This window comes from Tamandua tetradactyla, chromosome 6, assembly GCF_023851605.1.
Source record: "Tamandua tetradactyla isolate mTamTet1 chromosome 6, mTamTet1.pri, whole genome shotgun sequence".
Taxonomy (NCBI): domain Eukaryota; kingdom Metazoa; phylum Chordata; class Mammalia; order Pilosa; family Myrmecophagidae; genus Tamandua; species Tamandua tetradactyla.
In genome coordinates, this window is record NC_135332.1 from 25,203,592 (window position 1) to 25,484,577 (window position 280,986).

Consider the following 280,986-nt stretch of genomic DNA (forward strand, 5'->3'; position numbering starts at 1 on the left):
ACAGATCTGGAACTTAGAAGAGAGATCTAGATTGGAGATAAATATCTAGGAGTTATCAACAGATGGAAGTTAAAACTGTGACAGTAGATGAGTTGACTTAGGTATCGAGGACACAAAGCAGGAAAATGGTCAAAGACACGTCTGCCTCCTGCATTAGACTGTTGAGCCATTAGCAGGCAGGTAAGTTGCTCTCCCAGCCCAGCCCAGAGCAGGCACTTCCAAGAGGGCCAGTGAATGACTGCTTGGATAAATGACCTGACCTATGTGATTTTAGCTCCTTCAGCACTTGGGAGGCAGGGACCATGCAATCGGGGTATGGACACCGGCACATACTGTTTTACTGGAGGAAGGGAAGATCCTTTTCAAGTTCCCTTGCCTACTTCTTTAGTTCCCCTTAGTTTTAACTTTTGACCTCAGAAACTACCCCTCCCCCCACCCATTTAATTCAAAGCCCACGAATTTTATTGGTTTGGGTGAGGGAAGTACTACAAAGATGATTAAGCTGTCTCTTTGTCCTCTGAGTTCCCAAGCTAGACTGCATTCAGACAGCGTACTGAGCGGGAGTTTATGTGAAGGGCGGGAGTACTGGGGGACCCTGTGGAGCAGGGACCTGCCTTATAAACTCCAGGGCACGGACGGGGCGCCGTGTTATCCTCCCTAGGCGTAATGCTGAGGTGGCACTCCCAGGAGGCCGACATAAAAGTAGGCTCATAAAAGGGTCAGCGTCATTAGGGTGATGAACCAGTTGGTGCTTGGAGATCTGGGGGGATGAAAGGCGCGGAATGAAGACGCCCTGCGTTCCCCTGGCTTGGTTGGGCAGGGTTTCCAAGTGCCGACGAAAGCGGAGGAACTGGGCTCGTAGTGTGTCTTCTTGCCTTTCTCGGGAGGAAGCCTTGGCTACTCTCCAAGGTCAGGAAGGTAGTACTGGGAACTCTTTCCCTCCAGATTCCTGGGTTACTGGGTCCTTACGCAAACCCAGACTCCCCTAGGCTTTACAGGAGACTCTCTAGGGCTGAGTTGCTATGGCAACGAGGCCCTCCGACTCCTAAGGAAAGCCAAGGTTTAGAAAGGCGACACCTTCCAGCATCTCCTTCCAACCCAGGGGCAAAGTGGCGCCCCCTACGCACAGGAACCGTTCCTGGGCTCCCGCCCCTGCACGGAGACCATCATGGACCGCCGGAGGAGGGAGGCCGCTCTGGCCTCACGTGGAGCCTCTCGCTGGTAGAAGGGCCCGAGGGAGCCCCTCTGGGCGCGCCGCGGCTGAGCTCCTCGATGCTCCTGCCGGAAGTGCTCTTCACCGCCCGCCTCCCACCCGGCTCTCTGGTCTCGGCGGTAAGATGGCGGCTACCGCGGAGTGCGATGTGGTAATGGCGGCGACCGAGTCAGAGCTGCTCAATGACGAAGAGGCGAAGAGGTAACCGGGTGGAAGGGTAGCGGAGGGAGCGAGCTTCAGTTTGGGGTAACCGGCTCCTGCCATGATGCAGCCCCAGCGGTTGGGACCATGCCCCGCCCTCCGCGAATCCCTCCCCCCCCCATCTGAGATCAGGTCCGGATGGACCCCCTGAAGGAGCGCTCTTGGGGGTCGGTCTTTTCCTGCAGCTTCCGCCTGGCAGCTGAGGCACGTCCTGTTCTCCAGCTGGAGAAAGGTCGTTCTTATTGTAGAAGCTGAGTCTCTGAAGGGGGGGATGGATCTCAGAAGTCTGTTGCGGGTGGGGAGCGGCGCGGCAACAATGACGACTTCCTTACATTGCCCCGGACTCCCGCCTTCTCCTGCTAACTTCTGTGCGTTGTTTTCTGTCAGCATTTTGCATCTCCGAAGCCCCTGCTCTTCTCAGCTCACTCTCCAGTAATTACACCCCAGCGACCTGTAGTCTGGGTCCGAGGTGATTGAATGTCTCCATTGTTAACCCGGTCAGCTCTGCCACTCCCTGGTTACCCCAGAAGTTGAAGATGATAGAGAAAGGAGGAAGGTTAGGGACTTGCTTGTCTTTCCCAAGCAGGATCCTCATTTCTCCCAGCTCTTTTCTCATAAGTGAAGCAACTGCTTGGGTGACGCTGGCAGTGCTGGGCAACTGCAGTGACTCGAGATTACCAGGTCCGACTAGTTGAGGGAGCAGCTGCTGAGTGAGTGATTTTCGCGAACACTCTGGATTCTGGGTAAAGCTAAGGCAGGTTATGGAAGTGTGAGGTACACAGTTGTGGGTGTCATACTTCGTCTAATCCAAAAGCAGAGTGGACAGAAAGGTTCTGGGAGTTTGAAGCCCTTTCCTTATCAACTGCAGGTTATTTTCATCCTTTTGTTTAGGGTTGTCTACAATACTCAGAGTTTCTCTCCCGCATATTTCAGTCTGAGTGATTTGAGGTGATGATGTAGAATTCATTTATGAAGTCTGAAATCAGGGTTCTGAGATTTCCACTATCTAAACATAAGAGGTACTCAGTAAGGTGAATAGTTTTTGAGCTTAAGGGAACTTACCACAGCCATTGCCTCAAGTTCCTTATCTGTTGGGAGCCTAAGGGTTTTGGTGGAGTGTGGTAGGTCCCTGGGATATCAGAGAAGGCAGGATACCAGAGTCCAGTCTCTCTCTGTTCCTTGTTTTGAGCTTTCACATTTTTCCTAGTTCTTTCCAATATATGAGCAGAATTAAGCATCATCTGGTCATATACTTTATTAAGGAATTGCAAAATGGGAAATAAGAACACCTCCCAATTTAGACCTTAAATTGAATGGTAAGGATTTCCTTTACGTGTGTTTTTGGAAGAGTTCTGTGGTTTTTTTGTGCTATAACTAGAGAATTGGACTATGTGTAATTTTAAAAACATCCTTCCCAGTGTAAATTTCTGTTGTAGGGGCGGTCCTTATTTTAAGCCTCATTTCAAAGTCTTCTATTAAACTTTTTTTTTTTTTAAAGGAAAATCCTTTTCCTTAAAAAAAAGTCACAGGTTGATTTTTTGCCATATAAGACACCTTTAGGAGGGTAAATAGGATCTGTTAGACTGGAAAAAAACTTATCTTATTTTTGTGGGTTTTTTTGTGGGGGGGTTCGTGTTTTTTTAATTTTTTATTGACAAATCTTCACAAACATACAGTCCGTACATGGTATACAATCAGTGGCTCACAATATCATGACATAGTTGTGTATTCTTTGCCGTAATCATTTAAAACATTTTTTTATTAATTAAAAAAAAAATTATAACAAACAACATTCTTAACATATGATCATTCCTTTCTACACATACAAGCAGTAATTTACAAGATCATCATCATCATGATCATTTCATCATCATGATCATTTCTTAGAACATTTGCATCAGTTCAGAAAAAGAAATAAAAAGACAATAGAAAAAAATTCAAACATACTTACCTCTTACCCCTCCCTTTCATTGATCACTAGCATTTCAATCTACTAAATTTAGAAAAAAACTTATTTATGTATGATTTTCCAATGCTGAAAATGGAGTACAGATTTAGAAACTTTGGAGGGAGATTGTTTTACATTTTGTATATGTCCTGGAATCCTGTGTAGCCCTAATAGAGGTAGGGACAGGGCATACAAGGGCATACAACTGCCCCTGTATAGTCTGGCTTGTTCAGAGACATTTGACCAAGTTCCTGTTTCTCTTGTTAACAGTCCTACTACCAGTTCATTTGGGCACATGGGAGTTAGTGGGTCTCTTGGGTTGTTTATTGGAGGTCTAGCACATGAGCTTTTGCTGGAGTCCTGCAAGAAGTCTTTCCTTCCTTGCATCTTTGCTCAAGGGTATCTTGCTGCTACTGCTAAGTTTTGAGAGTCCTACCAGAGAGGAAATGAAAGGAACTTTTAAGACATAGGACCTCATCATTGTAGCATTTTAAATGGCTACATACTTTATTTTTTTAGCTTTTCATATCTCTAGAGAGAAAAAAAAGATGGACTTCAATTTTTTAGCTTGCCATTCTGACAGTTCTTTTCCCACATAGCAGCTGAGAGGCTAAAATAAAAATGTATTATTTGGTATTCCAAAGTAGATCAGGTTCTCTGTATGAAGATTATTTGTTTCTCTTTGCCCATCAGAACAGATAAAGCTACTTAGGAGCCAGAGGATGAAATTTCAGAAGTTTTAAATTTCAACTAATTTAAGATACTAGCTTCACATTTTCCTGAGACGTTGTGAGTGCTTTACCTTATTGGCTAAGGTGACTAGCAGGGCCCGTGCCATTTTTTCTCAAATTAAGGTTCTTTGGTCATAGCTCCTGGGCTGGGAAGCAGCTTGCTCTCGCTAGGTAATCTTTTATTCTAAAATTCAGAGATTTCAAGTTGTTCATTAGTAGAGAAACACTTGTGCCTTTGCATATAGCTAACAGTGACTGGACCATCAAGCCTAATAGAAAAGAATCAAGGAGAACCATTGATTTAGGACCCAGGACATGTTTACTTGGTTCCTTGAAGTGATAATCTTAATTTCTCTTTATCTGTTTTCCTAAAATAGTAGTTATTATTGGGTCCTTTCTTAGTAGAGCCTAGATATTACAAATCTATTGTGGGTTAGGATTTTTTCTTTCTCTGTCTACTTTGTTAGTGGGAAGAATAAATCCTGAATTCTTAAAGTTCTGTGATGGGCATTTAAACGTTTCAGTACACCTGCAAGCCAAATAGGAATTTATCCATGACCTTGAGTCCAAATCAGTGAGAAACACTGCTCAGCATTTTCATTTTGGTCTGTTTGAAGCATGGGGTCAGAGGTGAAGAAATGGGACATGGGACAAATGAATCATGATTAAGGAAGGGATAAACCTAGGAATGCAAAATCCTGAATACCAGCAAATTAATTGAACCCTAATGTTAAATGGTGTCCGGCGCCGTCTCGCTCAGCTTCTGGTCCCCGGCCGGCGAAGGGGACAGAGGAGAGAGAGACAGACGCAGACAAACCGACTTGAATGGCAGACACGAATCCGTAACACGCGGCGGTTGTGAGCACAGACTTTTACTGGAGCTAAGCTTGCATTCTTTGTAACAGGTTCCGCGCGGGCTAAAATACCCCACGGGGGAGCAACCTCTATGCGGCCGTCAGGTACGGCTCCCTGCGGGTCGTCTCCCCCCGCTCCTTCCGGGTAACATCTTATATACATGATTCAAGCCCAATAGGCTATCGCCACGTCTACAAGGGTGATTGGAGGATTGGGTTGGCGGGTGTATGTGTCATAAGCGGAAGCAGGATGTGGGCGCCATCCTGGCTCACTCGATGGGCGGGGGGAACTCTAGAGCAGGCTGCAGCGCGTCCACTAGGCCTGACCCGGGAGGCGGCTCTCCACAAAATGGCAAAACTATTAAATAATCAATTTAACTGGAGTATGATAACTGAGAAGGAAAGGGCTCTCTCTTCCCACTGCTTTCGTTCAGAGTAGTGAACCAGAGCTGGGTAAACTTCCGTAATTTTGATAAAATTTGGAGTCGAATGGCAGTTGCTCTAGTGTCTAGACTATTCCCAACGACCAGAAATCTGATTGGCTCAAAGCCCAGGTCTGTTGTACATTCCAGCCAATCAGAGATTAGCTTAGTCACTGAAGGTAGTATTTTAAAAGTTTTTAAAAGCTGAGTACTGGGCATTTGCCTTTGCTCTCTTTCTACAAGACTTTAGAAGATTGGAGAACAATGGTCAGCAGCTGCCTAGGTGTCTTGTGGGCCGCTACACAGTCCCTCTGAAAGCCCATTTCTCCCTTATTCAACTAATGTTTGGTCCCCTTTCTCCAGTACTGAGTGATGTGGAAGTTACTTAGAGGTCGTTCCAGGTATTCTTTTAAACTGTCTGAATTTCAGTAGTAAGAGCAGGATTCACAGTGCAGTTATTCCAGTTGTCTCTTCATTTTATTTGATTGACAGTTTTTTCTTCCCAACTCGGATCAAAGAAGTAGTTCCCATGGTTTACCCCACCAGTGGCAGTATGAGTGGTTAAAGCTTTTGAGAATGCTCATTTGAAGAGGAGTATTTGATATTCAGGGTTTGATTTTTATTTTCTTTTACCATGTCACTTGCAGTTTGTGTGGAAAGGTTAGATGGACAGATGAGTACAGTGTAGAAGGGCAAAATATTAGACTTGGGGAGGGTTTGAGAGCAAGCAGGACGCTCTTTTGTTCTTGGAGTTTCTGTCCTGTGTGTTCTTCCTTGAGACATTGTTCTGAGATAACAACCACTGATTGAACTAGGAACCAAGAGAACTTTGGAAGCAAAATGCCAGTTAACAGTCCAGACTCCCCACTCTGGCCCTCATTCCCCTTCATGCCCCTAAAGGAAACCTCAGAAATCAGCCTTTTTCTTAGTTATAGTTTCTTGGTTCTAAATTTTTGATGGACACTGGAGCCATAGGGTAATGGGAGATGTCACAGAATGAGTAATTGAAGGATGGAGGGTGGTGAGTTGAGGATGTTTTAGGAAAACAAATTCCTCGTTGCTGCTGAAAAGCCAGGGGCTTGCATCCTCAGAATATCTTCACGAAGTTTGTTTCACAGAGGTAGATTATGGTTGGGTGTAAATGAATGTTTGGTAGATGCCACAGATTGGGACACCTCCCATTTAAGGATATAGCATAAATTTAAAACTCAAGGTTGAGGCAGCTGTTTCTGTGGGGACATCCTTCCGCCTGCATTGATAGGATTTCTGTCAGGAAGGAAACACTGGCTAGTTAGTTGTCCATTTTTTCTCCCATTGAATAAGACATAGTCAGCTCCAGCATGCTGCCTGGTATTCTTCCTCTATTCAAACAGTAGAGAGTGCTACTACACTATGTAGACCCTATCTGTGTTTTCACTTGGTTCCTCTTGGGTCCCTTCTGGCTCTGCCCCAGGTGAGGCTTCCTCCTGAATGTCCAAACAGAAAAATTTGAACTGGGTGTTAATAAGTTTTCTTCATCAGTTTTGTATCCCACCTTACCTCATTTGGGATAGAGAGTGGAGGCAGAGCAGAGGGGGTTGTTTAAATTACGCTATTGTGCTTTAAAATAAAAGCAAAAGTGGTTCATAAGAAATTAGGAAAGAAAGCTGGGTAACCTATCTGCCAACGGGTAGCAGTGGGATAGAGCCTACCCTCTATTTTCTCTGGACCATTTTGAAGCCTTTATTTCCATGCAGTGTTTAGCAGCCACTCACTATTTGTGGAATTGTTCGGAAATGGCTTTCACTATCTATGTGAAACTTAAACTAATTGACATTTCACTCCTAAATTAGTAGGAGATTAAAAAAAGAAAGAAACAGAATGACTAGCTTTATGTAAGATGGAATAGAAGTCAGGCTCCTAGGTCCCTTTTCCTTTATTCTCTCATGAAGGTCAGAGAGAGTACCACATGAAACAGGCCCTGTGACATACCATTAGGGACAAGAGTCTTGGACTGTGGGAAGAAGGAAGGAATTTCTACTCTGAGTTTGGCTAAGATCCAGAAAATTCTGAAGGGTGGAGGAATTTTTTAGATCAACAGGCAACTGGTAAATTTGTCTGAATAAATAAATGAGCACAACAATTACAGAGGAAGAATGACTTTCTGGAAGTAGTATTTATATAATAGGAATGCATAAAAGATATTTGACATTTTGGCAATATAAATTTCTATTATTGTTAACAGCCTGAATCCTTGAGGGTAAAAAAAGGAAAGGTATCCTTTCTAAGGGTCTTCCTGCCAATAGAATGTTTTCCAAAATCAAACGCCACTAAATACTCCTGTACTCTGACCAAAAAAAAAAAAAAAAAAATCATTTTGTCTTGAGTTGTAATTTTAGCAAAGCTGGATTCTTCCACTTCAGGAGTAATGGCATTAAGAAAATGCAGAAAAAGAAAGACCTTGCTCAAGCTGCTGTGTATGTTTAAATTTAAATTATTATTAATGCTATTGGAAAAGCTAAACTTTATTAAAAATATATTATCCTTGAAAAGTAGTTGAAATAAAAGTAGCATGCATGGTATGTTTTTTGACACTTGAAAATCTAGTTAGCATTTCTTAGGTTGCAAATGTAAATCCTGAAACAGTACTGTATAGATATGAAGCTATGAAGACTCTGATCGCTGTTTTAATAATCTACAAAAACATGATCTGTGAAGGAATTCCAGAAAGAACCCCCAACTGTGGTAAGGACATTTTGAAAAGAATCTCCTAGTGAATCTACATTAATAGAGACTAAGATAGCTGAATACTTCTTTAATTGCTAAAAGGTAGACTGATTGGCCTGTGGCAACGTTTTGCTTAAGTGTTCAATTTGGAAGTATTTAGAGGGAAAATAGAAACTTTTATAGGGCATCTAATTTGGGGCACATTGTAATGTCAACTAGGGTGTTTTCATGTGTTTTTAATTTAGCTGAGCTGTAAATGTGCAAAGTTGGCTGGCAATTATAAGCCCATTTTGTTTGATTTGATCACATGATGCTGAGCTCTGCTAAGACCTGTATGATACTAAATGATTCTCTTGGCAGTGTTTGTTGGAGGCATCAGTAATGAATGATGGTAAATTGGGAAAGAGAATGTAACTGTGTGATTAGAGGGCATATGGATTTTAACACGTGTATTGTGTGGAGGAGCATGTTTTTGTTTTTTCAGAGCTCCAGTTTTCTGATTGGTTAAGTTGTTTCTGAGAAATAAATGCATTTTAAAATAGCAAAGCAGAGCAAAACCAATAAGCAAATTTATCTGGAAGGGCAGGGTGCCCCATATTGCTAAAAGTATCTTTAGGAAAAAAAACGAAGCTGGAGGTCTCATGCTGCCTGACTTTAAGGCATATTATGAAGCCACAGTGGTCAAAACAGCATGGTACTGGCGTAAAGATAGATATATTGACCAATGGAATCGAATAGAGTCCTCAGATATAGACCCTCTCATCTATGGACATTTGATCTTTGATAAGGCAGTCAAGGCAACTCATTTGGGACAGAACAGTCTCTTCAATAAATGGTGCCTAGAGAACTGGATATCTATATGCAAAAGAATGAAAGAGGAACCGTATCTCACACCCTATACAAAAGTTAACTCAAAATGGATCAAAGATCTAAGCATTAGGTCTAAGACCATAAAACAGAGGAAAATGTAGGGAGATATCTTATGAATCTTATAATTAGAGGTGGTTTTATGGACCTTACACCTAAAGCAAGAGCACTGAAGAAAGAAATAAATAAAGGGGAGTTCCTCAAAATTAAACACTTTTGTGCATCAAAGAACTTCATTAAGAAAGTAAAAAGACAGCCTACACAATGGGAGACAATATTTGGAAACAACATATCAGATAAAGGTCTAGTACCCAGAATTTATAAAGAGATTGTTCAACTCAACAACAAAAAGACAGCCAATCCAATTACAAAATGGGAAAAAGACTTGAACAGACATTTCTCAGAAGAGGAAATACAAATGGCCAAAAGGCACATGAAGAGATGCTCAATGTCCCTGGCCATTAGAGAAATGCAAATCAAAACCACAATGAGATATCATCTCACACCCACCAGAATGGCCATTATCAACAAAACAGAAAATGACAAGTGCTGGAGAGGATGTAGAGAAAGAGGCACACTTATCCACTGTTGGTGGGAATGTCAAATGCAACCACTGTGGAAGGCAGTTTGGCGGTTCCTCAAAAAGCTGAATATAGAATTGCCATATGACCCAGCAATACCATTGCTGGGTATCTACTCAGAGGACTTAAGGGCAAAGACACAAACGGACATTTGCACACCAATGTTTATAGCAGCATTATTTACAATTGCAAGGAGATGGAAACAGCCAAAATGTCCATCAACAAATGAGTGGCTAAACAAACTGTGGTATATACATACGATGGAATATTATGCAGCTCTAAGACAGAATAAATTTATGAAGTATTTAACAACATGGATGGACCTAGAGAACATTATGCTGAGTGAGACTAGCCAAAAACTAAAGGACAAATACTGTATGGTCTCATTGATATGAACTGACATTAGTGAATAAACTTGAAATATTTTGTTCGTAACAGAGACCATCAGGAGATAGAAATAGGGTAAGATAGTGGGTAATTGGAGCTGAAGGGATACAGACTGTGCAACAGGACTGGATACAAAAACTCAGAAATGGACAGCACAGTACTACCTAACTGAAATGTAATTATGTTAAAACACTGAATGAAGCTGCATGTGAGAATGATAGAGGGAGGAGGGCTGGGGACATAAATGAAATTAGAAAGATAAATGGTAAAGATTGAGATGGTATAATCTAGGAATGCCTATAGTGTGTAATAATAGTGAAATGTACAATGTACAAATTTTAAAAATGTTTTGGCATGAGGAAGAACAAAGGAATGCCATTATTGCAGGGTGCTGAAAATAGACAATAATTAATACTTTAAAATGTCACCTTATGTGTGAGACTAAAGCAAAAAATGTTTATTTGTTACAAAGTTTAGATTTTGACTAGAGCATTTCCTAATATAACTCATGTAGATAGTTTGATTGAATGTCATAAGTACTTGGAATCTCAGGTAGGACATGAGATTTTGTTGGTTTGTCCAGAGTGATGCCCCTATGAATCCCAGAGTGATTTGATCAATGACCGGAAAAGTATTTGCAAGCCCCCTTCAGGGAATGATGAGAGCCGGGAAAAATTCAACTTCCCCAAGTTGAATTCTTGATATTCTCACAAGCAGTGTGGACAACCAAAGCTATAGGCTGAGCCCCCAGTATTGGGGTTTGTTCACATGAAACTTAACCCCACAAAAGATAGGTCAAGTCTACTTAAAATTTAGGCCTAAGAGTCACCCCCAAGAGAGCCTCTTTTGTTGCTCAGATGTGGCCTCTCTCTCCAGCCAACATGACGAGCAGTCTCACCACCCTCCCCCTCTCTGCGTGGGACATAACTCCCAGGGGTGTGGACCTTCCTGGCAACGTGGGACAAAGATCCTGGAATGAGCTGAGACTCAGCACCAAAGGACTGAGAAAAACCCTAGAATGAGCTGAGAATTAACATCAAGAGACTGAGAGAACCTTCTCGACCAAAAGGGGGAAGAGTAAAAGGCAAAGTGTCAATGGCTGAGAGATTCCAAACAGAGTCGAGAGGTTATCCTGGAGGTTATTCTTATGCATTAAGTAGATATCACCTTGTTGTTAAAGAGGTAGTGGAGAGGCTGGAGGGAATTGCCTGAAAATGTAGTGCTGTGTTCCAGTAGCCATGTTTCTTGATGATGATTGAACAGTGATACAGCTTTCACAATGAGACTCTGTGAATGTGAAAACCTTATGTCTGATGCTCCTTTTAGCTACTATATCAACAGAAGAGTAGAACATATGAAATAAAAATAAATAATAGGGGGAACAAATGTTAAATTCAGTCTGAAATAGTGGTAAATGAAAGCAAGGGGTAAGGGGTATGGTACGTATAATTTTTTTTCTCTATTATCATTTTATTTCTTTTTCTAAATCGATGCAAATGTACTAAGAAATGATGAATATGCAACTATGTGATGATATTAAGAATTACTGATTGTATATGTAGAATGGAATGATATCTAAATGTTTTTTTGTTCATTTTTTTATTAATAATAAAAAGTTAAAAAAATAAAATAAAAAAAAAGAAAAACCAGATTTGGTTGGTTTGAGATGCAATCTATGCCTTGACTATAGACATTAATATTAAAAAGATAAACAAACCCGCCCCCCCAAAAAAAAATAGCAAAGCAGCCCAGGAGTGGAATATATTCTCTTTACTTATATCTGTCAGAGAAAAGGCCAGACCCTCCAGTGCTGACCTTGTGGGGGACTCTTCCATGATAAATCCAAAGAGAGAAAATTTTTTGAAAACCTTTTATTATTAGCTGTTTTCACAAGGATTTTTTGCTGGGTATTAAAGTAAAAAGCCTAGCTTGGTAGAGGCAGAGTCATTCCTAGCATCTCTAGGTAAATCAGCGCTGAGAAGCTTATTCAAATTAGAGTTGACCCAAGGGTTGGGTGGTAAACTAGATAAATTAGTTTCAACCTAAGAAGCTTGACGCTAACAGGATCTAGTGGGGAAACATAGGATTAGGAGTTAGGAAACCTGTACAGCCACTGTGTGCCTCACTAATTTTTCTCTTGCTGAGGATAGGTGATACTTTCCCTATAACCGCTTTAGAGGGCCATGGTTAGGATCTTCATTGGAAGTACTTTGAAAATCTGAAAAAGTGCTAGAGATGTAATGTAGCTGTTTATAGCACCAACAGGTCAGTTGAGGCCAAGTTTGTCTTTTGCTATAGTATTATATTTCAAGGTCAGTCTCAATTTTATTTCCTGCCCATAGGAAATAATCTATGATTAATATTAAACTCCTTTTTGGAATCCTTTCTGTTTTTTCAGTTGGTCCAGGTGAATCCAGCTAATACTAATGTTTCCTTTCTCCATACTGATATGTTTTCAGTAGGTACATGTGACCTTGGTTATCAAATGGACTATATAATACTAGCTGAATTGACCCTGGTAGATGAGTGGAGTGACAGATGCCACCAGCAGATTGCCTTCAATTCCGGTTTTAACCACCTCTTCTCTTCCAGTCCCAGGCCTTTGACATCCTTCCGTTCTTTTGCTGTAAGGGCAGCTTGAACAAGCTGCAGCCCTTTCTCAGACTCTCAGGGAAAGATTTGAATGGATTTGACCCTGTAATTGTTCCTGATGCAGCCTTGTTCAGTTCTTTCTGCTGCCATGCTAGATTTCAGAGATCTACTCTTTCCTCAGCTGGTCTTGCTGTGTCAGGCCCATTACTTAAAGCTAATCCTGTATTTGGTGGGGAGGTTCAGAATGAAGGTGGGACTCCACTTTGGACATTGGACCTGGGGGCAAAAAATAAGCATTTAGTCTAAAAACACTAAGTGTCCATTGTTTAGACAGCTGTTAATCAACCCACTTTCTATGAAAATAAGTCCTTTTCATGAGGCAGTTGTGTGGGAATAACTAATTCTGGCCTGATGTTGTGCAGTGTGAGGTTAAAAACATGGTAACTTGTCACAACACAATTCTTCTTGTTCTTTCTTCTGTGGGCTGATTCCACATTACTTGCTTTGTTTGCTCTAAAATGGAATCTACTCACCATTTACTAAAATGAAATGCATTTCTTGGGGGAGGCAAAGTGCAGTTCACTAGGTCTTGTATCTTAAAGAGACAGGAGCTTAGAACATAGAAGAGCCCTGCGCCCTCTGTGACTAATTGTTAAAATGTCATTTAGCTTGTTTAAATCCAGCATTTGATTCTGGGGTTGGATTTTGTATGCTGGGACTGTTTTTGTCTTAGTTTTAAATAAATTTATATTTATTGCTCATGTCTTATTCCCAGCAATATAGATTAATTTTTAAAAGTATTTAGCAATAGGCAGAGGTGGGCATTAGAGAGAAGCCTAGCATGGTAGAAAGTGCACAAGCTTTGGAATCTGACAGGTGTGGGTCCACATCCTGATCTTGGGCAAGTTATTTAACCTCCAAGCCTTAATTTCCTTCTTTGAAAATTGGGGGTAATGAAACTCACCTGACTATCTCGAGCCACTATTATATGTGAAAAATACCTGGCCTCAGTAATTATGAATAATCTTTCACAGTAATTCTTTGCATTTTTATTAGAAGTCAATGCTGAGCTCAGTTACCTCCAAGGATGTAGTGTTTCAAAAAAGAAGGGGCGCTTTTCAATAGCTGTACAAATTATTTCACTTTTGACTAAAAGACTCCATACTATTGACACATTATCCGTCCAAATACCTGGATGCTTTTGGTTTTCCCTTAAGATTTGTTTATTAGCTCAGTTGGCTAGGTCCTCTGTGGTGTAGCTCGGACCTCCTGTCTATTTTACAGCAATTTGGCTTGGCTTCTGAAATCAGTGCTGGGGAAACCCTTTAAATTTCTTGACATGTCTGTTCTTAAAGAATAGGTCCTCACAGTATTTAACAGTACTTTATTTAATTTTGAGTTAAGGATAGTGTACATGATGTAGAAAGACCACTATTGGTCCTATAATATAACTCTGCTGTTGGGAGATCTTTCTTGAGGACTTTTCATTGCAGATTACCTCTTTTCAGAATTGTGATAGTTGGTGTAATAAACTTATTCAAGCAGATTTGTATCTATCACAGTTCATATCTGTCAGCATTTATGGGTCTTTCCCATCTTCCTTCTTCTTTCTTCTAGCAGGCTTTTCTTATTAGTAGGGCTTACCAGAACAGTGATGGAGAAGAATGGAAAGGGAGGATCACCTCAATAAAAGGAGGGCAGCTTTGCCAGTTTGTAGTTTAAAATACATAAGTAAATAAATCACAATTCTCCCCAATACCGATACTAATTGAATCAAGCCATAAACTCCCAAACCATTATCAAGGTTAATAACTATGACTTTTGTTACCACTTCAGGCAACTCTTGAGCTGTGGTATGTAAATGTGTGTGTGCGTGTGTGTGCGTGTAGAGTAGGAAGAGAAACAGATTCTTCCTTATAACAAAAATACTCAAATATCAGTTATGTTGCAGCAATCATTTTGGTAAAAAAATGAGTGTTCAAATTGGTCAATGCGTATATCTTTGATAGAGATTATTAACTTGTTCTTTTAAACATTGTTGGTCATGTTTGATATGATTCTAGTTCCTTGATCAGGAATATAATGCCCAATTATATAACATTGTTCCTTTGGGAAAGTACAATTTGTTTAATGGCACAACTTCAAGTAATGGATCTTGGAGAAGGGGAAGGATTCTGATAATTATTCACCTACTTAAAGGTACTGGAGGAATGGAAAAGGGCCAGTAAAGTACCTACAGAGAAATCATGGGCAAAAGGAACACTAATAAATGGTTCTCCTTTTTTTTTTTTAATTGAAAAAAATTTTTGGAAGTAACATACAAACACAAACATTCTCACCATATGACCATTCCATTCTTTGTAGTATAATCAATAACTCACAATATCACATAGTTGTATATTCATCACCACTATCACCTCTCAGAACATTTGCATCAATCCAGAAAAAGAAATAAAAAGAAAAAAATTTGTACATACCATATCTCCTCCCCCTCCCCCTCACCAATCACCAGCATTTCAAGCTACTAAATTTATTTTAACTTTTGTTCCTATTGTTTATTTATTTTTAATCCATATGTTTTACTCCTCTGTTGATAAGGTAGATAAAAGGAGCATCAGCCACAAGGTTTTCACAATCACACAGTCATATTGTGAAAACTATATCATTATACTATCGATTTCAAGAAACATGGCTACTGGGACACAGCTCTACATTTTCAGGCAGTTCCCTCCAGCTTCTCCATTGCACCTTAACTAAACAGGTGATATCTATTTAATGCGTAAGAATAACCTCCAGGATAACCTCTTTACTCTATTTGGAACCTCTCAGCCATTGACACTTTATTTTGTTTCATTTTGCTCTTCCCGCTTTTGGTCGAGAAGGTTTTCTGAGTCCCTTGATGCTGAGTCCCAGCTCATTCTAGGATTTCTGACCCACGTTGCCAGGAAGGTCCACAGCCCTGGGAGTCATGTCACACGTAGAGAGGGGTAGGACAGTGAGTTTGCTTGTCATGTTGGCTGGAGAGAGAGGCCACATCTGAGCAGCAAAAGAGGTTCTCTTGGGAGTGACTCTTAGGCCTAATTTTAAGTAGGCTTAGCCTGTCCTTTGCGGGGTTAAGTTTCATATGAACAAAGCCCAAGATTGAGGGGCTCAGCCTACTGCTTTGGTTGTCCCTAGATAGTTCTTCTTATAGCATGGTGCTGGCAGCCTATACTTTGTATGCCCTCTGTCATCTAAGTTCTTGGTGTCTGCTGTCATTCAACTCTTTCCTCTATCTTAAACGCAGATAGGCTAAGCTTTTAACACCTTCACCATCTGCTTTTGCTGCCCTTGTCCTTCCAGGGACAAATGCATGATCCACTTTTCGAGAGAATAAATCATTGAAACTCTAAGGATGTGACAAGAATGTGACCCATCTCACAGCAAGAAATTAGTTGCTCCCCAATGGATTTAACCTGTGACTGATCTTAAGTTTGCTAAAGAGACAACATTGTGATATAGTGGAAAGGAAATATATATATATATGCTTTAATTCACATGCTTTGAGAGAGTCTCTAAATTTTCCTGTCCTAAGGGAGGATGACTACAGGCAGGAATAGCAAACAAGGCAAGACAGTCAACATGGCTGGTGGCTTTTTTTTGTTTTGTTTTGTTTTAGAGTTTTGTTAATTTAGTTTGAATATATATAGGTGACAAAAATAGCCTCTGAAGGACTTTGTTTCTCTTTCATTAGCAACTCCTTTTGGTCCATCAACATATTGAACAAGTGTAAGTTCCTTTAGATATCATGCTACTTTCAGCTCCCTATGCATGGGGGCTCTAGGTCAGATTAGTCCCATGAGATTATAGAGGTTATTACTAGATATAATGACATGATTTTCTTTCCCCTTTTCAGGGAAGCAGAGTCTTTCAAGGAACAAGGAAATGCATACTATGCCAAGAAAGATTACAATGAAGCTTATAACTATTATACAAAAGCCATAGGTGAGAAGGATCTGGTGCTCATGCTAAAAAATACTTACTTGCCAATACTAAATAGTTCCTTTCTAAGAAGGAACTTTGCCTAATGAGTTGACAGCTGTTACTATGTGAACTCTGGGCTGAATGACTTCATAAGAGTTTAAAAGGGATAACTTTGTCTGGCTCAGTGGGTAGTTCTTTGATAATTGATCAAGTTATAGACAGTTCCAGAAATTCTGGGTATATGGCAAAAAGACACTCAACTGAAGGCATCTCAACTATTTGTCAATTCATTCGCTGTCTTAGAAAATGGCCTTTGTCAATATAGTCATTTCAGTTTCATCCCCATGCTCAATTTGACAGCATATTTTTATTTCTCACCTAACATGCTTACAGCTTGTCTTCCCACCCCCGATTCAATGAATGCCATTTTATTTTTTTATTACATGAAACCCTATTCATTAAGAAGGTAAATATGTAAACTCTTCCCTCCCAAAAAAAGATCTTCCTTAAAAGTTATTATACTTCAAAGCTAAGTATAAATGATTTTTTAATTGTTTTCAAATTGGTTGTACTGTCACTGCTGTCCATTTGCACAAATAGTGAAAAATTATAGCTTTTTTTTTTTCCACAATCACAGTCTCATTGCAAAAGCTATGTCATTATATAATCATCTTCAAGAAACATGGCTACTGGAACATAGCTCTACATTTTCAGGCAGTTCCCTCCAGCCTCTTCATTACCCCTTAACTAAAAAGGTGATATCTATATAATGCGTAAGAATAACCTCTAGGATAACCTCTCGACTCTGGAGTCTCTCAGCCATTGACACTTTATTTTGTCTCATTTTGCTCTTCCCCCTTTGGGTCAAGAAGATTATGTCCATCCCTTGGTGCTGAGTCCCAGCTCATTCTAGGATTCCTGTCCCACGTTGCCAGGAAGGTCCACACCCCTGGGTGACTGTAACATTTTAAGGGGAGTGTGTCAGGATTCCTAGTATGGTTTAATTGCACTAGCATAGTTCTGAGGGAAATGGCCCTGAGCTTTTGAAGCAGTGACCCATGCTAAACTTTGTTTTATTTTCTTCTGCCTTTCCTATAGATATGTGTCCTAAAAATGCTAGCTATTACGGTAATCGTGCAGCCACCTTGATGATGCTCGGAAGGTTCCGGGAAGCTCTTGGAGATGCACAACAGTCAGTGAGGTTGGATGACAGTTTTGTCCGGGTATGTAATGGGGCTGTTTGAGGAAGACTGAGTTGCTGCAATTGAATTTCTCTAGCCCGGGATTTCTCAGCCTTGGCATTATTGAATTAGTAGGCTCATAATGCTCTGCATTGTAGGATGTTCAGTAGCATCCCTGGTCTCTTACCACTAGATATCAGTAGTGCTCTCTTCCCCCCGTATGGCGATTAGTAATGTCTCCCAACATTGCAAATGTCCCTATGGGGGCAAAATCGCTCTTGGTTGAGAACCACTGATCTAGCCATTTTTATCCCATGTTGGTTTTGTGTGTGTGTGTGTGTGTGTGTGCGTGTGCGTGTGTGTGTGTTTGTTGTCTATTTCCCTCTGACCAGTCATGTTGCTTTTCTTCCCTTTTTTTGTTTCATCTTCTAGGGACATCTGCGAGAGGGCAAGTGCCACCTTTCTTTAGGGAATGCCATGGCAGCATGTCGCAGTTTTCAGAGAGCCCTAGAACTGGATCACAAAAACGCTCAGGCACAACAGGAGGTATGATCCGATCCTGTCTGTATCACAAGAACAGTGTGGTATATTTGGGAGGAATAGTGACTTGAGAGTCAAAACTGAAATCTAGTCCCACATCTGCCGTGAACCACCTGGGTGACTACAGTGGATCTCATTGGTTCTCTGAGCCTCACTTTCCTTATCTGTCACTTGAACTTTGAATATGATTTCTACATTCATTCACCTTTTAAAATTTGTGAAAATTGAAGGGTTTTCTGAAATGACTCTAAGGATAGGCCGATGCTTTAAGGAACTGATTTGAATGAAGTAAAAAGTTGGAGTAAATTCAAATCCATATTAAATTGGTAGCCAGTAAAACTTATCTTACTTTGACTTTCCATCTCCAAGTACAATAAATTGTAGATGTGTTTTAATGAGACAGAAACTCAGAATTTCTGCTTAGTCCTTGATGATGCCTTGCCTTTATTTTATGGAAATCAAAGCTTATTTCCGACTTTTAAGTTCAAACTGAAAATGAGGATTGAGCCATAGCCTTTCTGTTAAAGAGCCTTGGCTACATCATCTTCACTTGATTTGTGAAAAGTCTGTGTTACTCATGTCCTTGAAAGTAAAAACCCTTCCAGGACTTCTTGATTTTTGTAGTTGTTGAATCTACAACTTCATTAACATTTTTCTATGTCTGATTTTCTGGTATAGTTCAAGAATGCTAATGCAGTCATAGAATATGAGAAAATAGCAGAAACAGATTTTGAGAAGCGGGATTTTCGGAAGGTAAAGTACACCTACCTTTTCTCACAAAGTTTCTGTTTTATGTGTGCATGATAAATTAAGAGGAGTGATATGGTATGAAAGATCTAGAATAGTAAATTATCACTTTAATTTGTTCATTTTTTTATTACTTTGATTTTTAAAAATTTATTTATTAATTAAAATTTAACAAAATGTGGGCGGGCCGCGGTGGCTCAGCGGGCAAAGTGCTTGCCTGCTATGCCGGAGGACCTCGGTTCGATTCCCGGCCCCAGCCCATGTAACAAAAACGGAGAAACAAAATACAATAAAACAAGAAAATGTTTAAAAGATGTTTCCCTTTCTTCCTCCCTTCCTTCCTTCTATCCTTCCTTCCTTCTCTCTGTCTTTCCTTTAAAAAAAAAAAAAAAAAAAAATTTAACAAAATGTAATAAAACATTAACATAGATAATCAGTAATTCACAATATCATCACTTAGTTGCATATTCATCATTTCTTAGAACATGTGCATCCACTCAGAAAAAGAAATAAAAAGACAATGGAAAAAGAAATAAAACAAAAACAGAAAAAAAATATGAAAGATTATACCTACCATACCCCTTACCCCTTGCTTTCACTGATCACTAGCATTTCAAACTAAGTTTAACGTTTGTTCCCCCTATTATTTATGTTTATTCCATACATTCTACTCGTTTGTTGACAAGGTAGATAAAAGGAGCATCAGACACAGGGTTTTCACAATCACACAGTCACACTGTGAAAGCTGTATCATTATTCAATCATCCTCAAGAAACATGGCTACTGGAATACAGCTCTACATTTTCAGGCAGTTCCCTCCAGCCTCTCCATTACACCTTGAATAACAAGGTGATATCTACTCAATGTGTAAGAATAACCTCCAGGATAACCTCTTGACTCTGTTTGGAATCTCTCAGCCATTGACACTTTTTTTTTAATTCTTTTTTTTTATTATTAATTAAAAAAAATTAACAACAAACAAAACAATAAGATATCATTCCAGTCTACATATATAATCAGTAATTCTTAATATCATCACATAGTTGCATATTCATCATTTCTTAGTACATTTGCATCGATTTAGAAAAAGAAATAAAACGATAATAGAGAAAAAAAGTTATACATACCATACCCCTTACCCCTCGCTTTCATTTACTACTAGCATTTCAAACTAAATTTATTTTAACATTTGTTCCCCCTATTATTTATTTTTATTCCATATGTTCTGCTCTTTTGTTGATATGGTAGATAAAAGGAGCATCAGACACAAGGTTTTCACATTCACAGAGTAAACATTGTGAAAGCTATATCATTGTTCAATCATCATCAAGAAACATGGCTGCTGGAACACAGCTCTACGTTTTCAGGCAGTTCCCTCCAGCCTCTCCACTACGTCTTGAACAACAAGGTGATATCTGCTTAATGCGTAAGAATAATTCCAGGATAACCTCTTGACTCTGTTTGGAATCTCTCAGCCATTGACACTTAGTCTCATTTCACTCTTCCCCCTTTTGGTCGAGAAGGTTTTCTCAATTCCTTGATGCTGAGTCTCAGCTCATTCTAGGGTTTTTCTCAATCCCTTGATGCTGAGTCTCAACTCATTCCAGGATTTCTGTCCCACGTTGCCAGGAAGGTCCACACCCATGGGAGTCATGTCCCACGTAGACAGGGGGAGGGTGGTGAGATTGCTTGTTGTGTTGGCTGGAGAGAGAAGCCACATCTGAGCAACAAAAGAGGCTCTCTTGGGGGTGACTCTTAGGCCTAAATTTTAAGTAGACTTGACCTATCCTTTGTGGGGTTAAGTTTCATATGAACAAACCCCAAGACTGGGGGCCCAGCCTATAGCTTTGGTTGTCCACACTGCTTGTGAGAATATCAAGAATTCAACTTGGGGAAGTTGAATTACTCCCCATTCTCACCATTCCCTGAAGGGGGCTTTGCAAGTACTTTTCCACTCACTGATAGAATCACTCTGGGATTCATCGGGGCAGCACTCTGGACAAACCAACAAAATCTCATGTCCTACCTGAGATTCCAAGTACTTATGGTGTTCAATCAAACTATCTACATAAGGTATATTAGGAAATGCACTAGTCAAAATATAAATTTTGTACCAACTAAAAATTTTTGCTTTAGTCTCACACATAAGGTGACATTTTAAAATATTAATTACCATCTATTTTCAGCACCCTGCAGTAATGACATTCCTTTGTTCTTCCTCATGCAAAAACTTTTTTAAAATTTATACATTTAGTCACTATTATTATACACTCTAGGCATTCCTAGATTATACCATCTCAATCTTTAACATCTATCTTTCTTTCTGATTTCATTTATGCCCCCAGCCCTCCTCCCTCTATCATTCTCACATGCAGCTTCATTCAGTGTTTAAACATAATTGTGTTAGTTAGGTAGTATTGTGCTGTCCATTTCTGAGTTTTTGTATTCAGTCCTGTTGCACAGTCTGTATCCCTTCAGTTCCAATTACCCAATATCTTATCCTATTTCTATCTCTTGATGGTCTCTGTTACCAACGAAATATTCCAAGTTTATTCACTAATGTTAGTTCATATCAGTGAGACCATACAGTATTTGTCCTTTTGTTTTTGGCTAGTCTCACTCAGCATAATGTTCTCAAGGTCCATCCATGTTGTCACATACTTCATAACTTTATTCTGTCTTAAAGCTGCATAATATTCCATCGTATGTATGTCTGTTGATGGACATTTTGGCTGTTTCCATCTCTTTGCAATAGTAAATAATGCTGCTATAAACATTGGTGTGCAAATGTCTGTTTCTGTCTTTGCCCTTATGTCCTTTGAGTAGATACCTAGCAATGGTATTGCCGGGTCATGTGGCAATTCTATATTCAGCTTTTTAAGGAACCGCCAAACTGCCTTCCACAGTGGTTGCACCATTTGACATTCCCACCAACAGTGAATAAGTGTGCCTCTTTCTCCGCATCCTCTCCAGCACTTGTCATTTTCTGTTTTGTTTTTAATGGCCATTCTGGTGGGATCACTTTAATTTGGCTTTGACTTTCTTTTGTCTTACCCCCCCCCATTTTTTTTTCTTTGCTAATATACTTACTTTATTAATTATATTTGGCTTTATGATAAAAAGCAAAACAAGTTACTTGATTATGTTCTGTTGTTAAGATAGTGGTCTATTTTAGTAGATTGAAATGCATGCGATCGGTGAAGGAAAGGGGTAAGGGATATGGTATGTATGAATTTTTTTCTGTTTTCTTTTTGCTTTTTCTGAATTGATGCAGATGTTCTAAGAAATGATCATGATGATGAATATACAACTGTGTGATGATTGTGTGAGTTATTGATTATATAACAAGAACGGAATGATCATATGAGAAGAATGTTTGTGTTTGTATGTGGTTATGTATCAATGAAAAATAAAGATAGTGGTCTAAAATTTTGCTGGCTAATAATAGAGGAGAAGCCAGTTGGAATAAAATATTGTATTGGAATAATCCATTTCTGTGTGAATAATGAGAACTGGTTTTAATTCCTGTTTTATGTGAACTAGGATGGAGCTATAAATTAATCCTTTGTACAGAAACATGCTCTTGTCTTTTTTGGAGCTATTTTATAGTTCTTGCAAATTTATGTGCCAAATGAATTAATATAATGAAACGTGAAAAGTATAAAAGTTCTAGATGACTCTGTATATGTTGTAGTGGTTATACCTGATCTGTGTAATTCCTAACTCCCTTCCTTAGATGGGTACTTGGAAATAGCTTTCACTAGAGTTTGAAAAATACAGGTAAGTGATCCAAAAAATTTGTAAAACCACTGATCAGGAGAGATTTTTAGAATCACTTTGAAGAAGTTCGTGAATTCCTGCTGAGAAACAAGTTGTCGCTTCATATGTAATAATTGCTCTGTACTTTCTATAGCAGGTGCTTAATAAATGTTTAATAATAGAGTACAGTAAGAATCATTCTTAAGTCACACATTGCTAAAGTCTTTTATTTGGTAATAAATATATCTGATTAGCTTATGCAGAGACCCAGCAATAACTTTTGTCCATTGGTTTTAATAAACACAGTGTCTTTGTGGTATGGTTCATAAGTTTTGTTTTGTTTTGTGTGTTTGGAAAGAGATTCTCCCTCTTGTCACGTTTTCTGAGGTTTACATAGGCAAAAGCTTTGTCTTGAAAAGCGGTCTTTTGGATTTCTTTTTTCTCTTGCCCACTCTGGAACCAGAATCCCCAGTTTGTGACAGAATACTCTGTTTGTGACATCCCAGACCCACCCCCCTCTCCACTGTAGCTCATGGTGATGTCACAAATGAAGAATTATGATCCTGGCAGAGGAAACAGATGAACTTGGAAGAAACAAAGATCTTCTTTGCCTGCAGCTGTCCCTAGTCATAGGGAGGTGGGGGTGGGAAGTGAAGCACCCAAGCTTTTTTTCCCCCATGATGAGCAGAATCATCTCTCTACAGAATGTTGTAAAGGCAACTGGATGTAGCTGGTTAAATTTTGAGTAATCTCCTTTTTCTCCCCTCATTCTTTTCCCATTTGAAGGAACAAATGAGCGCCACTTTGTAATACCTGAATTTTGATATCATCCTTAGAACTTCCAGGACAATCACTGTGCCATTGAAAGAGGCATCCCCATCACTGCTCTGTTGATACTGCAGAAAGTCTTATCAGCACAACAGCTCATGGTGTTTACCTGCTTCCCCATTTTTTTGAAAAGAATTTGAACAGGTGATACTCATGGTAGATATTCAAGCTAGAAAGTATCCTAGGTATACACCCAAATGAATTGAAAACAGATATTTGAACAGTTACTTAGACACTGATATGCATAGGAACACTGTTCACAATAAAGAAAAAGTGGAAACATCCCAAATATCCATCAACAGATGAATGAGTAAACAGATTGTATATACATGCAAGGGATTATGAGTCAACCATAAAAAGGAGTGAAGTACCGAGATGTGCTACAGCGTGAATGAACCTTGAAAATTATGCTGAGTGAAAAAACTGGACACAGGATACATATTGTATAATTTCATTTATATGAAATATCCAGAAAAGGTAAATCCATAGAAACAGAAAGCAGATTGGTGATTGCCAGGAGTAGGGGTGGGGGTAGGGAGGGGAATGAATGGGTATTGACTGCTTAATGGGGACAGGGTTTTCTTTTGGGCTAATGAAAATGTTTTGGAACTCGATAGACGAATGGTTATACAACATTATGAATGTACTAAGTGCTACTGAATTGTACACTTTAAAATGGTTAATTTTATATTATGTGAATTTCACTTCAATTAAAAAAACAAGGTTAGAAAGCATAAAAGATAATCAGTAATGAGTGTCCCCAACCTTGTCCTCCGTCTGCCCAGTTCCTTTACCCCTAAGGTAATCATGGTTTTTGTTTCCTCTGTTTTCTTCCAGTTTTATTCTACATATGTGAACAAATACAAATATAGATTCTTATTTTCCTTCCTATTTTGTATAAAAGGTAATATGCTGCACATATTATTCTGCCGTAGCTTTTGTTTCCTTTAATAGACTTTAAAAGTCTTTCCATATTGGTACATGGAGAGCACCTTCCTTCTATTTTAGAGCCGCATAGTATTCCATTATATGAATGTATACACTATTTCTTTATGGAATTTGAGTTACTTCTGCTTCTAAGTTTTCAGACTTCATCTCTTCCTGATCCCCATGGTCAGATTCTTAGGCCATGAGAATGAGGCCCTCATGAGGGAATGGGTGTCCCTTAACTCCATATTTCTCCTTTGGGGCATTGGTTCACAGGGAAGAATATGAGCCTCAAAAATAGCAACTAAATAAAAAATGAAAGCTTAGAGAACAAACGTCTATGGAGAGAAAATGGAAATATGTGGAGAACCGTTATGATGCTGAAAGATTAATCCCAAGCCTTATTTGTTTGTTTTTGATACTTGGCTTTTGGTTTGTATAGCGACATGTTGGGAATGGTACTGTAACATAGCCTATTCAAAACCATTTAAAATGAACTCTTTTGTTGGTTTATTTCTGAACTAAAACATCGATGGAATGGTAGCCACCAAAGGTTTTTGGAAAGATGTTGATGCTTGTGGCATAGGAAAGGAGTCAATTTCAATAACATACGGAACAGTGAATCTGTACCAGGTTATTTTTGCTATTCCTTGTCTTGCTATGGAATGAGGCGCTAAGTATGGGGAGGTATGCAAAGTAGCAAATAACAACATTTTTCCCCTAGAAGAATATGAGCTTTGATCACAGTCACTATAGAAATGATTCATTGTGGAGGAAGCTTAGTGTGTTAATTATATTTATGTGCTCTGGAGTCTTAATATTTAAGTTCCAATCTTATTTTTATCACTTACTGGCTTTGCTGACCTTGAGCAAGTTACTTAATCTCTTTGCCTTGGTTTTCTCAACAATAAGATAAAGGAATAATATTACTTCTCAAAGTTGTGTGGATAAATAGGCTAATATATAAAGTACTCAGTTAATGTCATTGTTATCTGGATAAACTACTTTCCTCATTTCAGTGATTAAATCAAATGAATTAGATATGGCTGAAACTCTAATCTTACTCTCCTGCTCAAAAGTGAACCCAGCGGGCGGGCCACGGTGGCTCAGCAGGCAAGAATGCTTGCCTGACATGCCCGAGGACCCGGGTTCGATTTCTGGTGCCTGCCCATGTAAAAAAAAAAAGTGAACCCAGCCAAAAAAAAAAAAAAAAGATAATAAAAAAAAAGTGAGCCCAGGCAACTCCTTTTAGCTTTGAGCCAGTCTCTCATCTGAAATTGAAGTGAGAATGTTTCTGGAGTCCAGGATGAAGAGCCTTTTTTGCTTTCTTATTCTCTGCAGGTTGTTTTCTGCATGGATCGTGCCCTAGAATTTGCTCCTGCCTGCCATCGCTTCAAAATCCTCAAAGCAGAATGTTTAGCTATGCTGGGTCGTTATCCAGAAGCACAGTCTGTGGCCAGGTATGAAATCAGGTCAAAATGATAATGAAATGCCAGTTACTGCTGGTTTACCAAAGTGTGGATGCCGTCTGGCAGCTCTTTAGAATGGGAGCTACTGAATGACCTGTGAGTAGGCCAGCCAGCTCAAACTGGACCTTCTTGGGGCTTAAAACCAAAGCTTAGACCAGAGTTCAAAACCCACAGCTAACATGATACTCAGATCAGGAACAAGACAAGAATGCCCACTTTTAGCACTGCTATTCAACATTCTACTGGAGTATATAGGTACTTGAGCTATAAATGGAAGAACACATGTATGTGTGCTGTGTGAGTTTTTTTGTTGTTTTCTTTTTTTTTATTATACTCCTTTTCTTTAGAGGTACTTCTGCTCCATGGGTTAGCAGACTTTTTTTGTGAAAAGCCAGATGGTATCTGGAGCAGCTACTCAGCTCTGCCATTATAATACAGATAGCCATAGATGATAGATAAATGAATGGGTCTGTCTGTTTTCCAATAAAACTTTATTTACAAAAACTGGTCGCAGGCAGGTTTTAGCCCATAGGCTGTAGTTTGCTGACCTCTGTTATAATCTAATAAGGTTTGTGAGACAAAAGAAGTATGTTAAAGATAAAATACATGTGGCTTATTCTGGGGGGAGGTTTGGGGAGACTCCTGGAATGCTATCTACCTTTGAATACTTTCATTTATTAGTATTAGAGACATGAACAATGAAAAAATTGGCCTAAATAGTAGCAATACTGGGGATGTACCAAACATCAGCTGAATGTGTTCCTTTCTGGCTATTGCAGTGACATTTTACGAATGGATTCTACCAATGCAGATGCTCTGTATGTACGAGGTCTTTGCCTTTATTATGAAGATTGTATTGAGAAGGCAGTTCAGTTTTTTGTACAGGCTCTCAGAATGGCTCCTGACCATGAGAAGGCTTGTATTGCTTGCAGAGTAAGTTCTAGGTACCAGATTTGGGTGGGAAGGGAGGCTCCTCCATTGGGGCTTTAAGATGGGTAGAATGGAAAGTTTTAGAATCACAAGGAATGTGATGTCTCTTTTCTTCCTGCTTTGAAAGATCCTTGGTCTTTTCATTAGAAATTATTTCAGGTCTACTTTTATTTACCTAAAGGTAAGATCATGTGATCATTATAGGGTCAGGTCCTTTTAATATCTAAGTGTACTTTTTTTTTCCTTTTTCTTTTTTTTTCCCTCAGCTGAAGAAATGACAGGAATGCTTGCCCTGGGGAGAGGAGGCAAGCCCTGGGTAACATAGATCTCATTGATATATATTTTTAAATCTTGCTTTTTCTGTCTACTCTGTAGGAAGCACCAGTGAGCAACAAAGTAGTCCAGATGGTGGTGGTCGCGATGGTGGTGGTAGTGGTGGGGGACTGACCTGTGATGTTGAGCTACTGGGATCCAAGAAATTGAAAGTAGACACTGGCCTCTCTGTGCCATGGTCTAAGCCTTTCTGGATATGTAACTGACCTCCCCTTCCTTTTCTCCATAGAATGCCAAAGCACTTAAAGCAAAGAAAGAAGATGGGAATAAAGCTTTTAAAGAAGGAAATTACAAACTAGCATATAAACTGTACACAGAAGCCCTGGGGATAGACCCCAACAATATAAAAACAAATGCTAAACTCTACTGTAATCGGGGTACGGTTAATTCCAAGGTAAGCACTTGGTCTGAGTCTTGGGGCCTATGTAGATATTGTTAAGGGACATCAAAAGGTCTTGGGAAATCTACCCAATGAGGGTAAGCCAGATGACAGGAGAAAAATTGTTTCAGTTACTATTTCACCTTGTTAAGAACTACCTTCTAAGAGGAAAGCTTTAATTTCTCTTTTCTGAGGGCACTTAAAAGGGCGGTACAATGGTGGCTCAGTGGCAGAAGTTTTTGAGGGCAGGTAAACGACAATTTGGAAGAATATTCTTATGTCTTCCTCCTTAAGGCTCCTTTTCCCCAGTAAGATAATGGCTAGGGGCTTGGGGATGAATTTAAGCAAGGATTATTGCTTCTTCTTTCCTAAACAAGTGATCCTTTCTTTGTAGGAGTGATTTAGGAGAAACTAGAGTGTGGGGTGGACCTTAGGGTTTTTCTTCGGCATGACTGAATATTACCATGCTCAGTTGAACATGGCCCTAGTACCCTTATGGCCCAAAACTCATCAAAGCCAGACTCTCTGCTCTTGTAGAATTCTTGTAGTTGAAAATAATCATAATTCTCATCCCTCTAGTTGTTCTCTGAAAAAATTAGGGCAGGGACTACCCTTCTTATTTCTGTGTCATGGGTAGACACTTAACATGAAATGATAGAGGTAGCAAATCCCTGCAGACAGGTGTGCCTGTCTTTCATCATAGAAAAGAAACCAATTCTAAATTCAGGAATGCTGCCCAATGCATAGGTGTCCTTAGCACTGTGAGACAGTGGTTTTCCCAGTGACTGAGAACATGTGACAATTAGGGGGCCAACATGACTGATGCTCTTAGAATTCTGAAGCCATGCTCACAGCTTTGGGGCTCCCTCAATCACCAAAGATGGGAAGTATGACTGCTCTCTCTCTCCTGAAGCTTAGGAAACTAGATGATGCAATAGAAGACTGCACAAATGCAGTGAAGCTCGATGACACTTATATAAAAGCCTACTTGAGAAGAGCTCAGTGGTAAGTGCCTCTGGTAGGTGGGGGGAAGAGGGAGTGGCAGATGGCCTACCAGGGGAATTGCATTATGGAAGACGGAAGCAGACCCAGGGATATTGTGAGGTCATTTGGTCCTTCCCCCTGCCTCTAGGTGGGATTGTTCCAGCCCTAGACTCTCTTTATAGACCTCCAGCGGAGGAGATTGCACAAGCTCCCTCAGTCTCCCATGCCTGTGTCTAACGCCCCTCACGGTCAGTAAGTTTCCTCTGATACCTGACCCAAACTCCTTTTGTTAAAGATTAAGTCTTTTTCCTTTGGAGATTTTACTTTGTGTTGTACACTTTTGCTCTAACTTGGCACAGTGCTTGGCACATAGTAGGTGCTCACTCAATCAATGTTTTGTTGAATGAATGCAAGGTGCTTGGAAGCAGAAGAAATAAACTGTCTCTTGGAGACAGTTGAGAGTTGTGCTTATCTTCTTTGTTCTGGGCAGGGGTTATGCTTGGAAGGATTTAATTTATCTGGCTCAGCCTCCCAGCAGTACAAGGAACCCTTTTTGCAACATCCTAGATGTGCTCATGTGTTTTGAGCAAAGGCAGTTTATGAGCCAGCATATGCCTACCTTCTAGAGCCTATGTTTGCCTTCAGAGTCAGAGTGCTTGTTCATTTTACTCTTGGACCCACCAGACAGGAGTATTAACAGTGGCTAGGAAAGACCACTCTCAGATACCTATCTCTTTTCATTTCAGACAAAGAAGAACCTCCTGTCTTTAAAGTTCCTTAAGGAAGATATATATCTATGCCAATTCCCCAATGCTTGTTCCTTTCCAAGATGGAATGTTATATCCAGAGAATAGGTGCTGTTAATGATTCCTAGACCCATAAGCCAGTTCTTTAAGCTCCCCAATCTCATCAGTGATGCAGGATGTTCATGGACTACCTCTCATTTAAGTGAATTTTTAAGTCGATCACTAAGTCTGGCAGAAACAAGCACACACAGAGTTATAGATAGATTCTGTGAAACCATCTTTGAAAACCACTGGCAGACAAAAGTAGAAGCTTTGGAAGACAAAAGGATGGTCTTTGATCGAGCTAAAGACTTCTTTCAACAGATGCTATATGTTTGAAGATGTTTACTGTACTTTTATCTATAATAACCCAAAGCAGAATCACCTAAATGTCTGGGGTGGAGGTGGCTGTATATATGATCTAATCAATGAACAATCTGCAGTCTTCAAACAGAATGGGAAGAAAACAGATAATTTGCTAGGAATATAATGGGAGGGAGGATTATTTTCTTCTTTATGTTTGTGCAATAAAGAAAAATCAAGAATTTCTTAATCTTTGTGGTAGAAACAGAACTGTCCTTCTCTGAACGGTTCTGCCTTTGAGATCCCACCACAGAGGGAGAGCAAGCACTGTTTGGCACTGTTGAATGAGTGTTTGGAACCATGGCCTTAGCAGCTGGTATTGACAAGAAATATTGGAGAATAGTTCAGGCTGAAGCCTTACCAGAGGCCTGCCCATTGTCTGAGTCTACTTCACCATACCCCTAAAATTGGAGAGACGTCACATCTTGGCTACATTTCCCATTGTAGGCTAGAAGTTTCCCTTTTTCCCTAAAACTCTGCTTACTTTCCTACTTTAATTTTTCTCAACTTTTTAATTTAAAGTAGAAGTATATCCTTGAATTAAAAAAAACAAAAAACTAAGTTGTGATGTAAGTGATGTAAAGGTGCAAATCATTCTAGTATAAGCCTGATTAATATGTCATATATGGACTTGAAAAGTTTATCAGGGTTACTCAGTTAGATTATTCTATGTCCAGTGCTCTCAGTTACCAGTTTTCTTCCTCATAAGCAGCTATATCATATATAAAATATGATTTTATTTCAAATCATGTTACACTTTAGTCTTTGAATGATTCTCTGAACCCCTAGTAGCATTTGTGCCCTGTTTCACCAAGTCCTAAATCGAGATGTTGCCAGAAAATCAGAAAAGCCTAAGATGCTGGGCTTATCTTTTGCCAGCCTTATGAGTTGCACTCATCCCTGCCTCAGCCCACAAGCCTGGTGGGACTTCATGATGTTTGCAAAGATAGACTTATGTTGCAGCAGTAGAATATGTTGGATCTCTTGGGCAGTTGCCAGCTGAATTACATGGTCACATCCCATTCACCAGCTGATGGTGTTTGCTTCTGGAGCTCTACCATTCTTATAGTTTCTAGGCTGTTCTCTGTGCCAGTGATCTTAACAAGGCACAGAAAATGCCACTTCTTTCTGTGGGAAAAAGTTAAAAAGTCTGGCCATCAGCCTGTCAAGCTAGATTCCTTTCATCTAGAGCCAGAGACCTCTCCCTCCTTTTTTCTGAGTTACCAAAATAGAAGCAAACATGTTTCACATCTTCTTTTCTATCTCATTTACCTACAGTTCATATTGACTGGTTTTAATGAAAGCATTTGCTGGCAGTTACCACCTTAGCCTGTTGAGCTGACTCATTGGCTCACTAACCCCATTGTGACTCTAGATTGGAGCTAGCCCTGCATGTTTATGGCATGATTTCAAAGGTTTCAGAGCTCTTTCATAACTATATCTCCCTTTATATTTTCTCGTTTTGATCCCAGGTAATCACCTAGGTGCCTTTACATTGCCTTTCCTTAGGCAGTCCAGATCTTTGTTTTTGGTGGCTGTATGTCATATCCAAAGGAACTTTCCCCCTTCTTGCTGTCTGCTCAGAGCAAAGCATCATTTCACTGATTGGGTGCCGGTACCAAAAGGCCTCTTTCCTTGAGAAACTGGTAGCTAATTCTTGGAGTGCTAAATTAGAGGCTCCTATTTCATGAAGTATTGTACCAAAAGTGTGTGTCTCTTGCTTGAGCCATGCCTCTTACTCCTAGAATGATACTGAAGATCATTGTTTTATGTTTGAGCATAGTACTGACCTATATTTCCTTCTCAGTTATATGGATACAGAACAGTATGAAGAAGCCTTGCGGGACTACGAAAAAGTGTATCAGACAGAGAAAACAAAAGGTAAAGGAGTTTGAAATCATTAGTTTCTCAGGGAACTGAATGGTTACATAAAGACCCTAAAACTGGACGTAGAGGTAGTTTGGTTTAGGAATGTACTTGGAGCTTATTTGGTCACCAGCTAGGAAGAAGTGAACAGAGAACCTGGCTGGATGGCGAGGCACCTATTTTCTGGTCCCAAATCCACCCTGTCACTTTCACTTCCTTATCTATGATGCAGCCGATGTGGGGAACCTAAGTTTTGAGTAGAAATTTTTAAATTACCAGAGGAAAGCACCATAAAAGCTCCTAGTATGGTTAATAAGGCTTGTAACTCCAGGTTGGCTAGGCTGGGACTCAGCAAAGGGAGCCAGAATCTTATTTACCAGTTCACACCAGATGTCTTCCTGTAGAACACAAACAACTCCTAAAAAATGCACAGCTGGAGCTGAAGAAGAGTAAGAGAAAAGATTACTACAAGATTCTGGGAGTGGACAAGAATGCCTCTGAGGACGAGATCAAGAAAGCTTATCGGAAACGGGCTTTGATGCACCATCCAGGTAAAGCCAGTGCCAAGGAAGAGACGCAGTGGGAAGAGCAAGCAGGGCAGGCTCACTGCCAAACTCAGTCTAGATGAAAGCCTCAGAGGCGCTGCAGCTGAGATAAGCTGAGGCTGTGTGTTAAGTTCCATATCCTCCAAATTTTGGAAGTACCTTCTAAAATTAGGCATGAAGTGGTCTTTCTTTTAAACTTTGAGACTGATTTCATATGAATTCTTCCCGTACTCCTCCTCCCTTTAGATCGGCATAGTGGAGCCAGTGCTGAAGTTCAGAAGGAGGAGGAGAAAAAGTTCAAGGAAGTTGGAGAAGCCTTCACCATCCTCTCTGATCCCAAGAAAAAGACTCGCTATGACAGTGGACAAGACCTAGATGAGGAGGGCATGAATGTGGGTGGTGAGTTGGTTGGGGCAACCTGGGATGAATCTGATGGCTGTAGAATGTTAAAATTTTCCAAAGATCCTCCAGAGGGAAAATCTGTACATAATCAGCTAGTAACACTCTGGTTTATAAAATGTACTCTTGATGAGGTTTGTAAAACACACCGTCTGAGGCACTGTCTTAGGTGCTGGAGTTAAAAAGATGAATCAAACAGATTCCTTAACCTCAAGGAAGCTCACAGACTAGGGACTGGCAAACTCCAACCCACAAGCCAAATCCACCCCTGGTCGAGACAGAATGATAGACATGGAATCAAACAAATGCAATAAGAATGGCAAGTGCCCAGGCTGCAGAGTGGGCATCAAGGTGGTTTTGTAGTAAGCACTAGCAAGAAAAAGCTTCGAAGTATAGTAAAGCCTGGCACCTTTGGAGAGTTGCTGGTGGCTTAGTATAGGAACATAGTAGGGTAGGTGGTGAGAGGTGAGGCAGGAAGGAACTGGATCAGGCCTTAAAAACGGGATTGAGAAATAGGGACTTAATCCTATTGGCTGGAAGTTTTTTTCCCACTGCATAGTATATACTGACTGATGTGTATGTGTTTGGCATCCTGTACACCTTCACAGATTTTAATTTACCCAAAAGACTTAGAATGACATAGAGCTGTAATTGGTAGTGGTATCCACTGTGGATTCAAAGAGATAAGATGCCCTGGGATATGCATAGTTCTTACACACAGTTCTCTAATGCCAACCCTTTCTCTTCCACTAAGAAAATGTATTGGAACTTAAAATAAGATTGCTCTTATTTAAAATAAGATTGATGACATTCTGTAGATAATTCTGAATCCTCCACAGCATGTGTGTTTAATAAACATAGGTTTATTAATAGTAACCATGTTGCACTGTCCAGCAGTTGAGAACAACTAGTATATGCCATTAAAAGTTACTTAATTTGGGCTGGCCATGGTGGCTCAGCAGGCAGAGTTCTCACCTGCCGTGTTGGAGACCCGGGTTCAATTCCCAGTGCCTGCCCATGCAAAAAAAAAAAAAATATTGAATTCGATTCCTGGAGCCTGCTTATTTCAAAAAAGAAAAAAAAAAGTTATTGAAGGGTTTGAAGTAGGGGCATTATGGACCAGATTTAAGCTCTAGAAATGTATCTGTGATGGTACAAAAGAGGTGGTTTGGAAGGGGTGATAGAGAACAGAGATGGGAGGAGACACATAAGGAAAAAAGGATTGTAGGGCACAGTTAGGAGCTATTAAGGTGGTAGACTTGGCAGGACTTAGTTGTTGACGAAATGTGTTGAGAGGGAAAGAACTAAGTTCAGAGTGACTTTGGCTTAACTGACATGGTGGGGCCATTCACTGAGCTGAGTGACCCAGAAAGTTGAAGATAAGCAGGCAGAGAGGAATCCACTTTTGGACACAGGTGCCTGTGGGATTAGCTGGTGGAGATAGCCTGGTAAAAAGAGCATAGTACTGGCTGGAGTGAGACAAGCATCTTGGTTCTGATGCTTTTACTGGCCATGTGATCTTAGGCAAGTTACTTGAGCACCATACATTAGGTTTTGTTGAGTGTAAACTGGGAATAATACTTTTCTTGACAAACTGTTTAAGTTATTAAGTGACAGAAGGTAAATAAAGCAACCAGCACCTAGCAGGTGCTTACCAGAGCTTTTTTTTCTGGTGTATAGTTTTGATAAGGTAATAAATAGGGAATCAAACAAAAGCAGTAAATCATAGGTCTTGTTTTTATATTTATTCTTGGTAGCAAACAGGTGATAAATTTTAGGTAGTGGCCCCAGAGTATGGGGGCAAAAAAAAAAAGACATGAACGCTTACAAAGTTTTGTGTCATTCAAGTACAGGTGGCGTTTCCAGTTGTTAAGAAGGCACAGTGAAGCAGGTTCAAGTAGAGAATGCTTTCCTTTGGGGCCACACTTTGAAGGAGAAGGGAATATAATTTAGTAGTGGACCAAGTGGGGACAGATTTGCTCACCTCTAGTCTGAACTGTTGGGAAAGGAGGGAAGTGATATTATCTGGGAAAGGTTTGGAGACCCATTCTCAGTGTCATGATAAGTTCTTCTTTGGACAGTTTTAATTTTTTCATCTTTTTATTCCTTCTTTGTTAATTGCCGTGCCTCACAGATTTTGATGCAAACAATATATTCAAGGCATTCTTCGGTGGTCCAGGGGGCTTCAGCTTTGAAGGTGAGTATGTCTGCTCTTCCTGGGAGTTCCTGGGTCACAAGCTGACACAGCGACTCCCTGGTTAGGCGGTGGTTCTTGGGGAATCAGAGGGTCCACTCAGTGTTGACTTAGCTGAGCTTAGAGGAAGGTGGTTCCCAGGACACTTTGCCTAGGGATCATTAACACCACACCTCTTCTGGGTTGGGGAGGCATTTCAGAGTTGTGTAGTACTTGGACCTCTCTGTGAGAGTGAAGGTGTTTAGAAGTTGCACACATATATATATGCTCTTACGTGGTCTCTCTCACCCTTCAGGGTCCAGGCTCTTTGATCCCTGTGTTGTTTAAGCAACCCTTGAAGACTTTCTCATTATCAAATGGTTAAAAAGTGATCTTCCTTAGAAAATTCACAGAACCAACTAATAAGCCCTTCTTTTCTCTTTCAGCATCTGGTCCAGGGAATTTCTTTTTTCAGTTTGGCTAATGAAAAGAAAACCAACCACCCACAACCCAGAAAATGCAGACTCACTCAATTTAACCTTGAATATGGACACAATTCAACTCCTCCCTTCATCATGTCTCCCTGTACTTAGAGCAGTTTTGTTTTCTCAGTTGGATACCTCTGTGTCTGTGTGAGTGGGGTGAAGAAAAGGGAGCCAGTGCCGAAGACTGTGGGTTGGGGAGGGAGGTGGGGGTGGATAGGGAGGCAGCCTGTGAATTTTTGTTTTACGGTTTAACTTTATTAAAAAAGAAAAAAAATGAAGAGAATAAAATGTTTTGACCCTTTCTGGCCCTTTGCTCTGGCAGCTGTTTTGTGCTACTCCAGAGTTCACAGGCCAGAGCTGAGCACCCAAGATGGAATTTTTGATCCTGGCATGACTTAAAGTTCCGCCAGCCTCTTGCAAACCTGTTTCACCTGTGAGTGCTTAGCATGGGTGTTCTGTTGGGCCCAGCCTGATGCAAGCCATGGGAAGTGAGTTGAGAAAACATGCTGGTTTCCTGGTAGGGGCCACCAGAAAGGGCTAGAAGCCATGTGTGCCCAAACCTCAGTTAGGAGCCGGGGGGGCGCAGGTGCGAAGCATCAGGCTGGGCTAACCTCGACAGGGGTAGTTTGTGTAGATTCTCACGGTTCCTGCTGTTAGTGATGGGCTTCATGGAGATGACAAGGAAGATAAAATCTTGCCTCCCTAACCTCCATATACTTTGAAAGTAGGAAGGCAGCTTCTGAGCCTAGGGGTCTGCCTGCCACTGTCAGGCTCACATTTGGACCAGATAGTTACGTATGATTTCTTTTTCTTCTGAACCCTTCCCCCCATTTTACTCCCAATTTCCCCATCTGGTACCAAGGTCATGGTGCAATGACTATGAGTTAGGCCTTGGAAATTTCCCATATGTCCAGCCAAGCCCCTTCTAGCCAGAAAAGGACTCTTGAAACTTAGGTCACCCTTGGGTTTGAAGTAGCACTGGTCTGAGAGTGAGCAGAGTAGCCTCTCCAAGAGAAGTGGAAAAATGGGAAATTTGGGTCTTGCTGAGAAATCTTTGATTTGACTGGTGATACCTGTAAGCTATTGCAGCAGTTAATGAGGAATGTGAGGCTCTCCGCTTGCTGCACAGTCCTCACATCCAGCCAACTCCCGCCTTCTAGGGAGTCTAAGACCAGCCTCTCTCCTTTCTGCCTCCTTATGAAAGCCAGCACTGTTCAGTGGCCCAGGCTCACCACCACAGCTGTGCTCAGCCAGCAGAGGGGAGACAGGACCGATGGCCCCAAGCAGTGGGACAAAGCCAGTCCTTAAACATGCAGCCCTAGCCCCGGGAAAGATTCTTCCGGACACAGAAGGGTGAGAGAGACTGCACGCAGATAGGATTAACATGATTTATTTCATCTATCAGTCTTACAAGTTGGTGAAGCTGGGCAAAACCAGGACTGTAACTTAAATCCCAAGCATTTTTGTTGCATAACAAGCTAGTATTAGTGAGGCCCTGTTACTGAGCAGGGGGCAGTGGAGGGCACCCCAAGAACCACAGCACATGTAGGACTGCTAAAAACCCCTTGCCAGAGGCAACACATGGGACCTGGCCCTCAACAGCCAGAAGTCCATCCACTGGCTCTTGGGGCCCACTGACCCACCTTTAGAAGAGGCCTCTGGATGCACCATGGAGGCAAGATGGTCTGGACAGATGACAAAATGGGAGCTTCCCTCTATGTACTGTCTCTCTGGCCTTGATATCCCCATCCACGTAATAGAGCCTATACCCTTGGAAAGGTGGCTACCCCATCCCCTTTCAGGGCTGAGATCAGTAGCCAGCCTGAGGTGTGGCTGCTGCCTATTGTTCTGTTTCTTAGTTATCCAACTGTTACCTAGTTAAGGAATAAAGAAGGGGAGGGCATGGGGACGTAGGACCAAAGGTGACAGATAAACCCCTTTTTCTACTCTGGTAAAGATCCCCAGCCTGCCTAGAGCTAATGATTAAGAAATGTATTAAAAGCCCAATGATCCTACCCACCAAATCCAACCCTGATTTTCCATAGCAGTGGCTGCCACTCTAAATCCACTGCCTTTTGCCACCAGTCAGCAGGGTACCTGCGGCTCTAAGGTCTCTCCCCACTAGCCCAGCTCTAGGCAGAACAGTGAATCTGGGGGTGCAGGCTGGGCTAACCAGTAACTGAAGGCAAGTTCAGGCTATGGCACCAGGCCCAGCTCAGCCCAGTCCTGTCAGTTTTGGTCCAAGTTTCTGGATGGTACCTTATCCATCTCCCCAATGTTGAGAACTTGAGTGTTAGAGGGAAAGGGGGTGGGCAGGAAGAAATGGACAGTTATTTTACAAGTTTTTAAAAAGTTACAGGTATGTTAACTTTGAGTAAAAAAACAAACAAACTTAAAAACAAAGATGTTGCAGAGGGCATGTCTCCCTCAGCCTCCCCCCCCTCCCCCCACATTCCCCCTTCTAAAGAGCAAGGGGCAGTACTGGTGGTAAGAACATTCAAATGATGGTGCAGGACTGAAAAGCACCCCCCTTCCGGCTGCTATGTATGGGGACAGGTTTGCCCTTCCCGTAGTACCCTGTGAAGATGGCCCTGACCTCCATCTTTTTGGCCAGCCTCAGCATCCAGCGCCCACTGCCCAAGGAATAGAGCTTTCCCCGGTTTAGCTCACCCACCTCCTCACCTGGGTTGCCCCCCCTCTCCTGTCGCACAATATCTAGGAGGTCAATGCCTGTCTGCACAGCATCCACGTCACTCGCACAGCCTAGGGTGATATGAGCACGGCTTCCCAGGGGCAGGCTATCAGAGGATGACAGCTTGTCCACATCATTTGGCCATAATGGCAGCTCCTGATCGCTCAATACCACCTGGGCTCCAGTCGTCTTGGGTGTCACAAAGAGGGCAGAGATGGTCAGTGTGAAGGCCTTGGAGTAAGATTTCTTCACCACCTGGGGAGAGTGAGAAAGGGGATGGAGCTAGAGGTGTTGGCTTCCAGAAAGGGACAGCTGAATGGGGGCGTGGGTCACTCCCAGAGGAGAGAAGGCTGAGTTTCAACAGAAGGGAGCACAAGTGAGCTAAGGTCTTCTTTAGAGGCACATCATCCCCAAATATCTAAAATGCACAGGTGTGTTGTTGGAGGATGTCTACCCACTGACACTGCAGGCTGACATGAAAAGGAAGCTGTCCAGACAGGGAGGATAGAGCAGGGTTAAAAGCCAGACTGCTCAAGTTCAGAACCAAGCCCCACCACTCACTAGGTAGGGGCTTTGAGCAAGCACTGTGCCTAGGCTTGTTCACTAGTACAGGGATACCACCTATCAGAGTTAATATCAGGGTTGAAGGAGTCACCAGGTAGAACAGTGTCAGGAGCCTAACACTGCTACCTGTTCACACTGGAGGACAGGTGAGATCCGAATGAAATGCTCTTGATCACTCTCTGCTTTGTACACTTCGGTTTACATCTGATTTTTAATCTGAATTTTTTAGAAAGTCTTGTCATCTGACCATAATGGCATCTCTTATTTTTGCTCAAAATCCCCAATCCCAAGTGTCTGCGGTATAACAGGTGCTTAATAAATACTGCTAAATAAATAAAAGGTTAGAGATGTATTAGAAAGTGCTATATATAATCACTCAACAGTGCTAGGTGAGGGGAATACAGTGGTGAATAAAACTATAAAAAAATCACTGCCCTTGGGGAGCTTTCACTCAAGTGGAAGGAGATCAGTAAACAATTAAGTGAAATGGTTGTTTTAGGCCAGGCAGAGATGGGGGTGGGTAGTCAGGGAAAGCCTCGCTGAGAAGGTGACACAGGGAAGTTGATGACACTGAAGGAGCCATTTCTATCTGGGGAATACCTCTGGCACAAGTGTAGGGTACCAGGTGCAGGCTGTGTGGTAAGGAAGAGTCTACCTCTAAGCCAGTAAGTTTTACTATCCCACAGCACTCCCTAACCCTGGGGCAAGGCCAAGCCTCAGACTTGGGGACAGGAAACCTCAGCCTGAGATACAAGGGACTTCTAGGCTTTGGAATTTAACACAGGGTCAGAGAGGCCACAGCAGAAGCCCACTACAAACCAGCATTCTCCCTGAACCAGCAAAAGGAAAGGAAAGACACCTGTGGGCTGGCCTTGAGAATGAGTGTTCTGGTAGGCAGTATTATATGGACTGGCTCCTCAGAAAAGGAACCAGATTTACACAACTCAGCCAGAGAAGGGGAGAGCTGGAGGGAGGAGATGCCATTTTTCTTAAGCTGCTGTCTGGTTTCTGGTAGGTCCCTGCCTTGTACCCGTACCCATCTCCTGAGGCCCCTCTATCCCTGGCCCTTCCCACTCCAGCCATGCTTTCCCTGGGGAGAACTCACATCCTGCTGGGCATACTCATCTGCCCCGGTGGCCTTCCCGTAGTCACAGAACTTGGTTGTACAGTGTAGGACGCCCGGGGGTTTCTTCCCAAAGTAGGTGACCAGTTCAATCTTCTCCCTGGGCTCATCCCCAGAGACAACTGCAAGGAGAGAGACAGCACTGAGGGCAGGGAGCAGAAGCTGTGAAGCCAGTTTCTCACTGAGGCACCATGATCACAGAAGCCCGGAGGGAAAAATGACATTAAGAATAAATTCTTGAGTCACCCGCTATAATTCATTCATAAGTTATATGGTCAAACCAATAGAAACTTCAGAGCTATAAAAAGTATTTAAATTCCCTGCCTTTATATCACTTGAAAACGTTCAGGCACTTGTAACCCAGAGATAGACAGTACAAACCCAGGGAATCAGATTTACCAGCATTACATCTAAAACAGGAAAATAATTCATAAAACGCAGGATAGGGGGAAAAAAAGTTAGGAACAAGGTGGTACAGAAGGAGCTCAAGCTTCAGATCCACAAAGACTTGTACTTGACATCCCAGCCCTGCCACTTAGTAGCTGCCAGAACTGGAACAAGTGACTGATCCTTGTCTATTGATCTAGTATAATAATTAGAGTGACCCTATGCCCAGTTTGCCCAGGGCATTCAGGGAGTGCCGCTTTTCACTCAGAGCCCATTTGAGTGAGATGGCGTATGGTCACAAAGAAATAATACATTCCCTTGCAGGGTTGTTTGGTGGCTCAGAGCCTTACAAAGGACCTGACACAGAAGGGCCCTTGGATATCACTAGATTTTTCCTCCTTATTCCCTGAGCTGAATCTCTGTGAGGATGCCCCCCATCCTCTGCAGGGAAGGAAGACATCTCTCTACTTGGCACAGTCGTGGTTCTTGGTCCATTACATGTCTCCTTGCCATATTCTGGGCAGGAAAGGATTCCATTACTTAATGGTAAAAACAGCTTCAAGGGACGATCACTCCCCAGGGTAGAGGCACCAGCTCTGACCAGGAGCCCTCCCTCTACAATACTTTGCTCTTGAGCTCCTCACACATAACAGGGCTCACTTCTGGCCAGTTATCACTGCAGACACCAAAGTGCCCTGGTCTCCCAGAGGGTTCAAGCTTTAAAAGCTGAGAAGAGTTATCTGAGAACTTACACAGGCACAAGTTGCCTGTTTCTGAGTGATACAAGCTAATATAAAGAAACATGGGTGAGGACATTTCAAATATAAAGATAATTAAAGATTCGGGGAACTAGAAATGAATTAAAGAAATACAGATGGATTAGCGGGGGCCAGATCCCCAAACAGGCACTGTAGGAGAATGCAGGTCACCAAAGACTTTAACTCAAAACTACCCTAGCATTGGATCATAGAGTTCTTGCCAGGAGAGAACCCTGGTCTAGTCCACTGTGGGGTGGGGAAGTGGGGAGAAGCAGCCCTGCTAGCATCAACAGTCCAGGGCCCCAGGTCCAAAGGCCTGGCTGGTCTACTGCACTCACTCTGGCTTTGGACAAATTCCATATCCTTTCTGGGCCCCTCTTCCTGTCTGTAAAACCAAGGGGGTTTGGACTAAATTTGAGATTCCTATTCTCCAGAGCTGTGGGATGCCACTAAGGTGCACTGAGGGCCAAGGAGAAGAGTGGGTAGCCCAAGGTCTAAGAACTATTCCCCAGTAAAGACAAAAGAGCCTTAGTTTTAATGTTGTTTTTTGTTTGTTTTTTGTTTTACGGCTTAGGAGTCCACGTTATATTTTGTTTTGAAAAATGTTTCTGCTGCTAAAATATGAGTTTGAAAACACTGGACCAGATTCTCTCTCTAGGGCTATATAATATGCTGGCATATTTCCTGTTCCCATAGAAATTTGCATTTCCCACCTCTGAGGCAGGACAGTGGTCTAGATCCAGGCTGGGAAAGGAGAGCTGGGGAGAAGAGGGCAAGAAAGAAAGGTGCATCGGGAAGGAAGGTGCTCAGGCAGCAGCCCATGCCATGACTCCCCCAAAGTCACTTCTCTTTCATACCAACTTGCCTCTGCCTCCTATCAGGTGAGCTTCCATCTGCCTTCCACACTTAGCTCCCAATACTCTGACGACAATGATAGAGTCCTACACACACAGTACCTTGTGCCCTGTGTTGACTGGGCTAAAGAATGAGGCCAACAGTGCAGGGACTTAGCTTCCCTGTCCCCCATCCCTCCTACTCCACCACCTACAGTGTCGAAGCTCCTTCTTGAAGGCCTTGTGGTTCCCCAGCTCATCCAGGAAGGCCTGGCCAGCTTTGCGGAGATTCTCAGAACTCTTCTTGGTCAGGAACCAGCCGAAGTACAGTGGCAGGAAGTCCTTCTCCAGCCCAGGCTTCAGCTTCTTCAACTCATCAGCTGATAGCTTCCACTGGTTCTTCTCCTTGAGCTGGGCACAGTCCAGCCGCCATGCTGTCTTGGGCTCCACCAGCACCACCTGGTATTGGTACTGGTCGGCCATTTCAAAGAGCTGCTCCAGCCGCTCCCGTTCATGGTTGGTGTCATCTAGCACAAGAACTCTGACACCCCGGTGGCAGCAGGCAGCCAGGTCCGCATCCAGCTGCTTGTACTCCTCAGAAAAGGCTCCACGAGTGCCAGGGGTAATCTTGTAAGTATCAGCAGACACCATCTTGGTGCCATCCCGGTACCTGTCCACGATGACCTGTGCCAGTGTGGACTTGCCGCTTCCTGGCAGGCCACGCAGAATGAAGAGTGTCTTGCACTCTTGCAGTGTGGCTACTGTCTCCTCATCCTGCAGGAAGGGAAACTGCATTTCAGGCTTATCCTTGGCTCCTGAGGATGACATTTTGCGGATGAAGATCTTGGGCAGGAATGTGTGGCTCTTGCGGGAAAAGCCTCTATTCTGTGTGAGGAGGGAAGAAGAGATGTCAGCCCGGGTCCCTCTCAGCCCTCCTACCAGCCTTGCCTCTTCATCTCTGCCCTACTTCTAACCTGGAACCGCTGCTCCTGACTCCCCAGCCCTCATTTATAAGTATCCCTGATGGTATGGGTATCATTCCAAGCAGTGGAAGTATGAACATTTTTAGGATCTACTATGTCCCTCATTTTTGGTCTCTTTGAGTAACTTTCTGCTGCAGGAGTGGAGACTGGAGGGAACCTTGTCCCCAGCTTTCCTAAATTCTCACTTTCCTCTAGTTAGAGCTGCAGCCTCAAAAAATCACTCATCCTGCTGCCACCTCTAAAAGGAAAATGTGTTGGAAGTGAATGCAGGGGATGGACTGAAGCCTATGGTCTTAGGACCTGGCCCTAATTCACCTATTAAGGATGTCCTCTGTGGCTGCCCTGGCTCAGGGCATATATTGGGGGTAGGGAGGTGTTACCCAAAGGCTGCCTCCCTTCCTCCAACAAAGGCAGCAACAGATAATACTCTCTTGTCTGGGATGGGGGGACAATGGTCTCACAGAAGGGCTGAGGTGGGGGGAGAGGGCAGGAGCCCGTTGGACAAAGGCCCTCATTCACCACGCCTGCCACCTCCTCCTCTGCCCTCTCTCTGTCCGCCCCCGCAAACTTGTGGTCTTTGTGACCGCCCTAGGACTGGGCTGCACAGGGCACCTGCTTTCAGGGTCTAGCTCTGCCGGCCACTTCCCTGTGTTTCACCAGACAGCTGCCTGCACTGCCCCGGGCCACTTGTTCTCCTGTCTGTCAAAAGCCACAAATAGCTATAAATCGTCTTCTAAACTGGCCCCACCTCCCATCAGCACCTTGGGAGACCCTAAATTGGCATATCACCTTATTAGACAAGGTCTTGGGGCTGGGGAAGGCCAGGAATGGCCGCTCAAGCGCAGGTGTGCGCGGGGTTGGAACCAGCTCAAGGCCCTCGCGTTGTGACACCCGTAGTCCAGCTCCACGCCCCCTTCCCATACAAGTAGCAGTTTCTGTAGATCCTGAGTCCCTTCCTCACAAACGTCATTGTTTTCGGCCTCCAGTGGCCGTCCCCACTGCCCCCAAATGTCCCGCTTCTCCCATACCTGAGACAGCACTGGAGTACCAAGAAAGCTTCAACTCAAATCCGGAACCTCGGGTCCTCATTTGCATACCACTTCCTCCCGAGAATCCCAAAATACTTTTGTTTTCCGTTATGGAGCTATCTCTCGGGCCCACCCAGTCCTCTCCCTCCCCCCTTGGCCTTCACCCGCCTTCTCACCATGATGAAGAAGGGGCGCCGCTGTCGCCGCCTCGCGCTCCGGGACCGCCCGCCTGCGCGGAGGGACACGGGAGTCTACGAGCGCGTGGGCCCTACCCCGGACGCCTTACATAGCCTGGGGGCGGAGCCCCGCGCCTCCCCGCGCAAGCGCCGGGGAATCGAAACTCGGAAGCTGGTTCAGTGCCAGCAGGGAGCCTCTGTGGGGCCCCGCCGGGAGTAGGAGCTGCACGTCTGCGTGGCACACCTGTCGTGCCCTCGAAGAGCCAGCGGCGGCTGGGAGCGCTTGTTCGACCTCTTTTTTCCTGTACACGTGGATGATTAACTCTTTAAATGGGAAAGCAATTACACACTCACATACACACACCCACACACACACACACCTCCCCACACCATGGCAGGGTCGGGTTTAGAGTGAGACAGGATCGTCCGAGTACAGGGTCAGAGCTTGTCTTTACAATTTTAATATTTTATCCATCATGAATTTTTGCATTAATTCTTTTTTTACAACATGCATTAAAGTATGTGTCTTGATTACTGTGTTTTGGGGCTCCCCATTTTTGTGTCTGAGGCTGTATCTCACTTACCTGGCCCTGGACCCTGCCCTGCCCCGAAGTCAGCCTGAGCCCCAGCACTTCCATCTGGGGACTATGGAAATGAACCGGGATGGCAGTGGGCAAAGGAACAGATGAACTGTGTAGTGAGATCCTAACACTTCCTCTAAGGCTAGCTGCTCAGCTGCCACCTCCTCCGTGAAGTCACTCAATCCTCGGTTCAGTTTTCCAGAGCCTTCTGAGTACCAATTGTGCTAAGCATTCAATCTTCACACCACCCCCTGAAGCTGGTATCCCATTTTACAGAGGAGGAAACAAGCTCCGAGAGCTTGATCTACTTGGTCTGACCACCAGGGTGGCAGAGGTAGAGTCTAACTGCTGCCCCTACTACCAGGCTAAGCTCCCTATCTTTTTTTTTTTTTAATCTAGTATCTGTCAGTCCCAGCATCCATTTCATTCTGTTTTCCAGGTTTAGGAGTTTACAAGTCAGCCTCCCTCACTGTGTGATAGCTGAGACTGTCCCATCATGGTTTCTTCTAGACAGCACCCCCCCCCCCCCCCAGTGACCTACACTCAGCAAAACAAACCAATAGCCAGTGGCCAGACAAACAAACCTCTATTCCCAGGCTCTTGTCTTTCCTCCTGTCATTAAACTTCCCAGGTTCCTTGAAACTCACCTGTTTTTTATCCCTCCAGAACCCCATTCTTGTTACCACCTTTCTTATTTCTTCCATGAGGTCCTAGGACAGGGTCTAGGGGAGAGGGCCATGTTACTACGCCACCTTGGTCACACTCAATCAGGTCTTATTTGGGGGTCTCTACCTTTCTTGCTTCGTTAGGGGAAGGGCAGAGTTCTGCCTGGAAAGTGGTACCCCATGCCAGCATTACTGAATCCTTTTCAGATGCTCTTCTCAGATAGTGTGGGGGCGAGGAGGCAAAATGATAAACTCAAGGTTTGTAAGAATGAAAATGATATATTTAAAGGGAAAATAGAAAAAGAGATGATCAGTGGGGTCCAGTCCTCCAGTTTTTCCTATTCAAGATAAATCTCAATTTGAATATCCAATTTAATAAGATCCCCATGATCCCTGGGAACTCCAGCTTCCTGGTCCCCATGCCGCTTAACGATGGCTTTATTCATCTGCCTTTTTATCTTTTTCCATTTCTTCAGCACTTTCTGTTTTTATCATTTCTATTTCTCCAAATTCTGTTTCTCCCAGTTCTTTCGACTTTCTTCTGCCCACTTCTGGAATTTTCTTCTCTAGTCCTCCCGAATCTCTTCGGCTTAATTCTTCTGAGGGTGTCTCGCCTAGTTCCCCTGAAGGCCTCCTGTAAATTTCTCTGGATTTTCTTCTGCCCACTTCTAGTAGTTTCCTGCCTGTTTCTCCTGACTCTCTTGTGCTTGATTTTCCCGACAGTCTTCTGTTGGCTTCTAAATCTCTTCTTCCTCTCATTCCCAGTTCTCCAAATTCTTTTTTTCTCCAGGAGCCAGCTTCCGTTCTCTGCCTGCTTTTGTCCTTTCCAACCACAGTGCTCTTTGAATCTTCCCAAAAGGATTCTTCTGTGTCTCTCTTGGTCTCACTCTGCTCTCTTTCCCACTGCTTCATCACCTTCTCAGTTTCATCTCTGTCTCTCCCTTTTCTCGTTTCCCTCTCCTCAACTTTCCTTGAGTTCAGTGACGTTTCATCATTCGATTCCATGGTCTCTTCTGGAAAACAAGAAGGAGGGAACAAAGATAAACATTTGTCCATCTTTGCGTCTATGTGAACCTCAACCCATGGAGGCCTTTGCTTAAGAGACAAGCCCTGAGAAAGGCTATTTTCACAGGCCCTTGAAATGGTGGTTGACAGCACACCTTCCAAAAAGGAGAGAAAGGGAACCATCATCTGCCGAGTGTCAACCCTGTTCCAGGCATCATGTGAGGTGCAGTGTATACTTCCAAATGACATGGCCATGCATGGTGTCACTGATTCCATTTTGCACTCAAGGTAGCTGAGGCTGATAGAATTACACTCCAAGTAAATGCCATTGCAGAGTCAGAATTTGAACCCAGTTCAGTTCAACCCCCCAAAACACACTCTCTTCTCCCACAAGAAATAACATTAGTACAGCCATACCCCTGAGATATTGTGGGCTCGGTTCCAGTGCACTATAATAAAGCAAAGCACAACAAAACGAGATATGCCTGTACTGGGAAATGATAGGAGGGTTCTTTTCTTCAGCATCCTCACTCTGCCATTTCTCTTTGTCCCAGGAAGCACATTCATTAGTTGTTGAGAGGTTTACTGTGGAAATATGAGCAAATTCCTAGTAGGGAGTTCAGATGGAGAGTAACTTTACAACCCAAGGGATCCCTGCTCCTTGCTTTTAGGAGTTACTGAGAAAAGCTACCAATCTGCCCCTGAGGCTCCCCCACATTCTCTTCCTGGAAGCCCCTGGTCTCTAAGTCAGCCTACAGTAGCTCTCGGGGCTCACAGCAGGAAAAAAAGGCAGCCATTCCGAGGTAAAAACATGTAATGCTGCCGCCTGCTGCTCTCAGAGGGAAGTGCCCAGCAGCTGGCAGCACTTGGCCTGCAGAGGGAAGGGAGCACGTAGCCTGCAGAGGAAAGGGAGGCTGCTTGGCACATCTACCGAGTTCCTGCTGTCTTTCTTCACTTCAGTTGCTCCTGTGGCTTCTTAGGGCAGCTCCAAGGGCCTGGGGCATGGCGGGGGGGGGGGGGGGGGGGGGCAGAGGCCCCCGTAGGGGATGCAGCCCGTCCACAGTGTTACAGAAACGGCTGTCATCTGGGCTGACAGATGTCCAGAACCCCACCCCAGACCCCTGCCACTGTGCCTGAACCAAAGAGCACTCCAGCCTTGGAGCCTGGGGGTGGGCTGCCGCCGAGCATTGCACTAAATGAGGGCCAGGTGCCCCCGCTGGGCTGTCCTTCCAGGGTCAGGAAGGCCCCACTCCCACTGCCCTGGCTCCCCTTCACTGCCATAAGTGAGGGCACCGTGGGGCGGGCAGGCAGGAGGCTGTGACCTCCCTGAAACAGTATGGCGCTGAGGGAAAAGACAGGTCCTGGAGTAAGTCGGCCCGAGACCGGAACCCACTGCGGAGCTTTCAATTTCTCTCTGCTTCCGTGTCCTCATCTGTAAATCAAACTATTAATAATTGCTTATTTCATAGTGTTTCTGGGAAGACCAGATGAGGCGATCCACAAGAAGCCCTTAGAAGAGAGCCTGGTGCCCAGGAAGCACCGCATGAGGAGCAGCGGCCGTTCTCGTGGCCCCGTGCTCCTCTAGGGCTCTTCCCTGCCGGCCGGGGGGCGCCCTGAGGGCCAAACTGACAAGGAACTGCCCTGGGCACGGTGGGCCCAGAGAGAGCCTGGAGGCAGGGGGTCAAGGGTCTCTACTCCCTGGAGGCCCTGTGAGATAGAAGGTGACTCGTCGGATCAAGCAGAGGTGCCACTGCTGTCTGGAGACGGGCGCCACCTAGCGACGCAGAGCGCGGGCTCCAGGTGGGACAGCTGCACCCAGCCCAGCTCCACCCCTTCCTGGGTGTGTGAACCACCACCACCACCATCCCCCCGCAGGTTACGACCTCGCTCAGCCTCCATTTCCCCCCAGGTCAGAACCCACCTCCTAGGGTGGTGAGGACTGGGTGAAGATCATTCCCATCTGGTGCTTAACCCAGCACCCGGCAGAGATGAGGCCCCTAAGGTTGAAGTCTGGAAACTCCTGGCCCGAGTCAAAAGGTTCTTCCTCTCTGAAGCCTTCCCTGTCGCGCCTCCTCGTCTGTGCTCTCCCTGTGAGGCACTGCCACCTGCACAGCCGCTCTGAAGAGTGCGGGTTCATGGGAGCCACAATTCTCGCTGTCTGCCTTTCCGATGGCCTCTGTCTCCTTCCTGGCACATGCCAAGTGCTCAACAAATATTTGATGAATTAAGAGAAGCAATAAACACGTGGCCTCTCTAGTCAGACAGCCTGGGTTCAAATTCCACTCCTGTCCTGCCCCAGGGAACAAGCAGAGCTGACCAGAAAGGTTGGGGCAGCTGGCAGCCCTGAGTTCTGGGAGCCCAGCGGGCAGAGCTGAGCTGAGGCGCCGCCACACACAGCTAGGAACGACAGAAGGGAAAGCAGGGGAAGTTGCCTTCTCCAGGGTTCCAAGAACTCACCTTTCTCTTGCTTATCTTTAAGATTCTCCCTGTAGTTTGTTTTCTTCAGTTCTTCAATGACACCTTTGTTGGCATCGTCCAAGGCCTGCAGAGGGCAGAGGGAGCTGCTGAACTCTCCTGACCCCACAGTGGCACTTGGGCCTTTTCCTTTCCCCACTCCACACTCCACTCACAGAAGGCTTAACCCGCCCACCCCCGGTTTCCTTTTGGCTCTTCTGAAGACTCCTGCCCCGAAGTTAATTTCTGTTTATCGGCTTGGAATTATCCACACTAACTGCAGTGATATATAACTGCAGGTAAGTCAAGATTCATCTCTCTTCAGCTTTGGCATGTGTCTGGGGCTTGTATCTGCCTGCTAATGTCTACCTTTTTCCCGAAAGCTGCATGTGTCTTGGTTCCTGCCAATGCAAGGCAATTCAAGCCCTTAACCACTGAGGAAGGCAGCAGAGGAGAGGATTCAGAAATACACAGAGGAGAAATATGTATGGAGCTGCCTTCAGGAGGGGCTTCCCAGGCGTTCTGGTTTGCTACCTGCCAGAATGCAACACACCAGAGACAGATTGGCTTTTTTTTTTTTTTTCACCTTTTAACTCACAGTTTATTAGGAAATATTTTATCCACATCATACCAACATTGATGATTTGTTTAATTAGGGAAGTTGTGGGTTTACAAAACATTCATGCATAAATTGAGGATTTCCATAGACCACCCTGTTATTAACACCCTATATCGGTGGAATACATTTGTCACAACTGATGAAAGGACATTTCTGCAATTGAACTTAACAATAGTCCCTGGTTCAATTTAGGGTTCACTGTTTGTGTTGCACAGTTTCATGGATTTCTGGTAGATTTTTAAATCAAAAAAGCATTTTTTTCTGAAATTAACTCAGTTAAGCAGAGGGAATCATTTGATCAAAATTATGAATATGACCGTCAAGAAATATTGTCACCAGGAATCATTTTTCCTGCATGCATTTTATAATGAAAGAATGACTTACTAGGTTTTTATTCATTGAAAATTTTACTGAAAACTAGGTTTCTCGGGTAGATTTATTTCCTGCTGAGGCGACAGATTGGCTTTTAATAAAAGGGGATTTATTTCATTACTTCTTCAGAGGAAAGGCAGCTAACTTTCAACTGAGGTTCTTTCTTATGTGGGAAGGCAACAGGGTGATCTCTGTTGGCCTTCTCTCCAGGCCTCTGGGTTCCAACAGCTTTCCCCGGGGTGATTCCTTTCTGCATCTCCCAAGGTCTGGGCTGAGCTGTGAGTGCTGAGATGAGGTATGCTGAGCTGCTTGGGGTGTGCTATGTTGAGTCTCTCAATTAAGCACCAGCCAATTAAATCAAACATCATTCATTACAGCAGGCACGCCTCCTAGCCAACTGCAGATGTAATCAACGACAGATGAGGTTCACATGCCATTGGCTCATGTCCACAGCAATCGATCTAGGCACCTTCATCTGGTCAAGTTGACAACTGACTCTAACTACTACACCAGGTGAGCATGGCAAGTGCAGGTGAGCCTTCTGCACAGCAGCCCCAGCAGACAGCCCAGGGTAGAGCGCCAGGAGGCGCCCCATGAATGTTTCCTGCATGACCACTGGGCCCAGGACACTTGTTCCCTGGGAGCCTTCCTGCATGCGAAGGGTCAGGGGACCAGGTCCCATGAAGTCACTGAGGGTCGGAGGGTGTTTTGGCATGATAGGTCCCTTCACTCTGCCTCTCAACCCTTCAAAACCCTGCCCAGCCTTCAAGGTGGATTCAAATCCATCTGAATGGGAAAGCCTCCAGCCCCACCTCCAGCCCTCTCACTCCGTCTTTGAACCCCCTTAGTTCCTTTTTCTCTCTGGTCATGAACAAGGGTTGTGCTTTTGTCCTAGCCTTCCTCCTGACACCAAGGTTCCCAAAGGACAGAGCCACAGTCGCATCACCTTTGGGCTGGACAGCACAGGGCGGATCTGTGCTCAGTAAATATTTACAGAGTTGAATTGTCCTGTTATCTCTCTCCAAATATTTGCAAGGCGATCACGTGGAAGAGGCTTAAATGGGAGAGGACACATATGTGGAACTCAGAGCAAGATGGCTAGAATTCAGTGAAGGTGAGCGCTGTTCCTGGGACCACGGGCCGGCTCCCCTCCACAGAGGAAAAGGATGCCAGGGGTTAGGCCTAAGCGCCTGCGGCACTTGGAAGCAGAGGACAGACTGCCACCTACTGGGGTCCCTTGGGAGCAATTAAGGGAAACCTAGAGGTTGAGTGGGAGTTAGTCCAATGAAGGAAGTGGGAGGGGAAGTTTCTAAGAACATTCCAGGCAGGGATAATAGCATATACTAAGGTCCAGAAGCCTAAGAAAGCCAGTTCCTCCGGGACGAAGAGAAACTTTGGCTGGAGCTGGAACGAGGTGGTGGGGGTTGGGACTGGCCATCTGGAAGGCTGGAGAGGTTCACAGGAGAGAGATTGCATACCAGTTTCCTTCCTGGCCTAGGCAGGAAAAAGTTGAGAAAGTTATCCTAGAGACACTGGGAGCCAAGCAAGAGAATGAGGAAATCAGACTATTTTTCTTGGTGGCCCCCGGTGGAGTATTTTTCAACTGCAATAAAATCAATTTAGAAGGCCCCAACCAGCATTAAAACCCACCATTCTAGGTGGGTCTTGTTTACTTTACTGGAATCCTATAAAAGAGGAAACATTTTGGAGAAAGCTTGAGATTCAGAGAGAGCAGAGAGGAATGACAGAGCCACAAGAAAGCCACAACAGAGAACGCTGCAGAGCCACGAAGCAACAGCCCACCAGCCGGTGACTTTTGGAGATGGAGAAGGAAAACGCCTCCTGTGGAGCTGGAGAGGAAGCTAGCAGGTGATGTCATGTTCTCCACATGCCCTTCCAGCCAAAAGAGAAGCCTGACTGTGTTTGCCATATGCCTTTCCACTTGAGAGAAACCCTGAACTTCATCAGCCTTCTTGAATCAAGGTATTTTTCCCTGGATGCCTTAGATTGGACATTTCAATAGACTTGCTTTAATTGGGACATTTCCAAGGCCTAAAAACTGTTAACTTGCAATTTATTAAATTCCCCTTTTTAAAAGTCAAAAAAAGAAAATGAAAAATACATTAGAACACAATAGAAAACATCAGTGTGCTTAGTACATAGTAAAAGTGTTGTTTTGTAAAACTTTTATTTGCATTACATTAAAATATGTGTGCCGGTCACTTTATAGAGTAGCAGTTATGGCTGATGGCAGAGGCAGACATTTGAAAGCCACTGTCCTACTAGAAGGGTGTCCTGCTATAGGTGACTGACAGAATGGCCAGACTGAGAAGGCTGGGGGTGCTCACAGCTGACTGCCCACCCCCCATGCCCCACTCCCGAGGCCCATTCGGGTGGAAAAGGGAAGAGACTCACGCTGATGATGGCCTGCTGTGCTTCACTGTTATGGACAAGCTTCGCTCTCTCCAGGGCCTTCTCAAAGTTGCTCACAGCGGACTCGAAGTCTCTCAGCTTCACTAGACAGCAAGGGGAGAAGGCACATGTGGACGGTGACACTGAGTGTGGCATGACACAGCTGCCCTGCGTGTGCCAGGGATACACACTTCAGAGGCCCGGTCTGTGCCCCACCCCCGGTCAGCCCCAAGCCTCATGCACCATTCCTGAGTTGCTCAGCCACTGCCCTTTCCATCTCACCACTGCGAATCTGAACCTGAGCCTTGGATTTCAATCTGTGAGGGAAGGGGTCTAGGTAGGGACCTGTGCTCAGCTGTGCCAGGCGGGTGGGGAGATAGCCCCATCTCCAGCAGCACTGTGCCACCTTCAGGTTGTTCAAGAGGAGCAAATCCCTATCTTTAAAACATTTGTTCAAAATTTTCAGAAGCACTATGCAGCCCACATCAGTGGGCTGGATGTGGCCCACGGGCCAGGGGCTGGAACATCAGCTGGAGTCGGGCTCCCTCACTGGTGCAGTCTGAACCCAAAGAGGAGGTCGCTCACCAGCTTGCCCAGCTAATTAGTGGTCGAGCTGGGACTGGAATGGTTGATTGATCAATTTTTGGCCTTCTAAAGGATTTAGTTTCAGGATATAAGGAGAAAAGTGCTCCCACATCCAGTTTCTTCACTCAGCACAGCTTTCTTTTTTAACAGTATGCTCCAAATCCACCCATTTCCCAAGAATGGCTTTGGGATCCATGGGGAATGGAGGGCCTCATGTTCATAAGTAAGACTTGAAAAGACTACTACATTTGAAAAGAGTTTGATTCAAATGTATATTTTGAAAATATGTGGAGTTATAATAAAGTTAAATATACATTTTTTTTTTGCAAATAGACATTTGAAAAGAAGGAGAATCACAGTATTTATTTAGACATAAAGGGGACTGACACTGATCATCTGTAAAGAAGCCATGACACTTATTCAAGGAAGTAAAACGTTATGGACTGTTTTTTTTAGTTTTTAATTGACTATGTGACCTGAGGTTACCTTGGTTCAGGAGGCTGCTCTTAGCTTCATTTCCCTACTCTGTGCATGCACAGATCCACACATGTATACCAGTATATTTTAGGGCCATATATATGCTTTTCCAAGGACCGCAATTGTTTCTCATTGCCGTTGGAGACATGTCCAGGAAGTTGATGTGGTGACAGGTGGAAAGATGTTAATTTTTAATGAGTGATCCTAGATCCCAGATTCTGTTCTAAGTGCTTAAGCACTTGAGTTCTAACTTTTTTCTCACAGCAACCCTGTTGTAGGCACAATGTTTATCTTGGTTTACAGATGACGAAACTGAGGCACAGAATAGCTACTTGCCTGAGGTCCCTGAGCCAGGTGCTCTGGCCCTAGGAGCCCAAGCTCTCCCCACTGATGCTACAGGCCTGTGGCTCCCTGGCTGCTGCATTTGAGTTAGTCAACCCCACAGTGTAGAATCCGGGGCCGACTGTGAATGACCTGGTTCTGCAGGGGCCTTTAGGACCTAATAAGTCCAAAACTGAACTCAGGTCTTCAACCCTGAGCAGTAAACATACTCTCCTGAACAGCACGAAAGAAGCCTGCCTAAGAACAGAAAAGAGTTGTAGGAAAAGCCATAGTGGTTATTTCTTCCACAATCTTCAACCTTTCGGTGTTCTCTCTATGTTTTTAGGAAAAAATCTACAATTTGTAACTTGGCCCACAAGGTCCCATGGATCTGGCCCCACCTCAACCCCCTCCTTCTACCCCATCCCTGGCTCTGAAGAGCTCCAGCTAACACAGGCCTCCTTCAGCTTCTGTAATAAGCCAGATTCCTACATTCCTAAATGCTGTTCCTTAGCCTGGAAAGCTCTGCCCTCAGCTCTTGGAACAGCTGGTAGGAAAATTTCTCCTTAAAAATTACTTCCTTAGTCCATCTCCATCAGCAAATGAAAGAATAAACAAAACGTGGAATTTACATATAATGGAATATTACTCAGTCTTAAAAAAGAACTATGTTCTGATACATGGTATTAGATGCATGAACCTTCAAGACATCATGTGGATCCTGAGAAAGAAAAATGAAGTTGCAGGCCTCACGCTACCTGCCTTTTAGTCATATTATGAAGCTACAGTGCTCAAAACAGCATGGTATTGGCTAGTACTGATATACTACAGATAGATATACTGACCAATGGAATCTAATAGAGTGTTCAGATATAAACCCTCTTATCTATGGACAATTGATTTTGATAAGGCAATTAAGCCAACTCACCTGGGACAGAACAGTCTCGTCAATAAATAGTACCTAGAGAACTGGATATCCACATGCAAAAGAATGAAAGAGGATCCATACCTCACACCCTATACAAAAATGAACTCAAAATGGATCAAAGACCTAAACAACAGAACTAAGACCATAAAACTATTAGAAGAAAATGTAGGGAAATATTTTATAAATCTTATAATAGGAGGCGGTTTCCTAGATCTTACACCCAAAACACAAGCATTGAAGAAGGAAAGAAATAAATGGGAACTCCTCAAAATTAAACACTTCTGTGCATCAAAGAATTTCGTCAAGAAAGTAAAAAGACAGCCTACACAATGGGAGATAATGTTTGGAAACGATATATTAGATAAAGGGTCTAGTATCCAGAATATATAAAGAGGTTGTTCAACTCAACAACAAAGAGACAGACAACCCAATTACAAAATGGGCAAAAGACTTGAACAGACACTTCTCAGAAGAGGAAATACAAATGGCCAAAAGGCACATGAAAAGATGCTCAACTTCCCTGGCTAGTAGGGAAATGCAAATCAAAACCACAAAGAGATATCATCTCACACCCACCAGAATGGCCATAATCAATAAAACAAAAAACAACAAGTGCTGGAGAGGATGTGGAGAAAGAGGCACACATCCACTGTTGGTGGGAATGTCAAATGGTACAACCGCTGTGGAAGGCAGTGTGGCAGTTCCTCAGGAAGCTAAGTATAGAATTGCCATATGACCCGGCAATACCATTGCTAGGTTTCTACTCAGAGGACATAAGGGCAAGAACACAAATGGACATTTGCACACCAATGTTTACAGCAGCTTTATTTACAATTGCAAAGAGATGGAAACAGCCAAAATATCCATCAACAGATGAGTGGCTAAGCAAGCTGTGGTATATACATACTATGAAATATTATGCAACTGTAAGACAGAATAAAGTTATGAAGTATGTAACAACATGGATGGACCTTAAGGACATTATGCTGAGTGAAATTAACTAGAAACAAAAGGACAGATACTATATGGTTTCACTGATATGATCTAACATTAATGAATGAACTTGGAGAATTTCAGTTAAGAACAGAGACAAACAGGAGACAGAAATAGGGTAGATATTGGGTAACTGGAACTGAAGGGATACAGATTGTGCAACAGGACTGATTACAAAAATTCAGAAATGGATAGCACAATACTACCTAACTGTAATACAATAATGTTAGAACACTGAATGAAGCTGAATGTGAGAATGACAGAGGGAGGAGGCCTGGGGGCACAAATGACATCAGAAGGAAAGATATATGATAAAGACTGAGATGATATAATCTAGGAATGCCTAGAGTGTATAATGATAGTGACTAAAGGTGCAAATTTAAAAATATATTTATTTTATTTATTTTTTTCCATTCTACATATGCAATCAGTAATTCTTAATATCATCACATAGATGTATGATCATCATTTCTTAGTACATTTGCATCGATTTAGAAAAAGAAATAGCAAGACAACAGAGAAAGAAATAAAATGATAATATAGAGAAAAAATAAAAATAAAAAATACAAAAAATATATAAAAAAACAAAAAAAACTATAGCTCAGATGCAGCTTCATTCAGTGTTTTAACATAATTACATTACAATTAGGTAGTATTATGCTGTCCATTTTTGAGATTTGTATCCAGTCCTGTTGCACAGTCTGTATCCCTTCAGCTCCGATTACCCATTATCTTACCCTATTTCTAACTCCTGATGGTCTCTGTTACCAATGACATATTCCAAGTTTATTCTCTAATGTCGGTTCACATCAGTGGGACCATACAGTATTTGTCCTTTAGTTTTTGGCTAGTCTCACTCAGTATAATGTTCTCTAGGTCCATCCATGTTATTACATGCTTAATAAGTTTATTCTGTCTTAAAGCTGCATAATATTCCATCGTATGTATATACCACAGTTTGTTTAGCCACTCGTCTGTTGATGGACATTTTGGCTGTTTCCATCTCTTTGCAATTGTAAATAATGCTGCTATAAACATTGGTGTGCAAATGTCCGCTTGTGTCTTTGCCCTTAAGTCCTTTGAGTAGATACCTAGCAATGGTATTGCTGGGTCGTATGGCAATTCTATATTCAGCTTTTTGAGGAACTGCCAAACTGCCTTCCACAGTGGTTGCACCATTTGACATTCCCACCAACAGTGGATAAGTGTGCCTCTTTCTCCACATCCTCTCCAGCACTTGTCATTTTCTGTTTTGTTGATAATGGCCATTCTGGTGTATGTGAGATGATATCTCATTGTGGTTTTGATTTGCATTTCTCTAATGGCCAGGGACATTGAGCATCTCTTCATGTGCCTTTTGGCCATTTGTAGTTCCTCTTCTGAGAGGTGTCTGTTCAAGTCTTTTTACCATTTTGTAATTGGGTTGGCTGTCTTTTTGTTGTTGAGTTGAACAATCTCTTTGTAAATTCTGGAAAAAATATTTTTGCATGAGGAAGAACAAAGGAATGTCAATACTGCAAGGTGTTGAAAATAGATGGTAACTAATATTTTCAAATTTTTACTTATGTGTGAGAATAAAGCAAAAAATGTTTATTTGGTACAAAATTTACATTTTGACTAGTGCATTTCCTAATATAACTTATGTGGACAGCTTAATTGAACACCATAAGTACATGGAACCTTGAGTAGGGCATGAGGTTTTGTGGGTTTGTCCAGAGTGATGCCCCGATAATCCCAGAGTGATTTGAACAATGAATAAAAAAGTATTTGCAAAGTCCCCTTGGGGGAATGGTGAGAAAGGGGGAAAATTCAACTTCCCCAAGTGGAAGATTCTTGATATTCTCACAAGCAGTGGGGACAACCAAAGCAATAGGCTGAGCCCGCAATCTTGGGGTTTGTTCATATGAAATTTAACCCTGCAAAGGACAGGCTGAGCCTACTTAAAATTAGGCCTAAGAGTCACCCCCAAGAGAACCTCTTTTGTTACTCTGATGTGGCCTCTCTGTCTCAGCCAACACGACAAGCAAACTCACCGCCCTCTCCCTCTCTATGTGGGACATGACTCCCAGGGGTGTGGACCTTCCTGGCAATGTGGGACAGAAATCCTAGAATGAGCTGGGACTCAGCATCAAGGGATTCAGAAAACCTTCTTGACCAAAAGGGGGAAGAGCAAAATGAGATAAAATAAAGTGTCAATGGCTGAGAGATTCCAAACAGAGTCAAGAGGTTATCCTGGAGGTTATTCTTACACATTAAATAGATATCACCTTTTTAGTTAAGGTGTAATGGAGAGGCTGGAGGGAAATGCCTGAAAATGTAGAGCTGTGTTCCAGTAGCCATGCTTCTTGAAGATGATTGTATAATGATATAGCTTTTGCAATGTGACTGTGTGATTGTGAAAACCTTGTGTCTGATGCTCCTTTTATCTACCTTTTCAACAGATGAGTAAAACATATGGATTAAAAATAAATAAATAATAGGGGGAACAAATGTTAAAATAAATTTAGTAGATTGCAATGCTAGTGACCAATGAAAGGGAGGGTTAAGGGGTATGGTATGTATGAATTTTTTTCTGTTTTCTTTTTATTTCTTTTTCTGAATTAATGCAAATGTTCTAAGAAATGATCATGATGATGAATATACAACTATGTTATGATATTGTGAATTACTGATTATATATGTAGAATGGAATGATCATATGGTAAGAATGTTATGTTTAAAAATAATTTAAAAATTAATTTAAAAAATTAAAATTAAAAGAAGAATATACTTTTCTGGGATCCATAAAGCTTCAAACTACCAAAATAAAAAGACATCATGTGGAATAAAGTAAGGCAGACACAAAGGGACTGGTACTGTATGATTTCACTTACATGAAATAGCTGCAAAACACAAAATTCATAGAGACAGAAAGTCTCTGATGTCCAGGCTCTGATGGACAGAGCAAAGGAGGTATGGTAAGTTAATGCATAATGGATATAGGGTTTCTGTTTGGGGTGATGGGGAAGTTCTAGAAATGGGTGGTGGAGAGGGCTGCACTACATGGTGAATGGGATTAATCCCACTGAACGTTGTGCTTGGGAGGGGTTGAGTTGGGAAAGTTTATTGTGTATATATGTTTCCACAATTATAAAAAAAAAAGAATGACTAAAGAGACAATGACATTTAAATATAATATCTGATCCTGTAACTGGATCTAATAATGGAGGAGAAAAGGCCTAAAAGAACATTATTGAAACATATGAAAAATTAGAACTTGGGCTGTGTGCTTTATATCAATGTTAAATTTCTTGAACTTGACAACTATACTTAAGGTGGTTACGTGAGTATCCTTATCTTAGGAAATGTATTAAGTGTTCAAGGAGCATGATGTATACAACCTATCCTCAAATATTTAGAAAATAGATAAACAGATGAATGGATGAATGGATGGATGGAATGATATGGCAAAAGTGGTAGAATGTTAAAAGTTGGTGGATCTGGGTATCTGGGTGGTCCCTGTATAAGTTTTGTGTTATTTTCGCAAACATCTTATAAATTTGAAAGTATTTCAAAATAAAAAGTTAAAGAAAGTTACTTCTTCAGATAGCAGTGAGGAAAGATTTATCATTTTTGCTCACTACTATATGCAAACCTAGGACCTAGAAAATACCGACTAAGTATCTGTGAAGTGAATAAATGGCCGAGTGAATGCTTCTACCCTGGATTCGACCCCTGTCACATCTCGCCCTCACCAGGGGTGAGCGGAGTATCTGGGGGAGGGGTAGGTGGGGCACAGTGATTATGAGGCTGTGCTCTGGCATCAAACAGAACCAGGTTCTAGTCCCGGCTCCATCTCTTACTAGCCATGTGACCTGAGGCAATTCCATTTTTCACTTGGTATTATGAGAAACTTCAAACACAAACAAAGCAGTAGAAATAGTATAATGAACCCCCATTAAACATCACAGCTTCAACAATTATCAATATATTATCAATCTTGTTTCATGTCTACCTCCCTACCCCCTAATGCTGGCTGGTTATTTTTTTGAATACCTTTATTGAGATATAATGTACATGTTATAAAATCCACCCTTTGTAAGGGTACAGTTCAATGATTTTTAGTAAATTTATATAGAGAGCTGTGCAATTTTCAATACAATTCATTTTTAGAACATTTCTGTCACTCCAACAATCCCCTAGGGCAATGGGCCGAATCGCTCAGTGCCTCGGTTTCCCCATCTATAAGAGGAGGATAATAAGACCGATGTCATTGACTTGCATAATGATCGAGTGCGAGAATGCTTGTATGGAAAGGATCAAGGGAAGAGGAAGCGGCTCACTATATAGGCCCTGCTATGACAAGGACGGCCAGACTGTTTGTCTATAGCTGAACTTTCAAGATGTCAAGGGCAGAACTTCTCTCAGAGTGCCTGAGGCCTAACCTGCTTTGCTGAAAGTAGGCACTTAATGTGTGCTCATCGAAATGGAGTGATTTATCCCCACTCTCTGAATGAGTCCTGATAGGAACACCCTGGGATGGTAACCTCAGCCCACAGGGGTCCCAGGCCTGGGGTGGCAGCTGGCAGGAAGCAAGGGATGAAGAGGCCGATGGTAAAGAGTTTAGCAGTCTGAGCCTGAGGGCTGGGGGAGATAGGGTGGTCTTCTCTGACCCATACCTTGTGCCTGTGCCACCAAGACACTGGCATTTAGCTGCCATTCGATGTCTCCCTCCTCTTCGGCACACTGCTGAGACTTCTCGCCGTAGGTCTGGGCCTGCCAGGCCTGGTCCAGCTCTAGGTAGCAGCGGCCAATCTCATGGAACAGCCAGGTCTTCTCCAGGGTGGTTTTTGCCAGCGGGATCTTTTCCTCCCACCTGGGGACATGAAGGACCAGGGTCAACTTCTTCCACTCAAACATTAGTTTGCCAACTACCAGCTATTTTAGATGCAAGGGAAGAATTCATAATCATTAAGATATGTTGAAGACTATCAAAGATTTTTAAAAATATTATTGTAGTAACACACATAACATAAAATTTGCCATTCATTCAGTGGCATTAACTACAGATACAATTGCTGTGCCACCATTACCCTCATCCATTACCAAAACTTTTCATCACTCAGAACAGAAAAACTGTACCCATTAAACAATAAATCTCTATTCCCCCTACCGTGCAGCCCCTGGTAGCCTCCAACTACTTTCTGTCTTTATAAATTTGCCTATTCTAGATATTTCATATAAGTGGAATCATACAATATTTGTCCTTTTTGAATCTTTTCAAGGTTCATCCATGTTGTAACATGTTGAAAAACTTCATTCCTTTTTATAGCTGAATAATACCCCATTACATGGATGCATACATTTTCTTTATCCTTTTATCTATCGATGGATACTTGATTTGTTTCCGCCTATCCAAAAATATTCTGGTGCATCTCTGGGATCAAATGTGATACAATAGTTGAAGATTTTATTTTTACAAAATAGCCTTCGAAATAACATGAAACAATGCTTAAGAATAAAGTTCAGTGAAAAAGCTTGAGTGCAAAACTGTATATATATAAGATACACACATACATATGAGAAAATCAACCCAGAGAAAACACTGGAATGAAGATAATGTCAATAAAAGTGAAATTAGGATTAGGATAAGTACTTGTCATTGGGTTGTAGGCCTATGAATAATCTTTTCTTCTACTTTTCTGCATTTTCCAAATTAATATTCTAACAATAAGCATATATTATAAAAGCATTCTATTATAAAAAGATGCTAAGATCTAGCTCATATGCCTCTGTCATTCAGCATACAGGCACCAGGGGCCATTCAGGAAATTACTTTAATCAAGTGACAGGGGCTGGGAGAACAACTTCTCTCTGCACTGAACATACAGAGCCAACGGAGTTGGCCAAGGAACTGGCTCTCCCAGAGCTGCCTGGGCTGCAGGTCAGGTCCCTCCCTGGGGCTGAGCCCAGGTCTGTCTCAGAGTTAACCGGCCCCAGGGCTGGACATCAAAGTCTAGCATCTGGGCAATTTGGAGAGCACAGACATTGTATGTCCGAGTGCCCCTGTGTGCCCACACAGAGTCATAGAATAGCCTCTGAAGTGGGCTCAGAGGTCGGGTGGCCTGCCAGTTCCTGAACCTGCCCAAAGGTAAGAATCTCCTGAAGTGCTTGTTAAAAAGATTTCTGAGCAGGTATGGACAGTTGAGTAAAAAAATTAATAAATAATGGGGGAGGTATAAAAATAAATCGGGTTGATTGCAATACTCGTGGTTAATAATAAGAGGAAGTAGTAAGGGGTATGGGATGCATGTTTTTTTCCTTTTTATTTCTTTTTCTGGAGTGATGGCAAATGTTCTAAAAATGATCATGGTGATGAATACACAACTGTGTGATGATAGCATGAGACACTGATTGTACACTTTGGACGGACTGTATGGTGTGTGAAGATATCTCAATAAAAATATTTTTTTAAAAAGAAAAAAAAACAACAATAACAAAAAACACTCCTGAGCTTCAATCTAGACCTGTTGAAACAAAATGTCTAGAGAGAGGCCCAGTAATTCATATATTTAACAAGTACTCCAGGGGAAAATGCTAATTCTATTCCAATAATTAATTTATTGGATTAAAAAGTGACTTGCCCATGGTTGCCTGGCAAAGCCAGGAGCCATTCCTAGATCTTCAGATGCCTCTTTGCCTGGCATTCCGGGCCTGGGCTGAGCCTAGCTTCAGGGAGGGGAATCCTTGCCCTGGGTGAGGAGGGAGACAGTCCTTGGTCACTCACGTGTCAATGGCTTGTTGGAATTTCCCAACTCTGGCAAAAACCCTGCCAATGTTGTCAAGGGCTCGAGATTTGGCATCAGGGAGGTCACTGTGGGGAAGAAGCAAACCAAATTATTCACTGGACACTGGCTTTCTAGGCACTGTGGAAATAGAAAGGAAGTAAAGACAGGAGCCCTGGTCTGCAGGGACTCAAGAACCAATTGACTGTGGTGGTTTGGAGCTGCATTTACCCCAGAAAAACATGTTTTTAAATCTACTCCTTTCCTGTGGGTGTGAACCCATTGTATGTAGGACCTTTTGATAAGGTACTTCAGTTAAGTTGTGGCCCACCTCAAATCAGGATGGGTCTTAATCCTATTACTGGAGTCCTTTAGAGTAGAATGAAATTCATACAGAGAGAAAAAAAGCCACAGAGGGAGCAGCCAGAAGCTGAACACAATGGAACCTGGAAGAGAAGGGAAAGACCAGGAGACACTGCCTGTGCCTTGTTATGTGACAAGCTAAGGACCAAAAATCGCCGACAGCCTCAGAATGCCATAGTCCTCAGGAAGAAAGGATTGCTTTGATGAGGCCCTTGATTTGGACTTTTTCCCAGCCTCAAACCATAAGCAAATAAATTCCCATTGTTTAACCTGCCCCATTTCATGGTATTTACTTAAGCAGCCAAAGAAAATAAACATGGAGGGAAGATGCTTAGGCTGGCAAGGCTGTGGGCACACAGATCCCTCTTGTACCCCAGGGCTGGGAATGGAAATTATTGGGAACTTTCTGGAGGGCAATCAGTCAACAACATACAAAAATGTCCCTTGGATGCAGAAATTCCCCTTATAGTAATTTACTCCAAGAAGACACTATGACAAGAACAGACATTAAAGCACTGTTTATAGTAATAAAAATTGGAAACAACCAAAATATCATCCATGCCCTCACAGCGATTTTTGCATATGAAAAAATGTCCACAATAAAGCAAGTTTAAAATTCAGATTATAGGACAATATATAATGGATGGTCCCGTTTGTGTTAAAAAATGTAATTTTAGAATATATATTTATTATTATATATATGAAATATATATATATATTTATTTAACATACCAACATACAAACACAAACATTCTTACCATATGATCATTCCATTCTACATATATAATCAGTAATTCACAATATCATCACATAGCTGTATATTCATCATCATGATCATTTCTTAGAACATTTGCATCAATTCAGAAAAAGAAAACAGGAAAAATTTCATACAAACTATACCCCTTACCCCTCCCTTTCACTGATCACTAGCATTTCAATCTAGTAAATTTATTTTAACATTTGTTCCCCTATTATTTGTTTATTTTTAATCCACATGTTTTACTCGTCTGTCGAAAAGGTAGATAAGTATCAGACACAAGGTTTTCACGATCCACAGTCACACTGCAAAAGCTATATTATTATACAATCATCTTCAAGAAGCATGGCTACTGGAACACAGCTCTACATTTTCAGGCATTTCCCTCCAGCCTCTCCATTACATCTTAACTAAAAAGGTGGTATCTAAAATGTGTAAGAATAACCTCCAGGATAACCTCTTGACTCTGTTTGGAATCTCTCAGCCATTGACACTTTATTTTATTTCATTTTGCTCTTCCCCCTTTTGGTTGAGAAGGCTTTCTCAATCCCTTGGTGCTGAGTCCCAGCTCATTCTAGGATTTCTGCCCCATGTTGCCAGGAAGTTCCACATCCCTGGGAGTCATGTCCCACGTAGAGAGGGGGAGGGCAGTGAGTTTGCATGTCCTGTTGGCTGAGAGGCCACATCAGAGTAACAAAAGAGGTTCTCTTGGGGGTGACTCTTAGACCTAATTTTAAGTAGGCTTAGCCTGTCCTTTGTGGGATTAAGTTTCATATGAACAAACCCCAAGATTGCGGGCTCAGCCTATTGCTTTGGTTGTCCCCACTGCTTGTGAGAATATCAAGAATCTTCCACTTGGGGAAGTTGAATTTTCCCCCTTTCTTACCATTCCCCCAAGGGGACTTTGCAAATACTTTTTTATTCACTGTTCAAATCACTCTGGAATTTATTGGGGCTCACTTTGGACAAACCCACAAAACCTCATGCCCTACTCAAGGTTCCATGTACTTATGGTGTTCAATTAAGTTGTCCACATAAGTTATATTAGGAAATGCACTAGTCAAAATATAAATTTTGTACCAAATAAACATTTTTTGCTTTAGTCTCACACATAAGTTAAAGTTTTGAAATATTAATTACCATCTATTTTCAACACCCTGCAGTACTGACATAGAATATATATTTATTATTGCTAGCTGCTGTTTTGCCTTTGAATGTTTCATTTTAATGACTGTTTCCTATGTTCATATTTTTTTCTTCTGTTCTAAGGATTCTATGTGCTCAAGGGAGGTTTAAAACTTGCTTCACCTGCATGTCCCACCTCCCTGTGGCAGCCTTGTTCTCCTCTGGAGTCATTGCTCCATCTTGAAATCCCCGTCATCAATGAACCTCTTTATGTCTGTGTTTCACTCTCTATTCCCTTCCCTCATGAATCCTGTCATTTACAGCCTGACAAACAGGGACATGAAGGTGGCCCTTGTCAAAATGTTTGGTGGAATAATTATATTAAAAAAAAAAGTGGTCATTTTAAAAAGAGGTAGCAAGACTGTAAGTTAAACTATTAACAATATTATCCAGGGGAAATGAGGTTATGAGGGAGACTTTCAATGTATCCGTTATTATTTAAACAGTTTTACAGTAGTACGTGTCATCTGGGGAAAAAAAGATGAAGATATTTCCTTAAAGAAAAAGACAATTGCTCCCTCTACATCAGATCTTTATTTTTATGAACTTGTTTAAGTCTCTCTGTTACAAAACAGCATTCCCCACACAAAAAATAAAACCTTCCACCAGCCCCAGATCCCCTCAGCCAGCCTCTTCTCTCCCTTCCCTGCTTCCCAGGCAAGCGTCTCCCCTTCATCCTCGCACCTCGAGTCCCTCCAGCCCAGCCGGTCCTGCTCCCACCACCCCCTCCGCTCTGGCAGCGGTGACCGCCCAATGTGGGGGTCCCACCCTTCGCCCTGAACAACCTCTCTTTAGCGTGTGTCTTCCACGGAACTCTCCTCCTTTGATTCATTCTCCCCACAGTTGCCAAACCTGCCTCTTTAAAATGCAAATCGGATCAAGCCTTTCCTCCCCCTAAGGCCCTCTGTCTTATCCCACAGGAAAACTCAGCTATCTGCTGAGTTCCACTGTAGCACTGCTTGCAAGGGCAAAATGGCAAGTGTCCATCCGCAGCATGTAGTTAAATGAATAACTGTGTGAGGCCAAGCCCCTTCCTACAGAGACATTCAACAGAGGCTCTATTCAAGACATACTCCTTTTAAAAACCCACAAAAACAAATGGCTTTTGTTAAAAGACCCTATGTATGTGTGTGTGTACACAAGTGTGTGGGGAAATACATGGGAAGGGGGCCAGTGTGGTCCCAGACAGGTGAGGGGAGTGGTGAGGGAGGGGGAGAGGGGTAGTGGTGGGGTGGGACCTTCAAGTTTTGCTCTAAACACCATTCATTCTTTGTTTTGTTCTGTTCCCTAACATTTATTATAAAAACTTTCAAATATATAAAAAAAGGTGAAAAAATTATACATTGAACATCCATCTACCACCACCCAGACAGCACTCAGGTCCGAATCAAGTACAACATTATAGTACTTGTGCAAAAACAAACTCCTTCATTAGCTCCAGGACCTTCAGGCTACATTCCATTCTCCTGAGCATGGCACCAGGGCCTCCTACTCCCCACTGGTCCTGGCCCCCAGCCCTGCCACATCCCTCTACCGAGGGTGGCCTTCTCTGTCCCCCTCGTCCACCCTGCTGACCCTCCTTATCTTCACGGAAGCCCCCGTGGCTCTCCAGCAGTGCTCCCTTGGCTTCTCTTCTGGGACCCTCAGCCATGCTGGCACCCATTGCTGTTACAGCACCTCTGATGTCGGTCTCCCCTTCTAGAGTGGGGACTGTTAGGTATGATAAATGAGTGGAGAAATTAACTTATTAGATGTTAATTTAGTTATAACATAATATGTAATAAGAAATAATAATAGTAATAAGAAAGCATGCAAGAAAATCATGTACAAAGTTGTCCAGAGAGGGCTAGGATCACTGAAGAAGATCACTTAGACAAGCTGGGGTCTGTGCTGCACCTCGAAAGAGGGTAGGCTTTGGGTGGGCAGAAAGGGGAGGCCAGGACTGTGAGGGACAGGTCAGACAAGGAGGGGCATGGCACGAGGAAGACGTGGGAGAGAGTGGGGTGCATGTGATGCTGGAACTAATAGGCCCTCACAAACACTGGTCCACCCATGTCACTATCTTATTTAATTGTCACAAGCCCTGTGAGTTGGTCTCTGTGCCTTCTTGGAGTGAAGAAGGTGAGCAACTCAATCCAGCCCACATGGCTTCTAAATGGCAGAGCCAGGAATCAAAGACACGCCTGTCTCTAAAGTCATTTTTTTTTTTTCCATAATTCTGGGATGGCAAATATGTGCTAACTCTAGTTCTGGGGGCTGGAGTTGGCTAAGAAATAAACTGAGCATGGGGATGTCTAGGGTTTGGATAAGTAGAGAAGAGAATATTCAGGAAATACAACTTGACCCGAATGGAGGATTCATATAGGACTAGACAGCATGGAAAAGTGGATTTAGAGGGAGCCTCGAATGCCAAAGCAAAGGAGTCTGGTTTTCATCCTGCAGGTCATGAGGGGCCAAACATCTGTCAGCAGAAGAAGGAGAAGTGACAGATGATGAGTAGTGTGTTTCTGGGGGTGATGCATGGGACTGAGGCTGGGAGATCAGCAGTGCTCACCCTAAGACTGTGGCAATGCAAGCAAAAATGGAATAATCAGACACAGGCCATCGAGTTAACTGTGGATGGGTAGACAGCCAACAGGAAGGAGTCAAGAACGACTCCAAGGGTTAGGACCAGGATGCCCAGAAAAGCGATGGTATCCCTTAGAGGAGCTGGTTTCTGAGAGAGGTGATATCATTATTATTTGCGTGGATACCAGGCAGGCTTCTAAGTTCTTTACATGTATTTTTGCATTTCATCCTCCCTTCCATCCTATCGTGATGCCTATTTTACAGATAGAAGACTGAGGCTACATGACTCACCTAACATCCTACAGCTGGAAGGGCAGGTGCCAAAACTGCTCCCTAGTTTGCAAGGCTCCATTTGATGCAGCCCCTACCCACTTCCTACAGCCTCCACACGGGCCACTCTTTCTGGTAGGACTCTATTCTCCAAGTTTTCTCCTACCTCAGGGCCTTCCCACTGACCCTGTGTGTTCCTTCTCATTGCACTGGATTCTGTACTTCTCCTTCATGTCAGTGATCACAATTGCAATTAATTAACCATGACACTTTTTGTTTGACATCAACAGGCCAATGACTCTTGTGTCTGTTCCCCTGGGCCAATGCCTGGTAGGTCTGGGGCTCCTGAATCCTTGTTTAGATGATATAAGAATGAAAATACCTCCAAGAGTCAGACCACTGGGAGCTTTTTAGGAGTCTCGGGCCACTTCTGTCCCCCTTTGTGGCAAAAAATCCAACAATCTCAGTTTTCCCCTTACTCTCAGCCCTGGGTGTGTGGCCTCTACCTCCAGGGGGGTCTACTCAGGGGTGCCAAGGGGAGCCAGAAGAGGTAGCTTAGTTGCCAGCATCCCTGGCAGGAGGCCAAGATGCTGTGCCCACCCCTACTCCCCAGAGGCCCATGGGGCTTGGCCTCCTGGCCCTCCCCGCACACTCACTATTCCCTGGCAATCTCCAGGTCCTTTCGGTGGCTCTGCAGGGCTGCTGCCATCTGCCCCAGCTCAATCTGGGCATTCCCTATGCAGCTGTATAAGTTGCCGAGCAATTCATCTTTGTTGGGCACCTCTTCTTTGTTCCATTCCAAAACCTTCTTCAGCACTTTCTCAGCTTTCTGAAGGCTCCCTTCAGCACTGCCACTGGTCAACACTGGGGAGGGACAGAGATGATGTGATGGTGGGGGCAGCCTCCTCAGGGCTGATGGGATAATCCCTCCCTCCACCAAGATGCCACCCACAGGTCAGAGAGGCAGGGGCTCAGGTGACTGCAGTGCTCCCCCACCCACCTGGCAAAGGCCCAGGGTACTCTCGGTTCTCTGGAGGCATCTGCCCCTCCACCCCCACCATGCTGAGAACAGCACCTACACATGTCAATGTCTTCAAGACTCTTAAGGATGTAACGAGCAGTCTGTGAGGGACGGCGCTTCCGGTCCCGCAGCCATTTCTCTTGCATTAGTTTCCGGTCCCGCTCTCTGGCATAGATTGGCTTCTGCTGCCTCCAGAAGTTACTGCGGGTGTCCAGGTAGTTAATGCCAGTCATGATGAGGTCCTCCACAGTCAGGCCATGCTTGATGGTGCCTTTGATTAGGTCTGTGGGGAAGGGGTATGAGGAGGAGCCAAGTGAGACAGGCTTCTAAGGAAGTCACCTCTTCTTGCCTTGGGGACCCTGATGCACAGTTTTCTGTGAGGAGCTCTGCCTGGGCTACAGAAAACAGTGAGGAAAGCAAGAGGCCCTGGGCAGTCCAGGGTGAGGCCAGAGCCCTCGGCCATGATACAGAGGCCACTCCCATGGTACAGAGCTTATGCATGGGGAGCCGTTTCTGCCAAGGCAGGAGGAGTTGGTGGAAGAGGCACCTGGTGGGCAGCATTCTGAGAAGCCTCCCAGCCTTCTGGGCAGTCCCGTTTCAAGTCGTGTCATCAGAGAAGATTGAGTCTAAATGCATGACCTGGCCCAGACTGCCAGTGTCAAGTGATCCCTCAGATGCCAAGAAGGCCAATGCATGCTGGGAAAGTCCTGCCCACCTGCCTGACCAGAGGCCACCTGGGGTCACATTCAGGCCACACTCTCCTTCACAGAGGCAAACCTCTACAGGAGAGAAAGCATTCAGGTCTATTATGGAGGAGGTGTGGTGAAGCTTCCCCTGAGACAGAGACCTGCAGGGAATCCTGCAGATGACTTAGGAAATGCATTCTGGAGTAAGGGTCTTTGATTCAAGGGCTCAGGGCATCTGACTCATGCTCAGGCTTATCAGCTAATGAAATATTCTTACCATCCTGGGTTTGGGTGAGACATTTATTTCAAGGTTCTGTCATCCTTCTGTCACTGACAGCACAGTGTGGTGGAAAGAGCAGTGGACTGGAGGTTAGAGGCCTCGGTTCTTGTGTCAACTCCACTTGTCACCTTGAACAAGTACTCCCCATTCTGGGTCTCTATTTCCTCATATGTAAAAGGAGGGATTGGACCAGATGATATTTCAGGACTAATGGTCTAGGGTGCCCCTTCTCTCCACTGAATCCCTTTGTCTATGGTACAGATTGAAGGCCCAGACACCCCTCAGGGACTGTGGTGGTAAAGGAGCCTGAATCGCTGCAGCAACCTCCCAGAACCCCAGAGTGCTTAAGAACACTGGCTCTGACAATGGTCTGCTAGGATTCAAATCTGAGCTGTGGCATTCCCTACTTATATATGTCCTCAGCTGACTGACAGTGTTTCTGAGCCTGTTTCTTCATCTGTAAAATAAGAATGCTAGGAAAACCTGTCCGTGGGTACATGTTGGCTAACATTACATGACAGCATCATGCACAAATATCCTCCCCAGATCTCCGTGGCCCAAGTCCCCCTTTATAAACAAAGTGTCTGAAACCTTCATCCAATAGGAGCTTCTCCAGATATTCCTTGTCCACGTAGAGCTCCCCCAGGAGCTGGCGGACCGTCTTCTCACTCTTGAGCGAGCCCTTCCGCTTGGATTCCCCCTTGGTGTCGTGCAAGAGGTGCCTCACAGGATGAGGCTTCTGCTGGGCTTTCTTATGCTGGGAAGATGGAGCAACATTCAAGAGAGCCTCAACAAGGAGCACAGCGTACCCAGCCATGGCCCCAGAGCCTGTGATCCCAGATTCCTTCTCTTTCACCTCCTCCAGGACCTCTCTGTGGGCTGAGAACCATGAGGTGTGTCAGACCCTGGCTGCCACCTGGTCTGGGACTCCCAAGACCCCTCCGGAGCTGGGACAGAACCCCACGCTGCCCATGATGGGCAGGAGCTAATGGCTCCCAGGCAAGAAGGCCACTGAGGCCTATGCTCCCCACCCACACATGGCCTCTTCCCTCAGACGGACAGGGCCACAAAACAAGTCCCCTTACCTCAGCTTGCTTGCTTAAAAAGGAGAGGTCTCCTTTGTTCTCCAGTTTAATGGATGAAGGACCTGCAAGGAAAGGGCTGGTGCTCAGGTTGGCTCTGGCCCCACGCATGACCTATCACCTATTTTTATGCAGAAACAGCTGACTTTGGCAGGCAAAATGGTAGAGGCAGTGGTAAAGCTAACCAAGCCAGCCTACCAGGCAAACGGTACAGGCTATTTGATATAACACTATTCTAGGAGCCAGACAGCCTCTGCTGGTCCAAGGTCATGGCAACCACATTTCCAAACTCAGGAGCAGCTCTACTAATCCTGTACCATTTCTACACTGCTGACTGCAGGTCTGAAACCCATGGCAAGCTCTCACTTTCCTCCCACCTCCCCCATCACTGAGCCGATGGTCAGCCCCTTGGGTGCATACAGTGAGAGAGGTAGCCAGACTCTAGGAAAGGCTGAGCGAAGGACTGGCCTGACCCCATCTATCCCATGACACCAGCCCAAAGAAAGGCCTGTTTTGAAACAGCCATTCTAATTTGACTTTGAGAAAAACAGATGCTGCAGTGCTCAGTACAGTGGATCAGGGGACTGGCCCTCCAAGTTGACAGTTTCTCATCCTCCGCAAAATCAGCAGCAGTCAAATCCAAACCTGGGATCACCTACTGTACCTAAGGCCTTCCTCCAAACCTAAAGATTCCAAGAGCCTTCCTGGATAAGGCCACAGACTCCATGATCACTTACTTCCCACCGAGTTGTTGATGGCTTCCTGGGCTTTCTGAATTCCAACTTTGAATTCCCGATCAGGCCGCAGCTTATAGCCTCGATGATAGAACACCAAGGCAAACTCAAAGTCTCCCATGGTGTACAGGGTCTCAGCTTTTTGTAAAATCCCCTGGAATGAGAGAAAATCAGACCAAGGTGGACAGACAAGGCCTTACTGGACTCAGGAGTGGTGGAACAGAAGGGTCCTAGGTTGAAGGTCAAGGTTGGATTACAGGGGTAGGAAACTGGGCAACTGACCCATGAAGAGAAAGTAGCATCAAAATGTAGACAGTCCGGCTGTTTCTCTAACTGCTTGTAACCAGAGGCTACTGCAGGCAATGGTAGCGATGAAAGCCAAACTGACTCCTTCCACCCATCTAGTCACCTTGCAGAAAGTCGGATCACCCTGGAGTGAAGCCTCTGCATCCTTCAGAGATTTCTCTAAGTCTCCCATCTTCAGGTAGCACTTGGAGCGGGCAACCAGGCAGTTCTTATCTCCATTCTGAAGATGAAGAGCCTGAGAAAGAAACCACTCAGGGTTGACAGGTGCCATGCAGGTCAAGGTAGAAGCTGACTGAAAAAGGCAGCCCCAGTTGTTCCTGCCAGAGGCTCGAGGGGACTCTTTAGGACAGTAGACAGGCCTCTGGATCTTACCAAACCGAAAGCAGCACAACACTGAACTGTGCTCAGTCAATATTATTATCTGCATGTGGCTCACTTGAACAAGGTTGAATCACGGGCTATTTGTGAAAGCCACTGGTGGAGATGTGCAAACATGCTACATGGGATCCCTTCAATCCACTCAGGCAAAAAAATAACAACTCAGGATCTGTTTGGCGCACATCAAATTTAACCACAAACCTGAAATGGCTACACAAGACTCTCAGAACAAATATCAGAAGCTAAGCATTTGAATGACAAATAAAACGGATTTTAGTACGATCTGTGACATGGGTTAATCATTCCATTAATGCTCTCTTTTTACGTAACTAATTGAGAACTAATCACTATCTCAGGGGATTATAATGAGAAAGCCAGGAAAAATAAAGCTATGGTTTTAACCTCAAAGTGAGGGTGGAAGGCTTCCCCCACTCCCAGTGTCCTCTTTTCTCCTGTTTGAGATCATTACCATATTTTGTGTTGTACCATCTTTTCAGAGGCAGCTGACTGTACCCACCCCTTTCTAAGACCTTTCTACTTTTCTAAGAAGCAGAAGTAGTTATTGTCTTTCGTGGAAACAGGCCACTTGTCACCCAATCGTACCTTCCCTCGGGGTGTACTTAACTGTCTGCCTGGGCTCCTGGAGGATGGGACATGGTCCAGCAATTTGAGAGAGGGACTGGTGGGGGCAGGGCTCCTGATCTCAACTGTTGGCCCAAAGGCTTTGTGTGTGGTTGTGGTTGGAAGGGACAAAAGACTCTTGGTAGCAGTTGAAATACTTGACTTTACGGGGAGTCTTGGGACTGGTTAGATGGCTATCCTACCACTTCATGTCGAATAAGAAAAGGGGCATTTGTATCAAAATAAATGGTCATAAGAATATTTTATAGCTTACTTGTGAGGGTGAGGGAGTATAGTATGCTGGTTAGCACTTCAGCACTGGAGTCTGAGTGCCTGGGTTTGAATCCTTCCTCTGCCACTTGCTAGTTCAGTGACCTTGGTCATGTTATTCAACCTCTGTATCAGTTTCTTCATCTGTAAAATGGGATAATAATAGGACCTCCAGCTTAGGCTTGTATTGCCCTTAGCATTGCCATGGCATGATACCTTAAAACAACACCCCGTCCCCCAGTGTGGGTGGGGCAATTTATATTAAGGTTACATATAAAACTGCTAGTTATTTACTGACCATCTTCTAGGAACTACTGTGTACCAGAGACTTTATCACTTCTACACGCAGCCTGCAATTCAGTCAGTCCCCAGCCAGTGGTGGGAAACTGAGGCTGCTCAGTGGAAGGAGGCCAGTTAATCACGAAACTTTTAAGTAAAAAAGTAGGGGAAGGCAGACCACGGTGGCTCAGCAGGCAGAGTTCTCGCCTGTCATGCCGGAGACCTGGGTTCGGTTCCAGGTGCCTGCCCACGCAAAAAAAAAAAAAAAAAAAAAAAAGAGAGAAGGGGTCAGTGTTATTGCAGAGGATGGTTATTAACAATCAGGATCAAGGTAAATGGAATTGGTAGGAAATGACCAACCATGAGGCTCATCTGTAACTTATGAAGATAATCAGTGGTGTGTCAACCAGGAACAGGAGAATAATAGAAACAATAATGGGTTCTTGGTAGTTAACTGAATGTGGGTCTTCCGGGCATTATCAGGACCTCAATGTTAAAGGTCATGTTACAGGTCAATGTTACAAGTCATGATGGTTGACAGGTTCAGGGCACGACTCACGTTGCTGAAGCTCTGGGCGGCTTTGGAGAATTCCCCGCACAGATAGAGCCGCTCGCCCTCCGCCATATAGGAAGGAAAGGTGCTTCGCAAGCCCTCAGTTTCCGGGTCCGACATGCTGGGAGGATTTGAAGGCACCAAAGCGGAGAAAGGGAGGAACAGAAGCCCTAGAACTTCTGTTTGGCTTGTGGAAGCCCCGTCTCTTAGCAACGGGAAGACGCGGAATTACTTCCGGTCATGCGTCTTACTCCGGCAGTGCCTTGAATCCCCGGACAACCGCCGCCAACGTGCGCATGCGCCCGTGCTGCGGCGCGCTGGACTGTGGAGTGTTGTGCGCGTGGCCGGCGGAGGCGGGGTGGCGGCGCCCTGCTGTCGCGCGCTTCACCTGTTCTCTCCGGACTTGCAACGTGTCCAGTTTATGGGGAGACGCCCGGATATAAGGTAGCCAAGAAAACAGGAAACGGTTTGGGGATAAAATTCCTCAAATAGCGATAGGGCATAGGTGGCAAGCAGATTTGCACCGTATGCCGCCATCCGAAGAAAAGAGCCCTGGGTTTGGAGTCAGAGTACTTGGCCGTCTTCGTTCCTGTTGCTTACTAACCACGTGACCCTGCACAAGCACAGGAGGGACCCGAGCCTTAAATTCGTCATCTGCTAGTGAGGATAATACAACCTTCATGGATGTGAGGATTTTAATGTGCGTACGTGGAAAATACATTGGGTTCGACACTCAATTTAACACGTTTATTCGCCACCTACTAGCGGCAGGCCTTTCCTGACAGACCTTGCCTTTTCCTTAACACCCGTCAACCAAATGAACAAATGCTTCTAGGTTCCCACAGCTCCCTGAGTAGCTCAGTTACGATCCTTTACCACGTTCCTTTCAAAATTTTTATTCCCCACGCTAAGACTGTAACCAATAATCAGGCAGGTACCTTCTCTGACCTTGTATTCCCGGAATTCAACAAGCTGTGTGGCACATAGTAGGAGATAAATAAATTTTTGTTAAAATTTAAATGTAAAACAGACACACACCAAGCATGTATAAAACGGGGGAAATCTGCATAAGATCAGCCGCTTGTAACAGTTTCAGTTCCCTGGTTTGTGTTATTGTATTAAAGCTTTTCAAGATGGTACCATGGGGGAAACTGGCTGAAGGGTCCATGGGTTCTCTCTGTATTATTTCCTACAACTGCATGTGAATCTACAAGTGTCTCAAAATAAAAAGTTAACTTTTTAAAAAGATGCCCTTAATACCAAGGTAAGTGATAACATGATCCCTTCCCTCGAAGAGCTCGGTTTGATGAGGGAAATGGGTACATAAACAAGCAATGGCTACCCAAGTAATATTAAGTCATTCACAGATTTGCGTGCCTATGAGAGAGGGGAGGACTGAGTGCTGTGAGACCCAGACGGGTGAATGATTCAGTCAGCACCTGGGATGGATTAGAGACAGTTTCACAGATGGGTTGGATGGGGACCTGGGGTCCAAGGCAGGATGAGGAGGAGTGTGAAGGCAGAAAGAGGTGTAGGGAGGCAGGGGGTGTGCATGTGTAAAAGATGTTTAAGGAGAACTGAATTAAAACCAATACTGTTTTAGTAATCCAGGTGGGCTTATAGGTGAGTTGAACACTACTCCTGAAGTGACTGGAAGTTAATTGGAAAAACCTTCCTCCGGCAAAGAGGAACTCTGCAGGTTTCATGCAATTCCAATCAAAATCCCAGCAGACATCTGTGTGGAAACTGACTACAATTTATACAGAAATGCAGAGGACCTAGAATAGCCAAAAGAATTTTGGAAAAGAAGAACAAAGTTAAAGAATTTACATTCTCTGATTTCAAGACATATTTTAAAGCTACAGTAATCACGATTGTGTGGTATTAGCATAAAGATAGATGTGCTGGTTTAAATCTGTGGTGTATCCCAGAAAAGCCATGTCCTTTAATCCTCATTCATTATTGCTGGGTGGGGGCTTCTTGATTATCCATGGATATGTTACCCACCCAATTGTGAGTGGTAACTTTTGATTAGATGATTTCCATGGAGATGTGTCTCCACCTATTCTAGATGGGGCTGCTTACTGGAACCCTTTAAGAGGGAACCATTTTGGAAAAAGTTTAAGAGCCACTAGAGCCCATGCAGCCAGAGGCCTTTGGAGATGATGAAGGAAAATGCCCCCGAGGGAGCTTCATGAAACAAGCCTGGAGAGAAAGCTAGCAGACGTCATGTTTGCCATGTGCCTTTCCAGTTGAGAGAGAAACCGTGATCAGCCTTCTTGATCCAAGGTATCTTTCCCTGGATGCCTTTGAACATATCTTTAGCCTTGCTTTAATCTGGACATTTTCACAACGTTAGGACTGTACACCTGCAACTTGCCATTCCATTTCTGGTATAGCACATTCCAGCAGCTTGCAAACTAGAACAATAGATTTGTAGATCAATGAACAGAATAGAGAGTCCAGAAGTAAATCCACATATATGTGACCAATAGATGTTCAACAAGTTGCCAAGACAATACAGTAGGGAAAATATAATATTTTCGACAAATGGTGCTGGAACAATTGGATAGCCATATGCCATAAAAGATGAACCTTAAATATTTAACGACTTCTCTTATCTGAAATAATTAAAACAAGCAAATTCACAGAGACAGAAAGCAGAACAATGATTACCAGGGGATGGCAGAAGGGGGAATGGAGTGTTATTGCTCATTGAATGTGAGTTTTGGTTTAGGATGATGGTCTCACAGATGAAACATGGAGGCTGAGAGAGGTGAAGGACTTGGTCGTAGGCCACGGAAACAGGATATAAGGGAACTGGGCTGGGACCCAGGATCTGGGTTTTGGAAATAGATAGCGGTGAAAGTTTCGAATATTGTCAATATCTTTATGTCAAAGAATTGTCCACTTATGTTTTAAATGATTTTTATGTTATGTATATTTTACCACAATAGGAAATAAATAAATTACTAAACAGGAAAAATATATATTTGACAAAGGATTTGCATTTACAGTACATAAAGAGCTCTTAGAACACTTACTCGCTTTAAAAAAATCCAATTAATAAATGGCCAAAAGATTTTAACAGTTGCTTCACCAAAGAAGATATACATATGGCCAGTCTGCACTTGAAAAGATGCTCAACATCATTAGACATTAGCAAAATAAAAATTAAAAGTCACACACACACGCAAAAAAAAAAACACATGGAAATATCACTATATACCCATTAGAATAGATAACATTCAAAAGACTCGTCTTACCAGGTATTGGGAAGAAAGTGAAGCAACTGGAACTCTCATACCCTGCTGGTAGGGATGTCAAATGGTATAGCCACTTTGGGAAACAGATTGGCAGCTTCTTAAAAAGTCATACGTATACCTGCCGTATGACCCAGTCATTCTACTCTTAGGAATTTACCAAAGAGAAATCAAAGCATATGTTCATAAAAAGACTTGTACATGCATATTCATAAAAACAATTTGTAATAGCCCCAAACTGGAAACATATCCATCAACATGTGAATGGTTAAAGAAATCATAGTATATCCATATAGCGAAATATTACTCAACAATAAAAAGGAATTAACTACAGATATGTGCAAAACATGTATAAATCTACAAATAATTATGCTGAGTGGAAGGAAGCAGACAAAAAAGTCCATGTATATAAAATTCTAGAAAATGTAAACTAAGCTATATTGGCAGAAAGCAAAACATCAGCTACCTGGGAACACAGCACCAACAGAGGAGGGAGGGAAAGATTACCAAGGGGCACAAGGCAATTTAGTGGGGGGAATGAAAGTTGTTCATGATCTTTATTGTGATGATGGTTACATGGGTGTATCCAGAGGCCAAAACTCATTAAAATAAAACTTTAAATATATACAGTTTAAAAATAAATAAATAAATGCAGTTTATTATATGACAATTATACCTTAATAAAGCTGTTTAAAAGAAAACAAAATAGCAATAACAATGTGTGTATAATTTTTTGGCAATTTGCAAACTCAGTGACAGAGGGAGCCAGGCAGCATTTTCCTGATTTCACAAATGAAGGCCGGAGGGTGAGGAGATAATTCACTTCAGCCTACAGAATCAGAATATAGGTGAGTTTTACTGGGACTCGGGCCCTGGGTTAGATTGGAAAGATAAGGTAAAGAAGCAAGAAATGGATTCCAACACATCTCAGCCATTAACTAACTGGGCTCCTCATGTTACCTTTTATTTCTTCTTTTATTGTGAAATAGAATGTAGATACAGAAACATACATAAAATATGTACAGTTTGAATTATAATTTTTCATGTAGTGAAAAGAGAAAATGTAGGTCATATTTACGGTTTTTAAAAACAAGCATAGGCCTGTACAACATAACAGGGAACCATAATGTAAACAGTGGACCATAGTTAACAGTACAATTATAATAATCTTGTTTTATTGATTGTTACAAAGTTGCTGCACTAATTCAATATGTTAATAATAGGGAAAACTATACTGTGTGTGTATGGGGGGGTATATATGGAAACTCTGTATTTTCTGCACGAATTTTCCAAAATCCTATGACTTCTCTAAAACAGCTAAGAATAAAATCAGTGCCCATTAAAAAATATATATGTACAGTTTAATAAATCATTATAAAATGAACACTCATGTAATCACCACACAGGTAAGTAAAAAAGCATGGTATTGCCAATATCCCCAAAGTTCCCCAAGAGTCCCCACCCTAATTACTGCTCCATCACTGCCCTGCCACGCCCTCCCCAGGTAAGCACCACCTTCACTGTTACTACCCTGGTGTGCTGGTTTGAAACTGTTGGGTACACCAGAAAAGCAATGTTCTTTAATCCAGCCTTGTGGGGGCAGACTTGTTTGTTGATTGGGATCTTTTAATTGGGTTGTTTCCATGGAGATGTGGCCCCGCCCATTCAAGGTGGGTTTTAATTCATTTACTGGAGTCCTTTAAGAGAGAGAAATTTTGGAGAAAAACACAGATGCTTGGGAGATGAAATCCAGAGTTTGCCCCGGAAAAGCTGAGAGAGGACCCACAGATGCTAAGAGTAAGAAAATGCCCTAGGAGGAACCAGAAGGACCCACAGGAGCTGAGAGAGCCATTTTGTACCAACCCAGGTGAGAAGGGTCAGCACACATCGCCACGTGCCTTCCTATGGAACAGAGAAACCCCGGACACAATTGGCCTTCTTGAGTGAAGGTTTCTCTTGTTGATGCCTTAATTTGGACATTTTCATGGCCTTAGGACTGTACATTTGTAACCTAATAAATCCCCTTTATAAAAGCCAATCCATTTCTGGTATATTGCAATTCCGGCAGCTTTAGCAAATCAAAAAACCTTGGCTGAGCCCCCATCAGCTCTTTACCTGGATTACTGCACTATCCTTCTAACTAGGTTTCCTTGCTCCCTCTCAACACAGCAATAAAAATACTCCTAAAATGCAAGTCAAAGCATGTCACTCCTCTATGCTTTCATTCAAAACTCCTCCCTGTTTCTCTCAGAATAAAAGCTGCTTTCCCCCTCATTCCTTATGCTCCAGTCACCTGGCCTCCTTACTGTTGGTTGAGTAGGAAAATGCCAAACATGTTCCTTCCTTGGGCCTTTGCTCCCTCTGCCTGGACACGACTTAACTGATTGTCTCCCCTCCTTTGAGTATATGCACAAATCTCACCTTGGCCACTCTGCCCACCCTGTTTCATACCACAACCCACTTGCCCTGCACCTTCTAACTGGGCACTCGATCCTATTACTCCAGTCGATGTTTTTCTTCTAACTTCTTTGTTTTATGGATGGTGTATTGTCTGCTTCCCATGACAGAAGGTGAGCTACCTGAGGCAAGGATGATCACTGTTGTTTCCCCAGTTCCCCCAGGTGGCGTGTGGCACCTGGTGAACACAATAAATAAGTACTGAATGAAAGAACCACTGGCTGCTGGTCTCTCGTGATAATCATTTCCTTACTTTTCTTTGTAGATTTCTCACCCGTGTATATCCATTCACAAATAACACCATCTTGTTTTGCTTATGTTTACTCTACAAACTGAATCATTCTTTATCTACTTTTTCTGTTTTGTTGCTGTTCAACATTACATGTGTATATCATTTTTGTATCATTCTTTCATAGTCTTTTTAAGTTTTTTTATTGTATAGTATAACATATATACAAAGGAAAGAAAGAAAAAAGCAATAGTTTTCAAAGCACTCTTCAACAAGTAGTTACTAGACAGATCGAGAGTTTGTCATGGGCTACTATATGATCCTCTCATATTTTTCCTTCTAGCTGCTCCAGAATATAGGCGGCTAGAGGGCTTAAATATTTTTTTGTCATCAAAATTGACTTTTTTTCCTTCTTTTTTTTTTGTGAAAAATAACATATATACAAAAAAGCTATAAATTTCAAAGCACAGCACCACACTTAGTTGTAGAACATATTTCAGACTTTGACATGGGTTACAATTGCACAATTTTAGATTTTTACTTCTAGCTGTTCTAAAATACTGGAGACTAAAAGAGATATCAATTTAATGATTCAGCATTCATATTCATTTGTTAAATCCTATCTTCTCTATACAACTCCATCATCACCTTTGATCTTTCCATCCCTCTCTTTAGGGTTGTTTGGGCTATGTCAATTCTAAATGCCTCATATTGAAAGGGTCTGTCACTAATATGGGGTAGGGAGATGGAACTAGCTGATGTTCTGGAGAGGCTGTGGCTTCTCGGTTTCAGGACTTACCTGGACCAGGGACCCATCTGGAGGTTGTAGGTTTCTGGAAAGTTACTCTAGTGCGTGGAACCCTTGTGGAATCATATATTGCCCTAGGTGTTCTTTAGGATTGGCTGGAATGGTTTTGGCTGGGGATTGGCAGGTTTTGACAGGTAGCAAGGTCTAACTGAATTTTGCGTAAGAGCAACGTCCAGAGTAGCCTCTCAGCTTTATTTGAACTCTCTCTGCCACTGATACTTTATTAATTACACTTCTTTCCCCCTTTTTGGTCAGGATGGAATTGTTGATCCCACTGTGCTAGGGCCAGATTCATTCCTGGGAGTCATCTCCCACCAGGGAGACTTTCACCCCTGGATGTTGTGTCCCACGTAGGAGGAGGGCAATGATTTCACTGCAGAGTTGGGTTTAGAGAGACTGAGGCCACATCTGAGCAACAAAAGAGGTCCTCAGAAGTAACTCTTAGCATGTCTATCAGTAGTCTAAGCGTCTCCGCTACCTACTTAAGCTTCACAAGAATAAGCCTCCTGATCAAGGGCATGGCCTATTGATTTGGGTGTCACTAAAGTTTGACACAGTATCAGGGGATTCCCTGATGGTAAGGTTTAATAGTTCCATATTTTTGCCCCATTCCTCAGGGGAGTTTGCCAATATTTTGATTATCTGCTTAATATACTCTAGGATGTATCCAGGCATTATAATAATCTATACATGATTAAAGGACCTCTTTCTTATTCTGTGCTCCCTGTGTTTCAATTGTTCAAATGAGCTATACAGATAGGTTGATTTAGATTATGCACTATAGGAAATTTCAGTTCCAGACCAAATAAATCTTTCTCCTGTTGGAAAGAGTATCTATGGTTCTAAAATATAGGCTCTGTCTTCCTTACCCCTATGTTCTGAATTACTTTAATCCCAACCTGTTCGGCTTCCTTTTTATCTCTAAATATCAAGTTATATACATAAAACAGCCTCTCAAAATCCAGAAATAATAATCACCACTCCAGACTTACTGTGTCTGCTCTAAAAGTTTACAATCTAGGCCGCTGTTTTCTTATATGCATTTTCTAAAGGTGACCATACCATTCTTGTTCTTTTGTTTCTGTCTTATTTTGTCTCATCAAATGCCCCACATATTCATTCACATCTATTCAACATTTGACAGACTGATTAGTATGTGCCTTGGGGAAAGCCTATTTGGATTTATTCTGTTTGGAATTTGTTGGGCTTCTTTGACTTGTATATTTATGTCCTTTATGAGGGTTGGGAAGTTTTCCCCCACTATATCCTTGACTACTCTTCCTAGCCCTTTACTTTTCTCTTCTCATTCTGGGACACCAATCAGTCTTATATTTGTTTGGTCTATCATTTCCCTGAATTTCCATTGAATTTTTTCCATCTTTTTTGCCATTTTCTGTTTTGAGTCTTCGAAGTCAATTATCCTGTTCTCTATATCACTTACTGTTTCTTCTGTCTCTTCAAATGTGGTGTTGTGTGCCCCTAGTATGTTTTTCATTTGGTCAACAGAGTCTTTAATCTCTATGTTATCTGCTATTTTTTATTATTCTTTCAGATTCCTCTTTATGCTCTTCTATTGTCTTCTTGATCTCCTTTATGTCATTTGCTATCCCATTTATTTTATTAAATAGAGTTGCATGAACATCTTTGATTAGTTGTTCCAATGTTTGTGTCTCTGGTGTTTTAATTTGATCATTAGGCAGGGTTGTAACTGTCTGCATTGTGATATGCTTAGTGATCTTCTGCTGTCTTCATGGCATGTAAATATCTTGATTGATTTACTTTGGGAGTTGATTTCTTTCAGTAGTTTCAGGCCTTGTGTTTGTGGGATGCTTGCACAGTGGGGAGCAGGGCATGGGGTGGAGCACTCAGTACATGATTTGCTTCAGCCTAGGCATGGGCGCAGGCTGGGGATGTTACGCTGGTGCTTGTGAACGTGGGTGCCAGTGGCCAAGGAGGATGCAGTGGTGTGGGTGCACTGTTCTGGGGGGCGTAGTGTGTGCTGGTGTAAGACATGGGGCCCTTTGTGTGCATGCGTACAGCTGTGGCAGCAGGTTGGCGTTACGCCTTCTTGGGTTGGGGGCAGATGTGACCCAGCTGCACAGGTTGGCACTTTCTCAGAGCTGGGAAGCGAGGCTGAGGGCTGTGTGCATGTGTTGTTCTAGGTCTGCTGTAGCATGCAGTTCCCAGAGCTGAATGACGTGATTGGGGGCTGGGAGTGCTGAGTTCAGGGAGGGGGGGGTGAAGCTGTGTGACACTATGGGCAGGGGGGCAGGGGTAGCCTAGGTATGGAGGTTAGTGGCCGTAAATTTTATGCACTGGCAACAGCCTGCAGGGAACAGGGAGGGGGAGGTAGTGCTCAGGAGGGGTGCAGGAGAGGTGGGCTGGGCTGCACTTGGGGCAGGGGTGTGGGGCAGGTACGTGCAGTGGGGGCTGGTGGTGTTGGGGCGCCTGGAGTGCGGGGAATGGGAGTGGGTGACAGGGTTCAGTTGTATGGGGTGTGGGGTGAGTCACCGTTCATGGGGCTGCGCAGGTGAGAGTAGTAGGCCCAGGGAACATGGTCTGGCTTACTTCCTAGTCCCATGTTCCCATTCGTGCACTCCCCCTGGCTCCAGGGCTCTGTGCCTCTGCGCCAGGCTCTAACGTTCTGCCTCTCAGTTCCTCGGCCTCTGCAACCAGGGTGGCCGCATGTGGTACAGAAGGCTCTCCCAGGTCAGCCGCACTCTTGAATCACTGCCTCAGTCGCCCTCCTGTCCCTTCCCTTCAACATTATATCTTTGAGATTCATCCATGTTGTTGTGTGTAGCCGCAGTTCATTCATTGTTTCCCTGCTGCCAAATCTTCCACTGTATGACCCTACCATAACCTATCCACCCTTTCTACTGTTGAAAGACTCTTGGGCTCCTTCCAGTTTGGGGGCCACATCACAGTGCTGTTAAGACAATCTTGCACTATCTCCTGGCACATGTGCATTTGAGATGCTCCTGAGTTTAAAACAAGAAGTGGAACTGCAGGCCCTTGGTATATGTGACTCTTCAACTTTGCTAGATAATGCCAAACTCTTTTCCAAAGTGCATCAATCTACTCCCATCTGCAGTAAGGTCACCTCTTTGGGCCTCAGTTTCCCTTACGTTTCCTTTGTAAAATAAAAGGGATGTACTTGGTGATTTCTGAGGTTTCATTTGGTTACATTTTATGTATTCATGACCAAGGAGCTGTGAATCACTTGGAACTTAGAGCACCTAAGTCATGAGGGAAAGGAGCGAATACAGCCGTGTTTGGTATGTGGCCTCCAAACCTCCTAGGGTGAGGCATAGTCCCAAACTCTAAGATTGTTGTCAGGGTAAGGACTTTGGCCCCCACAGAGTCTGACAATTCTCATTTATTCACTGCTACCTCTGCTGTTCCTTGCTATTGAGAGAATTTCCAAACACAAAATATGTCAAGGAGAGAAAAGAGGCAAAAATTGTAAACACATTCAGAGATAAGGTTAAACATGTCACATAAAAAGCCAAGGGTGGGGCGGGCCGCGGTGGCTCAGCGGGCAAGAGTGCTTGCCTGCCATGCCGGAGGACCCCGGTTCGATTCCCGGCCCCAGCCCATGTAAAAAACAAACAAACAAACAAAATATAATAAAACAAGAAAATGTTTAAAAGATGTTTCCCTTCCTTCCAGCCTTCCTTCCTTCTCTCTGTCTTTCCTTCCCTTCCTCCCTCTCTCTTTAAAAAAAAAAAAAAAAAAAAAAAAAAAAAAAAAGCCAAGGGTGAGGGTATGGGAGGAGCTATGCAGGGTCTGCCTTAGACAGGAAGTTGTAAGCTCCCTTCCTATGGGAAGGCTTCCGGAAAGAGAAGGGAATTTCACAGGAACCCCTCTGGTTGAAAGGAAACAGTGGAAGTTATGTTTCCTTTAATTTTTGGTTGGAAAGAATATGGTTTAATTAAAAGCAATGCTGATTTCAGCAGCTGCAGGCTCTGCCCAAAAAAACAAACAAAACACAAAAGAATATTTACTGAAACAAATTTATGATAATACCAGTTTCTGATAACGATTCTGCTCTCTCTTCTCATTACATCACAGTGAGGATAAGGCGAGGAGTCCCACCCCATGGGTTAGAAAACATTTCAGATACCAAATTCTTCTGCAGAAATGGGGCCAGAGAAGGGACACAGATGCTACTGGGAGTGAGCTGGTGAACCTGGTTAGCTTATTATGCTGCAAGAATCAGTGACATCAAACAATGGAAAGTTGCAGTTGCCAGAAGGCAGGGTTCAAACATACCAACTGCATAACAGTTTTATGGGAGGAATCTTTGAAGGGAGAGACTGGGAGAAAGGTGGGTACAGGAAGGGGCTGAAGAACCAAAAGGTTTCATGTTGTCATTCGGTGTGTAGGGGTGGGGTGAGCAGTAGCAGTTTTTAAGATAATAAGAGCAAAATTGGGGTGACTATGAGAAGGGGCCAGCTGAGAGCTGGTTGGTCTTGCTGGAGACTCCTTAGTCCCTGAGCGCCAAGGCTACCTCCTCAATGGGAGAGTTACCGCCCCCGAAGGAAGCAGGAGGGATGACCAGTTCAACAGACAGGAGGGGAACTCCTCTGTTCCCCTCCTGTCTGCACCTCTCTGGGGAGCTTCCACCAGACACATGGGCCCTTGGCTCCAACTGGAGGCTGGTCAGTGCTGGGCAAAAGTGAGAGGTACACACGTGTTCAGAAAATGGATTGATAGACAGATAGAAGATAGACTGATGGATGGATAGATAGATGGATAGAATGATATGGCACATGTGGCAAAATGTTAAAATTGATGGATCTGAGTATCTGGGACAATAAGGGTATGCTGGAGTTTTTAGTATGTATTTGGGGTTTGTGTTATTTTTGTACCTGTCCTGTAAGTTTGATAGTCTTTAAAACAACAACAAAAAAAGTAAGTGGTAGAGGAGTGGAACAGTCCTGGTTCTTCCTAGAGTGGACTCAGGATGGGCCTCTGCTGTAAGCCCCTGTCTCTGGCTATTTCGGAAGGGGGGAGAAGTGGATTTAGAACTGGACACCCAGGTAGACTGTCCTCCTGTCTGCATTTCCTCCCTTCTCCCCCTACAATTTCTTTTCTTCTTTCGTTATGCATTTATTCCAGTGTTCATTCAGCCATGCATACAATCTAGGCACTGCAATTGTCCAAATGAACAAAGCACACTCTGGACCTTGAGGTGCTCAGTCAAATGGGGAGACCCACCCCAGATGGTCTCCTTTCTCTCCTCCTCACTTGCAGAAGCTTGTAGTGGAAAGGGCAAGTGACCTGGAGTCAGAGGATCTTTACGTCAGTTGCTCATCCACAAAATGATGATAACATTTAACTCAAGTGGTTGTTGTGAGGATTTACATGCTAGCATCCCTGCCTTTCACACAGTAAGTGCTCAATAAACATTAGCTAAAATGGATCAAAATCTAGGAGGGAGTCATAGCCCAGTCTTAGGCTTCTGGAACTGAGGTCAAATGCCCAAGGCCTGGGCATAGAGATGGTAGCCACATCCCTCTGTGTCCAGTGACATGGACATGTCCACTAACCTCATCTGGAAGAGCTCCCCTGCTTAGAGATTTTACTTCACAGAACAGAAAGATGAAAACTAGGGGCAGAGAAACCTCAGTGTAGGCACGGCAGGACAGGGAAAGAGTCTTCCCTGGGAAAGCTGGAGGTGCAGGTAGGGACTGGAAAGGTATTATTTCCTTTTAAAATTAAAATTTTCATTGATAAAGTTTGCTATATTCTACTCTAAAGTTTGCTCTATTCCATTAGGGACTTACCTTTCTAGCTAGAGGGGTAACTGTTATGCAGGTCATAACAGTTCCTGACTACACTCTTCTCACTAGCCCATGAACCCCTGAGTTGCTGCCTCCACCCCAGCCCCCCGCCCCCACACACACCAAGGCCAGAAACTGTGTACCTTTATAGGAGATATTTTCTTTACCTAAAGAAAGGTTACCCTTGAGGAGATTCTTGACAGGGAGCCTCTTTGTGGAGGTTCTTGTCAGGGGTGGAGCCCCATTCATTTAAGGATGGGAGAAGTTCTGGGGCCTCTCCCTGGATTTTGAGACCAAGAAGAGAGGGTATGAGGAGCTGCTATTTTGAAAGGACGTTAGCGAGGAAAAGGTCCAGAAAATGACATCAACAGAAATGCTTGTTTCAGGCCTGAGCAACAAGTTTACCTCTGCCACTCCCAGCTGTAACTGGATGGATAGGCGAGGCAGCTTGGGGAAGTTTTTATTCACAAATGTCGCAACGCTGTTACACTGCAAGCAGGACCTAGGGGGCTGGGTGAAGGGCACAGAAATGTTGATTCTCTGCACACTGGGTTGGTCCATTCACCTGAGGTAGCCGAGGCTTCTGGACTCCTTCTTGGAACTAGATAGCTATTGAGACCCAGGGGGCAGCTCCCCCAGACCTAAGGACCTGGGGTAGAAGTGGGAAAACTCCAGAATGTCTGAGCAGCAACCACGTGTCCTGGATTCCCATGACTGTCTGATTTCAAATATCTTGTACCACAAATTCACTAGCATCCGTCGACTGGGTATCCTAGTTTTTGGTTTGGAAAACGTGGTCATCGCAGGTAGTGAAGAAAGGCGGCAGAAGCCAGTTCATTTTTTCCAATGTCTAAGCGTGGGGTTAGATGAAAGGCAGGCGACTGGCAGAAATGACCTCAGGAGGGCACCGGCCATGCGCTAGAATGCCTAGCTGGATTCTCAGTTCCACCCCGATCCACATAGAGGCGAGCAGCTAAGTGGGGCCAAAGGCAGTGCGACTGGCACCCTCCTAGCAGCACCTCCTCACCTTGTTCCCTGCTCCGTCCCACTTTGGATGATCTGACCTTAGTCCCGCTTGTGCCTCGCCGCAGCCGCTCAAGCGGGAGAAGCCGCGAGGCAAACAGGTGAGAGTTGGAAACGCTTCCGTCTGCCATCGCTACTTAGAACGCCGGACTAAACAACTGAGTGTTCTGTGGCCAATTTCAGGCAGCCTGGATGCGGACGTCAGTTTCTCCCATGGAGATGGAGGAAGGAAATTCAGGGTCCTAAGAGTTAGGCCAACAATCCCCACACCACCGCAAGTGAACACCGGTCGGCCCAACCCCTAAGCGATCAGGCCACCGCCCTGCGTCTCGAGCGTTCTCCTCCCAGCGCCGCCTGGCCCATCTCCCCACCTCAGGCCCCGCCCCCGGCCCGGCCTCGGCCCAGCCTGGTCGCTAGAGGCGGTGTCTGCCAATCATCTGGGGTGGGCGAATTTGCGGGACTACCAGTCCCAGCAGCCCTCGGGCCCGCCCCTGGGGCGGAACCAAGCAGGACAGCGAATTGGGAGGAGACCTGGTGCTCAGGCTAGGGAACACGTGTGACCAATCCGGGGGCTGTTCCCGCCGTGAGCCGATGGGGGAGCCCGCCTGGGCCGGAACAAAAGCCGGATCTCGGGCGCCTGCTGCAGACTGGAGCGCGCCGGATAGTACGGGGTGAGTTGGGCCTTCGGAGACAGCACCGCGCACGGACTTTGGTTGAGAGGTGAGTCGCGGACGGCTGTTTCCACAAGAGGGGCTTCCACTCGGCCCCAGAGCTTCTTGCCTTCCTGCCCTAACCCGGAACCGCCTCCTCGGGCGCCGCTTGGTGCTCACGAGCCCTCCCTGCATTTACTTGGAAGTTTCTGGGGTCTTTGCTTTGGGTTAACCTTCTCCCGGACTCCGGCCGATGGCCGCCAGTCGACCACTCCCCACTGCCCCACATTCCAGTTTCCGAGAGTTTGTACGGGGCTTGTCGCCGTCCGCTTCCCTCCTCCGCCAAATTAAATTTGCCCCATCCTGGCGCTCCTCACTCCCACCCGGGGGCAGTTATCGCGCCTCCTCGGGTTTTACGGGGTCGCCTTTCGCCCCCATCCGGGTCCCCCCACCGGATGCCGTGGACGGGAAGTAGAGGATGCAGTAGCGACTCGCCCCACTCCGACCCCTCACAAGCAGGACTCAGGCCCGCCCTTAGTTCTTCGAGAATCGATTGAACTCCACACCGAAGTGGAGGGAGCCAGCCGGGTGCGCCACGCGAGGCCGGACTGCCGCAGGGTGCCCGAGGCCTTGCCTCGCAGCGAGGAGTTGGCCGTAGGGAGGCAGCGCAGAAAACACCCTCCTCGTGCTGGACTTGCCATCGGGCTCAGTCCCTACGCGACAGATGGCCGGGGTGCCCATCTTCCTCCCCATTCTTGGCGCTGATGCCGAGTCTGGTCGAAGCAAGGTCCTCTAGGGGCCTGGAGGATGCTGCTGCCGCCCTCCTGTCGGGCCTGGCAAAGGGCCAGCCCCGGAGCCTGCTGCCCTCCCCAACCTTGGTAGATACCGTGCAGTTCCAAGGAGTCCCGAACTTATGTGGTCCCTGGGATCTGCCTTGAAGAGAAGGGTTTTGGAGAGAGTGGTGGGAAAGAACTACAAAGCACAGTTTGGTCTTGTCAGTCCACTGACAAGCCTCTTCCCCATCCTTTAACCTTGCTCTGTGTTTTTAGCCTGCTCAGCTTCTTAGATTTCTTAAATTTGGGTGGGAGACAGCTGGTAGATTCCAGCTACCCAGAGGGGTAGTTTTCACACACACACACACACACACACACACACACACACACACACACCCTTTTTTTTTTTTGAGAAGTTGTGGGTTTACAGAACAATCATGCACAAAATACAGGATTGCTGTATCCTGCCCTATTATTAACACCTTGGATTGGTATGGAGCTTTTGTTAAAATTGATGAAAGCACAGTTTTTAAATGTACTATTAGCTATAGTCCATGGTTTAACTTAGGATTCAGTGTGTTGTGCATCATCCCTTCTTAAACAGCTTGGGGGTGGTGATGGGAAGAGCTCTCCAGACACTGGGCAGCTGGCATCTCTACCTCCATTCTGGCACTATACTTGCTACATGCAGTAGGAGGGGTATTCACAGAATTCTGCCCTTTTCCTTTACCTCAGTGTTTGCCTGCCCTCTCAAAAAAGCCCAGTCCCACAGATACTAACCTTAAAATGAGTGGTTTTTGTTCCTCCCAGAGAGAGAGAGAGAGAGACCTTAAGTAACACCCACAGTAATTCCTCTCCACTAGTGTACTCAGGGTGCCTTCTTTGTCAGGTGGCTTCTTTCATTCATCCTTTCCTGAAAGCTCCTTCTGCTCTCGGTGGCAGCTGTGGTGAGCTCATTTCTGGATCACTTACTTGGTCTGCAGTAAAAACCGCATTCAACTCATAAGGTCCCACCCTTGAGTATGTGTATGTATGTGTGTTTTCTGTTTTTCTTGGCATGATTTCCCCCTAATGGTTTAATATTTACCTGTTACCAAGTAGCAATTCCTGGGCGTCTTAGTTAACTCTGCCCTGAAACTGTCTAATACCAGTCTGATAGCATTCAGCTATTCAGGGGACACAACCTAAGACATTTGGGCTCCCCAAACCTCGATTGGTGTACACTTTAACTTGGGTTTACCACTGTCGCTAGAGTAGGTGTCCTTGGGCTATCATATCATAAGTCACTAGTGAACACCTTGAAATTTTATGTATGATAGGGTGTGTGTTCATTTTTATGGGCCACAGTTTCCTTCAGATGCTCAAAAGAGTCTGAGACCTCAAATAAAGAGCCACTGCCCTAGAGAAATTTCAAGACTTCACTGAACAATTTATGTTATTAGTTATTTCCACTGGTCCACTCACTGGATTTGTGAGCCAGTTTCTTTCTACCCCTGAACTGGTGAGTATGTAGAGGCCAAACTCTTCTCCCTGCTTCTATTCTAGAACATAAATTCTTTGTCTCAACCTGGAAATGGTCTCCCCAATCTAAGCCAGAGGGCTCTGGCAACTCTTTTTTTCTGTCTTGTATCATCCCCTTGTTGTGTCTTCTTCATCCCACTTCTAGGATCCTACGGAAATGGGCACTTGTGTCTGATATTTGATCTGAGGCTCAAGAAAAAAAATTTTTTTCAGCTGCAGAAAGTCCCCCAGTTGTCCCCCTTGCCCTTTCCAAAGTTGGGTCTTGGACCTCTTTGGGGAGGTACCAGGTTCAGAGGACCGTTGTGTTGGGAATGTCAGACTTCTCTCTTCTGGAGAAGCTTAGCTTGACTGGCTTCCTTGTTCCTGGAGTTTGTAACCATATGTGCTGGATATATCTGAATTACTCAGGGTGGTCAGTGACTGGCTCCTCTTCCCCTCTGCTTGGTCTACCCTGGGCTGCACTCTGGGAGCGGGGTGGGGGTGAGGGGGTGAGGGGAGATGTGCCCAGGACCAGTTTTTCTGGTCTGAGTCAAGAAAGTTGGGAAATGGAGCTGGAGTGGGTGGGGGGTGGGGACTGTGGGGATGGTTGAAACGTCAAAGGGAACATGTCCTTTGGAAGCTCATTTTGAGAAAGCCAGAAATCATCCTAGGGAAAAGCCAGAAAAGGAAACCTCTCTTCTAAGCCCCTTCCCAACTACCCACTTTGGCTCAGACACCACGCTGAACATGCCCATTGTGCTGTGCTGGAGACAAGCCGGAAGGCTGAGGGAGCCAAGCCAGGATTAGAACTTGAAGCCCCTGCCTGGCCAGTTGGTATGGTGGGGAGGTACAAAGAGGCCCCTTGAATGTGGGCCTTTGAATGTGGCCTTTCTGGACTGGGGCTAAAGACCAACCTTACTGTATGTGCAACTCCACTCTCCTTTATTTCTACTTGACTTTTTTCTCCTCCAGGAGATTCAACAGCTTCAATCCTGGGCCTTAGTGGGAGAGGCAGGAATGACCTTTCCTGATTTGGCCAAGCTTTTGGTAGGAGTGATGTGACTTCCCTTCCCATTTCTCCTTCCTTTTCTTGCCTCAGCCTGCTCCTTGGGTTATCTAATGGGAGAATGGGTGTCAGTTTAAGGCAGTGAAGAGGGAAGATGAGGAAACTGTCATCACAGACCCTTCTCTGAGATGAGGCGGGAACATGGGCCTGGTGGCTCTTGGGAAATAGTCTTTTCTTTTAGGCTAAAATGTGGGTTGAAGTCTTGGGACACTGTTGGTTAATTGAGTTTCTTGGACGAGTTATCTTATCTTCTCGTTGAATTTATATTCCTCATCTGCAAAATGGGATTATGACTCTCCAGGTACCTCTTAGGGCTCTTTAGAGTTTTCTAATACATATGTCCAATGATGGTTTCTATCTCCTTTCCCGGTTCTGGCTCAGTTAGTAGTGACCAGTACATGATGGTCCCCAGAGAGTCTTCTTTTGCTTAGTGAGTTTTGCTCTAAATTGGCAACTAGATGACTCAGCAGGGCGTGTAGGATGTGCTGGAGGTCACAGTTTCCCTGCCCTCTGTCTCCTCTGTATTCAAGGGTGGGAGTCTGGTGTCCTGGAAGAAATGATCTTTGAGTTGACTCTTTCCCTTTCGTCCCCCCTACCAGGAGCCTTTTTTTGCCTGAGACTAAGTAAATTTGCTGGCTGGTCTGGGCCTGGTGGTATGTGTAAGTATGTCTGTATAGGTGAATCTGGGTGTGGGGGAGACAAAACCTGTAGGGGAAGTAAGGCCAGCATTATACAGTCCTGGCTGTGCTCCCCACAGATACGAGAACTGAAGTGTGTGTTTCAGTGTCTGTGCCACCTTATATTTGGGGTCACATCACTAGTATCCCTCGTCTCCTGGTTCAGCTGCCTTTTGCTCTAGTATGAATGTGGTTGTGGGTGGACATAGTTTGCCTAAAGGGAGTAGAGGCCATGTGAGGCCAATGAAAATGCTACCGTTCCCTCACCCATCATCTCTGGATTCCTCTTCCCTGCTGGCAAAAGTGCTACTTGAGATCTCCTTTCTGTCCCTCCTGCTGGAACAGCCCTTTTCCTCCCTGGGAGTGAGTCTTCTCTGTTGAGGGGAGTGGGTGCCTCCACTTTCCTACCCCTTTTGACCAGTTTTTGTCCCTCCGGCAGATAGAGCAGGTCCCTCTGCAGCCATGTCAGCCAAGGCAATTTCAGAGCAGACTGGCAAAGAACTGCTTTACAAGTACATCTGTACCACCTCGGCCATCCAGAACCGGTTCAAGTATGCCCGGGTTACCCCTGATACTGATTGGGCCCGTCTGCTACAGGACCATCCCTGGCTGCTCAGCCAGGTGAGTCCCACTCTGGAGAAGAGAAAGCAATGGGCTCATCGAGACAATCTGAAAAGGTCACATAATTGTGGATTTCTGCATTGCTGGGCTTCGTACAGCAGGCCAGCCAAGGTTTTATATTTGACTGTGGGCCCTGCAGATTAAACTACTCCGGCATTTGGTATATAGAGCTTGGGCTTGGCCCTGGACAAATGAGTTCAAGTCCCAGCTTGCTGTTTATTAACCATGTATCTTGGGGCAAGCCAGTTCACCCCTAAGTTTTGATATTCACCATCTGTCAGATGGGAATACACTCTGTGAGCTATAGAGATTAGCAGTAATGTCTGGAAAACATTTGGTATGCTGCCTAACACTTAGTAAATGCTGAGTAAAAAGGAGATAGGCATTCCTCCTTCCCCCAGTAGTGGAGCATATCAGGGATATGGCAGAGCAGTAAGGATGTGTGACAGTGATGTAAAAAAAAGTGGGCTTGGGGAATCTACTTGGAGTAGAGGCTTCTGTCTTCAGATCAGAATCATTTTGCCTTTGAAACACAGGCACAGGCCCACATTCTAAGATGTAGAAAAGGTTAGGAAATCACTTACTTATTTATCAGGTGTTAGTCATGCTGGTTTCCTTCCTGAGCACTCATGGCTCTAAATACCTAGGAGTCAAAAGAAAGATGGGGATGGGGTAGGTGAGAGACACTTTGGATGGTGGTTCTTGAAGGGTGATGGGATTGGTTTTGGGAGTGGAGTGAATTAGAAACCATCAGGCTGTCTGATACTTTGGGTCCTTAAACTCACTTCTTACTCTGCTCCATTCTAAATACATATCCGTCTCATTTTAGAGCTTGGTTGTCAAACCAGACCAGCTGATTAAACGGCGTGGAAAGCTGGGCCTAGTTGGGGTCAATCTCACTCTGGATGGGGTCAAGTGCTGGCTGAAGCCGCGGCTGGGACAGGAGGCCATGGTGAGTCTGGGAAGCCAGTGTATTCTTGTGGATCAGTCACCTCTATGAGTACATTTGTGGACCACCTCCAAAGACCAGTCAAATTGCAACCTGGTGAAGGTGGGAGCCCTGCAGAGCAGCCATGGTGGCTGTAGATAGCAGGGCCAGCCAGTCTTGGTGCTCAATCTCAGCTGCCTCTGTCGGAAAATCTGAGCTAGATTTGTTATTGGCCTGGGCAGGATATACTGCTAAAATGACCTAAGTGCAATTTGAAAGCCAGGTGGAAATGGTCTGCTTTTCTGACAATCATCATGGAAGGAAATGGGACTCCAGTCTCTTATTGTTCACTCCAGAAATTCCTATTTTCCAGAAACGGATTGTGGTTGCTTGTTATGATATGCATACATAAGAGAGTGGGTAAAAAGGATGAATAAAATAGGGGATATGCAGAGTCATTTAGGCAGAGACATTGGACTGAGAACCAAGAAACAGTTAATATTAAAGAGTAAGCTCAGTGCTTGGCTTCTCCCTGCTGTGTGATTAATTTCAACTGTGTAGATGACTAAAGTGAAATATGGTTTAGGAAGGCTGATAGATGCTCACGAATAAAACTGTTTATTTTCCTCCTCCACCAAAGATTGCTGGAGAACTGGGAATTAGAAATGGTGGTCTAGGCTTGGCCTAGCTGGGGTAAGATGTGCCACCCATACCTGGCATTGTGCACATGATCCTGGAGGGACTGGTGTCCAACTGGGGTGAAGATGGACCAGGGATGAGTTGTTCCTTGGCTGCCTTGGAAGTAGGAATATAGGTGGCAGTGGGGGTGTCTTTCTCCCTTATTTGGCTTCCCCAAAGCAGCCCCTAATGTTAACTTCCCAGTTTCTGCTCTCTTGGGCAAATAGAGATCCTTGAAATTGCATATGGACCTGAGAGCAGAGAGGGTGGGGAGGGATGGGCAGTTTGTGAGGCAGAATGACATCCCCAGGGAGATCATCATGCTCCCTTGTCCACGTTGGCTATTGGGGGGAGGATATAGGAATGTCTGAGTTGGTAGCCGTGTCTGGTCTGCAGGAGCATCTCATTACCTCTGAAGGATTGCTGTCTGCTCCCTGACTCAGCAGTGACGCATGGGCTGGGCGAGGGCTTCAGGACACATTGGGATGAGGGTTGTCTCATCTTGGCTGTTGGCTGCCACCAGGGACCCACTCAAACTGATTAGCTCTGCAAGCCTATTGTTCTCAGCCAGGAAAATCTGTAGAAAAGGTCCCCGTCAAGCTTTGCTGCTTTCTTCACCCTGCCCCACCATTTCCCACACCTGGGATCACATCTTCAGGTTGGGTTACTATTCCTACCTCAAAACAGACAAAGCAGAATGGCCACCCCTACCCAAGTTCTTAGTCCTCCATTATCCCTGCCTGCACTTTAGGGGGCTTTGGTCTGTCAGAGCTCTTTAATTTGCACGATAACAGGAAGGGAAATGACTCCTGATATCTGTACTTTTGGGGTGGGGGTATGCTGCAGCTCATAAATCACCCTTCAGAGGAGACAGAAAAAAGAGTGTGCAGGGTCAGTACATGAGAAAGTATGTGGCTGGCACATGGGCAAGGGGATGGAAGAGATACCCTGTGAGGCCTTCCTGAGTTTAGTGGTCTGTGACTCCATTGCCTGGGTTTGTGGAAATTTTTTTTTTCTAGATGTTATGGTAGTGCTTAGGCCCCATCTCTGATAACAGGGCAGGGGAAGGGAGCAGAAGGCAGTTCCTCCTTCTGCCCTGGGGAGTAAAATGCACTGTTTATCTGGGCCTCATCTCCCTTGATCTCTCCCGCAGGTCGGCAAGGCTAAAGGCTTCCTCAAGAACTTTCTGATTGAGCCCTTCGTCCCTCACAGTCAGGTATGTGTGAGGTGGCTCCAAGCTGGGTCTTCCCCCTCCTGGAGCTTTATGTTTGTTGACCCTAAAACAATGAAAAGAGAAATCAAGCTGAGGGAAAAAATATGAAAGGGACCAGAGTCCCCAGGGTGCTATTGGAGCAGGGAATCAGACAAAGAAAGGAACTTAGCTTGTAGCAGGGGAAAGTTAGGGCTAGTAACAGGGGCCTTCCCATTGCTGGGATGAGAAAGATGTGAAGGCAGCACCCCCTCCCCCAGATTAGGTCACCCTGGCTCTGTCTGGACCATCATCAGCCAGTGGCGTTGTGGCCACTTATCTTCCCAAGGGGAAGATTTGTTGAACTGTTTCTGCTGGGTGAATGTTTTCTACTAGATTTTGGAAATGAGACCACAGGGGTTGGGCTCCTCTCTGGGTGTGAGGTGGCTCCATCTTACCCAGTTTTCTGCCCCTCACCCACTTAATGCTCTCTCCACCCACAAGGCAGAGGAGTTCTATGTCTGCATCTATGCTACCCGAGATGGGGACTACATCCTATTCCACCATGAGGGCGGGATGGACGTGGGCGATGTGGACGCTAAAGCCCAGAAACTACTCGTTGGCGTGGATAAGAAGCTGAATCCTGAAGACATTAAGAAACATCTGTTGGTCCATGCCCCTGAAGATAAGAAAGAGTTGAGTGAGAGGGATGGCAGGGAGGTGTCAGTGCGACAGCTGGAAAGATGAACAGGCCCTTTGTACAAACCCAAGAAGGCAAAGTGGTCACCGTGTGTTGGGTATCCAACCTCCCCTAGCATCCTGGGGTGGGGGTGGGGGGGCAGAGAGCATACAGTAGGGACAGCCTCTTCTTTGCCCAAATGAGGAGAGCTGGGGGGAGAGGGGAGGCTGGCTCTGAATCAGCTGAAATATGCCATCAGCCTCCCTCACCTCCTTGCCCCTGTCTGTCTGGCACCTCCTTCAGCTCTGATCCTGACAGCTCCTTTCCGCCTCAGTGGGTGAAGAGTGATGTCCAGGGAGCAGGGTTTGCTGAGGAAAGGGAGGGGTCAGTGGGTCTGGTGTTGGGAAATGGAGCTGTCAGACAGTGAGAGATTGCTGCAGGGGAAGGGGGGTACTGGGCTGGTCCCTGATGGATTGACTGTTCCTCCCTCCCTCTCCCATCTAGAATTCTGGCCAGTTTTATCTCCGGCCTCTTCAATTTCTATGAAGACTTGTACTTCACCTACCTCGAGATCAACCCCCTTGGTAATTGGCTCTGCTGGGATGGAATGGAACAGGGGTCATTTATAACAGTCCTGGTAGCTATCACAGCCCTGGCCTTAGCCTTCAGAGAACTAGACCCCAGTGGACCTTGGCACTTCTCAGGGTCATGCAGATAAGTGTGCCTGTGTAGAGGGATTTCCAAGCTCATTTAGTGCAGGCTCCTGTTTCTGAGCTCTCGAAGACAATAATTATTCCTTTTTTTTTTTAATTAAACCAATTCTACCTTCTTATTTCGGTCTTGAATTGTTCTGTGATGGAGAAGTTCTGGTTTTGATCTATGTGCTCTGTTGCTGTCCCTGCCATTGGGTTAAGCTTCCCCTAGTTGGGTTCCAAGAATCCCAGATGCACACCTAGGGGCTCTCTTGATACAACATGTACCGTAAGTACTTTTTTAAATGGCAGAGTCATGGATGGGTGAATAGATAGATACTTAAAACAAGGAGTGTAGAGTTGTTTTTTTTTTTTTTTTTTTTTTTTAAAGAGGGAGGAAGGGAAGGAAAGACAGAGAAAGAAGGAAGGATGGAAGTGAGGAAGAAAGGGAAACATTTTTAAACATTTTCTTGTTTTATTATATTTTGTTTGTTTGTTTGTTTTTTACATGGGCTGGGGCCGGGAATCGAACCGGGGTCCTCCGGCACGGCAGGCAAGCACTCTTGCCCGCTGAGCCACCGCGGCCCGCCAGGAGTGTAGAGTTTTATAAAGATGTTAAATAATTGCCATGGCAACTAATGAAGATTTCCTGGTCATGTTACCTTTAGGTCAGGTAGCGAGGAACCAGTCTCATAGGATTGGTTTTCTCCTTTACTGGGGGGAGCTGTGTCTCCATAAGAGCCATTCTGCTTTCTTGTAGAGTTACCAGGCCAGGGAGTTGGGCTGCCTCTGCACTGCCCTGACCCTTCAGACCCTTCTTTCCTCTTGAGGCCCTCAGACCCACCCCACTACCCATCCCTCCTCTATCCCAGAACACTGTGCCTGCTGAAGGAGTTGGTCAGTCATTGACCCCTTATGTTGGGAAGAGCTTGGTCTGAGTCTGTCAGGCTGTAAAGGAGACAGGCCCTGGTGGAGCAAAGATGGTAGGGTTCAAGTGGTGCCGGCTGGTTCTGGCCAGGGCTTCTTGGGGCAAAGTCCAAGAAGCTGAGAAATCAAATCAGATTCCAGCTGAGGATGTTGCAGCCCTAATGGACCAGATGGTTCTGTGCTAACTTAATTAGCTAAATGGCCCTGAGGGGGGAAGAAAGATGGATGTCCAGTGAGGTGGCAGTAAATGAATCCTGCTGGCTGGGAGCCTAGCAAGCCCTGCAGCTCCCATTTCATCTGACACGGAAGCTTCCCCTAGCTGGGTCCCAAGAATCCCAGATGCACATCTAGGGGCTCTCCTGATACAACATATACCTTAAGTACTTTTTTTAAATGCCAGAGTCAATGGATGAGTGAATAGATAGATATTTAAAACAAGGAGTGTAGAGTTTTATAAAGATGTTAAATAATTGCCATGGCAGCTAATGGAGATTTCCTGGTCATGTTACCTTTAGGTCAGGTAGCGAGGAGCCAGTCTCATAGGATTTCTTTTCTCCCTTCCTGGGGGGAGCTGTGTCTCCATAAGAGCCATTCTGCTTTCTTGTAGAGCTGAGGGAGGCCCTGTGCGGGGCCCTACAGGAGTGGTGTTTGGAGGGAGTCTGATGGTGAGGGGCTTTGGGACTGATGATTGCCTCTGTCTGCAGCTGGTATCTTATTGCCTCTGCTTCACTTCCAGTTGTGACCAAAGATGGCGTCTACATCCTTGACTTGGCCGCCAAGGTGGATGCCACAGCCGACTACATCTGCAAAGTGAAGTGGGGCGATATAGAGTTCCCTCCTCCCTTTGGGCGGGAGGCTTATCCAGAGGTAGGGCTGGTTTGCTGGGGGTGGATATGGTCTGGGATGAGGGTGATTAATCTGAGAAGAGTATTTGGTCCCCCTTGTGGGCTGTATATTTGGCAGAAGGACAAGAATCATTTAATTTTTTTAAAACCCCCACGGAGTGGAGGTGGGAGTCAGCCAACCTCTGAATCCCAGCCAGAAATCCTTTTAGACTTCTCTCTCAATCAACCTCCCTGGGTTTTTAACTTGATTTGTTGCTTCGTGATAATTCTGAGTGTTTCTTCCTAATCCTGCCGGGAAGGTAGTTCTCACTGGCCACTCGCTGAGAATTTTAATTCCCATCCTATCCTCTGAGAAGTCCTCACAGCAGCATCAAGCCTTCTGTGAAGTAACCCAGGCCAAGTAAAGAGACTGAGCTGGGAGAAGGTAGAGACTGGGGAGGGGAGGAGGGGTTGAGATGAGCTAGACAGGCAGATACTGGGAATGGGGGTGAAGGGAGCAGAGTGGAAGCAGAGTGACATGGTAAGGCTCAGGACTTGTATAGAGGGCCATGGACTTGAGGTCAGAGAAAAGGAGTGGAACTTGAGGTTAGAGAAAAAGAGTTGGGAGATCTGCCCCCGGCAGTGGCTGTGGGTGATTGTGGTACTTGAAGACACCATCATGCTTTTCGCAGGTATATGGGGCCCTGCACAATCCCTTCACATTCCACAGTTGAGTGACTCATGTGCCTCCAGGGAGCGGGGAGGGACCCTGGGATCTGGAACCTTGTGAAGCAGGTGACCCAAGGGCCCACTTTTTGCTCTTTGATCCCTAGGAAGCCTACATTGCAGACCTGGATGCCAAAAGTGGGGCAAGCCTGAAGTTGACCTTGCTGAACCCCAGGGGGAGGATCTGGACCATGGTGGCTGGGGGTGGCGCCTCTGTTGTGTACAGGTGACTAAAGGGAGCTGCTGATGGGACATCGCCAGGCCCACGCAGCGGTGTGGGATCTGGCATGCGATGGGGTCCATCTGTCGTCTTTGTGACCTTGGTCATGCCTCTCCTCTAGGGGTCTCTGGTTTCCACCTAGGTGTGGAGCAAGAAGTTGTGAGGCCTGTGAATGCAGTGATATCCCAGAACGACTAGGGTGGCTCTGGTGAGGGCATACCCTGCACAGTCTCCTGCAGCCTTTGTTTGCTTCAAAAGGGAGTTCTTTTTGTTAGTTTTAAGTCTTAAGTAAAGATACAGTAAATACAGAAAATTAAGTTCCCTGGATATTTTCCCATGCCTGGTATCAACCAGTCCATTGCTATATGTTCTTCCAGGTGTTTTAATGCCTTTATGATTGTTTTCATATTTTTTTGCTTTATAGAAGTGATGGAATCATATTCTACACACCTTGAAATACTTAACTTTTTTCCCCCTTAAAGTACAGTAGGTGTTTGCTTGTTTTTAGACACATTCCCTTCAGTGGTTGGGTTTGTGCTTTCCTGGGACTTCTCTCTTGGGCAGCCTGTCAGGGACCCCTGGAGTGGGCAGTTTTTCTTGTCTCAGTATCAGGGAGTTGTCCTTATTCACTTCACCTACCACTGTCTAGACCAGAGCCCCGTGTAGGACAGGGTTGGCAGAGTACACCTTCCAGTGAATCTTACCTAGTACTGATCACCTTCAAGTGTGACTTTGTGCGGCGTTAATGTCAGAGTTCGAAGAGATAAGTCTTTCAGTTTGACTTCAATGTTTGGAGGGAATCTGCATGTCCTCCCAGGCAACAGGCTACCACCCTTTTCACTGAGACTGGAAGCCAACACTGATTTTGGTGTCTTTCTGACAGTGACACCATCTGCGATCTCGGGGGTGTTAACGAGCTGGCGAACTATGGGGAGTACTCAGGTGCCCCCAGCGAGCAGCAGACCTATGACTATGCCAAGACGATTCTGTCCCTCATGACACGCGAGAAGCACCCGGATGGTGAGAGACTCGCCTTCCCCCAGGACAGCCCAGCATGGTGCAGTGGTAACAGCTGTGTACTAGAAATCATGGAGGTTGTGGTCCTGGTCCTTTGCAACCTTGGGGTAGCCATTTAACTTCTGTACGCAGAATCTTTGATTGCCTAATGGGCAGTGACAGTGTCAGCAGTCGGGGGAGGCTCTGAAAGGACATATGTGTACATAAAGCCCTATAAGAAGGTGCAAGGGAGTAGGAGGTGGTGGCATATTACTCTGATTGTTATAGGTTAGTTCTTTTCTTTTCATGGGCAGACTCTGGGAATTGAACCCGGGTCTCTGTGCAGCAGGCGAAAACTCTGCCACTGAGCCACTGTGACCCACCCGATAAGTTAGTTCTACTGACCTACATATATGTTAGCTGGGCCACGTGTGTCCCAGCTTCTTTTTAGTACCTGACCAGGTGTTGGGTCAGGTATATATACTAATTCCCATTCCTTGAACTAGTTTGAGGTTACAGGCAGATGTAGCAGTTCTGTGGGTTTGCTTGAAGCACATGCTTGGTGGCATAGGTAATAGATAGCTCAGTGGCTAAGTCTGAACAGGCAGCAAGAGAGACCGTCCTTCTCATTCCCTGCCTCTATTGAAACCTCCTAAGAATTGGGGATCCCTTGCTCAGAAGAGAGAGAACTCCCTCAGTTGGGTTTCTGGTAAGAGGCTCAAGTCTACCTTTAACCATCTTTTGATATCTCTTTCTCCAAACCCAGGCAAGATCCTGATCATAGGAGGCAGCATTGCAAACTTCACCAACGTGGCTGCCACATTCAAGGTAACTGGCCACAATGGAATCGTGCAGTTTCTGGAGAGAGCAGGTTTGGGGTAGTGTGGAAGGGATCTGGTTGGCAAGGCTTGAGACAGAGGCAAGTCCCCATGATTTCCACAGTCCAGGGAAAGCTCTCAGGCCAGGGTCCCCTGTTAGGCATTCAGAAGACCCTGAAGTGAAAGATATGGATCTGAGGCTATGGGGGAAGGAGGGGCAGGTAGCTGTCACTTGCTGGACTGTAATTTTATAACCTGTAATGTGGGGAGAAGGTGAATGTCTGCTTTCCCCCCTTTCAAGAGCAGTATTTGGAGAACTGGCTCAGCCGATCCTCTTTTTCAAAGCTCTGGGTTCTTTGCAACTCCCAGTCTTTGTCATCTCTCATCCATCAGCCCCTTCTTCAGAAGGTTAGAATGAGCAAAGTGTTTGATCTGGGGTTCCTGCTCATCCAGTCAGGTCTGATCTCTGTGCATAGGTCATGGGCATAGGCATGTGGTTTAAAGGAAATGTGACTGCTAGTCGACAGGGATGACAGAGCTAATGTATCTGGAGAGTTGTCCCCATCTGGTGGCCACCTCAGGAGCCTGTTTGTTATTCTAGACTCTCAAGATGCTCAGTGGGGCTATTCAGAAAAATGTGCCAACATCTGGTAGTTTCATACACGTTTTGTGAATAATAGACTACGTGTCAACTTTGAACCTCTGAGCTCTCAGGAATTGGGGCCCAGTACTCATCAGTCTCCCTAAGGATCTGATTGAGCAGACAGATCTGAAACAGAGAAGCTTGATGGCATTGTTTAATTTCTGAGCAGTCCTACAGTAAAAGATAACACTGTTGATGGGGGGCTTAGGTCTGAAGCAGGAACCACATGGGGAACATCATGTGAAATGCTTTGGGGGAACACAGATGAGACTCCTGGCTCAGTAAAATAGCCCTCTGCCTGGGGAAACAAAGCTGGTGTACACCTGTCCATTCTCCCACTTTTCAAAGATGATATCCATTGCAAGGGCTGTTCTTCTAAATCAGTTGAAAAGTATTTTGTACACCCTTGACATTTAGGAAGATTGTGTCCCATTACCTCTGAGAACCCTTTCATAGGATCCCAACATAGATTTTTTTCCCCCCAAAATTGCAATAAGAGAATGACCACAGATTCTTGCAGCAGCAATATTCCAAGTGCTGTCATGTTCTAGGCTTTTGGGTTGTTTGTGTATGGTCCAGTCCACACGTGTAAAGTTCTTGATTGTCTGGACCTGCTATGCTCGATGAGAGGCATCGTTTTATATGAGACTGTATATCCTGACACATTTGTTTTTCCTGGCTGTAAGTCATTGCTTCATGGTTGCCTTGTTTTTGGTCACGTGTCTGTATTGGCCCTTTGTTCTTCTAGGGCATCGTGAGAGCAATTCGGGATTACCAGGGCCCCCTGAAGGAGCATGAGGTCACAATCTTTGTCCGAAGAGGTGGTCCCAACTATCAGGAGGGCTTACGGGTGATGGGTGAAGTAGGTAAGAGGGGACCTTTTCTCTCCCTCCCACCCTGAGTGTTGGGTGGTCCAGCTCTGATTTCTGAAAGAGCCAGTGCTGGGGCTCATGGTGCTTTCCCACTACCCTTTCTGACTATGCAGCTTTGAGCTAATGCCTTCAGGCTTTCTTCTGCTTTTGTGTTCTGTACCTCTTTTCATTCTCTGCCTTCTCATGACCTGGAGCCAGCCACCTGCCTGTCCTAACCATAAGAATGTGTAGCCCCTGTGACTGAGGGCAGTTAGGTGTGGAGCAGGGGTTCCTGTGATGTGCCAGAGTGGGACAGAAATATGATACTCTTGCTCAGTGAGCTGGCCTTCTAATGGGACAGACAAAGCCTTTCTTGTCCTCCCATTTTTCCAAATGTGGTATCCATGGCTAACAGTAACCCCCCTAAATCACTTGAAGTGGTACTGAGTGCTAGATTGCATTCATTCCTTTACAACTGAGTACCCACCTTGGGCTGGGCCCTGGGGACAGCACAACAGTTACCTGACCAAGATACTGTCAGATAGGGATGGTTTGAAGGCAGCAAGAGTAGGATGAAGGAGGGTGCCTGGTGAAAATCAGAGAAGGCCTCCTTTCTCAGGAGGTGGCACTTAAACTGAGGTGATAGATGAGGGATCCAGCTGGTAAAGATCTGGGGCAAGAGAGCTCCTGGCAGACAGAAGAACAGGGACAGAGCCCTGGGGAAAGTTGCTGGGAGTGTTCAGGAGCAGAGAGGCTGGGGAGGCTCAAGTGCAGGGAATACAGACACTGGGGCTGGGGGAGGACATGGGTGGAGAGGCAGGACCGGGCTGCAAACAGGACTAACAACGGTTTTAGTCACTTGGGGCTTGCCAGGAGAACTGTTTCTTGCTCTTATCAGCAGGTGGTCTTTATAATGATTTGTTCTATTGTGAAAATATGACAGCTAAATTGCCCTTGGTAATTGACTTTACACAGAAAGCACCAGACATTGAGCAAAGCTGTAAAAGGATCTTTGAAAGTCGTGTGGACCAGGCACTTATTTGAAGACTTGAATGATGGATTCTTTTCCATCTTTCCCAGGAAAGACCACTGGGATCCCCATCCACGTCTTTGGTACTGAGACACACATGACAGCCATCGTGGGCATGGCCCTGGGCCACCGACCCATCCCTAATCAGCCACCCACAGCAGCCCACACTGCAAACTTTCTCCTCAATGCCAGCGGGAGCACTTCGGTAGGTGCCTGCCTTCCTCCCGTCTTAAAGGGATCATCTAGTCTTTTCTGCCATCCCTCTACCCATCTAGAACACAGTGCTCCTCTACTGTCTCTGGCTATTGGGGATATACAGGGGAAGTTAGTACGTGATTGGTTTCTGCATCTCTTCGCCAATTTTTTTTTCTGCTCTGTCAAGGTAGTATATAATGGGAAGAGTGAGGGTTTAAAATCAGACCTGAGTTCAGTCCTGGCCTTATTGCTTCTTACCTGCTGAGAGCTTTCGTTTACTCATCAGTGGGGACAAAACTCCTTCCTATCTCAGAGGGTTTTTGTAAGTGTGGTTTTGGAAGCAACTTGTAAAGAAAGGCATTATACATAATTATTACTGCCTGATTTTTTAGGGGCCCTTAAGGACCAATGGCTTTTTACCCCAGCTGCGACCATTATCTCCAACTCTCTCCCTCCTTGTCCCATCCCAGACTCCAGCTCCTAGCAGGACGGCATCTTTTTCTGAGTCCAGGGCTGATGACATGGCACCTGCAAAGAAGGCCAAACCTGCCATGCCACAAGGTAACTCCTAGAGGTCTCAAACACATTGCAGGGCATAGCTCTCTGGTGCCCTCCCTGTCCAAGTCCTGTCTGGGTCAGCAGAGGCGGATGGAAAATGGTTTGAGCTTTGCTATGAGTGGGTTTGGGCATAAGATGGAAAGAATGTGTATGAGATAACATGAGCCTTCCCTGTGGGCTGTCCTTATGCTGAGGAGTCATGTCATCTCTGGGCTCACCTCATTCCCCCCTTCTTTGCCTCTACCCACTTTTCCCTGTGGGGGTGGATGAACTGGGCAGTGAGGCTGTGGAGGAGATGGGGCTATAGAAATACCAGAAAGTAGAAATGTCTCCCAGACTCTGCTCCTAAGGGAAGGGCAGGAGCCAGCTCAGGATGCTGTGTCCCCACCCTGAGCTCCATCATCTTGGGGCTCTTGCAAAATGTTCCCTCCCCCGTGAACCCACTGTAAGAAAGCATGTCATCTACCAGCCCATCTCTACTTTGCCTGATTGATTTCTCCGTCATCTGATTCATCAAAGATGCAATATCTGTCAGCCCTTATGATCAGCATCAGCTAACTTGTGTTAGTTACCGCGAGGCCAGTGCAGGAGCCTGTGCAACTTCTTCCTGCTATGCCCCGAGTTGGCTTGTGGCATTTTGTGAAATAGTGACATTAACTCCAAGGACTTGAGATCAGGACTTGAGATCAGAAGCCGCTGCCCTGAGTGTCCCAGATGAGCAGCTTTGTCCACAGCACAGAATGACAGTCCCAACCCCTGCTGTAGTTTAGTCATTTTATCGTACTTCATGGGGACAAAAAGTGATTGGCAGAAGGAGGGTGGGCAGGGCAGCCAGAGAACCCAGAAGAGAGTAGAGGTCACCTCACTGTCCCTCCAGAGTGTGCCCTGGTCTGGGGCAGCCAGGAGGCTCTGGTGTTCTGCACACCCTCCCTGGCCCCTCACTCTGCTGCCTGTGGTTCTTTGCCCTTCTTGCATCCACTCTTTTGATTGATGCTTTCACCTGTTCTGTTCGCATTGCTCCTCCTGTCTTTGAGGAACAGACAGAGATGGTGAGGGCGTCAGTCATAAGAGTTTTGTCTGTAAGACCCTTCCCTGCTCCCCCTTCCCTCCAGAGCCTTTGGCCATCAGCAGGTCACTCAGTTGCCTTGGTCATTTTCTTTGACAGATTCAGTCCCAAGTGCAAGATCCCTGCAAGGTAGGACACCCCACCCCCTCCCAGTTCCATGTGGGGCTTTGTCAGTGCCTTATAATTCTATTGGGTGCTTTGTTTCCCCCTCCCCTGGTGGGTGGCAGTGTTGTCTGGTATATTTTCTGTCCTTGCCTTGGTGTGGCCTGCCTCCAAGTCCTAGTCTTTGCTGTCCCACCCTCCCCACCCCCTGCTTAGTACATGCTGCCACTGCTGTCCTCACTGTGTAACCATCTCTGACTCTGAGCTTGGGAGGAGGGTGTAGACTATGGGAGGAGTGAGAGCCAGAACTTCCGCTCTAGAGAGTGGAGTGATGCATCAGGAATGAGGGCTGTCCTGGGAGCAAGGGAAACATCAAGACTGGAGAGGGCAATGGGTGTCTCCCTGCTGGTGTGGAGGAGGGGAGACATACATTACCCCCAGTTTTGTTTACTTCTGTCATGACACCATCATTTTTTTTTCCTGCCTTATCCTTAACCCTGCACTTCATCCCAGTACTCCTAACAATGGGGACATGTTTAGATTTCTCCAGGCTATTGATGAAAAGTAGGTGGGATAGAGAGGTAGACATCCAGAAGAGTGAGTAGTATAACCTTAGCCTGGGTGGTTAGAAGGCACTTGGGCTTCCTCTTGTACCTGGGATCATAGTTTACAATGTTCTTTTTCTGTGCACCCACACTCACCTATTAACCTAGGTAAATAGATTTATCTCTTTAAAGTACCAGGGCTTCCATATAACTTTTTTTTTTTTTTAGGAATAAATTTTTTATTTTTTATTAATTAAAAAAATTAACAACAAACAAAACATTAAGATATCATTCCGTTCTACAAATACAATCAGTAATTCTTAATATCATCACATAGTTGCATATTCATCATTTTTTAGAACATTTGCATCGATTTAGAAAAAGAAAGAAAAAGACAACAGAAAAAAATAAAACGATAACAGAAAAAAAAGATTATACATACCATACCCCTCACCCCTAGCTTTCATTTACCACTAGCATTTCAAACTAAATTTATTTTAACATTTGTTCCCCCATTATTTATTTTTATACCATATGTTCTACTCGTCTGTTGATATGGTAGATAAAAGGAGCATCAGACACAAGGTTTTCACAGTCACAGAGTCACATTGTGAAAGCTATATCATTGTTCAGTCATCATCAAGAAACATGACTACTGGAACACAGCTCTACATTTTCAGTCAGTTCCCTCCAGCCTCTCCATTAAATCCTGAACAACAAGGTGTTATCTACTTAATGGGTAAGAATAACCTCCAGGATAACCTCTCGACTCTGTTTGGAATTTCTCAGCCATTGACACTTAGTCTCATTTCACTCTTCCCCCTTTTGGTCGAGAAGATTCTCTCAATCCCTTGATGTTAATTCTCAGCTCATTCTAGGGTTTTTCTCAGTCGCTTGATGCTGAGTCTCAGCTCATTCCAGGATCTCTGTCCCAGGTTGCCAGGAAGGTCCACACCCCTGGGAGTCATGTTCCACGCAGAGAGGGGGAGGGTGGTGAGACTGCTCGTCGTGTTGGCTGGAGGGAGAGGCCACATCTGAGCAACAAAAGAGCCTCTCTTGGGGTGACTCTTAGGCCTAAATTTTAAGTAGACTTGACCTATCCTTTGTGGGGTTAAGTTTCATGTGAACAAACCCCAAGACTGGGGGCTCAGCCTATAGCTTTGGTTGTCCACACTGCTTGTGAGAATATCAAGAATTCAACTTAGGGAAGTTGAATTTCTCCCTGCTTTCACCATTCCCCGAAGGGGGCTTGCAAATACTTTTCCACTCACTGATCGAATCACTCTGGGATTCATTGGGTCATCACTCTGGACAAACCAACAAAATCTCATGTCTTACCTGAGATTCCAAGTACTCATGACGTTCAGTCAAACTATCTACATAAGTTATATTAGGAAATGCTCTAGTCAAAATACGAATTTTGTAACAAATAAACATTTTTTGCTTTAGTCTCACACATAAGGTGACATTTTAAAATATTAATTACCATCTATTTTCAGCACCCTGCAATAATGACATTCTTTTGTTCCTCCTCATGCAAAAACATTTTTTAAACTTGTACATTGTACATTTCATTATTATTATACTCTAGGCATTCCTAAATTATACCATCTCAATCTTTAGCATCTATCCTTCTTTCTGATTTCATTTATGTCCCCAGCCCTCCCCCCTCTATCATTCTCACATGCCATATAACTTTTTAACATTGACATTTGGTGGGGGAGCCTGGGGGAAGGGATAGCCTTCCAATGACCTCTGGCCCCGGTAAAGGGAGAGATAGGCGTGATTAGGCAAGGTGTCCAGAATCACTGGAGAAGCCCAGAATGTACCCTCTGACTGACCTGATATTAATCTCTACGTTTTCTGTCTCTGGCAAGATCCATTCTTATCTAAAAAGTGGACACACAGGGACAGAATCTAGTTTGCAGAACGTTCTTCCTAGGAGTTCTCTGAACTATGCTTAGAAGTAGGAGAGGAAAGAGGAGAGTGGGTTGGGGGTGCACAGATTGCATCAGAGTGAGCCTGCTGAGGGGGATCCTGGGGGTAAGGTGTCTCAGACTGCAGAGCAGAGGTTCTCTCTGGGGCCTCCCTGCTGCCCACAGAACATTGGATAGCCCCCTTCTGCTTTGGTTTTTCTGTGCTTGAGGAGTAGAACACTCTTTCTTCTGCCTTTGCTTAGCCTTTTTCATGTTGGCAGTGAGAGTGGGTTTGTAGAGAGCAGGTTTTAACTTCCTGCTTGCTGACGCTTCTGGGGATAGACTTGTGTATGTCTGTGTGCCTTGGGTATGGGCTCCCCTGAGAATGGGAGTGGCTCTTTCACACTGATTTATATTCTTTCTTCTCAGTTGCACAGTTGAGCTGCATCTTAAGTTTTGTAATCCTGACTTGATGCTAGATGATCTAGGATCTGTCATTTGGCATCTCTGGGCTTCACTTGCCTGGGATTGGAAAGTGAGGAAACTGGATTAGGTGGTTTCCCTTGTTCTGTGATCTGAATCCTTGGAACACAGATAGGTCCAAGTGACAGTAAATCCCAGGAGTTTACAAAATCAGGAGCTTTCTGTCATCAGAAGCTTATGGCTATGATGGAAAAGGCGGGCCTTTGCAGGGATCAGAATCCTACATTGCTCAGGAAAATAATCTCTTAAATATACTAATTTATATTTGTATATATTTATATAAATATATATACATATTTAATCAGACCTTGAATCGAGTCTGACTAGTCTGTGTCGGTATAGTGGGTTGGTTAATATCAGATGCAACTGAGCTAGATCCATTGGTCTCTCTAGGGTAGCTGAGAGCCTCCCCTGAGGGCTGCTCTACTCCTCTGGAGGGGGAGTCACCTGCCAGCAGGGTGACGAGGGGTCCTTTCACCACTTATGAATACACTTGTTCCAGATGTTTTTGTTCCCTTCCTTTGCCCCTCACTTCTTTCCCACCCACTGGGGTGCCTGCCCAAGAGCATTGTTAGGAGGAGGAGAGAGCCTCTTGGGATGGAGGATACGGAGAGAGAAGGACCGGAAGACTAGGAGAGAAGGTTGGAAAGCCCTGGACTCCTGCCTTGTTGCCAGAGCCTGGTCAGAAGCTCAATTAGAGATAAGGCTGTCCTGCCATCCTCAGCTCTAGCTGCAACAAATCTTCCTTGGACTTACACTGACTTAGAATTCAAGATAATTCAAACCCTGAGCATGACTGGTTCATGTCCAGATTTATAAGGAGATGTTTTGAAGTCCTGGAGGCTACCAAAATTAGGCAAGCTTACTTTTATTTTTTAAATGGCTTTAAAAATAATTTAGCTAGACTCCGTTAGCATATAAGCAAGGAGGCTGATTATACATCTTTCCTGTGTAATGACACATCTTTTCCTTAATTTCTTGTGAAATTAACCAGGTCCTGTGGGAATTCTCCTTGGTAGCTTGGCTGCAGGGCTATTCTCCATATACCTATACTTTCTCTATTTGTTGCTAGCCAGCCATGGGTCTCTTTGCTCTTTTTGCCCCCTCTGCCACCTCTTTCCAGAAGAAATTCTCCAAGTTCTCAAAATTCCATCCCCTTGACATTCCTTTGCAGTTTTGATGTGCCACCATACCTGGACTTGGTCTGGAGGGGTCTGAAAGGTAGCCCCTGTGGGTTTTCCCAGGATGTATATTCTGGGTGCACTTTCTGTGTCTTTGTCCACCAGGAAAGAGCGCCACCCTCTTCAGCTGCCACACCAAAGCCATTGTGTGGGGCATGCAGACCCGAGCCGTGCAGGGCATGCTGGATTTCGACTATGTCTGCTCCCGGGATGAGCCCTCGGTCGCTGCCATGGTCTACCCCTTCACGTGAGTCACACCACAGCAGGAAGACCAGAGGTAGTTGTTGAGCATGTTTCCTCTTGTAATCCCCTGCCTCTGCTGAGACAAAGATTAGGGAACCAGATGGTTTAACCTCTTTGCTGGGTGAGGGTCTTCCCCTCCCAGAGACTGGGGAATGTTCCTCTGGGATCTTTTTCCATCAGATGGAAATTCTTTGAGGACAGAGACCCTGCCTCTTTCACCTTCAGGTTGAAGTTCTGCAGGGAAGAGGGGAAACCTGGCTCTGACGCTCTGAGAGTTTCCTAACCCTTCTCCCTCCTTTCTCACAGTGGGGACCACAAACAGAAGTTTTACTGGGGTCACAAGGAGATTTTGATCCCTGTCTTCAAGAACATGGCTGATGCCATGAAGAAACACCCGGAAGTTGATGTCCTGATCAACTTTGCCTCTCTCCGTTCTGCTTATGACAGTACCGTTGAGACCATGAATTATGCTCAGGCAGGTTGCTGGGCCCTGGGAAGGGGAAGCTCCACAAACGGGGTCCATGGTCACCTGGGACAAATGCTTGGGATTTGGGGCTGGCCAGCTGTTTGGGTGAAAGTAGTTAGAGACACTGGCAGGGTCGTCACCATGGGCAGGACAGTCTGGGCTGCACCTGCTATGTGAACTGAATTTTAAATGGCCATTTCAGGGGGCATCTGCCCCTACGTTTCCTCTCTGTGCTTGCTTAAAAGCCCAAGATTGACTTTAAAAAGAGAATTAAATAAATTTTCTTCCTGCAGCAGCATCACATATTTATTACAGAAACATTTAAAAATACTGATGAATAGAAAGAAAGAAAAACCTCAAGTTCCGTATCTTAGCAGCATGACAGCCAATGTTTGAACATGTCCTTATCCATGTGTTCATCTGGATTCAAACAAATGGAATATATTGAATGTAATTGTTTTGTAACCCACTTTTCTCACTCTGTTAGTATTTACTCGCAGCCTCATTTCTGCCGTTTCAGGTATTGTGATGAACTTCCTTAGGTTGACACTTGCCTATAACCTTAGTGGTTTCCCTAGCATGTGTCTCTGGTAGTCACAGTGCTGCATCAGAGTGTGCACGTTTGAGAGCCTTTGATCCATCCTGACCAGCTGCCCTCCAAAAAGTTGTTTTGTTGTGAGTGCCCATTGGTGATTTGAGTGTCTGTATTCTAGTTTGCTAACTGCTGGAATACAGTATACCAGAAACAGAATGGCTTTTAAAAAGGGGAATTTAGTAAGTTGCCGGTTTATAGTTCTAAGGCTGAGGAAATATCCCAATTAAAACAAGTCTATAGACATGTCCAATCTAAGACATCCAGGGAAAGATACCTTAGTTCAAGAAGGCTGATGAAGTTCAGGGTTTCTCTCTCATCTGGAAAGGCACGTGGCGAACAGCGTCATCCACCAGCTTCTTCCCCTGGTTTCCTGTTTCATGAAGCTCCCCGGGAGGCGTTTTCCTTCTTCATCTCCAAAGGCCGCTGGCTTGTGGGCTCTCTGCTTCTCGTGGCTATGTCGTTCTGCTTTGCTCTCTCGGAATCTCTCATTCTCCAAAGTGTTTCCTCTTTTATAGGACTCCAGAAGCTTATCAAGACCCAAATGGGTAGAGACATGTTGTCATCTAATCCAGTTTAACTACCATTCTTGATTAAATCACATCTCCAGGGAGATGATCTGATTACAGTTTCAGACATATAGTATTGAATAGGGATTATTCTGACTTTATGAAATGGAATTTAGATTAAAACATGGCTTTTTCAGGGGACATACATCTTTTCAAACCAGCACAGTCTGCTTCCTTGTATCTTTGCCAACACGCACTGTTTGGATTTTTTTTTTTTTTTAATAATGGTTTTTTTTGTTTGTTTGTTTTTTTTAACATGGGCAGGCACTAGGAATCGAACCCGGGTCCTCTGGCATGGCAGGCAAGCACTCTGCCTGCTGAGCCACCGTGGCCCACTGTTTGGATTTTAAAAGCATAACATATCTGTCAAATTGATAGACTTCTATGACTAGAGAATAGAAACTTGTTTTGATATCTAGAAGAAATGAAAAAGAAAGTACACCTGCTAGAAACAAGCTACTTTTTCAGTCTAGAGTGAAGATTGGCAGACTACAATCGAAGGGCCAAATATAGCCTACTGCTGGTTTTTGTAAATAGCGTTTTATCAGAACACAGCCGCTCTCGTTCATGTACATATTGCCCATGATTGCTTTCATGCTCAACGGTAGGGTTGAATAGTTGCTGCAGAGACCATGTGACCCACAAAGCCTAAAATACTTACTCTTTGGCTCTTTAGAGAAAACATTTGCTGACTCCAGGTCTAGAGGGAAATACAGATGGTTTTTAGGTCTTTCCTGCCCACCTTCATCTCCTTCTGGCTTTCTCCTCTAGCCCACTCCCTGGTCTGAGTGTGGAAGCAGCTCATTTCTCTCATGTACTGGCCCTGCAGGAGATATAGAGTCAGAGATTTAGAGGGTAAAATGGAGAAAACCAAAGATAGCTGCTTTGGGAGCAGGCACAAAAACATGTAGGGAACAGGTCAGTCTAAGTGTTACAGGTTTTGGGGTGTGACAGAATATAACAACTTTGATTGTGGCAGATATTTGGGAACATTTGCTCCTGCTCAGTTCCTGAGTCACTCTGGTGTTAACCAGTGGAAATTAGTTTTTAAAAGAGGGCTGACATGACCAGGGTAGAAACAGGATATTCCTGTGGCAAGTAGGAGGCACAGACCCTTAATATACTTTGATCTAAGAGTTTGAAAGGGGGCATGGGGGGCCCTCATTTCTCCTTTTGAGATGAAAGGTTAATGGGAAGGAGCTGCTCTCATCCCCTAGATCCGGACCATCGCTATCATAGCGGAAGGCATCCCCGAGGCCCTCACGAGGAAGCTGATCAAGAAGGCGGACCAGAAGGGAGTGACCATCATTGGACCTGCTACCGTGAGCTCCCCCTCTGGAAAGCCTTTGTTTAAGTTGGAGGCTATTTTATGAAGTTCCAGACCCTTAGGAAGTTTGCTTAGTGACTCTTCAGTCTCACTCCTTGTCAGAAAGATTTAGGGAGTACTTGACAGAAGTCCATCCATTGGCTCTTTCCTCAGTCCATATCACCTTTATAGTTTCATGGGACGAGTGAAAAGATTTTTTTTTCTACCCTCCTACAGCCATAGCAGTCTTCTTTTTTAATGCCATTTTATTGAGATATATTTATGCATCAAACAATCCATCCATAGTATACAATCAGTGGCTCAAAGTATCATCATGTATTTGTGCATTCATCACCACAGTCAATTTTAGAATATTTTCATTACTCCAAGAAAAAAATAAAAATAAAGAACATGGTAATATCCCATACCACTTATCCCCCTCTACTATTTATTTATTTTTTCTTTATTTCATTATTCATCTGCCCATACACTGGATAAAGGGAGTGTTAGTCACAAGGTTTTCACAGTCACACAGTCACACGATAAAAGCGATATAGTTATACCATCATCATCCAGAATTCATTCTCCTGGAGTACAATTCAGCAGTTTCAGGAATTTCCTTCTAGCTTTTCTAATATACTAGAAATAAAAAAGTCATATCTATATAATGCATAATAACATCCAGAATGACCTCTCGATTCTATTTGAACTCTCTCAGTCACTAAAATTTTGTTTTGTTTCATTATTTTTCCCCTTTTAGTCAAGAAGTTATTCTCAATCGCACAATGCCAGGGCCAGGCTCATCCCTGGGAGTCATGTCATGTTGCCGGGGAGATATACATCCCTGAGAGTCATGTCCCACTTAGGGAGGAGGGTAGTGAATTTATTTGCAGAGTTGGCTGAGAGAGAGAGAGGCCATGTCTGAGCAACAAAAGAGGTTCTCTGGAGTGTCTCTTAGGTATAAGTAGCATAGCAGAATCTTTGATTTTTCTTTTAACTACAAATCAAAGAAAAAGCTATCTAGAACCCTTATTTTTTTTGTTCCTTGGTTTTACTTAGTTGTTGTATTAAAAACTTTGTCTTAAGCTAAGGTTTTTGAACTAAACAAGAGACCTTTCATTTCAGAGGGAGGGGGTGGTTTTTAAATGTGAGGTGCACCTGTATTTCTGGAGCAAGGGTGGTGACCCAACTCTGTGTTTACTCATCTGAATCTGTAGTAGAGAGCTGTGCTTTGCAAATAAGGCTCTCCTCTTTCCTGTAATGTTTTTTGAGGGACAGAAGAGATTTTTCTTAAGCAGGAAACTCAATGGGCAGGTTAGTTCTGCTGGCCATTTTCTTTCGAGCCTGGCTGGGTAGGTAACACTGGGGCTTTGTGATCCCCTGACCTCTGTGGTTGGTCAGGGATTTGCACCCCCTCCTTCCCTTCCTCCCTTCCTGACTGCTCTTTTGGCCCCTGCAGGTTGGGGGCATCAAGCCTGGGTGCTTTAAGATTGGGAATACAGGCGGAATGCTGGACAACATCCTAGCCTCCAAGCTGTACCGCCCTGGTAGCGTGGCTTACGTCTCGCGTTCTGGAGGCATGTCCAACGAGCTCAACAATATCATCTCCCGGACCACAGACGGTGTTTATGAGGGTGTGGCCATTGGCGGGGACAGGTGAGCAGTGAGCAGTCGGCTGCAAGGGTGGTTCCTGTACCGAGGGATGGAGACCTGACTGAGAGCAGCAGACCAGGAGACAGGATGCTGGCTTCTATGATCTCAGCTCACTGCCCCTGAGTTCTAGGCCCCAAGGCATCTCTGTCCTGTCACAGAATTTACATTAACATAAAATCAGAAAATGCGTGGAAGGTGTTGTTCAAAGGTGTTTGGGGTTTCAAGTTAATTCTCTCTGTCTTCTGAGGTGCGGTCATAGGGAGGTAGCAGAGTGCAGTGGGTAAGCAGGGCCTACTCTGAAATCTGACCAAGGTGTTCAAGTCCCAGTTTCTCTGTTTACCAGGTGGGGCATCCTAGGCAGGTTACTTACCTCCCTAGACCACCAGCATCCTTACATATCAAATGGAAAATATAGTAGCCCCCACTGCATGGGATTGTTAGAGGAGTGTCTTAGGGTAAATGCCCAGCACTCAGTAAGTTCATAGTAAATGTTAACCTTCCTGATTGTTTCTTACTACTGCTGCTTAGCTCAGAGGCCAAAAGCTGTGAAGAGACTGAGTCATTTTGTCAATCTCCCTAGCTTCACCAGATCATTTCAGGTGGCATATCTGGGTTGTCTGGGTGAGGAAGGACTCTGACGGAGGTTTCTGTCAGGTAACCTGGGAATCCTAGTCCACAGGTGCTCTCTGACAAAAGGTCCTGGTCAAATAAGTTTGGAAAATGCTTTGTTATACTGTCCCCTGGGGTTTATAATGTTCTTGAGTATACCAAAGACTCATGAAGATTTGCAGAGATGCCAGCTTGGCCTTAAGCAATCCTTTTACAAACTCGTGTGATAATAGAAACAAAAGACAAAACAAGACATAGATCTTGTAGTAACAACCTGCCATCTTTGGTGGTCCGTGGGATCTAGCTTGGCACATTGTATTAATTTTCTATTGCTTTATAAAAGGCTCAAGTGGGCAATCCTGGCTTTGAAGTCTGTTGTAAGGTTGCAGTTACAGGTTATCAGGGCTGCAGCCATCTGCAGGCATGACTGGAGCCAGGGGTGCCTCGTTTGCATGACTGGCAAGTTGGTTCTTCTTTTTTTTTTTTTTTTTTTTCTGGGTGGGATCATTTTATTATTTCCAAGGAGAAATGACCCACTCAATTGTGGGTGGTAACTTTAAAAAAAATTTTTTTATTAATTTAAAAAAAATTACAGGAAAGAAACACAAACATTCTTTTTTTTTTTTTTTCCAAACGTCTCTGTGTCAGCTCTGAAGTTTTTTCTGAAATGGTTCCTTCTTAAAGGCCTCCAGTAAGCCCCCCCACCTTAAGTGGGTAGAGACACACCCCCATGATAACCACCTAGCAAAAGGTCTCATCCTTAATTGGGTGGGTCACAACTCCATGGAAACAACCTTAATACAAAAAAATTCCTTTCAAACCAGCACATTTGGTGTGGCAAAACAAATACAAAAGCAACAACAACAAAAAAAACACCAGAAAAAAAAGCTCACTCAACAATATTGAATTAGGATTAAAGAATATAGCTTTTCCTTGGTAAATAACAGTTTCAAACCAGCACAGTATCCCACTTGATCATGGTGCATCATTTGTTAATATGCTGTTAGATGCTATTTTCTAGTATTTTGTTGAATTTCTTTGTATCTATATTCATAAGAGATATTGGTCTGTAGTTTTCTTTCCTTGTGGTATCTTTATCTGTCTTAGGTAGAAACACAAACATTCTTAATATATACTCGTTCTATTCTACATATATAATCAGTAATTCACAATATCATCACGTAGTTGCATATTCATCATCATGATCATTTCCTAGAACATTTGCATCAATTCAGAAAAAAAAATAAAAAGACAACAGGAAAATAAAACAAAATAGAAAAAAAAATTTTTTTGCATGCCATACCCCTAGTTGGTTCTTCTTAATGTGGGCTTCTGTAAGCTGCTTGAGTGTCCTTAGGACATGGCCCCAACGTGAGCACCTCAAGAGAGACAGTGCCAGGCAGAAGCTATTCTTTTTTATAACTTAGCCATGGAAGTCAATGTCTTAGAATAATTTCTGTCATGTTTTGTTCGTTAGGAGCAAATCACTAAATCTCGCCCATTTTTAGCCTCTACCTTTTTCAGAGAATTTTTGGATATATTTTAAAACCACTTGTACATGTGCTCTCCAGGGCATCTCTTACTGCCAAGTAGACCTCTCGGGGTCTTATTTATTTATTTATTTATTTACATGGGCAGGCACCAGGAATCGAACCCGGGTCCTCTGGCATGGCAGGCAAGTATTCTTGCCTGCTGAGCCACCGTGGCCTGCCCTCTGGGTCTTATTTTGTACCCAGTCTTCTCTCGTGCAAGTTAAAGAGCTCCTCTTCTATTATTTTCATTGAGCTCCATTTCCTACCCTCATTATTCCTAAGACATCTCTGGACCCTTACTGGGTATCCGTACCCATTGTGTTCCTAGCATGAGCATGCTTCTCACACCTGTACGCATACTCACCTAAGCTTCCTCCTGATCCAGTATGTGTCCCTTCTTTGGACAGGTACCCTGGCTCAACATTTATGGACCATGTCTTACGTTATCAAGACACTCCAGGAGTCAAAATGATTGTGGTTCTTGGAGAGGTGAGTTTTTTTTTTTCAAATGTACCTCAAAAAGAAAACTTTTTTTTTTCTAATTGTAAAAATAATGCATGACCTGAAATTTTTAAAGAAATTCAAGCATTTTCATTAGATGTAACTTAAAGTGGCAATTCCTGGTAACCCTGCCCCCTAGACCCTGAGACTTAGAGATTGTCACTATTTAACACTGTCGTATATGTACCTAAAAAAGGAGTTTTTATCTCCTGGTGTCATGAGGCATATCTCCAATACAGAAGCTTTGCACTGGCCTGCCATGGTCTCTTCCAGGTGGATAGCTAAAAAAGTACTTTTTTTTTTTTTAAGTTGTATAGCCCCATTTGCTCATTCCTCTGTGCAGATCTGTTCCTAAATATCTTATATCCCCAAATCAGGAAAGGAGTATCCCAGGTACTTCCCTGAGTAGACCTGCTGTCCCTTTAGAATTCCTCCTTGCCTATAATCTGAACCTTCCAGGATGAAACTAAACTCCTTTCTGTTATTTGGCCAAAGCTCCTGTACCCTTATTTTGTAGCCAGATTCTAACTCACAAGGACACTTGAGGACTTTAGACCCTGCCCAATTTGGGGCCATGTTTCCTGATCTCAGTAAATTTAGCTGGTAGAACTGCTCTTGGAACAGTTCAGGATGGGCTCAGCTAACTGTGGGCTTTGTCTTGTTCACTGCTCTTTGGCAGATAGGGGGCACCGAGGAATATAAGATCTGCCGGGGCATCAAGGAGGGCCGCATCACCAAGCCCGTGGTCTGCTGGTGCATTGGGACCTGCGCCACCATGTTCTCTTCCGAGGTATGGCCCACACTGCCTGCTTCTGGGCAGGGAGTCAGGAGACCAAGTGGAGGGAGTATTGGAGGTGAATTTGTTGTCATCTTACTAAGCAGCTTGTTCCTTTGGTAAACATTTATCATTTGCTTGGTTGTTTCAAAGTCCAGTCATGGCCCTATTCTCTAGGAGCTTATATCTGGTTGGAGGAGAAACTTATGAGCAGATTAAGGCCAGACCAAGTCTCCAGGTCCCTTTATAGGGTAGAAATAGTGCTGTGGGGGCCTGGAGTCAGGGAGCAACATATTGTCTGAGTATTTGAGAAGGTGATGTTCAAACTGTATCTTAAGGAATGAGGAGGAGTTTGTTGAGTGAAAGAAAAGTCAAGGTGGAAGGGGAGGCACCCTAGGCTCACCTGGGCAGGTGCATGATGAGGAGTTCATTGTGGAGAGAGGTTTTAGAAGGAAAGGAGACTTGTTCTTGGTATTAATTATTGTTAAAATGATGAAATGTATGTGAAAGTCTCGGCACTTTATATAAATATAAAATAAAGACATTGAGCCTGTTATTGGGTTTCTGTTGGGATATTACAAGCCAGACCTCTGCCCCTGTACTCCAGTTTAGAGAATCCTCTATCTTGAAGACGCTCATCCAGTTATAGATGAAGAAACCAAGGGAAACAGATACTTGTCACCCACATCAGTTCATCAGCAGCCACTGAGCAGCCTCTAAGTATGAGGCTTTGCCCTAAATGTTATGTTTATAAAAAGATAAAACTTGGCTTCCAAGGCTTCTTGAAATAATAATCCATTATACTAAAACCTTAAAATTTCCAACCAGTAAGGTTTTGTCACCCTTCAGGTTCCTTCCCACCTCAAGAGGGCAGTATTTGTCCGATTGTAAGATGCACATCCCCCTTTGTACCACCAATTCCATTTCTACGGATTTATCCTGTGAATATGCATGTGTTTCCAAGTATATGTACAAGGATATGCGTGGCACCATTGTAGTAGCAAAAACTGGAAACAACCTAAATGCCCAACAGTAGGGGACTGTGTAAACACGGACCATCCATCTAATGAAAAACTGTACAGACACACAGAGAATGAGGTAGAGCTTGATATATTCATCTAGAATGAGTTTAAGGTGTATTAAATGTAAGAAAGAATGAGCTGCAGTAAAAGCTCATGATACAGTCCATTTTGTATAAGTATAGATTATATGTGTGTGAGTGTGTGTGTGCGTGTTTTCCAAGTTAAGGAGAAGGGGAGGGTCAAGCTCATCACAGATGAGCTCTACTTGCACAGGCTTTGGAATCAGGTGTTGGAGGATCTGTACCTCAGTTTCCTGAGCTATAAAATGAGAATGATACAAGATTATTATGTGAATTAAATGAGAAAATAATTTAGAGGGTCTGGTACTTATAGTAGTAGTAACTATTTATTTCTATTCTTCAACCCACTTATTCCATGAAGCTGTCCCTGATTCTATTTCTTCTTCACTGCCCACCCTCTCACCCCCCAGCCCAAAATAATTCCTCCCTCCTCTTCCATTATGTATCCCTTAATCTTTGCATTATCAGCCCCGCTTTCTAAACGCCTTGCCAGAGACACTTCCAAGAGGGCAAACACCCTGCTCCTTCCGTGACCGGGCACACATCAACTCAGGGGTAAGGCAGGTCCTCAAGAGGTGGTTGGCTGATTGGTTTAAATTAATTTTTAAAACTTCTTAATAAAATTTCAAACATGAGGTAAAGTAGAATGGTACATAGTGGCTGCCAGTGAATAGATGTTTTTTAATTCTTCAACAGGCGCAGTCCTTGACCTTGCTGAACTTTCAGCTTACAGAGGAGATATGATAGAAATACAACAGAATCTGTGCTCACTGGCAAGCTAGGAAAACTGAATTAAGTACTGGGGAGTTGGGGTATGGACAAGTGGGTACTGTGAAGTTGGCCTTTTTCAGAAGTTTGGTCCACGAAACACTGGTCCTCTAGCATTGATCCTCAAAATGAAACATAAAACCAAACAGAAAACAAGCAGGCTCTGTAAGTTGGGAAAATGCTGTTTAATCCAGCTCCATCTTAAAAATTTTGGTTTTAGTCATGAGAACTTTCAGAGTTATACTTTAACTTCCTTGAACCAAGCATTTTATTTATTTTTTTTTAAATTTTTTTATTGTATAGTGTAACATATATACAAAGCAAAAAAATAAAAAAAGCAGTAGTTTTCAAAGCACTCTTCAAAAGGTAGTTACAGGATAGATTGCAGAGTTTGTTATGGGCTACCATATGATCCTCTCATATTTTTACTTCTAGCTACTCCAGAATATAGGAGGCTAGAAGGCTTAAATATTTTATCATCACAATCGACTTTTTTTTCCTTTTTTTTGCGAATAAAAACATATATACAAAAAAGCTATAAATTTCCAAGCATAGCACCACAATTAGTTGTAGAACATATTTCAGGCTTAGACATGGGTTACAATGTCACAATTTTAGGTTTTTAGTTCCAGCTGTTCTAAAAGAGGTAACAATGTAATGATTCAGCATTCCTGTTCATTTGTTAAGTCCTATCTTCTATGTATAATTCCACCATCACCGATGGTCTTTCCAAATCTCTCATTGTGGTTGTTTGGGCTATGGCAATTCTAAATTTTGGATATTGGAAGGGTCTGTCACTAATATGGGCTAGAGAGATGGAACTAGCTGATGTTCTGGAGAGGCTGGACCCTCTAGGTTTCAGGACTTATCTGGACCAGGGACCTGTCTGGAGGTTGTAGGTTCTGGCAAGTTACTCTAATGCTTGGAACCCTTGTGAAATCTTATAAATTGCCCTAGGTGTTCTTTAGGATTGACTAGAATGGTCCTGGTTGGGGGTTGCAGGTTATGATAGGTAGCAAGGTCTAACTGAAGCTTGCATAAGAGCAACCTCCCGAGTAGCCTCTCAACTCTATTTGAACTCTGTCTGCCACTGATACTTTATTAATTATACCTCTTTTCCCCCATTTGGTCAGGATGAATTGTTGATCCCACGGTGCCAGGTCTGGATTCATCCCTGGGAGTCCGCTCCCACATTACCAGAGAGACTTTCACCCCTGGATATCATGTCCCACGTAGGGGGTAGGGCAATGACTTCACTTGCAGAGTTGGGCTTAGAGAGACTGAGGCCACAACTGAGCAACAACAGAGGTCCTCCAGAAGTAACTCTTAGGCATGCCTATAGGTAGTCTAAGCTTCTCCGCTACCTACATATGCTTCACAAGAGTAAGCCTCATGATTGAGGACATGAACCTAGCGTTTTCTAAGTTTGAATACAGAATCTCTTTTCCTTCCCACCCTATCCACCCATGCGAATTTAGTTCTACAAAGAAGGCACATGTTCTCAAGTTTTTTAAGCAGAGCAGGGCTTCCTAACCTTTTTACCATTAAAGGCCCCTTTTATTTTATTTAATGATTAGGAGCACAGGCTCTGAGGCCAAATTTCCTGGGTTCAGATGCCACGTATTTGCTTTGTGAACTTGAGCAAATTACTTTACCCCTCTGTGCTTCCCTTTCCCTATTTATAGCAAAAAAATCATCATTATTGGAAAGATGAACTGAGGAAAGCTCTTAGAAAAGTGCCTGGACGTAGTATTATGAACAGGTTAGTTATGATTGTGATTCCCCATCCCACCCCGTTTCTGTATTTTTCAGCTTTGGTGCCTGATGCTATATTAGGCTAATTCATTTTTCCTGTTGCTTGATTGAAAAGAAAACACAGTTGTCACTTTGCTCTTCTGATTGTTTTTTTCTTTCCTCTTGCTCAGTCTCTACAGCCAGTCAAACCCCATATCCAATTGTCACATTTATATTTCATCTCAGTACATGCTGAGGTAGAAGAGGGTAATGGCTGTTTGGCTCTAGGGGATTGTAACCATAGGAATATGGGCTTGGTGATGCACAACCTTCTTTTGAAAGAAAGTGAGAATTTGTTTAAATGAAATCTTCTGGTGGTTTATTTGAAATATCGGTGCATAGTTTATAAAAGATGTGTGGGACAGTCACATCATGTTTGTGAGTTCAACTTAGCCTAAGGCTGCCAGTTTGCAACCTTGTTTCTCTCATGTCACTCAGAACCAAACCCTATTCCTCATCTCCCTCACCACTGCCCCGGGGAAGCTGAATGTGACTCAGTATTAAGAACTTGATTCTAGAGTTGGGCTGCCAGCTTTGTATCCTGACTCTAAGATGCACTAGTTGTATGACCTTAAGTAAGCTCCTGAACCTCTCTGTGCCTGGTTTCCTCATCTATAAAATGGGTATCATCTGTCATACCTATTTAGTAAGTTGGTTGAGGCTTGAAAGAAGTGCTTCATGTAACACATTTAGCACAGTGCTGACATTTCCCTGGCTCCTTTGTGTTCTCTCTTGGGATTAACAGACCCAGTAAAACTGTTCTCCTTTGCCTTCCAGGTACAGTTTGGCCATGCTGGAGCATGTGCTAACCAGGCTTCTGAAACTGCAGTAGCCAAGAACCAGGCTTTGAAGGAGGCAGGAGTGTTTGTGCCCCGGAGTTTCGATGAGCTTGGAGAAATCATCCAGTAAGTGGATCTTGGGGAAGATGCCAGTTTCCCTTCCCCTTTCGAAATCCCTCCTGAGGACAGCAGCCCCTCTATCCTAGGAGCATCTCTCTCATATTCCTGATCCTTCTTGGGTATCCAGTACAGCTATGTGGGTGGTCCAAAATCCTTTCTCTGTTTTTAACTTTTGTTTTGTTTTGTTCATAGAAGCAGCAACTTTCTCTTGCCCAGTTGTAGGCCATTCAGGCTGATATTGAGAATGTGTCCAGTTCCTTCATACTTGGCTGAGAGTTGGTGACCACAAATGAGAGATGGGCATAGAAACATTTAGAGGGTGTCACTTCTCTCAAGTGATGAATTGAATATCCAGTTGACCCTTCCTGCTTCTGCCACTTAAACCTGCCTGGGCTTCTCCTCTTTTGTCCTTCCTTGGACTCCAGTCTCTGCTTTTTATAAAGCCCTATTCAGAGATATGTGGGGAGGAAGCAAATTTGACTGTACTTGTTTTCATTTAGCCCTTGGGAATCCAGCTGGTAAGGATAAGCCGTTGACAGTAGAGGGTGCAGAGTTGAAGTGTTTGGGGACCAAGGGGTGTTCCTGATACCAATCAAAAGTGGTGGGTTCTCTGCTCAGTGCACTCAGATGACCAATTTCTGAGATACTGCAGTTTCAGAGAGAGAAAGAGGTTAGTGCTAAGCACAAAGCTGGAAATCAGATGGCCTGTTGGCCTAAAAATCTGTCTCCTCAAACTGCAGTAATTCTGATAATTTTATTGTATGAAAAGATGGACAGATTTTAGTATAATGAGTGAATGGCTTGAGATGAGGTTAGAGATGATATAATTATTGAGCATATGCAGATTGATTACATGCTTAGTCATAAAATGTAAGAAAATGATGGCCTTAATATGATGATGGGCATGATTTGTAGTATTGTAATGAGGTATAGGTCACTTAAAGATGAGAGTTTAAGTTACTCCACATGTCAGGAAGTCCAGTTTTGGTTAGATCCAGCTCCCCTATCAAGACAGTTTTGGCATTGGAGTGGGCTAGTTCTGGGCCGACACAAGGCTGTTCATTAATAAACACTAGGGATCAAGGAGGGCCAAGAAGGCAGCTTAGCAAAGTGTGGGATTTAGTTCGTCCTCCAGAGCAATTAATAAATAACCAGGAACAGTACAGAACAACTGCTGGGGCTATGTCAGTGACTGGAGACACAGCATTCACCAGTCTGGACCAGCAGGACTGGCTGCGAGCCCACCGAGAACTGTGAGTTGCGGCTGGTTCTCTTCCCCCACAGGCTGCTTCCCAGAAGGGAAAGGAAAGAGAGTTTACCAGCAGCACTGGCTGAGCACAACCAGACTCCAATTGTGGAATGAATTAACAAATTCTGACTACTAAAAATAGGCTCCCAGCTCAGCTGAACCTTGGGTAAAAGCAGAGGTCTCTGGGTTTTGCCCCGGCGCAGAGGGGCAAAAAAAAAAGAAAGGAAAAAAAAAAAAAACGTAGTGTTTTTGGGATTTGAAAAGGTCTGGGCCCTGAAGGAAAGGAGGGGGCACATAGGACCTGGAGATACACAGAGCAACGTACCAACTTAAGCTCTTGATTGGCAATCCTGAGGCACAGGGGTCCTTCTCTGAAAAGGATTTTTCTCTTTAGTTTTGGTGGAGATGTTTCTACAGCTTGACTGCTCTTTGGATACAGCTGCAAGGCTTCTCAGGCTCCACTGCTCCAGGCATAGGCAGAATTAAGCTTTTTTAAGTGTTTGGAGCCAGAACAACAACCAAGAGGTGGGGCCCAGCTCAGGTGGAATCCTTCCCTCAAGGAGTTCAGACCGTAGGCTCTGGAAAAGTGAAGCAATTAAAACCAGCCTACAACCTCTCCTCTGTCTCCACCATGCCTCCAGCAGGGAGAGTCTGTTGAAGTTAAAGGTACTGCATCACCTTATGCTGGTGGGACCTGCAGGCAGACAAGCGTCACATGCTACATAGGAAAATGTTTCAACCTGCTGGGTCTCACCCTCAGGGAAAACTGATGCAGGTGACTCTTTCCTCCTGATAGGAGGCCAGTTTGGTCTGGGAAAATCTGGCTGGGGTCTATGATAACTAAGTAGACCTACCTAAATGGGGGAAAAGGCACCATACAGGCAGGGCAAGAAACAAGAAAATAAGAACTGAAAATTGAGGTTCAGAATAAGCTGAACTGAATGTCAAAGAACAGATAGACAGCAAAGTCATCCAGCAAGAAAATCCTAGGTAAAAAAAAAAAAGTGAAAACAGTCTCCAGAATAAACTAATTAAGATAAATAAATAAATGCCTAGCCGCCAACAAAAAATAACGACTCATACTGGGAAAGTTGAAGATATGGCCCAGTCAAAGGAACAAACAAACAATTCAAATGAGATACAGGAGTTGAAACAGTTAATTAAGAATGTTCAAAGAGAGATGGAAAATCTCATCAAAAATCAAATCAGTGAATTGAGGGAGGTTATAAAGAAGGCAAGGAATGAACAAAAAGAAGAAATTGGAAGTCTGAAAAAACAAATCATGGAACTAATAGGAATGAAAGACACAGTGGAAGAGATGGAAAAAAAACAATGGAAACCTAACAGTGTCAGATTTCAAGAGGCAGAAGATAGGTTTAGTGAACTGGAGGATGGGATGTTTGAAATCTGATAAGCAAAAGAAAATATAGGGAAAAGAAGGGAAAAATATGACCAGGGACTCAGGTAATTGAATAACAACACACAGCACATGAATATACATATTGTGGATGTCCCAGAAGGAGAAGAGAAGGGAAATGGAGGAAAAAACTAATGGAGGAAATTATCACTGAAAATTTCCCAACTCTTAAGAAAGACTTAAAGTTACAAATCCAGAAGTACAGGTACCCCAAACAGAGCAGATCCAAATAGATGTACTTAAAGATACTTACTGATCAGAATGTCAGATGTCAAAGAGAAAGAGAATCTTAAAGGCAGAAAGAGAAAAGCAATCCATCACCTACAAGGGAAGTCCAATAAGACTATGCGTAGGTTTCTCAGCAGAAACCATGGAGGTGAGAAGACAGTGGGATAATATATTTAAATTACTAAAAGAGAAAAACTGCCAACCAAGAATTCTATATCCAGCAACTTTGTCCTTCAAAAATGAGGGAGAAATTAAAACATTTTCAAACAAAAAAATCACTAAGAATTTGTGACCAAGAGACTGACTCTGCAAGAAATACCTAAGGGGGCACTAGAGAGATACAAAAAGACAGGAGAGAAAGGTTTGGAGAAGAGTGTAGAAATGAAGACCATCAGTAAAGGTAAAAAGAAGAAAAATTAGATATGACGTATAAAATCCAAAAGGCAAAATGGTAGAAGAAAGTACTGCCCATACAGTAATAACATTAAATGTTAATGGATTAAGCTCCCCAATCAAAAGACAGAGACTGGCGGAATGGATTAAAAAACAGAACCCATCTATATGCTGTCTATAGGAAATACATCTTAGACCCAAGGATGAAGATAGGTTGAAAGTGAAAGGTTGGGAATAAACACTAGGGACTGTCTTTAGTGAACATAACACTCTAAAGTTGAAAAACAGGATAAGAGGTACAAGTGAGGGTGAGCCACAAGTTTTTATAATCACCAGATAAAAGCTATATAGTTACACAGTCATTATCAGAGATCGGGGCAGCTGGGTTACAGTTCAGTAATTTCAGGTATTTCCCTCTGTTTATTCTAAAATACTAGAAAGTAAAAAGAAATACCTGCATAATGATTCATAATCATAATCATTTCTTAAGTCCTAACTTCTCAGTTACATTCCTGAGATGGTTTAGAAGAGTCCAAAATAATAGAATCCTTGTGGATGTGTTTTTTTTCTGCCCATACCCCACCTCCCAGGTCTGTGTATGAGGATCTTGTGTTCAAAGGAATCATTGTACCTGCTCAGGAAGTACCACCCCCAACAGTGCCAATGGACTACTCCTGGGCCAGGGTAGGTGTCTTTGTCCCTGCACTGAGGCAGGGAGGTTTGAAGTGGTGTTGGGGAGCCTAAGACTTTTGAATTGATTTGGTTCAAACCTCATCAGGTCAGCAGAGAAAGAAAAAATTCTGGGATAAAACATTTGTGTTTAGAAGAGTGTGAGGAAACTGGTGCATTTGCTCATTGCTAGGAGTGAAAATGGGCAGCACAGGCTTGCTGGAAAAGCAGTTAGGCAAGACCTGTCTTTTTTTTTTTACTGGCTATTTTCATATTTTTATTAAGGGCTATAAAATATCCAGAAAGATGAATAAATGTTATGCAATGATATATTCCAAATATGAAGTACTTCCTTTCACTGCATTCTTTTCCTTCACAATCACAGGAGGCAGTGGTTTCATGCAATTTCCTCCTCTATTACACACTGTAGGATTTCTGAATCAGTATCCCTGACCTCCAGTTTTCTTATTTATAAATCAAATTCATTTTCAATCCACTGTTCAGAGGGAACATATTTTTTCTGTTCCACAAAGAGGACTTTTTTGTTCACAACTGGGTCATAAAAGTGTCAGCTTCTCTCGGTATTAAAGGTGTAACCTGTCCCAGCTTGACTCATTATTTATACCAGAATGGTTTTTGACTTGCTCTTGACAAAGGACACCATGCTTAGAAACATGGCAACCAGTACAGTCTCTCTAACCTCAAGACCTATCATTTTTAAATGCTCATCCCTATGGCCCAGCAATGTCCTATATAGAAAATTACTCCAGAGAGATGCATGCACATGTACATGCAGAGTCATGTCCAAACATATTTTTTTAGTTAGTGGGGGTGTGGCCACATTGTCATGTGATGGTATGCTACATAGCAGTTAAAGGGATGAACTAGATCTGTGTGTACCAACATTTATACAGCTCAAATTCATTGAGTTAACAAAACACATTATGGGACTATATATGTATTATAACACGGTTATGGAAAATGAACATGTCTATGTATGATTGTATCTAGATAAAAGTGGGGAAAAGAAGTCCAGAAAGATTCACACTAAAAGCAAAGGAAGAAGATCGAGATTTGGGTGGAGACTAAAGGGGGCATAGCTTTAGCTGTAATGTTTTAAATTTTTTTGAAGGAGAACATATCATATTGCTTTTGAAATTAAAAAATAAGTTTTTTTGAAGATAGTAGGGGTAGTTGAAGGAGTTAGATAGCATCATTTGAGTTTACTGAGTTTTATGTGAAATGTTTAAAAGATGTGACTTTCGCCTGATTCCTTAGCTTCTCTAAGCCTTGCTTCCTCTGCTGTAACATAGGCAATGAGATTCTCTCTCATGGGGTTAAATGAATAGATGGACATAAACTGCTGAGACTGCTGCCTGGCACAGCACATGCTCAGTAAAGAATAGAAAATGGTGCTGGATCTGAGTGGGTACTACCAGCGTGGTGTTCCTGTTTTCTTCACCCTCAGAAGTCTGATCAAAGGGCTTTTGCCCTTCTTTCTTGGGAATAATTTATCTGAGAGTTGTTGCTTGACCATTGGAATTGAAGACATTTTGGGGCCTTTTGGTTCTGAGAGCACAGACAGTAGGACAATCCTGGGACAATCTCTGTGTTCACTATAGCCTTGCTTCCCTCTACCCCACGTCAGGAGCTGGGCTTGATCCGCAAGCCAGCCTCATTCATGACCAGCATCTGCGATGAGCGTGGGCAGGAGCTCATCTACGCAGGCATGCCCATCACAGAGGTCTTCAAGGAAGAGATGGGCATCGGCGGGGTCCTCGGCCTCCTCTGGTTCCAGAAAAGGTGAAGTGTGAAGGACAGAAGGCAGTAACAAAGTGTGAGAGTCGGTAGGCTTGGGAAGTGTGTCCTGGGCCAGTCTTTATGGCCACAGAGCATGTAAGCTGTTCCCAAGTCTTCTTAGGACAAAAAGGCCAGTCTAAACCCAGAGGAGTAGAAAACAGTGACCTGATCAGGGATCTTGGAGTATCCCCATTCCTTTGGGATTGTTTAAGGAAATGTGACAAAGTACAGACCTCTTAAGAAAAAGGTAGAGATTAACAGGAGAGATCTGAGGATTCTGGTAGCTTAAAGGATGGGGTTGGTGGAGTTACTGACTAGACATAGTTAAGAGTACCTCTGTCTTATGTCTGTCCTTTTTGCAAATTGTGTCTCTCACCTGCCCAAATAGAGAGAAATGGTTTCTCTGCAACTCCCAAGCCTAGGTGATTCCTCTATGAGGACTCTGGTCCACGCTCACAAGCCAGAGCCCTGGCTTGGGCTGGCACTGGAAGTAGCCAGATTGAAGTCTTGGTTTGCATCATGCCCTCATCTGTGAAGAGATGGGTCTTGGCCTTGAGTTGGACCCTTCCTGGGAAAAATTCATGGATTATGACACCTGAGCAGGTTTCACTGTATCTGCTCTTGCATCCCTACACCCCCAGACTTCATTCTTGATCATTAGTTGGCAGGTTTAACTTTTTATTTTGAAATAATTTTTCAGACCTACAGGAATGTTGCAAAAACAGTACAGAAATAATACATAGAACTCCAGTGTCCAGCCTCCTTATACCCTCCAATACCCAGATTTACTAAGAGCAAGGATAATCACTTATGTAACTGCCTTAAGTATACCTATCAAATTCGACATTGATATAAGGCGCTTATATCCATATTCCAGTTTTTTCACTTGCTCCAATAATGTCCTTTGGTACATTTTCTCCTCCATTTATTAGATCCACTTTAGGATCATGTATGTATTTAATTGTCTGTTCAATCTGTCTCTCTCTTTTTTTTTTTCTTTTAAATTATGGTAGCAGATCTATAACATAACCTTTCTCATTTTAACCACTTTGAAGCATACGGTTCAGTGGTATGGATACATTCACAGTGTGCTACCATCACCACCATTATTACCAAAACTGTTACCATCCCGCACAGAAACCTTGCACCTGTTATGCATCAACTCCCTATTCCCCCTTACCCCCCTATTTCTGTCTCTGAATTTGCATATTCTACTTATTTCATGTATGTGGAATCAAATAATATCTGTCCTTTTGTGTCTGGCTAGCCCTAAATATGTTTTTTTTTTTTTTTTTAATTTAAACAATTTTATTCACATACCAAATAATCCATCCTAAGCATACATCAGTGACTTTTGGTGTAATCACATAATTATGCATTTATCACCACAACTAATATGTGAATATTCTCATTTCTTCCAAAAAAAAATACCCCCTATTATTGACATTTAGCTTTGGTATAGTGCCTTTGTTACAATTAATGAAAAACTATTGCAGTGTTATTGTTAACTGTGCACCTTAGTTTGCATTACTTATATTTTTACCATATACCACCCTATTATTAGTATTATTATTTTTTTTACATGAGCTGGCACTGGGAATTGAACCCAGGTCCCCAGCATGGCTGGCGAGGATTCTGCCACTGAGCCACTGTCGCACCACCCTACCCTATTATTACTCCTTGTAATAGTGATGTAGTGTACGTTTGTTTTAGTTCGTGTAAGAACTTACATTTGTACAATTAACTACCATCATCATTCACTCTAGATTTCACTGTTATACAGTCCCAGTTTTTGTCTTCTAGCTTTCCTTCTACTGACATTCATGACCCTAGCCTTCCTGTTTCAACCATACCCACAGCCAGCTTTGTTACTTACATTTTTATAGTATTGTGCTGCCATCACACAGTATTGTACTATCAATTTCCAAACTTTACAATCAACCTTATTAAATATTCTGTACTCCTGAAGCATAAATTGCCCAGTCTCTACCCTCTTTCTGTCTCCTGATGACCTGTGCTCTCAAATTTAATTCCCAGAATTTGCTCATTGTAATTAGTTCTAATTATTAGTGAGGCCATACGATATTTGTCCTCTTGTTTCAGACTTTTTTCACTCAACACAATGTTTTCAAGATTGATGCATATTATTGCATGCATCGTAAATTCATTCCCTCCTACAGCCACACAATTTTCCTCTATCTATATATACCACAGTTCACCTTTCCACTCAATTGATGCACGCTTTTGCAGTAGTTCATGCAAGAACTTATTTATATTTGTAGTATTAATTGGTGGGACACATGAGTCCATACAATCCCTTTCAATCATATTCACCTTCAATATGGTAATATTACGTATAGACCCACAGTGACCCGCAAGTGAATTGCCTTTATAGCCTTATTTTTTTCTTCTGTTTTTTTAAGTTTTTTTATTGGGAAATCTTCACACACGTACTTTCTATACTTCATAGCCCTTTTTTTTTTTCTGCATGGGCAGGCTCTGGAATTCGAACATGGGTCTCTGGCATGGCAGGTGAGAATTCTGCCACTGAGCCACCATTGCCCACCCATACCCCTATTTTTTTTTTTTTAACTTGTATTGAGTCTTAATTTACAAAATGAGGAAAAAGAAAATCAGTTCTCCTTAACCAATATTTTACACAGTAAAATGTTTTAGACTTCAGGGATTTGTAAGGGAATGTATTTCTCAAAAGTTGGGGGCCAAGTAAACAAGTTGAACTTAATTCCTTGTGTTTCCCAGTTAACTCTTCCCTTACACAGAATAGCAATCAACCCTAATAATTAATTACATAATATCATTGCTCATGTCCTTAGATTTGAAGCATTGATATTGCAATCAATGTTCACTGATTCCACTTCAAAAATGAATTTTGCATTTGGTAGAATTTTGGCATCAGGCTGTCCTTTCTTTCCATAAGCCCATTCTGGTTCAGTCTTCAGTTGAGCCTTTTCTGCTTTACTCATAGTCAAGAGTGCTTCATCCCATCCTCTGATAACTTTGTCTACTCCAACTTTAAAACTTAAGAGCTTGGCATTTTTCTTCTTCCTTGAACTGAATTGAATATTAGTATCAAAACAGCCCCACCCTGTAGTGTCCTGTGTCCCAGCAGTGAACAACGTGTCCCTTTTTGGGGTAGTTGGTTTTATCTCTCTTTTTAAGAGTAGATTTTGTGTATTGTGGTGGATCCTCATCCAGAGTCTCTTCAGACTTGGCTCCTTTGGGTTTGTCTTCATTAAGTTCACATTCTTCCCCAGATCGAACGCTTTCCTTGTGCTTTCAGCACCTTGAAATGCTTACTTTCAAAAAGGTAGTCATAGGTTCTAACCAGATGGTCCTTGTTAGCTGTTTTGGCCACATTTTTAAGGTTTCCTAATAATTTATGTTCTGCAAGAAACAAATCAGAGCCGTGGTCCTACAGAAACTTGATAATGTCCTTCTTAGGGAGCTGATCGCTGTGCAGCTACTCCACTGTCCATGCCTGCTGTGCAACGTCCGCCGCCATCTTCCCCCACTGCTTCTGCTCTGCTGAGCTAGCCCACCTCAGTATGGCATTGCCCCACCCCTGAGGCAGGTCTGCCTCAGTGCAGCATCCCATAGCCCTATTTTTTAAAAGCAGTATTTGATAGCAACAAAATCCACAGCTGCCTAAGAATCAGCAAGTTTTACCTTTTTGTTTTGTGATAGTTGTGATAGATTTGGATTGGGCAGCTGCAGCCCTTCTTAATTGTGAGTGACTTGTTCAGGGAGGTGGGGAAAAGACAGAGCATGGCCTTGTCACCATACCTCCCTTTCAGCAGCTCACTTCTTTTCCAACTCACCTTTCCATGCCCTTCACTAATCGTCCTCTAGGTTGCCCAGGTATTCCTGCCAGTTCATTGAGATGTGCCTGATGGTGACAGCTGATCATGGACCTGCTGTCTCTGGGGCTCACAACACCATCATCTGTGCTCGAGCTGGGAAGGACCTGGTCTCCAGCCTCACCTCAGGGCTGCTCACCATAGTGAGTACTATCATTCTGGGAGGGGAATGGTGGAAATGTGCTTTGGTATCATGTGTCTTGGCTACAGGGTCCTATGGGAAACCCCTGAGTGTGAGACCCTTTGACAGAGGCTGTTCAGGACATACCAGATTGGTGTACCTGTGAAGCTGAGAGATACCTGGATTGTTTCTTCTACAGGGGGATCGGTTTGGGGGTGCCTTGGATGCAGCAGCTAAGATGTTCAGTAAAGCCTTTGACAGTGGCATTATCCCTATGGAGTTTGTGAACAAGATGAAGAAGGAAGGAAAACTGATCATGGGCATTGGCCACCGAGTGAAATCAGTAAGTTGTTGCTGTCCTTTGGGGTAGGCCCTGGAATATGAGTGCGTGGTGATGAGAGAGCATCAGTTTAGTTTGAGAACACCAAAGCTCTCCACCCAACAAACGTACAAGACTTTGAGCCTGATGCCAGATGCCATATTTAGGTGGCTATTTTGCCATATTTTAATATAGATTACCCATAAACACTTTTCATCTTTTTAGAGTGCAGCTTAAATATGTGATGAGCTGGGAACTTGGTAACTTTAGCTTCTAAATCGAATCTAATAGGAGAAAGGACTAATTAATATCAGAATTAAGGGAGTATATCAGTCAGCTTAGGCTAGATAAGTAAAAAAACAACTCCAAGAATCTCAGTGGCTTACAACAGCAAAGATTTATTTCTTATACATGTTGCATCCACTGTGGGTTGGCTACAGCTGTGTTCTATATCATTTTTGTTCTGGGACCCATGCTAAGGAGTGTGCTCAATCTGGGATGTGCTGGTCTTATGTTTGAAGGAAAGCAGCAGTAGCCAAACCATGTGAAGGTTCTTAAAGCTTCTGCTTGGTAGTTGCCCAGTTCATTTCTCTGCTCACATTTCATTGGCCAAAGCAATTCGCATGGTTAAGCCTTGCATCATTTGGGCAGGAAGTATGATAATATCAGGCCTGATTTAGGAGAGACCCATGGGGATGGATGGTAAATATTTTAAACAGTTAGTACAGTCTCATACAGGGTGGTTAGTCCTCTGTGTGTCCTGGTAGCACGTTGGGTTTAGAAAGGAAAGTGAAACTGAAGAGGTCACTGGCAGATGTTTAGGAGGGGTAGCTCTGTAAGCGCTTTAGCCCCAGGGTCCTTTGCTCTGTAGCTCTAGAAACTTCATTTAGTTAGACACCCTGATGGTCAGGGCGAGAACCGTGACTCACATTAACACAAGTCCTGCCTGAATGGGTGAAGTAAGAGTTGTCCTTTCCCCATGGCATGTGATTCTGGACACCACTGCCCAGGTACCCAATGCTTGGCCAACTCAGGTTAGACATCCAGAGCAAGAACTGGATCAGAATCAGGGAAATTAGCTAGTTCTGAGGGAACAGACTTTGCTCAACCTCATTCAGCCACCCCTAACTCACAAGCAAATAATACCTTTCCAGTCCACAGCTTGGGGCCTTTTTATACGATGACATATATCTGCACTGCCATCTTTTGAGTTCCTTCCTTTCTGTGGTCCATACTGACCTAGTGTACCTATTTTCTGAGGGAGACAGTCACTGTGGTGCTGGGGTATGCGTAAATCATCTCACTCCCCTGCTGGTGGATTATAATTTAGTATGGGTCTTTTAACAGATAATCTCCATTAATTACAGATGCTGAGTTTTCCTAGAATTTTTCCTAAAATTTCGGGAGTGCTATGTCTCCCCATTCCCAACATAGCTTGCTTAGTGTAGAACTGGGTTACAGTTAGTGTAGAACTAGGCTACCAAGCTGGTAAGCAGCCTGGCCTAGTAGCTAGAACCAAAAACTTCAGGTGGGAGGGTGGCAAGTCCCAGCCCCCAGCTACTTAACATCCTCTGGCTACGTTAAGTATTCAACATCTTCAAGTCTCCAGTCCTTATCTTAACATAGAAGAGAGAACCTACAAAAATTGTTTTGCGGCCCAAATGAAATATGAGAGGACTTCAAAACCCTTAAACCCCACAGTAGTGTCACAATGCATGTTATATGGGCTCATCCACATGGATCAGGTCTGGTTCCCTGAAACATCTCCTGTATACGATATGTACAGTCTGTCTACTTGTGACACAAGTACGTGCATGTCCCTTAACAGCAATGTTCCAAATGGGTCCTTCTGTAACTTTGGGTCAATTTCCAGATAAACAACCCAGACATGCGAGTGCAGATCCTAAAAGATTATGTCAAACAGCACTTCCCTGCCACACCTCTGCTCGATTATGCACTGGAAGTAGAGAAGATTACCACCTCAAAGGTAACAAAATAAGATAGAACTTCCCTAATTATATTTTTGGGTAAATTTCTTGGGGGGGAATGGGAGCCAGGTCATACTTTGATTATGAGGCCATATCAAACCTGATTTTCTGGAAGATTTTATTTTTGTTCCATAACTAAATTCAACCAGCATGTACTGAGTGTAAACTAAGTTTCAGGTCCTTTTCTAGAAATGGAAATCCAGAATGGCGCAAGAGCACAGTCTCTCTTACCTAGCTGGGATGTTTTGGTAGAAGGTGTTTAATGGGCTAAGTCTCTATTAGCAGTAGTAGCACTAGAAGAAAATTGCAAAAAATAATAATAATAATGATAATGATAAATGCTTTGTATCTTTTGCCTTCCCAGAAACCAAATCTTATCCTGAATGTAGATGGTTTCATCGGAGTTGCATTTGTAGACATGCTTAGAAACTGTGGGTCCTTTACTCGGTGAGACTTGCTGCATTTTCTTCTTCCTAACATTTATTGATTTTTTTGTTGTTGTTTCTTCCCAACTCTAAAAGTAATGCATGTTATGCTGGTTCATTGTAAAAGATTTAGAAAATTTGGAGCAGTATAAAGAAAAAAACAAAATTTGCCTCTAATCGCACCACCCAGTGAATTTCTCTCTTTTACTTTGAAACCAGAGAGAGCTTCCCCATTCCTGGACTGAAGTGTGCTATCTAGGGAGGAGGGCAGGTATGTGAGCCACTTTAAAAATACAAGTTGACTGTGTATTGCAGGGAGGAAGCTGATGAATATATTGACATTGGAGCCCTCAATGGCATCTTTGTTCTGGGAAGGAGTATGGGCTTCATTGGTGAGTTCGTCGTTGTCATTGTTGTAATGGCCTTTTCCCTAACCTCACAGTTCAGCTACACCATTTACCTGTGTAGTGAGTTTCTTTTACAAATGAAATATTACATTTTCTTTTTTTAACTTTTTTTAATTGTGTAATATAACATATATATAAAGCAAAGAAAGAAAAAAGCAGTAGTTTTCAAAGCTCTCTTCAAGAGGTAGTTACAGGACAGATCGCAGAATTTGTCATGAGCTATCATATCATCATCTCAGATTTTTCCTTCTAAAGCTGCTCCAGAACAGTGGAGGTTAGAAGGAATAAATTTTTTTTTATCATCACAATTGGCATTTTTTTCTTTTTTGTGAAAAATAACATATATGCAAAAAAAAAGAATAAATTTCAAAGCACAGTGCAACAATTAGTTGTAGAACAGATTTCAGAGTTTGGTATGGGTTACAAAGAAATATTACATTTTCTTAATCATTGTGGGGTTTTGTTGGTTTGTTTGTTTGGTTTTTTTTGCATGGGCAGGTACCGGGAATCGAACCTGGGTCTCCGGCATGACAGGCAAGAACTCTGCCACTGAGCTACTGTGGCACCACCCAAATATTGTTTTTAATTTAAAAATTTTTTTAAATACCAATAAACACCAAACAAACAAAAACATTCGTAATTTTTTATCATTCCGTTCTACATGTATAATGAGTAATTCACAATATCATCACATAGTTGCATATTCATCATCATGATCATTTTCGTGGAACATTTGCATGTATTCAGAAAAAGAAATAAAAAGAAAACAGAAAAAAATTCATACATACCATACCCCTCACCCTCCCCCTCACTTATCACCAGCATTTCACTCTAAATTTATTTTAACATTTGTGCCCCCTATTATTCATCTTTATTCCATATGTTTTACTCTTCGTTGATAAGGTAGATAAAAGGAGCATGAGACACAAGGTTTTCATAATCACACAGTCATGTGGTGAAAGCTATATCATGATACAATCATCTTCAAGAAACATGGCTACTGGAACACAGCTCCACATTTTCAGGCAGTTCCTTCCAGCCTCTCCACTACATCTTGACTAACAAGATGTTATCTATTTAATGCGTAAGAATAACCTCTTGACTCTGGAATCTTTCAGCCATTGATACTTTATTTTGTCTCATTTCACTCTTCCCCCATTTGGTCGAGGTTTTCTCAATCCCCTGATGCTGAGTCTCAGCTCATTCTAGGGTTTCTGTCCCATGTTGCCAGGAAGGTCCACACCCCTGGGAGTCATGTCCCACGTAGATAGGGGAGGGTGGTGAGATTGCTTGTTGTGTTGGCTGGAGGGAGAGGCCACATCTGAGCAATAAAAAAGGTTCTCTGGGGGGTGACTCTTAGGCCTAATTTCAAGTAGGCTTGACCTATCCTTTGTGGAGTTAAGTTTCATATGAACAAACCCCAAGATTGCGGGCTCAGCCTATAGCTTTGATTGTCTGCACTGCTTGTGAGAATATCAAGAATTCAACTTGGGGAAGTTGAATTTTCCCCCTTTTACACCATTCCCTGAAGGGGACTTTGCAAATACTTTTTTATTCACTGTTCAAATCACTCTGGGATTTATCAGAGCATCACTCTGGACAAACCAAGAAACTCTCATGTTGTACTCAAAGTTCCATGTACTGTGGTGTTCAATTAAGCTGACTACATAAGTTATATTAGGAAATGCACTAGTCAAAATACAAATTTTGTACCAAATAAACATTTTTTGCTTTAGTCTCACACATAAGGTAAAATTTTAAAATATTAATAACCATCTATTTTCAGCACCCTGCAGTAATGACATTCCTTTGTTCTTCCTCATGCAAAAACGTTTTTTAAATTTGTACATTTAGTCACTATCATTATGCACTCTGGGCATTCCTAGATTATACCATCTCAGTCTTTATCGTCTATCTTTCTTTCTGATTTCACCAAATATTGTTTTTAATCCTTCCTTTTTACTATCTTTGTTCTTAGAAATGGCTTTTGCTAGGCCAGGAAAATAAAATGAAATACAACGTTCCCTTTTACCAAGGATGACTGATATACCTATTGAATGGATCTGGATTTATGTCCCTATTTCTCTGTATCTGTCTGTTTGGTATTATAAGGGTTTCCCTAACTTATCCTCTTCCCTCTTATCTTATCCCTTCTCACTAAACTTTGCAGACTTAACTAAAAAGATGACATTTGCTCTTTTTAGGACACTATCTTGATCAGAAGAGGCTGAAGCAGGGACTTTATCGCCATCCATGGGATGATATTTCCTATGTTCTTCCGGAACACATGAGCATGTAACTGAGTCAGAAACCCTGCTGCAGTAAAGTGAAGACAAGAACTCTTCCCTCCCTCCCCCACTCCAGGAAATAGTGCTCCGAAAGCTGCACTGGAGCCTGCTATAGGACGGGCCTGGATGTGAATAGCCTCTGGGGTAGAGGCACAGAGACTAGCACCCACAGGCTAACTCAGTCCACTTCACACAAAGAAGCTTAAATTTCTTTTTATAAGCATAAAAATAGAAACCAAGCCAATACGTATGGTATTTGCTCTGCTACCTGCTGTATTTATTATATGGAAACTTCTAAGCCCTGTCAAAATAGTGTTTTTCCTTGTAGGCCATTATGATGATGTTTCAGTTTTTCTATTTGTTAAAAAAAAAATTTTCCCATGGAGAAAGGGAATAAAACTTTTAAGACCTCCCTCTCACCTCATTTACCTTGAAGACCATAGTATTAATCTGATTTTTTTAGGGTGTTTTTTTATGTTATATGTTAAGGGTTTGTTTGGTATCCTGTTGAAATGTGTTCAGTGTTGCAGACCAAAGTCTGCTTATGTTGGGGTATGGGACCATTGCATCCTTAGCCAGTATCACGAAATATGTGGAGTAGTAATTTAAAATGTAAAGTTGTGACATACATATGTTTAAAATGGAAAAGCAAAGCAAAAAACTGTGAAATGTCTTGTGTCTTATGTTTTCTGTATTTATGCAGCTGACTTGTCTGTTACTGAAGGATGGGTCCATGGACTCGTCTCCAGCCAGTTTGCATCTAATCCACAAAAATTCTGGACGGCTGCCACCTTAGTCTCCCTCTGTATTATCATAATTAGATTTAAATAAACTACAGTAACAATGAAGGCACATGTCATCCATACTCTTCCTCTGTACTTCTCTGAACTGTACTTTTTAATGGAGTGCTTTATGTATATGTAGTTTTAAAATGCTCATCCTGCCTTCTCAAAAAAAAAATTATCAAAACAGTCTTTTCACAAAATAAGAACACATTATCTTCTCCCCAAAACCTGCACCTCTCTCTCCATGAAAAGGAAATAAAACTCAATCCAGATACTCAAGCCAGAAGTTTGGGAGTCATCCTTTCTTCAGTTTCTCTATCTGGTTGCCAAGATATTGGTTGATGTACCCTGTTAACTCTTCCTCTGATCTAGCCATATCAGGTCTTCTAACAGGTGTCCCTATTTCCAGTTTTGTCCCCTTACAATTCATTCCTGCATAATGAAGAACACATCTAATTGAACCACTCCCTTAAAACCCTGAAGTTGTTCTATTCACCTTTTTAACAAGTATATCCAGAACAATAAGTGTAGGCCGAGCAGCGGGCCAAACACCATAAGCACCGTCTCATTTAATCCTCACGGTGGCCTTACAGGTAAATAATATCCCCATTTTTAGAATATAAATTACTGAGGTATTAAGTAATTTGTTCACCTCATTCACTAAACTGGGGTTCGATCTTAAGTCTCTTTTTTCTTTTTACTCCTAAGCCACTTTAAATCTACGATCTTAAATCAATATGCTATCACCCAAGACGTATATGATGATGATCTAAGGCGGTTTTTATTTTACAAAGTGACTACGAAGAACATGCTGCTTTCGAAGGGAAAGAGAAATCCATTTTTCCACCGAGATGTGGAAATTTTCGAAAGTCAGAAATCATCCTGAGAATATAAAATCTTTGAATGTGGATCAGATTTAGGAAAAGGCGAGGTGGCGCATGCGCAGACACAGGCTAGCAGCCCCGGGCTCCGCCCAGCGCCCACTATTTAATCCCAGAATCCCTCTGTGTCGCACCAGAACGGCGGGGTCGTTCCGAGACTGCGGAGCTCTTGGCGCTGTAGCGTCAAGATGGCGGCAGCGGCGGTGGCGGCTGCGGCGGCTGCCGCCGCGGCTGCATCTCTTCAGGTGCTTGAGATGGAGAGCATGGAGACGGCTGCTGCCGGCTCGGCGGGGCTGGCAGCCGAAGTCAGAGGCAGCGGCACGGTGGACTTTGGGCCTGTGCCGGGAATATCTTCAATGGATGCGAGCGGGGGAGACCCGGGTCCAGAGGCCGAGGATTTCGAGTGCAGTTCTCACTGCTCGGAGCTGTCCTGGCGGCAGAACGAGCAGCGGCGCCAGGGCCTCTTCTGCGACATTACCTTGTGCTTTGGCGGTGCAGGAGGCCGCGAGTTCCGGGCCCACCGCTCGGTGCTGGCCGCTGCCACCGAGTATTTCACGCCGCTGCTCTCCGGACAGTTTTCCGAGTCCCGGTCCGGCCGCGTAGAGATGCGCAAGTGGAGCTCGGAGCCTGGGCCGGAACCCGATACGGTGGAAGCGGTTATCGAATACATGTACACGGGGCGGATCCGCGTCAGCACGGGCAGTGTGCACGAGGTGCTGGAGCTAGCCGACAGGTAGGCGAGGGAGGCTGGACTGCGGAGGGCGCGGCGTGGAGAGGTGAAGTGCTTGCTGTCAGAGCAGATTAAGCACCATCTAGGGAGGGGACCCTTAGGAGAATCGGGAGGGGGCTGGAGAAGGCGGGAGGGCAATGCGTAGGGATGAGAATTTAGTACGTTCTGAGTAAATGTTCATTTAATACGCATTGAGCATTTTGTATGGGCCAGCCACCGAGCTGGACGCGGAGGATGTAGCGGTGAAGGCAAAGCGCCCCACTCTTAACGGAGCAAAGATTCAAGGTGGAGGGACAAAGCCAGTGAAAAAGTCAATCTATAGTAATTGCTGTGCTGACATTAAAAAAAGGGTAGAGGGAAGACCTGTTTGAGGAGGTGATATTTAAGCAAACCTCTGAATGGCAAGAACTGGCCATACAAAGATGGGAGAAAAACATTCCAATTTGGCTTAGAAAAGGAACTAAAAACAAGAAAAGGGCTGTGACTCCGGTTCTAGTGGATGAGGGTGAGAAAAGTGTGGAATGTGCCGGGATAAGGGATTTGGCTTTTACCATGAGTGTATGGGAAGCTAGGTAAAGAAATCTGATTTACATGTTTTAAAAGATTATTCTGCTGCTGTGGATTGTAGGAGGCAGGAATGGCTGCTGGGAGACTGGTTGGAGGCTCATGAAAGCCATTTACAGAGATTAGGAGGAGTCCGTTTTGGCAGTATTGTGTTACAGATTCGTTATTTTAGCAAATATCTATTGAGCACCTACAGTACATCGAATCAGACACTGGTTTCTAAGGTGCTGGAGATTTAGCAGTGAACAAAATAGACCGAAGTCCCTTTCTTCATTCCACTTGCGTTGTATAGAATATAAAAATATATAGTAAGCTAGATGATCATTAATCGATAATGGAAAATAAAGCATGGTGGGGAGCATATAGAAAGGGCTGAGTGGAAAGGAACTGGTTTTAAAATTTGAATGGATAGGAAATACCTCATGGAGAAGATAATATTTTGCACAGGAGTTTCAGTTGGAGAATTGGTGCAAAAAACCTATCCCTCCTCACCTTGGGACCTTGTCTGGATGTTGGGGACAGCAGGGGGCAGTGTGGTTGGAGCAAAGGGATGGAGAGTGAGAGAAGTAGGAGAGGCTTCAGGGTGGTCTTGGGATTGAATCCAGTTTGTGTAAGGACTTGAACTTTTACGCTGAAAGAGTTGGGAAGAATTTGAACAAAAGAAAGATGTGATCAGATTGGAAGAATTCTTCTGTGTTGAAAAAAGAAGAGGCGCTGAGGACCAAGACGGCAAGGGAAGAAGCAGAGAGACTAGTTTAGGAGCTATTGCAGTTATCCAGGTGAAAGAAATTGTGGTGGCTTAGATTGAGGAAGGAGAAGTAAGGTGATCAGTAATGCTCCAGTTCTAGATATATTTTGAAGGTAGAGGAAGTGAATTTGCTGATGGATTTGATGTGCGGTGTAAGGGAAAAGATTGCTGGGTTTTTTTGACCCAAGCAGTTGGGAAGATGAAGTTGTTATTTATTAAGATGTGGAGAGCAAGTTTGAGGGGAAGACCAGGAATTTGGTTTTGGTCAAGGAGATGTCTGAGTAGGCCGTTGGATATAAGAGCATTGGGAGCTAGAGCTATAGATGGGGGTGGGGGGTGGGATTAGCATATAGATGGTAATTAAAGCCATAGGATTGGATATAATTATTTAGGAAGAGACTATAGATAGAGAGGAAAAAGGGGTGGAGGGGGGGCAGGCAGGACTGGGCCCTGGGGTTCTCCTAAATGTTACCCAGTTGAAGAGGATCCAGCAAAGGAGACTGATCTCATGGAGGCCTAGAAAGGAAGGGTGTTGAGGAGGGAGTAGCCCACCATATGGGTTCTGCCAAGCCATGAGTGGATTTGTCAATATAGAGGTCCTTGATGACCTTGACAGAAGCTATCTAAGGTAAGTCTTGCTATAAAAGGATTAGGATCATGCGACACAGATGGAAATGTTTAGGGAGAAGTCAAGGAATTAGGGTTTTTTTTCCCCCTGTCTGAGATGCGAGATACTAGAGCATGTCTGTGTGCTGATGGAAGCGATCCCACGGAAGAGGTGACATTGATGTTACACGAATGGAGAGGATAACTGAAGGAGCAAAGTTCTTTAAAACAGAAGAGTGAGATAGGATCCATATTACAAATGGAAAGACTGGACTGAGGCGGCAGAGTATAGGGTACAGGTGCCGGGAGATTGGGTGACGGGAAGGTGGTTACTTCTGTTTCCTCAAAGCTTGAGGCAGCATCATCCATTAGGTGTGGAGGGATGGTTGCAGATCTGAGAGAGAGAGGTTTGTTGAATGAAAATGAGGAGAGAAAGGTCATTGCGCTCAACGCAAGCTGTGTTGGTTTCTGTCATATGATCTTGTGTTTTTTAGATTTGCCCTGCGTTAAGGGGAAGCTGGGGATGAGGAGAGAACACTCCAGGCAGTTTACCTAAAACCGTAACTTCTCTCCATCTGTGCACTGCTGAGCAGCTGTCTGTGTCAGGCATTGTTCTGAGTCCCCTGTAACCAACACATTTCATCTTCCCATCAGCTTTGAAGTCACCATCTCCCCCTCCCCATAGACTCTGTGGTGATCATACCAGGGCAGTTATAATGTAAGGATTAGAAATAATGGGAAGTTCCAGCCCAGTGCCTAACACATGGCAAATGCCTCATATGTGCTAGCTATTATTTTCACAAAGGCAGTCTTTCCAAACACGTAGGGGAGGCTGTTACCCCAGAATCCTGGAGTGCCTTGCCAAAACAGGAGCTCTGGGTGGGGGCGAGGGGTTTCTCAAAGTTGGTATATCTAACCTGACCAGCTGCCCAGATGATCCTGGCACCCAGACATGTTTGGGAGCCTCTAGAATCCTTAACACTCCACTGGGTATTTGTTTTATCTCTGAGAATGGAATGTTTCCTGAAGAAGGTGAAGGGAGCTTGTCTTATTCATCTTTATATTATAGTTAGATAGTTAAGCATATTAATGATAATAACAAATCTAAGAGGGGCCTGGACTGATGAAGCCATCTTTATATTGTTTGAGCATCTCAGTTCAGGGTAGGGTACTTACCCTTTTTAAAGCAGTGTTCTAAATTGGCCACTCACAGGGCTGAATGCTGCCAGATTTATAGATTTGACTGAAACAATTGTATTTGGTTTTGTTTTGTCTTGTCTTAATTTAACTTCCAGTGAATTTAGGCAGACACACCACCTCAACTCAGCAGCATGTTGAGTTTTATCACTTTCTTTTGAGTGTTAATTTGGTTTGTTGTATACGTGTGTTTTTTGTTTTGTCCTCATTTCTTCAGATGTTTGAGCTTGCCTTTGCAGTCCTGCTTTAATGGAAACCCAGCTCAAAACCAAAGCTTCTGAGTACCCCACTCCCGCCAGCTTTCCAAGGAGAAGTTTTGTTGAAAAGGAATTTAAAATTTCTGACACAGGGGTGGGCCATGGTGGCTCAGCAGGCAGAATGCTTACCTGCCATGCCAGAGGACCGGGTTCAATTCCCGGTGCCTGCCCATGTAAAAGAAAAAAAAAAAAATTTCTGACACAGGCCTGGTCTGCTGTCCCTTCTGATATCTGACCAAACAGCCTATAGGAAGTCACAATTCTTGTTTGGCTCTTTATACAGTATAGTCAAAGCTTAATAAATAGTATTTATTTAATAAAGTTGTTTATTAAATTTATTTAATAAATTCTCTTCACTGAGTCTCTGACTGATTTAAGAAGAAGCTGGTAACTGGCAAAAGGTTAGGACAGAATGGCAGAGGCAAGGCTGGGTTGGGATTTGCCAAGTGCAAATTAAAGTGAAAACCAAGTATGGGATAGTTGTACTTTTATTAGAGGATATGTCCCAGAAAACCTACATAATAAAGGAAAATTCTGTTTTGTAAATAAATATATATATTATATGATACATTGTACATTAATTACATATTTTATATAAACTATAAATGTATAATTATAAAATAATTATTTTTATAAAACCAATATAATATTTAAAATATATGCTATATAAAATGATTTATATATGTATATGTGCTCTTAAATATACTTTTTCAACACCATACTTTTTAATTTGGGGAGATTTACTTTTTTAAATGTGCATAAGATGAAATTAAACTTGGCATTTCAGTTTAAACAGTTCACATGCTCTCAAAATGCAGCCACATAAAATATGCACATTTGAAAATTAATCTTTTCTCTTTTTTAAATTTCAGATTTCTATTAATTCGTTTGAAGGAATTTTGTGGTGAATTTCTCAAGAAAAAACTTCATCTCTCTAATTGTGTGGCCATTCATAGCTTAGCTCACATGTATACCCTGAGCCAACTTGCTTTGAAAGCTGCCGATATGATACGGAGAAATTTCCACAAAGTAATTCAGGATGAAGAATTTTATACTTTACCTTTCCATCTCATTCGAGACTGGCTTTCAGATTTGGAAATTACGGTTGATTCTGAAGAGGTTCTCTTCGAAACAGTTTTGAAATGGGTTCAGAGAAATGCTGAAGAAAGAGAGAGATACTTTGAAGAACTTTTTAAATTGCTCCGATTGTCCCAGATGAAACCTACTTACCTTACTCGGCATGTCAAACCAGAGAGGCTGGTGGCCAATAATGAAGTTTGCGTTAAGTTGGTGGCTGATGCAGTGGAAAGGCATGCCTTGAGAGCTGAGAACATACAATCTGGCACATTCCAGCATCCCACTTCTCATGTCTCATTGTTACCTCGCTATGGGCAAAATATGGACGTGATCATGGTCATCGGAGGCGTGTCAGAGGGTGGGGACTATTTAAGTGAATGCGTGGGATATTTTGTCGACGAGGACAGATGGGTAAACCTGCCCCACATCCATAACCACCTTGATGGGCATGCGGTTGCAGTAACAGAATCCTATGTGTATGTTGCTGGATCGATGGAGCCAGGGTTTGCTAAAACTGTGGAAAGATATAACCCGAATTTGAATACGTGGGAACATGTTTGTAGCCTCATGACAAGAAAGCATTCTTTTGGGCTAACAGAAGTCAAAGGGAAGCTCTACAGCATTGGAGGACATGGCAACTTTAGTCCTGGCTTTAAAGACGTGACTGTTTATAATCCTGAGCTTGATAAGTGGCACAATCTAGAATCGGCACCAAAGATACTTCGAGATGTCAAAGCATTAGCCATTGAAGACCGGTTTGTATACATTGCTGCCCGCACTCCTGTGGACCGTGACACTGAAGATGGATTAAAAGCTGTGATTACCTGTTACGATACAGAGACTCGACAGTGGCAGGATGTAGAATCTTTGCCTCTTATTGACAATTACTGCTTTTTTCAAATGTCCGTGGTCAATTCTAACTTTTATCAGACAGCGTCATGCTGCCCCAAGAGTTATTCGTTAGAAAATGAAGAAGCCGTAAGAAAAATTGCCAACCAAGTTTCTGATGAGATCCTTGAAAGCTTGCCTCCAGAAGTTCTCAGCATTGAAGGAGCAGCCATTTGCTACTACAGAGATGATGTTTTCATTATTGGCGGCTGGAAAAATAGTGATGATATTGACAAGCAGTATCGTAAAGAAGCCTACCGATACTGTGCTGAGAGAAAGAGGTGGATGCTTCTTCCTCCAATGCCGCAACCTCGTTGTAGAGCCACTGCTTGCCATGTGAGAATCCCGTACCGGTACCTGCACGGCTCACAGAGATATCCTATGCCTCAAAACTTAATGTGGCAGAAGGACCGGATCAGACAGATGCAAGAAATACATCGGCACGCCCTAAATATGCGGCGGGTGCCAAGCTCTCAGATTGAATGCTAGGTTCTCCAAACAGTTATACCTGTATGTTTCCTGAGGCTGAAGATATCCAGACTGTTATTTGGAAAAGTATGTCGATAACTTATTTTCTACCTGAACTGATTATTATCCCGTATAGAGAAAATATAGTTAAAAACTAAAGAATGGGAAACTCAGTTCAGTACATGGTAATTTTTGTTAGCTTGCAATTGTTATCTGTCTTCGTGTGTATGTGCTAGCTACATTTAAGATCTTATTAAAGGCAAGTGGAAAAATCAGGTGTAGTACCTGGCTGTTTTTCTGCCAACAAGTTAATAGTTCCTTTGTCTTAGGGACATATATATTAAACCTTTAAGCACCAATTTTGTTTGCACAAGTTATTTAGATATTCTTTTTCATTTTTTCTTGAATGTTCGATTTGACAAGATCAAAATTTATGCAGTGAGCCCACTTCTGCAGGAGCATGTGTAATAGTGAGACTGAAATTTGAAAGAAAAAGCACAATTTTTCAGCAAGATGATTTCAGGATGTTTGCATTGATACTTTGTTGTCTGTTTTTATCAAGACATGCTGTTGTGTTTATTTCTAGAAAGGATGTCTGATGAGAAATTTGTAATTGGCTCAAACATTGGGGGATATTTTGCATTTCTTTACCAACTATGTTATAGGCTTCAAGCCATCCTGAGTTGATGGTAGGTAGATAAAGTGTTGATCTTTAGCTGATTGATTGAATACAGGGGAAGTTACATATGTGAAATTTGTATCTCTAAGAAGTGTAAACTGAGAAAGGCATTTAAAATTTTATAACTTTTTTCAGAAGTTATAGGCATATTTGAGGATAAGTTAATGAGTGTAAATAATGCCTATGACAATCAGCACTCAGGCCCTTCAATTTTAATTTTTGCTGTGACGCATAATGGGTAGACTCCTTATCATTCCTTTCTAAAAGAAACTTTCTTTTTGAAATGAGAACGAAGTAACGATTTAGAGAAATGTTGCTACTGAAGAGAAGCCTTATTATATCTTGGCCCTGATTGTTTATAATATTCCATCCAGTTGCCCTAGGCTTTTACTGGAACTTTGCCTGAGCCTAGAATACCAGGTTTAGGTGCATAAAGGTACGTGGTTTTGGCTCATAAAAATTTATCACTACAGATATCCTTCATTTTTTTATGTCTTCTGATTCTCTTATACATTCCCATGCTTTTTACAAATCAGCACCCGGGTTGGCTATTTTCCAGTTAACATAGTGGCTTTTTAATGAGCAGGAAAAGGCCCTGCCCTAATGCTTTGCAGTGTGAGTCTAGCATTATTCTATTGTTGCTTATGGAATGTCCTTACCTTCTTGGGCATTCTGGTATCTGTTACAGAAGTTGAACTCCAAATGCAGTGGTTTTTTTTTCTAGTCCATTATAGTTAAAGCCAACCTTCTGGATAGTGTGATCAGACATCCAAAGGATAAAGCACAACCAGAAATTTTTGTTCTTCATTTACTGTAAGACTCTTAATTTTTTAGCCCTTGGGCCCTGTACTAAGACCTTCCTGAAATTTCTAAATTAGTATCCTTTCCTAGAAAAAGATTTTTCAATAAATACTTTAAAAATTTGCTTTAACTATTATTTAAACTGGAGTGGAGGTGGAGAACTGTTCAGTTTTCTGTATGAGAATTTGTTATCCTAACCCACCTCACCTTTTCTTGATTTCCATTTATTTGTAGTATTTTAATAAAAGCCATTTGGATTCTGATAAGTGGTAATCCAGCTTTTTTTAATTGTACAATAGCTATACAAATAAGACAGAAAAGCTCACTGAATGAAGTTCTTTCTTTCTGATAGCAAACTTGCTTTTCCAGGTTATGTTGAAATAATTTAGTATCCCACTAGGACACCAGTTTCTCTCCAGAAGGAAATGATATAAGCAAGTTTTTTTGTCTCAAAGTTGTCTTCTAAGACAATCATTACCAAGTCATTTGTAGGATTGTCTTTTTCACATGATGTGACAGAAATTATAACTCAGAAGATTTAGGTATAATCTGGTTTTGAAAACTTGATTAAAACTGTTGTTTTTTTAACTCAGCAGGCAACCTAGGCCATGGCTAAACAGAAGGGGTAAGTCCTTCATTGCATGATGATGTGTGCAGGTTTTCCTGACGACCGAATTTCTGATTTTCATATTTGAATTCACATATGTGATGCACATCAATAACTGGTGTTTCTGAAATATCTTGACTAACTTGTTAATAAGGAAAGAAACCAAATTAGATTAAATCTGTTCAGGGCTGACATTCTGAAACACTAACCTCTAAATACCCCACTAGGTTATTTGGAAAGATTCTAAGTATGATGATCAAGACCTAAAGTGGCATTTTGGGAAAGAAATTTCCTTTTTGATGAAAACTTAAAAGATTGTGTTTGGTAATTTGGGCAGTAAAACCACGGCTTTAAAAAGACAGCTTAATGTACATTTGAGCAAACCTTTATTTTGTTTTGCTACTTTTTTTTGTTGTTTTATGGAAGAGAGAGAGAGGAATTGACTACACCAATAACTTTGAGTGAGGCCACTTATATCTTAGAATGGGTGTCCTTTAATCACCATGGTTATAAAAACTACAGCCATCCGTGGTATATACTGAGAATGTCAGTCCTGAGCTTCGTGTTTAACTACATCTGTCTTCCTTGCAGTTGTTTGCATGATTAGACTTGTGTATCTTGATATTCATCTTTGCTTTTACTGTGCCAATTAAAAAGTAATTTTTGGACTAATCTTAAAATTCACTGACACCAGTTTTGTTTTGATCACCTGGTTTTGAATAGTATCGGGACCAAAAAATTTTTAAATTACTGACCTTTTTAATATAGAACAGGAAGCTGGAAAGAGAGTATACACGGAAAACTTTTTATTTTTTTATACCATTCAGTCTGCTTATCAGGCAGTTTCAAGTATACCTTTTTTCCCCTTTATGTTTCTTTCTTAACTGAATAATTTAGCATGTGGTATGTTTAAAATACTTCATTCTCTGCTTTATAATTCTAATATCAACACATTACATAGAGGAGTGAGCTTAGTTATATATTTAGCTACTTGATCCAATCAAGCATAAGTAAAGGACTTTTTTTATACTTTCCTCAAATTAAACATAAAAAGGGAGCATTGGCTACACTTTGTCTTTGAAAGTATATAGAACTGTGAAGCAAGTTCTCTGCCTACACTAGAAAAATAGGGTGTTTATAGGTTGCTGTTTAACTGTAAAATATTTGAAAAACAATTCAGTCTCTCTTTTTTTAACTGTCAGAAAGTTTGGCACAGTTCACCACTCTAGTTTTTACTTTCTTAAAAATAGTCTGTTTTTTGTGTTATAGTGTTTACCTTAAAACATGTGTTCTGGTCTTTGGAAACGAAACAGCTCATAGTTGAGTGATGTAATACAATAACTAACATAATATGGTATTTTGCTTCAAGGAATTTAGATAGCCTAAAAATTCCTGCTCTGTGTTGATTATCTTTGTAGGGCTTCTATCTTACTTGTATGCTCGCTACTACGAATGTCTTACATTGAAGCACATACACTAGGGCACTTGTTAACTTAATCCTCCTGTACTTGTGAAAAGTAGTGCTTGCTAAATGTTTGAATATATTATGATCCATGTGTTAGGGCTCATTGAGTTACATGTAAAATAAATCCTTAGTTTGAGTTTATTCAGTGAGTTTTGGGGGCTAGCAGCATCCAGGCCCCTACCTTACTGAAAATAGAATCTTGGCTCTTAAGTCAGAGTTGTAGTAGTTGGATACTTTGAGACATTACACTGTAAAAAAACTTGCTTTATGTTCCTAAAGCTATCTTGGTCTGTCTTTAAGCTAATCATTTCAATGTCAGTTTTAAATAAACATATTTCTTTAGAGCTGGTTTGTGATTTTTTTCCTTTTTTAACTGTGCACTGTTGAATATAATTGCCTTCTTCCTTCCCTCCTACTCCCTCAGTCATCCAACCCTTGGCTCCCTTAAGTCGAACACTTTCCAGTACTCTTACAAGTTTAAACACTGCATTTATTTAAAAAAAGAATTAATTCTTATTGCTTAGACTTTTTATTAGCTAAATGAAGAGGCTCATACAGGTAGGGTACTTGTCGAAGCAGAATACTTTACTTCATCTCGCAGTGCTAATCCCGTGAAGTTGTCCCTTCTAGCTGCATATTCCCCAACATTGGCCAACCCTGGTACCACACAGCAGCTCAGAGCACTGCGGTATATGCTCATGTCATGTGCGTCATACCACTCATCAGTCTTCTCATCATAGCATTCAACATTAAAGGTGGTGGTAAAGCCATTGAAGCCGCCCACCACAAACAAGAGGTCGTCCACCACCTCGATGCCAAAATTGCTGCGAGGATTAAACATAGTGGGGATTGTGCGCCAAGTATTAGCCACTGGGCTATAGGCTTCTGCACTTCTAAGTCGATTAGCTCCATCGAAGCCACCTACCTGTTGAGAGAAACGGTCAGCTGTTAACCATGACTTCGATTTATTGAGGAATCTGTAGTTGTGAAGGATCGGTGATTTAATTCTTACCTCTTCCACTATCTTCCATGAAAAAAGGACTTTGAAATGCTTAGCAATGTTAGGGTAAACCTATTTGCTAACAGGAAATCAAGGGGGTTTCATCTTATGTGGTACTAGATAAACTTACTGCATACACATGTTCTCCATAAGCAATTACACCTATTCCACTCCTCCTGCTTCTCATGGGTGCTATGACTGTCCACTGATTACTCTCAGTGTTGTATACTTCTGCTGTAAACAGGCATTCATTTCCATTAAACCCACCACATATGTAGACCTGTGTGAAGAGAATTCCAAGATTATTTAAATTATTTCTAGGGAGTAGAAAGAAAAGATGTGCATGTGGTAGGGGGATACATTTAATGCCATTCTGTACAACTTGAATTTCTTTTTCCCATGTGTAGGCATTGCATTTTGGGGGGTGGGGGTGGGCATGGGTAGATACTGGGAATTGAACCCAGGTCTCCAGTATGGCAGACGAGAACTCTGCCTGCTGAGCCACCATGGCCCACCCTGCATTGCATTTTAATACGTAAAATAAGAAAAGATAGTGACACACGCCTACTTACTTACTTGAGGAAGGAGTTAGTACTTACTGCTAAGTTGTGCTGCCTCCTTGTTTTCCATCCACCCCCCAAAAAATGAAGAACAGCATCATTTCTGGTTTGGTCTTTGCTTCCAATCCCGCCCCCGCCCCCTCCCCCCCCCCACCGGCTCCTTACCTTTCCGTAGAGTGTTGTGGCACTGGCATCACTCCTCTGTTCGTGCATGGGGGCAATGAGCGTCCATTGATTGGTTTCTGGCTCGTAACGTTCAGCAGTGTTGAGACGCACATAGCCATCAAATCCTCCCATGGCATAAATAAAATTGCTGAGCACTGTTACACTGACGTAGCAACGCCTGGAGTGCATTGGGGCCACCTGGTGCCAAGTTTTCTTGACTGGGTCAAAACGCTTAACACTATTGAAATAGTCTACGCTATCGAACCCCCCAATGATATAAACGTAGCCTTTCAAATAAGCTGCCCCGTGGTAGGCACGGGGACTCTCTTCCTCACAAGTGACATTCACCCATCTGTCTGCCCGAGCATCATACGCTTCAATGGCATTGGTGGGGCTCCCACCACTCCAGCCACCAATAGCAAATAGGATGGCATAGGGCAGGCGGGGCCTGGTGAGTGGGTTGGTGAAGTCGGAGTTAGAGGGCCCATTCATGTTTAGGTCATACATGGCCTTCAGGGCATTAATGATGACTGGCTTGCATTCCTCACTGTCTTTCACATAATCGTTCATCTTAACATTGTTCATAAAGTACTCGGCATGCATTAGGGCCAGGCGAACCTAAGGAAGAAATACAGAAAGTCATTCAGATTAGGAGAACATGCATGGAAAAGTCCTCTCCCCAATCTGCCTTTAAACTGTGTTGGAGTTTTATTTTTCTGTGTGTTTTTTTATGTATAATTCACACTTTAAAATATTTGCTTGGGGGAGGTGATTTACATGTGGATGCTGAAGGTGAGTTAGAAGGCACTGCAAGTGGTCACAGAGGTAGCCCATTCTGCCACTTGTCAGGACCCTTAGACCAGAAAAAGCTGTGATACATGTTTGGTATTTGAATATCTATGTCTCTTATGTAAAATAACACTATTTAGCACAACTGACTACAATTTGTGTGCAAAAGTCATGTTTTGGTTCTGAGCATCTTTCTACTCCAGTTTCCTTGAGTCTGGAGAAACTCAGAATAGAAAAAAGGTAAAAGGAAGACCCAGTACAATTCTTAAAAGAAGTCGTTACTCTCTTTCCCCCACTATCGGACAGAATTTGGGTCAAAGAAAATAACTAGGAGAGAAGGAGCTAACAATGCCAGGGGGAAAGTGAATTGCAGAATTCCAGAGACAGACTACTAGAGATTCTGTCTATATGATTCAATGGCATCTGTTATACATCTGAATGTAGATTTTAGGACAATTCCTCTGGGGTAAATGAATCAAGACTGCATTATTAAGCTTAGACACACACAAACAATCAAATTTGACCTTGGGGAGCAAAACTGAAATATGCTGCTTCCTATTTTGGGGGTCATGAGAAATCCACTTTAAAATGGCCTCAAATACAGCATCTTCCTGCTTGACGTTGAGCTCATCTTTTTCGATGATATCCTTAAGTTCAGTGACTGATAGCTCTAAAAACTCCGCTGAGACTTTCACCATCTCCTCAAAGTTGTGCAGTATGAACATGTAGGCTTTCTGCCGCAGCTCGGGGCAGTAGTAATAGTCGGTGAACTTGCAGATGCCAATGCAGTTATCCAGGCACAGCTCCGACTTGAGGAACTCGCAGCAACCTCTGACGATACCCATGATGTTAAATTGATCTGCAGCAGCCAGCAGTTTCTCCACATTGTCTGGTGTGATAGGAACAGTCCGGGTGTATGCATATTCAATAATTAGCTTCATCATGTCAGGGGAAATGCCAGGGATGTTGTATACCTTCTTTTCAGTGTTGTTCCAGCCACTTGTAAACAAAGCTCTACAAAAAAGACAGAAACTAGTAGCCACTGAAACATCTCTCTCCAGTTTATCATGTTCCTTCATCCCCACCCTCACATACACATACCTTTTCTTGTTGATGGGTGTTTGGACATTTTCAAAACAGTGCATGGGGGGAAAGGAATCAGCCTGAGAAAAGGAGGGCACACTGTGTTCTATACAGGGAATCTTTCAAAAGAACTGTGGTCACTCTTACCCGATCCTCATGATAACTACACCTTTTTCCAATTTCTTGGGTGAAGTTGAGATCTAGAGTTGTGTGTAGGAACTAGGCTCTTCTTCTATCTCAAGCCATTGCCCCTCAAAGTCTACCTTGCTTTAAGGAAATTTAACTTAGCAATGCATCTACTAAGTACCATTCAACACATACCCAAGCATATGATCATTTCTCACCTCTTCTACTGCTACTCCCTTGGTCCAAGCCATCAATACATCTACTATCCAGATTATTTGGGGTAACCTCCTACCTGATCTCCCAGCAACCACAGTGATCCTTATAAATAGGTTATACTACTCTTCCACTCAAAATCTTTCACTGATTTCCTTTCTTACTCATAGTAAAATTCAGAGTTCCTACCGGGAACGATAGAAGCCCTCTGTGACCACTACTAATACTTCTCTGACCATTCCCCTCCCTTCTTCTACTCCAACCCTGATGGCCTCTTCGCTCTTCTTTGAAGACGTCAGAGGTGCTTCCAACTTTGTTCCTTTGTATTTGCTGTTCTCCCTGCTTGGAATGTTCCCTAAGATCTCCATATTTCTCACTCCCTCATCCTAGGGAAGTCTTTGCCTAGTTGTCACTTTGTCAATGAGACCTTCCCTGAAAACTCTATTTTAAATCATCACCCACCACTCCTCATGTCCCGTCTTTTCTTTTTTTACTAGCAATTAAACAATGATCTACTTTCCTTATGTAATGCTCATTTGTCCTACTAGAATGCAAGCTTTATGAGGACAGGAATTTTTATTACTTATTGCTTTATTTCCACTACCTAGAACAATGTCTGTCACAAAACAGGCCCTTGTTGAATACTGAATGAATAAATGCATACAGTTCCACAACTATTCATTAGGTTTCTGTTTTGTAGACAGGCACTTTTCTAGGTCTGGAACTAAGCAATAAACAAGACAGAAGAAGTCCCTGCCCTAATATATTTTACTACCTTTTTCTAAGAGCAGGGGTCTGCAAACCTATAACCTGTGGGCCAAATCCAGCCCACCTCTTGTTTTGTACTTTCTATGAGCTAAGAACAGTCATTATATTTTTAAATGGTTGAAAAAAATCAAAATGATATTTCATAAAACAATAAAATTCAAATTTCAGTGCCCATAAATAGTTTCCTTGGAACACAGGCACACTCGTTTATAGTATTGTCTAGAGCTGCTTTCATACTACAAAGGCAGAGTTGAGTAGCTGTGACAGAGACTGCAAAGCTTAAAATACAATCTGGTCCTTTAGGTCTGCCCTAGAGCCTAGATGCATGATAATTTTATCAAGATGTAGGACACATTTATCATATCTTCATTAGAAACTGATTACTCAAACACTTTTAGCTCATGAACAAAACAGCCCTTCCACCTCCTGGGTTATAATGATTTGGGTCAAAACTCCCCTTTTTGAACCAAGTTGGAGGACTCACACTTTCTGATTTCAAGACTTACTACAAAACTATCCAAATCAAAACAGTGTGGTACTCGATGAATCCCAGAGTGATTCGATCAGTGAGTGGAAAAGTATCTGCAAAGCCCCCTTCGGGGAGTGGTGAGAACGGGGAGAAATTCAACTTCCCCAAGTTGAATTCTTGATATTCTCACAAGCAGCATGGACAACCAAAGCTATAGGCAGAGCCCCCAGTCTTGGGGTTTGTTCATATGAAACTTAACCCCACAAAGGATAGGTCAAGTCTACTTAAAATTTAGGCCTAAGAGTCACCACCAAGAGAGCCTCTTTTGTTGCTCAGATGTGGCCCCTCTCTCCGACCAACAACGAGCAGTCTCACCACCCTACCCCTCTCTATGTGGGACATGACACCCAGGGGTGTGGACCTTCCTGGCAACGTGGGACAGAGATCTTGGAATGAACGGAGACTCAGCATCAGGGGATTGAGAAAACCTTCTCTACCAAAAGGGGGAAGAGGGAAATGAGACTAAGTGTCAATGGCTGAAAGATTCCAAACAGAGTCGAGAGGTTATCCTGGAGGTTATTCTTATGCATCAAGTAGATATCATCTTGTTATTCAAGATGTAATGGAGAGGCTGGAGGGAACTGCCTGAAAATGTAGAGCTGTGTTCCAGTAGCCATGTTTCTTGAGGATGATTGAATAATGATACAACTGTCACAATGTGACTGTGTGATTGTGAAAACCTTGTGTCTGATGCTCCTTTCATCTACCTTGTGAACAAAGGAGTAGAACATATGGAATAAAAATAAATAATAGGGGGAACAAATGTAAAATAAATTTAGCTTAAATGCTAGTGATCAATGGAAGCAAGGGGTAAGGGGTATGGTAGGTATAATCTTTTTTTTTTCTTTCTTTCCTGTGTTCGTTTTATTTTTTTCTATTCTGTTTTTATTTCTTTTTCTGAATTAATGCAAATGTTCTAAGAAATGATGAATATGCAACTAAGTGATGATATTGTGAATTACTGATTATGTATGTTGTTTTATTTTGTTTCTTAATTTTTTTAATTAATAAATAAATTTAAAAAAACAATGTGGCACTATTATAAGGACAGACATATAGATCAAAGGAATATAACTGAAATAAATCCATTCATCTATGGCCAATTGATTTTTGATAAAAATGCCAAATCCATTCAATGGGGAAAGAGGAAGCTCTTCAACAAATGGTGCTGCAAACACTAGACTTCCATATGCAAAAGACTGAATTTGGACTCCTACTGCTCACCATATAAAAAGTAGATCAATGACCTAAGTATAACAGATAAAACCATAAAATTCTTAGAAGAAAACATAGAGCTAATCTTCATGACCTTGTATTGGGCAATGGATTCTTAGAGCAACATGAGGGATAAAATTAAAAATAGAAAAATTGGACTTTGTAAAAATTTAAAAACTTTTGTGCATCAGAAGACACTATCCAGAAAGTGAAGAAACACAGAATGGAAGAAAATATTGCAAATCATGTATCTGATAAGGGTTTAATATCTAGACTATATAAAGACTCCTAAAACTCAACAACAAAAAAACAACCCAATTAAAAAATGGGCAAAGGACTTGAACAAATATTTCTCCACAGAAGATATACAATAGGCCAATAAGCACATGAAAAAATGCTGAACATCATTTGCTATTAGGGAAATGCAAATCAAAACTACAATGAGATACCATGTCATACCTATTAGGATAGTTATTATCAAAAAAAAAAAATGAAAATAACAAGTGTGGATGAGGATATGGAGAAATTAGAACCCTCATGCAATGCTGGCAGAAACGTAAGCTGTGGCTGCTATGGAAAAGAGTTTGGTAGTTCCTCAGAAAGTTAAACATAGCATTACCACATGATTCAACAATTTCACTCCTAGGTATATACCCAAAAGCACTGAAGGCAGAGACTCAGATCCTTGTATACTAATAGTCCACTGCAACATTATTCACAATATACAAAACATGGGAACAACCAAAGTGTCCATCAACAGATGAATGGAAAAACAAAATGTGTGATATCCATACAATGGATTATTAGTTAGCCATAAAGAGGAATAAGATCCTGATCATGCTACAATATGGATAAATCTTGAAAACATTATGCCAAGTGAAATAAGCCAGACACAAAAGGAAAGTACTGTAAGATTCTACTTAAATAAGGTATCTAGAATAGGCAAATTCATACAGACAGAAAGGAGATTAAAGGTTACCAGGGGCTGGGGGGCAAGGGAATGGGAATTATTGCTGAATGGGTACAGAGTTTCTGTTTGGAGTGGTAAGAAACTTTTGGTAATAGGTGATGGTGATGGAAGCATAACATTGTAAACGAACTTAATGTCAAAGAATTGTACTCTTAAGAATGGTTAAAATGGCAAATATGATCACAATAAAAAATAAATTTAAAAATATTCCCTTTTTCTTCTGAAATTTCCTTGGCACTTTCCCCTCATTCCCCTTTCCATCCCTCAATTCTTGTTAATTTGTCACCTGTTTGTAATAGTCTATCCTGCAATGGGGCATAAGGGATAGCTGAAATGGTATTTTAATTTGGATTTAAATAGGAAGTCCAATATGGGTGTCCAACCTTCCCCCAAATGGAATATGTTTGGATGAGAAAGGACCTGGCCCACCAATAGTTGATTGAAATCCAGTTGAGAATCAAGAGACTCTGGCCCTACTTGTACCACTTCAGAAGACAAAGGAGTCAGGCTGCAGAAGTACAGAGCTTTGATAATGTCCCTAAAGTTAAGTTGGTGGGATGTGAAACAAAATAAGTCAAAATGTCTCAAAATGAGTCCAATTTCCCCTTGGGATTAGTTCGGCAACCCTGCTATACCTAAAGTAGGAACTGCAGCTACAGAGGATGTTCTTGTGGGCATTGAACTCAAAGTCATCGACCTTGATGACCACGTCGCAAAGCTTGCCCTCCAGCCTAAGCTCGTTGAAGATCTCACAGGTCATCGCACTCATCTTCCTCTCCATGTGAGGCTGGTGGAAACGTGTGGAGGCCGCCGTGCTCTCCATCTCCATGGCACCCTGGGACCAGCGGAGAGAGGCTGCTCTCCAAGGGTGTTGGGGAGAGTTGTGGGGGGCCCCTTTAGCCAGCTGTCACTCCTTTTCCCTACTACATCTTTCAAAAAGGGCCAATCAGGCAGCCCAAGTTCCAGAATCCTGGGCCCGCAGTGAGATCACTCTCAGGATTGTGCTCTCAGGTTCTGGAACTCCCTCCTGTCCTTGCTCACCTTCCTTCTCCCCTCCCCCTCCAGAGCACTCAGGCTGAAGGACCCCAACCCACACACACACACACACTTCTTTCTACATCCTTGAACCCTGAGTAGAACTGTGACCATCAACATCACATAAAAGTTTCCATTAATTCTAGTTCCTGTTGTCCAATTTAGGCTGTGGTTCCATAATCTTATAGCACCCCTCCAGACTTCCACACTGCAGGCTCCACACATGTGGCTCCCCAGATACTGAGTTCAAGGAAATCCAAGCCAGAGGAGACAGAAGAGAAAAGCAAACGTGATTAAGCTGCATTCTGGGCCGGTTGTCCAAGGTCTTCCTGCCTCCTGGATATGTGTTAGTCATTCATTTTCTTCCCTGATGATGGGCCAAGTTAACGGTTCGCTCTTCGTGGCTCTTTCACAACCCCTCCCATCCAGGGGTCTTCTTGGGCTCATGGAGCCTTGAAGCCTGGACAGGCCCACCCTTGCCAGGGTTTCAGCTCCAGAAAGAGTGGCAGGAGCCCTTCCAATGCCCCAGGACAGCTCAGTCCACCCACTTAACCCCAATTCCTTGGAAACCTCGCTTCGTTCAAAACATAATTCTTCACCACTTTCTTCGCGGAGCGCGCAGGTAGGCATCCTCCGGACGCCCCCATCTCTCCGACCTCCCCCATCTCTCCGACCTCCCCAATTCCTCGCCCCTCCCCCAGCCCGCCGGGCTGGAGGCCACGCCTGCGCAGTCGGGCGGCGGGGCGGGCGTCGTACCCCCGCCCCTAACTGGGCCGCGACCGCGATGGCGGAGGAGGTGAGAGGGGGTGGCACGTCTGGCATGGGCGGGTCCCGACCCCCCGGGCGCCCCGAGGCCCCCAGCGGGCCGCCTCGGAACAGCCGCGCTCCCCGGGCCAGTAGCCCCAGCCTCGGCCGGAGTCCCTTTCCGCCCCTCCTGCTCCGCGGCCCGGCCCCACAGGGGTGCCCGAGCGAGCCCCAGGCGCCCTTATAGGGCCCACGCAGTGCCGGGATCAGCGGTTCTCTTGGGTCTCGGGACAGGTGAGCACCCTGCTGAAGGCCACTGTCCTGATGCGGCAGCCCGGGCGGGTACAGGAGATCGTGGGCGCCCTCCGCAGGGGCGGGGAAGACCGCTTACAGGTACCGTGGGCGGTGGGGTCGCCCGGACCCGGGTCTGGGGGCGGCTGGGAGAGGTTTGCTGGACGTGGCCGTGCGGGCAAGTTGGTTTGCCTGCTTTGCCTTGCGGGGGGAGAGTGCCACCTGTCCTAAAACCTAGATTTCCAGTTTCTCAGTGAGGTCATGCTGATTAAACAGAAAGCATGTCACACCAGGTCGTGGGACTTGAGCTTCCACACTAGTCCTGGCCAGCGGGCTACCCAAGAAGTTGCATATTTGCAGATGGCCACTCAGTTGCTACCGTAGGAAGGACCTCATGGTGTTGAGATGGTTGTTTCTGAGAGTCGGTGGGGTCCACCACCCACAAGACTGGGCTCTCCTCAGGGTCAGCACTTGTACCAGCTGGGATCAGCTCTTCAGTGTGGGTCTCTTCAACCTTAACTCTCGGGGCTGCTGCCTGCAGGCTGGGCACTGCCCTGTTTGGACTTAAGTAATCAGGCCCCAGGGTGAGCCAGGGCCACACCGGAAGGAGCCTGTCTAGGCATTCTCTGTCTTTTGCATTTTAGGTGATTTCTGATTTTGATATGACCTTGAGCAGGTTTGCATATAATGGAACGCGATGTCCTTCTTCTTACAGTAAGTTACGTAACAGCTTGCCATGTTGGGCTTGACTAGGTGATGGCTTCTAAGGGCCAAGTGACAGGAGTTTTGTTTTTCCAGATATTCTGGATAACAGCAGGATCATCAGTGAGGAGTGCCAAAAGGAGGTGGGTTATTTCCCTTTGCTCAGACACGGTTCTGCTATAGGATTTCACATGGTTCTTGGTTAGGGCCAAAGACTCCAGGATGGAGACCTTGAGGAGATTCTTTTTTTTTTTTTACTTTCGATTATAAACTCAGGTGGACCTGGTCTTAAAACATCTGAACAGCTTTTCCTGTTGACCCAGAAGTGTGGTGATTGATTTTGGAATATATACTATCTTTTGGACATTATTCTTACCATTACCTATAAAGTTTACAAGAGATTTTAACATTATTTTTTGAATATATGTTTTTATTGTAGTAAATATATATAAAAATTTACCATTTTTAAGTGTTCAGTTCAGCAGTATTAAGTACATTCACAATGTTCTATAAGCATCACCACTCTCTGTTCCAGAACATTTTCATCACCCCAGACAGTAACTGTACCCATTAAACAATAACTCCCTATTTCCCCACCCCAGCCTCTGTCCACTGGTAACGTCTAATCTCCTTTCTGTCTCTATGAATTTGCCTTTTCTAGATACCTTATATAAGTGGAATCATACAGTATTTACTCTTTTGTGTCTGGCTTCTTTCACTTGGCGTAAAGTTTTCAAGATTTACCCCATGTTATAGCATGTATCAGAAATCCATTCCTTTTTATTGCTAACTAATATTCCATTGTGTGGATATCCCACATTTTGTTTATCCATTCATCTGTTGATAGATACTTTGGTTGTTTCCATGTTTTGTCTATCGTGAATAATGCTTTGATGGACATATCTGTCCGCATCCCTGCTTTCAGTTCCTTTGAGTATATGCCTAAGAGTGAAATTGCTGGATCATATGGTAGTGCTATGTTTAACTTTTTGAGGAACCACCAAACTGTTTTCTGCAGCAGCTGCTTCATTTTAAATTCCCACCAGCTATGCATGTGGGTTCCAGTCTTCTCCACATTTTCACCAACATTTGTTATTTTCTGTGTTTTTAAAAATTTGTTTATTTTTAAATAATGGCCATCCTATGAAGTGGGTATGAAGTGGTATCTCATTGTGGCTTTGATGTGCATTTCTCTATGTTTAATGATATTGAACATCTTATCATGTGCTTACTGGTTATTTGTATATCTTCTATGGAGAAGTGTCTATTCCTAAACCTTTGCCCATTATTTAATTGGGTTGGCTTTTTGGTATTCAGTTGTAGGAGCTTCTTATATATTCTGGATATTAAACCCTTATCAGATATGTATTTTCTTCCATTCTATGGGTTGTCTTTTAAAAGTTTTTAATTTTGATGGAATCTAAATTGTCTGGTTTTGTTTTTGTTGTTGTTGCTCATGTTTCTGGTGTTATATCAAAGAATCCATTGCCAGTATGAAGATTTACTCCGTGTTTTCTTCTACAAGTTTTATGGTTTTAGGTTTTATATTTAGGTCTTTGATCCACTTTGAGTTAATTTTTTTATGTGGTGGGAGGTAGGAGTCCATCTTCAATCTTTTGCACGTGCACATCCAGTTTTTCCAGCACCATTTGTTAAAGAGACTTCTTTCCCCATTGAGTGGACTTGGTACCTTTGTCAAATATCAATTGACCATAGACGTGTGGGTTTATTTCTGGACTCTCAATTATATTCCATCGGTGTCTATGTCTGTTCTTATGTTGTTACCACCTTATTTTCATTACTTTTTCATTTAAAAAGTAAGCTTTAAAATCAGGAAGTTGAGTTCTCCAGCTTTATTCTTTTTCAAAATGGTTTTGGCTATTCAAGACCTCTTGAAACTTCATATGAATTTGAGGATCAGCCTTTCCATTTCTGCAAAAAAAAAAAAGACTGGATTTTATTAGAGATTACGTTGAATCTGTACATCTCTTTGGGTTGTATTTACATTTTAGCAATGTTGTTTTCCAATCCATAAACATGGAATGTCTTTCCATTTACTTAGCTCGTCTTTAATTTCTTTCAACAATGTTTGTGTTTTTCACTGTATAAGTGTGGTGTTTTGAATTGTCTACACTGGTTTGGACATGTTCTCCATCTTGGTCTGCATTCTAGTGGATGTGGATTCATTGTAAATAAATTCTCTTCAAGATGTTATTTCGGTTAAGGCGTGGACCAAATGAATCAACTGGGCTTTTAATCCAGATTGCTGGACTCCTTTCTAAGAGCAGAGTGAAAACCAAATGGAGAGAAAAGCCATAGGGAGCAGCCAGAAGCTGAAAGTCAACAGAATGTGGAGGAGAAAGGAGAAGATGCTGTCATGGTCATTGCCGTATGATGGAAAAACCAAGGAACCACAAAGTTCGCCAGGCAGTCAGAAATAACAGTTGCAGGAGGAGACAAGCCTTTTAGCTTTTGAAACCATGAACCAATGAATTCCTGTTGTTAAGCCAACCCCTTGTATGGTATTTATTTTAGCAGTTAGGAAGCTAAGTGTGTTATCTCCTTGGTTAAATTTGTTTCTAAATGTTTTATTTTTTCAGATGCTTATATAAATGAAATTGTTTTCTTTTTGGATTGTTCATTGCTGGTGTATCAAAGCACAACTCATGTTTGCATGTTGATCTTGTACCCTGCAACTTTGCTGCATTCATTTATTAGCTCTGGTAGCTTTCTTATAGATTCTTTGAGATTTTCCATATATACAGTCATGTCATCTGTGACTAAAGATGGTTCTATTTCTTCCTTTCCATTTGGATGCCTTTTATTTATCTTTTTCTTTCTTAACTGCTCCGGCCAAAACTTCCAGTACGATGTTGAATCGTAGTGGGGAAAGTGGCCCTCTTTGTGTTATACTTGATTTTAGGGGAGAAGCTCTCAGAATTTCACAGTTTAGTATGATTTTAGCTGTGGGGTTTTCATAAATGCCTTTTATCATATTGAGGAAGTTTCCTTCTATTCCTAGTTTTCTGAGTATTTTTATCATGAAAGTGTTAGATTTTGTCAAAATGCCTTTTTGCATTGATTGATAGTATCGTTTTTTTTTTTTTCCTTCATTTTAACCTCTTGCTTTATTAACCCTCTCTGAAACTTCAAGAAGTGGATAGAGATATTATTGACTCCACTTAGCAGGTGAGAAAACAGGCTTGGAGAGGTTGTGTGACTTACTCGAGATCATACAGAAGAGGCAGAACTTGGCTTTCACATTGATATTCTGACTCTTTCCCTACTGCATTGTGCTCTTTCCTTGATAATATGATTTTCTTGGTACGGCAACAGTTTGTCTCAAGTCTTTTGAATTAATCAGTATATGATATTTCCCCCATGTTTGTAAGTATGCAGATATTATAAAGTGATCCCAGAAGCTTTAGTGTAGTAGTTAGATTCAGTTGTCAACTTGGCTAGGTGAGCATAGCATACCTAGTTCTGTTGCTGCGGACACAAACCAATGGTACGTGAATCTCATCTGTTGCTAATTACGTCTGCAGTCAGCTAGGAGGCGTGTCTGCTGCAATGAGTGACGTTTGACTTAATTGGCTGGTGCTTAAATGAGAGAATGCAATGTAGCACAGCCTAGCAGCTCGGCATTCCTCATCTCAGCACTTGCAGCTCAGCCCAGGCCTGTGGAAATACAGAAAGAAGTCACCCCTGGGAAAGTTGTTGGAACCCAGGGGCCTGGAGAGAAGACCAGCAGAGACCATCCTGTGCCTTCCACGTAAGAAAGAACCTCAATGGAAAGTTAGCTGCCTTTCCTCTGAAGAACCAACAAAATAAATCCCCTTTTATTAAAAGCCAGTCCATCTCTGGTGTGTTGCATTCCGTCAGCTAGCAAACTAGAACACCTTAGTCATTGGTTTTACTTGGTCCCATGTTTCTCCCATCTCTGTCCTCTTCTCTGTCAGATCTATGCTGGCTGTTCGTTTCTCTGCAGGTTACTGAGCACTTTCTGCTGAAATACCATAGCATTTAGTTTCACTTCGTTATGAAATCCATTTTTTGTTGTGAAATTCACTAAATTGAGTACTAACCAGTCTGTGAATTTGTGATATATTCTTATACTCTGGTGTCATCACTCAGTATTAAGATGGGCAGTGAATTATAGATAGCTCTTAGGTTTCTCAAACCTGTCTTTCTAGGAATGTTGTCTTTATCCTACAGTTGGTTATGGTACTACCGCTGGTTGCCTTTGCAAGTCACTTTTTTTTGGTTCCTCACATCCTTCATCTTAACTTCCAGAAAGCGGTGTACACAAAGTAGTTTTGGATGCTTTCTCTAGGATCAAGAAGGTAGAGAAAAACTAAGATTCTTGGTATTAATGGGTTGGGGTGAGGTGGGGGAGTATAAAGCAAAGGTTATGTATGCAGTCTTTTTATTTTAAAAAAATATGTTCTTTTGTTAAGTTTTGTTGTAATTTTAGGAAATATTCTCACAAACACATGTAAATATCAATACATTTCAGGAGCCCTCTGCCTTTGTGATGTATAATCTTTACATTTCATTCTCTTTTGGACAAATGGACAATAACTCCCATTTAATCTTTTAATATTCCTAAAACTATGCTTATATTAAAATTATTTATTCAGTCAATTCACATTTTTATTGGGTGCTCTTACTGATTGCCTCTGTAATCCATGATCCCCGAAGCATCTCCCTCAAGTATTGAAAGTCCTAACATTTAGAAGGAAACTTAAGCCAGAGGAGGCACACATAGATGCTTGTAACTGTTTCACCTGGTGTTGGCAGTTTGGTGGAGTTGTCTACCATTTCCCTGACTTTTCTTCTAGTTCTGCTTTCATCATTTTTTGCCATATCTGAATATCGCTTTTGTTAAGTATATTCCTTCAAATTGGCGTACTTTTAAAAACTTGACTACAATTAACTTACAAAACAATTTTTATAAAACCATGAGTCTGTTATGCTAGTTGTCTTTTATAGTCTTACATTAAAATGAATTCAAAACTCTTAAAAATGAAAAGTGTTTATCTGTGTATCACCTAAAATCATCTTGCCTTCCACCTGAGGAAGCCTTCCATATTTGGGGAAGCACTCAATAATCTGTTCTTGCTGGTTAAGCCCCAGTGACTGAGCTAATTAATAAAAAAAAATTCTAGTGACCCACTTATCTGACAGTAGACGCTCGTTAATGTGGTTGGCTCTCAGACCTCGCTGCGTCAGGGTATGTGCAGGAGAAGGACCAGCTCTACAGATCCAGGCACTCCCTAGGCTGTCAGATGGGGAAACGTGAATGTGTTGGTCAGTTATGTTGGAAGATGATAAGAGAGGAGAAACTTGAATGTTAAGTGAGGTGTCCCCAAATGAAAATGTCAAGAGAACTTGATTAATGCTTTCTCACATGAAAAATATCTTCTGAGTGATATTTTTTTCATGCTAAACTGTAGGACTTTGGTGGGGAAAACTTGACGTGGACTAATGGCTTTTCATTTCATTTGGACGTCCCAGCTAACGGCACTCCTTCACCACTATTACCCAATTGAAATCGACCCAAACCGGACCATCAAAGAGAAGTTACCTTATATGGTAGAATGGTAAGTGGTTGTGGTGAAGAAATGCTCCTGGGCCCTTGAGAACAGTTGGGGGGGGGGGGGGAGTTTCCTGAGCTTTGATGAGATGAAAGGTTCCCTTTACCTTGTTAAGGGCTTACTAGAATGCAATTAGCCCAGCCGTTAGAACAAACTGCTAGATACACCTAGTGCTAATTATGGCTGCTAGAGTGGGACCTTCAGAGAATCCTTGGGATAAGTTAAAGGCCCCTTGGTTTAGGGGAATAAGTGATTTGGAGAAATGACCCTCCTATAGCAGCCAGCATCATTGTACAGAAGCCCCAGTTCTCCAGAGAGTATGGGTCACAGAGGAAGAAATTCGGAGGAGTTTGACTAAAGCAATTAAATCACCCAACTCTCGCCTCTCTGTTGTGTTGCTTTCTCACCCTTTTCCTTTTAAGGACAAAAGCCAGAGTCCTTCAGAAAATGGCTGTGAAAAAGGATGAGGCCTCCATGGTCATGACCTGCAGAGGGACTTGACTCTGTCAAGGGAAAGGATACTTTACTTACTTAAGTGTTGAATTTGGGTATTGTGGGGTATCTGTTTTTAGGTGGACTAAAGCACATCATCTCCTGTGTCAACAGAAAATTCAGAAGTTTCAGATAGCCCAAGTGGTTAGAGAGTCCAATGCGATGCTTAGGTAAGCTGCTTGCTTTGGAAAAGTTTCTGCGAGATTATTTGAAACTGTTTTGCTCACAAAAACGAAGTCTGGGAGGAGTGAAGAGGAGTTAGTTACTGGAAGAATCAGAAGAGGCATGGCAATATTAGCAACTGATGTGAAAAATCTTGCTTTTATTTTACGTTCTGAATACATCTAAAAGATTTTCTGCACTTAGGTGCTTCCCAGAAAGCAGTCTGCTAATAGTGGATGTGGTGTGAATATGACCAAGGGCTTCAGTAAATGGAGCCTAGCTCCTTTTTTACAATATAAGATTTTGAGGTTTCTGTGGTGACTGGTATTCTTTTTTTTTTTCTTTTAAAGTTGATATTGTGGTAACATACATACAACATAACATTTCCCACTTTAACCACTTTCAAGCATACAATTGAGTGGAATTAATTGCATTCACAATGCTGTGCTACTGTCACCAACATCCATTACCACAACTTTCTATCACTCAAACAAACTTTTTGCCATTAAGCATCGACTCCCCTTTCTCCATCCCCACCCTTACCCCTGGTGCCCTGTAATCTACTTTCTGCCACTATAAATTTGCATATTGTAATTACATAATATGTGAGAGCATAAAATATGTGTCCTTTTGTGCCTTGCTTATTTCACTTAACATCATGACTTCAAGGTTCAACATGTTGTAGTGTATATCAGAACTTCGTTCCTTTTGCTGCTATGTAATATTCCATTGTATTGTATATCACATTTTGTTTATCCATTTATCCATTGATGGTTTGCATCTTCCTTCTGGCTATTATGAATAGTGCTGTGATAAATATTGATCTTTAGATACTTAAAGATCAATATTTATCTTGAGTCCCTGCTTTCAGTTCTTTTGGGTATATACCAAGTGAGATTGCTGGATCTTATGGTAATTCTATAGTTAACTTTCTGAGGAACCACCAGATTTTCCACAGAGATTACACCATTTTACATTCCTACCAATAATGCATGAGAATTCCTGTTTCTCCATGTTCTCACCAGCACTTGTTATTTTCTGTTTTTAAGATAATAACCTCCAAGTGGGTGTGAGATGGAGTGGCTGATGTTCTTTATCCAGATATGGGAGTTGGCTAGATTAGGACCTTTGGCCACTGGAAACCTTCACTAAGCAGCTTTTCCTGCAGTGCCCTGGAATAGATGTCTGGTTATATGAGCAGTAATAGAGAACACATGCCTACCCACAACCCCAGTAACCCCTATTCTAGGTGTATGCCCATGAGAAACCAGTGCATGTAGCCACAAGACAGGTCCAGGGTATTCATAGCAGCTTTGATCATAATAACTGAAATCTGGTAACATCTAACATCTCAGTGGTCTATCAAAAGGGAAATGATCAACTGAAACATTTATATAAGGGAATGCTACATAGAGTGAAAAAGAACAAACTACTGATAGATGCAGAAATGGAGAAATCACAATAACATTGTGTTCATGGAAATAAAACAGATACAAAAGACTAGATTCCATATCGTCCCAGTTTATATGAAGCTCGAGGACAAAAGTCATCCATGGTGATAGGGAGGCGATGGTGTAGTTGACAGGGAAAAGACATGAGAGCATTGTGATCTGGGTGGTGATTACGTGGCTGTGTACATATGTAAGAGATCAAGCAAAACGCTTGAGGTAGTGTACCTTACCTGCTGTATCATGTATTTTATGCCTTAATTTTAAAAGTTATTTTAAAAAGTCAAAAATAAAGAACAGTAGCAGAGGCAAGGCTTCTGGTTGTCACTGTGCCACTTCAGAATTCATTTATCTCTTTTCAGAGAGGGATACAAGACATTCTTCAACACACTGTACCGTAACAACATTCCCCTTTTCATCTTTTCTGCTGGCATTGGTGATATCTTAGAAGAAATTATCCAACAGATGAAAGTTTTCTACCCCAACATCCATATTGTGTCTAACTACATGGATTTTGATGAGAATGTGAGCCAAATCTTTTTTGCTCTGGGAAATAAAGGGAAGAGAGGGCATTGCTGGGTCCTTTGCCCCACCTTCAGACAGTTACTTCCTTTCCTTTCACCTCAAGACAGGTTATTTTTAAAGGACCCCCCTCTTTGGTATTTGGCAGACAGTCAACTCAGCCTTAGGGGATCTAGTTTGTGGGTCATCCCAACCCCCTTGTCACTGTCATGGGGCCATGTGCCCTCCTGGGTATTGAAGGGCTTGGATTTTGACTTGTTTTTCTAGAGCCAAGCATGGGCTGTTCTGAGTCAGCACATTTAGACTTCTTTCTCTCAAAACCTGGCTGGTTTTGAGAAAAAAAAGTGGCTGGATTTGCCTCACTTTGATCCGAGGTTAGGATGTGGCCCACAGTTGGGGGTCAACATACGTGTAACCTGAACAGCACTTAGATCATGAACGTCATGCTTCCACCAAACCAGATGACTGACTGTATTTGATGATCCATGTTAACGTAGACCAGGGGTAAGCAAACTTTTCTGTAAAGGCCCAGATAGGCAATATTTTAGGCTTCGTGGGCCTTATAATCTGTGTCATAACTACTCAACTTTGCTGTGGTAGGGTGACCAAGCAGCCTAAACAGCTTGTAAATACATGAGCATGGCTGTGTTCCAGTAAAACGATATTTACAAAAACTGACCAAATCTGGCCCCAGGCCATAGTTTGTCAACACCGTAGTTTAGACTATAAATTTATAGTCTAGATTATAGGCATCATCTATGGCTTCAGGATTTCCTTTCCTCTGTGACAGAGACAGTAGAAAACTGGTTTATTGTGGGTCCCTGAGCCTTTCTGTGTTTCTGCTCTTGATTGTTTAGGGGTTCCTGCGGGGATTCAAAGGCCAGCTCATACACACATACAATAAGAACAGCTCTGTGTTTGAGAACTCTAGTTACTTCCAGAAGCTTCAGGACAAAACCAACATCGTCCTGCTTGGAGATTCCATGGGGGACCTCACTATGGCAGATGGGGTTCCTGGTGTGGAGAACATTCTCAAAATTGGCTTCCTAAATGACAAGGTAGGTAGGGGACCAGGGAGTCTTCTCTTCCCCCTGCAGTTCTTGGAACAAATTCTTATTGAACGCTTTCTATGTGCTAGACACTGTCAAGCATTAGAGGTACAGAGATAAGACACAGCCATCTTCAGGAGCTCATAATCTCATAAGGAGACAGAAAAGATACCCAGTGCCTCACCACTGGTGGTGGGACACAGGTGTTCAGAGATAGGGTCGTGCCGGGGCTGAGTGCTCACCGTGGGTCAGGCTTTGTTCTGAGGTTTTCATGTACATTGACCCATTAAATCCTTACAACAGCCCTTTGAGGTAGTGACTGTTATATACCCATTTTACAGAAGAGGAAACTGAAGTGAGAGGGTTAAGTAACATGCCCAAATCACAGCTTAGGAAAAACGGTGGGGCCAAATACCATTTCTCTTAAGTCATACCTGTGAGGTAATAGAGATGAGAATTGTCAGTATCCAGAATATGGGTTTATAATTTACAGAATAAAATTACAAGAACAGACAGAAGCCAACAAGTGGAAACAGTAGGCTCATAAAGGGGTGCAAAATATGGGAAAGCTAGAAGACTGCCAGTCTTCACCCTCAGCAGGCAGTGCTGCCATCCTCTTTGGCCTTATGAAAATTCCATTCAGATTAGAAATAACATCTAGATTTTCTTCATTTATTGTTTTTAATCCTTGTTACTGTCCTTTTGACACTTGACCCAAGGGTTAGGACAGCCCATGCCTGTTGCCCATCCTTGTCTCCAAAGTACAGCTCCCTGTAACCTTGAACTCCTTCAAGCATGATCCTTGAGGCTTTCAAAAGGGAGCTGGGGAGTTACTCCTTGGTGACCTCCCCCAGCCCCAGGTGCTTGAGAGAAGGTCAGAGGGCAGGGCTTTGTGGGGCCTCTCAGTCACCTTTCTCTGCAACCCTGGGCAGGTGGAGGAGCGACGGGAGCGCTACCTGGATTCCTATGACATTGTGCTGGAAAAGGATGAGACGCTGGACGTGGTCAACGGGCTGCTGCGGTACATCCTGCGCCAGGAAGACCAGATGGAGGTGCAGGGCTCCTGATTCCCCCAGGCTCAGCCAAGCCCTGCACGCCTGTGATGAGGAGGCGCTCACGCTGCTGCAAGCACTGCTCTTTCCCGAGTGCAGAGAAAAATCCTGGGTAGCTGGGACTCCTGGGCTCTTGCCCCTCCTTCCTCCTTTCCCCCAGGGGTTTCCCTTGTGTCTACAGGAAAACAGGGAAAGCCCTGTCAGGTGGGAGGGCAGCTTTGTTCCAGATGAACCAGGAATCTGCCAAATCTTAGCATCTTGGGATCATCTGATCCAAAGATTTTTTTTTCAAAATTTTTAAACATTGGAACCTGTTCTTCAAACAAATCTAACATGTAAAGCAAATCAGATCAGAATAAAAAATAAACAGTGCCGTTCTGATCTTGTATGTGTGGGGGGAGGAGGGGAGGAGGTTGTGTGTGCTGAGCCTGTGTATCTCAGCCCTTGTGACACAGGAACCCCCAAGAAAGGTGCTTCAGAGCACGGCTTCAAGATTTGAAGACCATGGTATTAACTCTAGAGACCATCTGAACGCAGCCTAAACGTGTCTGCAGGGCCAACGTGAGTGGAGCCAGGTGGGAAGAGTATTTCCCACCTGGAATAGATTGACTTTATTCTGAGGCAACCATGATAGACCCACAACTCAGGCTGAGTCAGTTGGGTTGAATGACCCTGACTGCAGAGCCACCTCTTCAGAGATCTCTGAGGAAAAACATTTGGATGTGGATTTTCCCTGGTGCCCTTGCATGAGTTCAGTGCCACAAAAGTAAGTGACTCTAATGGGGGATTGAGACCAGAGACATCAGGGGAGAAGGTTCTGTGGCCCGATGTAAAATCTCAGTGATTTTAGACTTTCTTTTTTTTTTTTTTTTTTTTTTTTAATTAATTAAAAAAAGAATTAACAAAACAATTAGAAATCATTCCAATCTACATGTACAATCAGTAATTCTTAATAACATCACATAGTTGCATATTCATCATTTCTTAGTACATTTGCATCGATTTAGAAAAAGAAAAAGACAACAGAATAAGAATTAAAACAATAATAGAAAGAAAAAAAACAAAAAAAACAAAAACAAAAAACCTATACCTCACATGCAGCTTCATTCAGTGTTTTAACATAATTGCATTACAATTGGGTAGTATTGTGCTGTCCATTTCTGAGTTTTTATATCCAGTCCCGTTGTACAGTCTGTATCCCTTCATCTCCAATTATCCCTTCTCTTTTTTTTTTTTTTTTAATTAACGGAAAAAAAGAAATTAACCCAACATTTAGAGATCATACCATTCTACACATGCAATCGTTAATTCTTAACATCATCACATAGATGCATGATCATCATTTCTTAGTACATTTGCATTGGTTTAGAAGAACTAGCAACATAACCGAAAAAGATATAGAATGTTAATATAGAGAAAAAAATAAAAGTAATAATAGTAAAATCAAAACAAAACAACACAAAACAAAACAAAAACCTATAGCTCAGATGCAGCTTCATTCAGTGTTTTAACATGATTACTTTACAATTAGGTATTATTGTGCTGTCCATTTTTGAGTTTTTGTATCTAGTCCTGTTGCACAGTCTGTATCCCTTCAGCTTCAATTACCCATTGTCTTACCCTGTTTCTAACTCCTGCTGAACTCTGTTACCAATGACATATTTCAAGTTTATTCTCGAATGTCCGTTCACATCAGTGGGACCATACAGTATTTGTCCTTTAGTTTTTGGCTGGATTCACTCAGCATAATATTCTCTAGGTCCATCCATGTTATTACATGGTTCATAAGTTTATCTTGTCTTAAAGCTGCATAATATTCCATCGTATGTATATACCACAGTTTGTTTAGCCACTCTTCTGTTGATGGAGATTTTGGCTGTTTCCATCTCTTTGCAATTGTAAATAATGCTGCTATAAACATTGGTGTGCAAATGTCCGTTTGTGTCTTTGCCCTTAAGTCCTTTGAGTAGATACCTAGCAATGGTATTGCTGGGTCGTATGGCAGTTCTATATTCAGCTTTTTGAGGAACCGCCAAACTGCCTTCCACAGTGGTTGCACCCTTTGACATTCCCACCAACAGTGGATAAGTGTGCCTCTTTCTCCGCATCCTCTCCAGCACTTGTCATTTTCTGTTTTGTTGATAATGGCCATTCTGGTGGGTGTGAGATGATATCTCATTGTGGTTTTGATTTGCATTTCTCTAATGGCCAGGGACATTGAGCATCTCTTCATGTGCCTCTTGGCCATCCGTATTTCCTCTTCTGAGAGGTGTCTGTTCAAGTCTTTTTCCCATTTTGTAATTGGGTTGGCTGTCTTTTTGTTGTTGAGATGAACAATCTCTTTATAAATTCTGGATACTAGACCTTTATCTGATATATCATTTCCAAATATTGTCTCCCATTGTGAAGGCTGTCTTTCTACTTTCTTGATGAAGTTCTTTGATGCACAAAAGTGTTTAATTTTGAGGAGTTCCCATTTATTTATTTCCTTCTTCAGTGCTCTTGCTTTAGGTTTAAGGTCCATAAAACCGCCTCCAGTTGTAAGATCCATAAGATATCTCCCAACATTTTCCTCTAACTGTTTTATGGTCTTAGACCTAATGTTTAGATCTTTGATCCATTTTGAGTTAACTTTTGTATAGGGTGTGAGAGATGGGTCTTCTTTCATTCTTTTGCATATGGATATCCAGTTCTCTAGGCACCATTTATTGAAGAGACTGCTCTGTCCCAGGTGAGTTGGCTTGACTGCCTTATCAAAGATCAAATGTCCATAGATGAGAGGGTCTATATCTGAGCACTCTATTCGATTCCATTGGTCGATATATCTATCTTTATGCCAATACCATGCTGTTTTGACCACTGTGGCTTCATAATATGCCTTAAAGTCAGGCAGCGCGAGACCTCCAGCTTCGTTTTTTTTCCTCAAGATGTTTTTAGCAATTTGGGGCACCCTGCCCTTCCAGATAAATTTGCTTATTGGTTTTTCTATTTCTGAAAAATAAGTTGTTGGGATTTTGATTGGTATTGCATTGAATCTGTAAATCAATTTAGGTAGGATTGACATCTTAACTATATTTAGTCTTCCAATCCATGAACACGGTATGCCCTTCCATCTATTTAGGTCTTCTGTGATTTCTTTTAGCAGTTTTTTGTAGTTTTCTTTATATAGGTTTTTTGTCTCTTTAGTTAAATTTATTCCTAGGTATTTTATTCTTTTAGTTGCAATTGTAAATGGGATTCGTTTCTTGATTTCCCCCTCAGCTTGTTCATTACTAGTGTATAGAAATGCTACAGATTTTTGAATGTTGATCTTGTAACCTGCTACTTTGCTGTACTCATTTATTAGCTCTAGTAGTTTTGTTGTGGATTTTTCCGGGTTTTCGACGTATAGTATCATATCGTCTGCAAACAGTGATAGTTTTACTTCTTCCTTTCCAATTTTGATGCCTTGTATTTCTTTTTCTTGTCTAATTGCTCTGGCTAGAACCTCCAACACAATGTTGAATAATAGTGGTGATAGTGGACATCCTTGTCTTGTTCCTGATCTTAGGGGGAAAGTTTTCAATTTTTCCCCATTGAGGATGATATTAGCTGTGGGTTTTTCATATATTCCCTCTATCATTTTAAGGAAGTTCCCTTGTATTCCTATCTTTTGAAGTGTTTTCAACAGGAAAGGATGTTGAATCTTGTCGAATGCCTTCTCTGCATCAATTGAGATGATCATGTGATTTTTCTGCTTTGATTTGTTGATATGGTGTATTACATTAATTGATTTTCTTATGTTGAACCATCCTTGCATACCTGGGATGAATCCTACTTGGTCATGATGTATAATTCTTTTAATGTGCTGTTGGATACGATTTGCTAGAATTTTATTGAGGATTTTTGCATCTGTATTCATTAGAGAGATTGGTCTGTAGTTTTCTTTTTTTGTAATATCTTTGCCTGGTTTTGGTATGAGGGTGATGTTGGCTTCATAGAATGAATTAGGTAGTTTTCCCTCCACTTCGATTTTTTTGAAGAGTTTGAAGAGAATTGGTACTAATTCTTTCTGGAACGTTTGGTAGAATTCACATGTGAAGCCATCTGGTCCTGGACTTTTCTTTTTAGGAAGCTTTTGAATGACTAATTCAATTTCTTTACTTGTGATTGGTTTGTTGAGGTCATCTATGTCTTCTTGAGTCAAAGTTGGTTGTTCATGTCTTTCCAGGAACCCGTCCATTTCCTCTAAATTGTTGTATTTATTAGCGTAAAGTTGTTCATAGTATCCTGTTATTACCTCCTTTATTTCTGTGAGGTCAGTAGTTATGTCTCCTCTTCCATTTCTGATCTTATTTATTTGCATCCTCTCTCTTCTTCTTTTTGTCAATCTTGCTAAGGGCCCATCAATGTTATTGATTTTCTCATAGAACCAACTTCTGGCCTTATTGATATTCTCTATTGTTTTCATGTTTTCAATTTCATTTATTTGTGCTCTAATCTTTGTTATTTCTTTCCTTTTGCTTGCTTTGGGGTTAGCTTGCTGTTCTTTCTCCAGTTCTTCCAAATGGATAGTTAATTCCTGAATTTTTGCCTTTTCTTCTTTTCTGATATAGGCATTTAGGGCAATAAATTTCCCTCTTAGCACTGCCTTTGCTGCGTCCCATAAGTTTTGATATGTTGTGTTTTCATTTTCATTCGCCTCGAGGTATTTGCTAATTTCCCTTGCAATTTCTTCTTTGACCCAGTCGTTGTTTAGGAGTGTGTTGTTGAGCCTCCACGTATTTGTGAATTTTCTGGCACTCTGCCTATTATTGATTTCCAACATCATTCCTTTATGGTCCGAGAAAGTGTTGTGTAAGATTTCAATCTTTTTAAATTTGTTAAGACTTGCTTTGTGACCCAGCATATGGTCTATCTTTGAGAATGATCCATGAGCACTTGAGAAAAAGGTGTATCCTGCTGTTGTGGGATGTAATGTCCTATAAATGTCTATTAAGTCTAGTTCATTTATAGTAATATTCAGATTCTCTATTTCTTTGTTGATCCTCTGTCTAGATGTTCTGTCCCTTGATGAGAGTGGTGAGTTGAAGTCTCCAGCTATTATGGTATATGAGTCTATTTCCCTTTTCAATGTTTGCAGTATATTCCTCACGTATTTTGGGGCATTCTGATTCGGTGCATAAATATTTATGATTGTTATGTCTTCTTGTTTAATTGTTCCTTTTATTAGTATATAGTGTCCTTCTTTGTCCCTTTTAACTGCTTTACATTTGAAGTCTAATTTGTTGGATATTAGTATAGCCACTCCTGCTCTTTTCTGGTTGTTATTTGCATGAAATATCTTTTCCCAACCTTTCACTTTCAACCTATGTTTATCTTTGGGTCTAAGATGTGTTTCCTGTAGACAGCATATAGAAGGATCCTGTTTTTTAATCCATTCTGCCAATCTATGTCTTTTGATTGGGGAATTCAGTCCATTGACATTTAGTGTTATTACTGTTTGGATAATATTTTCCTCTAACATTTTGCCTTTTGTATTATATATATCATATCTGATTTTCCTTCTTTCTACACTCTTTTCCATATCTCTCTCTTCTGTCTTTTTGTATCTGACTCTAGTGCTCCCTTTAGTATTTCTTGCAGAGCTGGTCTCTTGGTCACAAATTCTTTCAGTGACTTTTTGTCTGAGAATGTTTTAATTTCTCCCTCATTTTTGAAGGATAATTTTGCTGGATATAGGAGTCTTGGTTGGCAGTTTTTCTCTTTTAGTATTTTAAATATATCATCCCACTGTCTTCTAGCTTCCATGGTTTCTGCTGAGAAATCTACACAAAGTCTTATTGGGTTTCCCTTGTATGTAATGGATTGTTTTTCTCTTGCTGCTTTCAAGATCTTCTCTTTCTCTTTGACCTCTGACATTCTAACTAGTAAGTGTCTTGGAGAACGCCTATTTGGGTCTAATCTCTTTGGGGTGCGCTGCACTTCTTGGATCTGTAATTTTAGGTCTTTCATAAGAGTTGGGAAATTTTCAGTGATAATTTCTTCCATTAGTTTTTCTCCTCCTTTTCCCTTCTCTTCTCCTTCTGGGACACCCACAACACGTATATTTGTGCGGTTCATATTGTCCTTGAGTTCCCTGATACCCTGTTCAAATTTTTCCATTCTTTTCCCTATAGTTTCTGTTTCTTTTTGGAATTCAGATGTTCCATCCTCCAAATCACTAATTCTATCTTCTGTCTCTTTAAATCTATCTTTGTAGCTATCCATTATTTTTTCTATGTTTGCTACTTTATCCTTCACTTCCATAAGTTCTGCGATTTGTTTTTTCAGTTTTTCTATTTCTTCTTTATGTTCAGCCCATGTCCTCTTCATGTCCTCCCTCAATTTATCGATTTCATTTTTGAAGAGGTTTTCCATTTCTGTTCGTATATTCAGCATTAGTTGTCTCAGCTCTTGTGTCTCATTTGAGCTATTGGTTTGTTCCTTTGACTGAGCCATATTCTCAATCTTTTGAGCGTGGACAGTTATCTTCTGCTGCTGGCGTCTGGGCATTTATTCAGATTTCTCTTGGTGTTGGACCCAGCAAGGTTGTAATATTTTTCTGTGAAATCTCTGGGTTCTGTTTTTCTTATCCTGCCCAGTAGGTGGCGCTCGTGGCACCCGTTTGTCTGCGGGTCCCACCAGTAAAAGGTGCTGTGGGACCTTAAACTTTGGAAAACTCTCGCCGTCCTGGGGGTTCGCTAGCCGAAGCGGCTTGAGCCGGCCTGGGGTCCGAACGCAGGGAGGGTTGCTGGTCGCCGCAGCCAGGGAAAGAGCCCGTCCGAATTTCCTAGTCGGCCCTGGGCAACAAGCGTGGCGGGAGGGCGCCAGTGGCAGCGGCCCGCCCGAGAGAGTGCACGTTCCCCGGAAGTCACGGGTTTGGAAGGGGCCTCCCCCACCCGTCACCGTTCTCCGCGGCCTGGGGGTTTCCGATCCAATTCTCTCAGTTGGTCCGGGGGGCTGCGCGTGGTGTGGGCACCAGCCGCCTTGGTTTCAGGGGACCGCCTCTCCAATTCTCCCAGCCAGCCCGGGAAGGGGGAAGGGAGTGACTCCGGCCGCTTCCCGCCCCGCCCGGTGAGGCCCGCGCGCCTCGGCGATCTCACCCGAGCTGCTTCTCTCAGCCAGCCAGCCGTTCCAGGATGGGGTACGCTGTCTTTTTTATCTCTGTTGTGGCTTTGGGCGCTTTCTGTATCGTTTCTACTCCCCTAGTAGGTGTCCTGGAGAAGAAACTAAGATCCGCGCGTCTTACTAAGCCGCCATCTTCCAGGAAGTCTCGATTTTAGACTTTCTTGCGTTATTTGGGCAGTCTTCACCATTTCTTTCCCTTCTCTCCTCGTTGACTTTGGATGGTCAAGAACCAGAGTTCTCCCCAGGACAGCTTTTGAAGAAAAAAATGTTGAACCTGTTCACCCGCCGTCTTCATAGCCTGTCTCCCTTAGGGAAATCCATTCCCTCTCACCATCTAGGAGAGGGTCCCTGCCTGTTGGCAGTTGTGTTTATCTGCACATCTGAAGGGGAAGGTGATACAAATGTTTTATTGAATGCTCTGGGCACTTAGATGTTTGCCACTGAATCCTCATGGTGGAGTATTCTTCCCCAGTTAATAGGGCTCAGAAAGGGTGAATAATTCCCAAATTCCACAGCTAGGAGCGAAAGCCAGGATTTGAACACAAGTGTCTCTGACCAAGCTGGATCCTTTTCTTCTGCATCGTGCTGCCTCCGCACAGGCCACCAGATTTCTCTCCTTGGGTTCAGGGCTGTGCTGTCAGGCTGTGTTGGGGAGGGGGTGGTTGCCATCTGAGACTGGGTCTGGGGCCACTGTCAGACCCTGAGGAAGTTTTGAGATGGTCAAGGGCCACGGAGTGTCAATCACATCTCTCGGGGATCCTGAGCTAGAAATTAGAGCTTGTGGGGACAGTTCAGTGTGAGTCTAGGCCCATCACTTACCTGATGAGGGCCACTGTGATGAGGGCAGCTGGTGCAGCTGGCAGCTGAACCAGCTCCTTCCCCAAGACACTGGAGATCTGAATTCAAGGTGGTATTGGCCAGCAACCAGCAGGGAGAGGTGGCAATATGTTAGTATTGGAAATGATCTGTCTCTGCGGTTTAATTTCATCCTTGAGCCTTGTATATTGTGCTTGAGCCAGGGACCTTATTTTCCCCATTCAACTGGACACTTAGGAGACAAGGGTCATCTCTCCCCGTCTGTCCTCAGATTCCGCTCCTGTTTAAACATTGACTCCCCTTCCTCTTCATGATGAGGTCCCCAGATTAGGCCTCAGGGAGGCAGGAACCTCCAGAGGGAAGAGGCTGAGATGTAGGGACATACCGCCTTGAGCTGACAAGGCCATGGAAACATGGTTTGTCTCTTTCTTCCCCAGTGGTGCTCTAAGGGCCCCACGAAAACCACCTCTTGAGACCTTCAGTTTAATGTTTTATTAGCACAAAGGAGAAAGGCATCTGGTGCCGAGTTAGCCTTTTGAGTGTCCAGAGCTCTGGCCACCTCCGCTTCTACCCCAAATCCTAAATGGAGCCCTCTCAAGTTTATTCCAGCAGAAAAAAAAACAAAAAACAAAACACAAGTATTCGAAGGCTTAAAGATCCATGTGAGCAGATTCCTTTTTATTTCTCTTTCATTTGTTTTCTCTTCCATGGTCCCTTAGAGAAAGGAACCTTTTTAGGGATAAAAGGCAATACAAAGCCCAGTGCTGAACTTCAGCACCCTGGGGTCATCTCAGTCCCCAATGACCTCAGTGAGAGGGGTGGATGGAACAGGGTGAGGTAGGGTTGACCTCCTGGAGGCTCCCCTTCCCTAGGGGCCACCCAGTGCTGAGGAAGGAAGACAGGAGGGGCCTCCCCCGCCCCGACTCATGTTCCTGGGAGCTGCCACAATGGAGGAATGGGGCTGGAGGTGGGAAGTTGGGGATGGCAAGGAAAGGAATAAAAGGAAATAAAGAGATGAGCTCAGCCTTGCTAAGTACCTAGTGATGTGAAATTGGGCTACAATGTCCCTGTCCTATCCCCCAAACTCTACCAATCCCCAAATTGGCTTCATAACTCCAAAAACTTTTAAGGAAGGAGTTTGGGGTTGGAAGAGAAAAATGGAATGGGGGTTTGCACTGTGGATTGTAATCTAGGGCTAGTGGGAAGACCAGAGGTGTCTCTTCTATTTCTTAGGTGGATCCCAAACTTCACGCCAGCAGAGGGGAGAAAGACCATTAGAAGGTCAGCCCCACTGCCCACTGTGCCCCGGAAGCAGGTCTTGGTGCGTGGGGCCGGGCCCAGGCTTCCCGGCCTTCAGAGCTCCTCGTGGACCTGCTCCTGGTCTTCGTCTGACTTCAGCCTGAGCTCCCCGGCGGTGATCTTCCCGTCCTGGTTGCGGTCCTGGTTCTGGAACATGTCCCTCAAGGTTTTCTCAGGGTCCTGCCCGGGCAGGAGGCGTCCTTTGCCCTCATTCACTTGAGTCTTGATGAAGGTAGAGAACTGGGGGAGGGGAGCACCAAGACGAAGGTGGGGTAAGGGCCACGGCCACGCGGCTGTGGGTGGCCTCTTGGGAAAGTCCCCCGGGTAGAGACCAGCAAGTGTTTCCTTTTTCTTTTCTTTCTTCTTCAGGCTGCCCAACCCCTTCCCCAGCCCAGTGAGGACGGGTGAGAGGAGAGATGCTGGTGCTGGGGCCTGACAGAGAGCAGTGGGACCAGGTTGGATGGCATGGCCTGGGGGATAGTCAGCGACCAGGGACCAGAGACCAGGGCTGCAGACTGTGCCAGGAGAGAGGCAGGGACAAGGGAGCCAAAGCCTTTGTGACTCGGCAGAGCGGGGAGGAACACCGAAGCCGGGTGCTGGGTGTGGGCAGGCATCCTGGCTGGGAAGGGGGCATGGGCATGACTCAGCTCCTCACCCACCTCCTCTGAGGGCACCTCTCCATCCTTGTTGAGGTCCATGTCTTCAAACAGGTTGGCAGGAGGGTCCTTGTGCCACACAAACAGGTAGCCTGTGGGCAGCCCCTCCTCCCGGGACACCAACTCCACCTCAAACAGCAGCACAGCACTGCCGGGGACCCCGCGGGCTGGGGGCGGGGAGGAGAGAAGGAAAAATCCTGTTCAGGCCAGGGGCTGGGCTGGCTCCCCAGTCTGCAGGCCTCAGTGTTTAAGGACCCATTCTGAAGGGTTCCCTGGCTCCTCCCACCAACCATCAAGGCCGGAGACAGGCAGGGGCAGAGGGGACAGAACGCCAGGCCGACCACCCATGGCCTCTGGCCCTCACCTCCACTCTCCCCGTGTGCCAGGTGCGGGGGGACGACCAGCTGCCGCCGCTCTCCCACACACATGCCCTGCAAGCCTGTGTCCAGGCCTTCGATCACCTTGTTAGCCCCCAGAGTGACCTCCTGGGGGGCCCCATGGTCGTGCCTCGGGAAGAGAGCAGATTCCCAGGTCAGGCCCAGTTCTAGTTCTCTCCCCGCTGCACTGGAGAGTGCAGACAGAGGCCTAACAGCTCAGCCAGGGGACGCACCTTTTCATCTTGCCACTGCCCCAGAAGTGTGGCCTTGAGCTCTCAGCTCTGCCTCAGTTCCCTTAAAATGGAAAAGCAGCTCTTCCCCTACTGCTAGTTTCACCTTCCTTTCCCCTGTAAAGGGTTTCGTCTCCTCACACCTGCTGTCTCCTTTACTTAAATGGGAAATGGAGCAGGGAAGCAAGAGTCTGGATGCGCCCCCAGCGGCTGGGGAGCTGAGAGAGGACTAGGGTTTTCTCCCTCCTCGTCCAGAGGGAGAAGCAGGAGTCGGAGGTGCTGTGAGGGGCCTCCCCGCACCCGTGCCCACCCACCTGCCCGGCCCTGGCCCTGCCCTGGACCCACGAGGAGAAGAGCCTGGTGCCATCCAGCAAGGAGCAATTGTAGTGGTATCGAACGAAGTCCCCAAGTTTGGAGGTCTCGCTGCAGGTCTCAGAGGGCCGGGAGAGGATCTTGATGTCCACCGGGTCTGCAGGGTTGTGGAAGTCGATGACGTGGACACTGAAGACCAGCACGGCGGAGCCAGGGATCTTATCTCCTGAGGCCAGAATGGGGGCGTGGGTCAGCTTGGGGCTCCAAGAGGGCTGGCAAGGGCTCCAAGGGCTCCACGGGGTGGGGCTGGACCTGATTCCCCGGTCTCCAAACACTCCCCGCCCCCACCCTGGGGTTTCAGACGAGGATGGGATGGGATGTCTGTCCACATGGTTAATTCTTCTAATATACTCGGTAGGGAGCGGGGGGGAGGAGGGGCCGGATACTACAGTCTAGAAAGCCCCTTTACACTCATCTGGCAACTTCTCAACAACTTACCCTACTGATCAATAAGGTTAGTCCCATTTCACAGGTATGGAAACTGAGGCTCCCAGCAAATCTAGGTCTCAAATCCAGGTCTTTTTGCTTGCTAGAGCTATGCTGTATCTGCTCTTCCATAACCACCCTCCCTCCGCCAACGCAGGAGTCAGAGGCCCTTCCCCAGGGTGGGGTGGGGGGAGAAGTGGGGGGGTGGGGGGACCGCCTCTGGTGGAAAGGGCTGGAGTTGGTGACAGGAATCGGGTGGGTGACCTGATGTCACCTGTAAGCCTCTTTGCGAGGGAGAGGAGCAGAGCACCACGGAGGGGGTGGGGGGAAGGCCAGGTGGGCAGTTCAGGAGAGGTGCGGAGGGGGGGTTGGCAGGAAGGACCCTACCGGTTCCGTTCTCCCCGTAGGCAAGGTGGGGGGGGATGGTGATCCTGCGGCGCTCCCCCACGCAGGCACCCTGCAGCCCCTGGTCCATCCCGGGGATGATGAAGCCCCGCCCCACGTAGGTATTATAGGTGTGGTTGCGGGAGTAGCTGCAATACAAGGGAGGGGGTGTGTGTGTGTGTGTGTGTGTGTGTGTGTGTGTGTGTGTGTGTGTCAAAGGGGCCCCTCCCCCTTCCAGGCAGCTCAGAGCTGCTGCTTGGGGTGACCCCAGTGCCCGGCTTTTCCCTCCCTGCCTTGGCCTTTTCTACTTCCCTCCCCTGCCCGGACTCCTGGGGACCCTCCGGACCTGGAGTCAAAGAGGGTGCCGTCCATCAGCGAGCCATTGTAGTGGTATCGCATGAAGTCCCCGGCCACCGCCTTCCGGTCACAGCCGGGGGGCTGCTCCAGCGTCTCCAGCTTCACGGTGTCCTTCGGGTTGTGGACGTCTATCAGTAGGACGTGGAAGACGAGCGAGGCCTGTGGGGGGATCACAGTCCCTGGGGAAGGGATAGGGCTTGAACCATACAAGAGGGGAGCAAACCAGGGCTCCTATTTGACCCCAGAAGTCCTACGTTGGCACCATGCTTAGGTGCCCACCCTGCTCTCCACGCCCTCTCCCTCCCTGGCAGCAGCTGCAGCTTCTCACTTCCCCTGTGAGGCCTCGGCTGGGTTTACCCCAGGGCTCCCAGCAGCCCAGACGGAGCCTTTGTGTTGAGTAAGAATAAAGCACCCTTTCTCGGTGAGACAGTCACCCAGGGTAGCTTTCATCCTTCCTTGCCTCCTTGGCTGGGTGCCCTTCAGCAGTGCACAACCCGGACAACTGTGTGTGGCAGCCCTGTTTTCTGTCTTCTAGAGAATGCCCCCTCAGCCCCTGCCTGCTCTCACCATAGCCTTTCTCGCCATAGGCCAGGAATGGAGGGATGATGATTTTCCTTCTCTCTCCAGGACACATGCCCAGCAGCCCCTGGTCCATGCCCTTGATCAGCCAGCCCGAGCCGACATAGGTGTCATAAGTGCCACCCCTACTGTAGCTGCAGAAAATGAGGAAGAGGTGGTGCTGGTGAAGGGGAGATAAGCAGGATGGGCTCCCAACTCCATCCCCACAAGCCATGGTTCCCAGCACTTCAAGGGCTCCCCTCCGGCCCCTCACCTGGAGTCGAAGGCGGTGCCGTCCAGCAGCGTGCCATTGTAGTGGTAGCGGACAAAGTCACTGTCCTGAACCACGCGGGGGCACTGGGGTGGCTGCAGCAAGGTGCTCACCTGCACGGCGTCATCCTTATTCCACACATCCAGCAGGACCACGTCGAAGTAGAGGGTGGCATCCGGGGGAATGAGCCCCGCTGTGAGGGCGGCCCCCAAGGGTGGAGGTGGGGTGGTCTGAGGGTCCTGTGTTGCCCCCCAGCACACCTCTAGTTACCTCCCTCCTGACCAAGCTATGATCCCACCCTGGGCCCTTATGGATCCCTCCTCCCTCCCGCCTCACTACTACCCATATTATACTGTGTGACCTTGGGCAAGGCACTCCCCCTCTCTGAGCTTCAGTTCTCTGGCCCTGGAGGTCCCTGATTGTGCCTCCTGGTCTCCTCCATCCCAACCCCTGTGCCCCAGGCTCCCCACCAGTGCCCTCCTCACCCAAACCGATGCTGCCGTAGGCCAGGTGGGGAGGCACGATGAGGCGTCGCCGCTCGTTCACACACATGCCCATGAGGCCGCGGTCCATGCCAGTGATGAGGCGCCCCACGCCCACCACGATGGCCACCAAGGTGCTGCGGTCATAGCTGGGGGACAGCGGGATGGAAAGGCCTCAGGTGTGCACAGGTGAGGGGCATGCAGCCACATGCCTCCTCTGCCCCAGGTCCTGTGTATGCACACGTGTGTGCATTTACACACACACCCCCCACACACAATGCCCTCTCCCTGGATACGTGCGTGGATACACATGCTCTCACAACTCCTCACGCCTCCCTCCCACACCAGCTGGGACTTCCACCTTAAGAGGATGGTCCCTGAGAAGGCCAGGGGCTTCGATTTCCCAGGATGGGGGGGGACGGGGGGGGGGGGCGGGGGGAGGCAGGCCTGCCTGCTCCAACCATTTGCTGAGAGCAAAGCGATGGGGAGTAGAGCAGAAAGGGGAAGGGGGACATCTACTGAGCACTTGCTGTGTGCCAGATTAAATGCTTGGCATTTCACATGCACCCTCTCATTTAGTTTTCTCCCCTATGAGGTGAGCATCATTGTTTTCATTTTTCTTATGTGAAAAATTAAAAGTTGCGGGACAGAGTGCCTTGCCCAAGTCTCACAGCTCCCGTGTGGCCTGTTACCCTCCACAGCCCGGGCTGTTTTGGCCACTGCATCATCGGTTCCCTAAGAAAAGGAAGGGGGAGCAGAGCTGGCCAGAAGGTGGGGATGGGAATGGGTTGTAAATTTTGAAAAGGCCTATTTTTTAAATTGCCATAGCTTTTATTTTGGTTATATAATTTTCAATTTATTTTGAGTTTTCAGAAGTTAAGGGGGGTGGGAAATTTTAATTTTGCTCAAAAGGGGGGCTGTGTGTTAGGTAAGTGTTGCAGGCACGGATTGCAAGAACCTGCCCCCAACCCCCTCTCCGGGTTCCCGGAGTCTTCCCTGGGGGAATTCCCAGCCCCTCCCCGACTCCTGGAAGTCAAGGGCCTAGACCTCACTCTGTCCACTGAGCTGCCTTTCAAGCCTGCCCTGCTTCCTTCCCAGGGCTGTTGTGGGGCCCCAGGTAGGGTAAGGAGTTTCTGAGAGTTAAACAGTCTCAGGGCATAAGATTCTCCCCAGAGTCAAAGCCAAGGTGTGTACTGAGCCTGCGAGGTGCGTATTGTGTGTATTGTGCTCGCAGTGTGCGAATCTGGCTTTCTTTCATTCATCATCTTGAGTCCTAACATCGGTCCTAGGAAGCGGGTGCTGTTTTATTATCATTATTGTATATTTGAGAAGTTGTGGGTTTTACAGAACAATCATGCATAAAACACATGATTCCCATATACCACCCTATTATTCACGCCTTACATTGGTGTGGTACATTCCTTACAACTGATAAAAACACGTTTTTATAATTGTACTATTACTGCAGTCCATGGCCTAACTTAGGGCTCATTGTGCTGTGCAGTACCATGGGTTTTTACTTCTATTCTAGTACCATATATATATATAGCCGAATACCAGGTATTGTCTTTAATGTCCATTTTCTAGGTGAGGAACCAAAGCACAATGCCTGGTCCAGCGTCAAAGAGAGCCTGCCTCCAAAGCGATGTCCACTCATTTCTTACGGGTTGAGTCGTGTTTTGGGAAGGTTCAGGCCTGGCCTGGGGTCTGCGTGTGTGACTGGGATTGCAGGTCTACCCCTGAGACTGGCCCGCAGCGCTGCTCCGCCCCCACCAGCAAAAGCACCCCGAGGCCCATCTCTCAAACCCCAAGACTGGTGAAACGGGCCGCCGCGCTGGCCTGGTGGAGCTAAGATGGAGGGAGGTGAGGTGGGGAGGGCAGCTGCCTGCAGGACCCAGCGAGGGGTGTGTGGAAACCCTCCCTTCCGAGAAGGCCAGGGTGGCATGTCTTATCGTGTGACACGTAGACAGTTGGGTCCTCGGCTCCAAGCCGTGCCCCTGCTCCTGATGTCTTAATATAATGCCCACTCTGCTTTACCCCTACCAGTTGCTGCCAACTCCCATCTCCTCCAAAAAAGGCTCTAGCCCTTCCCCTCCCACTGCAAAGGCACTGAAAACTGGGGCTGGAACCAGAGAGGGAATCGCGGTGGTGGAAGGTTAGTGGGTCGCAGGCTGAGAGACCACCAAGGATTCACATGCAGCAGGGAATGTCCCCTTCCCCCCAACACTTCGACCAGAACTCCCCCACCCCATCCCCATGCTTTTAAATAAAGCAATAGTGAGTATATAGAGTTCACCCTGAATATCAAATACTTAGGGGATGGAGGGAGCTTGTGTGAAAGAAATTGGAGTTCTCTGAGAGGCGAAGGTTTGTAATTGGAGGTAGGGGGATGTTTGGGGGGAAATGGATGTCTAGATATCCCCAAGAGTGCTGTGTTTGAGGGTAAGGGGTCATGGAGTGAGTGCCTGGATACAGAGCTTAGGAGAAGCAACGAGGGGACCCCAGGTCGGAAGAGAGTCTGGCTGGGAGCTCAGGGAAAGAAAGTGGTGAATCTGGGGGTGCCAAACCCTTTACCTCGAGTCAAACTTCTTGCCGTCCTCGAAAGTGCCATTGTAGTGGTACCGCACAAAATCCCCCATCTGCACCTCCCGGGGACAGGTCCTGGGGATGTGGTACCTCTCGATGACCACATCTTCCAGGGGACCCCCGGCCGGGCTGGCACGGCCGAGCCCCCGCACCACGGCCTGGACCAGGAGCAGCAGCAACTGCAGCAGGGGGAGCCCGGGGAGGGTGTGGCTGGGGGCGCCCGTGGGAAGCATGGTGCTGGGAGCAGGCAGCCGGCAGCGAAGGCGAGCTAAGGGAGCCGCGGCGCCAGCCTCCTTGCCCCCTCTCCTCCCAGAGCTAGCTCCCCCTCTTCCTGTCCTCCTTCCCCACCCCCGCCCTGGCTGGTCGACGTGGAATGGGGGCTGGGGAGACTGAGCTGGCCGGCCGGAGAGGGTGGGGGAACCGGAGGAGAGCGCCGGGTGAGAGTTCCAGGAATGCACCACAAAGAACTCCAGATTCCCCTCCTCCCCCAGCCCCCACTCAGAGCTGAGAGACCTGGGGCCGGGATAGGGAGGGAGGTTCAGGAAAGATGAGAAGTCTAAGCGGACTCCCAAAGAAAGAACACACACACAATCTTTCCATGTCTTTTTCTGGAGCCCCGGGGTCCTAAAGCCAGACTGAGGCACCCCTAGCTTTCTTTGCGGGCACGCCCAACTCTAGGTGTCTTCCAAATGGAAAGTGAGGATCCGGAATCTGAGGGGCATCTCAGTGCTTCCCCCCACACTACTATCCTCCAAGGAGAGGAGCGGCTTTGTCCTCCGAAAGCTACACTACTGGAAGGACTTCTGACCTGGGTCGGAGATACATTTGGCGCCGGTGTTAGCGGAGGGTGAGCGGGACAAAATTGGGTGTGCGCCTCCCCGGCTGCGCTGGGGGAGATGTTTGGCGTAACGTCTTCAGGGGTGGGGGTGGAGGGTGCAGAATGGGAGTGTGGCGGGTGACCAGAGGTGCCAGGGCAGTTTAGGGAGAGGAGCGGGAGGTGGCACCTCCCTCAATTTCTTGCTCTTCAGGTGGGAGGACAGCTTCCGCGTGGGGATGGGGCTTCTTCCCATCTCCTGAAGCGTTCACCCATCCACCATCCGTCTTGGGGTTGCAAGACCCCCCAGGCCAGGCCAGGAGGTTGGGCCAACGTAGGGCGCGCCTCCAAGACGGGGAGATACGGCCCTTTGCCCCTCTGCGGCCCGGACTCAGGCGACTTCTCTTTCCACACCCCCACACCCCCTCCCCACTCAAGACCGGGCGCTAAGACCCAGCGGGAGCGCCCGCCCGGCCTCTGCGCCCGCCCGCCGGGGCCCGGACGCCTTCTCTGCTCGGCAGCGCCGGCCGGGGCACGGCGGGGGCATGGGCTGCGCGGCGTGGGGGCTGCTGTGGCTGCTGCTGGGCAGCGCCGGGGCGCAGTACGAGAAGTACAGCTTCCGAGGCTTCCCGCCCGAGGACCTGATGCCCCTGGCCGCGGCCTACGGGCACGCGCTGGAGCAGTACGAGGGCGAGAGCTGGCGCGAGAGCGCGCGCTACCTCGAGGCGGCGCTGCGGCTGCATCGGCTGCTGCGGGACAGCGAGGCCTTCTGCCACGCCAACTGCAGCGGCTCCCCGCCGCCCGGGGCCTCCCAGCCCGGGTCCGGGCCCGGCCCCGACGGCGGGAGCGACGACGAATGGGCCCGCGAGCTACGGCTCTTCGGCCAGGTCCTGGAGCGCGCCGCCTGCTTGCGGCGCTGCAAGCGGACGCTGCCCGCCTTCCAGGTGTCCTACCCGCCGCGACAGCTGCTGCGCGACTTCCAGAGCCGCCTGCCCTACCAGTACCTGCACTACGCGCTGTTCAAGGTGGGCGCCCTCCGCCCCCCGCCCCGGAGACCTCGCGCGTGGGGGGCCCGGCTGGGGCTCGTCGCTCCATCCCTGCGTCTGGTTTTACGGGCCGGGCCGGGAGGAGCGTGGCCTTCATCCAGAGCACCCTCGGGGCTGCGGGCTTTGGCCCTACTGATCCGTTACCCACCCCCAACCCCCACCCCCTCCTCACCAGGCTAACCGGCTGGAGAAGGCGGTGGCCGCGGCCTACACCTTCCTCCAGAGGAATCCGAAGCACGAGCTAACCGCCAAATACCTCAGCTACTACCGGGGGCTGCTGGACGCCACGGAGGAGTCCCTCACCGACTTGGAGGCCCAGCCCTACGAGGTGGGGTGGAGGGGCAGGGCGTGGCGTGGGGCTTGGCCTGGGGTTCCTGCCTAACCTCCATTGAGAGAGAAGTGGGGGGACGTAGGGGGGCCCTCTGACCTCTTCTGCCACCCCCGCCGCGTCCCATACCAGGCCGTGTTCCTCCGGGCTGTGAAGCTCTACAACGGCGGGGACTTCCGCGGCAGCACCGAGGACATGGAGCGGGCCCTGGCTGAGTACCTGGCCGTCTTCGCCCGGTGTCTGGCTGGCTGTGAGGGGGCCCACGAGCAGGTGGACTTCAAGGACTTCTACCCAGCCATAGCAGGTATCCTCCCACCCAGACCCTTGCCAAGGCGCCCCTCAGAACTTCCCAGAAGTCCTTTCCCTTTATGGAACACGTGTGAACTGCTGGGGAGAAAGACACAAGTCAGGTGTTATCCCAGCTCTCAAGGAGCCCTCTGTGTGCTGAGACACTGGCTGCAGAGAGCTGTGGTAGGGAACGTGCAAGGTGCTGGGCACTTGTGCAGAAGACTGTGACGTTCCAGGAGGGTATGGGAAGGTTGGGTTCAAAGGCCTTCCAGGCAGGGGTCAGTGCAGGTGCCAAGGTGCTGAGGTGGGAGACAGCCCAGCAGGTATACAGAAAGTGGTTGTTCAGTGTGGCCAGAAATCACATGTAGTCTCAGGATCTCTAGCCCTGGGATCCCTCAAAGGGACCTATCCTCAACTTCTCTGCCTGACTTCAGTACAGTCTTAAACTTCACCTGCCACTCTCCCCTCCCTGGCTCCCTCTGGTTTTGTGGGCAGGTGGAGCTGGAGATGGTAAGGCAGCCCAGGAGAGGGACCAGCCCACTGTCAGCATCGCTTATGGCCTGCCAAGCTCTTGACATGGACTATGTAATTTAATCATAAGTCCCTGAGTGTGATGGAGCTGTTAGGCACACCAGCTCCTCACTCCTGCCTCCCACCCCCCAGATCTCTTTGCAGAATCCCTGCAGTGCAAGGTGGACTGTGAGACCAACCTGACTCCCAATGTGGGTGGCTACTTTGTGGACAAGTTTGTGGCCACCATGTACCACTACCTGCAGTTTGCCTATTACAAGTGTGAGTCTCCTGGCTGGGCCTGGGCAGGGGAGAAAGGAGGAGGGAGAGGACGGCACTGGGGTCCTTGTGGCGTTGTGGGGCATGATCCCTCGGAATTGAAGATCCCAAGTGATTGGAGGGAAAGCTGGGGGTGGTGGGGATATTGGGAAAGAACTCTGTGGGCCTTCGGGGGTCCGTGAGGGGCTTGTGGAAAGAGATAGAGAGCAGCCTGGGAGAGAATTAGAAGGTAGATAGCACTTGGCAGTCTAAAAAACCCTATCTGTTTATCTCACTTCACTTGGTTCTATCACCAGCCCCATGCATTACTGGATCCATTTTCCAAATGAGACCATTGAGGCTTATAGAGGGCAAGGGGCTGGTCCCAAGTCACATGGCTAATTAAAAGTGGCGCCAGGACTTGAAGCCTCACTGGAGGGAGATCTTGGTGTCCCCTGAAGGCTGGAAAGGACAACCTCCAAAGTTCCCTTAATACGGATATGCCAAGGTTCAGATAGAAGCTGGAGTTGGAGTGGAGGGGCTGAGGACCAAGGGGCCAGGGAGCCTCTTCATGGGGCTGGATGGCAGAGAGCTTCAGAGCCAGCTGCCAGGCTCTCATTCCCCAGCGCCATTACTCTCTAGCTGAATGAGCTTGGGCAGTTTACCCAACTTCTCTGTGCTTTGGATTTTTTAAGTATAAAAATACTTGAAATACCAGTGAGTTTTAAATGAGTTACACAGGGCTTGGCTCATGGTAAGTGTTCAAAACATGTTAGTTTGCATTATTATTAGATGGGGTGAGGAGCTGAACAGGTATTCTGGGAGGCCTCTGGGGACCCGGGGTCACTGGGCTGAATTGGGAGAGACGTTGGGGTGGGCTTGGAGGGGTTGTCCCTGAGTGCGGGGAGGTCCAGACCTACTCCTCCGCCCATCCTGCCCGCAGTGAACGACGTGCGCCAGGCTGCCCACAGCGCCGCCAGCTACATGCTGTTCGACCCCGAGGACAGTGTCATGCAGCAGAACCTGGTGTATTACCGTTTTCATCGGGCCCGCTGGGGGCTGGAGGAGGAGGACTTCCAGCCTCGGGAGGTAGGCACTGCCTTCCAAGGTTCTGGTGGGGCATGTGGTTTGAGGAACAATCCCAATTTCTTCTGCAGACAGGATGGGAAGTGGAAAGAATATGTAGCCAGTCCTGGATTCAAACCGCAGGTCCACCAGCTGGGAATGTCATTTATCCTTTCTGGGTCTTTTGCCTCTTCTTCAAGTTGGGAGTCATACTACCTACATCATAGCACAATGTCTGGGACATATCCTGCCCACTCCCTTCCCCACCCATAGCACCTTCCCCTCTTGCCTTTCTCCTTCTTCCCCAGGGGACCCCCTAGCCTGGACCACCTGAGGAAACCCCTTGGAATCTAGGACAAAACTGGCAAATATGGGGCACATAGTACACTTCCCACTTTCATTGTCCATGGCATTCACTGCTAATCAATTGAGGCACGCTTTCTCACTGAGCCCTCAGAATCCTTCTCAACCCAGCATTCTAAGCAGCTTCGATTATGCTGTCAGCATGTGAGCTGAAACCTGTTCCCTGCTCCTTGAGCTGGCAAAGGACCAGATGACCTAAATTCTAGGAGCCCTGGTTCTCCCACCATCTCCTGAACCTGCACTAGCAGCAAGGTTCCGTTTAACCCCTTCCCCCCCACAGGAAGCTGTGCTCTATCATAACCAGACCACTGAGCTGCGGGAGCTGCTGGAGTTTGCACACATGTACCTCCAGTCAGATGATGAGGTGAGTGGCTCCCTGTCCTCCAGGACTGGGTCGTGGTGGGGGGTGGGGGTGGACACTTCAGGCCTCTTCCCTGTGCCAAAGCTCTGCCCCGTCCCTGGCAGTCAGCTATTGTAAAGCAAGAGAGGTTTGCTTGTCTCTTATCTACACTGTCCTTCTCTCCCCAACTTCAGTGTCCCATGTCCTCTTTTCTGCACATATCTGGGTCCTGCTTTTCCTGGGCCTCACGCAGATGGCACCTTCTCCAGGAAGCCATTGCTGTGTGCCCTGGCTCTCCTATGGACTTGCAGTGCCAACTCTGATTCTCTGTGCCTCCCTGGTCACCTGTGGCCTGGACTTGGAGTTATATGCAGCTGTGGTGCTTCTTGGTCTGGCCCCTTCTCTACCCAGCCTTCCAGAGGGGGCCAGGACCTAGTTATTCCCAGTCTCCCATAGAGCCCAGCAAAGAGCTGATTCTTAGAAACTGAGTTTGAATGTACAAGTGAATGAATGAAGGAAAGAAGGAATGTAGGACACAGGAAGGAAGGAACATAGTGTCTTACATTGATTCTAAATGAGAGCTGCTCAGTGGTTATTTATTCATTCCCTTCTTAGCACATCCATCTGTGCCTCTACTCATCAAACATGGGGTCAGGGTCTACACTGTTAGCACCCAGGCTTTGGTGCTAGCCAGACCTGGCTCCACCACTTACTGGTGGGTGGCCTCCCGGCAAGTCTTAGGTAACCTCTTGGAACTTCTGTTTCTTCATCCATGGAATGGGGAGAATAAATGCCCATCCCACACTGTCAGATGAGAATTAAATGGGATCAAGTACATAAAGCATTTGGTATACAGCCAGCTCACAGCAGGTACTCAGTAAATGATAACCATTATTTGTTGCCTGCTGTTTGCCAGACAACATGCTTGGGCTTGGGGTAAGTTGATGAAAGCTCAGCTTACCCAAGCAGCTCACAATCTCGTACGGGAGGCTGAAAAGCAGCCCAGGCCCTTCCCTCTTCCATGCAGGAGAGGTCAGCTCAGGGCACAGGAGGGCTCCGGCCAGGTCGGCAGTCCTCATCCTGAAGCTGACACTGGACTTTGGAGGGAGGCACAGAGAGTAAAGGCGTTCCCTGGCAGGCAGAACTGCCTGAGCAAACAGCATGCATGGAATAGCATTATATGCACAAGGAAGGTGATGCTTAGAAGGTGGGGCTGTGGAGAGGGCAATGCTTGTGCAAACACTGAATCTCATCTGTTCAGGGAGGGAGCAGTTTGAGATAAGGACATTGCAGGAGAAACCCTCAAACAAAACCCTCCTAGGTTGGTTCTTGAGACTGGGGAAGGAGAGGCTTTGGAGACTGACAGATGGAACAGGAGGCCCCCTTGGCCAGGCTGAGGCCTGCTGTTACCGTTTCTCCCCGCCCCCCTGCCCCCTGGGGCTGCTCTAGATGGAGCTGGAGGAGACAGAAGTGCCCGTGGAACCTGAGGACCCTCCATCTGACGCTGAGTTTGAGGGGGAGGGAGACTATGAAGAGGGCATCTTTGCCAACTGGTGGCAGGAGCCGGATGCCAAGGGTGACGAGGCTGAGGCTGGTCAGTACCTTGGGTCCCGGTGGGAGGGGGCAGGGATGCAGGCCAGGTTGGAGGCTGGGGCTGCAGAGGCAGTGAGGTATGTGTATAAGGTGCTGGGACCACTTCCCTGGGGGTTTCCAATGTGTGAGCAACCCCTGCTCCTCCTGGAAAGAGGGCATCTGTCCTGGAGCTGCAACCAGCTGAGCCCTCTTCCCAGGGAGCCTCACTCCTGCCTCCTGTCTCTCTGCGGCCCCCAGCCAACTGAAGGCTGTTGGGAATGGGTGGTGGGTTCACCCAAATGCTTTTTGCCTTTTCTTTTCAGAGCCAGAGCCTGAACTGGCATGAGGAGAAGGCCACCCTCAAACCCCTCAATAGCTTGAGAAGCCTGGTTCCAGTGGTGCCACCCCTTCCCAGTCTGGGCAGCAAGAACTATTTATTAAAACTTTAAATGGGCACAGCTGACCTGGCCCTCATCCTCTCCCACCTGTGATCTGCCTCCCCAGGCCGCATCCTGCCTCCTCCTCTGTTCCTCCAGACCACAGGATGGCAGGGGTGCTGCAGGCCAGCACTGGGCCAGCCTGGACAGACCCTTCCTGCTGCTCTCCGCTCCTGGACAGTCTCTTGGAGGAGAAGGTTCTGGCTTCTGGTGGGAGCCTCAGCCCCCATTGCAGAGGCAGCAGAAGGGCAGCTGGGGGCCAGGAAGAGCCCTAGGCCAGGAGTCTAGAGGGCCCTGGCACACTGGCAGTGGGGGTGGGGGTGGGGAAGTGGGGCCAATAAACTGTGTTGTTGAGTGAATCTCAGCACCTGGGTACAGTTTACCCCGGGCTGAGTTGTGGGGTACAAGTCCCTCCTGCTGCTCCCATCTTTCTTCATCTGTAAAATGTGAGGGGGTTGGGTGGGTGCGGCCGGCCTCTGGACTGCGGGTGAGTGGGAGCGCCCCGGAGCGAGCCGCCTGCAATTGCAGATGTCCCGCCAGGGGGCGTGAAGACAGTTCCCTCCCCGGACCCTGGGAAGATGGTGGGATCAGATTTCCAAGATGGGATGTAAGGTATTTTCCTAGTTCAGCAGATCTCCCCCGCCGCCGGGGAAAGTGGTGACTGCAAGGAGGGCGCCAAGGGCTTTTACTTCCGGCTGCTGTAGCTGACCCAGGTTCCCAGCGGTGTGAGGGAGTGTGCCTTGGGGGCCCTGCCCTGCCCTGCCCTCTGGACATTACCCCCTCCCAGAGCTGGGGCTGGGCCCCATCTCTCAGAAGCCAGAAGAGTTCTAGAAATATGCTTGATTAATTGGGACCTCTTGGGGGGGCAGTGGGTCGGCCAGACCCCACTTGCCCAATTTTGCATCCACGCCAGGGGACAGAGGGGCCAGAGGAGCACGGATGAGGGCAGCGGCTGCCACCCAGCGCTCTGACTCACCGGCGGCCCCACGCCCTTTCTTCCACACCTCCACCTTCTGGGGTGGGGTGGGGCAAAGTGGCAGAGGTGTCAGCCTCTAAAGAAAGTAGAGTCCAAGCTGGAGGTGGGGTTCTCACCTCCTGCCTTAATTCACCCTTACCCCAAGCGTGCCAGGAGGCCTCCCTGTCCTGCCCCAAACCCCTGTCAGGATGAGGACTGGAAGGCCAGAGTCTAGAGCAGACGCTGGGTCAAGGGGCCGGTGACCTCATCCCTCTGCCCTCGCTTAGATGGGTCTGCTAGGGGGTCATTCTGCAGCAGAGCGTCTCCTGACAGCTCCTGGTGCCAGGGTGGCCTAGGCCTTGGTGGCCTGGCCCCACCCCACCCCTTACAAGCTGCTGTGTTGCCAGCTCCCACTGAGGCCCCTCCCCCTGTTTCTGGGAGGGGCTGCCCGCCAGGGCTGGCACTTTGGAGGGTGGGGAGCAGGGATGTGCTTGGACGTGTTTGCGCAGCCATGGCCTGGTGTGAGTAGGAGCTCTGGAATCTGCGGATGGCTGGGTGTGGGTCTGGGAAGGCGTGCGCCTGCGGGAGAGAGAAGGTCTGTGCTCATGCGTGTGAATGTGTGGGTCTGGGTGTGCGTGTGTGCCTGCGGCGTGTCTGAGGATGTCCATGTCAGCCTCACAGGTGATTATGAGCATCTCTGCACGCTCCAGGAGTCCGTGGAGTGTGGGGTGTTCATGAATGTGCTTCTTAGAGGTCCATTTACTATTCATTGAGCATCTACTATGTGGCAGGCTGCTGTAGGTGCTGGGCAAACAATAGTGAACAAAGCAGGCCAAGGGCTTCCATTCCAGCCGGAAGAAAGGAGTGAATATTATAATAAGTAAATTATCTAGTTATAGTAGATAGGTGTGTTGGGAAAATAGAGCTGTGTAAGAGGGACCAGGTAAGCTAGGGAGTTGCAATGATATGTGTCAGTGTGCATCTAAGTGAGATGTGTGTGTGTGTGTGTGTGTGTGAGAGAGAGAGAGAGAGGAGGGCGTATCCCTTGGGAACAGAAGGCCAGACCCTCTTTAGGCACTCTGCACCCCATCTAGGCCTGGAGCTGGCCCCTCCCAATCCTTACTCAGCCACCCTTTCCCAGGGAGCTGCCAGCCCCTCCAGCCTCTCCCTGATGCCAGTATCTCTTCAATGCCCAGCTGACTCCCCAAACCGGTGAGACCGAGTCCCAGCGTGGGCCCTCTGGGGCGCTCCAGCCAGTCTTCCAACCCCACCCAACCCAGCCACTCTCACCTCCTCCCCATCTCTGTCTTACCCGCCCAGCTTATCTCCTTAACCCCCCACATTCCCCACCCCCCACCCCCCACTAAACCTCCACCTATAACTTTATCAGCAACAGTATCTGTAAAATGGGTAGAAGGTTAGGGACAGCCAAAATGACAGTGGGGTTGGAGACCTCATACAGTAGGGGCCAGACTCAGAGATTCTCCAGAGGCATCCTGGATGCATAAAGACCCCATCCTAGGGAAGCACAACTACTGCACGTGCTCGTCACCCGGCATGTTAATTATAACCCTCAACGCAGCCTTGCCACGGAGACATCAATTCCCCTCTGTTACAGGAGAGGCTGAGGAGTGAGAAGCAACTTGTTCAAGGTTCCTAGAGCAGGTGGGTGGCTGAGCTGTCTTTGAACCTGCTCTTCCCAGATTGAGGCTGTTCTCGGAAGGGAGAAAAGGCAAAGGAGAACTGGTCCTGGCCTTGTCCCTTGCAGCTGGGAGCTAACAGCTGAGCGCAGGCACCAGTAAGAGGAAGGTGGGGCCCAGATGTGTAGACACACCATCCCCCCTGGTTCCCCAGTGCCATGGCCCACTGAGGGAGGCAAGGTTTTTGAGAAGGAAGGAAGGAAGGAAAGGAGGGAGGGAGGGAGGAGGCAGGCTAGCACCTTCTCTCAGGCCTGATTCCAGAACCCTACCCTGCCCCCCTCCATTGTCCATTGTCAGCTCCATGAGATCAGGCTGGAGGTTGGGGAATCTTGCTGGAGTCACTTAGTCCAGGCTCTAAATCCTAAAAGGTGCTAGCCAGGGGATGGGAGAGTTCCATGGGCTCCCCCCAAAATTCCAATAAATTCCAATATATTCTTACCTGCCATGCCAGAGAACCGGGTTTGATTCCTGGTGCCTGTCCATGCAAAAGAAAAAAATTTCCTATGGAAGAGATTTTGGAAAACAGTTCTTGAAGTCTCACCCTGTTGCTCCCTGTCTCTGGGAGAGTGGGGGCTCCCTTGGGGACAAAAAGTGGCCCCTTCCCTGTGTCAGAAGGCCGTGTCCCACTGGCCCTGGGGCCTGCAGCTTAACCTGACTGGGAGGGTCCTGGCAGCCACAGGGCCCAAGCCCCCCACAGCTTCCCCATTTCAGAGTCCCCTTCCAGGCCTTCCCTTGTGACTTCTTTCTGTGAGCAGCCCTGGCAGGTCACCCAAACTTCACAGGGGAGGAAACTGACGCCCAGAGAGGCTAGGCTGGCAGAGCCCTGTCCTATTTTCTTCCTGGAATCACGCTCCAAGATGACTGGGTGTAATGGGGGCCGGGGCAGCCCACCCAGCCCAGCCCAAGCCCCAACCCCAGGTCCCGTTGTGGACACTCCACCCCATAATCACCATCTGCCTGGGGCCCAGCTGGCGGCCGGGTGCCTGGATAGGATCTCCTCTGTCCCCCAAACAACACCTGGTTCAGGAGCACCTCTCAGGCCCATGACTTGGCTGGAGAAACTGAGGAAGGGGGAGGATTTGCCTGCTCATTTACCCTTACCCCTGCGTACGCAAATATACCTGAGCCTTTGAATCACAGAACTCACTTGCTAAGGAGGTCACCCACAAAGAAGGGACAATAGAACTTGACATTTTCCATTTAACTTCCCCTGTTCTCTCTGTCCTTTTAGAAGAAAAGTGTGATGTTATGTTCCTGGAGCATGGTTTTCCCTTGACCGCTGGGCTAAATCACTGTGATCCTCCTGAAGGGAGGGGCTGGAAAGGGTTAGGTGGGGTTAAGCCCCAGGAGTGGGGTGTCTGGCTCCTCTCCACTGGCCTGGGTATATGTGAGAAGCAGGGGCCTCACGGCCATAAAGGCCGCAGAGTTTAAGTGTTTATATGTTATCTCTGAATGAGGTTACATAAACAGTCGCAGAGAAGCAGGGACAGAACTGAAGTCAGAAAATGCTTGTCATGTGACTTTAGCCTTTTGCACAATTATTCTGATAGCCCCATTTTTCTTTTCTTACACTGGTATCCTCAAAGATGTAAATGTCTCTGAACTTTGAACTCCTTCCCCCTGCCTTGCAGACTCTCTAGACCCAGTTTGCTTCTCTGGACGCCCTTTATTAACAGCCTAGTCCATGCTTCACCCGCGCCCCCCCCTACCTCGTGCTCCCTGCCCTCCCCCTTCACGAGTTCCAGGTCTCTGCTGGGGCCATAAATTATCCATGAGCTGTAAATTGGCTGTATCTTCAACTGGAGGCTGAAGTGCTGATGAAATATTTAAGGATCTCAACTCTCAATTCTCTGGGGGCCCTGGGGTGGGGATGGCGAAGATGGAATTAATGTACAAGGTTGGGAGACCTCCAAGTCCTGGCCCCCAGTTCCCACCAAGGTGGAGCCCAGGGAAGGAAGATGGGGGACCTGGGAGGAGGGGGGGTCTCTTTGCATAATCTATTGCTCTGGCTATTGGTAGTATTGGCGTAGAGGAAGTAAGGCTTCTAGTTAGGCCAGGCTTATTGATTTAGGTCCCGGAGGAGGGCCAGCCAGCCGGCCGCCTCCCCTAGCCCTGGCTCTCCAATCCCAAGGCTTTCCTGAAGGCACTCCTCAAGTTGACTTCCTGAAAAATTGATTCTCATCTCCTCCATTGCATCCTACCTTTATTGGGGTGGAAAGAGACCTAGAGAGATGGACTGATGGGTGGAAGCCAGAGGTTCAAGTCCCAGCCCTGTCAGAAATTTGCTCTGTGTGGCCTTAGGGGAAGGCCTTCTCTTGGCTCTGGCTTCTGCTTCCCTCTATATACAAGGCAGCTCTGATTAGACTTTTCCTTCGTCCCCGGGACTGTCAACAGGTGGGGGAGAAATTCCTGCCATTGCCTCCCTCTGCGTGTATGTATGTGTGCGAAGCGGGGAGGGGTGGTGGCCGTGGGAAGAGCGCCTGTCAGGGCATGCATCTCTCCTGGCTTGTATGGGGAGGGAGGGGCAGGCCGGCTGGCAGGGTGGGTGGGGCCCCAGCTATGTCAGCCTGTGCATGGAGTCGCCCTAGCCAGGAGCAGGGAGGGGGGTGACTCAGGTAGCAGGTTCCCATCTCCCCTTCCCCCAAAACCACGCAGGAGGGGGAGGGGTTGCTCAGAGAGCCAGGGACACCCAGTGCGAGAATACAATTCCTATGCTTGGAACCAGCCTTGTTGGGCTCTTGAAGTGCTGCAGTTGCACTTGGGGGCTTCAGCGTGGTTAAGGGGGAGCGACCCAGACACAGGCATTCTCTGGAGAGGTCCTGCCCTCTCCCCCTACCACCACTGGCTGCTGGTATCTCACCCTGGCTGGGTTATTTCGGTGCCATCCTATCTCTGTTTTCCTGTCTCCCTGTTTTCTCTCTGACATTCCATCACGCCCACACTCCCTGCTGTAAAGTGTGACTGGACCTACGACTATAATTAAGAGTCCTTCCCTGGCCTGCTGAGCACACCCTGAGCAGCCTCTGGCCTCAAGGCTCCTCCCCTGGACAAAGGGCAGCAACAAATGGGCAGCCCCCCTGCCCTGCCCCACTCCAACTCTGGGGCCTTGCACCATCCTGCTCTGTTCAGGCCAAGCTTGGGTCCACACCAGCCAGAGACTTTGGGAGCCTGGAGGCCCCTCTCCCCCAAACCCTGAAAGTGAGAGGGTCACCCTGAGCAAGCCCACCCCCAACACCAGCAGGGGTCAGATTACAAACAGAGGTGCACACACTATAGGTCTAAATATTTAAGGTATAAATCCAGCCACCAGACTCTTAACTAAAATGTACCTTGATAAGTATAGTTCCACAATGACCTAAAAGGTCAAAATGGAATTTAGAATCCTCAAGCTTCTTAGAACATGGCAGCCCAGGGCCCCAGTCCCCTGGGGGGCCACCTCCCCTGGCTCTGCTTACACCAAGGGCCTCTAGCACATGCATGTAAATGCCCAATTCACATGGCCATGCTCTGCCCATCCCACCCCCACCCTCCACCGCCACCCCTATAACTGCCCCTGTCACTCCTCTGGCCTAAGGGTGCAGAGACCAGCTATGGTGCCCCAGAGTAAGAGGCCCACAGGCCTTGGAAGCAGGGTCAGTGCTGGGCAAGCAGTTGCGGAGTTCCGGGTACTCAGCGTGGTCTGGAAGGGGCGCGGTATGCGGTCGGTGCAGGCTCGTCGCGTTGGCCCCCCGTGGCGGAGGGCCACCACAGCGGGACCTTCCAAAGGGCAGGGTGCAGGACAGAGCCCTCCTCCCCAGGTCTAAGGTTTCTGCCCCTGGGCTGGGAGATGGCTGGGGGGCCCACACCGCTGGCTTTTTGTACTGCACCGGGAAGAACTCCTGGTCAGTCGTCTGTTCTCATTTTCTGCTGCTGCGATACCAGGGGTGGGGCTGCTCTGGGATGAATAGGTACCATTATCAGCCTGAAGTTCGGGCAACTCAATTCACCCCTGTGGCTCTCCCTTAGGCCACCTTAGGGTGAAGAGGAGGGAAGAATGGTGTGTGTCTCTGTGTTGGGAAGACAAAACTGACAGGGCTAGTGTTCGCGTATCTGAATCTGCACCAGTGAACACATCTCCCTGTGGTGTGAGTGTGGAAGGCTGTGCATTTGTGTGCGGGTGTGTGGATCTAAGTCTCTGCCTGCCCTCTATCTGGGAGAAGGGTCCCGGAGAGAAAGGGCTGTGTTTGAATAGACAATAGAAACTCTCCCACCTCCTTATATGGCCCAGTGGCCTCCTGAAGGAGGAGGGGAAGTGAGATAAGCTGCTAAACTGGGAGGGTGGAGGGCCGGCCTGGCTGGCCTGGCCGCCCTGACACTGACTGTTTTGGACAACTTCCCCAAGTGAAATGCCCTCCCCCACCACTAGCTCTCCTCCCTCCCAGCAGCCCCTCATCCATTGGGCCCCTCTTTGCCAGTCACTGTTGTCTCTGGGGCACCTTGGATCAGGCCACCTTGGGGCCCTTTTATACTTTATTCAGAGACCCCGGAGAGCTGCAAGTCCGAGTTAACCATATAGGTTCTGGGAGACCCAGGGTCTCTGCTTTCACTGAGTTCTGGGTGAGAGAAGTGAGTTTAAACTGCAAGGATGTGAACTGAGAATAGACATTAGAAAGAATAAGAGGGCAAGGACTTTTTGCTATAAGGGAGGCTAAGGAATCTCCTTTCCTGGAAATTTGTCAAGAAGGGACATCCCTGCCTTTAAAGGCTTTGGAGCAGGGGACTGGAGAAGATGACTGAAGGGACTTTCCTTCAACATCAGGCTCCATGGGAGCCCGGGGCCACAGTGACCCCCGTCCCTACAGCTAGGCTCTCATCTTCAATCTTCCCCACCTCTCTACCCCATCCCCACACAATCAAGTCTCCTATAGAGAGTTGATTAGAGTCAAAGCCTTTTTTTTTTTTTTTGGTTCTTTTCTTTGTCCTTACCGTCTGGCAAGTATATAGTAGGCACTTAATAAATGTGCAGAAAATCCCCTGATCTGGAAATGGGGACAGCTTTTATTTGTCTTTCTGATGCTGCTGCGTTGCCTCTACCCAGTCCCAACCTGTGCACTTAGATTTGGGAGTGGCGTGCTGCTGCATGTTACAGGGTGAGAGACTCAGGGAGCATTGCTGGGGAGACACACACACACACACACACACACACACACACACACACACACACACACACGCTATCCTAAAGCCTTATTTCTGCCCTCCACCCCAGGCAGACTCCTCCACCCTTCTGCAGCCAGCCAGCTCTGCCTGGTTTATATGCTGAAGTCAGGAGAAAGAGGAGGGTTAAGCAAGGCTTGGGGAAGTGTGTGTGGGCTTGGTGGGTACCCGCCTGCAGGACAGCAGAGATGAGGGGCAGGTGGAGTAGGGAGGCAGGGGAGGGGAATGTGGCAGGTGGAAGGGGGAGGAAGTGAAACCCTGGCAGTCGTGGAGGCAGCCTAGGATTCTAAGCACTGTCCTCTCAGTGTGCGGGCTGGCCACTGCCCTGTGTGGCAGCTTGGCAAGTCAGTGGGTGGGGTGGGGGGGTGGGGAGGTGGGGATAAAGATGCTGAGATAAGCCGGAAGGGAATGTGGTGGGAAGCAAGGCAAAGAGCAGTGGCCCTGGCATGTGAAATGGCAACAGATCCTGGAATATTAAATGTCTCCCTGGTCCCCTCCAGTAAGACTTCTTGGAGGGCATGAGTTTTAGAAGGGAGAATGTTCAGCTGCCATTCTTTTCTCTGGTGGGGTACCTTCACCCAGCCCTATCTGTGTGCTAGCTTCTGGGGTATAAAGCTTTTTTTAGAGGGGGACCCTTTCCTGAGTAACCACTTCCCACTCCTACCTCCCACCCATTGGTTGGGTTAGATGACCTATTTATTCTTATCCCTCTGTGAGCTATCAGAGGGTTGGAATCATGTTGATTTTCTGTGTCATCAGGGTCTAACCCAGAGCCTACATGCAGTGAGGGCTCAATACCTATGTGATGAATGAATGAATTTCTCAGTCGAATCCTCGACACACTGTACAGCCACCAGCAAACATTCATTTCATTTCAGTAAGGATTCATCCACCACAAAAAGGAAATATTCTTGTCTTTTTTTAACATGTCATTAGGGAAGTTCTTTCTGATATCTAACCTGGGTTCTTCCACTACTGAAGGGCCTGCTGCCCCCCTTTTATTTTATGACAGTACTTGATTCCCTGTAGATCTGCTGCATGACTTCTTCCAAGCTCACCAAAATCTGTTTACATCAGAACTTTGTCTATTTTTGTTCCAAATTATTGCTCCTCCGTCTCTCAAGTGCTTCTTTTTTGCCTCTTCCCCAACCCTTACCTACTACGTTGACATTTTATGCTTATACTGTCATTCCACCAAGAGAATCTGTGGCTTGGTGCTCCTTGGAATTAGAAGAAAGGGCTTCTGGCTTAGGATGTGCCACTTTCTAGTTCTGTGACCTCTCTGAACCTCAGTATCCTCATCTGTGAAATAAAACATAGTTCTGCTGCCCTAACAATTTTTTAGAATTGTATTGAGAATTAAAAAAACATATAGTTAAAGTCTAACATTTAGTTCTCCAAGTGCTATCACAAATCTTACTTCTTTTAACTTCCACATACTCCAGTGAGATGGATATAATTAATGTACCCATCTTAGACATCATATAGCTAATAAGTGGCAGAATCCAAATCCAGGCCTTCTAATTCTAAATCCCATGAGCATGGCATCTTTTGTTGGGGAAAAATCCCAACCCATCAAAAAACTCTCAGAAATGCGATACAAATATTTTATTACTACTTTGGAACAAGGGTGAATAAGCCCAAAGAAGCATCATGCTTGACGCTGAGTTGGCTGGTAGCTGAGTTGGCTGGCCGCTGAAGGCGTCTGTCCTTTCCCAGGGCGCTCCCTGACTCACCTGTTGGACAGGTAGGGGGGAGAGTAAATGAGTCTTACCTGCTCAGAGCTAGGGTGGGGCAAGATACACCCCATTTCTCCCATTGGTCTTTCCTGAGTCTTACTGACAACCCCTTGCCCAATCAGGAGGAAGTAACCTTTTATTAGCCAGTAGGTGCGGAGTTAGGATGGGACCTGAAGTTAAGAGTCAGTCCCCAGAGCCGACTGGCAGTCCCTGGGGCCAATGGCGAGCGGATAAACAGAGGCGGCCGTGGTAGAAAACTGGGCGCGAGGCTCCGCCCCTCGCTGGGACTGTCAGGCGCGGCAGCCAGTTAACTCGCTTCAGCGGGTGGGCGTTTCCCTGGGGGGCGGAGCTTCAAGGGGGCGAAAGGCGTGTCTTGGCTGTCAGGTCCCTTCGCCTTTTGTTCGGTTACTGAGTTGCTGCCTTGGCCAGAGTCCGGAGCAGCCGCCGCCCGAGCGCGCCGAGTTCAGTTAGCTTCCCGCGCCGGCCCCGATCCCGGCCCGTCCCCGACCCTGCCCGGCCAGGTTTCATACGCAGGTGCGGACGATCGGGGGCAGGTATCACTGGGGAGAGAGAAACGGCGGCTAGGGACAGGGAGGCCGCTCCCAGCCTACTCAGGGCAGGTGAGGGAGGGCGGTAGGGGGGCGCCACCCTGCACCAGCGGCAGGGGGCGCGCTGGGACCTGGGCGCGGCGACTAAAGGGGCGCGAGGTTTGGTCCGAACGCGACTGGGACTCTAGGAGAGGGAGATGTGAGAAGGGCTGGGAGGGATCAGGGCAGGTGCCTCCCGGGTCGCGCTCTCGTCGGGGGCCGCAGAGCTTTCCCGACGCCGGGTCCCTGCCTCTCTCTCCGCGCCTTCCGAGCAGGCTTTGGCCAGCTGTGCCTGGGTCCCAGGTCGCACTCACTCTACAGTGGGAAATTTACTGTTTGGGAAACTTGCTGTCGCTGGTCTCTTTGGGGCCACCCTCACCCCACCCCACGCGTCATCCTCGCTTTCCCTCCCTCCTTCCTCCCCCAGGCCTGGGTGGGGCCCTATTGTCTGCGCCCGGCTTGCCCAACTCTGGGGGCCGAACACACATTTTCTCAGCGACGCGGTCCCCACCTGCCGAGCAGGTGAGCGCAAGGAGGCCAGAGGCCCTGCCCTCCCACTCCCGGAGCCCGGTCGGTACTGTACCTGGGGCACCTCCCTCCGTTCCGTGGGCGCTGGGCTACGGCTTCCCAGGGGAGACGAGATGGGGTGACCGTGGGGCTGTGCAGGGTCGGGTCTGCGCCAGCTGATGTTTGCACCCGCGGCTCGGCTCTGTCTGGGTGGAGGGGGTCTGTGTTTGGGAATCTGAGCAGAGAGGTCACCTGGCCCAGTTTCCAGTAGCTGTGACTTCCAGAATGTTAATATGGAAACAGGACTACCCTTCTTCTCTAACATCTTATTATTGGAAAAATCACTCAAAGCAAACTTTCTAGGAAGAAGTATTCATTGCTGCTTTCTCTGGGGGTTTTCCTGTCTCCTTGCCCAGAACTACCCCAGGCTTCTGGGGTCCTTCTTGCAGAGGGCAGAGCCCCTCCCCCAGCTGGCCCCAGGCTGGACCAGGGCCAGCCCTGTGCTTAGACCCTGTCCTCCCCAGCCCAGCCTCCATCCTGTTTGCTGGGCCCCAGGGGCCTGAGGTGGGGCCTGGGGTGGGGGCTGTGGGCCAAAAGGGGAAGCAGCTTCTTCCTTCTCTTCCTGCCTCCTGGGACCACCACACCCCCTCGGAGGAGGCTTTCCTTCCCGAGCTCTGGGCACCCCCATCCCAGGAATGGGGGGTGGGGCAGGTCTGGGCCAGACTGGGAACGGGGATGGGCTGTTCTTGTCTTTTTCTTTCTCCACCCATCCCTCATGCTCTTTAGTTGCCTGGTAATTGAGGCAGAAGAGCATGGAGCAATGGGTCTTGATTTCTACTTGATTTCTGAAGTATAAAGGTACATTCCTTCTGGAAGCTTTTGCAGCCCTTTTACCACCCACCCCACCTTCCTGCGAGATTTTGATGGCGAAAGTGGGACAGGAGGAATGCTTTTGGAGGGAAGTTTGTTCGACACTAGGCTCTCTGGAGCAGAGTCCCCTCCGAACCTCTTCCCCCTATTTCCTGAGGAACGTCTCCCAACTCCTGCACCCAAGCTGGATATTTCAACCAGGCTTTCCACGCTGCCTTCTAAAAACCCGAGGTGTGGCTTTTTTACAAGTCCAGCAGTCCAGTCCTTGGGGGTGGGGTGGGGATATGTAAGACCCATCTTTCCCTCAGTCCTAGGATCGAAGTGGGGATTAGAGGGGAGAATCCCAGCTGCTTACCCAGGCCCGCTTGGGAAGATGCCACCGCCTTGTTCCAGGCTGTGGATGGAGAGTTGGAGGAGGGGGTCTCAAACCAGTAACTCAGCCCCACCTCTTCCCCCAGGGCTCATTCCTGTGCAGTAGTCCGGGCTGGGGAAGGGACTGGTAGGGAACTACACCTCTTGGGAGCCACAGGGGCCTGGAGTTTGGGCAAAAATATCCTGTTTTCGCTTCTCCTCGCAGTGCATTGGTGGAGGAGGGGAAGGCATTGTAATTACATTGGCCGGATGATTCGTTTAGGTAATCTGGTTTGGGGCCTTGATGAAAAGATAATACTCAGGACTATTGCTAGGAGGTGCTTGTGAAAGCTGGCTATTTGCTGGAGGGGAGGAGGAGGATATTAGAGGAGGGAGAAGGAAAGAAAAGGTAGGATTGGATTAGTCATTTCTTGCTGGATCAAGCCCCAGCTTGGGTGATAGGAACCCTTTCCACTTGCCCCCGCCCCCCACCCCACCCCCAGCTCCACCTTCTAGCACCCTGCTTGGGCCGCCAGGACTGAGATTTTGAGAATGCTGTGAGTAGGAATCTAGGAGGTCAGGCTGGGGCTGGGCTCTCGCTGCAGGCCCCTGGAGGGAGCACAGACGAGGGGAGGGGCTCTGCCGGCCCGGGAGCTCTTGGAAAAGGAGACAGCCACGCACTGGCCTGCTGAGGGGTGGTTACTGGAAAAGGCATTTCAGTGGGGTAAAATTCTCAGCACAGGGATTTGGACTTTGCCTGAGCTAGGCTTGAATCTCGGCTCTGTCACTCATTACTTATGTGACCGTAGTCAAGTCGTTTCCCTTCTCTGAGTGTCAGTGACCTCTTTGACAAAATGAGGAACAATAGTACCTATCTGCCCAGGGAGTACTTGATAAACAGTAACTTTTAAAATTTAAAAATAAGGGAGGATTTTACAGCTACCAAGCACTTTCATTAACAGCCCTCACTTCATCCTTTCAACAATCCTTAGAGGCAGGAGATATCATTATCCCTATTCTACAGATGAAGAAACAGAAACTCAGGGAAGTTAAGTAACTTGCCTAAGGTTGCACAGCAAGCCCCTGAGCAGGGCTGGGACTGGCATTTGGGTTTTTGGGCTACCTACAAGCCCAGAGCTCATCCTCCCCTAACTCCCTGCTGCAGCTCAGAATTTTCCTGTTGCCACCCCCACCCCCATGTGATTTTTCACATGGGCTGGTACTGGGAATTGAACCTGGGTCTCCGGCATGGCAGGTGAGAATACAGCCACTTTGAGCCACTGTTGCACTGCCCCTTATCCCCCTTTTAAAGCAGTTTTATCGAGATAAATTGACATACCATACAATCCATGTAAAGTGTACAATCACTGTCTTCTAGGATGTTCACGGAACTGTGCATACATCACCACAATCAATTCTAGAACATTTTCACCCTGACGAGGGTTCACTGTATTACACAGTCCCTTGCTGCCCCTTTTTGAGGGTCTCTGTCTGGGAGATAGGGGAGAAGGACCCAAAAGGTATATGTGTGTAGTGGAGGTGGAAGAAGGCATGTTGGGTGGAAGTGACTCATCCCTAAGCCTCAAGCCCTCCGAGACCTCCCCTGTAGCTTGGTTTTTAGTTCCCAGTGGATGGGGGCTACCTCCCCAGGGCTGGGGGCCGGGAGGGTGGGGGGTCTTGGCAGGAGTCAAAGCTGCTGCCGCCTCCTGCTTCCAGCTGGGAAGAATCTGGGTTGTTCTGGGCTTGTCCCTATATAGGGAGTGGGAGTTGTCTGCTTTTCTGGGGACAGGGCCTGCGCCAAAAATATAGGGTGGCCTGCTCCCTAGGGCATGGAGAGAAACAAGGGTCAGATTTAGCCCTGGGCTAATGTCCTGCTGGATGGTACCCCTTGGGGCTGACAGGCTGCTCTTTGGTGCAGAGCTGGCTGTCCTCTGCTTTGGAGGCTGGGAAACCGGGGAGGTGAGGAGGGGGCCCAGGAGTAGTTTTTCAGCTGCTAGGAGGGCCTTTCTGGTGATTGAGGTGGGGACCAGCCTTGGTTCTTGAGGAAGGAGCTGGCATCAGACCATCCTCTTAGACCTGCCTGTGCCTGGCACCTCTGCCAAATTGGCACCTGACACCAGAATGGCCCTTGGAATTGGGGTCTGGAAAACCTTATATGTGGAAGGGCAGCCTGGCGCTTGAACCTGTCGTCCCTGGGATTCTGGATTCCTTGAGGTCAGGAGGTGACCCCAGGCCTGGGGAATCTTGACCTTGGGGGAGAGAAGATGGAGGGCCAGTGACAGAGAGGGAAAGAAAAGGAACTGAGCCGTGGCTGATTGCTGTAGAGGAGGTGATGGGCTTGCAGTTTTCCACCCCCGTTGAGGACATAGGTGAGATTAGGACCGATTCTCTTATAGGAGGAGTGGAGGTTAGATAGGAGGAAGAACTTCCTGTCTGTCAGAGATGGGATCTTGAGTTGAAGAAGGCTAATAGGGAGAGAAGAGGCTCAGGGTTGGCTCTCTTTGGAGAGGATGAAAGAAGGCCCCATCCGGGTGAGCTGGAGGGAGGCCTGTCCTGCCCAGGAAGGAGGGCAATCGGGAACCACTACTCCGTGGGGCGAGTCTGGTCCCAGGATAAAGCTCTTAGCCTTGCGTCTTTTGGGAGGGGAGAGCCATGGCAAGAGAGGGGCAGGCATCTGTGACCAGGCTGGCCCAGTGAGCCCTGCAAAGAGAAAGGGCTCTGTAGCTAGAGCAGGTCACCGGGTTTGTGTCCCTGCAAGTGACACTGTGAGGCCTCTTCCTGGGTCATGGGAGAATCTGGTGGCAATCTGGGCAGCAGGGACTGCCCCATTTTCCAGCAATCCCCTTGGCCAGGCCTGAAAAGAAAACTCTCTGACTACCTACCTTTCCTCAACCTTGGGGGCCCATGGAGCGGGAAGCTTGGTTTTCTGTGACCTGCAGACTCCAGCTATGTGGTTTACACATCCTGCTGCCTCTCTGTCCCCATTTCTCTCCCCATAATGCAGACAGAGGATTCTTGAGTCTCTGGTTACCCAGGATGAAGTGGCAGAAGCTGGGGAGAGGGGAAATTTCGGGGGGTGGGGGAGACTGGGTCATCAATAAGATGCTTATTTAGGTATGAGAAGGAGGTTGGGCTACATAAATCCTTCTTCTCCTGGTTAAAAAAACAATATCTGATTATTGTTTTTTAAAAAAAAGAAATTGGAGAAATTTAAGAAGAAAAAAAAATCGCCTGTAATCCTGCTTCTCAGAGACAACCACCACTAACATTTCTTTCCCATCTCTTCTTAACATCCTTTTGGTTTTCAGCCTTGATAAGCCATGCTCTGTATACAATAACAAATTTTTACCTAGCCTTTCCCCAAATGCTTGTTCTCTCCAGCATATGCTGTGCAGGGAACTGGTAAGAGTGACCCATCAGGTCTTCCCTGCTCTTCCAGGAGTGGCCGGGAAATGACCCCTGCTGCCCACGGGACCGGTGGCGGTCTGGGGGGGAGTGGACACAGGGTCCGTATGTGTTAGATTACATCTCCACTACAAGGGAGCCCTTTGCTGATGTCCCATGAGGCTGTGTATTCCTCGAGTCCCGGTTTGGGATCACCTGCTGCTTTGGGATTTTGCCCACAGAGGGTCACCAGCAGGGAATGGCACTCCAGCTGGAGCCCTCTCCAGGGGAGACCAGAGGTCCCGGGGTTGAGCCACTTGACCGGGGCCTTTTCCTCTCCCACAAATCCCCTTCGTTTTCCTACCCTGGTTTGTTTGCTTTGGGAAGGAGCCCAGAAGGAGGAAAACAAACAGCAGCTGGGTCGGCCTGAGCCTGAGCTGTGTCCACCCCAGTGTGCCCTCAGGGACAGCTTGGGCTGTCTTCCAGCGTGGAAGTGAGGGTTTTCCTCCGGAAGCTCAAGATGGGCTTTTTGGTCTTCTCCCTTCCCCGGCCTGGGCGGCCCAGGTGGCAGGGCTTGGCCGTGCACACCTCCTGCTTCAGCCTCTGGCCTTCTGGAATGGCCAGTGTGATGGGGGGAAAATGCCGTCTCTCCCAGGGAACCTCTGGTCTGCAGGAAGTTCCCTCTGGGCTCTGCCAGTCTGAGGGAAGAGGCCTATTTGGGAAGCCCCAGCCCAAGTGGGGAGGGAGACAGGGCTCTGGAGGGAAGCAGCCATATCTGTCTCTCTGTACTCTTCTAGAGTCTGTTTCTGTCGGTGTCCTGGAACTACTGGCCAATCTCAGCTGGAGCCAGAGACAGAATTGGGAGTGGGGAGGGGAGCCGGGGCTGATGACCCTGCTGAGCCTGGCCTCCCCCAGGCAGTGCTATGTGGGGAATGTCCGTGGCTGACTGGCCAGGCTGCCTGTGGCTGCAGGAGGCAGCACATGTGCCCGGGGAGGGGGTGCGTCCCAGTGCCCCCACCTGGCCCTTCTCTTCCTGGGACCCGGACATAGCTCGCCCTCCAAGCCATGCTCCCTTACACACACCCAGTCTCTCCCCCACCCCTTGCTGGGCTCTGGTCTAGGGGCCGGGAGGCAGCTCCTCTCCTAGCCCTGATCTGAGGGGTCAGGGAAGGGAGGCCTAGGCAGCCTGGCCATCAGCCACCTCCCAGGCACATCTCCTCGGCCATCTCTCTGCTTCTCTACCAGAAGAACTGCACGGAGGGCTTTGCTTGTCACCACCGAGTTTGACCCACACAGTGGTCTGAAGAAAGGAGCCTTTTGGTGGGCTTCATTTTACAGATGAGGAGAACAAGGCAGGGAAATTCAGTTACCTGCCTGAAGGCACAGAGCCAGCAGAGCTGGGGTGGAGCAACTTTTCCTAACTCAAAATCCCACGCTCCCGGCCTGTGAAGGTGGCTCAGTGGCAGAGTTCTCGCCTACCATTATGTAGCCCCGGGTTCGATTCCCGGTGCCTGCCAATGCAGAAAAAAAAAAAAATCCCATTCCCTTTCCCAGCGGCCCCTGCGTGCAGCTCCCTTCCTCTGTACTCAGGCCCTCGGGATCCTCAGCCCCACCCTTCTCTTCTAGGTCCCAAATGCAACATTCCTGAGGCCAGTTGGCTCCAGTCCCTGCTTCCGGGGGTCTTTTTGACACTCCCTAGGGTCCTGCAGCCCAGCCCAGCTCTGTCCAGTCCCCAACTGTCACCAGCCAGGGCTGGCTGGGGCCGGAACCCAGTGTCCTCTGGCGGGGGTTGTTTTTGGTACCAGAGTTGGGCCACACTCTCCTGAGACAGTCTTGGATTAGGGGTGCTTGGGTTGGCTGTGCGGAGAAGGAGGCAGGAATGGAGGGCAGGGGTGCTCCCGGGACAGCCTCATTGCTTGCCCACAGACCTTTACCCGGCGTGGTCCAGATCTGGCGGCGGGAAGTCTCTTTTTACATCCTCTCTAGGGCTGGTCTTCTTTCTTCCTGTCCCTTCTCTCTTCCTGTCCCTGTCCCCAACCCTCCCATGATCTCTGAGCTGACTTCTTCCTCCCGTGGTGCCAACAATAGAGTATGCTGCTAAACAAAGGCCCCCCATTCAACCCAGAAAACCGCCCTGTCTCAGCCTCTGCCCATCTCTGGGCAGGGCCTGTGTCCGTCTAGCCTGCTTCCACCCTGGCTTTGTCCAGGGGCCTTACGGAAGGTCTGACTCCAGGTCCAGGGTGGAGAAAGACGAGACAAGCAGGGTGTGGCCCTGTCTGCCCTGTGAACTGCAAAACCAGCACTTTTGTTTCTCGAGGGAGAATTTCCCCTGTTCTCCTGGGGAGTAGGTGGGGAAAAAGGTGGGGCTTTCAAACAGGGACTGCTTGACAGGCCTGCCTGAGGTCTGACTTCTAGCCTTCCTGCTGCAGAAGCAGCTCTCCCCACGGCCCTTTCCTCAACAGGGCTTCCGGTGCGTGTGCTCTCTGCGCTGCTGTCTTACTCTGACCTGGTGCATCCTCCGCCTTCTGTCTGTCTGGGGAGGCCTGGCCCCTCGCCCCTGCAATATTAGCTGTCAACGCTCATTTGAGACCACCTGGGCCACCCTTTCTGTAGACGAAGCCCAGAGAGGGGAAATAATCACCCAGGGACACCCGCCAGGATTAGAACCTGTGCAGCCTGGTGTTCTCTTCAACTTGGTGGTCCCTTGGCCTTGCCAGGCCCCCTTCCCCTTGATGAAAGGGTCTCGGCCCTACTCAGTCCCTTTTGCCATGCTCCCAGCCCCCTCGTCCGCCCCTTCTGCACCTGGAGGCTCTGGCCTTTTCCTGGCCCCAGGATATGCTTCTTGTCCTGGGTCCAGTGCTCGGAGCCTAGAGGTGCAGACTTGCCCAGTGGGCGCACGTTTGAGCAGGATTTGAGTAGCATGCTGCCATTTTCTCAATGCGGAGCCTCTGTTTCCTCATCCAGGAGCTGAGAATAGTGAAATGCCTGCCAGGGTTGCTCTGAGGGAAGCAGGGGAGCTATTTCATCATAAGGACCACTGGACTCCCCACCCACCACCCGTCTCCTCTGACCTTTGGGTGGCCCCGCCTTTCCCCGGAGGCTGTTCCGCAGCTTCTCCAGGCTTCAGGCCCCGGGTGGCCCTGGTGGTGGGACTGCTGAGGAAACTCCTGCCCTGTGGCCTGCCGTGACCTCGGCCATCTCCTGGGACTGGCGGAACGGATGCTCCTGGGTTCTGTCCCCTCTGGCTTGGCTGCGATGCCCTGGGGCCGGGCAACTGTCTCTGTTATGGAGGACATTTTTCTGCTTAGGATGGGGTGTTTTGACTAGCCAGCTTGTTTTCTGAGCAGGGTGCCTGGGCTGGGTGCCCCGATGCTAGCTCAGCCCCCCCACCTTCACAAAGTGGCACTTAGCGAGTGAACGCGCCCCCCTGTGCCGTTATGGTTTCACCTTCCTTTTCAAGTGCTCCGGTGGTCAGGCCCTCCTGCCTCAGTTTCTCTCCTCCCTGGGGTGGCTCTTGCGAAGGATCTGCCCCTCCTCAGCTCTCCTCTGTTCTCTCTTGGGACCCAGCCTTGGGGCAGAGGAAAGTTCCAGGGAAGGGAGAGCAAGTTCTGGGCGCTGTTTTCCCGTATTTGACTGCCCCAAGCCCCAGGGAGCCTGCTTTGGCCATTCCACCTCTGCTCAGGAAGGGGTTGTGGTGGTGGGAGTGGCGGGGGTGCGGGTGGGGGTGGGTCCTCCTGAAATAGCCACAGTTGGCAACTGCCTGGGAGGCAGCTGGGCACATCTGGCAGCCCAGAGCCTGCTGCCTGGTGTTCTGGTTCGTCAGCCCAAAACTCTGAGTCACCCAGGGTGGCGGGAGGGTAGGAAGGAGGCAGCTGGGAGCCAGGGTGGGTCCCACCGCTGCCTGGGGCAGGTGTGCTAGGGGCAGGGGAGGGGCTGAGCGTCGCCATAAAAGGCAGGGAGAGCCAAAGGAGCATTCGTCATCCTCCCTGAGGGTGGCACCGGGGCCCTTGTTGGGAGGTCACATCCTCAGTGCTTTTTGTTGCTGGGGTGGGGCTGGGGTATACCAGCCACCCCACCCTGGCCCTCACCTCGTCCCCTGTCAAGTGGGACAACCAGTTTGAGGTGTGGGGTGCTGCCCGGCCTTGTGAGTGGAGCACCCGGGAGTCCACACTGGCCTGTGTCACTTGCGCCTGGCCCCGCCTTTGCCCCTTCTCAGCTCCTCCGTATCTGCATCTGTAAATGGGGGTTCTTTGAAAACTGCCTGCCAGGATGGTGGCATTGGTGAAAAGTCAGGCACACAGCAGGCCCTCACTGCATCTCGGCCTCCCTGGCCTCCCCTCCCACCACTGGAGGTCAGTTCCCGAGACAGCGGATCCAAACAGTCCAAATGGAAAGTCACCTCCTACCAAGACAGCACCCAGTCAGTCTTCTGGCTGTGAGCACCCCAAGTCTCTGCAGAGAGACGGAGGGGTTCCCAAATGGCAGTGACCATCCCAGAGGCCCGCCCCACCCCACCCCACATCCCTAGGCAGGGTTTGAGGGGGCCAGGAGGAGAGAAAGCAGGCCGCCACCTCTAGCACCTCCTATGGCCCAGGCACTGTGCTGGGCCCCCTGCAAATACAGTCCCGCAACACCTGTGGGGTGTGGGGGCAGGGGTGGCTGGTACCCCATTTACAGATGAGGACACTGAGGCTCTGAGCAGGAAGGTGAGTTGCCCTGGAAGGAAGTAGTTGAGATTTGAGGGTCCCAGAAGGCTGGAGAGAAGGGCTCCTTCCCCACCTCGGGGAAAGTGAGAGTGCAGCATGGTCTCAGAGGCAGCCCCGGGCCCTGGGGCACTGCTGGCTGCTCTCAGGAGACACCTGGGCTCCCTGGAGAAACTTGTTTGGAAACTCGTCTGATGGCTTGCCTGCCCCGCCCAGTTTCCTGTCCAGTGGCTGGGTGCCCCGGTCTCCTGTCTCGCCTCCGCAGTCTTTCCCAGGAAGCCCCAGTGGGGCGGGGTGCATCCGGAAGCCACTGGGGGCCCTGAGTGACTTCTGCCCCTGGGCACGTAGCCTATGGGCAGAGAGCTGTGCTAGTCCTGGCTGTGTCCAGGCACCTGGCCCTTTGCTGCCCCACCCCCCATGGGGTTCACACTGCCTTCCGCTGGAGGCTGGTGATGCAAGCCCAGGACCCACACACAACTGGCACCCCTGGGGCTCCAACGTGGGCAGCCCTTCCCTGGACCTGGTACCCTTCTGCACCCCCACCCTCACCCCCGGCAGCCCACTGGGGCACTTGGGCTTCTTTGATTTTTCCCTCCTGGCAGGGGTGGGGTTGAGGGGTTTGGGTGGGGCCTGGGGATGGGAAGGTGGGTCTGGGAGCTGGGCCAGGTGTTGGGATGCCCAACCCAGGGCCAGCTGACTTCCTGCCACTCCCTTGTGTGCCCAGCAGGCCACGATGGAGGTGATGAACCTGATTGAACAGCCCATCAAGGTGACCGAGTGGCAGCAGACGTACACCTATGACTCGGGCATCCACTCGGGGGCCAACACCTGTGTGCCCTCGGTCAGCAGCAAGGGCGTCATGGAGGAGGAGGACGCGTGCGGGCGCCAGTACACGCTCAAGAAGACAACCACCTATACCCAGGGCGTGCCCCAGAGCCAAGGTCAGGATCTGGGGGCCCTGCAGAGAGGACAGGGAGGAGGAGGCAGACTTTAGGGGGGGCCCCTGGTCTAATGGGGGGGGTCAGAGTTTCTACTGTTAGGGACCCACCCAGTCCGAGGCAGGAGGCACAGCTGCTCCAGGATGCCCCTGTCTGAGACTCTTCTTTCGTGGACCCTGAATCAGAAGGAGCCCCTGGCTCTCTGCAGGGGGGTTATCTGGGTCCTAGCACTGTCATCCACAGACGCCTGCAGGGCCTCCCACATCCCAGCCAGGGTGAGCTGTGGGAGCTGGAAACAGTGCCAGGTGCACTGTGGCAGCCAGATCTCCAGAAAGCTCAGCCTCTGCACCCCTTGCGTCTTTCAGGCCAGCACCTGAGAGGAAAAGCCATGCAGATGGCTCTTCCTGCCTGCCTGATCAGAGGGTGGAATCTCTTCTTCTCTCTCCAGGGGGCATTGGCATCTCTTGGGCAAAGTTTTAGTGTGTAAGCTGCTGGAATGCGATATATCAGAAATGGAGCCACTTTTAAAAGGGGGAATTTATTAAGTTGCAAGTTTATAGTTCTAAGGCTGTGAAAAGGTCCAAGTTAAGGCAAGGCTATAAAAATGTCTAAATTAAGGCTTCCATGGAAAGATACCTTGGTTCAAGAAAGCCAATGATATTTGGGGGTTTTCTCTCATGGAAAGACACGTGGCCATGTCTGCCAGCTTTCTGACCAGGAATCTTCAACGGCTTCCCCGGGGGTGTTTTCTTTCTTCATCTCCAACGGTCTCTGGCTGTGTGGGCTTTGTTGGCTCTGGTGGCTTTGTTAGTTCTAAAGCTTTTTCCAAAATAGTTCACTCCTAAAAAGGCTCCAGTATGCAACCCCACCTTGATAGGGTGGGTCACATCTCCGTGGAAACCAGCTAATCAAAGGTTACCGTCCACAATTGGGTGGGTCACATCGCCACGAAAACAATAAAAAAGATCCTACCCAGCAATATTGAATGAGAATTAAAGGACATGGCTTTTCTGGGGTGCACAACAAATACAAACCGGCACGGGCACCTAGGGGGCAGCCTGGGCACCTCTTTGGGCACCCAGGGGATGGAACCTGGAGTCTTAAGCTGAGAACCCATCTCCTGCTTTCTGTTCTGACGTAGCCTCTGAGCTGCTGTATGTTGCTGGGTGCTCTCTGGGCCTCTGCTTGTCTGCTTGGGAGGGTGACAATGGGAGGGTTGCTGCCTTTGGGTGTCAGGAGGATATAATTTAAATCATGAGATTTCAGGGTTGAAAACACCATGGGGAAGGGAGGAGCACAGACAGAAGTTTGGGCTCTAGAAGCAGACTGCCTAAGTTCAGACCCCAGCTTGGGCTTTCATTGTCTCCCTGTGCCTCAATTTTCTCATCTTTCAAATGGAGATGATAGTGCTTACCCTGTAGGATTCTTGGAGGGATTAAATGAGAAAAAAAAAAAAAGAAAGAAAGGAAAACAATTACTGCCAGGCACATTATAAATGCTCAAATAACATTTGGCATTCCTGTTAATAGGGGTGATTGGTACTGTTTCATAGTGAAATGCTCCAGGCAAGCGAATGCTTTCTTTTCAGAGCAATTTAATCCACATAAGAAATTCCCTGTGGCGGCAGAGCAGGGGATGCCCCTGTTTTGCAGGGGAAGTGACTGAGGCGGTGGTGACCTCTCCAAGTGGTGACCGGTTAGAGGCAGAGCTGGGACCGGTGCTCTGGGGCTTTGGGTGGCATTGGGGGGCAGCCCAGAGGACCCTACCTCCTGTGGCTCAGTCCCTGCCCCGTGGGCCCCCAGGTGACCTGGATTACCAGATGTCCACGACGGCCAGAGCCAAGCGGGTGCGTGAGGCCATGTGTCTCGGCGTGACGGGTGAGGACAGCTCCCTGCTGCTGACCACCCAGGTGGAGGGGCAGGCCACCAACCTGCAGCGGCTGGCCGAGCCATCCCAGCTGCTCAAGTCGGCCATTGTACATCTCATCAACTACCAGGACGACGCCGAGCTGGCTACCCGAGCCCTGCCCGAGCTCACCAAACTGCTCAACGATGAGGACCCGGTCCGTGGGGGGCCTGGCTGGGGTGGGCCCAGAGCAGGGAGGGGTGCCCTGAGGCCCCATCAGCATGAGAGTCCCACGTGGACCTGGGGGGAGGGTCTCCTGCCCCTTCCTTCCCACAGCGGCCACCCAACCTGGCCCCCCTGCTCAAGACCGCCCCCTCCCCCGCTCCAGGTGGTGGTGACAAAGGCGGCCATGATCGTGAACCAGCTGTCTAAGAAGGAGGCATCACGGCGGGCCCTGATGGGCTCGCCGCAGCTGGTGGCAGCCATCGTGCGCACCATGCAGAACAGCAGCGACCTGGACACGGCCCGCTGCACCACCAGCATCCTACACAACCTCTCCCACCACCGCGAGGGGCTGCTGGCCATCTTCAAGTCGGGCGGCATCCCCGCCCTGGTCCGCATGCTCAGGTACCCACCCCCTACTCACAGTGGGAGACCCCTCCCTGGGCCCCCCACCCCACCCTGGGCGTGCACACTGCATTCATTGAACGACTGTGCCAGGTGCAGTGCCCCTCCCCCTCCTGGCACTCAGATGTCCCCAGCCTAGCGGGGGAGAGAGGCATATAAATGGCAGGGTGGTCATCACCGGGCAGAGCACGGCCGAGATAGGTCAGGGGCCGGAGGCGTTCACCCTGATGGCGGGGCATGGAGGAGGGGTGGAGCTGGGCCCCGGGAGATGAGGAGAAGAGGATTGCAGGCAGAGGGAACAATCCTGGAAGTCCCTTACGACCTTGATCTTTTCCCCGTGTGGCAATGATGCTGGTGGGCTTTACCTCACCCCCATGCCAGCCTGGGAGTTATCTGGGGGCAGGGAGGCAGGGGCTGGAGATTTTGATCTCACTTGCTCCTGAGCCCCTCGCAGGGTCCCTCTAGCATGTGGGCTCAGTAGAGACATGTGTCGAGAGGACTGTCTATGGGCCCTGCACTGGACTGGGAGCCCAGAAGCAGGAGGGAGGCGGGTGGGGAGACGAGATGCGCTGGGTGCTGCTGGCCTGCGAGTGAGGCTGGCCTCAAGGGGTGACGGGATTTGAGAAAAGAGTTATTTGTGTGGAGGTGTCAGATGCAGGGGTGGCTTCCTGGGGGAGGTGGGAACCCCTTCTGGGCCCACGTTGGCCTCAGGTCCCTGGGCTGTGCCCCACGCTAACGCCATGCCCCCCCCCCCCCCAGCTCCCCTGTGGAGTCGGTTCTGTTCTACGCCATCACCACCCTGCATAACCTGCTGCTCTACCAGGAGGGCGCCAAGATGGCGGTGCGCCTGGCCGACGGGCTGCAGAAGATGGTGCCCCTGCTCAATAAGAACAACCCCAAGTTCCTGGCCATCACCACCGACTGCCTGCAGCTCCTGGCCTACGGCAACCAGGAGAGCAAGGTGGGGTCCCCCGGCCTGCAGCCCGCCGCTGCCTCTCCTTCTCCCTTGCTGCAGCTGCAGACTGCTCTTTAGTCTCTTTAAGTTACATATATGTGTGTGTATGTAGAGAGACCCGTCTTATCGTGTGGCTCAATACTTTGAGGGTAAGGAAATGAAAATGTCACTCATCCTCCTTAAGCAACCACTATTGTCATTTCGATGTGCTTCCCCCAGGGCTGTTCTGTGGATATAATTTGATAATGTTGTAGTCACAGCAAATGTGCGACTTTGTATCTGCTTTTGACATGATACGCTTTTTAAGATGTTTGCTGTACTGTCCTCAAAGCACCCTTCATAATGGCCAAATAGTACTTCATTTAGCGCAGGCCCCGGTCTCTCTTCTGAGGCAGGACCTTTAGACAGCGCTGAAATTTCCGCCTTTCTAAGCAATGCTGCAGCGAACATCTCTGGACACTCAGCTTTTCCCAAAGAGCGGATTCTGGGTTTAGGCTAAATTTTCATCTGTTAAGGCTAAGGGGCTTTTAGCATTTCTAGCCTTTTACCCAGATGGCCTTCCAAAAAGATTGTACTCATTTATAACGCCATCAGTGGAGTGTCTGGGATATAATTCCGTCACAGCCTTGCTAGCTGTGGCTATTATACTGTTTTCAAGGTTTTGTCTCATTGAATAGGCATGAAGGCTATTCGGGCTTTAACTGGAGCTCGGGAATCACTGCTCTGCGGGCCTCGCCCCCTGCTTCCTTGTTCCAGGTCTCGCCCAGCCTTTCTCATGCGCCTTCTCTCCCTGCCCCCTGACAGCTGATTATCTTGGCCAATGGAGGGCCCCAGGCTCTTGTGCAAATCATGCGCAACTACAGCTACGAGAAGCTGCTCTGGACCACCAGCCGCGTGCTCAAGGTGCTGTCCGTGTGTCCCAGCAATAAGCCCGCCATCGTGGAGGCCGGGGGCATGCAGGCCCTGGGCAAGCACCTGACCAGCAACAGCCCCCGCCTCGTGCAGAACTGCCTCTGGACCCTGCGCAACCTCTCGGACGTGGCCACCAAGCAGGTGAGGGAGGTGCTTGCACCCGGGGCCGACCGCTTCGGCCACCTCGTCCTCCCTCCCCATGTCCTCCCTCCAGACTCCCATCTGGGTCTGACCCTTAGATGCTGTGGGTCACCTGAGACCTCTGACTCTTCCCCTCTCATGCTAGGGCCCGAACTACCCTGAAGACCCTCACCCCTTTGGCTGACGGCTCTAACCCCTATTAGGGATTAGGGAAGGGGAGAGAAAAGGGGCTGATATTTTTAAGCTGGGGGTCAGGTGGCCCCAGAGGACCGGCTTTGACCTGGACCCTGGTGCAGGGAGCAGTAGTGCCAAGGGTAGGGCTGGGGACTAAAAACACAACCAAAGGAAAATGCAGCCTCCTGGCTGCCCCCATCCCCTTCCCACCAGATCACCATGCCAAGGAGCCTCCAACCCCAATCAAGAAATTAACTGTTAACTGAGCACCTACCATGTCCCATTGTTAGATGAAGGCACTGAGGCTCAGACAGTTAAGTATTGGCCCGTGGTCACAGCTAGTAAGTGCCAGAGCTGGGATTTGACCCCAGTACTATCTGTCCCCAAAGCCTGGGGTCTTTCTGTTCTACCACAAGGCCCCCATGGCTCTCCCTGGTAGAAGGGAGACTTCTGGGTTAAGGATGTTTCCTGAAGATAGATTTGGCTTGGGGGCCACTGGGGTCAGTGGTAAAGGGCCAAGAGGGTGAGAAGCGGGAAAAGTGGGTTGGTCAGGCCTCCCTAGGCTGACACCCTCTGCCTGAGTAGGGTGTCCCAAGGGTTGAGGACCCAGAAGAGATGAAGCGTAGGGTGGCAGAAAGAGTACAGCTGAGAGCCTGGCCTGGGCTCCATCCAGCCCCTTAGCTGTGCATCTGGGGGTAGTACCCGCAACCTCTGTGAGCCTTCCCAGGATGATGATTCCCCCTCCTAGGGTGTGACATAGGCGAGGCCAGCCAGGCAGCCGCCAAGTGTGGGCTGGAGACCCACTAGGTCTTCTCACTCCTCTCTGTTGTAATTGGGAAGGTGAAGCCTTCCTGGGCGTCTCCCTCACGCTGCACTCTCTCCCCGACCCCCCAGGAGGGCCTGGAGGGCGTGCTGAAGATCTTGGTGAACCAGCTGAGTGTGGATGACGTCAATGTCCTCACCTGTGCCACGGGCACGCTCTCCAACCTGACGTGCAACAACAGCAAGAACAAGACGCTGGTGACACAGAACAGTGGCGTAGAGGCACTCATCCATGCCATCCTGCGTGCCGGCGACAAGGACGACATCACGGAGCCTGCCGTCTGTGCCCTGCGCCACCTCACCAGCCGCCACCCTGAGGCTGAGATGGCCCAGAACTCCGTGCGCCTCAACTACGGCATCCCGGCCATTGTCAAGCTGCTCAACCAGCCCAACCAGTGGCCGCTGGTCAAGGTGCCACCTGCTGCAGTGGGCGGGAACCAGGTTGGGGGTTGGACCCCTCTGCAGTCAGGGTCAGGTTCTGTATAGCTGCTGTAACAAAGAGGACCAAACACACAGTGACCCATATAAGACGGACATTTATTTCTCTCTCATGTAACAGTTTAGTCCTTGATGGCTCTCCTCCAGAGACCTGGATTCTTTCTGTCTTATAGCTCTGCCACCCTCTAGAGCAGAACTTCTCCAGCTTTATGTGGACCTGAGATTCTGCATCTCTAACAAGCTCCCAGGTGCTGCTGTTGGTCCATGGAGCACATTTCTTATGCCAAAGGGTCTAGATGAAAGGATGGACCTCACATGGATGGTTGGACTTTCTCACCACCCCACAGCAGTGTGTTAAACCTGGAGAAGTAGGGAGAGGCAGGGGACTTGCTGCAAACAGAGAGTGAGACCCATCGCTTCGGCTCACATCTCAGAATTTGGTCACTGGCCACGTCTAGATGCAATGGAGGCTAGGAAATGTTGTCACCAGCCAGCAGGCCACATGTCCTGCTGAAACTCGGAGAGGCACTAAAAAGACAAAGGGAAGAGTGGATTCTGGGGGACACTTAGTCTTTGCTGTACGGGCCCAAGGGTGCAAAGAGTAGAGCGTTCTTCCTGGGAGGCTGCCTGGAGAGAGGAGTGATGTCACCACCACCCTGTGTGGGGCAGGGGAAGCGAGGGGGAGCCAGTTGGTGGTTAGGCCCTAGGGACAGAGTTATAGTGTGCGCATGTGTGTGTAGAAACAATAAAACAGCCAAAAGACAGGGTGACATCTGGTGCCAGAGAGTGAGGAAGCTACCATCGATGAAGGATCTTGTCAAAAGTTGCACAGGAGCTGGCCCCCACCAACCAAACTTGAGACCATTTGAACAGTACAGATAAGAATGACTTCAATGAGTATACCCATTAAATTAAAAAAAAAAAATTCATAGTAAGAAAAAAATAGTGGTGTGTGGCCCCCTCCTTGGCTTTTGGATCCTGCTGCCGGCGCAAGGTAGGGGAGAGCGTGGCATGGGGAGAGGGGCTGCTGCCTACAAGTCAGGGAAGAGTTTACACCCTGACCTAGCAGCCAGGTGGCCAGGTGACGTGTGCCAGTCACCCGCCCCCATGCTTGTGCCCTGGTCTCTCCCACGCCCTCCTGCCCTCCTGCCCTCCTGGCTTTTTGTTTTGATGATCTTGTTTTGAGGAGATAAATTGTGCTGCAGAACCCCGAGGGACTCTGGGAGGCCCGAGAGGCTCCTGGGAGTCGGGAGACCCTGGGGAGGAGAATTGTAATAAGAGCTTCACTTCCTGACAGCCAGGCTTTGGGAACTATCCAAAAAGCAGGACTCTGAATGATGTTGTGGGTGCTTTAAGGGTGAGGATCAGGCCTGGGAGCTGGTGGAATGTTCTGGAATGGGATATCACTTTAGCAGGGGCGACTGGAGTTAGACAAGAGGACCCGCAGATCCTACGAATAAGGGACCTGGGCTGGGGGTGGGCTCATGCTCTGGAGCTCTTCCCGCATGTCTGTGTTAGGCCTGGGGCACGGGGCATGGACGAGGCGAAGGAGGGAGGAGACTGATTCTGGGAAACGCGGGTCCTCCAGCTACCTGAGAAATGCCTCTGATCACTGCCTCTCCTCTCGCCAGGCAACCATTGGCCTGATCAGGAACCTGGCCCTGTGCCCTGCCAACCACGCCCCACTGCAGGAGGCTGCGGTCATTCCCCGCCTCGTCCAGCTGCTGGTCAAGGCCCACCAGGATGCCCAGCGCCATGTGGCTGCGGGCACTCAGCAGCCCTACACGGTGAGCCGGCTGGTGGTGCCCGTCCCAGCCCTGGGCAGTCAGGGCATCCTCTCGGCGAATGTGTCGTGTACTTGTGGATGTGCTCTGTGTGTGTGTGTGTGTGTGTGTGTGTGTGCGCGCGCGCGTGTGCAAGTGCATATATGCGTGGGCTGGTATGGGGAGGGGGGGAGGGGAGCTGCGGTTGATGCCGACCCCAAGGACCAGCGAGGTTTGTCAGGGTGTCATGGTGAGGGCTCGTGGCCCTGGCTGACGCCTGCTCTGACGCAGGATGGTGTGAAGATGGAGGAGATTGTGGAAGGCTGCACTGGAGCCCTGCACATCCTCGCCCGGGACCCCATGACCCGCATGGAGATCTTCCGACTCAACACCATCCCCCTGTTTGTGCAGGTGAGTCTGGGGGAGGCAGGTAGGACAGGTGCCCCCAGCCCCTACTTCTCCCTACTGCCGCTGACTGGGAAGATTAGGAGCCAAGCCAACAGGGTTTGGGGGGCCTGGCCCAGGCATCGAGAGGGACAAAAAGGAGTTTGGGAGAAACTGGTCATATAGGAGTGACCACTTTGTGAACCTCTGGATTGGAATGACTTTCCAAGCTTAAAAGCAAGGGAAGAAATCACAAAGGAAAAAAAAGAAGTCTTGAGATTCAACCACATATACATCGCACCTTCTGCATGTCAGAAACAACCTCAAAAGCATTAAAAGGTAAATAGCGAACTGGGGGAATATTTGCAAGTATCTCAACAGACAGGGATTTACTATCCTTCATATAAAAGAACTCATTTATACAAGATCCTGGTGGATAAATGGGCAAAGGAGATAGGTTATTCCCAGGTGGCTTATAAACAAACAGTGTTCAGCCCCAGGAGTAAAAAAATGAAACTTACTCCAGTGAGAACCCATTTTCCACTATCAAATTGGCCAAGGGAAAAAAAACAACAACACAACAGGAGTGCCCTGTGCTGATAAAGCTGTGATGAAATCAGCTGGGTCATACACTACTGGTGGGAGGGTAAGTTGGTCTAACCTCTCTGGAAGGCAGTTTTGAAATACATATGAAGAGTCTTGAAAATGTTCATACCCTTTGACCAAGTAATTCAAGTCTGGGGTTCTCCTTGTGAAATGATTTTAAATAATTTAAAGTATGGGCAAAAATTTATGTATAGGGCTGATTGCAATGTTGTTACTTATAATACTGGAAAACAAACTGATGCCCAGTTATAAGAGAATGGCCAAAAAAGAGACTCATCCATGATATCACGTGGCCATAGATACAAAAATGTATAAGAGGAATTTTAAAAAATTCCCTCTATTGCTTTTTAGAGTAAATGATAGCAACCTTCAGTGGTGTCAAATGAGTTTATTTAGCTGGCTCTCGTTTTGTTTTTTAGCATTCAGATTTTTGGGAAAAAAATTTTAATACAATATGAAAGCGCCTTATGCTAGGTGAGACCTCATGTTAGTGAGACAAGCAGGGATCAAAATTTCATATACAATATTTGGATTATGATTAAAAAATGCAATGGAAATATGCCGGTGTAGCCGGCGTGTTAACTGAGGTTGTGCGTGGGTGGTGGACTTATGACTGATTTTTTTTTTTTTCTGTTTCTTTATATTTTCCCTGGACTTTCCACATCTGGTATGAGCGTGTATCAAATCCAGAAAAGGGGGGAGGAGAGGGCAGGGCAGGGCGTGGGGTGTGTGCGTTGCTTCCTGGTTCGCCCCTCACCCGCCTCCACCCGGGCCCGCCCTCCCCCCAGCTCCTGTACTCCTCGGTGGAGAACATCCAGCGCGTGGCCGCCGGGGTGCTGTGCGAGCTGGCCCAGGACAAGGAGGCAGCTGATGCCATTGATGCTGAGGGAGCTTCGGCCCCTCTCATGGAGCTGCTCCACTCCCGCAATGAGGGCACTGGTGAGAGGCTGTGCTGCCAGGCCGGGGGGTGGGTGGTGAGCGGGGTGGGGCAGGTCGGGGGCAGGTGCCTAACTTGGCCCTTCCCTTTCTCTCTGCCCAGCCACCTACGCTGCTGCTGTCCTGTTCCGCATCTCGGAGGACAAGAACCCGGATTACCGCAAGCGCGTGTCTGTGGAGCTCACCAACTCCCTCTTCAAGCATGACCCGGCCGCCTGGGAGGCTGTGAGTATCCACCTGGGCTGCCACGTGGGGTCGTGCTAGTTGCGCACTGCCCAAGCGCAGCACGTTTAGGAATGCTCCTACCATACCATCAGTGTCATCGATTATTTTATAATTGGATCATGGAAGGCAGTTTTCTAGCTGATGAAAGTCATAGGTTGAGCCATATGTCTGGTTTTGACCCACAAAATGGCAGTTTTATTGTGCCCAAACCAATACAGAGTGTCTAAGGAAGAGGTACCGTTTCCTAATTTGCACAAGGGTACTGTGTAGGCTAGTGCTGGCCCTGCTCCTGGGTGGCACTCCCTGAACCCATTTTCTCTCTCTTTTAGATAATTGTGATAAAATATATATAACACAAAATCATTTTAACCATTTTAAATAAACAATTCTTTGACATTAAGTACTTTCACCACTATTTCCGGACTACTTTCATCATCCCAAACCACAACTCACACTCACTTAACAGTAACTCCCATTCCCCCCTCCCCCCACACCCCAGGTAACTACTATTCTGCTGTCTCTATGAATTCGCTCAGGCTTAAGTATTTCATATAAGAGTAATCTTGCAATATTTGTCCTTTTGTGTCTGGCTTATTTCACTCAACATGGTATCTTCAGGCTCCATCCATGTTGCAGCAAGTGCCAGCACTTCACCTCTTTTTATGGCTGAATAATAGCCCACTGAATGGATCTACCACATTCTGTTGGTAGCACTGGGTTGCTTCCACCTTTGGCCATTGTGAATAATGCCGTGATGCACACTGGTGGACAGCTATCCATCAGCATCCCTGCTTTCAGTTCTTTGAGTGTATCCCTAGGAGTGGAATTGCTGGGTCATATGGCAATTCTATATTTAACTTTGTGAGGAATGGCCAAACTGTTTTCCACAGCCGCTGCACCACTTTACATTCCCACCCAAAACTGCAAAAATTCACTGATATTTGCCGCAATCTACCAGCCTCTTCCTCCACCTCTTCCCTGGATGCTGCACAGTGTGCCACTAGACTCGAGTTTCCAAATAGCTGATGCAGACAGTTCCCGCCGCCTTGGTGAAGGGCTGCTTCCTGGGGCTGCCCAGTCCGCCATCTTCCCGCAGCCCTTCCCTCCTGCACCCGTTCTTGGGCCCTGTCCTCTTCAGCCCACTCCCCAGGCTGCTCCGTGCATGGTAGGACCCTCCGGCCCTGGAGAGGGGCGCGAAGACGCGAGTGGCCCCACTCTGGCATCCTCTGGTCCTCCAAGGGGTCTACACCCCCCCCCCCGGCCCCCGGCCCCCGCCCCCGGGCGGCCTGAGCCTGTTGCGCCCCCCCCTCACGCCTGCCTCTTTCCTTCAGGCCCAGAGCATGGTCCCCACCAACGAGCCCTACGGCGACGGTGAGTGCGTAGCCCCGGACAGCCCGGCCGGGTGGGGGTCGGGGGTGGCGAGGGAAGGAGAGCCTTGGGGTCTGCAGGGCTCGAGGGCAGCGGCGGGGGCTGTAGTGCCCACGGGGACCGCAGTCTGGGTCCCTGGATGTGGGGGTTGGGGGAGAGGGTCAGGCCCATGGAGGTGGCCGAGGGCCGCGCGGAGCCCCTCCTGGGGGGCGCCCTACGGACCCCTGGACCAAGCCCCTGCCCCCCCCCCAGACATGGACGCCACCTACCGCCCCATGTACTCGAGCGACGTGCCCCTGGACGCCCTGGACATGGACGGGGACTACCCCATCGACACCTATAGCGACGGGCTCAGGCCCCCCTACGCCGCCGCGGACCACATGCTGGCCTAGCTGCCTCCGGCCCCAGCGCGGCGCCCTCCTCCCCGCAGCTGAGGCACGCGCGCTCCCCGCCCCCTGGAACGCCCGCGGTCCCTGCTTATGGAAGCTCCCCCACTTCTCCGCTGAAATCGGGACACCTTTCTGGGGGAGGCGCGGGGGCCCCGCCACTGCGCGTCCCCACAGCCTGCCTTGTCTGTGCGTCTTTGCTTCCGGGTGAGGCTCCTGCTTCTTCTGGCCCCTCCTTTCTAAGGAAGGAGACCCGGCCTCACTGTGGGGGGCGGGGGTGGGGGTGAGGGGTGACGCAGGAGGGGCCTGGGCCTCTGGGAGACGCAGTGCCGAGCCCCCCACGCCGCCCTCTGTGTCCGCCCCACTCCCCCCAGGTGCGGGTGCTCATCCGAGAGCCTCTCCGGGCCGCTGATGGAGGGAGACAGAAAAGTGCCTGAGCCAGGGAGGGTGCTGGGGCCATGACTTCCTGCCGAGTCCCGTACCTCCCAGCTCTCCTCCATAGGGTGTTTCTTGGGATGGTGATCTGCTCCTGCTTCTCCGTTTGGGGCCGCGCCCCGCTGGCCCCTGAAGCTTTAAGACGCAAGCTGTCCACTCTCGTTTCCTGCCCAGCAAATCCCGGCCCTGCCCCTGTCCAGCTGCCTGGGCCCTGAAGGTCTTGGGTTCCTCACCAAACTCTGCCTGACCAACTGCTGGGAGCCCCCCTGGGTCTCCAGGCCCCGGATTCAAGGCCCCAACCCCCCAAATCCAAAGCTTCTTTTGAAAGATTCAGGGACCATCCAGGGGAGATGGGGCGGCGACATGGAGAGCAGTCTCTCTCCAGGATGCTAAATTGGCTTTGCCCCTCCCGGAGCAGCTCCAGGGACAGCTCCCTCACCCCCAGATGCCCTAGCTGACCCTAGAAGTGCCCTTGGCTGACCCCTCTGGTGTGCGGTGAGGGGCTTTCTCTTCCCCTTCCTGTTTCAAACTCCCCCCCCCCCCCACCATCTTGACACCAGAGTCGGGGGACGGGTAGGTCCAGACGGCATTTTATTATTATCACTTTATGTTTTGGTTATTGGTTGTTTTGTATAGACCAAAGCAAAGCAAATAAAAATCGCACACAGGTCCACTGGAGGCTGTTTAGGGGACAGGCATGGGGGAGGCGAGGGGGCTGGCTTGGTGCCCGATGCCCGCCTCGGCTGGGTCCTGCAGGGACATGGCTGCCTTGGGCCTGGCAAAGACAGAGGCGGGTTGGGGGGAAGGGCTGGTGAGGACAGGAGCTGGTTTAGTTAAATGCATGTTCGCAGGGTCTGACCTGGAACCTTAGCAGGCTGGGAGAGGTGAGGGGATGACAGAGAGGGAACCCCCTCAGAGACACCAGGCCCCTTCTTCCAGGCCCATCCGTTCCCCGCCTCCACGTGCCCCTCCTTGTGCCCACTCACCAGCTCCTTCCCGTGCTCCAGGCCCCTCACAGGCTGCAGCCACTCCCGGACCCCACGCCCCACCGGCCCCACCTGGGCCCTGCCCACTCCCCTCCCCGCCTCCACCCTTGCCCCCTACTCAGCACTTAAGCAACACCAAATGGCAGCCAGCAGCCTCCACGCTGTCCCTTGCCTTCTGTTTGCTCATGCTGTCCCCTGCGTGGAAGGCCTTCACCTGCCCGGCTCCCTGACCCCACTTCCAGCCAGGCTGAGCTGGGCGCCCCTCAGCTCCATAGTGCCCTGCGCGGTCACCCCCCCCCCCCCCCACACACACACGGGGGAAGGGTCAGCTGATGTGTCTGCTCCCCACCCACAGCCCCCTTACTTCTGGGGAGGGTTCGCTACAGTGTCTCTGGCCACGGAACCTGTGGGTCTGCTCCGCTCAGGGCTGTGGCCTGCTTTTCTGCCTCGCTGGGGCTCAGGGCGGTGGGGGGAGGATGGGCCTCACGCGGGTGGGGCCGGGGGCCGGGCCAGGGAGCCCAGTAAGGTCCAGACAAGGGATAATGACACACTGAGCCCCGGTGACGACAGGGAGGGGAGAGGGAATGGGTTCTCCAGAGGACAGAGGTGAGGGGCACGTGGAGGTGTGTTAACAATTCCCCTTACTGTGTTCCACAGACCAGTCAGGGCCCTGGTGGGAAATACTCAACTTGGGTAATTTGAGGAGAGTCTGGTAAATTTTTACCAATTTACCAAGGTGTGTGGACAGGTACAGGATAAGGGAGAGGGTAGCTCCGGGGACTACTTACTGTGCCCCACTCGCTCTAGCCTAGGCAGTGGGGAGGGCGCGCTGCCCTCGGACAGGACTTTGGGGAGGAGTCTTCCTTAAAGCCGGTGGTGCAGCCAGCCCCGCCTCGGCCACCCATTGGCCGAACCCAAGTGGACCCAGAGGGCTGAGGAGCCCATTGGTGTGATCCATTCACGGAGTCTCCTCTTGCCAGAGCAGGGTGGAAAGGATACAGTCACAGTGTGAAAGCTGTATCATTATACAATCATCATCAAGAAACATGGCTACTGGAACACAACTCTACATTTTCAGGCATTTCCCTCCAGCCCCTCCATTACAACTTAACTAAAAAGGTGATATCTATTTGATGTATAAGAATAACCTCCAGGATAACCTCTCGACTCTGTAAGTCCTGGTATCTTGAGAAAGTCCATCTAGATCTCTGAATCTGAATTTTCTCATCTGTAAAATGGGGATAGTGCCTGCTCCACCTACGGAACGTGAGATGAAACGAGGAAGGACAGTGATTCCAGGTAGGAAGAAGAGGGAAAGAGCAAAGGGCTTTTTCCCAGCCAAGCTTTGCCTTTTTGTTTTCCAGAAGGAACGTCCACTCCCAGGATAGATCTGGACATTGGCTGAACCTTCACATGACCTTCCTTGCTTCAAGGGAAGCTAGGAAATTAATTATCTTTGCTGCGCACATTACACCCTAGAAAAAACTCAGGGCTCTATTAGCACACACACACACACACACACACAAAGGTGGGGTGGGGAGCAAAAGATACTGGATAGATGACCAGTCGCGTCTGCCGCATGTAGAAATGAGTCTTCCCAGTCTGACCTCATTTCCGTTTTGGCAGACAGGGTGGGGAGGTGGCAGAAGGGCTCTGAGTATCTGTGGAGCTGACCCAATCAGGAAAATGCAGGCTGGGTGGTGTGGTAGACTTCTGAGCAGCCAGACCTAAGGACTAGGAAATCTGGCTGTGCGGTCCACACTGCTCCTTTGGAATCCACGTCAGTGGAGCCTGAAGCAGACCCACCAAAATAGCAGGCGCCGCCTAATGGCAGGGGAGGGTAGTGCGTTCAACGGCAGAACCAAAACCCGCACCCCTTCACCCCAAACGGACATCAGCCAGAATGAGGGCCCAGATCCAACAAGGCCAGATTTCATAAAAATAAGTTATTAAAATAAGACTTTAAAGTAAATTATTAAAATCTCACATTGGAAAAAGTTAAACACCTATGTATAGGGTGGGTCACAGTGGCTCAGTGGCAGAGTTCTCACCTGCCATGACCCAGACCTGGGTTCGGTTCCCAGTGCCTGCCCATGAAAAAAAAAAAAAAAAAAAAAAAAAACCTATGTATAAAACTTTGTTTCAGAAAGCATGTAAGTTGGTTTAAAAGATGCAACCAATACAATAAAATAACTAGACAGAAAGTAATCAGATGGAATCTTAAAGTCTAGATTTCCATCTAAAACCATCGATGCACATATAGAATATATGGGGAAATGTGGCTAAGCCCAGCACATAGGGGAAAAGAGCTGAGAGAGCCAGTTGTCTGCGAGTTCACAATGAAGTTATGGAAAACAGCTCAATATGCAGTCCTAGTTTGTCTTGGTAGGAGGATCGTGTTTCTTAGAGAACAGGAGGATGCAGCCTTATTCTGGAGAGTACAAGGCAGGACCGGAAACGGGGTGGCACTGCACTGGGGGTGAGAATTACGAACAGGAAGGTTTCCGCTCCAAGTAGAAGTCTTGAGGAAGACTTCTCTATACTGAGGGCTTCTAAAAAGTGTGTGGGACTGCTTTACTGAGCTCACAGTCACTGGAGGTATTCAAGCAAAGGCTGGAGGGCTGTCTGGTGGGAGAGGTTCTTGTAGCAACAGGGAAAGGTCTCCATGGAGGGGCCAGAGAGAAGTCACCCAGAGCCCTCCCAGACGCCCATGTATCCCCAGGCCTCAAGTATAAGGCAAGGCCATGGGGTACCTGTTGTAATGGAAACAGGGCCCCTGCTTCTCACTCAATGGCCAAGGGTGCTAACAGCCCTCAGGGACCAGCTCACAGCCTCTTCCCTCCACACCTCCAGCAGAATTAACCCCTACCTCCCCATGCTGCACACAAGCACTTTGTAGACTCCACTAGCGGAGACCTTGCTGGGAGAGTGTCTGTCTTCTACAAGGGCGCCTGTCCTTAACCCTTGCTGCTGTTGACGGAGCACCTAAGATGGAACTCTGCATGTGTGGTTGATTGCATTAGTTCTCTAACCAGCCTCGTGAGGCGGGGAGGCCTGTACTTTCATCCCCAATTCACACACATGCAGAAACTGAGCACAGCAAGTAGCAACACGGGCTGGAGTCACCAGTAAGAGGGTGGCTGGCTGGGATTTGAACCTGGTCTCTCCCTTACACCCAGCCCCAACGCACCGTCCAGGGACTCAGGGATTGGAGGATAGGGGGCTGCGCCTGCTTTCAGACACCTTCCTCCTTGTCCCCCAGCCTCACTGTTTCTGGGTTCCACCCTGACACTCCGATGCCCCAGGATGGAAAGGGCCTCTGTGTCCATCCTGCCTGCTCCTCCTGCCCTGCCGTGGGGCAGGTCTGCCTGGTGACGCTGTTGCTTGTTTTCCATCCCTGGAGAACCGGTGGAAATCAGTTGAGAAGCCCTTTCCTGTTTTAGGTCCCTGGAGCCATCGGTTCTGGGCCTTGAGGGATGACCCTCTGACCCTCGTAGCCACTCACCAGGAGCGGGCTGAGTGCTTTACATTCCTTATCCCACGTGATGGCCATGAAGTGGCCACTGAGCAGGAATTACAATGTATTATCCCCATTTCACAGAGGAGGTTAAGAGAGGTCTCACTCTCTGCAAAGGCTCTCTCCAACATCATTTGTTGGGTAGGAGCATCGGACAGAAGCAGGCAACCCCACTTAGGAGGACATACGCAGAGGTGCCCAGGCCCACCCAGGCCTGGCTGGGTGTCCCTGGTGCCTTCTGAAGTCCCTGCTTCAAGCCAGGTGCTCGAGTGGGGTGGCCAGAAGCCAGCTTGGAGCTGTCTCGGCCCCTGGCAGGCAGTTCTGGGTCTGAAACTTCTAAACCCAGGGAAAGTTAAATAACCACCCAAAAGGTAGTCTCTCTTAATTTTCCAGGGTTCCTGTAATAAAGTACCACCGATTTTTTTGTTTGTTTGTTTAAATAACAGGAATTTATTGTCTCACTATTCGGGAGGCTAGACGTCCAAAATCAAGGTATGGGCAGGTCACGCTTTCTCTGAAGTCTGTTGAATCTGGTGTGACTGGTCAGCAACCCATAACTCGATTTCTGCTCTGCCACATGACCATCTGTCGCCTTCTGTCTCCTCCTTACTCCTACTGTGTCCATAGTTTTGCTCATAAGACCTCCAGTCATTTTGGATTAAGGCCCACCCTGGTTCAGTTTGACCTCATCTTAATAGGACCTTTGAAGATCTGTTGTACAAATGGGCTCACATCCCCGGGACTGGGGGTTAGGGCTTGGATTTATCTCTGTGAGGGGACTTGCTTCAATTCATGACACAGCCCAAGGCCCTGATGTGGCCCAGGGATGCTAAACGCACTTGGAGAAGGCAGAGGATGCTCTGGGCTTCCTGGAGGTTTGGGGGAGAACTGAGTCTTGAGGAAGAGCCTGAGGTCAGTGAGTTCCAGGGACTGTCCTCTCACCTGCTTTACTCTTTGCTAAGTTATCAATCCAGCATCTGTTGTGCACTCAGTGTGCCAGCCCTGGGGCGGGCTCTGGGACAGAGGTGTAGATTGCCACCTATCTGCCTTGAGCCCGAGAGTCTGGTGGGACTCCTGGGTGGGACACACAGGTGGGGAAAGTAGGGCAAAGGAAGACTCAAGACAGAAATAGAGAAAAGGAAAGAAAATGTTTACTTGGGAAGAGAGCAGGAGGGTTGTTTCCAGAAGGACTGGCTTGCTGGATTTAAAGGCAGGATGTGAAAAGCAGAACCCTCTGTGGTGGGAAACAGCAACTTTCCCCCTTGTTGTATTCATTAAACTCATGACTTAGCTTTGGGGGTTAACTTATTTTTGTTCATGAGTCCAGGTTTACGGGAAAACTCAATCAGAGCGTTGTTATTCTGAGGACCAGAGCCAGTCAGAGTGACCTTGTTGTTTCTGGTTTATGTCAGGGAGCAAAGCATTCCCCCCTTGTGGTGGGCTCAGATGTATTAGAAGCAGGGAATAGGGTCAGTTTCAGGCTCTGTAGCAGTGTGTTCAGGGCTGATAGAAAGGGAAGCACGGGGGGCGGTGGGGACCCAGATCTGGCCAGGTTAGATCAGGGAAAGCTCCCCAGAGGAGGTGGCAGAGTCTTGAAGGATGGAGAGGGAAGATCAGGGACAGGGAACAGCATCTGCAAATGCATTTGTCCTTCCTTTGCCTCCAGTCCTCCTTCACCTCCAACTCCCAGTAGGACTCCTCCCAAGGCACTGGGGTGAAAGCCTGCTCTTGTGCCTGTCCCCAAGAGGGCTGATGGGGCTGTGGGGTCTGAGGTCTCCCAAGCTGTCAGGATGGGGATACATGTACGGGGAGACCTGAGGCTCTGCCTGCTGCACTGTCATTGTGGACCCTGAGTGTGGACACTTGGTGCTTTTGGGTGGGGGGAGGAGAGGAAGCTGGTCCAGCAAGGCCAGGCCCAGGGGCTAGGAACCAAGGCTTTAATCAGCAGGGGGACACCAGGAAGCCAGTGGCTCCCCCACATCCCCTCCCCCAGGCCTGAGTGGCAGGACTCAGAGAGAGCGGGCGTCATCGGAGCTCTGTGGGGTCCTGGCTTTCAGAGGGATGGCACCTCTGTCACTAAGAGGGACAAAGAAGTGGAAAGTCTACCCCAGACAAAAAGGACAGTCCTGGAGGGCATGTGTCTCTGGGGCTGAGCCCCCTCCTGTAAGGTCTCTAAGTCAGGTCAGAGTTCGCAGTGGTGTTCTTAATTCATTGACTCATTTACATACTTCCTGGGAGACACTGAAATGAGAACAGAATCCTCATTTATGGCCATGGAAAAATTGATGCAAAACAAAACAAAACAAAATTCGCCGTGTATGTTGCCATATGCAAAGTCAATAGTGGTTACTCTGGGCAACCACAGAATTACAGATGATTTTTTAAAAAGTGCCTGGATTTTCCAGCTTTCCTTCCCAAAAATGTTACTTTGAAAAAATATGTTTATTTTGTCATATACAAATGTTTCAGAACATTTAAATAACTTTCTAATAGGAAAAATTTCAAACAGAGATAAAAGTAGAAAAGGGAATAGAAAATTCCCACCTGCTCATCACCCAGCTTTAACAGTCACTGACATTCTGTCCATCCTGTTTCATCGACCATCCTTGTTTTGTCATTTCGCCCACACATCCTTCAGTAAGGTTTTCTAAACCAGGGGTCTTGAACTTTTTTGTGCCTGAGGCCCCTTTGGCAGTCTGTTAAAGTCTATGGACCCCTTCTTGGAACAATATTTTCAAATGCCAGAGATAAATTCTATAAGTTTTGAGACATAGTTATTAAAGTATTTTAAAGGTTGCGATATGGTAAGATGTGAGGGTCTTTATTAACTCATTAAATTAAAAAGCTAGCAGCAGGCCGGGTAACACTGTCATGTGGAAGTGTGAGCGCCGCCAGCCCGACGAAGGGGGAGGGACACATCCTCTGGCACCTGGGCTCTTGGTAAGACGGATTTTGTGATCCATCTCCCTGATACTTCCTACCTGTGGGGCCTTGGCCAAGTAGCTTCACTTTCCTGGGCTTCAGTTCCTCCTCTGTCAGATAATAATACTATTTTTCCCTCCAGGGACAATAAAATGAAGGGAGGCATATAAAGCATGGCACCTAGTTGGGGCTCAGTTGACATGCAGTCTTGCCGCCGCTTTTGCCCCCTGACCCATGACTTATCCTTGGAATGACTCGCTTTTGCCCAGAGCCTGGCTGTGTACCCCAGGGTCAGTGGCAGCGGCTGACCCTGGGGAGAGAAGTCAGGGCAGGAGGGGCGCCTTGCTCTTCTGCCTGAGCCTGGAGGTGGCCAGAGAGGCCAAAGGACCGAAGACTGTCCTGCCAGGCTTGCTGCCACCGCCCTGGCATGGCCTGCCCAGAGGCTTGGACACGGCTAGTTCCCCACCCTTGCCTCGCTGTGTGAGGTCCCCTGACTCCCAGCTGCTTCCCACGAAGCCTCCCAGGCTGGGGCGTGCCCCATGACCTGCCCCGTTGGCCTGGCCACAGCTCCTTACCCTGCTCAGGCCTCCCAGCCCTGGTTCCTGGGGGAAGCGAGTGAGGGGCGGACAGAGGGGCTGTGAGAAGTGGGAGAAGCGGGGCTTACCACACTGAGGGCGTGGTTCTCACTCTTGGCAGCCTTCCTTGCCCCACCCCCCAACCTCCCCAGCCCAACCCCCCCAGATTTCCCTGTGGGGCCCACCTGTGTCAGTGCACCTTGATGGGCCTCTCTGGAGCCCTTTGGGAGTCATTCCCCCAGGGCATTGCTTCCCGCTCCCCTAGATTCACCCGAAGAGCCCTCTGATATATTTGTTCCACAAAGATTTATTGGGCACCTTCTCAAGTTGAAGTCCTAGGGATAAACAAGCAGCAAGACAGATGCTGCCCTGGGGTCAGTCACCTAAGTAGATCAGAACAATTTTCAACAGTGAGAGGCAGGGCGGGCTTCCTGGAGGAGGAGTGAATCTGCCTGTGTGGGAGGCTGGGGGTTCAGGGGGCAGGAACGGCGAGGGCAGGGGTCAGAGGGTGCGCCTGGGGAGAGAGGCGGGAGCATAGGGTCTCTGCTTGGACGTCCTCTCTGGGTAGGGCAGAGGTGGGGCTGGGAGGTGGCAGACAGAGGCCGCTGCTCAAGGGGCCTGGGTCAGGGGCCATCTTTGCCTCTCCTGGGCAGTCCTGGGCCATGGAGAGTCAGGCCGAACTACCTCCTTGCTGAGCCACTGGGGGATCTGAGCCCTGGATTCTCCCTCTGTGAAAGGAGTCCCTCTCCCTACTCTCTGCCTCTTGTGGCGGGAGGGAGCGAGTGGGGCGGGTATGTGGGCTGGCACTGCTCTCTGGTGGCTGCAGCCAGCCTTGCCCCGACCCGGAGGGTGCAGCGAGCAGGGAGCCTGCAGGTTCCTGGAACCTCTTCCCCGCCTTCTCCAGCCCACTACCTTTTTCTTCACCCCAAACTTCCCAGATGGCCTTGGGGTTGCCATCTCATAGCCTGGAGACAATTCAATCCAGCAGACGTCTGTTCAGCAGGAATTTGCCGGGACCGTCCTGCACGCCCAGCTCTGCACTTGGTGTTGGGGCTGCAGAAGTGACATCGCCCAGGAGACTGGAGGCTGGTGGGGGGGGGGCCCTCGCAGAGCCCCCCAGTGCTGCAGCAGCAGGAGGTCTGAGCCGTGCTGAGGCCCCCTCGTGGCCACCCCTCATGTTCTTCAAGCTCACTGTCCACGCGAAGTCGGGGGTGGAGTCTCCATCCAGCTGTTTTTTTTGTGTGTTAACCGTATTATTCAAATCTGCCATATTATAATTGAATTTTTTCTGCTTGGTCTGTTTATTACTGAGAGGTGTGTTAAAATCCCCCTAAGTTGTTGATGAATTTATTTTCTTTTATTTTGCCAAATTTTGCTTTATGTATTTTGAGGATTTGTAATTAGGTGCAGACAAGTTTAGAACTATTATTCTCTCCTATGAATTAAATTTTTTTTTCATTTTATAGTAGACTTTTTATTCCTAGTAATGTTTTTTCCTTAAAGTCTGTTTCAGCTGATATTGATAGATCTGCACCAGCATTCTTTTGAAAGTATTTGCCTGTTTTTTTTTTTAACCTTTCTATTGTATAATATAACATATATACAAAGCAAAAAAGTAAAAAGCACAGTTTTCAAAGCACTCTTCAACACAGTTACAGGACAGATCCTGGAGTTTGTCATGAGCTATGGGTTGGCTGTTTTTTTTTCTTTTTCTTTTTTTTGCATGGGCAGGCACTGGGAATCAAACCTGGGCCTCCGGCATGGCAGGTGAGAACTCTGCCACTGAGCCACCATTGCACCACTGTGGGTTGGCTTTGAACAATAGGGATTTATTAAATTACAAGTTATGATTCTAAGGCCGTGAAAATGTCCAAATGAGGGCATCAATAAGAGATACCTTTTTGGAGGAAAGGCTGCTGTCTCGGGGTTCCTCTGTCACACGTGAAGGCACATGGTGACATCTGTTGGCTGTTTTTTCCTGGTTCTGGCTTCAAATGGCTCTCACAGTTCCTGCGGGTCCTTCTTGCTTCTCCCAGGGACATTTTCTTAATTAGTTTCTCCAAACTCTCGGGACTCAGAGCTCTCTCCAAAATGTCTATCCCTTAAAGGCCTCTAGGCAGCGGTTCAATACCCACCTTGAACGGGCGGGGTCACATCTCCATGGAGACAATCTAATCAAAAGATCCCACTCAACAAATAGGTCTGCCTCCACCAGATTGGATTAATAGAACCTGGCTTTTCTGGGGTACATAACATATTCAAACCAGCACAGTAGATATACGACAAGAATTCCACTTGGCAAGTATCCAGGATGATTTAAGCAGTTGCTTATATTGGAGAGTCAGTCCCATGCACCAAAAAATTGCCTGGCCAGTAATAAACACAATGAAAATGAAAGCAATTCTCTGGGAGGCCCTTTACACCTATGAGACTAGCAAAATATAAAAACAATAAAACCCAGGTTTGGCAGGGCTGCAGGAGAACACCCTCTTGGCGGGTGTGAGTGTAGAGCAGCCCATTTCTGAGTTTGAGTGTGGGGGAGGCAGAGGCAAGGGGAGCCCCTAAGTATCTCCTGCGCTCTGGACATGCCACTTCTGGGAATGTGGCCACCTGAAGGCTTGACTAGGGTGGTAGGATCTGCCTCAGGTTGGCTCACTCGCACAGCTGGCGATTCGTTCCCCTCCACGTGGCCTCTTCTCAACAGTGCTTAAGCAAAACCAGCTCAGAGCGCGAAGGCCAGCCGGCGAGACACACCACTGTGCCCAAGCCTGGGAAGCTGGCTGCCAATCAGAGATGGGAAGGAAGTATCTGCAATGCCCGGATTTGATAAAAGACCTGTATCCAGAGTATATAAAGATCTCCTGCCATTCTGCAATAAGACAAAGAACACTTCCCCCAAACTTGAGCAAACATTTCCACAAAAGAAGATACATGCATGAAAAAAGTACTCAGTATTATTGGTCATCAAGGAAGTGCAAATTAAAACGACAAAAACCACCACATAACCATGAGATTGGCCCACCCCAAGAGACTGATAGAAAGGGGAGCAAGTGGAACTCTCATACATCATGGGTTCCCAACAGAACAACCACTTGGCAGGTTTTCATAAAATTAAATATATGTTTACTCTATGATCCCGAATCCCATCCTGGGTATTCCTCCAGGAGAAATGAAGAGGAATGTCCTCTAAAGCCTTGTACGAGAATGTTCATAGCGGCTCTTTCACAATGGAGCAGTGTAGTTATCCATCAAAGGGTTAATCGATAAATAAATTGTGGGATGGTTCTCAGAAATACAGAGGTGCCCTGCTGATACATGCAAAATGTGGATCAATCTCAAAAATAGTACATTGAGCAAAAGAAGAGACAGACACCGAAAAGTATATACTGTGTAATTCTATTCACGTGAAATTCTACAACAGGCAGAACTAACCCATAGTAGTAGAAATGAGATCAGATGTTGCTTCTGGCGGCAGGGATTGACTAGAAAGGGGCCCAAGGAACTTATTGGGTTGATGGAAATGTTTTGTGTCCTGATATGCATTTGTCTAAACTGATTACATGGTTCATTTAACATCTGAGCATTTCAGTGGGAAATGTTATATTGTATATGCTACTACCACTGTAAGAATTTGAGAATTTTGCCACGCAAAGGAGGACTCCAAGAGACGTTCTCTCATGCAACACGCAAGGGGTTTATTTTCCACACATGTGTGGGGCTCGCTGAACACACAGGAACAGAGAGCCCCTTGCCTGAGCTTGTAAAAGTTTTTTAAAAGGGGTAAGATGAGGGAGGTGGGAGTCGAGCATGGGTCACAGGTGCTGTTTTGCAAAAAGCAGATAAGAGCAGCTTTACAACAAGCACTTTTAACAGTTTCACAGCAAGCATTTCTTGAGCATGAGTCATGGGAGTGGCTATTGCAGATAGCCACAGTTTTACAACAAGTGATTTAGGCGCAAGGAGTCAGGGGGGGGAAGGGCGAGAAACAGATAACCGCCCTGGGAAAGTCTCGGATTGTTTATTTTCAACCTGATGGGGCTCATAATTCTTTTCTTTATAATTCTTAACTCACACCAAATGCATAGCCATGAATACAAAATGACACAAATGCTTTTGCTGGATATTTCAGAAGCTAAGATATATGTAAATAGCGAAATTAAGCAGGAAAAATTAGCTACTGTTAAGCTTTATAAAATCCCTTTTTACATTCCCCACTCCTTTTCGTATAAATCTCTAATCTTAGAGATTTTCTGGATTATTTAACACTGAGTACTGTTGTCTGATGAGCATTAGTTTGACATTTCCAATCTGCCCCTGTAAAAACTGTATAATTTTATTTAGAATACATGGTCCTATAGTCATTATTAAAAGTAACACAGTTAAGGGTCCAGCGAGAGCAGATAATAGCGTTGTCAACCAGGGGGACTTAGTAAACCAAGATTCAAACCACCCCTGTTGCGCCTCTCGTTCTTTTTGTCTTTCACGAAGGCGCTCTCTGAGTTTTGTCATGGACTCTTTAACAACACCAGAGTGATCCGCATAGAAACAGCACTGTTCTTTTAAAGCTGCACATAGTCCCCCCTCTTTGAGGAAAAGTAAGTCAAGTTCCCGCCTATTCTGCAGAACTACTTCTGAAAGGGAGGTTAGAGAGTTCTGAAGGGCTGAGACAGATCTTTCTATTTCTTTTAAGTCTTGATCTATCGCAGCCTGTAATTGACTGGTTTGTTGATTGCTATGTACAATGGCAGCAGTCCCCGTGCCTATACCGGCAGCGACAGTTACCCCCATAAGGACTGCTAGAGTTATTGAGATTGGTTCTCTTTTGTATCTGATTTGGCTTATCAGTGTAGTTTCTAATTCTGTCTCTGAATGATAGAGAATTCGGGGGTATATAGAAACTAATACACAATAGTTGACAGAGTTGTTAAAAACCTTTGTAGATACACAAGGGGTAATTCCGGTGTCACATGCCCACTTTAAACCTGGGGGAGGTTGGAGGAATTTATTATTATCTTGGGTTTGGTTAATGGTGGCACATAAGATTTTAACGTGGGGAGGAGGGTTACCTATACAAGTTCCTTGTCCCGTAACTTCAGACAAGGTGAGTTTATGGTCGCTGTCCCAGTCGCAAGACGTGCCATTAGGGAGGATGGTATATGACTTATTTATAGCTATTCCTTCATAATAGGGCGGCGAAGCCGACAGGCAAAGCCAGCATGACTGAGTGAGATTAGCTCGGGAGTGATTGAGGGCAGAAAAGGCTCCTAGAATTAGGTTGTATAATCGGTTACCGGGAGTTCCTGGATTGTGGAGAGTCGAAAGGGGTGGAGAAGTGGGAATTATGGAACTCGTGGGGTTTTGGGGAGTATGGCTAGGCCTTCGTGAGGGCGCAGGTTCTGTACGAGGCTCTGAGTTTTTCATAGTCAGAACAGGGTTGGGGCCTATCCGGATAGCTTTTTGGGGAATCTCTTCCTTCTTAATGAACATCAGTCCCCCCCTGTCTGTGCCGGCTTCGTAGAATCTGGTTCCCCAGGTCTTTCCAGTTATCCAACTATCGTCTGAAGGGTTAGTGATATTAAGCCAAACTTTATCACAAGGGTTGTATGAGTAATCTGTTTTAAGACTAGCACCTGTGGCGTGGGCCCTGAGACGCTCCCTGAGCCACCCCTCAGACCCACAGCCTCCGCGGTTAGTACAGTTCCATTGGAATCCTATTTTGAGGAAGGGGTCACCTGAGGTTGTCCATTTTGTTGCTAAGGTTTCACAGCCCCAGTAGGCACAATAATAATGTCCTGGGCTGTTACAATAACTTCTACCCGGATTGGATGCAGGGCATAGATAAATGGGGGTCAGGTCACAACAGGGTTCGTTCCCCAGAGTGGCAAGTTTACAAGGGGGTACCAGGAACGAAGGCCCCCCTGCTCCCTCCCAAGTTTTTATAGTCTTCCCATTTTCCCATCTGGATATTGTCCATTTCCAAGGCTTATGCGGGTTGGAATTGGGTTCCCCGGGGGGAAGGAGGAGAAGAAGTAGTAACCCTACGAACCCGCAGCTTGAGAGGATTGTCAGTCCTTTCCAGTTTCCACTGGGACTCAGAGGGCGAAGGCGCAGGTTTGAGATGAGACGCATGGATCCAGGATGCGATGCCATCGACTTTGACTGCGGTGGGGGTGGTCAAGAGTACCTGATACGGTCCTTTCCAGCGAGGTTCAAGAGTCTGTACCTGGTGGCGGCGGACGTAGACAAAGTCTCCCACCCGATATTGATGCGGAGTTCTGTTGTCTCCTGGCTGGTAGGAGGTGGAGAGCTGCCGCCACAGGAACCGCTGGGCTTTTTCCAAGGCTCGCAGCCTGTCAAGCAAGGGGGTATGAAGGGAACTATTAATCTCTAGAATGGAGGACATGTCCTTGACTGGAGGTGGTGCCCCATATAAGATTTCATAAGGGGTTAGATTACACAAGAGAGCAGAGGGGGTATTCCTGGCCCTGAACAGGGCATAAGGCAGGAGCATGGTCCAATCTTTCAAGCCAGTCTCTATAGCTAATTTGGTTAGGGTCTCTTTAATTGTCCTGTTCATTCTTTCTACCTGTCCTGAGCTTTGGGGTCTATATGCGCAATGCAATTTCCAATCAATCCCCAATATCCTGGCCACACCCTGACTTACCTGGGCTACAAATGCGGGTCCGTTATCTGACCCTATTACCTTTGGTAGACCGAACCGGGGAAAAATTTCTTCCATAATCTTCTTGACTACGACCTGGGCCGTTTCTCTCTTAGTTGGGTAGGCTTCAACTCATCCTGAAAAGGTGTCTACAAAAACTAGTAAGTATTTAAGTCCATACTTTGCAGGTTTAATTTCAGTAAAGTCGACTTCCCAGAACTGCCCAGGTCGAGTTCCCCTTAGTCTTTTTCCATTAGGAGCTTTTGTGGGGTAGGCGTTCACAATTTGACATGCCTGACATTCTCTGGCTACGCGATCTGCCAGTTCTTTCCTTTTTGAGGCTGCTAGAGGGTACAATTCCCTCTGGTCTTGCAGGAGCTGCTGTAGTTTCCCTGTCCCCAGGTGAGTGAGCTGATGGACCTGCTGTATGTAAGCTAGGGCTTCCGATTCTCCTTGGGGTGTAACTTCAGATAGTGTTTCAGGAGGTTGCTGGTTTTCTTTGGTTACTAGGACCAAGTCTACAGGGTCCCTTACTGCTGCCGCTTTTGCTTCTTCATCTGCTCGCTTATTACCCATGGTTATTGGGTCTGAGCCCCTTTGGTGACTAGCACAGTGGACAATGGCCAGTTCTTTGGGAAGCATGACTGCTGCCAGGAGTTTAAGAATTTCCTCTTTGTGTTTGATTTCTTTACCAGCTGAGGTTAATAGCCCTCTCTGTTGGTAAATTGCCCCATGTACGTGGGCAGTAGCAAAGGCATAACGGCTATCTGTATAGATAGTAGCTCGCTTTTCTTTTGCTAATTCTAGAGCTTTTGTGAGGGCAATTAGTTCAGCCTTTTGGGCAGATGTTCCCTCCGGGAGGCTAGAAGACTAAATAACTTTTGTCCCACTGACTACCGCTGCTCCCGCTCGCTTCTTACCGTGTTGGAGAAAGCTGCTTCCGTCCGAAAACCAGGTTACCTCCGAGTTAGGTAATGGTTGGTCTTTTAAGTCTCTGCGGATTCCGGTTTCTTCAGCTAATATCTCTTGGCAAGTGTGCAGCACAGGTCCCGCGGTCTCGTCCGGGAGCAGGGTAGCCGGGTTTAAAGCTGACGGGGCCTCAAAAGTCACCCTGTCTTTGTCTAGGAGGATGCTCTGATAGTGAGTAATTCTGGCATTTGACATCCATCTATCTGGAGGCTGGTGGATTATGCTCTCCAGGGCGTGAGGGGCTATTATGGTCAGCTTCTGTCCTAGAGTGAGTTTGTCTGCGTCTTTTGCCAGGAGGGCAGCTGCCGCGATGGCCTTGAGACAGCGTGGCCATCCGCTGGCAACTGAATCTAATCGCTTGGACAGATAGGCCACCGGTCTCCTCCAGGGGCCTAAAGCCTGGGTTAGGACCCCTCTAGCCACGCCTCTCCTTTCTTCTATGTAAAGCGTGAAAGGTTTAGTCACGTCTGGGAGGGTTAAAGCTGGAGCTGACAGGAGCGCTTTCTTAATGCTGTCGAAGGCTTCCTGCTGTGCTATTCCCCACTGGAAATCAGCGCTCCCTTTGAGCAAGGGGTATAATGGGGCAGCAAGGGCTGCAAACCCTGGGACCCACAACCGGCAGAATCCCGCTGTCCCTAAGAACTCTTGCAGCTGCTTTCGGGTTGTGGGCGGGGGTATCTGTGTTACAGTTTTCTTTCTAGCCTCGGTGAGCCATCGCTTTCCATTCTTAAGAGTATATCCCAGGAAGATTACTTCCCTTTTACAGATTTGGGCCTTTTTGGCCGAGGCTCGATACCCCAGTGCGGCTAGCTCACTTAACAGTTTTCGGGTTCCATACTCACAGTCCTCCTTGGTGTCTGCTGCCAACAGTAAGTCATCCACATATTGTAGCAAGGTGACTCTGGGATGCTGAATTCTGAAGGAGCTTAAGTCTTTATGAAGAGCTTCGTCAAAAATGGTGGGGGAGTTTTTGAACCCCTGGGGCAAGCGTGTCCAAGTCAGTTGGTTCGAGGACCCTGTCTCTGGATCGACCCACTCGAACGCAAACAAGGGTTGACTGTCCTTATGCAAGGGCAGGCAGAAGAAAGCATCTTTTAGATCAAGCACAGTATACCAAGTCTTTTCAGGATGGAGAGTGCTGAGCAGGTTATAGGGATTTGGCACCGTAGGATGTATATCCTGCACTCTGCTATTTACTTCCCGTAAGTCTTGCACCGGTCTATAGTCTCTAGTCCCTGGCTTTTTGACTGGCAATAAGGGAGTGTTCCAGGCTGATTGACAGGGCTTAAGTACTCCCAAGCCAAGGAATTTCTCTATATGGGGCTTGATTCCTTCCCGGGCTTCCTTGCTTAAGTAGTATTGTTTTACCCGAATTGGAGAAGCGGTGGGCTTTAGGGTCACCACTACTGGGGGCTGATTGACTGCCAACCCTAACCCAGCAACTTCTGCCCAGGAATTAGGGAATTCTTCAAGCCAGGCCTGAAGAATAGAACTGTGGAGCTGTTCTGATTTTACATACAGCTGATATTCTTCTTCGACTGGCAAGGTGAGGGCAGTTATTACAGGTTGGCTTACTAGCGGGTTTAAAAATTCCACCTTTGGCCCCTTAGGATTGAAGGTGATTCTCGCCCTTAGTTTAGTTAACAAATCTCTTCCCATAAGCGGGGCAGGGCACTCAGGAATGACTAGGAAGGAGTGTTGAACCCTCCCCTTCCCCAGGTCCATGGTTCTTTTAGTAGTCCAGGCGCGGTAGCGACTGCCATTTGCTCCCCGCACCAAGGACCTTTTTGTAGAGAGCGGGCCTATAGGTTCTTGGAGGGCCGACACTACTGCTCCTGTGTCGACTTCAAAATTAATTGGTACCCCCTCCACATTAAATTTTACCCTGAGCTCGGGGAGGGGTGCCGAGCCCTGACTCCCCTAGTCTTCACTTTCTAGAGCCAACGTGGCCGGTTGTTGCCAATTTGGGGGCCTAGTACCCCTCCGTTTTTTCGGACAGTTTTTGGCCCAGTGCCCAGTTTCTTTGCAGTAGGCGCACTGGTCTGGACTAAGAGGGGTACGATAATGCCGACCCGAGGGATTTTCTCCAGCTCGTCCTCTACCTTCAGTGTTTCTTTCAACTACTGTGGCCAGGATCTTTGTTAATTCTTTCGTTCTCCTTTTCTCTCTCACCAACTCTTTTTCCTCTCTCTCTCTCTCGTTCCTTTGTTCTTTTTCCTCTTCTGTTTCTCTCTTATAAAACACTTTTTCAGCTTCTTTGACTAAATCTCGCAAGGCTAGGTCCTGCAACCCGTCTAAGCGCTGCAGCTTGCGTCTAATGTCTGGAGCTGATTGGCCGATAAAGGCCATGGCCACTGAGGCTCTTTGATCCTCTGATTGAGGGTCAAAGGGAGTATACCTGCGGTATGCTTCCATTAGTTTTTCTAAAAAGACTGAGGGCGATTCGTCCGCTCCCTGAATAACCTCTCTTACCTTGGCCAAATTGGTGGGCCGGCGTGCGGCTGCTCGGAGACCCGCTACTAGAGTCTGGCGATAGATGGACAGATGCTCCCTACCTTCAGAGGTGTTCGGGTCCCAGTTAGGGCGGCGCAGCGGGAACCGATCATCGATGATATGCTGGAGTTGGGTGGGTCTCCCGTCTTGTCCAGGAACTTGCTTCCTGGCTTCCAGTAGGATCCGATCTCGCTCCTCCGTGGTGAAGAGAGTCCCCAGGAGTTGTTGACAATCATCCCAAGTGGGCTGGTGAGAGAACATAAGGGACTCCACCAATCCAGTCAGCCTAGTGGGAGCCTCGGAAAAAGGAGGGTTATTATTTTTCCAGTTATATAAGTCAGAGGAGGAAAAGGGCCAGTATTGTAGAGCGGGCATTTCTCCCCCGTGTCCATCATCCACTGGAGGCCCGTACGGTCTGAGGGGGAGAGTGACCGCTACATCAGATGGGCTTAGTGCTCGTCTGCTTCGTGTACTATGTGCCGGTCCTGGTTCATCTGGGATCGTCTGTTGGTGAACCTGCGGAGAGGGAATGGAAGAGGGCGGAGAGAGGGAACTAGAGGAGGGAGAAGATGAGCTAAGAGAAGGGGGGTCCTGTACCGGAGCTGAAGGGTAGGGAGGAGGGGAAGAAGGACCTGCGTCGAAGAGGAATAGATCCGATTGGGATTCCGGTAGGACTGCAGGAGGTAAGGAAGGATAGAGTTTCGGAGCTTGAGAAGGACCCGGCACCTTGATTGGGAGTACAGAGGGAGAGTCATGTTGACCAAGAGGAGTGAGAAACGGCTTTACCCATGGAGGTGGATTTTCACACAGGTCCTGCTAAACCATGATGTAGGGCTGCTGGTCCGGGTGGCCATACGGGTCAGGGCGGAAGATGACTGACTTGACGGCCCGAATCAAGGGTAGATGAAAAGCTCCTTCCCGAGGCCATTCCACGTTAAAAGAGGGCCACTCGGCCGAGCAGAAGGTCTGCCATTTGCTTTTCTTTACAATAAAAGATAGATTCTGACCTCTTTCCCTGACCTCAGACCAGTGTCTTAAGGTCAGAGAAAGTGGAGTCGACACTCCCTGACCCATCTTTGTTAAAACAAAAACAATTCCCAACACACAAATACAGACAGACACACACAGAGCTGGCACACCACGTTTACACAGTTTCAGAGACACAGCTCAGACTGGCCTGATGACTGTGATCGAGTTTCCCCCATCAGAAGGGAAACAGAATCAGAGTCGGCTCTGTAGGAAGCCTCCAGGCGTCCCCGGAGGTCCCCCAATCCCGAGGCGTCCCTCGGGAGAGTGACCTGCAACCCCGGACACGTCTGTCGGTTGCGGTCGGGGAGTGCTCACGCGACTCTCCGACAGTCACTGCCAGTCTGACAGACTAAGCGATCGCACCTCAGACAAAAAGGCCTCACTTACCCCGAGAGAGAAGGCTGTTGGAGCCTCCCCTACGAAGAGCCGATCTCGGTGGAACCTCCAAATGTAAGAATTTGAGAATTTTGCCACGCAAAGGAGGACTCCAAGAGACGTTCTCTCATGCAACACGCAAGGGGTTTATTTTCCACACATGTGTGGGGCTCGCTGAACACACAGGAACAGAGAGCCCCTTGCCTGAGCTTGTAAAAGTTTTTTAAAAGGGGTAAGATGAGGGAGGTGGGAGTCGAGCATGGGTCACAGGTGCTGTTTTGCAAAAAGCAGATAAGAGCAGCTTTACAACAAGCACTTTTAACAGTTTCACAGCAAGCATTTCTTGAGCATGAGTCATGGGAGTGGCTATTGCAGATAGCCACAGTTTTACAACAAGTGATTTAGGCGCAAGGAGTCAGGGGGGGGAAGGGCGAGAAACAGATAACCGCCCTGGGAAAGTCTCGGATTGTTTATTTTCAACCTGATGGGGCTCATAATTCTTTTCTTTATAATTCTTAACTCACACCAAATGCATAGCCATGAATACAAAATGACACAAATGCTTTTGCTGGATATTTCAGAAGCTAAGATATATGTAAATAGCGAAATTAAGCAGGAAAAATTAGCTACTGTTAAGCTTTATAAAATCCCTTTTTACACCACAATTTTTTGAAAAGATCTGAACATTTCACTGCATGTAAATTTTACCTCAATTTTTAAAAATGGCAGGGATTTTTTTTTTCCCCCATGAGCAGGCAATGAGAAATAAACCCGGGTTTCTGGCATGGCAGGTGGGAACTCTGCCTGCTGAGCCACCGAGGCCCGCCCTGGCAAGGATTTGAATCGTGCAAATGTGGGCGTGGATGGATGAGGTAATGTGATATGAAATGGCTAAAAGTGTGTGCAGGGGTGACCCCAGTGCAAAATCATAGGAACACATCAGTGACTGTAGTCCACTGTCACAGCCTCCTGGCAGGGCTCCCGCTTCCACTTTTGCCCCCTACTACTTGCTATTCTCAGCAGAGCAGCCAGGGATTCTGTTAAAACTTAGATCAGGTCTCTCTGCTGGTGAAAGTCCCTTCACTGATTTCCTACACACTCAAGCAAGGGCAGGTCCAGTGGGCCTGGCTGCTGCCTTGCTGACCTCCCTTGGCTCATTCCATGTTAGCCACTTTGGCCTCTTCCTCGCCCTTTAGACGCACAGCATGTCCTGGCTTATGGCCTTGGTATTTGTTGTTACTTCTCAAAACAAAAGAGGAGTAGCCCCCCTCGCTCCCTCCACCCACCATTCATCTCTTCTCTCTGCCTTATTTTTCTCCGTAGCACTTGTCATGTCTAATGTACTAGGTAGTCTACTCACTGCTTTGTTTATCGTTCCCCATTGCATGCATTTGTCGAGTGAATAAATAACAACTGGAAGATAATTTAAGGAGATCAAAAGAGTTGAGATGAAAGAAGAAATGAACCTGACAAACATTAAAATTGTAACAATTATAACCCTAAAGAAGGCAACTTGTGAAAGCGTAGGGGGCGGATGAGGACCTTGGGGCTATCGGATGTCTTCCATGTTCCGTTCTTTTCTCCAAAGGGTCTGGCCTAAGTCACTTTCAACAACAAGGCAAAAGTGCCCAGAGGTCTGGATGGGGGAGGAGGGGAAGAGGCAGCCAGATGGGCAGGGGGTGGGAGGGACCCCCCCCCAATCCTGCAGGGGAACCATTTCCTTATTATTTACCTGCTAATGAGGAGGAGGATTTAGAACTAATACTTTAGAAACAACATAACTAGTGAGGATTGCCCCTTGGTAAGCGAGAGATGAGACCCTGGAGGAGGGTATGAGGGATCTGGGGGCAGGGAGGTGAATTGGCACCAGTGTGCACCCACCCAGCAGGAAAGAGAAACACTGGCTCCAGAGGAGAGAGGCTGCTATTCGGGGTGGAGGGTGTTCTGAGGGAGCTGTGAAAGCTGGGAGTGCGGGCTACGACGGTTTCGCCTTTCCCACCCACCCGAATCATCCTGCCAGACCTGGGACGTCTTGTTTTTCTCAGTCCTAGCTCAGAGCACTTACTGCAATCTGTAGTCATCTTACTTGCTTTCTTGTTTATTTGCCACCCCTTCTAGACTCTAAACTGCAGGACAGCAGGGATCTACCTTTTCTAGTCCAAGAGTTTAGCGCAGTGCCCGGCATATCAATAGGAGACACTCAATCATGAGTTCTCAGGCAAATGAATGAATGAACCTAAGCTAGAAGGAAACATTCAGATGACAATGTTTCCCCGACCAGGGACCAGGGTGGAGGAGGCACTCTGATCCTCCTCCCTGAGTTGTGTCTCTTGTGCCAGCACCTGGTCCCAAAGGTGCACTAATCGCGCCAGGAGCCTCTGTCCCAGGGGAGGGTCAGGTCTGGGCAGCAACTTCTGTTCTCAGCACAGGCTAGGAGAAGTGACTCAGCCAGGCGTGCGAGTGAGACGGATGAAGTAGAGTGGATCCCCATGGACCCAGGGAGACCACTCAGGAGGTCTCTCAATAATCTGAGAAAAGAGGATGGGGGCTAGAGAGGAGAGGAAACATTTGAGAAATGTGTTGGAGGTAATTCAGCAGGACTCGGCCTTTTTTTTTTTTTTTTAATTTCTTATTAATTAAAAAAAAATTACAAGAAACACAAACATTCCCAACAAATACACTCAGCAATTCACAGTATCATCACATAGTTGCATATTCATCATCATGATCATTTCCCAGAACATTTACATCAATTCAGAAAAAGAAATAAAAAGACAACAGAAAAATAAAACAAAAACAGAAAAAAAATTTTTTACATATCATACCCCTTACTCCTCCCTTTCATTGATCACTAGCATTTCAAACTAAGTTTATTTTAACATTTGTTCCCCCTATTATTTATTTTTATTCCATATGTTCCTCTCATCTGTTGACAAGGTAGATAAAGGGAGCATCAGACACGAGGTTTTTACAATCACACAGTCACATTGTGAAAGCTATATCATTATATAATCATCATCAAGAAACATGGCTACTGGAAACCTTGTGTCTGATGCTCCTTTTATCTACCTTGTCAACAAAGGAGTAGAACATATGAAATAAAAATAAATAATAGGGGGAACAAATGCCAAAATAAATGTAGTTTGAAATGCTAGTGATCAATGAAAGCAAGGGGTAAGGGGTATGGTAGGTATAATCTTTTTTTTTTTCCTTTCCTGTGTTTGTTTTATTTCTTTTTCTATTGTCTTTTTATTTCTTTTTCTGAATTAATGCAAATGTTCTAAGAAATGATGACTATACAACTAAGTGACCATATTGTGAATTACTGATTATGTATGTTGTTTTATTTTATTTTTTTAATTAATAATAATAAAAAAAAAGAAACATGGCTACTGGAACAGAGCTCTACATTTTTAGGCAGTTCCCTACAGCCTCTCTCTCCATTACATCTTGGTTAACAAGGTGATATCTACTTAATGCGTAAGAATAACTCCAGGATAACCTCTTGACTCTCTGTTTGGAATCTCTCAGCCATTGACACTTTGTCTCATTTCACTCTTCCCCCTTTTGGTCGAGAAGGTTTTCTCAATCCCTTGATGTTGGGTCTCAGCTCATTCTAGAATTTTTCTCAATCCCTTGATGCTGAATCTCAGCTTATTCTGAATCTCAGCATCTTCCACGTTGCCAAGAAGATGCACACTGCTGGGAGTCATGTCCCACATAGACAGGGGGAGGGTGGTGAGTTTACTTGCTGTGTTGGCTGGAGGGAGAGGCCACATCTGAGCAACAAAAGAGGTTCTCTTGGGGGTGACTCTTAGGCCTAATTTTAAGTAGGCTTGACCTATCCCCTGTGGGGTTAAGTTTCATGTGAACAACCCCCAAGACTGGGGGCTCAGCCTATAGCTTTGGTTGCCCACACTGCTTGTGAGAATATCAAGAATTCAACTTGGGGAAGTTGAGTTTTCTCCCGTTCTCACCATTCCCCGAAGGGGACTTTGCAAATACTTTCTCATTCACTGATCAAATCACCCTGGGATTCATCAGGGCATCACTTGGACAAACCAACAAATTTTCATGTCCTATGCAAAGTTCCATGTACTTAAGGTGTTCAACCAACTATCTACATAAGTTATATTAGGAGATGCACTAGTCAAAGTATAAATTTGTACCAAATAAACATTTTTTGCTTTAGTCTCACACATAAGTTGAAATTTTAGAATACTAATTACCATCTATTTTCAGCACACTGCAGTAATGACATTGATTTTTTGTCTGAAAATGTTTTAATTTCTCCACCTTTTTTTTTTTTTTTTTTTTACATGGGTAGGCACTGGGAATCAAACCCGGGTCCTCTGGCATGGCAGGTGAGCATTCTTGCCTGCTGAGCCACCATGGCCCGCCCTCTCCCTCATTTTTGAAGGACGATTTTGCTGGATATAGAATTCTTGGTTGGCAGTTTTTCTCTTTTAATAATTTAAATACATCATCCCACTGTCTTCTCGCCTTCATGGGACACCCACAACATATATATTCATGCGCTTCATATTGTCTTTAAATTCCCTGAGTTCCTGCTCATATTTTTTAATTTTTTTCCCTATATTTTCTTTTTCTTGCCGGATTTCAGATGTTCGGTCCTCCAGTTCACTAATCCTATGTTCTGTCTCTCGAAATCTACCATTGTAGGTTTCCGTTGTTTTTTTCATCTCTTCTACCTTGCCTTTCATTCCTATAAGTTCTGTGATTTGTTTTTTTTCAGACTTTCAATTTCTTCTTTTTGTTCATTCCTTGCCTTCTTCATATCCTCCCTCAATTCATTGATTTGGTTTTTGATGAGGTTCTCCATGTCTGTTCGTATATTCTGAATGAATTGTTTCAGCTTCTGTATGTCATTTGAATTGTTGGTTTGTTCCTTTGACTGGGCCATATCTTCAATTTTCCTAGTGTGATTTGTTTTTTGCTGGCGTCTAGGCATTTAATTACCTTAATTAGTTTATTCTGGAGATTGCTTTCACTTCTTTTACCTAGGGTTTTCTTGCTGGATGAATTTGTTGTCTATCTGTTCTTTGACATTCAGTTCAGCTTTATCTGGACCTCTAGCTTAAGTTTTGTTTAACAGAGAATTTTTCAGTTCTTGTTTTCTTGTTTCTGGCCCTGCTTGTATGGTGCCTTTCCCTCCCCCCCACCCTTAGGAGGGTCTACTTAGATATTATAGACCCCAGCTGGATTTTCCCAGGCCAAACTGGCCTCCTATCAGGAGGAAAGAGTCACCTGCATCTGTTTTCCCTGAGGGTGAGACCCACCCAGCAGGTTGAAAGACTTTCTTGAGAAGTCTCTGGACTCTGTTTTTCTTATCCTGCCCAGTATGTGGCGCTTGGCTGCCTGCAGGTCCCACCAGCGTAAGATGATGCGGTACCTTTAACTTTGGTGGACTCTCCCTGCTGGGGGCATGGTGGAGACAGAGGAGAGGTTGTAGGCTGGTTTTAATGACTTCAAATTACCAAGCCCTGGTGTCTGAATTCCTTGAGGGAGGGGTTCCACCTGAGTTGGTCTTCACCCCTCCCCTGGGGAAGGCACAGTCTCCAGACAAACTCCCAAAAGAGCTCACTTCTGCCTATGCCTGGGGCAGTTGCAGCCTGAGAAGTCCTGCCACTATAGCCAAAGGCAGTCAAGCCTTTGTAGAAACACAGCCACAAAAACCTCTGTTTCCTTCTTTTCCCCCCCTTTTTCCGCCAACCCTGCCCCCTTGGTGCCGGGGCAAAAATGAGCAACCTCCGCTTTGACCAGGTTCACCTAAGCTGGGGCCTATTTTTAGTAGTCAGAATTCGTTAATTAATTCCACAATTGGCGTTTGATTGTGCTTAGTCCCTGCTGCTCCTAAAGTTCCTTTCCCTTCCCCTCTGGGAAGCAGCCTATCGGGGAGGGGTGCCAGCCACCGCAGCTTTGGGAACTCACAGTTCTGGGGAGGCTCGCAGCCAGTCCAGCTGTTCCAGACTGGGGTACACTGTGTGTCTGGTCACTGATGTGGCCCCAGGAGCTGTTCTGTACTGTGTCTGGTTATTTAGTAGTTGTTCTGGAGGACAAACTAAAATGCACACATTGTTAAGCTGCCATCTTGACCCAGAAGCCAGGACTTGGCCTTTGATTGGGTGTTGAGGAGAAGAAACAGGAAGCAGCAAGAATGATTCCAAGGCTTGAAAAGAGATAGTGCCACAGCTGTATATATTTTTAGCTTGAGCCCAAAGGCTCAGAAATAGCCACTGGACCCCACTGCCTCCCCACCCCACTCAGCACTGACAGAAACCCTCCAAGGTGGTCCATCCTGGGCTGCCCTCCCAGGGTACGGGTCTGGGACTGGAGACAGGGACTCTGGTCTCTACAGATCATCAGACGTGCTCTGGGGGGGGCTCCCGGTGGTGGGAGACCTGATATAGGATAAGGGTCTTGGGGAAGTTTTCACAGGAAGCTGCCTCTCCCTGGAGGAACAGATGTTCTGCCAGGTTGACAGGAGGCGGGGACAGGGCATTAGGGCTGGAGGGCATGCCCAGGAAAGGTAAAGGGCTGTCAGAGTGGCATGAGCACAGGGATGTGAGCCAAAGGACCAGCTTAAGACAGACCAGACTGGGCAGCCTGTTGAAAGTGGTACTTGAGTTTGGATTTATCTCCCAGTCAGGGACAAAATACCGTCCTAACTCACAGGTCACCCGGGACCATATTTAAAATGGGTAGGCTGGTGGATGGATGGAAAGATATCAGGGAAGTCAATCGAAACCCCCCGCGGTGGGAGTGGGGCACCCTGGACCCGAATCCCAGGGACAGTGGGTGGAACCATTCTCTGGAGGTGGACAAAGGAGGAGAACTATTTCTCTCCCATCCCAAGTCCACGGAACCAGCTGAACCCCACATTAGACCCTTCCTCTTGCCCTTCCCTGATTTCGATCCTCTGTTCCGCCACCAATAACCACTGTCGTGGGACTGGCACCATTTGTCACTCCTCGGTCGCCTCTCTCCGCACGTGGCTGGGCTAGGCGCAGCTGTCAGGGCCAGGCTGGGGCAGCGGACGGCGACTCAATATGCGGCCCGAGGACCGCGAACGGGGCTGCGGAGGAACTGCACGGACTCGACCTCGGGATGCTGCAGGAGTCACACCCGGCCCCCAGCCCTCAGCCCATCCCACTCCGGAGCCCCCTGCTGGCCCCGGGGCAGGCACGCAGGGCTGGAACGCGAGTCTGAGAGGCGCTACCTCGGGGGGCCCCGGCCTGCCCGCACCCCCAGCTGCCCCTCGCCCCGCCTCCCAGGGTGCCTGACAGCTCGGATGCGCCGTAGACCCGCTAACAGTCCAAGGACCCTTGGGTCCCCGGGCCACCGGCCTGGGATCTGGAAAGGCAGAGCACATCTGCAAGATACCGGCCCGCTACATTGGTCGGTGCCTGGAGTGTCGTGCCCCGAGCGCATCGCCGTCATTCGTGAGCTGGAGGAAGATAAACGGGGTCCCCCCGGGATCCTGGAGCGGGCGGCACCAGGACAGCTCCTGGGAAGGGGGCGGGGGGCCCCGCTGGGTCCAGGCGCCCGCTCCTCTGCTACCCGGTCTCACCCCTCCACCCACCCCCGCGGTGCCTCTCAGGTCACCCCTTCCCAGTCTCTCCTTCCCCCTTCTATCCTTTCCTGATTCCAGCAGGTCGGTCAGGTCCGAGGGACCCGCGCCAGCCTCCCTCTATTCTACGCGCGGATCAACGCAGGCTCGGCGTCTGCCTCCCCAGGCTACCCCAGCGCCTGCGGGAGGGCGCTGGGCCGCCATCGCCAGCCAGGGGGCGGTGGGTGGGCCTGTCCTCCTGTTCCTTCCCCTCCACTCCCGGGGTGGGGGCGGTCTTGGACTTGGGTCTAGAGGCTCAGGTTACCCCTCCTCCAGTGCTGGAGAAGTCAGTTCCTCTTCTCTCCAAGCGCCCCAGATGCAGGGTGGGTGACTGGTAGACCTCCATCTGTTCTTTGACCTCTAAGGTGCCAACGAGCTGGCCAAGCCTGCCTTCTGGGTAAGGGGGTGACGAATCAGTCTGCGGCTGTGCTTTCTCCAGCTGCCCCCATTCTCCTGGGTGTCAGGGGCCCAGGCTTCCTGAGAGCCCAGTCCCACCCGTGCCTGGAGGACTGTGAGCCCTTACACCACCCAGACCTCTCTAGGAAAAAAAGAGGCCCAGTCCAGTTGGCCCCGGGAGCAGAGGAGAGAGTGCTGGGTACTAAAAGGTGTGGGGAGGCTACTGGGGGCAGGAAGGGAGCTCAGTCTTCTCTCCTGGATGAAGGGGCACTAGGGATAGGGGAGGAAAGAGTGGGTTGCCGGGGGGGTACACTGCCCCCTTTTTTCTCGGGTGCGAGAAGATCACCTGAGATGATAACAAAGAGACGTTAAATTTGCTGGAGAAGGTGTTCCACCTTCCCTACCTACCACCCAAGCCTGGCCAGGCCCCTGTTTTAATTTTGTCCTGTCAGGCTAGAGGTCCTGTCTCTTTCCTGCTTGGACTCCTCTCTGGGGATCACCCTGGGGCTACTCTGCAGGAGCTGAGAGTGGGGGTGGAGGGGCGATTGAGGCATCTGGGAGGGCTGACCTCCCCGCCCCCCCTCCCCTCCCCACCAGCAGATGCACCAGAAGACGGTCGGGCTGTCAGAGCTGCTGGGCCTCGGGATGCAGAACTGAGCCCAGCAGCAGAGGGAGTTTACCCAGCTGCGGACTGAGGCTGTGAAGCTGCAGCAGCGCTGCAATTTAGTGGGTGGAGGTGTGGGAGACCCCCCATAGGACCCAAGCCCCCTTCTCCCCGTCTCCGCCTCATGGAGCCTTTGGCTTCTAGCTCAGCCAGGTCTGGGGCCTCTCTCCATGCCAGAGTCCGAGTTGGAGGAGATCTCCAAGAACCCCTCACCCTGCCCCCCTATTGCCTCAAGGTTCAGAGTGGGTCACAAAGTTTTCCAGGAGCCATGCTTCATGGAATAACCACCCCCGCCCCCAACTTCTTTTGGCCTCATTTGCCATGATTTCTTAAAGGGCTGCCAAAGACTCACCAATGTGCCTGGAAGCAGGGGGGTGCACGGGAGTGAGACTTTAGTAGTCCTGGGTTCAGCCTTGTGGAGCTGAGGCTGAGAAGCTGCAGCAGGAGCTAACATCGGAGAAAGAAATCCAGATGCAACACTTACACCATGTCTCTGGGTACCCATCTTTTCCAGATACCTGCAGGGGTCAGACCCTCCTTTCTATTCTCTGAATAGGGACCCTGTCACCAGCCCACTCTCTGTCCTAATGAACCTGGGCTGGAGCTTAAGGGCCTAAGCCTCCACCCTCTTCTCTTCTATGACCTTACAACCTTGGAGAAAGGCCTTGTTTTCCAGGCCCTTTAGGCTGAGAGTTGTTTGGGGAAGGCGCTGTTCCCTTTTCCTTCAAACGTTGTCCCATAGATGACCACCTGATTCAAGGCTACTCTAAATAGGGATCAACACTTGCCCTTCACCTGGCCAGGGGCTGAGAGGTGATTTGAGCACTGGCCTAGGAGCTGGGAGCGCCTGGGGCTGAGTCCCAGCTTCGTTCCTTTACTGACCTGTGTGTCCTCAGGCAAGTTACTTGACCTGTCTGAGTCTTGCTAAAATGGATTGGTTCCTATGGCTACGGGCTTGGAGGGTGGGTTGTAAAGGTTAAATATTGAAGGAAGGAAACAGAGGGGATATTAGTGGACCTGTACAGAGTTGCTGACCATTCTTTCTCCCTCTTCCCCGGGGCGCTGTGCTGGGTATTCAAAGCCATGAAACTGGGACCCAGCTCCCCTCACACCTGGCTGGGACAGAAGTGGGGAGTAACCATCAGGGTCTACGTGTAGACTGAGAGTGAATGGGGGTGGGCCTGATGGCTGGACTTTCCTTCTCAGCCCTATTTGTGCAGAGGAGGGTGGCTGGGGGCCGTGGTGGGGACGGACTTGCAGGTGTACGGAAAGACTTTCCCTTCTCCCTCCCCAGATATGAGCTGTGCTACTGTGAAGGGGGTTGGAGGCTGAGGAGGGGGTGATGCTGGCAGCAGATTTTGTGCCCGCAGAAGATTTCATGCCTGCGAAGGAGCTGAGGCCCGTGGAGGCACTGGGGGCCCTGGAGGAGGTGGTGCCGCCAAGGAGAGGGAGGCGGAAGGGGCCCAGCTGGTGGCGGAGGAGACCGAGGCCTGGGGGAAGGTGGAACTGGAGCAGGACAACACAACACAAATGAATGTGGTGACCTCAGCCTGGGAGGCCAGATGCTCAGGCCCCTCAAACTGGACATGAAGTAGAGCCTTCGGCCACTGGCCGGCTGGTGGGACACCGACCACAGGCAGCAGCTGAGGCAGAAGATGCTCCAGAAAGGTGGGTGCTCCCGAGGGGGTCTTCCTTCAGCCAACAAGACAAGGTGCAATGAAAGCTGAGGGTCAGCGAGCCCTCCCCTCCCAACCCAGTGCTCACTTTCCCCAGCCTGACCCCACCCAATGTGCTGGTTTGCATGGATTTTGCAAATCATTTGCATAAGCACCTCAGGTCCCTTTCAGAGGAAACTGTGGTCTCAATGCTCATTTACGTGGACTTTACACAGGACTCCAAATCTCCACCTCCTTTTCTCCTGGGGTCTGGGCAGGGGGTCAGGGCTGGGACTATAGCCCTTGACTCGCCTCAGCGCAGTGTCTTTGTGTCTTTGCCCACTCCCTTCACCCAGCTCCTGCCTCCACTTCCCGCATCCCCAAGGCTCTCCAGCCCTGCAGCAGTGGCTGCAGTGGGTCAAAACAAACATGATGGGCAGGATGGTGGGTCCAGGGTGCCAACACAGGGCTTTCAGAGGCTGGGGGAGGACAGAGCCAACCAAGGGCCAGGAGGAAGAGGGCCTTTCGGGGGCCACCCAGGGACAAAGGCCTCCAGTAGCAGGGGTCCAGTTGGACTGGTCCCCTGAGTGAGTCTGCGGGTGGGCTAGGGTCACCTACAGGGTAGTGGGTAGGGGGGCAGGATCTTCTCTCCCAGCTAGAAAGCCCCAAAGGTTGCTAAGCCACACCCACTGAGTCTAGGTTTCCTGCTAGGCCGGCCGGGTGAGAACTCCTCCTTTGAGGAGCTCATGGGATGTCAACCATGATTTCTTGATGTTTGCCTGCATCGGACCCTGAGCTGAGGCTTAACGTGCGTTGTGTTCTTTAGTGCTCCAACCGTCCCCATTTATTACTTGAGCAAACCGAGGCTCAGAGAGTTAAAGTAATTCGTTCAAGGTCACATGGTTAGGAGTTGACCCAAGCCCATTGTCTTCACTCCTGGGCTGTGGCACCTCTCCTGGCCCATCGCTGCCCTCTGAGCTTATCCTGGTAACTATGTGCCCTTTCTGGCCTGCCTCTACTCTGATGGCCTTTGTGTCACTGCTGGGTGGAACAATGTTGGCCTCACCCAGGCCCCTGTGTAAGGTTGTCCAGGTTGTATGCTGGACAGTGACCTCTATGGCTGGGCAGTGGGCAACCTGCACAACTATGTTGGTGGACTTCTGTCTCCTTCAGATATCGCTACCCAGGTCCCAGACCCTACCCGCTGCCCAGGCCACACCCAGGCTCCTCAGGCCTGCAGTTCACTTCCACTCCTCTTTTCTTCCAGGCTTTGCTGTTTGCCAGCAGCCAGCAGAGACCCCACAGATGGCATGAGGTCCATCCTGCCTGGCCCAGTCCCACCCATCCCAGACCCTCCTTTCCATCCTCTGAATGGGGACCCTGCCACCAGCCCACTCTCTGTCCTGATGAGCCTGGGCTGGAGCTTAATGGCCTAAGCCTCCACCCTCTTCTGGGACAGACTACAGGAACCCCTTTCCTCCTCCTGCAGCTGGTGCAAAAGCTGTGGCTGGGGGGCTGGATCACATGGTGGCCCAAGGGGCAGGAGAAGCCCAAGAGGAGGCCCGCTGGCCACCAGCCCCAGAGCGGAGAGACGCATGACTGAGCTGGGGTGGTGGTCTCAGGCACTGGGTGTAGGAGGCTCTTGTGTCCTCATTGTGTTTTAGGGACCTGGCCTCACTTCCTCTGTTCTTCAGTCTTTCTTCTCAGCCCCTAATATCAGTCTTAACCAGCAGTGCCTCTATGTGTGGGGGAGGCATCTCTCTGCTCTGGGGTGTGCCCCCACCCGCCTGCGGCCTGTGAGCATCCAGGCTCCCACCAGAAGCCCAGTCGCCCCCTCCCAGCCATCCTCCCCTCAGTGACACTGTTTTTTCTTTCCAGATTGTCTCCCCTTTCTCGCCCCTTTACTCATAAACAGCTGGGGTCTGAGGCTCAGAACTCTCCATTGGTATCCGTCCTGCTCACCATTACTTCTCAGTTTTGTCTTGTCAGCCAGTGTATACGCTGGTGCAGGAAATAAAGGACCTGTTTGCTACCTGGCCCAGTCTCTGTCCATTTTTCCTAGGCAGTGTGTGTGTGTGTGCTTGTGTGTGTGTGTGTGAGAGAGAGAGAGAGAGAGAGATGCGTGTGTCCAGGTGCATTCTGCTGAGGCAAAATTGTGGGCAGAGCATGGGCTCCAATATTGAATGACATATTAAGAGCTTTTATTAAATACATTAATTAATCATATCTACAGTCATTGTGGGGGTGGGCAATGTCATGAGGATTTGTCAGATGATGAAATCCAAGCTTAGGCACCTTAAGTGAGTTTCCCAGTATCCAACAGCTGGTTCCGGATCTGGGACTTGAACCTAAGCCCTCAGGACTCCAAAGCCCATGCGAACCTAGACTCTCTTCCCGGGTCCTTTCTGCCCCAGGGAGTCCAGCACAGTGGCTGTGGCGGCTGAAGCAGGAGTGAGAGCCATCTGCTGCCTAAGGTTGAGGTGATCCCAGGAAGCACTCCAGGAGGACTGGGAAGTCAAGAATAAAGGAAGCTGAGACTTCCGGGAAGATGGCCTACTAGAGCAGCTTGAGATTAGCCCTGCTCCACGGAAAAGTTAGAGAAGAGACAGGAGGGTGAATGAGGCAGAAATTAGGGAGCGTGGCTGACCTGGGAGAGCCTTCTGCACATCTGGTCACCCTGGTTGTAGAGGCCGAGGAACTGAGATGTAGGAAGCTGGAGCCTGCCGCAGAGGTGCAGAGCCCTCGGAAGTGCACGGAAGGGAGCTGGGGACTAGGAAGTAAGCCAGGCTGTGTTCCTTGGGCCTGCTACCCTCACCTGTGCAGCCCCATGACTGGCAACTCACCCCACACCCCACACAACTGAACCCTGTCACCTGCTCCCATTCCATGTGCTCCGGGCTCTCCCACCACACCAGCCCCCAGTGCATGTACCTGCCCCCCACCCCCACCACAAGTGCCGCCCAACACACCTCTCCTGCACCCCTCCTGAGCACTACCTCCCCCTCCCTGTTCCCTGTAGGCTATAACCATGCATAAAGGCTGCAGGCAGTAACCTCCATACCTAGGCTACCCCCGCGCCCCCCCCCATAGTGTCGCACAGCCTCACCCTGCCCTCCCTGAGCTCAGTGCGTCTGTTTACAGCACTCCCAGGCCCACACATGTGCACAGGCCCCCTTATCATGTCATTCGACTCTGGGAATCACACTTTAAAAAACAGGAAAGAGCAAAAATCGAGTACTTAACAGCAAACCTGGAGGAACTTGAGAAAGAACAGCAAATTAACCCCAAAGCAAATAGAAGAAGAGAAATGACAAAGACTAAGGAGAGGTAAATGAATGGGAGAACAAAAGAACAATAGAAAGAATCAATAAAACCAAAAGTTGGTTCTTTGAGAAAATCAATAAAATTGATGGGCCACTAGCAAAACTGACAAAGAAAAAAAGAGAGAGGATGCAACTAAACAAAATCAGAGATGAGAAGGGGTACATTACTACAGACCCTGAAGAAATAAAAGAAATCATAAGAGGACACTATGAACAACTATACACCAACAAGCTAGACAACTTAGATGAAATAGACAAATTCCTGGAGACACACAAACAAACTACACTGACTCAGGAAGAAATAGAAATCTCAACAAACCAATCACAATAAAGAGATTCATTCAGTCATCAAAAATCTTCCTACAAAGAAAAGCTCAGTGCCAGATGGCTTCACAGGGGAATTTTATCAAACATTCCAGAAAGAACTAACACCAATCCTGCTCAAACTTTTCCAAAAAATCGAGGAAAAAGGGACTCTATCTAACTCACCTTATGAAGCTAATATCATTTTAATACCAAAACCGGGTAAAGATACTATACGAAAGGAAAACTACAGGCCAATTTCCCTAATGAACATAAATGTAAAAATTCCCAATAAAACATTAACAAATCGAATCCAACAACACATTAAAAGAATTATACACCATAACCAAGTGGGGTTTATACCAGGAATGCAAGGATGGTTCAACACAAGAAAACCAATTAATGTACTACAGCACATTAACAAATCAAAAGGGAAGCATCACATGATCATCTTGATTGATGCTGAAAAAAACATTCAACAAAATCAGCATCCTTTTCTGATAAAAAACTCCAAAAGATAGGCAACACAGTACGAATCAAAATTCCAACAACCTACTTTGAAGATTTGGAAAAGCTAACTACCAAATTCATCTGGAAGAGAAAGAGACCCCAAATAGCTAAAAGCACCCTAAAAAAGAAGAACAAAGTGGGAGGATTAACACTCCCTGACTTTAAAACCTATTATAAAGCCACAGTGGTCAAAACAGCATGGTACTGGCACAATGACAGAAGCATTGACCAATGGAATCAAATTGAGAGTGCAGAAATAGACCACCAAATCTATGGTCAACTGATTTTTGACAAGGCCCCCAAATCCTCTGAACTGGGACAAAATAGTCTTTTCAATAATTGGGTATGGAAGAACTGGATATCAATAGTCAAGAGAATGAAAGAGGACCCCTATCTTACACCCTACCAGCATAAAGGTATAATCAGAGACATAATATAGAATACAGGGGACTGAGAGTTACATAGAAGTTAGAGATGGGTGCACTGCTAGCTAATGAGGTTGAACTCCAATGCAAGGGAATAGATAGGAGTGAAGGTGATTCTCTAGTGAGTCTAGAAGTGATATTACCATATGAAGATGAACAAGATTGAAAGGGGTTGTAAGACCTACGTGTCCCACTGATTAACACTAGAAATGTGAATGGGTTCTTGCAAGAATTACTTCAAAGATATGATTCTTGTATAGTGTTTAAGTCCAGGGTATAGGAGGAAAACTGCTATTGCATGCTATGAGCTATGTTCAAAAGGAAACCATCAGCACTACCACAGCAACAGCAGAGGTAAATAATGGGGGGAGGGAAAAGAGTTAAGAGGAGGTTTAGATCTCCTATTTGGTGAGGGTGTGTTCATTGGTTTTCTGTCTCTTGGGAACAATGAAATAATCTAAAACTGAGAATGTTGATGGACTGTGGACTTTGGGCTTTCTACATGATGCCTGATGAATGCAGCTGGCTGAAGGATGCACTGACAAAGAAGTAGAATGGCGAACGATGGTGTATACATATGATTGAATATTGTGCTGCCTCAAAAAGGAACAAAGTCTTGAGGCATGCAACGATGTGAGTGAACATGTGGGACATTTGGTGAGACAAGAAAAATCCAGGAACAAAGAAAAACAACAATGATATGGTCACCTTTAGAAAATGCTTATAAGAAAACAGGAGCCTAGATTGTAAGCTTTTAGAGCAGACACATTAAGTCTGGAGTGGCGATTATTATTTCTGGATTTTGAGAGACTGTTTTATATATACAACCTGATATTTAGAGATAAGAACAAAGCTGAGCAGGTTGGGGTTAAAGTAATTCAGAACATAGGGGTAAGGAAGACAGTGCCTATACTTTAGAACCACACATGCTCTTTGAGACCAATGGAAGAAAGGTTTATTTAATCTGGAGCTGAAATTTTCTGTAGTGCATAATCTAATTCAACCTATCTGTATAGCTCATTTGAAGAACTGAAACACAGAGAGCGCAGAATGAGAAAGAGGTCCTTTAATCCTGTGTAGATTATTGTAATGCCTGGAAACATCCTAGAGTATATTAACCAGATAATCAAAAAGTATTGGCAAAGACATCAAAATTGGAAAGGAAGAAGTAAAACTATCACTGTTTGCAGATAATATGATACTATATGTTGAAAACCCTGAAAAATCCACAGCAAAACTACTAGAGCTAATAACGAGTACAGCAAAGTGGCAGGTTACAAGATCAACATTCAAAAATCTGTAGTGTTTCTATACACTAGTAATGAACAATCTGAGGGGAAATCAAGAAACGAATTCCATTTACAATTGCAACTAAAAGAATAAAATAGGGAAGCGGAAGTGTGCATCAGCCCGACCACCCCATCTCGCGAGTTCGTCAGCACCTGCCCAGCCCAGGTGTGGCCCGAGGGACTCAGGTGCCAGGAGCTGCAGTAAACAAATCATTATTAAAACATATTTATCGGAACTTCTGGAGAAGATGGCGGCTTAGTAAGACGCGCGGGTCTTAGTTCCTCCTTCAGAACAGCAACTAAAGAAACAGAAATAATACGAAACAGCTCCCTGAGCCACGACAGAGACCAAAAAGACAGCGTACCCCATTCTGGAACGGCTGAACAGGCATGGAGAATCTGCTGCGGTGAGAAACCCGAGGGGCGCGCGTTTTCCCGGTCGGGGCGACTGGCGACTGGGGTCCCCTCCACTCACGTGGCTCCCCGGTCTGACTGGGAATGTTGGATAGCGGGGCCCTCCCGCCACGCTTCGCGTCTCGGGCCAGCTGGGCAATTTGGACCGGCACTCCCCCAAGCCGCAGCGGCCGGCGACCTCCACTCCACGCGCGGTTTCCCGGGCCGACTGTGAGATTCGGATTGGCAAATTAAAGGAGCCACAGCATCTTTTACTGGTGGGACCCGCAGACAGACGAGCGCCACAAGCGCCACCTACTGGGCAGGAAAAGAAAAACAGAGCCCAGAGATTTCACAGAAAAACCTTTCAACCAGCCGGGTCCCACACCCAGGGAAATCTGATCAAATGCCCAGACACCAGCAGAAAATAATGGATGACGCTTGGAAAATTGAAGATATGGCCCCGTCAAAGGAACAAACCAATAGTTCAAATGAGATACAGAAGCTGAGACAACTAATGCTGAATATACGAACAGAAATGGAAAAACTCTTCAAAAACCAAATCAATAAATTGAGGGAGAACATGAAGAAGACATGGGCTGAACAAAAAGAAGAAATAGAAAATCTGAAAAAACAAATCACAGAACTTATGGGAGTGAAGGACAAAGAAGAAAAAATGGAAAAAACAATGGATACCTACAATGGTAGATCTAAAGAGACAGAAGCTACAATTAGTGAACTGGAGGATGGAACATCTGAATTCCAAAAAGAAACAGAAACTATAGGGAAAAGAATGGAAAAACTTGAGCAGGGGATCAGGGAACTGAATGACAATATGAAGCGCACAAATATACGTGTTGTGGGTGTCCCAGAAGGAGAAGAGAAGGGAAAAGGAGGAGAAAAACTAATGGAAGAAATTATCATGGAAAATTTCCCAACTCTTATGAAAGACCTAAAATTACAGATCCAAGAAGTGCAGCGCACCCCAAAGAGAATAGACCCAAATAGGCGTTCTCCAAGACACTTACTAGTTAGAATGTCAGAGGTCAAAGAGAAAGAGAGGATCTTGAAAGCAGCAAGAGAAAAACAATCCATCACATACAAGGGAAACCCAGTAAGACTATGTGTAGATTTCTCAGCAGAAACCATGGAAGCTAGAAGACAGTGGGATGATATATTTAAATTACTAAAAGAGAAAAACTGCCAACCAAGACTTCTATATCCAGCAAAATTGTCCTTCAAAAATGAAGGAGAAGTTAAAACATTTGTAGACAAAAAGTCACTGAGAGAATTTGTGACCAAGAGACCAGCTCTGCAAGAAATACTAAAGGGAGCACTAGAGTCAGATACGAAAAGACAGAAGAGAGAGGTATGGAGTAAAGTGTAGAAAGAAGGAAAATCAGATATGATATATATAATACAAAAGCCAAAATGGTAGAGGAAAATATTATCCAAACAGTAATAGCACTAAAAGTTAATGGACTGAATTTCCCAATCAAAAGACATAGACTGGCAGAATGGATTACGACCCAGCAATACCACTGCTAGGTATCTACTCAAAGGACTTAAGGGCAAAGACACAGACGGACATTTGCACACCAGTGTTTATAGCAGCATTATCTACAATTGCAAAGAGATGGAAACAGCCAAAATGTCCATCAACAGATGAGTGGCTAAACAAACTGTGGCGTATATCTACGATGGAATATTATGCAGCTTTAAGACAGACTAAACTTATGAAGCATGTAATAACATGGATGGACCTAGAGAACATTATGCTGAGTGAGTCTAGCCAAAAACTAAAGGACAAATACTGTATGGTCCCACTGATGTGAACCGACATTCGAGAATCAGCTTGGAATATATCATTGGTAACAGAGACCAGCAGGAGTTAGAAACAGGGTAAGATAATGGGTAATTGGAGCTGAAGGGATACAGACTGTGCAACAGGACTAGATACAAAAACTCAAAAATGGACAGCATAATAATACCTAAGTGTAATGTAACTATGTTGGAACACTGAATGAAGTTGCACCTGAAATATAGTTTTTTGTTTGTTTGTTTGTTTGTATCTTTTGTTTTTGTTTTTTTCTTTTTCCTTTATATATATATATATATATTTTATTAGTATTATTATTTTAATTCTCTTCTCTATATTAACATTCTATATCTTTTTCTGCTGTTTTGCTAGTTCTTTTCCTAAATTGATGCAAATGTACTAAGAAATGATGATCATACATCTATGTGATGATACTAAGAATTACTGAGTGCATGTGTAGAATGGAATGATTTCTAAATGTTGTGTTAATTTCTTTTCTTTTTTTGATTAATAAAAAAAATTAAAAAGAAAAGAATAAAATACTTAGGAATAAACTTAACTACAGAGACAAAAGACCTATACAAAGAAAACTACAAGAAACTGTTAAAAGAAATCACAGAACACCTAAACAGATGGAAGGGCATACCATGTTCATGGATTGGAAGACTAAATATAGTTAAGATGTCAATTCTACCTAAATTGGTTTACAGATTCAACGCAATACCAGTCAAAATCCCAACAACTTACTTTTCAGAAATAGAAAAACCAATAAGCAAATTTGTCTGGAAGGGCAGCGTGCCCCAAATTGCTAAAAGTATCTTGAGGAAAAAAAAAATGAAGCTGGAGGTCTCACGCTGCCTGACTTTAAGGCATATTATGAAGCCACGGTGGTCAAAACAGCATGGTACTGGCATAAAGATAGATATATTGACCAATGGAATCGAATAGAGTGTTCAGATATAGACTCTCTCATCTATGGACATTTGATCTTTGATAAGGCAGTCAAGCCAACTCACCTGGAACAGAACAGTCTCTTCAATAAATGGTGCCTAGAGAACTGGATATCCATATGCAAAAGAATGAAAGAGGACCTGTATCTCACACCCTATACAAAAGTTAACTCAAAATGGATCAAAGATCTAAATATTAGGTCTAAGACCATAAAACAGTTAGAGGAAAATATAGGGAAATATTATATTGGAGGTAGTTTTATAGACCTTACACCCAAAGCAAGAGCACTGAAGAAATAAATAAATAAATGGGAACTCCTCAAAATTAAACACGTTTGTGCATCAAAGAACTTCATCAAGAAAGTAGAAAGACAGCCTACACAATGGGAGACAATATTTGGAAATGACATATTAGATAAAGGTCTAGTATCCAGAATTTATAAAGAGATTGTTCAACTCAACAACAAAAAGACAGCCAATCCAATTACAAAATGGGAAAAAGACTTGAACAGACACTTCTCAGAAGAGGAAATACAAATAGCCAAAAGGCACATGAAGAGATGCTCAATGTCCCTGGCCATTAGAGAAATGCAAATCAAAACCACAATGAGATATCATCTCACACCCACCTGAATGGACATTATCAACAAAACAGAAAATGACAAGTGCTGGAGAGGATGTGGAGAAAGAGGCACACTTATGCACTGTTGGTGGGAATGTCAAATGGTGCAACCGCTGTGGAAGGCAGTTTGGCGGTTCCTCAAATTGCCATATGACCCAGCAATACCATTGCTAAGTATCTACTCAGAGGACATAAGGGCAAAGACACAAATGGACATTTGCACACCAATGTTTATAGCAGCATTATTTACAATTGCAAGGAGATGGAAACAGCCAAAATGTCCATCAACAGACAAAGTGGCTAAACAAACTGTGGTCTATACATACGATGGAATATTATGCAGCTTTAAGACAATAAACTTATGAAGTATGTAACAACATGCATGGACCTTGAGAACATTATGCTGAGTGAGACTAGCCAAAAACTAAAAGACAAATGCTGTATGGTCTCATTGATATGAACTGACATTAGTGAATAAACTTGGAATATTTAGTTGGTAGCAGAGACCATCAGGAGATAGAAATAGGGTAAGATATTGGGTAATTGGAGCTGAAGGGATACAGACTGTGCAACAGGACTGGATACAAAAACTCAGAAATGGACAGCACAGTACTACCTAACTGAAATGTAATTATGTTAAAACACTGAATGAAGCTGCATGTGAGAATGATAGAGGGAGGAGGGCTGGGGACATAAATGAAATCAGAAAGAAAGATAGATGTTAAAGATTGAGAAAGTATAATCTAGGAATGCCTAGAGTGTATAATAATAGTGAAATGTACAATGTACAATTTTAAAAATGTTTTTGCATGAGGAAGAACAAAGGAATGTCATTATTGCAGGGTGCTGAAAATAGATGGTAATTAATATTTTAAAATGTCACCTTATGTGTGAGACTAAAGCAAAAAATGTTTATTTGTTACAAAACTTAGATTTTGACTAGTGCATTTCCTAATATAACTTATGTAGATAATTTGCTTGAACGCCATAAGTACTTGGAATCTCAGGTAGGACATGAGATTTTGTTGGTTTGTCCAGAGTGATGCCCCAATGAATCCCAGAGTGATTCGATCAGTGAGTGGAAAAGTATTTGCAAAGCCCCCTTCGGGGAATGGTGAGAGTGGGGAGAAATTCAACTTCCCCAAGTTGAATTCTTGATATTCTCACAAGCAGTGTGGACAACCAAAGCTATAGGCTGAGCCCCCAGTCTTGGGGTTTGTTCATATGAAAATTAACCCCACAAAGGATAGGTCAAGTCTACTTAAAATTTAGGCCTAAGAGTCACCCCCAAGAGAGCCTCTTTCGTTGCTCAGATGTGGCCTCTCTCTCTAGCCAACATGACAAGTAGTCTCACCACCCTCCCCCTCGCTGCGTGGGACATGACTTCCAGGGGTGTGGACCTTCCTGGCAACGTGGGACAGAGATCTTGGAATGACCTGAGACTCAGCATCAAGGGATTGAGAAAAACCCTAGAATGAGCTGAGACTTAGCATCAAGGGATTGAGAAAACCTTCTCCACCAAAAAGGGGAAGAATGAAATGAGACAAAGTGTCAATGGCTGAGAGATTCCAAACAGAGTCGAGAGGTTATCCTGGAGGTTATTTTTATGCATCAAGTATATATCGTCTTGTTATTCCAGATGTAATGGAGAGGCTGTAGGGAACTGCCTTAAAATGTAGAGCTGTGTTCCAGTAGCCATGTTTCTTGAGGATGATTGAATAATGATACAGCTGTTCACAATGTGACTGTGTGATTGTGAAAACCTTGTGTCTGATGCTCCTTTTATCTACCTTATCAGCAAAGGAGTAGAACATACGGAATAAAAATAAATAATAGGGGGAACAAATGCTAAAATAAATTTAGTTAGAAATACTAGTGATCAATGAAAGCGAGAGGTAAGGGGTATGGTAGGTATAATCTTTTTTTTTTCTCTCCTGTGTTCATTTTATTTCTTTTTCTATTGTCTTTTTATTTCTTTTTCTGAATTAATGCAAATGTTCTAAGAAATGATGAGTATGCAACTAAGTGATGATATTGTGAATTATTGATTATATATGTTGATGTTTTATTTGGTCTCTTAATTTTTTAAGTAATAAATAAATTAGAAAAAAAGTATTGGCAAAGTCCCCTGAGGAAGGGGAGAAAGACTATGGAACTATTAAACCTTACCATCAGGGAATCCCCTGATACTGTGTCAGACTTTAGGGACACTCAAATCAATAGGCCATGCCCTCAATTAGGAGGCTTACTGTTGGGAAGCTTATGTAGGTAGCATAAAAGCTTAGACTACCTATAGGCATGCCTAAGAGTTATTTCTGGAGGACCTCTGTTGTTGCTCAGATGTGGTCAGTCTCTCTAAGCCCAACTCTGCAAGTGAAATCATTGCCCTCCTCCCTCCTGGACATGACATCCAGGAGTGAAAGTCTCCCTGACGATGTGGGAGATGACTCCCAGGGATGAATCCAGACCTGACACCATGGGATCCACAATTCTCTCCTGACCAAAAGAGGGAAAAGAAGTGTAACTAACAAAATAGTCAGTGGCAGAGAGAGTTCAAATAGAGTCGAGAGGCTACACTGGAGGTTGCTCTTATACAAGCTTCAGTTAGACATTGCTACCTATTATAACCTGCCAACCCCCAACCAGGACCATTCCAGCCAATCCTAAAGAACAACTAGGGCAATTTATAAGATTCCACAAGGGTTCCAGGCACTTGTGGAACTAGGGTAACTTGCCAGAAACCTACAACCTCCAGATAAGTCCTGAAACCTAGCCAAGCCTTTCCAGAATGTCAGCTGGTCCCATTTCCCTACCCCATATTAGTGACAGACCCTCCCAATATCAAAAATTTAGAATTTCCATAGCCCAAACAGCACCAGTGAGTGGTATGGAACGATCAAAGGTGATGGTAGAATTATATATAGAAGATAGGACTTAAGACATGAATATGAATGCTGAATCATTAAATTGATATCTCTTTTAGTCTCCAGAATTTTAGAGCAGCTAGAATTAAAAACCTAAAATTGTGAAATTGTACCCATGTCAAAATCTGAAATATGTTCTACAATTAATGGTGGTGCTGTGCTTGGAAATTTATAGCTTTTTTGTATATATGTTATTGTTCACAAAAAAAGAAGGAAAAAAAAGTCGACTGTGATGATAAAAATGTATTTAAGCCTTCTAGCCTCCTCTCTTCTGGAGTGACTAGAAGGAAAAATATGAAAGGATCATATGGTAGCGCATGACAAACTTTGGGCTCTATCCTGTAACAACTTTTTGAAGAGTGCTTTGAAAACGATTGCTTTTTATTTCTTTGCTTTGTATATATGTTATACTATACAATAAAAAAGTTTAGAAAAAAAAGAATAAAGGAATCTAATGAAAAAGAATTTTAGGCAACTGGGGCTCAATCCCACTGGAGTACACTGGGAAAAGTGTAGAACTCTGGGAAAAGTGTGCCTGTGGAACCAGCATTGCTAACATCTCTTGGGAGTTTTTCAGAAATGCAGACTCTCAAACCCTATCCCCAATCTAGAGAGTCAGAATCTGCATTTTAACAAGGTCCCCAGCTAATTTGGATGCATGCAGCTTGAGACACTCCTGTATAGAACCCATCTCAGTTATCCCACCTGAGGGGTGAGATATCCTCCATCTCCCATTTATCACTGGCTGAGAGAGGCCTTAACCCATTGACACTTCTGGCCAGTCCCATGCATGGGCTGAAAAAATGCCCTCAGGCAGAGAATAGCTGGTCTTCATGGAAGGACACAATTATCATGTACTGAAATGGTGAGAGCTGGAGGGATGTGGTCCATGCAGCAACAGTACCTACTACAGTCCACCCCTTGTACCACTCAGATGGGCTCAGGCTCCAGGTTGAGTTCCCATTGACCTGACATTGTTTCCTTAAGGTGGTGGCCAAAAGACCTACAACTGGAGAGCAAATGACACAAGCTTTGGTCCCCACTGCAGGAGGTAGTTCCAAAGCCCGAAATTATATGATCAGACTCAGAGAAGTAGACACTGGCACAAGCATTTGAGTGCAAGTGGTTTACATGGGTGGTAATTCTAAGAAATACCAGTAAAGGAGTGAGGGAGTGAGGCAGAGGAGGACAGAAAGCCAGTAAAAGATGTGCCATTGAGCCAGTGAATGTCATGGACAACTGAGGCTCAGTTCTGCTGGGGAATCCTGGGAGACAGTACAGAAGAGACCTCAGAGTCATCCAGCCTGAAGGGTTGAAGAGCTGAGGTATTTATTCCCCTTTTATCTGTCATTGCCCGAGGGAAGCTTCTGGAGGCTTCACCTCCCCAGCATGTCCAGCCCGCTTTGCTCTTGGGCTGAGAGAAAGCCCAGGAGGAGGTAGGGTGCCGTCCACATGCAAAGGACAAGGATGGGTGGACAATGAGCAAAACACCGACAAGTGTCTGCATCCACCATCTCCCGCCCCTTTAAGAACTATTTACGGAGCACCTCCTGTGTGCCAGGCACTGTCCTTGGCCCTGGGGCTCCAGCAGCAAAGGAGGCACACACAGTCCCACCCTCACAGGGCTTCCCTTGCAACTGGGGAGGCAGATGATGAACCGACAAACCAACTGCGAAGTATGTGCTAAGAAAGCAGGATGTCGTGATAGAGAATAATGGGGTGTTCATGTGAAGAGTGGGTCCCTGAGGAGAAAGCATTTCAACTAAAACCCCAGAGAGAAAAAGGCACCAGCCATGCACTGTGCCCAAGGAAGGACATTCCAGGCCCAGGGAACAGCAAGGACAGAGGTCCTGAGCGGGAAAGAACATGGAGTGTCTGTGTAACAAAAAGGAAGAGAGGAGAGGAAGGGAGTGGCACAGAAGAGGGGAGAGAGGGAGACAGCTCTTTAGGGCTTTGGTATTTTATCCTAAGTGCGATGGGAAGCATTGGATGGTTTAAGCTGCCAATGATTTGCTTCGTCTTTCAAAAGCTTGCTCTGGCTGCAATCCCATTTTCCCACCCACATGTGCAGATTCTTGCTCAGAGCTGGGGTCTGGGGAGGCAGAGAGGAGTTATCCTGGGGGGGCCTCCCTGCCCCAGCTCTGCCCCCCACCAAGGCCCCCTCCCCGGCCCCACTACACTTGACTCCAGGTGCACCATCAGAAGCGAGTTTATTCGGATTTGCTTTTCACAGGACAGGGTGGGGCTGGGGCCGAAACGTGGTTCTAAGGGCGCTCAGCGCCCTCCTCAGCACTGCGGCGACCGAAGTCCATCCAGCCGTACGCCTCCTCCTCTTCCTCCAGCCACGGCCCTTGCTTCTTGGACAGGTCTGAGGAGCGGGACAAGAGGGAAGCGTCAAGGGGTGCTGGGGGTGCACAGGAGAGGAGGTGGTGGTGAGCAGGGGCACTTGGCTTCCCGGCCGGTGGGTGGAACTTGGCCGGAACCTGGCTGGATTAGAAAAGTGGGGATGGCCATTGGCAACTCCTACCTGCCACGATGTGTGGGGGGTCCTGGAGCCCCAGCTGCCTTCGGTGGGGAGAGATCAGGCCCAGGTGGTGGGACTGGGGAGGCTCCAGGCCCTTGCTGGCCAGTGGGCCCACGGGCTCGTTCTGCAGCTGGAAGGGGGGCTTCCAAGACGCGTCCGAGAAGGCGGCCAGCGCCAGCGCAGAGATGAGCACGTATGCGAACAGTTGCTGCATCTTGTCTGCAAAGGGGAGATGGGCCGAGCTTAAAGATGGGGCTGTCCCCAGGCAGGTCTGGAGGCAGGGGGCTGGACCAGAAGGACTCTGCGAATCTCCCCATAGACCGTGGGCTCCATTTCTGCAGTTCCTTCCAGCTCTATTCAGGCCCCCCAGCCTTGCACCTTGCCTGCCCATCTCCCCAAGCACAGCAACAGCTTCTTCTGGAGGAATTAAAAACCTAGAGCAACGGCTCCAAACTGTTCTGTAGAGCTCGAGGCCCTGTCGGCGGCTCTGTAAATGTTGGAGTCTTGGAACTTAAAGCAAATTTGTAAATCATAATGCCAAAGGAACACACACCCTCAGCTACATTATATACACCTGGAAACACCATGGAGCCCACCCACCTGTTTACTCGTGGGGCGGCAACCTACCGTTTTGGGGCAGTTCTTGGAGGGAAGGCTCTCCTGCTATTTTTACTCAACTGAGCAATAACCTGTGATCTCAATTAAGCTGTTTAAAAAAACCTCAAACTGTCAGCATTTGCAACTGTTTATCAGGGTGAGGCAAGTTTGGGGAAACCATGTAGAGAAATAAACTGGATGCGCCAACAAATATAAAATTCAAATGTTATTGCTTGCACCTCATTGTTCTGATGTGTTACTGTTATCTTAAGTAGATGATATAACTTTGACCTCATAAGAATACATTTGTACTAATAAAACACTGCTTTTATCTGTTTTTCTTAATGTGGTGGCGGTGGTGGGGTGTCTGTTAGATTTCCTGTGAAAGAAAACGAGTTCTGCAGCTAAAGAAACAAAGTTGGAAAGCATCACCAGCCACACATGCTCTAGAAATTTCAATTAATGAAAATTAAAAGTTCATTTAATCAGCACACCAGCCACATTTCTAGCGTGGATGTGGCCAGTGGCTACTGGAGTGAACGGCACAGATTTACGTTTCTATCGTTGTGGAAATGGCTGGTCTAGAAAAGAGCTTTTAGATAGGGCTGGTCTGGGAAAGAGCTTGAGTTGGGTCCCAGGAGCTGTGGATTCCAGGCCCAGATCTGCCCCTCATTTGAGTGACTTCGGTCAGTCACAGCTCCCCTGTGGGCCTCAACTTTCTCATCTGAGAGCGGGGAGAGAAGCCTTTGTCCTCCCCATCTCCAGGTTTGGAGTGAGCCTGGGCGAGAGGGTCAGGGCCCAGGGCAGGTGGGCCTGGGCTGCTTCTACCGTGGGCTAAGCGGGGGGGGGGGTCCCCTCTCAGAGACACAAGGGCTGAGCCCTGGTCTCTGCTCTGGCCGGGGGCCTGACCCCTTGCATGGAGGTGGACGGAGGACCTGTCAGCCCTCTTCCCGGCATCTCCCTCTCCTCCTGGGTTTTCTCACCTGCAGATCTGGAGAGATGGGCACGGGTGCAGTGCCAAACCCGGTGGCTCGCAGCACTCTGCTCCATCAGCTGCCCCAGGCCGGCTTTATAAAGCCCCCAAGCTCCCTCCCAAGGCCTCCTCCCTATGAAGCCAGGCTCCCCCCCTGGCAGAAGGAGGCATGGGAGGCTCCCCACCTGGCAGAAGGAGGGATGGGGGTGGGGCAGAAGTACAGCCCATCACCTCTGCCCCACCCTGCCATTTAGTGTCACTCAATTGTCCAGGATGTGGGGGTAGAGAAGGGGTGCTGACTTCATGGGGTAAGGGCAGGAGTGGGGAGGGGGATTGCTTTTCAGTGGGATGTGAGGGCAGGTAGGAGGTGCTGGTCTCTGGGGACCATCCCTTGTACTGCGTCCCATCGCCGGGCAGGGGAGGCAGATGGACCGAATGATCTTAGATTTGAAGAAGGCACATTTCACCAGACGCTGGTGTTTGAAGAGCAGGGAGTGCGTGAATGTGGGGTGATGTATCGATCCCCTGTCTCCTCTGCCGGGCTCTGCAAACAGGACGTGTCGTGGTTATCAGGGGCAATGGGCCATGGGCTGATGGCCCTGCTGTCGTGTCCTGGTTGCCTCGGAAGGCTCTGCCCCCTCCTCTAACCCTGGAAAACTCCCGGCCTCTCCCTTCTCCTTATGCCTTTCTGGGCTGGCTTGGATTTAGCTTCTGGCTCCCCCCACCCCACGCCCCACCTCCCTCGAACTCTGTACCCTGAGCCAATTCCTTGAGGGTCCTGCCTTGCCAGCCTCCTCACCTTGCTGCCCAGGGGAGATAGTCTCCTGCCTAATGCAGTCACAACTTTCCAAAATGAAAATTCATCTTAAAATGGCTCGCAAACAGAAAGTTGTGTCAAAGACCTTCCAGAAAATGCAATGGTATGCTTGCTGATTTATTTGATAAACTGCTGCCTCAACTCGGTTTGAGCGGATGTAACTAGCTCTTAGCTGTTTTTTATTTTTCTGCAGTTGGTACTGGAGATTCAGTTCTCGTGCATGCGTCATCGGGGCCCCCCTTGTCTGGGGTAGGTTTGGTGCCCCTGGGACCCTGGTAAGGGGCAGTGGTGATGCAGGCTGGGGGGTGTCCCAGGCAACCAGTGGCCAAATGTTCTGGCCGCTCTAATTCATAGCAGGACTGTATACTTAGCAGATGGAATAAATGAAAATGACAAAAGCAGTGCAGGGATTGGCCGTAAATAGCTGTGTCTCTGATGCTCAGAGATGGAAGGGCAGGGTGGGGTGGGCAGCAGCTCCGCTCCCATCCTGGGGGACTAGAGATACTCATGTTGCCATGGTGATGATAAATGACCAGCCTTCAGCCGGACCCTGGTGGTATCAGAGCCCGAAACTCTCTATTCTGGCCCTTGGAAGGGTTATGCCTTCCCTGGCTGATTTTCCTCAGGCTGTTTGCACGAGGCCTGGCGATTTCACCAAATCCAAGTGTGTCCTTCCGCTCGGGAGCTGGGGGGATGGGGGCTGGGGGTGCTGCATTCAGGTTCTGGGAGCTGAGCAGGGCAGGGGGTGGAGGCACACTGGGGATGAGAAAGGCCGCGCTCCCCACAAGGAGCTCACTGTCCCGGGAGCTGCAAGTTCTCCTCGCCTGGGGACGCTGATGGGAAAGGCAAGGCTCTGCCCTTTTCTAGCTTTTGAGTTTTGGGCAAGTCTGTCCCCATCTCTGAGCAGTTTTCTCCTCCAGGAATTGAGGGAGATAACCTGGAGGGGCCCGTGAAGGTGATGCCCAGAAGAGGCACGGTGCTCAGGAGGGAGGGATCTGATTTGGTTAGGATCCTCCCTCCCCCTTAGCCCCTCTGGGCCTCAGTCAGTCTCAGGTATGAAATGGGAGTCGTTCATTCCTACCTTGCAGGGCTGCAGTGAAGGAGAAATGTGACAAGGCCTGTGCACGCTGTTGGCATATGCAGAGGAGCTTCTCTCCCCCCAGAGCTTAAAGGAGGGTAGTTCCCTAAAAAGCATCGCTCTGCGACTCCAAATCCCATGGCCTCAAGGCAGAGGGACCCCACCCTGAATCAGCCCTGGAGGAGGCGGCAGGGCTGGGGCCAGTGGAGGCCAGCCCTGAGACCGGCACTTACTAGCATGCAGGGGGTCAAGAACCCCAGGGCCAGAGTTCGCATCCTGGCTCCAACGCTGACTCCAATACCCAGAAAATTCAGTGTCTGAGCCTAATGAGCTGAGGACTAGAACCCAGGCCCTGGACCCCCATCCTTGCTTATGGACCCTGCCCCTGCCATCACAATGACAGTGCTGTGTGCCACTGGGCCCGGCTGCTCTTCTTCACAATCCTAGGACATAAGTACTGGTGTGTCCCCTTCCCGCCGATGAAGAAACTGAGGCTCAGGCAGGAATCAACCCCCGCCCTGAGTTCACACATCCAGAAAGTGGGACCTCGGCCTCACTAGGAAGGAGACCCCATGGGCAAGAGGTGAAAACCACCAGCCTTTCCATAGCTTTCACGGAATTTAGATTCTGGGAGAAGAGAGGTACCCAAAAAACAAATGCCCTAACAGCGGAGGGTGCCCTGTGGAGGGGAGAACCCTCTCTGGTGGGGAGAGTCTCCAATAGGGACTTGGCACAGCTGACCACACTCCTGCCTGCCAGGGCCGAGCTTTGGGAAACGGGTCACTATCTACTGCCTGCAAACTGCTGTCAGGGACGCGGTGCTCAGCTTCCTAATTGGTTATTGATAGCGGAAGAGGGAGAGGCTGGTGAGGACTCGGTCACACTGCCCTAGGCAACCAGGGCCTCAGAGGGAGTGGTGGACTGGCCGGGGACAAACAGTGACACCTGGGAGGTGATTGCGCGGACACGGTGTCCATGTCGGGCGCTGGACAGGGGGAAGTGGGCTTATACGTTCTGTGGTGTGAGTGATAAGGTAGGACAGCCTCGTGTGCAGCCCTCAGGCTGAGCTGGGGGGCCCCCCTCACACGTCAGGCAAGGCAGCTGGTCTGGCTGCACGTGAGAGAGAGCAGAGGACCCCCCCACTCCTGCCTCTGCCCTCTCTCCCTGACCCACCCAGCTCCCCTTCTCTTCTGATGCCTACTTGTGACTTTGAAGCAGTGGCTCTCAACCCAAGGACCACTTGGCAATTCTAATTGTCCAAGGCCCAGGCTGCCCCTCAGTCCTATCAGATCAGAATCCGCGGGATGGGTCCCTGGGGCTGTCCACGAGGCTGTGTGCAGGGAGGACATTTGTATATGTGAAAGGACTGGGCAAGGAGGCTTTGGAGTCCCCAGCTCTGGCACTTGCAACCTAAGACAAGTCACTTCGACTCTCTAGTTTCGACTCTCTAGGTCTCAGTTTCCTTACCTGTAAAGTGGGGATAATACTTAACACCTACCATGGAGGGCCATGGTGAGGTTAAATAGGATGCTCTAGCATTTCGCATGGTGTCTGATACGTGCTGAACTCTAAGGAAGGGTCTGGTCTCATTATTAGAATTTCCTTATCACAGCCTACTGGCACCCTCTCCATGCTGTTGCTTCCTGCTGACTTCCAGAATATTCTCCCCGTTTCCTTGCTCCTTCCGTATGTCCTGTACCCGTCTGGAGTTCATGCCTCTCCTCCACGTGGACCTCACACCAGCTCTTCCCGGGTCTATCCATGTTTTGCTTCTCCTGCCTCCTGGCTCACTGCCTGGCCTCCACCTTGGAATTTTTTTGCCTCCCGTATCTTAGTAACACCTTCCACTATTTCCATTATTGACCGAGTGCTCGTGGGACATCTCTCATCTCACATAAAATGCAAAATCACATCCAGCAGAGACTCAAACAGGTGTTTATATGCCAAAGTTCACAGCAGCGTTATTCACAACAGCCAAAAAGTGGGAATAAACCAAGTGTCCTCAGCAGATGAATGGAGAAATAAAATATGTTTCATCCACGCAGTGGGATATTACTGGGCCATAACAAGCGATGAAGTGCTGAGACCCCTCTGACATGGATGAACCTTGAAAACATTAGGCTAAGTGAAATAAGCCAGACACAAAAGGACATATTGTATGATTCTAGTTATATGAAGATTCCAGTTATATATGTAGGCAAATTCGCAGGGACAGAAAGTAGATGAGAGGTTACCAGGGCTGTGGAGACAAGGAAAAGGAAGTTATTGCTTAATGGGTATGGAGTTTGTTTGGGTGATGAAAAATATTGGGAACAAAATGTGCGATGGTTGCACAACATTGCGAATTAATGCCATTAAATTGTGATTACAATGATTCAAATGGTAAATTTCATGTTTTATGTGTTTTACCATAATGGAAAAAATTCAAAGCCAAACTTTGTTTGCAGATTGAATTACTGCCACAAATTTCAAAAAAAGAAATTAATATTCCTGACATAAATTTCAAAAAAAAAAAGGAATTAATATTCCTGACATAAATGCTGGCTTTTGATAGCTTTGTTTTAGAAAATTACACTTACATTGATGAAGAGCATCTAATTTACATAAAAGAGCGATGGAAAATTAATTTTACAAATACTTTTTGCTTGTACTGATGTGTGAAAATTGTTTTAAAGTTGGTTAGGACAGGGTTTGGGATTGCCAGAGAAGGGACAGGAGGAAAGCATCAGCACGAGGTTAATGTTTTATATCTTTATGGAGCTCTAGAGTTTGAAAGGTGGACACATTTGTCCAATACTCATTGAATGCACACTTAACATGAGCGCATTTCATTGTGTGCATGCTATATAACTTTTATTTTAAAAAGAGCTATAAACAAATGTTGAATTTTAGTTAATGAAGTGCTTAGGGCAAAATGTATTGTGTCTGCGGTTAATTTTGAAATGCATGAAAAAATAAGATAGACCCGTGTAGGCAGATGGATAGGTGTAGGATAGAGAATAGTAAAATATAAATCATGGAATCTAGGTGGCAGGTATATGAGTGTTCCCATTAAAATTCCTTCAACTATTCTGTGTATATGAAAATTTTTATAATAAAATACTGGAAAATTTTTTATTTGAAAATTTGATAGCGGCCTAAAATGAAATTATTATTTGGTTTAATATATATTTACTATATTATTAATAACCAAATTATTTTAAATGGGAAAAATAATTCTAAAAGCAACTATGTGAGAGGAGTCTGTTTAGGTACATTTTAGAGATGAGGAATGAGGCAAGGTAAAGTTGCTTTTACCAGGGCCCACAGTCAGGAGGGAAGGAAGCTGGGCTGTGAAGCTGGGGCGTCTCCCTGATTCTGTCCTTGGCCCATGGCCTCCTGCACTAACTTCTTTCCAGAAGCACAACTCCTGCCGAATCTACCCTCGCTGTACCCTCCAGCCCTTCACCTGTCCTGGTCCTCACAGCCCCCCTATTTCTCCGGGTGGGTTCTCTCCTCCCCAGCCTGGGCCCCAAGTTTTTTCATTTTAGTTATACAAGAAGCAGGATAGATTGCTTCAGAACCTGCCAGGCTGGTTCCCAGCCCCAGGCAGAGAATACCAGCACCCCTTTCTTAGATCCCGCCCGTCTTTCCCAGCAAACACCTATAGGAAAGTTCTGAGAGTGGCTGGTTGCTCCAATTGCAGATTAATATTTTGCAGCTGGGCTGTGGCCTGGAAACCCTCATAAATCATTTCTCCCCCTGCTCCCAAGGTCCTCTGACGTCAGTCCCCCTTTCGCCACCATCTGCCCTTTCCTCTTTCCCTCTATCTCTGAAGGAGTCCATTGTCCAAGGCCAGCCTTGCCACCAGGGCCCTTTGCTCCAGACCCTCCTACCTGCTTAGACTTGGAGACGAGATGTGCCTTCACATGTTCATTCTACATTCATTCATTCATTCATGGTGCTGAACCTGGAGATTCAATATTGATCGAGGGTTTTTGTTCCTTTTCTGTTGGTGGGGAAACAGTATGGATATGAGCCATGGATTGTGTGTGTGTGATACGTAGGAAAGCTTTCTCCTCCCACTTGGATGCTGAAATACTCTGTGCAAGTCTTCTGAAGTCTGTGATATGTTTTTCAACTCACCTTCTTCATATGCAAGGGTGATTAAAGTTTATGGAGCCCTTCGATAGCCAGGCCTCTGTACTAAGCACTTGATGTGCATTATGCCTACTAATCCTCTCCATAACCCTGCGAGGAAGATACAACTATTGTTTCCAATTCATAGCTTAGTAATAGAGGTACAGAGAGGTTAGTGATTGTTGGGAAAGGCAATCTGCCCTGGGTCTCAGTATCCCTGAATGCTCTTGATGAGTATGCCAAGAATGCAAGGCCATAACCACTTTTTACCTGGGCCACTTCTCAGGGTTGTGTTAGTAAGAGCAACCTTGAGGGATGAGGTAATGTCTCCTAAGACAAAGAACATTCCTGCTTACTATTTATCATAAAAGCAGTAGATTCCTTAGCTGTGATGCAAAGCCACTGCATGCATAGGTTTCACCTGGGCCCATATTGCATCACTTCTATGGAACTTGGGTGTGCTGGTGATGGTGGGGTAAGGAGAATGGTTGCAAATCGTGCTGCTTGCTGTCTCTTGAGTATTAAAATTCTTTGTTTCTGATCCAGGAGTCTTGTGTCTTCTGCCAGTGGCCATGAAACAGCAACATCCTAACTTATTAGCTTATAAGTATGGTAAGGTCAAACTCTTACCCCAACAGTGATTTGCCAAGGACACAGAGCTCGGCAGCCACCCAGTTGAAACTCAAACCCGGGTAGTCTGATTCTAGAGACATCTCCATAGTTATTAAAAAATGCCCTGCTGCTTTTCTGCCCCTGTTTTGTGCTCTTTCTCTTCTTTTCACTCTGTTATCTATTGAGTCAGTGAGTGGGACTGTTTAGAGTGACAGACAATGGGGGCAGGAGAGAACTGGGGAAGTTTTTATTTTTTGTTTGTGGGCTTGTGTGCTGGTTTGAAAGGATTGTGGGCCCTAGAATGCTGGGATTTCCCTGCAGAGCAGGGGAGAAGAAGGGGCACCGCGCAAAATTAAGAAACGACAGACACAAGAAGTTAGTTAAGTGGGGTCAGGGGAGTCAAGCTCATCAAGAGCAAGAGCCCCGAATAAACTGACATCCACATTTTTATTGTGTTCTTACATGGGAACTGTTTTAGGGAGTATAATCAAAGCAAGATTATTCTTGAATATCTGCCATGCCTGCAAAGCAACAAAGTTTGGTTCACAGTTCCTGTCCCAGGAACTGTTTATTACTTATCAGAATGCTCTCTGTTCAGGTCTCTTCTGGCTCTTGAGTAGCGTCCTTGAGAACATTTGCTTCAGTGGTTTTCCGCATCAGCCAAGCATGGTGTTTCCATGCTCATGCCCTCGGCTGACAGCCAACCTCTCGGGCCTTCAGAGAAACGTCTCCAACGCTAGAAAAGCCACGTTTTAATCCTGATCCCATCTCATGGAGGCAGCCATTTCTTTTAATCCCTATTCAGTACTGTAGGTTGGAACCTTGATTAGATTATCTCCACGGAGATGTGACTCACCCAATTGTGGGTATTAACCTTTGATTAGATGGAGATGTGACATCACCCATTCCAGTGGGTCTTGATTAGTTGATTGGAATCTTTAAAAGAGGAAACATTTTGGAGAAAACTACAGGATGGCCATGAGAACCACAGGAGCCCATGCAGCCAGAGATCTTTGGAGATGAAGAAAGAAAATGCCCCTGGGGGAGCGTCATCGAACAAGAAGCCTGGAGAGAAAGCTAACAGACGTTGCCATGTTCGCCATGTGCCTTTCCAGTTGAGAGAGGGACCCTGAACATCATCGGCCTTTCTTGAGTGAAGGTAACCTTTGTTGGTCCCATAATTTGGACATTTCTATAGACTTGCTTTAATTGGAACATTTTCATGGCCCATTTACATTCACATTGCCAGGGAGTTTTACATCCCTGGGAATCATGTCCCACATAGAGGGTAGTGAGTTTGCTTGCTGTGTTGGCTGAGAGAGAGATAGGCCATATCTGAGCAACAGAAGAGGTTCTCTAGGGGTAACTCAGGCCTAGTTTTAAGTGGGCTTAGCCTGTCCTTTGCTGGGATAAGTTTCATAGGGACAAATCCCAAGATGGAGGGCTCAGCCTATTGATTTGGTTGTCCCCACTGCTTGTGAGAATATCAGGAATTCTCCAAATGAGGAAGTTGAATTTCCCCCCCTTTCTCCCCATTCCCCCAAGGTATCCTACAAATACCTTTAGTCACTGTTCAAATCACTCTGGGATTTATTGGGGCATCACACTAACCTTGACAAATCAACAAAATCTCATCTCCTATTCAAGGTTCTCTGTACTTATGTTGTTCAATTAAACTGTCCATGTAAATTAAATTAGGAAATGCACTAGCCAAAATATAAAGCAAGCAATGTTTATTAGGTACAAAATAAATTCTCCCTTTTAAAAACTGTTCTGTTTCTGGTATAGAGCATTCCAGCAGCTAGCAAACTAGAACAGATTTTGGTACTGGAGAAGTGGGGTGCTGCTGCAGTTTGCAAATACCAAACATATTGGAATGGCTTTTTAAATGGATAAGAAGAAGATTCTGGCAGAGTTGTGAGGCGCTTGATTGAGAAGGCCTAGAATGCTTTGAAAAGACTGTTGGTAGAAACATGGATCTTAAAGATATCTCTGATGAGGTTCTAGACAGAAATGAGGCATGTATTACTGCAAACTGAAGGAAGCTGATCCTTGTTTTAAAATGGCAGATAATCTGGCAAAATTGACTAGTGGCTTTGACTAGAAGGCAGATTTGTTTTTTTTCATGGGCAGGCAAGGAAAACAGATTTTAAAAGCCAAGAACTTGGATATTTAGCAGAAGAGATTTCCAAATTGAATGTGAAAAGTAGCCTGGTTTCTCCTTGCAGCTTATTGGGAAATGTGACAGGAAAGAGATAAGCTGAACACTGGACTCTCGGGTACAAAGAAACCAGAAATTGATGTTCTGGAAAATTCTG

General features: G+C 46.5%; 11 protein-coding genes, 2 long non-coding RNA genes and 2 pseudogenes across 39 annotated transcripts; 7 read left to right on the forward strand and 8 right to left on the reverse strand.

Annotated features, from left to right (window-relative positions):
- Positions 1-1,284: 1,284 nt before the first annotated feature.
- On the forward strand, positions 1,285-37,286 carry DNAJC7 (DnaJ heat shock protein family (Hsp40) member C7). 3 transcript variants are annotated; one of them, XM_077164385.1, is made up of 14 exons: positions 1,285-1,414; positions 16,398-16,486; positions 17,564-17,688; positions 18,079-18,192; positions 18,865-18,939; positions 25,789-25,907; positions 26,696-26,849; positions 27,409-27,573; positions 28,472-28,563; positions 31,498-31,571; positions 31,961-32,107; positions 32,348-32,500; positions 34,635-34,697; positions 35,120-37,280. In XM_077164385.1, exons 1-14 carry the CDS (start codon positions 1,338-1,340, stop codon positions 35,155-35,157), a joined length of 1,485 nt encoding a protein of 494 aa, XP_077020500.1. In that variant the 5' UTR covers positions 1,285-1,337; the 3' UTR covers positions 35,158-37,280. The 3 variants fall into 3 exon arrangements, with proteins under 3 accessions (XP_077020500.1, XP_077020502.1, XP_077020501.1); XM_077164386.1 differs by lacking the exon at positions 1,285-1,414 and adding an exon at positions 5,344-5,770 and having other exon boundaries at positions 35,120-37,284; XM_077164387.1 differs by lacking the exon at positions 16,398-16,486 and having other exon boundaries at positions 1,289-1,414; positions 35,120-37,286.
- CNP (2'',3''-cyclic nucleotide 3'' phosphodiesterase) lies at positions 36,533-43,836 on the reverse strand. 2 transcript variants are annotated; one of them, XM_077164388.1, is made up of 4 exons: positions 43,703-43,836; positions 41,731-42,400; positions 39,520-39,659; positions 36,533-38,105 (listed from the first exon to the last, which is right to left on the reverse strand). In XM_077164388.1, the coding sequence occupies exons 1-4, from the start codon at positions 43,703-43,705 to the stop codon at positions 37,656-37,658; spliced, it is 1,263 nt and encodes a 420-aa protein (XP_077020503.1). In that variant the 5' UTR covers positions 43,706-43,836; the 3' UTR covers positions 36,533-37,655. The 2 variants fall into 2 exon arrangements, with proteins under 2 accessions (XP_077020503.1, XP_077020504.1); XM_077164389.1 differs by lacking the exon at positions 43,703-43,836 and adding an exon at positions 43,527-43,657.
- A 1,371-nt stretch (positions 43,837-45,207) lies between these two features.
- On the reverse strand, positions 45,208-87,171 carry ODAD4 (outer dynein arm docking complex subunit 4). 6 transcript variants are annotated; one of them, XM_077164397.1, is made up of 13 exons: positions 73,238-73,350; positions 72,404-72,543; positions 71,234-71,365; positions 70,828-70,978; positions 70,094-70,155; positions 69,600-69,765; positions 68,101-68,325; positions 67,678-67,885; positions 61,881-61,967; positions 59,773-59,969; positions 51,814-51,914; positions 48,411-48,495; positions 45,208-45,961 (listed from the first exon to the last, which is right to left on the reverse strand). In XM_077164397.1, the coding sequence occupies exons 3-13, from the start codon at positions 71,300-71,302 to the stop codon at positions 45,387-45,389; spliced, it is 1,926 nt and encodes a 641-aa protein (XP_077020512.1). In that variant the 5' UTR covers positions 71,303-71,365; positions 72,404-72,543; positions 73,238-73,350; the 3' UTR covers positions 45,208-45,386. The 6 variants fall into 6 exon arrangements, 5 of the variants coding, with proteins under 5 accessions (XP_077020512.1, XP_077020514.1, XP_077020511.1 ...); XM_077164399.1 differs by lacking the exons at positions 72,404-72,543; positions 73,238-73,350 and adding an exon at positions 85,945-87,171; XM_077164396.1 differs by lacking the exon at positions 72,404-72,543 and having other exon boundaries at positions 73,238-73,499.
- Positions 48,231-54,559, forward strand: LOC143687423 (uncharacterized). The gene is made up of 3 exons (XR_013177523.1): positions 48,231-48,706; positions 49,776-49,911; positions 50,294-54,559. It is a non-coding gene; the product is annotated as an uncharacterized LOC143687423 (long non-coding RNA).
- ACLY (ATP citrate lyase) lies at positions 84,231-138,173 on the forward strand. 5 transcript variants are annotated; one of them, XM_077164392.1, is made up of 30 exons: positions 87,401-87,520; positions 91,389-91,448; positions 91,906-92,087; positions 92,917-93,039; positions 94,847-94,909; positions 95,387-95,577; positions 96,066-96,145; positions 97,917-98,047; positions 98,838-98,956; positions 99,834-99,970; positions 100,713-100,774; positions 102,156-102,273; positions 103,339-103,493; positions 103,954-104,044; positions 105,207-105,236; positions 109,440-109,581; positions 109,884-110,052; positions 112,422-112,526; positions 113,970-114,166; positions 116,712-116,793; positions 117,485-117,595; positions 122,022-122,149; positions 126,021-126,114; positions 127,748-127,902; positions 131,770-131,920; positions 132,098-132,241; positions 134,091-134,204; positions 134,570-134,652; positions 134,946-135,022; positions 137,242-138,173. In XM_077164392.1, the coding sequence occupies exons 2-30, from the start codon at positions 91,445-91,447 to the stop codon at positions 137,334-137,336; spliced, it is 3,333 nt and encodes a 1,110-aa protein (XP_077020507.1). In that variant the 5' UTR covers positions 87,401-87,520; positions 91,389-91,444; the 3' UTR covers positions 137,337-138,173. The 5 variants fall into 5 exon arrangements, with proteins under 5 accessions (XP_077020505.1, XP_077020506.1, XP_077020509.1 ...); XM_077164393.1 differs by lacking the exon at positions 87,401-87,520 and adding an exon at positions 90,716-90,770; XM_077164390.1 differs by lacking the exons at positions 87,401-87,520; positions 91,389-91,448 and adding an exon at positions 84,231-84,318.
- LOC143685616 (large ribosomal subunit protein bL33m pseudogene) lies at positions 126,569-126,775 on the reverse strand (annotated as a pseudogene).
- On the reverse strand, positions 130,625-131,422 carry LOC143687422 (peptidyl-prolyl cis-trans isomerase FKBP3 pseudogene; annotated as a pseudogene).
- A 946-nt stretch (positions 138,174-139,119) lies between the features above and the next one.
- KLHL11 (kelch like family member 11) lies at positions 139,120-145,801 on the forward strand. The gene is made up of 2 exons (XM_077164395.1): positions 139,120-139,724; positions 143,966-145,801. The coding sequence occupies exons 1-2, from the start codon at positions 139,180-139,182 to the stop codon at positions 145,545-145,547; spliced, it is 2,127 nt and encodes a 708-aa protein (XP_077020510.1). The 5' UTR covers positions 139,120-139,179; the 3' UTR covers positions 145,548-145,801.
- A 3,762-nt stretch (positions 145,802-149,563) lies between these two features.
- On the reverse strand, positions 149,564-157,486 carry KLHL10 (kelch like family member 10). The gene is made up of 5 exons (XM_077164402.1): positions 157,132-157,486; positions 152,117-152,606; positions 150,804-151,421; positions 150,209-150,358; positions 149,564-150,003 (listed from the first exon to the last, which is right to left on the reverse strand). Exons 1-5 carry the CDS (start codon positions 157,323-157,325, stop codon positions 149,629-149,631), a joined length of 1,827 nt encoding a protein of 608 aa, XP_077020517.1. The 5' UTR covers positions 157,326-157,486; the 3' UTR covers positions 149,564-149,628.
- Positions 157,487-157,524: 38 nt separating this feature from the next.
- NT5C3B (5'-nucleotidase, cytosolic IIIB) lies at positions 157,525-169,962 on the forward strand. Of its 5 annotated transcripts, none has more exons than XM_077164403.1 (9): positions 157,525-158,153; positions 158,570-158,668; positions 159,211-159,280; positions 159,365-159,411; positions 164,786-164,871; positions 165,438-165,527; positions 167,330-167,492; positions 168,347-168,547; positions 169,471-169,962. In XM_077164403.1, the coding sequence occupies exons 1-9, from the start codon at positions 158,052-158,054 to the stop codon at positions 169,603-169,605; spliced, it is 993 nt and encodes a 330-aa protein (XP_077020518.1). In that variant the 5' UTR covers positions 157,525-158,051; the 3' UTR covers positions 169,606-169,962. The 5 variants fall into 5 exon arrangements, with proteins under 5 accessions (XP_077020518.1, XP_077020520.1, XP_077020519.1 ...); XM_077164404.1 differs by lacking the exon at positions 157,525-158,153 and adding an exon at positions 158,253-158,327; XM_077164407.1 differs by lacking the exons at positions 157,525-158,153; positions 158,570-158,668 and adding an exon at positions 158,372-158,569.
- Positions 169,963-178,196: 8,234 nt separating this feature from the next.
- FKBP10 (FKBP prolyl isomerase 10) lies at positions 178,197-187,748 on the reverse strand. Of its 3 annotated transcripts, none has more exons than XM_077164419.1 (10): positions 187,595-187,748; positions 182,971-183,116; positions 182,489-182,678; positions 182,224-182,369; positions 181,646-181,835; positions 181,303-181,448; positions 180,463-180,655; positions 179,875-180,017; positions 179,514-179,677; positions 178,197-179,094 (listed from the first exon to the last, which is right to left on the reverse strand). In XM_077164419.1, the coding sequence occupies exons 2-10, from the start codon at positions 183,056-183,058 to the stop codon at positions 178,909-178,911; spliced, it is 1,446 nt and encodes a 481-aa protein (XP_077020534.1). In that variant the 5' UTR covers positions 183,059-183,116; positions 187,595-187,748; the 3' UTR covers positions 178,197-178,908. The 3 variants fall into 3 exon arrangements, with proteins under 3 accessions (XP_077020534.1, XP_077020533.1, XP_077020532.1); XM_077164418.1 differs by having other exon boundaries at positions 187,586-187,748; XM_077164417.1 differs by lacking the exon at positions 187,595-187,748 and adding an exon at positions 185,542-186,387.
- On the forward strand, positions 186,862-193,174 carry P3H4 (prolyl 3-hydroxylase family member 4 (inactive)). The gene is made up of 8 exons (XM_077164420.1): positions 186,862-187,392; positions 187,589-187,741; positions 187,874-188,045; positions 188,693-188,821; positions 189,741-189,886; positions 190,506-190,589; positions 192,015-192,159; positions 192,461-193,174. The coding sequence occupies exons 1-8, from the start codon at positions 186,913-186,915 to the stop codon at positions 192,481-192,483; spliced, it is 1,332 nt and encodes a 443-aa protein (XP_077020535.1). The 5' UTR covers positions 186,862-186,912; the 3' UTR covers positions 192,484-193,174.
- An 8,550-nt stretch (positions 193,175-201,724) lies between these two features.
- On the reverse strand, positions 201,725-205,875 carry LOC143687428 (uncharacterized). Its single transcript, XR_013177524.1, has 4 exons — positions 205,816-205,875; positions 203,332-203,461; positions 202,295-202,721; positions 201,725-202,158 (listed from the first exon to the last, which is right to left on the reverse strand). It is a non-coding gene; the product is annotated as an uncharacterized LOC143687428 (long non-coding RNA).
- Positions 202,536-226,189, forward strand: JUP (junction plakoglobin). Of its 9 annotated transcripts, none has more exons than XM_077164411.1 (13): positions 202,536-202,715; positions 213,288-213,504; positions 215,304-215,563; positions 215,735-215,973; positions 216,733-216,934; positions 217,733-217,981; positions 219,050-219,388; positions 221,047-221,202; positions 221,470-221,589; positions 222,957-223,107; positions 223,208-223,329; positions 224,661-224,700; positions 224,950-226,189. In XM_077164411.1, exons 2-13 carry the CDS (start codon positions 213,297-213,299, stop codon positions 225,087-225,089), a joined length of 2,226 nt encoding a protein of 741 aa, XP_077020526.1. In that variant the 5' UTR covers positions 202,536-202,715; positions 213,288-213,296; the 3' UTR covers positions 225,090-226,189. The 9 variants fall into 9 exon arrangements, with proteins under 9 accessions (XP_077020526.1, XP_077020528.1, XP_077020524.1 ...); XM_077164413.1 differs by having other exon boundaries at positions 213,291-213,504; XM_077164409.1 differs by having other exon boundaries at positions 202,536-202,695.
- A 43,957-nt stretch (positions 226,190-270,146) lies between these two features.
- On the reverse strand, positions 270,147-272,185 carry GAST (gastrin). Its single transcript, XM_077163012.1, has 3 exons — positions 272,053-272,185; positions 270,476-270,691; positions 270,147-270,316 (listed from the first exon to the last, which is right to left on the reverse strand). Exons 1-3 carry the CDS (start codon positions 272,117-272,119, stop codon positions 270,213-270,215), a joined length of 387 nt encoding a protein of 128 aa, XP_077019127.1. The 5' UTR covers positions 272,120-272,185; the 3' UTR covers positions 270,147-270,212.
- Between the last annotated feature and the right edge of the window lie 8,801 nt (positions 272,186-280,986).

Bases quoted from the DNA above. Each gene is read 5' to 3' on its own strand.
- DNAJC7 (XM_077164385.1), top strand. From the start codon at position 1,338: ATGGCGGCTACCGCGGAGTGCGATGTGGTAATGGCGGCGACCGAGTCA. The intron at 18,940-25,788 runs GTAAAGTACACC...TATTCTCTGCAG, and splicing joins AGAAGCGGGATTTTCGGAAG to GTTGTTTTCTGCATGGATCG. The intron at 31,572-31,960 runs GTAAAGGAGTTT...GTCTTCCTGTAG, and splicing joins TCAGACAGAGAAAACAAAAG to AACACAAACAACTCCTAAAA.
- CNP (XM_077164388.1), bottom strand. The intron at 39,660-41,730 runs GTAGGTGGTGGA...CTCTCCTTGCAG, and splicing joins CAAGAAGGAGCTTCGACACT to TTGTCTCTGGGGATGAGCCC. The intron at 38,106-39,519 runs GTGAGTTCTCCC...CACTCTCCCCAG, and splicing joins ATGAGTATGCCCAGCAGGAT to GTGGTGAAGAAATCTTACTC.
- ODAD4 (XM_077164396.1), bottom strand. From the start codon at position 73,351: ATGTCGGACCCGGAAACTGAGGGCTTGCGAAGCACCTTTCCTTCCTAT. The intron at 70,156-70,827 runs GTAAGTGATCAT...CTTTCCTTGCAG, and splicing joins CATCAACAACTCGGTGGGAA to GTCCTTCATCCATTAAACTG. The intron at 48,496-51,813 runs GTGAGTCTCTTC...TGCCCTCTGCAG, and splicing joins CACAGCAGGCCATCATCAGC to GCCTTGGACGATGCCAACAA.
- ACLY (XM_077164390.1), top strand. From the start codon at position 84,282: ATGGGAGGAATCTTTGAAGGGAGAGACTGGGAGAAAG. The intron at 117,596-122,021 runs GTATGGCCCACA...TTTGCCTTCCAG, and splicing joins CCACCATGTTCTCTTCCGAG to GTACAGTTTGGCCATGCTGG. The intron at 127,903-131,769 runs GTGAAGTGTGAA...ATCGTCCTCTAG, and splicing joins CTCCTCTGGTTCCAGAAAAG to GTTGCCCAGGTATTCCTGCC.
- KLHL11 (XM_077164395.1), top strand. From the start codon at position 139,180: ATGGCGGCAGCGGCGGTGGCGGCTGCGGCGGCTGCCGCCGCGGCTGCA. The intron at 139,725-143,965 runs GTAGGCGAGGGA...TTTAAATTTCAG, and splicing joins GTGCTGGAGCTAGCCGACAG to ATTTCTATTAATTCGTTTGA.
- KLHL10 (XM_077164402.1), bottom strand. From the start codon at position 157,325: ATGGAGATGGAGAGCACGGCGGCCTCCACACGTTTCCACCAGCCTCAC. The intron at 150,359-150,803 runs GTAAGGAGCCGG...CTCTTCACACAG, and splicing joins CCACAACACTCTACGGAAAG to GTCTACATATGTGGTGGGTT. The intron at 150,004-150,208 runs GTAAGTTTATCT...TTCTCTCAACAG, and splicing joins ATGGAGAACATGTGTATGCA to GTAGGTGGCTTCGATGGAGC.
- NT5C3B (XM_077164403.1), top strand. From the start codon at position 158,052: ATGCCCCAGGACAGCTCAGTCCACCCACTTAACCCCAATTCCTTGGAA. The intron at 158,154-158,569 runs GTAGGCATCCTC...GTCTCGGGACAG, and splicing joins TTTCTTCGCGGAGCGCGCAG to GTGAGCACCCTGCTGAAGGC. The intron at 164,872-165,437 runs GTAAGTGGTTGT...ATCTGTTTTTAG, and splicing joins TTACCTTATATGGTAGAATG to GTGGACTAAAGCACATCATC.
- FKBP10 (XM_077164417.1), bottom strand. From the start codon at position 185,786: ATGCTTCCCACGGGCGCCCCCAGCCACACCCTCCCCGGGCTCCCCCTG. The intron at 183,117-185,541 runs GTAAAGGGTTTG...GCTGTCCCCCAG, and splicing joins GGCAAGAAGTTTGACTCGAG to CTATGACCGCAGCACCTTGG. The intron at 182,679-182,970 runs GTGAGGAGGGCA...CCGCCCTCACAG, and splicing joins CTACGGCAGCATCGGTTTGG to CGGGGCTCATTCCCCCGGAT.
- P3H4 (XM_077164420.1), top strand. From the start codon at position 186,913: ATGGGCTGCGCGGCGTGGGGGCTGCTGTGGCTGCTGCTGGGCAGCGCC. The intron at 187,393-187,588 runs GTGGGCGCCCTC...CCTCCTCACCAG, and splicing joins TGCACTACGCGCTGTTCAAG to GCTAACCGGCTGGAGAAGGC. The intron at 188,822-189,740 runs GTGAGTCTCCTG...TCCTGCCCGCAG, and splicing joins GCAGTTTGCCTATTACAAGT to TGAACGACGTGCGCCAGGCT.
- JUP (XM_077164411.1), top strand. From the start codon at position 213,297: ATGGAGGTGATGAACCTGATTGAACAGCCCATCAAGGTGACCGAGTGG. The intron at 213,505-215,303 runs GTCAGGATCTGG...GTGGGCCCCCAG, and splicing joins GGGCGTGCCCCAGAGCCAAG to GTGACCTGGATTACCAGATG. The intron at 216,935-217,732 runs GTGGGGTCCCCC...GCCCCCTGACAG, and splicing joins ACGGCAACCAGGAGAGCAAG to CTGATTATCTTGGCCAATGG.
- GAST (XM_077163012.1), bottom strand. From the start codon at position 272,119: ATGGAGCAGAGTGCTGCGAGCCACCGGGTTTGGCACTGCACCCGTGCC. The intron at 270,692-272,052 runs GTGAGAAAACCC...TCCCCTTTGCAG, and splicing joins CCATCTCTCCAGATCTGCAG to ACAAGATGCAGCAACTGTTC. The intron at 270,317-270,475 runs GTAGGAGTTGCC...CCCGCTCCTCAG, and splicing joins CCCCCCACACATCGTGGCAG to ACCTGTCCAAGAAGCAAGGG.